The sequence below is a fragment of the Grus americana genome, chromosome 5 (assembly GCF_028858705.1).
Source record: "Grus americana isolate bGruAme1 chromosome 5, bGruAme1.mat, whole genome shotgun sequence".
In the NCBI taxonomy this organism is placed as follows: Eukaryota; Metazoa; Chordata; class Aves; order Gruiformes; family Gruidae; genus Grus; species Grus americana.
Window position 1 is genome coordinate 26,736,602 of NC_072856.1, and position 275,600 is coordinate 27,012,201.

A 275,600-nucleotide genomic window follows, 5' to 3' on the forward strand; every position below is an offset into this window, starting at 1 on the left:
AAAAAAGAACGACAGGCCTCAAAGTTAACTACTGAAACACTGAGTATTAGATCACATGAAAAAAATGAAAAATGAGCAGTTCTGTGAGCAACAGAATTCCTGGTGTCTGGTTTCCTCCAAATTTGTGTCTTGTGATTTCATTTTCTGTTGTCCAGGAAAATGTGAGAACCCTGAAGTTTTTCCTGGTGTTGAGCATTAATAATAATTCATAATTGTGCATTCACTGCAGGGAGAACATGCTGCAGCCATTCCAAAAGTAAAGGCAAGTGCAGATCTTTCTTCTTCAGCTGGTCATCAGTCTTCATGAAACCTGCAGGAACATGGTATTTCAAAGACTTTCAATCTGTTATCACTGAGGTTTCAGTTTACCAATGGGTTCAAAAATGGGTCATTAGATTTAGATGCACACATAAACATACACATAACTGAATCAAATAAGCCTTAAGAAACAAGACAAATTGGGTGGAACAAATCCCAGAGGAAGAAGAGCTGTGGTTATTGAGTGGAAAGGAGATGAATGAGGCAAGACAAAGAGAAAGCTGACTTTGTCATGGCTTCAGGACAAATGGTAAGAGAGGAGGTAAGATGTATTGAGACAGCATTTAATAGAAAGAGAACTGGGAAGAAAGCAGAAGAGAGTGATTTATTGGAAAGCAGGACAGGAAGGGATAGGATGTGAAAAGACTGGCTGGCAGGTTCTGAAGAAGGAGGGGGAAGAGGGAGCTGTGGCTCCCCAATGACAGAAAGAGAGGTTTGAAGGCAGGGGAGAGCTCAGTAAACTGAAGGAGGAGATAATGAGATAAGAAGAAAAGTGAGCATATGCAGCAATGGGAGATACAGTAGTGCCATCTGACTGAAGGCAGCGGGCGCAGGCAGCCAAGGCCAGAGATGTGGATGTGGGGAAAGGATAAGCTGACATAAGGATGACCTGTGTGAAGAAAATTGAGTAACGGGCATTAGATCACTTCTGCCTTACAACCGTGTGCCAGGGCTTGAGGAGGAAGGCTGGAAGGGGCTGGCAGGCCTGCTCAGCTATTCTGTGCTGTGGATGCTGCCAAAGGGGCAGGTGGAGCATAACTGGTAAATGCTTTGTTCACGAGAGAAATATTGAATTATGTCTGGTAATTATACAGCAAGGGAACTAAAGAGAATGATGTGTCTGTGCATCAGTGTCTCTGGGAGTACCGATTAATGATTGTACCAGTCAAAGCTAGTTGTGAACTCTCCAACAAGATTTCATCAGAGCAGGCCGGTATCAGCACCGGGATCAGCATCTTTGATGAATTGTGGGGCGGGATTCCAGGGGACCACCAGGCACCCAGCCCCTGTAGGCAAGCGAACCAGCTGGCTTGGGGACCTTGAAATTCTGAAGCCACAGGGCAACCCAGAGGGCAGACCCATCCCAGCGATCCAGACCTGGGAAGAGAGCAGGCATTGAACAAAATTAATATGATTGTGAAAGTCACAGCTGCTGTTCAGGAGGTGGGCAGCACTGAGCCCAGTGAGCACCATACCAATTTCATCCAGCAGCTGCCAGGGATCATACTTCATTCTAGAAATCCCATGTGTTGGCATTTGCAAACTATCTTTTCAACAGAAATTCCAGCTTACAGGAAACATCAGAAAACCATATCTTTCTCAGTCTGAATAAAATGTATCTGCATTTCTAAGATTTGGCCAACTTTGCTTGCCACATCAGTTTGCTACTTGCAGGATCATAGGTTTCCTAGTTATGTTGAGTCATTAAAAGGTTTTGGCACTTGGCAATTTGTGCATCATCCTCCCACACATACCACTGATTTGATAATGGACATCAAATCTTTCTGCCATGACTTGAGTCTTCTGAAATGAAGTTCATGTAAAGGGGAAGAGACCCTCTGCCTGATTCTGGGCCATATCAGCAAAAACGCAGAACAGACGCCACTACAAACTGAGTCAATAAGCTGCAAATATTCATCACTGATGTTTAGTGAGTGAATATTTGAGAAGTTTCAAAGATTTCAAACCACATCTTAACAGCACTTCCATTTCACCATCTGTAAACGGGGAACAGGCTTCTATACTCTGAGAGGTAATGCCAATACTTTTACTGTATAGATAGGCCAGAAAATGCCTATGGGTCTTTTCTTGGAAACAGTATGGAGGAGAAAATAATTCTTCTTTGTTTGGACACAGCTTTACTAAACCCCAAACTTTCTGAACATGCAAAAGACGACACAAAATGAAAAAGTTACTTTTCTTATAAAAGCTTTCTTCAGCTGATTTGTCCTTCCTCTCCCTATTTATAGTATCCTGTTGCTCTACTTTCTCTGTCATGTTTCCCTGTCCTGAGGTTACTGGAATGTCCTGTCCTTGACACAATCAGAGGTTAGCCACAGTGACGTTACAGCCTGCACGAGGACGATAAAAACCAGATTTGCTTCCCTGTCAGCCACCGCTGAAACACAGATGTTGAAAACTGTTTAAGATCATAGGGTTTGTTCCTTGTAGTGACAAGCTGGCAGGAGCTGCTCTCCTTGTTACTCAGCAGAAAGAAGTTAGCTGCTTTTCACACGATCTCTCCTTGCTATCGTCTTAGCTGTTCTTTCAGTATCTTTCTGACATAGACCAAGTCTAAAATGCTATCTTATTATGTCACATGTTGTAATTTAGAAAGAAGTATTTCTATTACAAGAAAAAAATGGCCCTCTTAATCTGTTTTTAGGTTGTAAGCACAAAATGGAAAATATACAAAAAATATTCAACCCTTAACTGTGAGTACTATATAACTGTAAGCTTATCTTTACTAGTACCATTTAGTGCCTACCATTATTATCTCACATTTCAGGTATCTTCTAGATATAAAAAAATTCCCTATATTATTTATGTGTATAGTGTTATGCATAGATGAGCTTTGGGCCAAGGGGTTTATAGCAAGTTTCTCGTCTATGTCAAAACAGAAATAATGACCATGCGTACAGTCCCTTGCTCAGAAAGGGCCACCTGAAAGAGATCAGTTTGCCAAAATAACCACTCGTGCTTTCTCTCTTGGGTCTCAGTCGATTCTAGTGATGAATCTGCAGCTCCAGATTTCACACATATAGGAGACAGGTGTTTAGCAGAGACAAAACCAGTATTTACCAGAGGTTAGATAGCTCAGAGGAACACACAATGCTGGATGCAGCCTTGACAATCTTTTTCAGTACACAGCCTTGGATGGGGTAACTTTCCAAGGAAGCCATACTGGCAGGTCAGTCGAGAATGCTCTGAGAGAGATGCGACAAGTATAACTAGACTAATGACAATGACTTTTTCAACTGTAATTGGACAAAAGTGTTCCACCTGCCACTGACTCTGCTGTTTTTCTTCCTGTTCCCAAGCAGTGTGAATCTTGTAGTCAATAAATAGATAGGACTGTACAGATCTTTCATCTGCAAGAAGCACGCACAGCTGTGCAGGAAGTGGAGGTGGAACAATATAAAAACCCCAGCTAAATACAGCTAGTACTATGGACATTTGGCTAAACTGGGTTAAGTTCCCCGAAGAAAGTCACAAGTAACTTTTAACAAGTCTGCAAAATTAAACAGGGAATAGATGACCGCACAAGCCAGTAGCAATAAAAGTTAGCAGTTGTGTGTAACTATGACATTTAATAAACAGCACGTTAGAAGAGAATGTGATTGCTAAATATATTAGTGTCACACCTGCTACTGTCTGTATTGCTTTTCTCCTTGTTTTCAAGATGACGTTAATGGTATTATCTAGAAATAGATTAAACCAGAGAAGTCCTTTACCTACAAATAGCATGCGCACGCACACACAATTCTGCAAAAACACCTTGCTCACGCTGGTCTGAACAAAAGGAAAGATGTATTGTGTAATGGTGGAGAGGATGATGGTGACAGTTGGTGATTGCTGATGCTGAAATATGGTTTCACATAACCACAGACCTGTGACAGCAATGGTACAAGCTTCTCTTCAGACCTTGCCGTTACTGTTCTTCTACACTGATCTGCATGAGATAACTCTGCAGGTGAAAGATAGGCCTATAAACCTTGCCATCTTCTTTCCTTGGTTACCAAATGTGATCTTGATACTACTTCTAGTTTTTAGCCACTAGAAAATGCATTGCATAACCATATGACAAGACAAATATGTGCCCTCAAGTAATCTAACCTGCTGGAAGAAAATGTAGCAGTTGAGAACGTACTGAAATATTTTGCAGCAGGGATAGGGAGCCATTCCCAGCAGTTGGCAAAAATTGCTCAGAAAAAAAAAGCAGGTTTTACTTTTAATCTTGCGTGTATCTTCTCTGTCAGCACTTTCTGTGATTCTTCTGCGTAGTTGGGTGTCACATTCAGGTCCACCCAAGATTCCCTAGTCATTCTCTGATAGCCACCATTGTCAGAAGCTGTGAATCTCTTTAACGCTAAGTTCCTCCTTAGCAATATTATTCTCTTTTCCAGAATCATACTAGAGGTTTGCATTTCAGGTAGCTGATGCTTCAAGAATGACTTTCTCCTTCATTAAAACAACAGTAACATTTGCCCGTTACCCCAGTTTGGGGCAGTTCTGAAATCTGTCCTCCCTTTCTCCTTCCTACCCCGTTCAGCCCTCTTGCTCTCTTTCTGAAATTGCAGCAAGCTGCGTTCAGAATCCATTAGTACGGGAGAAGCGACCCTTGGCCTGCTGCACTCTGCAGCAGCCTTAGAAGAAAACCTTTTTTACCCAATGCAGCGGTCAGCCAGGTTGTGCTCATTCATAAGCGCAAACAACCCGCACCCCTCCACAACCCCAGCGTGGGGCTGAGGAAAGCAGGGCAGCACAGTTCACGTCAGAGGCGTAGCACACTCTGTCTCTCACAACGACAGGCGGGTTGTCAAAGCGCAGGATGCCTGGGCTTTGGTGGCATGCATCTGATCAGGAAAACACACCGGCGTTTCATCTACCTGCCATCCGCCTCCTGCAGAAATGCTGAGATGAGCTGCAAATGCAGCATTCGTACTGGTGCAAAATTCTTCTTAACCTTTGTCTCATTGACATTATGCTGTGCTAGAAAAATACTGTATTTATTTTACAGTTTAATTCTAAAGGAAGTCAGGAAAAGTTTCCTGAAGAAGCACAGATACGCCTTCATTTTCAAAAGCTGTAAGAGCAGTAAGTTCTTACTTGTTGGAACAAGTAATTTTTCTAGATCAAAATGCTGTCTATTTTTATTACTATTTTAATTATAATGCAAACAGAAGATACTCAGATCTAGAAAGCAGATAAAATATTTCAACCATTACAAAGTAGCAACCTCAATTCATTACTTTTGAAATAAATACAGCTCTTTTATCAGATCATGGCATATGGCAGTAGTGACATAAGATGTTCATTAGTAGTTAAAGTTTAGGAAACAGCAAAAGTATTAAAGTAAAAACATCCTATGCTAAATGAAATGTCAAAATTCTGAATAGAACTCATTCAAAACTAGTTTTCATTTTATTCAATTTTCCTGAAGAGTATTTACTGAAATTTGTAAGTTCCCAAAAAATGTTCTTTCAAAACATTTTTCTGCTGAGCTGTTTTAATTACACTTTCTGGCCAATTCTACTTTTATAGACTTCTCTGGTATTTTACTTCACAGATCCTTATGTGAAGTGTCACATCCTGGATGGAAGTGCAGAAATCCCCATGTAGCTTTCTAGTTGTATTGAAATCAGCTGATCCAAACTTAGAGGTTAGGCATATCACTAGACGCTCAACAGCATTTTTTGCCTCTTAAAGGGAAATGATCAGTAGCAGCTCTTGCCTCATGCCCCCAGGTCCTGGGGAGCAGCTACTACCTACAGACACTTCTCTGAAGATGGTGAAGCTCCCAGCCCTTGGTTCTGTAGCAACTCTGTTCTGTAGCATTTGAAGTATGCCTCCATACTCCCATCAGCATCCATCTTAGAGGCAGATGACCTGTACTGGAGGTAAACTGAGGCACAAAGTAGTTACCTTTCTGAGGTGGTAAACAATATCCTGCAATTCCAGAACTCTAACAATATTACTGTTCTCTTTGGAAGAAGATTTCTGAATTTGGTATCCCTTGCAGCTGGAACAGAGATGTAGTCTTCATATCTTCCCTAAAAAGTGTACACAAGCTGACCAAACAGTAAACATAAATGTCAGGACATGTGGCAGACGAGATGGGATTCAGGAGACGTACTCCTGCCTACTTGTGTCTATCTTCCTGCCCCTTAATACCCAGCCAATGTGGGATGTCAGGAAACTAAACAAGCTCCAGACATAATCTGAGCACTAGGCACTGTCTCCAGCATGGGACAACCCACGCTCCTAGGACTGGCAGTCTGACTGACTGTCCCTTGAGCAGGGCAGAATCTTCTTTACAAAACGACATTTAAATTGAAAAAAAATCATTCATTGATCCCCAAATAGTTGCCTGCGAACATTTTAGCCTCTACAGATGTGCACCAATCAATGTCTGGACTCCTGGAGGTCTTCAAGTGGCCTCAGTGCTCCCAGATTCATAGGTATGGAAGCAGCAAGCTGTGCCAGAGCTTGGCATAGCCTGACAAGCCTGAAGCCATGGGTCAGGGTCCTAGATTTCACAGCAGTCTCACAGGGCAGACCAGAGATACGCAGTCCTGTGGACTCCTCGTCTATCTGGAGAGCCATATCAACAAGGAGTAGAGAAGCCCAGTGGTTTTAAGCCTCGGGCTGTTTTCAGGGAAGACAACCACAATCTCAGCAGCCTTAGCAGCAGCTGAGTAGAACTGACATCCTTGTCCCTTATAGAGAAGTGTATCACTATGAAGGTTTTCAGTAGCCCTGCTTCTTTGACTGGGATATGTCTCTCTGAATTTTTCTACATTTTGAGTAACTATGCTGACAAAACTAGTTTATAGTTTAAACCAAGCCTCGCTCCTAGGCAAAAATATACTGAAGTAATCCCAAGAGTTCAAGGAACTCATTCGCTGGATGACAGAGTTACCAAAGACTCTGTGTGTGGCTGCGCTTTTATCATTTTTAGGCAGGTTCTCTTGCCTTCGTAAAGATCACTGCAGCTTCTATTTAACGTAATGACCTTTACAGAAACAATGGTGGGATTGCATAAGGGCATAGAAGCATTCTTGCCTTTAACCATTTTGGGAGAGCCTTGCAATAGACAAACTCACCAATCTGAAGAATAAAAGATTAAGATGATGCAAAGTAATATTAGCATAACAACATTCACCATTCTGTGTCCTCAAAACTATGTTAATACGCTATGTAGCATTTTCGCCAACTCATGGTAAGCTAGGGAAAACATTATCCTCACTATGAGAAGAGGATACCAGAGTCACAAACAGAGCTGAAGGGATCTTTTCCACAGAAAGTCTGTGGAAAAAAATGACTGGATGGCCTGGATGGCCTGAAGTTTTATTCTTAGGTAGTGCACTACTAGTTTGGGACTTTACAACATTTAAAATAGCATTTTATAATGTTCCACTATGATGTCACTTAATTACATCATTCAGGATTTGTGAGAGCCTCTGTATAAATGCAGCAGCATTAGGCCAGCAATTCAATCATCTCTCTCAGACTTAAGAAATTTTGGTTTTGCTAATTGCTCATTCAGCAGGTAATTTTTTTCCATGATATTTCATGTAGGAGAACATGAAGAACAAAGCCACACATTTAAGACAGTCAGTTATTCTTTCTGTATTTTCTAATAACTGTACATGAGATGATTGAGAATCTATTGCACTGCTTCCATACCAACATCATTTATCATTTACTTATTTGGCTCAAGAATTAACTAGCTTTCAGTTTATAACATCTCTATTACGTTTACCAGTGTACAAAGATGAAAATGTTACTAAGACCTAGATGGACCGACAGCTCCTGACACTTTGAGTCTTTGCTGTGGTAGGAACAGCAGCAATACAACTCCAGAGTCACCCTGTTGGTATTCCAGTTTACTGAAGCCGAAATAGGAGTCATACTTCCTTCTGTCAACTGCGCCCTTGGTCATCCACAGGGTTTTGCCCTCCCAAGAGTGAGAGGTTGTTTTGTTACCTGACTTTCTGCTGGGAGAGGACATTGCCTTACGAACTGAAAGCCCACTGAAGAATGCCCTCCTTGGTTGCCCTAGCCCTGACCCTGGTCAGGCCCCAGGAACTGCAGCACTGGTCTTGTTTTTGTGCCCTGAAAGGCAGGGAGTTGATGTAATCCATGCTACAGTCGCTTCCGCTCCTGGGTGAGGTTTTACTGCCTTGGCCTTGCTCTATGGCTTATGTTGACAGAGGCTGGCTTAAACAAGGATTACATACAGTTGTGCCTCAGTGTGACTATTCACACATACAAGAAAGGTGATGAAAAATAAATGAAGAGTGCACTGTAGTTATTTTACTTTGTAATATATTTAAAAGCAGTCTCTCACTGCTGTTCCCATTTTCCAGATTTGACTGGAAGCTGGGACCTAATTCTCCTCCGCTTTGCATTTAACAGGGAAAAATGCTACTATCATGATAAGGTAGGATTCTGCAACTCCCAGTTTTTAAATATGTAAATACAAGGGCATCGCTGAGAATCAGACCTAGACAGCAAGATTTTTAACTGAAATCAAACGAGCTATGCTGATTTACCCAACCTGGTTACCTAGATTTGGTCTTTACTAGAAGCTTAATGTGCTTCATGTTTGAACTTCCCAAAGAAATCTGACAGTAACTGACTGACAAGCCCACGGCTGCATAACGAAGCAGCCTGCACTTTTCATTTGAAATTATATTTAATTAAGAAAAGCAAATTCTTCATTCATATGAGCTAGCCTAAAGAGGCATAGAGAAGCTAATACAGAGAAAATCATGGATAGCTTTTGCCACACGTCCATTTAATTGTCACTTGAAGACAGAATCATGTTTAATTCTTACTACAGTGATTACCGATTAATGCTAAATATTTTCCTTTCAGCCTTCTGGATACTTTTAATGGTCTTTTTCAATTGTAATTTACCAGATATTTGTTCCAAAATACTACGTACCAATGAACTTGAGTGCTTCCTGTTCATAAACATTTTTTTTCCCTGTCAGTGTTCACAAATTCTACTTAAATAAATCTTCAGCATTGCATCATCCATAATGATTCACAAAAATTATTTCATTGTCTATATGCAAGAAAGCTCAATAATTTCCTCACATATACTAGTATTTTGTATTGCTTTTCTTGATCTTGTCCCATTTTGTTTCTCTAGCTGGGGGAGCGCTGCAGTCTGAGGACCTCCCAGTACCTCACTATGGGTTGCATAAAAATGCAAGATGACTACAGAATGATATAGATTTATTCCAAGAGATTATGAACATGAAGATAGTGTCAAAACCACTGATATCAGGAAAATCCCAGACAGCTCACTTATTTGGCAAAGAAAGACTCTGTAAGTGGGGAAGAAGTCACAGAGGTTATGAGTTTGAGTGCTTTCAAACAAACATCTCCAGCCGACCACACTATACTTTAAAGACAAAAATGGTATGTTATAAAAGCAAGGCTATTCACAACCCTAGAGCATTTTAGGAAATAAACTGTAGTAAACAAGCAAATCAAGGTTTGTTATGCTGCAAGAGCTAGTATGAAACAGATTTCAAAATGCCCTATTCTAATATAAAGAAAGAGGTACTAGGTGACCTCAGCAAGACAATGAAACTGTTAAAACCACAGGAGACTCTTGAACAAATAGATAAGCTGGTAAATGCTGTAAAATGTTTGAGATACAATCAGCTCCCTGGTTGTAAGAACACTTCACTCTGGTGACAGAAGGTTTGCTGATCATCAACTTGTCACAAAGATGAAATTTTAAAACTTAAAACAAACATGGATTTTTTTTTTTTTAAATCCAGAATCTTATAGACCTCCTTCTTTAATGTAAATGAGAGGGTCTAAAATGCTGTTATTGAGGATCGTACATAATGATACTTACACAGGTGACACAGCACCCAAAAGGTATTATAAAAGAAAGAAGCTCTTTGGTTAATATAAAAGAGGATTTCTCCATATGGAACAGCACACCTGGAGTATGAAGAAGAAAGCTTTAACAGTTTAGCTATCAATGCTAAGTGCTTCATAGTTTGGAAAAATTATTTTGGCAGATATTTTCAAAAGAGGATCAAAATTATCTATAAAAATCCTCTGGCTTATCCTGGAAGGGAAAGAAGCTGAAAAACTAAACAAAAATCATTGTACAGGAAAATAAGATAAAAGCGACCCTTATTATCTCCATGGTTTGGTTTGGTTACCAAACCATTATCATTAAAATTCAGAGATACTGAATAAAACTATGAAATAAGCACAATGAGCACAGAAATCAACCCTCAGCAGATGTACATTATAGTACTTTAATCTTGGGTCCATGAAACACTTAAAAAAGAGTGAGCACTTGCTGAATGTAGTCTAATAATAAAATGAAATATTTAAGGAGCAGTTCACTGTTTATGGTGAAGAATACCTTAAATGAAATATTAAGCCATTAATTAGATCTCTGTGTGATAGCTCAAGCAGGTGGAATTAGCTAGTAAAATCCAGAAACTTTAAAATGGGCTTCTTGCCCCCCTCTGGTCAAAACAAACAAACCAAGCCAAAAAGTAAAAATATTTTTTTCCAAAAGATTCCAATGGCCAAGAATAAAACGCAGTCACCTAGAACACTTAAAAGGAGAGGGGATAGGATGGAAGACCCAGCAGCAGCATATTTCAAACAATATGTTAGGGTCATGTGTATCAGAGCCTCTGTGGGATGAGGCATTAAGAGGCAATTATGATTGGATCATAAAATGGCAAACTAATTCTCATTATAGCAATTACAAGACTTTTCCTCCAAAACTCTGGCACCCAGGAAATATCACCTAGTAATTAAAAGTGTATTTACTAATTGGTCACAGAAGACACACGCTATTGAATACAAAAAAAAAAAAAAAAAAATCAGGTCTCAGAAATGTATCTTAATCAGAAGGAAAATAAAATACTTTCATATCTGGACTGAAAGAAACTGAAGTAAATAGATGATTTCTTACCAGGAGGAAGGGGAAAGGCAAGGGAAGGAGAAAGGGGGAGGTTCAATACAAATGTATACTGTTTGCTTGCATTATCGGTAATATTTCCAAACAAGAAACAAACTAGGCTAGCTTCATTAGAAAGTATAATGCAAAGGCTGAAGCTTCCATGATCAAGATTATGTCTAGAATATATGATTCATAGCTGTTTTTAAAAGACGAACTGCGTAAAAACTATTGAGTCATTTAGTCTAGACTGCAAATAGGAAATAACAGCAAAAGACTAAGATGAGATCATGCAGATGATAAATACTTTCTCCCAAACTAACCATCACACAGGATTCAGTACTATCTAGTTTACAGAACATGTATTTCTCCATCGTTATCTCACAAACTACATAATATTGCCCCAGATGTCTATATGAAATGCGAAACAGTCTGTTTTTCCTTCATACATACAATATGGGAATAGTAGATGGTAAAAATATTTTGAAAATCCATCTTGAAAGCAATAAAAAATTTCTAGAGACAGAACTTGAACAGGATTTACAGACATGTGTGTTGGGATTCGGTCCATTCAGAAGATTTAAGATGGGCATGAGGAAGCTACTCTTGTTGTTGCTCTTTGTAGGGAAAAAAAAAAGCAATCTTAAAACCATGAACCCAGGCAACAGTTCCCATTATATATTGCTGGAAAAAACTATTAGTACCGTATCTAACAATGGAAGACTTGCCATATTCTGTGAGAATTGTGCCAAGCAAACTCTCCAAAATGGACAAAAGTGGTGGTATACCTTGCAAGGAAAAGACGACACAGCAGAAATACTAAGCTTATGGAGAAGCTTTGATACAGATAGTATAATCTCGTGAAATGAAAAGAAGCAAAGAACGTTCCAAGGGAAAAATAATTGAATTGGATAGTCCTCCTTCTCTAATCTTCTATACTCCCTCTCTTCCAAAGCATTTTCACCTACTCCATACTAGCAAATAGTCACCTCCATAATAAAGGTCTCAGAAAGCTAATAGAAAAGGTTAAATATTCATACCAAGTTACAGTAGTATTTATGTAATTTGAAAACAGAGGACAGCTACGCTCAATATACAGTTATGTATTCTTAATCTTGTAGAAAGTTGTCTCAATGCCTGCCACAGTAACCACAATGGAAATGTTTTATTGCAAATGACTAAAAAAATATACTTTTTCTTTTGAAAACATTTTCTTTTAATTTCTCAGCTAAAGCATTCTTTTCTTGGTTTCCCTGTTTCTTTTTCCTACTCATGTGCTTCAATTTACAGAGGACCAATAGGCAGTTAATATGCAAAGAGATGCAAAGAAAAATTAGTTTAGTGGGGCAGATCAAAACCAGCTTCTTTCCTTCAGCATTTTTGCTACTCAGATTAATTTAGGACTACATTATCACATGAGTGAAACTGTTCAGAGGCACAACATCTTTATTTATTCTGAGGTTTGCGGGTGTAAATTGCAGCTGTAAATTGCAGCTGTATATATGCTTTCAAAGTTGCTAGTACAAGTCAAGTCAGTAAAACTTCTGTAATTACTTAAGAAATGGAGATGGTAGGTGAAAATAAGGAAGCAAACACAGCCTGGCCAAAAAGCTAGACATGTGCCAGGAGAAAGAGGACTCTAATTTCTGTCATTAGAAAGCACATTTGACAGAAAGTTTTGCTATTTTTTGTTGAAATTCTTACTTTAGAACTAACCTTTCCCAGCTGTGATCTTGCCTTGTTTGAGTCAAGAGAGGCAGAAGTCCAGACCTGGATTGGAATGAGAGCAGAGATGAGTGGAATACCTTTGTACCACATCCAAGCTATTAGTACAACTGCAAAATCTTGTCATCAGTGAAACAAGAAATTGGTATCCTCTGCACACTTGGAGTTTAGTTTTCTATACGAGAATGAACTGCGCTGGGAATAACACAATCCCACACAGTATCCATGTAACCTTCCAAATATCTCCTGGTTCTATAGTCCATAAATTAAGTATCGATACCAGCTTTTAATTGTTTCTTTTCACACTGAAAGAAGCCAAGAAGAAGAAAAAAATAGTGATACAGTGTGGGGCTAGGCAACAAAATATTTACCAATTTCAGACAGTTTCCATGTCTTGAAGTGTTTTGTGTTTCAAAGCACTGCTGGAGGAGCACTATTAATGGGAAGCCAAAAAATGCAGTTCTGACCAATACACAGTTTAAAATTAAATGGGAAATAGTTTATGTTCTCTTTTCTGCAGTTTCCTTCTGTTCAGATGAGGCCGAATGACCTTGACATTAAGACTCCAAACCATAGTTGTGAGATCAAGTTTCCATTCGCAGCCTCTGCTGAAGAACTGCTGTATCATCTCGAGCAAGTCACTGAGCAAGTCGCTTTCCCTTTTTGTGGCCTCAACTTCCGTCCGTACACAAGGGCTAATATGACAGTCATACCCAACTTCATACGATTTATTACATTTTAAATTGTAAGGCAGAGACTGAGTCTTGCTGCTTGTTCATGTAGGCACAAAAACAATCCTATTTTTGTCTTGCTGCTATTCAAAGAATTTTGTTGTCTGCTGTGCCTCTGTATTTGTGCTTAGAGCCTGAACGGCAAGTGCCAATATACCGGGATGAAAGCTCATCTCTCAGCATTGCCAGCCTGTCTAGAATGAGGCGATACCTAGAATCTTATTAGAAACTCTGTCCCTCTCTCTCTCTCACATGCACGGACACTGAGCCACCTGTCTGCACCAGTCTGACAGCCAAAGGAAGTTCCAGCAAAGCTTCCAAATTCTTCTGGGATTATCTGAACCATATCTTATGAAAGCTTCATGTCAGTAGTTTTATTACAAGCACAAGGATTTACGAGTGCATAAATTGCAAGTTGCCTACTGTGTGGCCTATCAAAAATAAAAAAGGAATCAAAAATGTTTATGAGATCACCATCCTGCAAGCGTAGCACATTCCTCACCTAAGCACAGAACTGATCCGCTTCAAGCAATGAGACACATACTCTGACATCATGGACGTTGCATGTCTCCCACCCAAGGGATCCAAACACGTTAAATGGCTGTGGAAAATTGCTGCAATAGCAAACCAGCTTATTTACCTCATATGTCATATTACATGGCATAACACTGCAAACTATGCTTTGGAAAACAACCCTGCACTACCAATGGTAGTTTGTTGGCATCTTTCCTGCCCAGCTCTACTATCTTAATGATCAGTGAAGGAATCTATTGTCATTGTCACTCTTCCACAGTATCATCCTCAACTCTTGGACTAAAGACCATCCATCAGTATCCTTCAAGAAAGCTACCGTAATCCTACTCAACATATGTTCTTGATACACATAACTAAACCAAATTCATACACAGCTTAGACATATCTAGAATAATCTCTAAGAAGGTCAATGGTATCTTGGGGTGCATTAAGAAGAGTGTGACTGAGGGCTGGTTATCCTCCCCCTCTACTCTGCCCTGGTGAGGCCACATCTGGAGTTCTGTGTCCAGTTCTGGGCTCCCCATGTCAAGAAAGACAAGGAACTACTGGAGACAGTCCAGAGGAGGGCTACAAGGATGATGGGGGGACTGGAGTGTCTCTCTTATGAGGAAAGGCTGAGAGAGCTGGGTCTGTTTAGCCTGGAGAAGAGAAGACTGAGAGGGGATCTCATCAACGCTTGCAAATATCTAAAGGGTGGATGTCAAGAGGATGGGGCCAGGCTCTTCTCCGTGGTGGCCAGCGACAAGACAAGGGGCAATGGGCACAAACTGGAACATAGGAAGTTCCACCTGAACATGAGAAAAAACTTCTTCGCTTGGAGGGTGACCGAGCACTGGAACAGGCTGCCCAGGGAGGCCGTGGAGTCTCCTTCTCTGGAGATATTCAAAACCCACCTGGACGTGATCCTGTGCAATCTGCTCTAGGTGATCCTGTTCTAGCAGGGGCGTTGGACTGGATGATCTCCAGAGGTCCCTTCCAACCCCTACCAGTCTGTGTGTGATTCTCTAATTCAACACAGACCTCCCACCTATTCTCCAATGCAGTTAAGAATAGAAGACCTTTTCACAGGACCGCTTCAAGACAACTGTTTGCCAAGAGGCTGTTTATAGGACTGCTATAGACCTAAAATTAAACATGAGGGGGAAAAAATCCCTTCTGTCCAATAAACGGTCAAAAGTATAATAGAAAACAGTTTATATTCTTTTTCCTGCAGTTTCTTTCTGTTCAGGAAAGGCTGAATGACCTTGACAACAAGACTCCAGACCATACTTGTGAGGTCAGGTTTCCATTCCCAGCCTCTTCTAAAGAATTGTAAGACTTAAGAAGCCTCTGCTGTTGCACAAAGATTGGATTTCATTAACATGAAACAAACAACCCAGGGTTCAGAATGCTGCAAAGTAGATCAAAAGGTTAATTCTTCCTTTGATGGAAAAAGAAAGAGCTTTTAATACTTCAGCATACCCAAAATGCTGACAGTAATACAGGATTGTGAGCTTGTCGGTCGCAGATGACGGAAAGGTGATAGCATTAGCCACTTAGAGGAGAGCCGGGCTGGAGTCCTGCCGGGTGACAAACGTGTGATAAAGCACTTCCACCGACAAACAGCAGAATGCATAAAACACATGAAGATTTCATTGCCAGAGCACAATATTCTCAAACAGAAAGAACAGCTCTCTGAAAGAAGCTTTGTTCTGAGGAAAACAGCCCCACTGGCCTTGGGTTACTATGCTGGTGCTCCATCAGTGTCTACAAGATTTCATCCCATGCAGACAAAAGCTGATTACAGGCCTCCTTTCTCCCTTTACCTTTTTTTGTTTGGTTGGTTTTGGTTGGTTTTGGTTGCGTTTTTTTGTTTTTTTTCTTGGAGGGGGGGTGCTATGGAATGCAAAGTTGCTAGACTTTTTTCTAAGACCTGCCTATTACTGCTAAAGGTTTCCCCATAGTCTTTTTGTCCAAGTTGCAGAAACATTTTCTGATGGTTGAAAGACCTTAGCTCATCTCTTACTCACTTGAACACAAGCTAACATAACAGTCTCCTGCTGGAATAAAGGCTGGACAGAAAACTGTTTCCCTCTTTGGATAATTTTCTACAAACATATTGGGGTTCAGGGTATTTTTCTCATGGCGAACTTGGACTTTCAGAATTGCCAGTCTAAGAATATTCCTGCTTTTTATTTCCTTACAGTTGAAAATATTAAAAGCTTCAGTGTTCCCAAAGTGAAATCTCAGGTTCAAAACATGAAGCTGAAGCAGAGTATTTTGCTTTGTCTCAGCACAATATCAAACCACAACTCCTTCAACTAGCACATGCTTCATGCCCACATTCTCCCCTGGAGGCAGAGCTCTCCATCAGCCTACGCCTTCTGTGAGGCGTGGTGACCTCCCTTCTTGCTCTTTTCCATAGTGCAGGTAGCATCAAGTTTGACAGACAAATCCACAGACTGAAAATAACTTTCTAAATCCATTTTATTGCTTGAAAAACTGTTCAACTGTTTGCTTTTTTTCCCTTCAATGACAGCTGCCTGCAAAAAGAAACTCTTAGCAAATCTGTTTGGCTGAAAACCTCTTTCTCCATCAGGTGTTTCTTTTAGCCTTCCCATTGGAGTCCTAGATTTATTTTCTTTTTTTTTTCTTTTTTTTCCTACCAAAACAAATTATATAGCCATTTGGAAACCAACTTGTAAAATTCCATTGGGGTTTTTGAAAAGGTGCTTCTGTACTTAATATGTGGTGTATTTGGCTGCTCCTGGTCTGTTATACTCTGAGGATCCTCCACTTGAACATGTATGTGATACCGCATACTGGGAACTGTAGTCTTTGCAAACTGCACTTCATAAACACAGTGGAAGTTGCCATCTGCTTTATTTTTTTAAAAGCACTAATTCTTGCAAAGTAAAATGTTAGTGCATATGCTGTCCACCAGTTTGTGAAAAGGTAGAGAAGAGGGAAGTTCTCAGACAGTAGCTTACCACACCATCATCTTTCAGGAGTCTTCAAACGGCTGGCACTGTCATGCAGAGTTACTATACCTGTATACATTAGCACAACATTTTGAGAATAAATACAGTCCTTTATGAGGAAAGATTTATTCTATCTGTCTCCTTCATCTTTACCATCACCTTTGAAGCATTTTCCCTCTCTTTCAGTATAACTTTGTCAGACACCTTAATCTCAGTCCAGATCCAAAGAAAGGAAAACAACTAGAAATTATCTCACTGCAGAAATGCTGTACACAAAAGAATACACTGGCTTCTATTAGAGAGAAAGAGATCTGAAGAAGAGGTTTGTGGGTTTGCTTCATCAGTAGCAGATGCCAGTTTTGATTGGTTTTGATGTTTTTAAAGCACATAAAACAATGAGCTATCTCCTATCAGAATAATTTTTTTCAACAATTACTTCCACCCACTGGGCCTTTACAATCCTGTAATAGGAAAATACCATTTAGGAAATAACCTGGCTCTCGTTGATGATACGTTTATAGCCAAGTAAAGGCAACAAGTGTCTCTGCCATTTTGGCCACACTATTGACTCTGCAGGTGCTGTTCTGCACAAAATAGGATCTGGTTCTGAAATTAAAGGCTCTGGCTGAGTGCATGGGCTTTCACTTTGGCAGGGGAATCAAAGGCAGATAATCTCCTTTCTAGCTTTTAACCCTGGAGTGAGCAGGGGTCAGTTCCTGTTCAAAAAGCTTCAGGGCACTCTGTCCACAGATTCCTTTCAAACCATTCTTCTAACCTGGGACTGCTAGACCTCATTGTGTCCTAGCTCCCCCCACTACTATCTTCAATACATTCCTCAAGCCAAAGGCAGCAATCAGAAATTAAGCCTATTGAGTTTATTCAAGCAATGATGGCACAGGAACCACAGCTGGCTATGAGGCTGCTGTGGAGAACACTTCCATGTCACTACTCTTGTTCAAAGAGATGTTGTTGAGGACTGAAAATCTGTCCCTTCATTTTCAGGTGTAATTCACTTTTGAAATACAGTATTTCCCAGCAGAAAGATCTCTTACCTAGATCAACATTCACACTGCTGGGATCAAACAAACAGGGATCAGAAGAAGAGCCTCTTACCATAAGAAGGGCTTAGCTCAAGCACAGTATCTGATCATGCCCCAAACTGTGCTGGGCATCTTACAGTACTGCCCCTGTGCACCAGAGGTTTCAGCTGTAAACCACACTAGGTACAGCAAAGAGGCAGGAAGTAGCAGGCAAGAAATAAGACAGGAAATCACAAGGATACAACAGCAACATATCAGACGGGATGTGGGCACAGCAAGGTTCGTTGTTCCTAATGAAACACAACAGAGCTCTGATGATTGCCTCCTGTTTGTGGCAGATTCTGTTCTCATGGAGAGATGTGAGCACAACGAGTGACAACAGGAAGGTATTCTTGCCACGCTGAGTATACAGCCATCCCACCGACTACTGTATAGCACAGAGTTATGTCCAGGTTTAAAATTAGCTACACTGGGTGCAGCGTGCAACATTGATCTCACAGACTGGAGGTCAGAATGGGTGCAAAACCCAGCTAAGGAGCTGAAGAAAATGAGCTTATGCTGGGCTCTGTGCTGCACTGGACCAATGGCAAAATGAGGCAGTTTAAACCTAGCTAGGGTGGATCTCTAAACATGTCACTAGTTTGAGGGCAGCGTAGACGTTGGGTGGGTACACCCAAGGGACAAAGAGACTTCACTTCCTCCCTTCTTTCACACACAGATGCACATGTGATTTGAGAAATTTCCATCTTCCTTCCACAGCTCCTCCTGGGTCACTCCATACCACTCACCCCACAAGACAGAGCTCTGGTACAAGTATGTCTGGACAATTATGTTTTCCTCATATGTTTGCAGAGAGGCCTCTCTGAGACTGGGGACCCTCACAGGTTTTTTTACCTTAGCAGGTTTTATGAGGTGGGCACAGACCTATACCACTTCCAGTTCCAGGGTTAGGACAGTTGTTGTTATGAAATGAGGATCCCTGCACCACAGTCTGTTGAGAAGTATGTACATACCCTTAGAAGCTTATTAAAGGGGACCTCACACAGCACACAGGGTACCATTATCCCTGGTGGGTTGTTCATTCATTCAAAGAGAGTCATCTTTGAGAGGGGAAGCTCCTAACACCTGGAAGCTCCTAATGCCCTTGAGTTGTCTGAGCCAGGGTAGCAAGTTATTCCTCCAACCCTAAATCTGGCCAAATGGCAATTATTCAAGTAATGGCATCATTAATCTGAGTTTATTGTGGGGAAAATATTATTTGTGCCAATAATAACACAACCTAGGTACCTACTGTTGGTCTTTAAATCTATGTGAAGGTCTTCTATGTAAAAATAGCAAGATTTTCATGCAGCAGACTTCTCACAATATGAATACAGCTTGCTTAATGTTAGTTTCTGACTTGAAAAATATTGACCTTAGACTGAAAACTCAGAGGCGGAATCAAAATCAAAGTGCAGTATTCACACCTTGCTTATGAAGTATTCACATCCGGACATTTTCTCCTGGCTACTGCATACCCAGTAAAAGTATTCTGTAAGACTCCCAAGCAGAAGGACTACAGCCCTTTTACTGATTAATCCTGCAGAGGTTTGAAGGACACTGTCAAAGAATCATAAAAACTACAAGCCCTATTAATTAACATCCTGCCTATATGTCTGCCAAAGAAGGGATTATTTTCTTCATTCCTTTTTCTGAGGTTTGACTCATCCAGTTTTTAAATGGATAAGGAGATCCCATTTTATTGCAAAGGAGCTCTAATTAATGTTCATTTGCAGCTCTGGAGAGTTAATTCCAATTCTGAGCTGCATCTACAGCATTGCAGCCATCAACTCAAAACAAGAGAAAGACATTTGAGCTCAGGAAGGAGCAGCTATGCCTCTTTCCATGATATTTCCCTGTTTTACTCCTTGTCCTTCTTCCTTTCTGATACCATCTATGGGAAAACAGGATCTGTTTAGCAGTTCATCTGCTCCTGCTGCATAATCCTCTGCAACGCGTTGCTGGCAGTTGCGGGGATAATTATGTGACCAGGAAGGTTCTGGCAATGGGTAATGCCCAGTGGCAGGAATGAATGAACTTGAAAAGAATAGTTTATTTCCATGCAGAGTCCTTCTAGAAAGACAGAGGAATGCTGAGAAATCAGCAGGAAGGAATGTCTTTTCAATAAAACCACAGAATTTGCAGGCAGTATCCCAAATCTGTCTACCCAGCTCTGCCGCAGCAAGCCATTTAACATTGCCGTATCTCAGGCTTCTCAGCTGCAAAGCAGGGACAAAGTACTCCTGACAAGGGTGTTCTGTTTCCAGCTCAAGACAGGGCTTATAACTTGGGCACTGCAAAAGCATTTTCAGACTCCCAGAACCAGGTTTAAATGTTATTAAATACGGAAGACAGCTGAATTCCTCAACAGAATGTGCTTCCAACAGGGCTCAGTGTTTTCTTAAAGGGTCTTTGTATGGTAATGTGACATTTTACAGCCTACATGTAGGCAATTATCTTTGAAAGAAAAATGACCATTTTTTTGGTTTGTTTTTTTGGGTTGTGTTTTTTTGTTGGTTTGGGGGGGGGGGTTTGAGAAGAGGCTTTGATTAAAACACATTTCTGGGGGAGCTGATATGCATGGATGGAATGTGGAAACAAAGCTGATTCAAGAGCTGGAGCTGTTATTACATTTACTAGAACTGAGGAGCTTGAGGAGGCCTTAGCTAGAGGCATTCAGATGCATCAGACTCTCACACCAACTGGAACCGGTGTAATCTGTTGTGTCTGTAAAGTATTTTTCAGTATCTCCTAGAAAGTCTTCCACAACTAGACTGCTGCACTCCAACATGATTCTAAGTGAATGACAGAAAAGAATAATTAAAAGGCTTGTTGTTGCTGCTTAGCATCTCAAAATTGTTTGGACTACTGTGCAAACAGGACATGCAGAATTAAACATTAATAATATCTGGTTATATTAGCTTGAGTGCATATTTACTGATAATTCTCATTGTCCTCAGAAAGAAGCTGTTATTCCTTGCTCCTACAGCAATGAAGTCAGTGGAGTTTTTACCATGACTATTGTGGGAGCACGAACAGATCTTATGGATAGAGGCTTTGTAAGCTGTAGTCCAAAACATGCATATCATGTCCATCCACATAGGACCTTTGCTGTGTGATCAGAAATACTTCTTTTGCTTTAACTTACAGCCAACACCAAAAGTTCTACCTGTTGTCACGCATACAGTATTTCCATGGGCTGTATGCATGGTGTCATTGCCTACTCAGGATACAGGTGATCAGCTGCATTCCCAGATCATAAAGACCTGACTAAACAAGACTTCAGGATGCCTGGTAATCTCCAAGCCAGGAACACACAGCCTGTATTCACAACCATTCCTACCAAATCTATTTGTTTTTTCCACCTACATTCTTTTGGTTATAATTTGACATTCATCTACCATTCCTACATTCTACAATTACACCACGAAAAAAATTAAACTTAGGTCCCTTCAAACAATTCCTTTAACCACTCCTTCCTTCAATACTCTGTCTCGCACATAGCAGTCATACATTTATGAGTTTATGGTTGAGAGTGTTCACCACAGGGATAAGGAGGCAGGAAGACGGACTGGGCAGCAAACTGAAAAGGCATAAAGGCAAACGTCTTCAGGATTCAGCATTTCATTGTCTGTGCTGGAATGTCAGTGCTTTTGAAGTAATGTTTTCTCCATCTGCTTCCCTTGGTCTAAGGTCCAGGAGATTTGAAAAATAACAGAGGCTTCATTTAAAAGCACAAAAAATTACAAACAGCCTCTTTCTGGATTTAGGTTAGGACCACGTAAACATAAACTGCAACCAGTCATTTGTAAATTAAAGGGGACTAAGAGAAGACAAACCCAAAAATCAGTTTTTTAAAGGAGTTATTTTTCTTTCAGAATGGAAATGCAGCCAGCTTCTGGGCAGCTTCATTCATGAGCCTTTGCTTGTAAATAATAACTCGAGTCAAGTACAGTAACTTATTAATTCCTTCTCCTTCCACCTTGTATTTCCTGGATTTTGTGTTTCTTAGCCCTGAAGATAAAGCATGAGCCAGAGAACAACCATTACCACTCCTCCTCTGTCAAGAAAGTAAGCTACTCAGCTTTATTATGGAACAGTTACTTCTTCCTGTGCATCTGAAGAGCAAACCAGGTTGACAGAACAAGGAGCCCAGTGGGGAGCAGTAGGCTGCTTACACAATTTCCCATTACCACAGAGTCTGTCAGAGCAGTGAGGTGTTTATTGTACCAGAAAGCAAATTGGGTCTGGAGATGCTTAAGCCTTCCAGCTGAATCACACCCAATATAAGAAATCTATTTCCCCAACAGCTTTGGGGTTTTGGCCTGTTTTTTTCAAGGAAATGAGTCGATGTCTTCATACCATTACACATCTCTTCCAAAAACCTGTTACTTTCAACCAAATTAATCAGAGGGTATAGATTTCTTACTTCTGTTGTGAAACTTAGCAGCCAGATGGAGAAATGCAGGAATGCCTCTAGAGGGGGATAGGCAGCAAGTAGCCTCTTTTCAGACATCAAAGGGCCTACAGGAGAGTCCTACCCCAAGACAAAAAGCTATGGGAAACCAGGTTTCATTGGTTCCCCTGCTGCTGGAAACACTTATTTGACCTTTAATGTCAGGTGAGAGATAAAAAGGCTGTTAACGATCCCTGGTATTGCAAGAACAATATAATACAGCCTTTTCCTAAAATGATCACAGTCCATCATAAAACCATTAGTGTTTCTTGTCCCACAAGTCCATTTGAAAGACTATCCCAGAATGTCACTGCTCTGATTGTCAGAAGTCTGGAAATTAGAAGGAAATTCACTTTTTCTTGGTGAGTTTCTATTATCTGCTCTAAAGCAAACATTGCTCTTCAGCTGGAAGACCTCTTCCTCTCTCACATCTGCCTTCCCCAGACTCCACTGTGGGTTTCCAGAACGTCTGCCCTCTCACCTTTGGCTTACCGAGGCTAAACTAAACAAGCTCTGTTAATCCCCTTTGTATTCTAAACTCTCCGTTCCCATCATAAGGAATTAGATAAGGAATTGACTGGATGGTCACACTCAAAGAGTTGTGGTCAATGGCTTGATGGAGTGGAGACCAGTAACTAGTGGCATTCCTCAGGGGTTGGTATTGGATCAGCACTGTTTAACATCTTTGTCGGTAACACGGACAGTGGGATTGAGTGGTGTGGTCTACACACTGGAGGGAAGGGATGTCATCCAGAGGGACCTTGGCAGGCTGGAGGGGTGGGCCCGTGCAAATTGCATGAAGTTCAACAAGGCCAAGTGCAAGGTCCTACACGTGGGTCAGCACAATCTCAAGCACGACTATAGGCTGGGCGACGAATGGATTGAAAGCAGCCCCGAGGAGAAGGACTTGGGGGTATTGATTGATGAGCTCAACATGAGCCGGCAGTGTGCGCTTGCAGCCCGGAAAGCCAACCGTGTCCTGGGCTGCATCAAAAGAGGTGTGACCAGCAGGTCGAGGGAGGTAACCCTGGCCTCTACTCTGCTCTTGTGAGACCCCACCTGGAGTACTGCATCCAGCTCTGGGGGCCCCAGTACAGGAGACACATGGAGCTGTTGGAGAGAGTCCAGAGGAGGGCCACGAAGCTGATCAGAGGGATGGAGCACCTCTCCTGTGAGGACAGGCTGAGAGAGTTGGGGTTGTTCAACCTGGAGAAGAGAAGGCTCTGGAGAGACCTTATAGCAGCTTTCCAGTACCTGAAGAGGGCCTACAAGAAAGCTGGAGAGGGACTGTTTACAAGGGCATGTAGTGATAGGACGAGGAGTAATGTTTTTAAACTAAAAGAGGGTAGATTTAGATTAGATATAGGGAACAAATTCTTTACTGTGAGGGTGGTGAGGAACTGGAACGGGTTGCCCAGAGAAGCTGTGGATACCCCCTCCCTGGAAACGTTCCAGGCCAGGTTGGATGGGGCTTTGAGTAACCTGGTGTGTCCCTGCCCATGGCAGAGGGGTTGGATCTAGATGATCTTTGAGGTCCCCTCCAACCCAGGCCATTCTATGATTCTATTATCATCATATGTTCTGCTTTAATTCTTGTCTCCTGAACATGCTTGCTCAGAAGTCTACACAGTCATGCCCTGTACCTTACTGCTAATTATTTCTTCTTTCACTTGCTTGATACAAGTCCTAAGATTGCACTTAGGTTTTTTATGGTTCTATTACACTGACAGCTCACAGATATCCTGTGCCTTTCTCTCCCTTTGTCATTTCCGACTCATGAACTCTGAGCATGTCCCAAAATTTCTGGTTATTAATTCTATACATGATCTTAATATCTGAAATATTAAAAATCAACCTGTTCCTCACACTCAGATTCTTAAGGTCATTTGGTTCTTTCTGTACCATATCCCAGTTTGTCATCTGATGGTATCTCCCTACTTTGGGCCACCAGTAATTTTATCAGCATAATTTTGATTTTGTGTCAATGTCATAGAATCGTAGAATCATAGAATGATTTGGGTTGGAAGGGACCTTAAAAATCATCTAGTTCCAACCCCCCTGCCATGGGCAGGGACACCCTCCACTAGACCACATTGCCCAAAGCCCCATCCAACTTGGCCTTAAACACTTCCAGGGATGGGGCCTCCACAACCTCTCTGGGCAACCTGTTCCAGTGCCTCACCACTCTAACAGTAAAGAATTTCTTTCTGACATCTAATCTAAATTGACCCTCCTTCAGCTTAAACCCATTACCCCTTGTCCTGTCACTACACTCCCTGATAAACAGTCCCTCACCATCTTTCCTGTAGGCCCCTTCAGGTACTGGAAGGCCGCAAGTAGATCTCCCTGGAGCCTTCTTTTCTCCCAGCTGAACAACCCCAACTCTCTCAGCCTGTCCTCATAGGAGAGGTGCTCCAGCCCTCTGAGCAGCTTCGTGGCCCTCCTCTGGACTCTCTCCAACAGCTCCATGTCTCTCCTGTACTGGGGCCCCCAGAGCTGGACGCAGTACTCCAGGTGGGGTCTCACAAGAGCAGAGTAGAGGGGCAGGATCACCTCCCTCGACCTGCTGGTCACACCTCTTTTGATGCAGCCCAGGACACAGTTGGCTTTCTGGGCTGCAAGCGCACACTGCCGGCTCATGTTGAGCTTCTCATCAATCAATACCCCCAAGTCCTTCTCCTCGGGGCTGCTTTCAATCCATCCGTCGCCCAGTCTATAGTCGTGCTTGAGATTGTGCTGACCCACGTGTAGGACCTTGCACTTGGCCTTGTTGAACTTCATGCAATTTGCACGGGCCCACCCCTCCAGCCTGCCAAGGTCCCTCTGGATGGCATCCCTTCCCTCCAGTGTGTCGACCACACCACACAGCTTGGCGTTGTTGTCAAACTCGCTGAGGGTGCACTCGACCCCACTGTCCATGTCACCAACAAAGATGTTGAACAGTGCTGGTCCCAGTACTGACTACTGAGGAACACCACTCGTCACCATTCTCCACTTGGACATTGAGCTGTTGACCACAACTCTTTGAGTGTGACCATCCAACCAATTCCTTATCCACTGAGTGATCCATCCACCAAATCCATGTCTCTCCAATTTAGAGACAAGGATGTTGTGCGGGACAGTGTCAAATACCTTTGAGGCATAAGGAAAATGATAAATTGGATTGGTCCCAGAACTGATCCTTTGGAAGGTCCATCACTAATCTCCCTCTAAGCTGGTTCTTCCATCACAATAACTTTTTATCCCAATTTTAGTAGGTATACAGTCCAGTCAATCAGTATCCCCCTCTTGCAAAGTTTTGCATATTCAAACATTTGCACCCTTTTCAGTCTTTCCATTTCATTCCATCACAAATTACTCTTATATATTAACACTTACAAGAGTTCCAGTCTGTATCCTGGAACTACATCAATCACACTGGCCAGTTTTACACTAATAAGGTTCAGTACAATCTCCTTGCCAGCCACAGATGATAATTAACATTTTTCACCTCCACATCTATTGATTGTGCAGTACAGGTTAAGAGGACCCTAAGGCTTGCATTCAGTGGGAGTGATTGTTATTGGGGAAGAGCATTTCCATCTGAGCACTTCTCCTCCATAGCTTCATTACTGTCTTATCTAACTTCAGCCAGAGCCAGCCGCTCATCTCTTCAGGGCAACTGAAATTATGAGATCGTGATGGTTTCAGTTAATATTGGTCAGCCTAGAATGGGGTGTCATTCACAGAATACTGGGACGTCAACCTCTCACCACCTTTCCTGATGTCTCCATACACATACTGATAGAGAAGCTGAACTTCCAGGCTACATGTATGAAACGAGAGAAAATCTTTATTGGTTATATTTTTTAAGCTCTGTTCCTACGGGGTCTGAGCAAGAATGGGCAGGGAAAAGAACACAAGCAATGTATCTGACTATCCAAAAATGAAAGGTGAAAGTGAACATATGTAAAGGATATGGATAATAGACTAACTATATAAAAGCAGAATTACTTTCAACATTCTTCAGTATTATTCAATTTTAAGAGTCCTAGGAGGTGCCTACTAAGGATTGTTAATTCAGCCCCCTAAACAGAGTAGTAATTTTTGAGGTTATGACACCTGCCACCCATAAGGTCAGTTATCTTGCTGAGAAAGAGAATAAACAGGTGAGCTTCTCAAAATTTCACAAGATAAGGGGAAGACAAAAGTTTGGTCAGGCTTCTTTTGATAACATTACCTTTTAACTAAACACATACAAGCATTCACCTCACAGTAGTTGTTCTTGGGAATTTATATGAAAAGTGAATTCATAAAGAGGATCTATCTTTAATACTTTTGGACAAAACCAGATGGCTCAGAGGTTGGGATTGCAAGGCACTTTTTTCCAACAGTCAATATTCACTGATTTCTCCAAAAATGTTCTTAGCATCCAGCCTCTATTTCAAACCACAGAACTCGATTACTATCTCTCTGTAAAATGGGAGCTATACACATTCAAGAATTAAAGGAGGGCATTCTGATAACTACCATTTGTACAGGTTTTCAATGATCAATTCATTTGGGTTCACAATTAAAACAGTTATTCCCCTAATAGAAAAACACATTGAAAGATGCCCAGCTCCTCTACCAAACATAGTTCCACAAATAGAGGAAATAATTTTTTGTAATATATCGCTGTAAGCCATTTACGTTGTTCGGTCATCTACTTCCTCCAAGCTCACAGGTCTTGGTTTTCTTTTGGCCTAAGTAGCACCAATTTGTGACCACTCTTGAAGACAGGATATTGACCTATATGGACTATTGGTCTGACCAGGTATAGGTGGTTTTATGTTCTGATAATTACATTATTAGACTAAATGCTTTATATTCAGACACAGCAGGCTCCATCCCAGTGGAGCAGGAGCACCATTAATGCTGGAATGCTGTAATGTACTACATCAGCAAAAAGCCTCTTTGAGATGAAAGACGGCAGACTCACAAACCAGATTTTGTCATGTTGACAGAGTTACACTGATTGTCTGAGAAATTAACACACTTGCAACTTAAATAAAACCCTCCAACTTACATTCTGTAGAAAGCCTGATTAATATTTTATGGTTTATTACCATTCTTTTGGTAAATTATTCAAAAGCATAGCTTGGCAAAGCACACGGGAAGTCCAGAGTGTCAGGTCAATTAGTTGTTTAAGCATTATGTAGAATTTCAAGTATTTATTTTCAATTATAGAGTATAAATGTTATGACTGGGGAACAAGAGGAAGTGAGGTAGGTTAGATATATTCCTTTTTTAAAAGTCTGCTTAAATATTTGGGGATTAGTACCCCAAGTGTTAGACTTCTCCCTGCCATTACAGTTCTTGTAGCAACAGTAGTTCTGAGGTGAAAACCTATGTTGCTGTGTGCTAGCTGAGAAAAATTAAGACATGTAACTGAGGATTTAATTTCTGCATGCCTTTATCACAATTAGGTGAGCAAACCGACTAGCTACAGAAGCTACTACTCTGTTAGGGATCGCTTAACAATCTCTCCCAAAATTTGTGGGCAGCTTGTAATTTCAGAGAGTGGGAAAACAGTCATTTGCTGATGCGTTCCAGCTCCCTGCTACTGTGAGATTGTTCTCTATTGTACATTTCCGATTGATCCCTCCAGACCACTGAAGCTTTTTAAGTTCCCTATATAAGGAACAATGCCTCCCTTCGAAGGCTGCTAACAACACAGCAGAGCTCATCAGGAAAGACTGCCAGCCCAAGTATTACTCTTCTTAATTGAGTCTAGCTTCTCCTGTACGTCTCTCCCACTCTGGAAATCGTTCTAGTCTTTTGAGCTGTATATACCTATCAATCTGGTCTGTAAACACCCTCAACATACTTAGCCCTTAATTACTCCATCAGTTCCACTATAACCCTGGGTGCTCCAGTTTAGGGGCATGAAATGTTTCAGCATTCATAGGCAAGAAGATCTGTAATTATTCACAGTTTTCCTGGATGATTGTTGTGGCAGTCCCCTCGTTTTTCTTCAGTCCTTGATTACTCCTTTGACAACTTATGCACACCTACCCACGCTGCACTGAAAAGTTAATAAATAATCCTGAAGCAATAAAAGGGAATGAGAAGGTTAAGATCCTCAGCATCACCCTTAAAAGCTATGATTAGGCTCCAATCCACTTTCTACGTGCCATTCAATGTTCTCCTGTCCAGCACGTGCCTTTGTCATTGGCTTGTCCTGAAAGGAGGTGACTTTGCCTTTCAAGCTGGAAGGCTGAAGAAGCCTGTCAATGCACATTGGATACATTGAATTAACCACGTTTTTAAATGGCTGCTCACCCTCACACCATCGCAATCAACCCAGCTGACTTTAGGGACCCTCCTTTTAGGCTTGCCTTTGCAGTTTGACAGAAGGTGGGTCTAAATCAATACGTATATTCCACAGCATCCTAGAAAATCCTGGATCTCCCAGGTCTCAAAAGCAAGAACCTCTTGATTCCTGTCCCCAGTAGCAGCACTTCCTACAGCTTTCTATTTCCTCTACAGAGATCAGGGATGGAAAAGCATAAGTCCTATAACGATTCTGTCTGTGATTACACAGCCACATTAATGTAACCTAAATCTATGCCAGTGCTGAATGGGATGGTCCTGCCAATCTCCACATCACTAAACACTTACTTGTGCTTGTGTCCCTTGTCTTGGTATAAGATCCCATGCAGGTACACGGTGAGCTACATCAGGTAACTGGTCTGGCAGAAAAAGAAAGTCATGGCAAGGCAAAACAAGAGAAGAGGGAAAAGAGATAGAAGACAAGAGAGAGAGGAGAGTGGAAGAGGGTGGAGAGGGGAAAGACTTTAACTAGATGACTTTCCTGAATTAGTTTCTGTTGCCACACAAATGCTAGTGCCTTATCAAGGGAGACAGAGAAACACTTCCAGAACCAGAGAAGATGGGGGACTACCACTTTCCATAAGCATGGGCCTATACTAGGTTGAAATGAGTGCATAACCACAGCTTGTAAGTCACAATAGTCCAGGCTTTCTGGCCAAGTCAGCAAACCCTCTACATGGGAGCATCCTGACTTCATAGTTGAGAAACCTCCCCTTTACCTCTGGGTCAGAAATGAGTAGGCAAATGGACTGACATTTCAAGTAAGAAGCAAGAAATACATTTAAGACAGTGTTGATTATAGAAAAATCTGATTAAAGAGAGGAAGGAGTACCAAAAATGAATGCTTTAAGGTACATCAGCATAAAAGCAAGCTGACAATACCATTTATCGACGAACTAAATAATTTCCAGACATATTTTGAGCAAGAGAAGCATGCAGATCTCACACCGTTCTCCATTCCCATTTAACAAGGACATTATATCTTGCTCTCCAAAGCATTAGGCGTAGACCACAGCTAATGACCAAATTGGAAGTGCAGTGGTGTGATAAAGTAATTCACATAAGTGTTTCAGATACCTGGCATTTCTTCAGTTATTCCAAGAGACACTCAAAGTTCTTCACACGAAGAATGAATTACAGTTCACAACAAGGTGATAAAGTACAAACCTACCTTACTGCATAGTCGGAAAACAGAGGCACAGAGCCTTACCACCTGTAACCACATAGTAAAGTAGTAGCATCATGTGGGTTAACCATCTATACAAAAATGTAAAATCTTTAACGTCAGCTTCAGCACCAGCAGTGGTCATAATGGCAGTTACCATCACTGGCTGTCGCAGTTTTTGGGTGGACAGACTTCATGCCACTCTGAAATGGCTTGCTCCGTCTGCCACCTCTCAGTCTAACATTTTAAATACTGCCAAGAAAGCATTATCTATGAGGTATACAAAGTAACTTTATGACTCAATGTTTATACTTTCCCCAAAGGCAGCCCCTGAAGACATGTTTGGTTAGCTACAGAAATGCCACTGAAATATGGAGCCTTCCAGGCAATCACTGATTAGCTCAGGCAACAAGACAAAAAGAAAACAAATGTTCTTACGAGAACCTGTATATTTTTCCTTTACTACTTTCAGAACAGTATGACAAGCCACATATCCTTTGGCAGACTGCTTTCTGTTTTCCACCACGGTGAAATATGTGCGTTAGTCTCTGATCCTAAGGAATCAGCTTTTCAAATTGTGGGAACCTCTTGGTGAGACTGCTGAAGCTCAGCTCCACTAGTCCACTTCCACCCACCAGCTGGAGATAAATCTGTACTTTAAGAGATAGTGGAAACCTCCAGGAAGAAGTCAAATTTCAATCTTTTCTGACTACCTTTGCAGAAACTGAAACGCCTGATGGCTTTGATCAGGTGGGCTGTGGGTTTCCTTTTTTCTATTGCCTGGGTCTGCAAGAAATTTAAGTCCTTTCAAATCATTTAATAATACTGTTTAGTACTTCGAAAGATTATCTGTTCTCCCTTTTGGCACATGCAAGGGAGCCGACCTTCCCAATATGCCAGTTCAGCAGCTTGGCTGCTGTTAGATAACTATTATCTTTTGGTACATGTGACAGCTTCTTTAAATGACTCTGTTCTTAAGCCACAGTGGAACATGAAACATCCCGCTTGAATGCAGGGGGCAGAGAACCAACAGGTACAAACCTGAGCTTTTGCCTTGCTACGTAACACAGCTATTGCAATGTGCAACGCGCACCACTGTGACTGGACTGGGCCAAGCTTCAGCATGTTACATCGCTACAGAAACCACCCTGTGCCAGAAATGCAGCACGCACTGCTGCATAATGTCCTCTGCAAACGCTGCAGAGGATCGTTTCACCTATCCTAGAACTTCCTCTAACTTCCCAAAATGAAGAACACAACTTTCACGATGTATTTTCTCACATTAACATTTTCAGTTGACTCTAATTTCTCTACCCTACACAAAAATAGATGTCAAGTTTTTGGGAGACCTGTTTTTCTTGACAATGACTCACTGCAGCTCCACAGGGATGCACATCTTTCCCCATGGAGTCAGAGCATACTTCACACATAATTTAAAAGCAAGAGATCTTGAGAGTAAATAGAGACAGCAGAAGGAAACTTATATTCTGGAAAAAGAATTTGTTGATTTAACCTTATGTTTTCTAATTCTGGATGCTTAGCTTTGCATCTCTAAAATTATTTTTCATGGAAAATTGACATTAAAACAAAGATTGCATATGCACAGATCTCCTCATGAAACTGTAGTAAAGCATAGTGGCAGAGGAGAAATGTAAATTAAAGGGACCAAAACCGAGCTGTAATTTTAAAACAGTCTACTAAAAATTCTGAGGGCACTGATGCAAGGGAGCTCAGCTCCAAATTTTCACATGGTTTTCATTTTACAAAAAATAAAACCGATTATCATTCTGCAAAAGCCAAACCCACAATATCCTCTCTAGCACAAAGTGTTTGGAGTCTTTCTCCATGCCCTTAAAGGGAAACTGTCATCCTGACCCCCAGTGAACTTCATATTGCAAGACCAGATACATTTCAGCTATTTACTGGTTTCTCACTCTCCTTGTCTAACTTCTGGCTTTACTGTCATTTTTCTCGATACCTGTAAGAGGCTCACACAAATGAAAAAGCAATGGCTTTTTCAAGTCATAAAGACAAATGACTGTATAAGTCAAACAGTAGGGAGAATTATATTTCAAGTGTTACCAAACTAGAAGAGGAAAAGATTAGTGAGATGAAGTACTTTTTAGTAATAATCTCTCAGTCAGTGTGTTCATTACTTTTAGCATCAGGTGAAAGTTTTCAGGTAGAATTGTATAACCAAATGTCCTTGCAGCAGGAAATCCCAGATCACTTTGCTTCCACACAACAGAAAAAAAAAACCCCTCATGAGCAGTCAGCAGTTCTTCCAGTTTCATACCAGAGGTGTATGTGGGGAAATGCTGATATCATATAGATAACCTCTTGATAGTCTCCCTGCCAGTATGCCCCATCAGCATGTCACTGGCAAAGCACTCCACAGATTTTTGCACTCAGGTTTCTTATTCTATAAATTCCTCCGGGAGCACTTGCCAGTATGTTCTCTGTACTACCAAAATGTTACATACAGCTTTGCAACATCTGTTAAGGACTTTCCCTGACAGGTAGCCTAAGCAGTTTGTTTTTTAGCTTCAGGCTACTGCTAGTTGTCCTTCCAAGTTCAGGCACTGTGAGCAACTCACTTGCATCTGTTATTATGCCTTATCATATACATGTCACTTTAAGCATATGTGATAGTTTAAAAAAAAAAAAAAAGTAATCCTTTCTCCAGACTTACAAAGCACATACACAAAGTTCTCATTCAGGGAGAAATTCAAGTATCACAAAAGGAGTGAAGGGAGTAGTGGAGCCTTCGCCTTTGGGGAAAGATGTCCATTTTAAGGAACAATTGAAAGGGAGATCCCATTTTATATATGCACACAATAACATATAAATATATAAAACATAACAATATGTACACACACGTATATGTCACAGATGTTGAAAGTCCCAGGGTGGGAAGGAATCCCAGCACAAAGTCCTGTGTGGGAGAGACACAAAAGGAGCAGTTGAGAGACAAGATTGGCAAAAACAGCATGTGGACTTGTGGGCAGAAAGATGTGTGGGCAGAGTTGTTTACAGCCTTGGAGGCAAGGACAAGGAATATGAATCTGATGTGGATTTTCACTAAAATATATTGAGATTTTTTACAATTACTTAGCTAGCATTTCTAGACTGTTCTACCCTCTAATTTCTTCTAGACTGCTTAGCTTTAGCATTTACTGAGTCCTTTACCTTGAAAAAGTCAGGACAAGGGACTGATACGAGAGGCAGTACTGCAATGGGAAGCCAAAATGCCTGATAATTCCATCAGCAGAGATTTCCCAAACAGTCTGTGTCGGTCCAGGTGATCTCTGATTTGCTCAACATTATTTTCTAGCACAAATGCTGGATACATTTTTTTTAAAATTGTGCAACAGGTAGGTATTGGAAGGGTGAATGACAGCAGTTATTCACCCTTAAAAAATGCATTTGATAAAGTTCTGGAAATAATGATTCAGGTTTTTCTCAGAATGGATAAAAGACAGGCTGCTGACACACGGAGATGAGAATTAGTCGGGCAAAGAACAATGACCACATTCCTGTTGCTGCACTCACCTAATGGAAAGTAAATATTGGAAAATTGCACCCTATATCTCCAGTGCACTAAATTGCCATGTCAACAGGGTGCCACGAGCCACCTTTTCGCTGTACATGCTGCCTCCCTGGCCACCGGGCACCAGGGCTGGAGGCTCTGCTCCCCTGAGTGCACCCTGAGGGCAGACAGGCGGGTGGCACGGCAGTGCCCAGCGGAGGAAGCTGAACTTCCAATTGCCAAGTGGGCATGACCAGGTGAATGCATGCTCATGTCTTACTTCAGCTGAGTGAGGAGGGGTTGCTTCATACAAATTAGACAAGCAATCACGTATGCCTAAAAATACAAAAATCAGAACAGAAATACAGATCCTTTTCAGTTAGACATTCCATTACACTGGTGCCAGCTCTTCAAGTGTTATAAAAAAAGCCTTTGACACGTGGAGTAGGATCAAAATCTCACAGACAGATTTTGCTCCAATTGAAAACAAAGTCAGAAAATTAATCTATGTCTCTCAGATATCATGGTAAGTCTAGGAGACCACACTGCTTCTCTAAACTTTTCCATGCTGAGACTTGGAATGGGTGGAAAGTGTTACTCTTACAGCTTTGAGACCTGCTGACAGCGGCAGCTCATCTTTGGTGGGACCACAATGATGGCTGGAAAAGGAACCTGCAAAAACACTTTCTGTGTAAAAAAATCTCCACAACCAGTATAAGCCTGGCCTGCTAAATCTTTACCAGCTCTCTTGACCTAGGTTGGGAGGCAGAATGTGGCCAAGGTGAGAGAATATAGTATTACAGTAATTACCTGTTCCTGCAGGCCTGCGGGAAGCTTAGTGTGGGTGACAGCAGCCCCAAAGCAGTGCTTATTTATATCTATGGAGGGAAAGGCAACTGAAGTCTTCCTGCACCCACACAGAGCACCCTCATTGCCATCAACAACACAGGAATAAAATAATTGAGATTGCAGGCTTCTAGACACAGCAGGAACTACAGGAGTCTAAGTTTGCCCCCCACAGAGAACCTCACCTGTCATTTGACATAACTAACTTCAGAGGCAAGGAAGCAATTCATTCTCCACAGTGCCTCGAAGACTTTGCATTTTTTGAGATAATTCTGAAAATTGGACTAAATTTTCATATGTGTAAGACATGAATGTCCATCAGCTGAGGCTCAAATGAGGTCATAATGTACTTGTTCTTCAGAGGCACATTTTGTGCCCAAGCAGCGCAATAGTTGAGACTCACTAGTTTTTACAGCCAGCAGCACAGAAGGGACTGTTTTAGCTACCAGCTTGTCCAGTCACCTTTGACTTCTCATTCTCCCCCACAACTAACTAAATACATGTCTGCAGCTGGGCTGACAGGAGAGCTTAAACCCAGAGACAAATGTAGACTCACACTACACATCCAGATACAAGATGCCTTAACTGTATCAGGTCTTTTTGCTAAAACAGAGAGTGAAATTACTAACCTCTACCAATGGAAATCAGTATAAAGCTCTCCCACCGTTGGCTAAAAGTCATTCTTCCCACAGCATGGACGTCTCCAGCACAGTGAATGAGTCCAGACATTCCCCGTTCACATGACCAATATTCATGTCCATGTCCTTACGTGGTTTTGCCAAGTGGGTACACCTCTCCATAGCAAAAGGTGGGGCACATGCCCAGGTCCAAGGGGTTCTCAGGAAGAAAATGTTAGGGATGAGGTTGTGAGCCAAGTAAATTGTGCTAGGCGGCTGAATCTGGATTGTAAATTATCAATTGCATGGTTTTTGCCAACACAGCGCTGAGCAAGTTTTTGCATGTTTTTGTTTTGAGGATCTGCGCCAATCAGCTGCACAAAGTTTGCAATCAAACCTTCAACTCGGTCTAGAAACGGTTTTTGCTTTGTACCATAACACTGCCATGTTTTCCTCTCTGTAGGAAAGCAGCAGAAAACAGATGACAATTACTTTTTTATAGAAACTCATTTAGTAAGAAGCAGCTACCTCTCCTAATCTCACATTATTTGGAATTACTCTCTTGCTGGGCCTGGTTTTATTCACAGATTTGCAATAGCCTAACCAAGTCCATTTCAAAATATCTACCCGCTCTTGGCCGTTCAAAGTGTTTCTTTCTTAGCACAAATGATTATAGCACACTTTTGTAGTGTCTCTCAAAATATACTCCTATTTTCCTCGTAGCTGGGAAAAGGTGCCTGCCACACCAAATCAACAGAGCTCATTTAATCCTGGCCCAGCATGCTCAGCAGCAGCCAGGAGAGGATGAGCTGTTTCAATCAGACGCTGCTAGCCTGCTACAAGGGCAGCAGTAGCAGTGGCACTATTTTGGTTGCATTGTCGCAGGGTTAGCAATGAAAAGACACGTCCTCAGAATTTGTGAAGTGAAAATCCTAGTGCCCAGAAGCAATCTGCAAGCCACTGAGAAAGGCAGGAGGGTGGCCAGGCACGTCTTGTTTCAGACTTTCCTCAGAGAAACCTGCTCCAGAAGCATTGCAAAGAGGGGAGGAACAGCCATGAAACTTCATCTGTGGCTTTAATTATGTCTGTGAATTTTTGCAAAGTAAAAGGGTGGTTTCAGATCTGCCAGGAAAGGAAAGGGTTGGGAGTCTCAGCGAGGCAGCGGGGCTGGACGGAGGGCCCGGGAGGTGCCCTCTCCCCTCCTGCAACCCCTGCCCCGAGGGAAGGGGTGCAGAGTGCACGCACCCGCTCTGCCAGATCTCCCCAGAAACTAGACAGTGGTCTTACCATTTCCACAGAGATCTCGCTCCACTCCAGCCCTGCCTCCCTGCTCCCCCGGACAGCACCTGTGGTGCAGAGGAGCATTTCCACCCAAGTGGTGAGGGAAGGGGAGCAGAAACTGCCTCAGGGGAGTTGCTCAGGCGAGCACTTCCCTCTCTCTCCTCTGGTAAAAAGGGGTCGGCCCTTCTCTCCCTCTCACTGTCTCTTCATCCTTGGCTCTTCCTCCCCTCACATTGCCACATGACTGAGAGAAGAGCGAGCATCTGTGCTCCCCTGCCTCCCTCTCTCCCTCCAGCCAGGCCTGAGGAGGGTGAAGCCCCACCACAGGGGTGGCAAATGGGTGGGACAGGGCACACCAGGCACACCACGGACACTGACACAGATGATGGGGAGAAGACAGACAAAAATGCACTTTGGGTTGGCAGCACATCATGAATGGCTGTGCCAAGTGAGCCGAGCAGAGATGAGGACAGCACAGCATAAGCTGAATGAATTTGGAGAGCTGGGAGGAATACGAAAGGTCCGCTACGAGGCAATATCGTGAAGAGACGGCCATGGCTTGGGCTCGGATGGGTTCATGGTGGGGGCTGATGTTACATTAGTTGCCATGGTCTTCTAAGAGTAGCACCCTGCCACTCTCCTCCCTCACCAGCATGTCCCGGATCGCACTGTTCCAGTGAAAATGTTCCCTATCGGGTCTCTTCTCTGTCTGCCTGTGCTGGCATGGCACCTGTGGCACGTCTCACACCTTCACGTTCCCCTGTGGGCTGGCTTCCCTCATTTGGATCACGAGAGTAGGAAGGTGATGTTTGCAGAAGAGAATCCCTGTGCTATATTTCACCAAGGAGACATGAGTTAAACTCCGAAAAGATGTATTTCACTGTCAGGCCAAGCCACACCAGAATGTTTCAGGTTTTGTTTGTGGAGACTTTTCAGAACTTTCTGTTGCACAAAAGACACACAATACCAACTCTCTATCGCTATTAGAGATTTATTGTTCAGGCTTTTATCAACTATGCAGGTATTTCCCATGGGTGAGGAATCCCATTTTCAGGCTCTGAGCAACACAATGGCCTTCATTTCCAAGGGGAGTCCCTCCCTGGCCAGCCCTAGCTGTGTCATGTCACCCTGGTACCCTTCTATGCAGCCTCAGGATGCTCCAAACAGCTTTTTGGCTTTGTTATCATAGAATCGTAGAATCGTAGAATCATAGAATGGTTTGGGCTGGAAGGGACCTTAAAAATCATCTAGTTCCAACCCCCCCTGCTACGGGCAGGGACACCCTCCACTAGACCACGTTGCCCAAAGCCCCATCCAACTTGGCCTTAAACACTTCCAGGGATGGGGCCTCCACAACCTCTCTGGGCAACCTGTTCCAGGGCCTCACCACTCTAACAGTAAAGAATTTCTTTCTAACATCTAATTTAAATCGACCCTCCTTCAGCTTAAACCCATTACCCCTTGTCCTGTCACTACACTCCCTGATAAACAGTCCCTCTCCATCTTTCCTGTAGGCCCCTTCAGGTACTGGAAGGCCGCAAGTAGATCTCCCTGGAGCTTTCTCTTCTCCAGGCTGAACAACCCCAACTCTCTCAGCCTGTCCTCATAGGAGAGGTGCTCCAGCCCTCTGAGCAGCTTCGTGGCCCTCCTCCGGACCTGCTCCAACAGCTCCATGTCTCTCCTGTACTGGGGCCCACAGAGCTGGACACAGTACTCCAGGTGGGGTCTCACAAGAGCAGAGTAGAGGGGCAGGATCACCTCCCTCGACCTGCTGGTCACACCTCTTTTGATGCAGCCCAGGACACGGTTGGCTTTCTGGGCTGCAAGCGCACACTGCCGGCTCATGTTGAGCTTCTCATCAATCAATACCCCCAAGTCCTTCTCCTCGGGGCTGCTTTCAATCCATTCGTCGCCCAGTCTATAGTCGTGCTTGAGATTGTGCTGACCCACGTGTAGGACCTTGCACTTGGCCTTGTTGAACTTCATGCAATTTGCACGGGCCCACCCCTCCAGCCTGCCAAGGTCCCTCTGGATGGCATCCCTTCCCTCCAGTGTGTCGACCACACCACACAGCTTGGCGTTGTTGTCAAACTCACTGAGGGTGCACTCGATCCCACTGTCCATGTTGCTGACAAAGATGTTGAACAGTGCTGGTCCCAGTACCAACCCCTGAGGAACACCACTCATCACCGTTCTCCACTTGGACATTGAGCCATTGACCACAACTCTTTGAGTGTGACCATCCAACCAATTCCTTATCCACCAAGTGGTCCATCCATCGAATCCATGTCTCTCCAATTTAGAGACAAGGATGTCGTGCAGGACAGTGTCAAATGCTCTTCCCTTGTCCACCAACACTGTAACCCCATCATAGAAGGCCACCAAATTTGTCAGGCACGATTTGCCCTTAGTGAAGCCGTGTTGGCTGTCACCAATCACCTCCTTATTTTCCATGTGCCTTAGCATAGTCTCCAGGAGGATCTGCTCCATGATCTGGCCAGGCACAGAGGTGAGACTGACTCGCCTGTAGTTGCCTGGGTCTTCCTTTTTTCCCTTCTTAAAAATGGGGGTTATGTTTCCCCTTTTCCAGTCAGTGGGAACTTCGCCAGACTGCCAGGACTTCTCAAATATGATGGACAGTTGCCTGGCCACTTCATCTGCCAGTTCCCTCAAGACTCGCGGATGCATCTCATCAGGTCCCATGGACTTGTGCACCTTCAGGTTCCTTAGATATTCTTGAACCTGATCTTCTCCTACAGTGGGTGGTTATTCATTCTCCCAGTCCTTGCCTTTGCCTTCTGTGACCTGAGCAGTTATACAGGGTACAAGGGTACCCTGCTCTAACTGCTGATATTATAGATTTGAACATCTCATGAAATTTCTCCTATAGATTTACCATTCTTTGTAAAAGAGAATGAAAAGTACCCCCTGCACCACTTAATCGGTTTTCAGTGCAGTTTGCATTCGCTATACATAACGTAAGGTAGGCTGTTCCCCATCCCATGGTGGCTGTCGTCTTTACTTCTCTCTGGAGATGGCAGGCAATGATTTACTAACACCTGTACAATTGCAATGTCAAATTTCAGCTCTTGAAATACAAGGTTTAGCTCTGTGATATATGGCAGGACGTCTAAAAGTACATATATCACCTCTACAAAATCTGCCTGGGACCAGTCCTTTATCAACTCAAGTACCAGGGTCTTTCATTAATACAAACTACTAATGGCTGAAGTTTTAAATACAGATCGCTCTCCATTGTATAATGTTAACCAGTCATGAACTTCCTTTATTTTCACTGGTGACTCAGCTGGTAAATCCTGAATCTTTTTCTTTTTGGGGAATTCAGGAATAATAGAAAAGACTTCTTCAGTTAAATATTCTTTAAAGTAAGAAACTGAATCAGCTGTAAAAAATTCACAAGTACTGACCTGTGGGCAGTAAAATAGTAATTTATTAACATGGTATTTGACATCCAGAAAATTCATGTAAGTCGTAACAGTCCTCAGTATAACTGTAAGGTAAGCAACATAAAATCTACTTATTGGAACAAGTTCTTGGTCAGTCAAGCAATGTTACGAAAGGGTGATAGAATGATGCATGCATCCCACTACAAAATTCCTTATGTTTCTGTAGGAGTAACAGCCAAGGCATCAACTGATTATGTTAAACTCTTTCTTTCCTACTCTGCCTGTTCCTCTGAGCAGTAGCTGTAGGGACTTAACATTCATAGTCAGCTTTTTTCAGTAATGTCCTTGGAGTGAAAAATGATCTTTGGCAAGAATGCGAAAAGACAAACACAAACCATTGTCACTTATTATAGCTTTTCATATAGTTATGCAGTTATATAGTAAGCATTTTCACTGCTGTTCCTACAATCTGTTCCAAGAATCTCAGGAATTTGCAAAGTAGGCTGTTGGGTTTTTTTCCTACAGTCAGGAATATGAGGAATCAATTCTTATTCCCCGTGTACCTAATAATCCTTGACGTTCTCAATTAACAACAAGAACAATAGCTGACGTTAGAATATTTATTAAAATCCAAGATTTTTTTCAACTCCTTCCCTATGCTGTTTGTTTGCCTTCTAACCCATCTCCCACCAATTATTGTATAAGTTGGGGCTCAGGCTTGGTATCATCTATATTTAAAAGAATGGTGGAAGTATCAAGGATAATTACATTTCTACATGTTTTGTGCTAGGCAGGAGGAACCCAAGGGAGAGGCAGGAAGAACTGAACCGTTATACATTCTGTTTGTCAGCAAATGGCTCAAAGCCAGCCAGTCTCTGGGCCAGACACACAGCTTGGGGACAGCTAGGGCTATTGCCGAGGGGAAGAGGTACTACTTGGGTGTACAGAGTATATGGACCCATGAGAAATCAGACTTATTCTACTTATTCTGTAGCTTGGGAAAACTTGTTCTAATTCTGTGTTTTGCTAAAAGGTTTGGTGTATCTGCTAGATAAGATTTTTCTGTCTTCTTTTTCCTCCGTTTTTATGTGCACATCTAGTATTTGGAGGTCTCTTGCAAAGTAAAATCCATATTCATCTTGCAGATCTACACAGTAGTAAATCAGAATTGTGTATTGTCATGCTTAGTTTTCTTTCAGTGATGTTTCTCTCAGCTTTCTCATTATTCTGAGGACACCTTGACAAGGAAAGGCTGTGCTGGAACCAGCAGATATTACTGGATGTCTGAAACTCTGCCTGAGAGCTGGTGCTCCCTGTCAGTCCTCAGTTTCCAGTTCTCCTGCCTTGCAAACCCTGATTTTATCTCAGAAATCAACATTCAACAGTTCTGATGGCTTCATAACTTTAGAATATAATTCAATTAGCAATAAATACATTTCTCTGTCATACTCAAAATAAGCCCCCCTCTCCAGATTTTGCTATGATTTGTGCAGGTATTCATTACTATAGATCAGTTCTTTGTTTATTCTCTTCAGAAGCAATTATGTGTATCATATTGAATTGCCCTGTATTTTATCTGAATGCTCCTCCCAAGTGGAATGAAATACTACTCTCATTTGATTACATTTTTCTTTTCCTAGATGGCTAGTTTATATGTCAGCAGTTACTTTTCTCTGTGCTACTAGGATAATCAGTTACTCTTCTTTGATTTAATAATTTCTTTCTTAAAGTGCTGACATCGTATCAGTTTGTGCTCTAAATCTCTGCTTTCTTCTGACCATCCTTGTAAAATTTCAGTTTATGCTAAATAAAACCTCTCTATGTAAGTTCCAGTGTGAAATTCTGTTAATTTTGAAATTATAAAAGGAGCAAGCTTCACTACATAAATTTCATACCCATCAATATCTCTTTCATGTAGTATTGATCTGTTTATCACCCTATTCAAGAAATCCATATTTTCTCCCTTATTTATATTCTACAGAAAAATCATGTCCCTGTAGCTTCAGCATCATATATACAAGTTTAGCTGGTGGTAAAAGGAAAAGTTTCTTCAATGTGAGCAAATCTGGAATTCTTGCAGGCTTGGTAGGTACACTTCAAACAACCAAACTGGAACCAGTTCTTACTAATTCCTTTTCAAACTCAATGTAGTTTCTTCTACGGCACAAGAGATCTCAGGGAATATACAACCGACTGTTCTTGAGAACGCTCAGATCTGTATTTCTGGAAGATGCCTTTGCCGAAAGCATACCTGACAGGGGCAAATCCTTTGCATTTGCTGTTTGCTAGTGTCTTAAGTAAATCTTCCATCTGTCTTCCCAATATCAACAAAGCTCCTAATATGGAATGTGATGCCTCTGTTCTATCCAACGATGTGAAGAATTAATTTATTAAATACGCTTATGAACATGAGTTCATAAGATGGATCAGAGGAGTGAAGCTTACCCTTCAAGTAGCCTATACGGAAGGGCAAATATATATTCTTACCAGGAAAAAAAAAGTGTTTCAGCACTTCCTTCACTGGTTTACATGCCATGTGAGATTGTCATTCTTGCTAAGATTAAAGGCTGCCCCTGCACAGACAAATCTGTTTCAATATTACTTTTTTTCAACTTTACTTTTTTGATTGTTATTTTTATTTTCACAAGCAAAAGTTTTTGAGCATCGGGGGGGTTAGTTGCTGCTCAACTACACAGAAGCCTCTAAAGCTACGTTGGCTCCTTGGATTCCATGGGCAGAGTGACTATCATTGAATGGAGATGATTCAAAATAGTTTCTGTGATGCTGCCCTTGTGGTGGGAACCAACTCAGGTACAAAGATACCAAGGGCAGCCGCAGAACAGGCAGGGAAGAAAGTGAGAAGATGTGCTAAACTAACGAATCAGAGGAAAAGATTTCAAGAGTAATCACTTCCTCTTACCTGCAGCTCTCTATTATTTTCCTTCACAGCATGCAGAGAGCAGCCAGCAGACCTAAGAGAAGAGATGCTGCTCCAGGCAGCCCATGACATAGTTTTATATCCAATCTATAACTGCAACACCAGCCTATATCCCATTTTTTTTCTTAAGATCAGAAATGCATTTCAATACAGAGATTTAATGAGCCACTTGTAATAGCCCAAAACTCACAGGTGTTACTGACATTTTGGTTTACTTGGCTGGATAAGCCCCTACGACACAGCCAAGTTGCTACCCAAGTTTAGCATTTGCAAGCCAGATTGAAGATATAATTAATATCAACCTGGATTGAGGCATAAATTATTCTGAATGAGGTACTCTGCCCCCTCTACTCTGCCCTGGTGAGGCCACATCTGGAGTTCTGTGTCCAGTTCTGGGCTCCCCATGTCAAGAAAGACAAGGAACTACTGGAGACAGTCCAGAGGAGGGCTACAAGGATGATTAGGGGACTGGAGTATCTCTCTTATGAGGAAAGGCTGAGAGAGCTGGGTCTGTTTAGCCTGGAGAAGAGAAGACTGAGAGGGGATCTCATCAACGCTTGCAAATATCTAAAGGGTGGATGTCAAGAGGATGGGGCCAGGCTCTTCTCCGTGGTGGCCAGCGACAAGACAAGGGGCAACGGGCCCAAACTGGAACATAGGAAGTTCCACCTGAACATGAGAAAAAACTTCTTCGCTTGGAGGGTGACCGAGCACTGGAACAGGCTGCCCAGGGAGGCCGTGGAGTCTCCTTCTCTGGAGATATTCAAAACCCATCTGGACGTGATCCTGTGCAATCTGCTCTAGGTGATCCTGTTCTAGCAGGGGCGTTGGACTGGATGATCTCCAGAGGTCCCTTCCAACCCCTACCAGTCTGTGTGTGATTCTCTAATTCAACACAGACCTCCCACCTATTCTCCAATGCAGTTAAGAATAGAAGACCTTTTCACAGGACCGCTTCAAGACAACTGTTTGCCAAGAGGCTGTTTATAGGACTGCTATAGACCTAAAATTAAACATGAGGGGGAAAAAATCCCTTCTGTCCAATAAACGGTCAAAAGTATAATAGAAAACAGTTTATATTCTTTTTCCTGCAGTTTCTTTCTGTTCAGGAAAGGCTGAATGACCTTGACAACAAGACTCCAGACCATACTTGTGAGATCAGGTTTCCATTCCCAGCCCCTACCACTCTGTGAATTTGTGAATCTGTACAGACTCGTACTCAGTAGCATCCAAAGGAAGTGGAATTTCTCATGTGGACAGTCAGTCTCACAACTCAGACATATACAAGAAGTCAGAGAGAATTTTAAAACATATTTCACTTTACCTTTGTTTTCTTTCCTCTGGTACAATGAAACAAAATAGCTACAGGCAGCTGGCCGCACCTTTTGGATGATAATTTAAAATGCAATGTTCTGGTAGAACGCTAAGTCTTAGGTTCTGTAAAACCCAAAATATACAGAACAATCTTTGTGAACTAGCTCTTACTCTGTAATTCCATGGAGAATTTAATGTGAATATAATTTTCTGCTGTGTTTGCAGCCTAGTCAAAGTGGCCTTGTTCTAATGCAAAAGAATAAAAAAGTGAAGTCTTAAGCAGAAGTGAAACTTACTGGTCTATTTTCAGCATGTATACCCCAAGATGACTGAAAAACCGAACACTGCTAATGATGAGAAGTAAATAATTTTCATTCTTTCAGTACTAGCTGGTAACTTTAACATTTTAGTATGATTTTTATAGTGACGGCATCCTCTTAAAATAAAACAATAGCTTAATTAAGAAAGTAAACATGTCCATAAATATATGCATAAAAAATTAAACAGCCCCATATTTCTGTGAGAGTAGGAAGTAAGGAGAAAAAAAATGTACAGCATGAGGTCAATATGTACCATTTTGATAAGTTGCTACAAGGTAGAGGAAGAGAAAAGGGGACAGCATCTATCGTAGTATCAAACCCATTGGAGAAATAAATGCTAGTAAAAGTTTGTTGAACCGGATCCTCACATAGCTGGGGCTTTCATCTTTAGTGGAAATAAATGAACTCATCTGACGTGGGAAGAATGTTTGATGAGGGTGGAAAGAATGCAAGGGCTTTTTGAGTAATCAGGGTTTAAGCTTACAGGAAACAAGTGTCAACTTGCTAGAGGTCACTTCACCTCTGTATGACAGGCGATCATTGTGGAGAAGTCACAGTCTAAGATGTGGACAGTGAATGTTGTAAAGGAATGGAGGGCTCCTTCCATTAACCAGAAACGCAAGAATAATCTAAGTGATAATGCATAGCTTTGTATCAGCAAGCAGAGAGGTGGTTTGTATATAACTAGGCATCTAAAGGTCTTGTGAGAGATCAGTTAGAGCTTGGAATTGGAAATAAAACATAAATGAAAGTACCCTGCACCATAAATTTATCATAACAGAACTGGAGATGAGCTCTGAAAAGGTCTTCTGACAACAGTGAGTTTGGCTACAGAAATGACCTGTCTGTTGAGGAGAATAGAGAGAGAGGCTTACAAAAGAAAAAATCCTGGGAAGCAAATAGACAAGGCAGTTTCAGAGGTGGAGGGAAGAAGATAACCTGACAACACACGAAACAAAGCTTTCAAGCACTAGCTAAGTAGTCTTCCGTACACTCACAAAGAAACATAAATTTACTAGCAAAACACAGAGTTAGAAAATATTATGAGCTCGTGGATCCAAACTAGGCCACAGCTGAGTCCAAAATCAGGAGTCTCTGTCCAAACTCAGGTCCAGAGATAATGCTTCTCATTCCTCTTAAACTTCTAAAAATAATTCCCAATGATTTCAAGACTATCCTATTTAGAATTAAGTTGGTGCCAAAAGAAGGCTGCAGCTAGAAAGCCTTGGAGTTCTTTATTTTTTAGGTATCGACAGTGTAGATACAAGACCAGAAATGTCACAGCATGCTTCCTTGTCTCAGAGACAGGAAACTGCTCATGAGCCATATTTAGTCAGGGCCTTGGATACATTAAGGGCACAAACACAAAAAAGTCCCTTTACTGACCCGAAAGCTCTCAGATGCATTCTTTTGCCCCAATATACACATAGCTCTGCTCTCTGGTGCACTTTGCTGCCTTTGCACAGCTATGACAAGTTGCAGAACAGTACCCTCTTGCAAACTGTTCACACTCTGCTGCTCTCGCATGTTTGTCCACCACAGACAAAGACGGAAGTGTTTTAAGGCTTTGAAAAGGACAGAAGAGGAAATGGCATAGCCAGGATGCCCCACCAGGAAAGCCTCAGGCTTTCCCTGCCACTGAAATAGAGAATAGACATTTTGAGCTGCTGCCTCCCTGCCATACTCCTGTGATGTAAGGAGAACTTCTCATTTCCTCTGAAGGGCAGAGAAGCAACTGGGAGGTTCCTGTCTGACGGTGTCAAGACAGCATCTACAACTCCTGTAAGAAGCAGTACCGATGTCTTCTGGATCCTCCCTGCCACCTTGGGGTAGAGAAGGGTGTCTAATGTCTTCTGAGTTTCGAGGCAAGATAATGGCATAGGGAACATTTAAGCAAATACCTCCCAGATCCCTACAATTATTCTGGCTGCTCCTCCAGCTCCTCCCAAGGAAGCTAGCTTGAATCTCAGCTTGGTGCATGTTTCAGTTTCACTGAATGTGCCTGCCCAGCTCTCTGCCAGGTCATTTTGTTTGGCCCTCAGGATGGCAGGGCCCTACATCCAGTCTTCTTCAGCCCTTGCACTGATCTGGAGAGATCACCTGTAAGAGCATGAAAGAAGTTTGTTCTCCAAGATCTGTTAAGCTTCTGGCCTCTGCACTGATTAATACCAACTTTGATGATAAATTTCAATTTAGAAATTGAGTGGTGACCTGTCAGAGCACTGAGGTGTGAAAATTTAACAGAAATTTATCAGTCCTTTCTCTCTTGCATTTGTCTGTAAATATGGCCTTTCCAGTCCTTTCAGAGAAAGTGAGCTGATTTGCCACAGTCTGTCATTATTACTGGAGCTTACAGCTTTTTGAAACCTCAAAAAGTTAAGGGAATAATTTAAATCACCAATAGATTCAGTTACACTCTGACATATGAAGCTGAAAACAAAAACTTTCTGTAATGTGCAATCATTATCCTCCTCTGATGGTGGTGTTAAATTGTGCACAATGGCAAGAAAAGCGAAGATCCCAAACGTACCGACTGCTGTGATAAGAGAGAAAATCCTGAAGTGAACAGGACTGCAGTGGGATTGTGACATTTTAATGATAGTTTAGAAATACAAAAAATGTCTGAAGTGGAGATAGTCAGTCTTCTATTCATTCTCTTTCTGTGTGAATAGCAGTCCTGATGGAAGCATAAGGTGAAATTCATCCACTAGCCTTTCAGTTTTGTAGACGTAGATTTAAGAAACTGTTTTAAATCAGAAATAATTTTTACCTGAAAATAACGTAGTGTTTTAGTTCTGCTTCTACAAAGATCTGTCTATAAGCAGTGATACAAATCCATTGCACATGGCCCTGCTTTCTTCTGGTATTTTCTCCCAAGTTCACACGATCTGACCCCTACCTAATGACTCATAAACCCCCAAAATAATGTCTTCTTCAATTTTTAAGATTTTCCAGTAGACCTCATGATGTAAGGTTAGAAATTCTGTCAGTTTGACACCAAGCTGTTATAATAGGCTGTTCAATACAAAATTGTAGCTATCTGGCTAAATTAGTAAGTATTGTTTCGCAATTGAAATTGATGGAACTGTGTAGGTAGATCAAGATGGGAGCCAGGGAGAGAGCCTGAGTATAAGTGAGGAGGGTTCAAGGTGGAGAGAGAGATCATAGCTAGACTAAGGAAGTAAATTCTGTTAAAAATGTGATGTTTTGGTCAGTGCAGCCTCTAGGCTGCCTTCAGGACTCAAGTTTTCCCCACTTCCACTAGGGCATTAGGAAGTTAAGTGTTTCAAAAAAGCTTTTTAAAAATACATCTTGTATCTAAGCAAAGTGTAGTTTTGAGAAAGTAGCAGAAGAACAAACTGTGGAGTAGACAGTATTTCACAGAGCACCAAAGGAAGGAAATTCATTACGTATGTAAGGGTTTTGGGGAGGATCTGTAGTGTGAAGGCTTATTTGTGGAACGTTTTACTTGCCTCACACCCAGTCATACCACAAAACTGCTTGTTTTAGCTCAGGAAACAAGAGGTTTCGTAATATCTGGTTGCTTGATACAGTTGCATAAAAATAGTAAAACTGAGATAATGGTACCCAGTCTGCAATTATTAAAAGTAATCAGATGACTGGCACTAAGTCTGCAAACAGGTAACATCTATCTGGTCCAGCCAAAATGGGCTGGCTTTCACCTATGAGAAGTAGTAACCCTTTGGACCATGCTCATCCTGGCCCATGCTGAAGGCCCTACAAACAGCAGTGATACACCAAGGGCTCGAGGTCAGGACAAGATGTCCACTTCATTTCCAGCCTTCCTCATCAAACAGCTCTCAATCCAGGCTGTCTTGGAAAATAAGAACCAAGCCAAAATGGCATCAGATTTGCAGTATTCATAGAATCATAGAATGGTTTGGGTTGGAAGGGACCTTACTGGTTCCAACCCCCCTGCCACAGGCAGGGACACCCTCCACTAGACCACATTGCCCAAAGCCCCATCCAACTTGGCCTTAAACACTTCCAGGGATGGGGCCTCCACAACCTCTCTGGGCAACCTGTTCCAGGGCCTCACCACTCTAACAGTAAAGAATTTCTTTCTGACATCTAATCTAAATCGACCCTCCTTCAGCTTAAACCCATTACCCCTTGTCCTGTCACTACACTCCCTGATAAACAGTCCCTCTCCATCTTTCCTGTAGGCCCCTTCAGGTACTGGAAGGCCGCAAGTAGATCTCCCCGGAGCTTTCTCTTCTCCAGGCTGAACAACCCCAACTCTCTCAGCCTGTCCTCATAGGAGAGGTGCTCCAGCCCTCTGAGCAGCTTCGTGGCCCTCCTCTGGACTCGCTCCAACAGCTCCATGTCTCTCCTGTACTGGGGCCCACAGAGCTGGACGCAGTACTCCAGGTGGGGTCTCACAAGAGCAGAGTAGAGGGGCAGGATCACCTCCCTCGACCTGCTGGTCACACTTCTTTTGATGCAGCCCAGGACACGGTTGGCTTTCTGGGCTGCAAGCGCACACTGCCGGCTCATGTTGAGCTTCTCATCAATCAATACCCCCAAGTCCTTCTCCTCGGGGCTGCTTTCAATCCATTCCTCTCCCAGCCTATAGTTGTACTCTGAAGATTTATCTAACAGGTTTGATAAGTGCTTGAACTTTAGTTGTTAAGAGAGTTAAGAGAGTTAGAGCTTTGAGACTTCATGGTGTCTCAGTCTTGCAGGTGCTCCCATCATAGTGGCCCCAATTCCATGTTTACAGTTGCAACAGATCCAGTGTGAGGAATTGTGAGGTTTTTGGGGAGAGAGCTCCCATGTTTGAACAGATCGCGAGGGAATCTGCATCTATTTGCCGATTTTGAGGGACAAGCTTTAAAGTACTATGGCCAGAGACCTGTACAGCTTCATTAGAACAGAGGAGCTGCAGAGCTGAGAAAAGTAAATTTTAACCAGTGCCTGCCTGTACAACTCAGTGTACCAGGGAGTGGTCAGTAGCTTCCTGAGCTTACAAGTAATTAAAAAATGAATAGAAATTCAATAGTATAATAAAGATGACTGTCACTGCTTATATGTCCCAGGAGAAATACCATTGCTATGTATCACAGGCTTTTGAGGTCTGCCTTCAGTTCTGCTCCACTGTATCATGCTGTTATCAACTGTTCCTCAAATCATTCTCTCCTCTTCCAAAAACTCCTACATTCTCTTGCTAAAGCTAATAATGCTAATAATACATTGAAGCTCTAATAAATGTATCATATGTGATTTAAACAAAATGTCTCCTCCCCCACCCACCCCCAAAAAGGTTAGAGGAAGAGTAATCATGGCTTTAAACATTCCCCTTTTGTTCCCCTTTGCCTAGATGAAATATATTACAGCTTCTTTATAGCATATGAATGAGAACAGGTACCTTCCTATACCAGAGAGAATGTAAACAGAATACATTTCTGCCTTCAGCAGTTGAGCAACAAAATATGGAAAACAGTACTGGGATCCTGGATGGAAAACAATGCAGTCCAGGATTATTCAGTTATCATGGAGATTTAGCAGACTCAGTCTAAGATGAGCACTTCTAGCAGCTTCTGAAGTGTTTTATTAACACCAGTTTGCTCTGGTACACTGTTGAAACTATATGTCAGTTATTAGATATAAGTAACTATGCTTTCTGTAATTGGGACTATATTTGCATTTCACTGTCTCACTTAGAAAAGACCCTTAATAATTGGCTACAGTGACCTGGTGTGAGGGAGTAGCAGAAGAGAGCTGTCTCAGGAAGGTACATGGCCAGGCTACATAGCTGCAACATAGCTCAGGCAAGGACGGAAGGAGGGCCTGAGCCAAAGAGGATGCCTCCAGTGAGGCTCCCCCTTGCAGGGGACAAAGGCTGTGTCCAGGGCCCTGACAGCTGAAGTCCAGGAGGGCTGACAGAGTGGGCTTGCTTATCTACGAGGATGCAAGGATGTTTAACGGAAAGTACGTTTTAAGATTTTATACTTAGAGGAGGAAATTGTTTCTTTTGAACTCCTCATTCACATTAAACCAGGTTTATCAGTTAATCTTGCATTGGCAAATTTACAGTAACAGTCAATCCCCAGGTAATCCACTTTGATGGGAACTTTTGTTTATCCACAGAAAAAAAGGGGTGGTGGTAGCTCTACCTTTTAGCCAGATGTTTCTGTGAGTCATACCTGAGATAATTGATAATCCAGGCAGTGATAGCTGGAAATAATGGCATTACAGGACTTCCAGGTTCAGTTAAAGTAACTCTAATCTTAAGCCTTGCCTGGTTCCATGTTTGCACAATTAACCACTTGTTCTCTGATATCTTAAAGCAACACAGTTCAATTCCTCCAGCAACACAAGACAGACGGCACTTTCACCGGCCACATGGGTGTTGTAAGTGCTGGGCCATGCTCCTGTATGAGAAGAGGCATGGCTGCAGCCTCACACTCTTCTCCCATGGAAATTTAGTCTTAAAGCCACCGCCTTCTGCAAGGACAAGCTGATACGTTCAGCTGGTTGGGCAAACAGCACACACTACCAAACACACACTTGTCTCCTCTCAGGAAGCAGAGATGGGCTGGGTGTGTTACATAGTCGCTGGACTGCCAGCTGGACCAGGCTGAATTCAAAGAAGAAATTTTCATAATCCTTGTTTATGTTTCTCTGCTAGATCCCTTTGGATTGCAAGACGTAATGAGCAACTAACTCTGAGAATAGACTGTGATACTCCTCATAGTTACAAGTTTGCTCATCACTGTTTTAAAAAATTATTAAATATTTCATTCGGAATTTGGCTTATAGTCAGAAAGTAAGATATTTCCTTTTTTATTATACTTGGAGGGGTTAATTTAGGGGCAGATTCATCCTTTGCAACTGAATATTTGGTCCTATGCTTGCTATGATTATTTCCAATATGTTTTTATTTGTCTTCTTTTAGTGCCTTGAGCATGTTTCTCTTTTGTTGTTTGTAGTACGACTGATGGAATCAAATGCAATAACATGGAAGTAAATATTTCACACGTCGTAGAACCAGAACCTTAAGTATAGTTTCAGTTAAGAAATCTATGAAACTTGTCTAGTAAATCTCAGAGCTCGTCAAAAAAATCTGAAATATCAACACAATTTTGAAAGACTGATCTTTTAATAATACGAGTTACATTAAAAAGAAATAAACCTTACAAGAGGAGAAATATTATGTGCATTAAGAATGTCCAAAAAAGTAAAAAGGCTACTGTAAAATTATTTTAAATTAAACATGAGAATCTAACAAAGATAAGTCCGATCAACTTCCTTCCTTCTACAAAAATTGCAGTGAAATTTGTTGATTGGCTCCTGCCATCTACCGCATGGTGTAGGAAATGCAGCATAGAAGTGTGAAAACCACACAGCGTATTTGCTGATAAGTCTCGCATAACAGAAATAGCCCCTATTTTCTTACACTTCCAAAGCTTAAATACTCTGCATGACATGCTTTCCCCATCTCTGTGGATTCAGAAAATAGTTTTACAGCGTCTCATCCATTCAGTGTATCAGAGTCACTCTGGTACCGTGATGTGAGGTGCAGCTCATTGAAACCATGTAAAGGCTGAGGAAGGGTAAGAAACTGTCTGCAGTCGTTAAGGCTGCACAAGTCCTGGGGAGAACAGCAGTAATCTCAGATTATGCTTGTGGCTCAAAGCTTTGCAGACTAACTGCACCTGATTGCTTCCCACTGTGAACTAGCAGTGTAGTCTGGACAAAACTGTCTTGAAAGCAGAAAATACAGAGCCTTTGGTGTAGTGAGACCACTTAAAGCCACATCTCTACTTTTTGGCAGAGCACACAGGGGAAGAAGTCCACTGCTTTTGTTCAGCAAGCTGATGAAGTTTAATTCCAGAGATCTTGCTCTAAGCGAGTTCTCATGTTGCACATTATCTGTCTCAGAAATGCATCAGCTATTAAGGGAAGCACCTGTAAGATCAGTTAACATTTTTTTTGTTCAGGAAACCATTGCCCCAGTGAATTCTGTTTTTAGGAAAGAAGGCAACATCTGCGTGCTGTTTAGACTCACACTGTCAAAACAAATGGTTTTCGCCTTAAGCATCCAGGATTCATTTTTAACAATTTTTTGTAATCTAGTTAATGGTGATCCAGCCTAATACCCTACTTCTCAGCAGATTTTCATATTCGTGTGAACAGCCTTTCCATAACTGTCCTTATGTGACACCCGCTCACCTTCAACCAGCTTTACCTGATAGTTGTGAAAGAGAGAATATAGTTTCCAAGGCTGGTAGACTGATAACCACACAGACAAACACGCAGAAGGACGCAATAGAACATCTGCTGCCTGTATTCACAGTGCTGACATCTGTTTCCAGGGACATAGGCTGTATGATTAAGATGTCTCCTGTGTTGGCAAGACTAGTTTTGGTCTGACCGGGTCACTGCACACTCAGGCCTAGTGCACTAATAGGCCTTAATGGCTCTGACAGGCTTCACCTGGGGCCTCCACCCACAGCCCTGTCCTGGGCCTGGGGTCTGCATTTAATCTCAGGCCTGAGCTTTCAGTCCGGGCCTGGTTTATGTTCTAGGTGTTTCTGTTCTCAGTTTTGCCACAGCTATGCCTATGGGTGCTGTTGTTCCAGGCCCTGACCTGGCAGGCTGACTTTCCAGCTCAGCTTTGGGTCTGTCTTGTCACTGTGAGTTTGCCTGGCACTCTGGGCGCTCAGCCCTCAGTCAGGGCCTGACTCTGCCTCTTTTTGCTTGGCTTGGGGGCTGTGGGACTGGGTCTTGGTTGGTGAGGCCCCTGCCCCGTGGGCCACCCATGGGTTTGTGCCTTGTCCCCCGGTGAGCGGGGGGCCCTGGCTGCTCCACAGGGTCAGAAGCCACCTCGCTGCGCTGCATGGGCCACATGAGTCCTCGGGAACGGCCATACCACGCCACGCTGCCCGTTCCTGTCAGGAAGCAGTTACAGGAATGGGAGAAACCAGCATCTCCCTTTTAAAGTTCAAAGAAGGAAATAAAGCTTGATTTCTTCAACTTGGAGCTCAGAAAATTCTCACCTAACCTTTTGTTAAATTATGTTACGCCCGATGGAAGTATTCTGGGGTGGTATCACCTACTAGCATTAACTGTTCTGCTGTAGGTGCCTCCTCTTAAAACTTGCTCTAAATCTGTGGATGAAATGTTAAAATATTTTGACTGACTACATGCCCTAGACAACAGATACAGTTAGAAAGGGCAACAGTCTGGAAACAGCTACAGGTGTGGTTCTCCTCAGGCAGAGATTAGACTCTGTTGCAGGTTCCATGTTGTCCCCTGGCTCTGGCAAAATTAGATGCCTATGAGCATAGCACAAAAAAGGACTTAATGGCTCATCGAGTCTTTGCTATTGCACATAGCCTTGTCAGAAAATCCTGTGAATAAACCACAGTTCTCTCAAGACTACGGAAGTGGGAGAGATTATAATTTCTTACCTCCAATTTCCTCTATATTTTGAATTCTCTCTGCCATGAAATGGCTTTTCAGACTAAATTTTAAGTAGTTAATAGCACGCTTTTGCTAGTTAAGTGAGTTTCTAAATGCGAAATCTAATACTGAATAATTTCTAACATCCAAAGTTGCAAGGCCCTCTCCAGGTTAAAATTTGTTAGATGAAATTGTAGTAATTATAAGCTCCCTTTTGTATACTGTTCTTAAAATGTTGGCATTTCAAGTATTTAATCAGACTATAAACTTTGTAAATTCTGTAACTGCTTAAAATTAAGAGCAATTCTAGAAGTATTGTTAGAGCTTGTCTTCAGGACCTATTGACTAACTTTATATAATTGGGGACAGTTCACTACTAGGAAAATCAATTAAAAACCCACCACCATGATAAAAAATGTAATGTAACTCAAGAAGTTAGCTACTGCTTTGATTCGGTGTATGAAATTCAAGCAAGAACAACTTCAAGACAGTATATATGTGTTAGCACTGCAATAGAGCACACGTGTCTGTGCAGATCTGCCTGCATGAATGTGTTGCTGACCTCTAATGATGGGAGCATTTTGGATCAGGTCAAGCCTCATATTTTTGCAACCTATTTACCCAAGGAACTAGAGGACTGAAAGGCACAAAAGGCAAGTTGCCATGTCAAAGGTAGTTCAGAGTAATTGTCCTGCAGTTCAAGAGGTAATCTGGTTGCTTTGGGATTTCTATATGGTTTTGGATGTCAGTAAGGGCCATCCATTAAGCAAAGAACATGCTTTGCATTTCTACTTGCTCCTCTACAACAAAGAACTCTAAAATGTGAGAGAAGTGCCAAGAAAAGCCCTTGGCTTGCTATCTTTTTAGCAAAGAAGTATTTTTTTCAGTAGCAGAAATAATGGGGCCTAGTGACCTACAGAACTGTGTCCATGGATTTTCCTCCTTTCTTCCACTCCCTCAGTACCTCCAGATAGATTGCTCCCCTAGTTTCTGCTTCCTTAGCTGAACAAAGGGCAGCATGGTTTGCTGGGTTAGTCATTTGCAATTACATTCGAGCCATCTTTCTGCTCAGGATCTCCAGGCTTACTCCCTAGCCAGCTAATACCTCTTAAATGGGTAAAGGGGATGTCTCTCTCCTCATGACCACATGATCTTTGTTGCATAAGAAAACAAGATTAAAAAACCAAAAGCAGTCATGAATTCGGAAGCCTCTGAATGACTGCCCTGGAATTTGTCTCTGTTGGGCCAGATGGAGAAACCTTACTGGTTCTCTATTTCCTCCCTTTCCAGTATCTTGCAGAGAAAGTCGCCACACAGTTTTAGATTTAGGGTGTGTTGGGGAGAATTCCAGTGAGGCAAACCCTCATTTCTGTCCTTCATAACACTCACAATGTGTGACTTGAGAAACGTTACTACACTGACTAGCATTTGCATAAACAGGATTTCGCCCTCAAAGTCACCACAATTCTTAAAGACAAAGGAAGAGCACTGATCTATTGGCTTGATAATTAGCTTGGAAACTTTCCTCTTCTTTTACAACACACTGTGTGTCATCTGACCACATAGTTGGCAAGAAATATTAATTGAAGGAGACATTTTAATATGTAGGAGGGATTGCAACAATTTTATGTGGTTGCACAGGGTAGGAAGAAAGCACAGAGAATCAAAGGTTGAGAGAATCTTAGCCTTTCACTTCTAATACACTTTGAAATATTAAAATCTGACATGTTTCTCCAATTTTCTTGTATGTTTCATTATGAAAAGATGGGCACGACTGGAAGTTTAACCCCAGGATCCCTTCCTGGTAGTCCTGGACAGATCTGGCATCACGTACTGTGATCCTGGGATTGGAGGAGTTTTAATTTTGCCTGACAGCTCATCATCCTGCAGCATTAGTGGATGCTTACTGTGCAAGAGAGTTGGAAAGATGAATTTAAATGCAAGATGACCTCTCCCTCACCTTTTAGGAACCTGAGTACAATGCTCATTTTAGATTTCTGTGTTAAGTAGATGATTCTTAGACTTTATTCCTAGGAAACAGCATGTGTGTAGGCAACTATAAGCTGCTCAAGGGTAAATGAACTTTCTTTGAGAGTAGATGTGGGGAAATTTGAGATAGCTTACCCCAAACTGACATGTGTAAATATATTTAGAGAGAAATTTGTAAATATAAAAGTTACAAAATATTTTTTCCTAATCCAATACTGAAAATTAATTTAGTGATTCAAAGCTGACCTACTTGTGGGTGTATACCATAATTTTCCTTTGAAAGAGCTCACATTTGACGATGCTTCTTGCTTACAACATTTGAGGTCTTTCTTTTTTAAACCTTTCTAGTATTTTATGAATTTTTGTAACCTATCCCAGAGCTCAGTCAGTCTCTGATCACACTCTACTCTCCATAGTTTCTCTCAGTGTACAACTGTACATCTATATGGCGTTACCAAATTCCCTCACCAAAAGAAGCACTCCTATAGAGAATCTTTGAAGGGACACTATACATATATTTTGTACAGCTGCTTTCTCTTCTTCTGTTATTGCACACTATTTGATTCCAGCCAGGTCTTCCCTGATACTCTTTTCTGGTACATGTTTGTGTGTTTCTTTATTAAGGAGAAAATACATCTTCACTTTCAGAGAACTTATTGAGTTCCTCTTTACTATCCAGAAGGAGGGAGCAGCAACAAAAGGAAATTGTAGATGAAACACAGTAGTTTATCATTTAACCTCAGGCTCGTCAAAAGTAGCAGCAATAATTAAATTTGTATTACCCAAGACAAGTTTATGTAGATGACTGAGTCGTATCTTAAGAGGTTAAGAGCTTTGACTCCAAAAGATCTTTGTACCAGAAGCACTGCCTTAAGCTCTATTTTCAACTTGGGGTTTTTTTGTTTGGTTTTTTTTTCTCTCAGAGCAAAAGAGATTACATATCCATTGTATGTCCCTTTTGCATTTCTGTGTGTGCCAATGGTAAGCATGAAAGTTTCTTTCTGCACCTGATGACTCCTAAAGTTGTTTCTTTGACTGGTCAGCCTTTAGCTTGAGATGCTCAAGAATCAAGCCAAACAGTAACTTCCTGATTTTACACCCAAGTTTTTTCTCCCTTGTCTCTAACAAGTTGGTATGTCAATTGTCACAAGAGGTCTCTCCTGAATGATACAGTACACGTGTACTTTATTGGTCCTTCTAGATGTCCACAATCATCCTATTTCTTGTCTTAAAAGTGAGAGGCATTTTGGTTTTACATTCTAATGAGCTATGTCAGACTGACAAAGTGATCATCTGTCTATTTCCAAAATCTAAAATATCATCTGGTTCTGACCATCGTGGTTTCATGACTCATTGGCCAAAGGATGCCAATTAGAGGATGCCACTTAGCTCGTGAGCCTGTACATCTGCCAGAAGGATGCCATTTTTTTGGACATGTTTCCACTGCTGGATGGAAAAGGACAACAGCATTGCTCTGCAAGAGTGACGCTGCATGCGTTTCATTGTGCATTACCAAGCAGGCATCAACAGCAATGGTGAACTTAACTCACAAAGTTTTCCCAATGTTTTTAGTCATCTCATCTTCTGTTGTGGCACTATACATCACCCACGCTACTCTTCTGAAATTTCCACAGGGTAAGAGAAAAAAAGAGGACCAGTTATACATACCTGGAGGCAAAATACAAAGCTCTGTTCTTCAAAGCACACATGAAATGCAGCTCTACAATGTCTGAGAAGAAACTGTGAGCAAATAAGTCCATTGCTTGAGTCCCCTTCTTTCCTTATAGTTCCTACCCTTCTCAGATTGGGGATTGTTATTAGGGTTGGAAACTGTTTCTTTTGGAAAATAGTGAAGGACAAAGAGGCAAAGTCTCTTTTCATGTTCCCTCTCATGCTATTTTTTTACTTTCTTGCTTTGTGATATATGGTGCTGTACCACTGATGAGCTAGACTTTTCTATTAGATGGAATGAGAAAAACAACCAAAAAAAGCAGCTGTAAGTAATACCTCATTTTCCAACAGAGGATTACATTTCACAGAATTGGAAATCAAGAATCAGAAACCTAACAGATTGTGCAAATCCTGCTATAAGTCTATTTGCACCTTTGGCAAAAGATGCCTTTGAAAACTCTTCCCTAAAGGACTTATCTTTTAGAAAGGGGAATAAAAGTGGGAGGTGGCAAAAAAGAAATAGGAGGCAATGTGAGTTCTCAGAGCTATTCTTTATTAAACTTCATGTTGAAACCAAACTGAAAATTGGCAAAGCTTCCAGGAAAATTTAGCAAAGAAACAGCTTGCAGTAATCTAGCAACCAGGGTTACTATGGCAATAGCAGTACACTGTGAAATTTAGTAGATATAATTTTCCATGATTCACTGTATATTTTTAGCTATTTTTCTTTTTGTTCTTTCATGCTAATTGCCTTTCTGAAGAAAAGGAAGGACTGAATGGTTAGGTCATGCCCTCAGAAAAAATAGAGAGGTGTCAGTTGGTGCTTAAGGGGAGCCTTAGTGTTCTAGCCTCAAATGATCTACCGTCCTAAGGAAATCTTAGGGTCTCAACTGCTACCTCATTCATCTTGTCTTGAGCCTTTAAGGCCACTGTTCCCTGCTTCTTGAAATCCTTCCGTCCCTTGTTCACCTTAATTTCCTTCTCTAACGCTTCTCTCCGCTAGTTCACAGTCTGAACCATATGAATAATTTTTCTCCTTTCCTTCTTTTTCAGCTGTTATCCAACATGATTCTTTTCCATAACACCACCTCTTCTCTTTGTGACATGGTTTCAACTCAGAGACTCAAAAATCTAGCTCTCATCTCCTCACCCCACTCCCTCTCTTTGGCCTCTCATAACCTGAGCTGATGAAGACTTAAATGTTCCTTCTTTGTCAATGTCATGGTTTAACCCCAGCCGGCAGCTCAGCATCATGCAGCTGCTCACTCGCTCCCCCCCGGCAGGATCAGGGAGAGAATCGGAAGAGTGAAAGTGAGAAAACTCATGGGTTGAGATAAAGACAGTTTAATAGGTAAAGCAACAGGCACGCGTGCAAGCAAAACAAAACCAGGAATTCATTCACCACCTCCCATGGGCAGGCAGGTGTTCAGCCATCTCCAGGAAAGCAGGGCTCCATCACACGTAACGGTTACTTGGGAAGACAAACACCATCACTCCAAACGTCACCCCCTTCCTTCTTCTTCCCCCAGCTTTATATGCTGAGCATGACGTCATAGGGTATGGAATATCCCTTTGGTCAGTTGGGGTCAGCTGTCCCGGCTGTGTCCCCTCCCAACTTCTTGTGCACCCCCAGCCTACTTGCTGGTGGGGTGGTGTGAGAAGCAGAAGAGGCCTTGGCTCTGTGTAAGCACTGCTCAGCAGTAACTAAAACATCCCTGTGTTATCAATGCTGTTTTCAGCACAAATCCAAAACATAGCCCTATACTAGCTACTGTGAAGAAAACTTTATTCCAGCCAAAACCAGCACAATCACACTGATTCTGTCACTTTCCTAGCCATTTAGATACACAGTCGTGATTTTATATATACACCATCATTTTTATACGGCTCTGACATGCAAGCTGTCATGCTCTGTTTACCCTCCTAATATCTCTAAGATCTGCCCTCCTGTTCTTTGACCAAATGTCACAACTTGTCATACGAGTCCTTCTCTTGTTCCACTACAGCTAGAGTCTCTGCTCCTGGGCCGCACATGCTGGGAGTCATTCAAAATGTTGATGACTTCATGATCTTCCCTGTTTGCTTCTTCAACTGCTAATCTCCTTTGTGCTATTCTTCCTCTGCTACACCATGTTCTACTTCTGTTCCTCAGCTGCATGAACTTATAACTAAGTGCCCTTCTCTATAATAGTGCTTTTATCATATACCATCACTGATCAACCCCTTCATTTTACCATTGTCTCCAACTTTTGTTATTTTATTCCACAACCTCTACTGGTATCTTGGTGCTTTGTTACATTGACCTTGATACATGGTAGATAGGTCATGGAAAAAGTAAAGAATATCTATCTGCTTTAGCTCCCTTTTTGCAATTCACCTCTGCCACCTTCTATGAAACAGTAGCATCTAAGGAGCATCTAAGTTTAGGCAACTAGAAAACTACACAGAATCACAGGCTGTCACCAGAACATGCTCACACTATTATTACTTGACCTTCCTTACTCTTCACCTCTAACCATTTGTTTCTTGAATTCACTTCTGTATTGTCAATAGGGCTCTAAGTGTTTTAAGGCTGGGACTGTCTGCCTGCTGTACTGCTGTATATAAACAGAACAAAAGAAATGAGGCTCTGTGAAGCCTCTGTGAATTTTGGAAGGAAGGCATAAATGGAAGGAGTTGCAAAAATGCTGGAAAAGAGCAATTCTTTAAGTCAGTCGAGGCTGGGGAGGCTTACAGCGATCTCTGAAGGACTTAATAAAGGACCAGAACTTGAATACTCACAATTCACAACTCCGACAGATTTTAGTCTTAGCTGCTAATATACATAAATACAAATAAACACATAAAAATTAAGAAAATATTCCTAGAAATTAAAAGTTAAAAAACATACAGAAAAATAATTTTATTCAAGCAGAATATATTTATATAGTCAAACTTCCTGCTGCAAGATACAGAAAAAAGCTATGTATTTGCTTATGTATATTCATGAGCATTTAAAAGGACCACAGTGCTTCATCTCAAGGCACAGCTGATCAGTAGCTGGGGCTGTGGTGCAGTGTTATATAATGCAAGTTTATGACTTTGTAAGACATCATTTTCCTTTCCAGCATTTATGGGTTTGCTTTTTTCTGCGGTCAGAAAGTAAACTATTTCAAATAAATACTCACTTTATGGTTTTTTTACACCATGTAGGACATACTAGATGCAATCACAGTACGAGATATAACAATACTAATTGTCTTCTGTCACAGAGGATAATAGACTAAAGATGTCCTCATCTGTTCTGTGGCAACATCCCTGTGCTCCTGAAATTACATTTTTCTTCTCTCTGAACCCCCATGAACCATGGCAATATGAGCATAAGGAAAAGTCGAAGGAAAAGCTTCCCAGTTCTGAGCGACTCTCTGCGCATGAGGAAGAAGGAAATGCCCCATCCCTCAGAATTACTTGATATTAGGCAGGTGATTAATACAAAACCCAAAGAATGAGAGTTCCTCTCACATGAATCAGCAATACTGGGTGTCCACTGGCTCCTCTGTAGTATCAGAAGACCCTCGTGTTGCAGCAGGCTCAGCTCGTGAAGAGTCTGCTGTGCTCTAGCGTGGCACGCAACACCACAGGATGGTAACTCTTGTCCAGCTCTTGTGCGAGGCACAGGGCCTTCTGCTGAGAATGCAGCATTGCCCTTGCAAAACAATATATCCAGTAATCAGATAGTAACTGATCTTTGCCTACTATAGCTGTTCATGATTCTCAACATCTGTTCAGTTTTGGAGAGATTTAGAACAATCCCTGTAGAGTTCTGCTGATGTTATTTTTTAACAGTCTTTTCCATGCACATGAAGTGCATCCCTCTTTCAATCTGTCAAATTAACGTCTGACATCCCTTACAGCCAAGGCTTTCAAGACTTCTATTTCCCACCAGGCTTTATGTTTTTCCAACGAAAACCAATTTCCTTTTTTCTCTCTAAGGTGACTGGGACTGCTGCCTTCTGACTGGATGGTTTTTCCGGGTTTCTTTGTAAAGATGCTCAAATTGTTCTATAGCTAAAGTAATTAAACCCCTTTTAGTAAATGTTACATTTGTAATTAAATGCCAATATTGTATTTTCAGAATGTCTGCTGTTCCTACAGTTATTGCACAGCACTTTCTGCTACAGACTTTTTAGGCAGAAAATCCCTATTTAATCCCCATGTTTTACCAGAGAAACATCAAAGTTCCAGAAAGAAAATTAAATATGAGATGTTATTAAAAAAAGGAGTTTGAACTGTTCCCCCTATTCTGGATGGCTTGCCAAATACAATAATGCTATCTGTCATAATTAGTATTGCAGTTTCCAAACTGTATTCCCTGCACTATCCAGCAGATGATGCTAATGTATTACAAACTATTCTCTGTTCGATTTTAGTCAGCGGAAAGACGACCAGCTAAAAGAAGTAGTTTTGTCACATTCCAGACATTTTAAAAAATTTTCCATTGCCCTCTAATTCTTCTCTCTTCTCATATGTGTGATTCTGAGTCTCAGAATGTATAGGTTTTCTAAAGTAGTTTTGTTACTAAAGGTTGACCCTTTCAAGTACCTACCTACTAATTTTTCATAACCCTCTGACATTCCAGTGACAGTTAAGTTTGACCATTTCATTTTCAGAAGCCCCTTGGCTATATTTACCATCTATTTACTTGTATCTTGTGACATACAGCATTTAGGTTTTGTGCTCTGTCAAGCATTTATTCCCATTTCCAGTCCACAGTAAATATGTGAAGCCAAATCCTTGCACTAAAAACACAAAAGCTAGAAGGGGAAATAAAATATACCATTCCATATATAAAAAAAAGATAGAACTGAGTTTCCATGAATCTTCCAGGATCCTCAGCTTTCTAAGCTCTTTTTCTAGTGTAAGCATACTTTAATTATAGGCTATGAAAGGAAGCTTTATAATCACTTCTATTTTGCAATGGATTCTGATTTTCTTACTCAAGGAGACTTGCTCCTACTTTCACAAGAAGCCTCCACAGAGGCCTCTGGAATTACTTGCAGAATGAGCATGCTACTAATCATATATATCAGAGTCCAAGATTTTTCAAACAGAGTGACAGTGCCTGCATGACATTGTATATTTTGCTAATGAACAGAAAGTAGGGTATAAAGAACAGATTTTCCAAGGCGGATGCAGAAAAAACTTGAGTTTTCTCTGCTTACCTCAGTCTTGACCTCATTCTCTGAAGTGATGGGATTGTAGCCAGCCCTCTCCAGAAGCTAGGCAGCTAGTCACTATTTCTCCTGTGCTAGCAGACTAGCACTTGCGGTCCTTCCAGCCACTGGATCCTGTTGCAGCTGTTACCTGCTTGCTGAATTGCTGCACCACTAGAAGACAAGCGAACATGAACAAATCCCAACTTCTGAGGAGAAAATAGAAAGTACAAAAGAGGGAACTGAGCTGCCTTTCTTTGTCCTTTATTTCTTTCTGTGTCTTTTTTTTTTTTTTTTTTAACTGTGCTACCTTGGGAAAAGTATGGGCCCTTGAGGAAACGGAGAAGGAACCTTCTTGCTTCCTGCAGCAAGCAGGTCTGATGTCTGTCCTTTCCAGACTGTGAGGCTGAGGCTAATTAAACCATTTGGCTTTTCTTATACTTTTTTCCCCCAGGAGGGCTGAATTATATGAGAAAGTTGAAGCTTCTCATGTCACTCTGCAGCAGGCTCAAGGACAGGCAAAACCCATTACTGATAATTGTATTGCAAGAGTTGGCAGTGTAGAGGAGATCTAAGAATAGGCTGCTTGACCAGCAGGTGGGACATGAAGTAGACAGGACATGCAGGATTCAAGATATAGGCCTTAGGCTGGGGTGCCTTGAGCTAACAGCCAGGGAAAAAGTTTCAGAACTTACAAGTAAATCAGCACGAAACAATTCAGCAGAAGCATATTTAGTCATGTAAGTCATACAGGCATAGTTGTGTGGTTAGTTGTTGTGCAGTCATTAAAGCATAGGAAAACAAGAAGTCGGTGGGTGGGCCCATTATTTGAACAGACAACACACAGAGTCACCCAGTGCTTTCCTGTTTCCCTGGCATCTTTCACCAACAAAACACCTTTGTCACCATGTGCAAGGAGGCGTAGAGAGAGTAAGAGATGGAAAGAGAAAACACAGCACTTCAGCCAACAACACATGTACTTTCTCTTGAACAGGAACCACTTGCCTGGCCAGAAGTCTGCCTCAGATCTGGTTTTGTGATGTCCAAAGTCCCTTTGGATGCAAACTTCATGCAAGTGTATCAGAAGACACTATATTAATGTTAGAAATAAATCACTGAAGTACATAATAATTTGTATTGGTAAGTGTTGAACACTTGTCCCTAACAATCCAAGTAAGGTCCTACCACATGAAATACCTGCTTTTCTCCACAATACCCTGTTATATAGAGAGCTGGAGGGCTTAACAGAAGAAGTACCTGGGTTCCTCTGCTCAGCAATTGTCTCTGTGAAGCAAGAGACGGAAAAATATTTTACAGAATTCTAAAAGAAAGGGAAATGATTGAGAAAACACAGACCTTAGAGGCAGGCTGCCTTCAGCCCTGGCAAAAAAAGAGCCATGGAACTGGAGAGACAAATATTGAAGAACTGGATGTAGTTTGTTTTATTTTGAACTTTGATACACCCTGGAAAGAGGCAGACTTTTTATGTAATCGACAGCAATTTAAACATAGAAGTACAGCTGGATGATGAGAAAGAAGCTGCTGGTTGCTGTAGCTTAACTTGATAGAATTTGTCAAGAATGACTTTGCTTCCTGCAATGAGTAGGCACAGGAGACATATGATTGCTACTGTGGGGGCTGTTTTTAATTCGTTGGAGACATTTGGGTTGGGAGGCTGAGCTTTATGGGCCATTGTATTTAAGTAATTTGGAACAATAGTTTGAAGTATTATCGGGGAAGCTAGGTTTAGAGTATTGTCGTGGTTTAACCCAGCCAGCAACTAAAACAACCACATAGCTGTTCACTCCCTCCCCCCTCCGAGAATCCAAAAGGGAGAAAAAAAAATAGAACTCATGGGTTGAGATAAAGACAGTTTAATAGGACAGAAAAGGAAGATGATGATGATGATGATGATGGTGATGATGATAATAATGATAATAGAATATACAAAACAAATGATGAACAGCACAATTTCTCACCACCAAAGCCGATGCTCAGCTAGTTCCCAAGCTGTACCACCTCCCAGCCCACCCACCAGTTATATATGAAACATGACATCATACGGTATGGAATATCCCATTGGCCAGTTTGGGTCAGCTGTGGGGGGCTGTGTCCCTTCCCAGCTTCTTGGGTGCCCCCCACCTTCTTGTTGGCAGGCCAGTATGAGAAGCTGAAAAGTCCTCGACTGCTTGGCAACAACTAAAATATCACTGTGTTATCAACATTATTCTCATCCTAAATTCAAAACACAGCACTATACCAGCTGCTGGGAAGAAAATTAACTCTATCGCTGACAAAACCCAACAAGTATGTTGATAATCTGGAGGAAACACTGAAGTCAGCCTATATAAAGCTTTGGTTGGAGTAATATGCATAGCTTTGCATGCATGCTTCATTGTATACATCAAGATGGGTATTTTTTAGTTTAGTAGAACAGATTTGCCTTAAAATGATTTAGCTTTAGGATATACAAACATGAATTTGTGGGATGAATGCTTGGGTCTGGAGGAACCTTTATGTATAATAAAGATACATCCAAAGAAGGTAGATGGTGGGAAATGCAATGAATTTCCAAGCAATTAACAGGAGTGCAGATGTCCAAGAGATGTCATCTAGAATGGCCATAATGGGAAAGAAGTTTCTCTCAAGGTATTAGTTATTTCTTTAAGAAAAACTGAATTTTTACTGAGAAAAAGGTTTACAATAAACATCCAGTTCATGCAATATTACACACTTAGCATTCTGAAGGAATACCGGGTTCTTTGTCATTTTAAGCAGTGCACAGTAAAAGTACACACACTATAATTTCTATCACTTCTTTGTATGCAATCTCTGCATGTCTAAATTGCTTAGAAAATTTAGACATGTCTCAGCTAACAATCTGAGACTGCATGATTCACATGTGAGATTTCAGGGGGATTGGAGCATACTGGATAAGGAATTAAACATTTGAATGGGAAGGTTTGAGATCTTGAGAAAAACTGTAAATGTTCTAAACAGCTTAATGCAAGGAAATATTATGGACAGAGTTAGAAACTACCAAACAGAAGAAATCTGATCAAGCTTCCTTTTCCTATGGGGAAGCAAATAAAAAACATTGTAGTCTTTTGTGGAGGGCAGAGGCAAAATTGCAAAGAAAGTAGGACATGATGACAATTTCTGTCCAGTTATGTAGGGTATTTAGAAGAAAAAGGAATACAGTTTGTACTTCAATGTTTTTGCTTCAATGAATAACAAGAAAAGAAAGTTATTCATAAATTATAATTAATTGAATGTGTGTTAAGTTCATCCTATGATTTCAATGAGAGATCTGAATATCAGGAAAATATTTTAATTCAAATAGTGCAGCTCTTTGTTTGCAGACAAAGGAGCTGGCACAGATGGAAAGACAAAAGTGCCTTCTTTTGCCTCTTGAGTTAAATACATAGAACTTACCACAGATAGCAGTTGTGTAGGAAATTTTTTGAAGGAAAACTATTTTTTGAGTGATAAAACTGACTTGGAGCCATCTCCGATAGCACCAAAGTCTCAAGAATGATGGAGAAGGTGGTTTCCAAATGTAAGAGCTATCTTCAAGAAATATGCTGGGGGTTTTTTTTGGTTGGTTGGTTTTTTTTAAATTAGTTGAGAACGATGCTGCCCTCTGATCATGGATTCTTTTCAGAAACATACATGTAGTGAATGCCTTGGACTTTGTTATGGAGATCTGTGGTTCAAAGTTAGCTTAAACAGGGAAGGGAAAGAGGAGTCTACTATTTCACAGCACTGTTTGAAATCAAAAATAGTGAAGAAATCATCTCTCAAGAAATGAGCCTTTATGGCTGTCTTCTGTTGAGTGGGCAGGATAGTGTAGAGGGGTGATTTATTGCAGGCACTTCTGTTGTGTCATTATTCACTCAAAATAATGTGACTTATCACACATGCAGACTGGTAGCTTATTTCAACAGACAGTTAAGTGCTAAATTGAGAAGTGTGGAAGTGAAAAAGGCTATCTTGAAGAGCTGGAACGCGTATGCTTGCTGATCAGTGGCCTGGGATCAGATTTAGAGAAAGGGGAGTTTTGCAGCCATGTCGGACACTTGAAGGAACTACCTAAGCACACCCAGAAGGTTTATATAAGCCTTATGAAGAGACCTAACATGATATTTGCAGGAGGCTGTGTGCATGTTTGATGATGCCGGTTGACAAACACTTCTTCTATGGCAATGCTGCCTCAGGCTGTCTTTGCCCATGCCTGATTTCTGACAGATGCCGGGACAACAGTTTGTGGAAATGCACAATGAACAGGACCAGGGAACTCATCCAGGTGATGAACTGCATTTTTTTTTTCTTTTCCTTGGACTGTTTTCCAGACAAATCCATTTTTAATGTGCGTTACCACATGACAGCTTAAATACTCATCCTGAAATATTTAAGAACACATTTGAGGGACAAGAAAAAATTGCAAAAGGTTAGAGGTTACTGCTTAGACCAGCCCTGCTTACCTTTGTTCAGTTATATTTGCAGAGGTTCAGAAATTCCCAGGTGTATTGTTATTAGTAAAAATAGCTTGGCAGGGTGTTTTATAATTTCAGCTAATGAGAGATCTTGAATCCCAAGGATGCCTAAAGGAGAGTTGGTAGTAATAAAAATTTGTCAATTTACAGAATTTAAAAAATGTGAAGAATCAAATCTTAAACCCACATAGGTGTGAGGAATATGGTGGGGTTCTGATACTATGCAGATTGTCAAAGTGAAATATTGAAGAACTTTTAGTTACTGAAAGGTTGATTGATCCTGCGAAGACTTTTCTCAGCTTCTTTGATTCTTCTGTTCTGGTTAGTCTCTTGGAGTGAGGATATTTAATATTTAATATTCAGATTTTCAGGAAAACAGCTCAGAGTTGAAAAGTAATTTTAGCTGTTGTGGGTAAACACCCACATAATTCAGAATTTAATTCAAGAGACTTGTAGGAAAACCAAAGGTACATATATATATAGGTATGCACTGAGGACAGGATGACTTCAATATGGTTTTATTGTGTGCCTAAAATATAGAATTATACTATCTTCATTTGGATATAAAAAATACTTTTGTAAAAAGATGTATGAGTTCTTAATAATTTCAGGCAAGTTTTATTAACACTAAAAAAACTATGAAGTTAGCTCTCAGTGGATACCATTTTAAATTAAGATATTTGTGCATTAAGGAAATAATTGTGTCTCTGTTTATATTGTTACCATCTACAAATCATGAGGGTTTGTTTGAGCTTCTGAATAGATGCAAGGACAATGGTATTGCTAATCTTTCCTACCTGCATATGCTAACTGATCTTCATACTTAGAAGCCCATATGGGGACAATACTATAGAATGTAACCACTTCAGACTTGGTTATGATATTGACTTGTATCCTGTTGATATGTGAAAGGATTACATTTTCCAGAATATTTGTAAGGAAAAGGGACAAAGACTGAAAGAGAAGGGGGAAAGCCAATACCGGGAAAGGTGGTATTTTCTTCTTTGGTAATTGGATGAGAATTAGTTGTTAGGCAAACTGTTTTAAAACAATTGTTGTTTGTTCGCTTGCTTGCTTGCTTGCTTGCTTGTTTCTCCCAAGTTAGATTTGATTGTGGTGTCAGTTAATCTGTTTTTGAGTATATACAAGGCCTGTATACTTGTCCATGGGTGTCCCAGTGGAATTCAGAGCTGTACACCTTTCTGACATATGTTAACTTCTTCAAATACAAGGGAAAACACTTAGTTTATTTTAGGATGATTTTGGACATTCTTTTCATGTTTGGTCATAGTGAAATGCTTGGTAGACCTTTAAATTTCATGGAATTATACCACACCTTCCTTCCTATAGAGATTATGTGAGCCCTCAACATTCCAGTCATGAGAATTGTTCTGACATGTCAGTATTGTCGGTTATATCAAATTTCTTTTTATTCTTAAGAATCATCACCTTTTTTATCCTTGTATCTCAGGCTCTAGCATTAGGAGATAAACAAGTGAAATATTTCTTCTCTTTAAATTCCTTGACACCTCGTGTGTGCCATACACTGAGTTCAAACAACATTTTTTCTACCTTCTTCTTCTGTTGTCAATTTTGTGTCTTCCTGACTGCTTCTCCACTGAAAAATATCAACATTTGTGTCTATCAAGTACAGCAAAATTGCAGCATGCTGCCCTGTTATCACTGTGCCAGTGGCTTCATCTGCCTGTTTTTGTCATGGAGTCACCAGCAGCTATTGCTCACCTTCTTGCAAGAACTCCCATCAGATATCTCCGGCAATTTTCTGTTACATTTTGCCAGACAAGTTCCTCAGTAGGTGACTTGCTGAGAATCTAACACCTATTTGATAAGTTGAGTGTTTTCCAGATGTTTTTTCACCTCATGTCATAAGTTGCCAATCAGCTACATGGGTTTTTGCTTTTCTGTGGTTTCCTGCTGCTGACTGTTTTCTCTGTGACCCCTGCCAATGATTCCCAAACTAGTCATTCAAGGAAAATTAATTTGCTCTTACTGTACCCAGGATTACACTTCAATCACACGAACTTCACTTATGCTGCATTTCTGCTGGCTTGCACCACATGCACCCAAAATCTTTTTCAATTAGCAGAAAAAGGAAACACAGCACATCCAACACTGATCACAACTGTTGTTCCCTCCTCATTCATGTACATGGCATAGAGCCACTCCTCTACAGAAGGAATCATAGTTTCCCTCTGACCTGCCTTTCTAGATGGACCTAGTCCAGATTTCAGCAAACCCAGAATATCTCCCCTCTTGGCCTTCTGCCATTACAACACACTCCAGATGCCTGATATGATCAATGACCTCAAGACTCAAGCTTTGAATTCTTCTAAAGGATACGACATGCATGTCTCTCTTAAGTAGACTATTCAGAATCACGGAACCCCAGACTATGAAAACAAACAAACCAAACAAAAGCTCAGCAAATCCCTTCATTTCCAAGAACACAATTTGCAGGTGGGCTCTCAAAAAATCCTGTTAGTTATTCACCCATGATAGTCATTGATAATATCTTTGCTGTTGAGATTTCATTGTAAGTCAAGTGATGTCATCTGCTAACAGCTGATCATTCCACTTCCAGTAATAAATATACAAACCAGTAGCAGCCAAATACAGAATTTTGAGGCACCTCACTGTTAACTCTTACCACATCAAAAATGGACCACATGGGTTTATTTCTTTTAGCCTTATTCTATCCCACTATAAGTTGGTTTACCTATTAGTGAGTCTTTACGTATTCTTGGGGTATTCTTTTTAATCCTTGGGCTTGTTTGAATCACTACTTACTTTCATGTTTCTCATCTTTATGGTGATACAATACAGATCAAGGATTAAAAATATGGCACATATGGACTACTAAGAGTACAATCAACAGCAATAAAACTGATACTAAGGAATATGCATACCTGAAGACCAGAAGTTCTGCACGCCAACAAGGCCACATCAAAGATGACTTAGCAGCAGAGAAGGCTGGGGTCTGATAACAGGAGGATGGGAACAAGGGTTCAATATGTCACATGGGCCATTCCTGTTCTCTGAACTAGAAGGCAGCAATAAAGGTACCCAGAATGAGAAAACAAAGATGATGGGTAGCAGCCTTGCCTAAGAATTAGGGAGGATGAAGAATGCAAAACTGAGGCCACAATCATGTCATAATGACTTGCTTGACTCCCAGAGGATATAAAGAACTTGTCCAGATTATAGTTTGTTGCACCTGATCAAGACAAACCAAAGAGACATAGCAAGGACTCAGTAGCTGGTGTTGCCTGTCATTTGTGTTAGACACACACACACATGGTCCTGAGCAGACCACTTAGATACACCTCTTGGTGCTTTTAAGTATCAGTGAATGGGTAAGTAAGTGAAATAGGAGCAAATGAGTACGAGTGACTGAAATCAGTGTTATTTAAAATAAATATGAGCATCCTCTTCGATGGAGTCCTGAACTGTTTTCTAACACTGATTCTTACACTTCTAAGGCTGCCATTTATTAATGAGTTATGCCATGAGAATTTTCATTATATTAACACCAAAAAAGCATCTCTGTACTCCTGTGGGGCTTCAAGGGATATGTCCTTGTGGGGAAGGCTTTCACCTGCAGTGAAGACAACAGTATGAGATGGCACTAGGAGGTCTAGCACTTCTCCTTCCCTTCTCCATTTTTGGGGAGTTTATTCCTTTCCCCTCACAAAACCTCTACCTTCTCCTGCCTCCTTCCAAGGGACCCACAGTTAAGGCAGCTCTGCTCTGTTTCAACACTTTTCCAGGAAAAAGGAGTAAATCCACTGGCTGCTAATGCGTAGAAGCACCGTCCACTTCTCAGCCCTCTCTCTCCCCTCAGCTGAGGCAGAGAAGGCATGTAGCAGTATCGCCCCAGTGAGAAAGAAAAACTGGCGGGGGCATAGGCACAACTGGCAGAGGCAGAGCACAGTTCATCTGGATTACACAGCACAATGCAAAATATATGCCTAGTTTATAATACTGGAGTATCTCAGTACTCAATCACTTTAACCTCAGTGGCAACATATATATTTCAAAAAGCAATTCTATCGTACCATTGATAAATTACTCATCACTCCTATCATTGCTTAGATGATTAAAAGGAATGCATTTGTCTGGGCTATGCTCAAGATGAGCATTCTCATCTCCTGGGAGTCAGTGGTCCATTCGTTCCTCCAGGAGCAGCAAATTGGGTGTTGAGTAATCTGTTCTTTGAAACATTGTAAAGGAGCTGTTAAGAGAGCACAAAATATGTTTAGCCAGCAGTACCAGCTGGATGTGAGCCCATCCTGGATACTCTGTTCAGCTGACAGCTGTTACCAGAACCACACAAAGGTTAGTCTCCAGCTCTCTCATGTCTCATTCTGCTTGTCATCATCCCCTTTGTTTTGCTCTGTAGGAGGGGAGAAGGAGAAAGATATAACATAGGGATGGATGCAGCCGCTGGTGGGTAGAGAGGTGGGGAGGATTTGCACTGTGGCAGGTATTTAATGGGATGTGCACACCACGTTAGACATGCTGTTGGGGAAAAGAGTGGAAGGAAGTTCCTGTTATGCCATAAATTACATCCTTGTACTAAAAAGGAAATTACTTTCTGGTCATTCCATCTGTCAGTCCTCTTCCTCTCTGAGGAAAGCTATTCCCTTTTCTCTTTTTTTTTTATTTTCTCACTGTCTGTTGTGGGCATCAGCCTCGTGACTAGTACATCGGTATACCCGAGCTCTGGCACCTCATGATGAAGGGAGGAGAGTGGAAAGGGGTGATCTGAGAACTGAATCAAATGTGTCGGTGCAAAAGTCCAGCACTTGCTGCAACAGGGGAAGGTCCTGGTGCCTGCCACAAGAAGGGTAAGTGGAGATGGAGGTTGGAAAGCAGAGCGTGCTAACACAGGGCAGCAAAGGCTGGACCATCCTCTAGGAGAAGCATTACTAGGTGCCCCATCTGTACTCTGAGATGAGTACACTGGCATCTACATTTCTCCCATGGCAGGTGGGTATAGGAGAGCTAGAACTTTTTTTAAATATTCAGATGTTTACATCTTTTTTCTGGAAGTCAACGTTAGCTTTTACAGGGCTAGCAATAAACATGTTTTACAAAACCCCAAATTTGCTCTTCAACATAGAACAGTAACGTGAAAAGCCTGCTATTTTGCTGTCAGCAAAAATCAATGCCGACCTTCAAAGGAACAAGTAGTAGCCTTGTTGTTAGGTGACGATCTACGGCAAGCCAAGCTTTCTAGAGAGAGAAACGAGCTTTTGTTGGACCAAATAACACAGTTAGACAAGCTTTTGGGCTCGCAAATCTCCAGAGCAGGTCAGACATGAGCATGGTCTCGGGTAGCCAAAAGCACGTCGTTTCCCTCAATTACATCGTTTAGTCTAACTAACGCTGTTACCTCTCCCTCATCAACCTGCTCGAGGACCGCCGGGGTGGGAGCGCTGCCCCGCGGGTCGCTTCAGCCGGGACTGGAGGGCACTGCTCTCTCACCCCGCCACCCCACCGCGGGCCGATCGGTCCCCCACCGCTGCCGCCGCCCCCTCACCGGCCGGTGCCCCGCCGGCGGCTTGGCCCGGGAGGGGAGCAGGGCAGGGCGCTCTCCCTCCCACCCGCCCTGCCGCCGCAGTCGCCGCTGTGGTGAATAGCTGGTGCATAATCCCAGGGCGCCGGTTTCCAGCGCGCTCTCTTCCCGGGAAGGCAGCGCGGAGCCCAGCCCGGCTTTCTCACACCGCCGCATCGCCCCGCCGCCCCTTCCCGTGTCGGCGCTCGCACTCCTCCCCCGCCCGCAGCGCCTGTCGGCGTCGTCGCCTCCCGGAGGCCGACCCGTCGCCGGCTGTGACAGGGGCTCCAAGCCCCTCTTCGCCTCGCCGCCCCTTCCCCTTCCCCTCTCCTGCCCGCCCCCGGGCCCTCCTCCCGTCACTGATTCGGCGCCGGAGCCCTGGGTGCCCGAGCCCCCCTCCCCAGCCCCGGCCCCCGCCGCCACCGCGGCTCCCGAGCTGTCAGTGCGCAGGCAGCGCCGCGGCCCCGCGCACAGCCCCGCGCCGCCAACGGCCGCCAACCGCCGCCAACCGCCGCCGCGGAGCCGCCACCGCGGGGCGGCAGCAGGTACCGTTCCGGGGGAGCCGCTGCTGGCGGGGTCGGGCTGCACCTGAAGGGGAAGGGATGGGGATTGGGATCACCCGGCCGGACAGGGGCTTTAGGAGGAGGGCCTGTGGGGAGGCCGTCGGTACGGAGCGGTGCCCGGGTGGCGGCAGAGGGGCCGTCGAGGCTCTCACGGCGGATGCCGTGGTTCTTGCGAAGGCGGACGCTCGGGACACGCTGCGGTGTCCGAGCCCGTGGCCCCCGGGAGCGGCGGGCAGGGCGCGGACGGCCGCCCGGGCTGGCTGCGCTCCCTCTCCAACCCCGCTGAGAGGCTGGACAATAGCGGGAAATGCCTGAGTTCCACCCCCCACCCACCCCCCATCCACCTCTTTTATTTCTAATATTGAATGGGTAGAGTTTATGTGGGAAAGGGTACGAAATTTTGTTCCTGCTTAGCATGGAGCCGAGGTCGAAGAACCTCCCAGGGGCTAGCCATGGGGAAGGGTATCCTGGAATATTCCCACAGGGGCAGTTTCCCAGGTAGGAAATAGCATTAATGTTGCACGGATCTCTACTTTAGTTTCCCGGGGGAACTGATTCCCAAGGGTTCTCCCAAGAGTAGCATATGCGACTGATTCTGTAACGTACAGTTTTCTCTCAGGCAATTTAGCTTAATCCTTCTCTGTGTACTTGGCAATCCCACGGTCATCTCCTCAACCCACTCCCTAAAGCTTCCAGGGAAGTGGGTCAGCATCTCCAAATGATGTTTGTATCAGACACTTGGCGAGTTTCTGCACTGCTGGCTGACTAGAAGGCAGCATTGTGACCCTTCAGTTTATGCACATACTGAATGAGACATGCTTCAATTATTCATTCTGATGCTATTGCAACCTTCTGCAGTTTCTCTTCTCCAGAGACATGATGTGTAACAAGACTTTGAAATACTTTGCCAATGAGGCTGCGGTCCTATCTAGGCATATGGCAGCTGTTTGCTTGTCTAGCTATTCTTAAGGGTTAATTTAAACCAGTAAAAGGTATGTCAAGGAAGAATAACAATTCCCAGTAGGGCAGCATTACCCTGTACATTCCTTCTGTTCTCCTCTAAAAAGCCATAATAAAGCTGAGACTTGAGTGCTGAATGGTTAGTGGACTAGGCTCTACAAATGAGTTTCATATTTTCTGCCTGGAAGAAGCAAAGCCTTCAAAGTACATTTAATCTCCATAATGGAGAACCTATGGCTTCAACATGGAATTGATTGAAATCTGATAATTTGGCAGTGTGGTAGATATTTTCTGTTTTGTAGATGAAGAAACAGGTGCAGAAATGAAATATGTTGGAACCGAACCTTGGAATCCCATTTGTTGTTATTTATGTTCTACTAGCGTGATCATCTGTCCATTGTGCTGTGCTCTCCAGAAAGTGCTCATTGATAAACTGAGAACCATTCATATTTTCGAATTACAGGAGGCTGGGTGGACCCACAATGGCAGGAGCTATACTTGTGGAAATATAGGATAATTATACTGTGACCTGTAGTCAAATAGGTGTATAATAGCTCTTATATTCTCCACTTTAATAATAGACATATTTCCAAACAGCAGCAAGACCGATTGTTGATCCTCAGTTCTTGGAATACTCACTCTTGTATCAAATATAATCTAGATGAACACAGCCACACAAAGAAATACTGTGTGTCTAAGGTGTATAGAGCCAAGATAGTTGGAACCTTCTATGCATAGCACCCAATAATATGAAGACCAAAAGAAAAAGAAGCCAGTGCTAATGCAAAGTGAACATGCAGTGAGCCTCCAAGTGATCACTGTCATTCTGTCAAAATTTCCACATTCTTATGGTTAGTTATAGGCAGAGAGCATTGAAATGAACTAATCTTATAGTGACAGTAGATTTCCAAGGTGAGAGTACCTCTGAGAATATCATATTCTCAGCTGAGAAACGTATCCCACCAAGAGATACTCATCTCTACATTGACTCTAAAGCATGAGAAGCGAGCAAAAAATAGGGCTTAAAAATGCTGAAGTCTTGGGCTTTGTTACCAGCATCTGAGGTCAGATGACAGAATTTGGTGGGGTTTACTCCTGAACTCTTCCCTTCACCCATCCTTTTAACTGCTCAAAGTATGAAGTGTGCGTTCTACTCCAAGGTGCACAGTTAAGGAAAATGATGTTCCACTTGCCTTAGAATTACATCTTACTGACTAGTCTGTAGGGGTGGGGATCTTTGTACTGTCTTGGAAGACACACTAAGGCTTGGAAATTTGATAGTTTGTCATCCATTATTTGAAAGAATCTACCTGACTGACTCCGATTTTCAGCCAGTAGAGATTAAAAGCTTCAGCTCTTATGTCTTGATTGACACACAGAAATTTAGTATAGATCCCATTGCCCAGCAGATCCAAGCTGAAGTGAAGTCAGGACTTTTTGTTTTTCTTTCAGCTTTCCTTTACCTTTTTCTTTGCCCCTATCCCAGGAAAGGAAATTTGTCTGATGCTCCAATGAGATAAGCCAGTAATACACAACTGCTGTGCTGCTGGCTCTCTTGTCAGTCCCTTGTCTCTCCGAGTGCTTTCGTGTCCCTGCAAAGCCTCGCTCTAGTTGCATACTTCCTTCAGACAGGTTAGAGAACAAAGGAGGAATTCCTGCTGCTTCTAATCAAAGGTCTGAGGTTTCCAACAGAGGTAACACAGCTAGAATCAGGAGATGATCACAGAGCAAGCACTAAGTGGCTACTCCAGAGGCTAATAATTGATTACTAGGGCCCCACTGGGAAACAGTACAAATTCATAAAGTCCTATTTCTCCCTCTTCACCCTCCAGCTGGTTAATTCGTCCCATGCATGTTTTCTGCTGTGCCAGGGCCCAAGCCACCATGCCAGGAAAACCATCCATATTGGGTTAAGGAATCTGGGGAGACTATGGAAGTGGTTACTGGAGTGAGAGCCAGAGCTAGATGAGAGAGTCAAGCTACTATTGTCAGGAGGAATACAGATCATCTTTATTCATATGTACACAAAGGCTTACTATCTGTTAGTGCCTGCTTGTGACCACCACGGCTGGTGTTTGAGCTCTGAGGAAAGGACCCTGCAGTCCTTTGGTCAGGGGCAGATGCAAAGACAATGTTTAGTTCATTGAAATGAACTCACTGCCTCGGTGCATCCCTTCCAATCAGTGTGTGCTGCTGGTGTAACTACAGTGAATGTAATAAATGTTGACATTTCTAATATATCCCTAAGTCTATGAAGAAAGCTGGTCACATCTTTCCCTATCATTGTTTCAGTATTCCAGCAGATTCTAACAGAATTGGCTTTTGTTCATTTCACATATTAAAAGATTTTTTGTGGCATAAGAGTGAGAGATTTCATTTGGTTTTTTTTAAGTAAAAGTTGAGAATCTTGATTGTGGTTGTACATTAATTTTATATATTTGCTTTGGTGAAGTGCAGGGTATAACAGATGAAGGAGGCTATAAACTGGGTAAACATAATTTTCTGAACAGGACGATCTTCTTTAAATAATCTCAGAAGATTCGGAGCTCATTATCTGTGTGCTTTTAGTCTCTGCCAGTCCTTCAGAGAGGCCAGAAGCTGCTTAAAACTGATATGATAGCTGTGTTGGTGTGTCCTGGATCTGCTTTTGTTCAGTGTTTTCTTAGATGACCTGGATAGTAATATAAAGAGTGGGTGTATCACATTTGCCAGGGACATAAATCTGTGAGACTTGAAATATGATGGAGGGAAAGATTACATTTAGAAATTATTCCAACAAATTGGAAGAACTGCTAGGAAAAGAACTAGATGAAATTCGGTAGGGATAAATGCAAGGTGCTGCAATAAGGCAGGAATAATCAACTGCATAAGCACAAGAGAGAAGCAAATGATTAGGTTGCAACTCTGCAGAAAACAATCTGAGTGTTATGATAGATCACAAGCTGAACATGAGTCAATGTCATGCTGTTGTAAATGAAGGCAAACATCTTGCTACGATATATAAAAGACATATAACCTGGCAGACATGCGAAGCAATCCTCCTGCTCTGTTCAGCATTGCTAAAGCCTCAGCTTGGAGGCTCTGTGAAGTTTTGGTTATCACACTTTGAGACAGGTGCAATTCAATTGGAGAGAGTCCAGACGAGGGTAGCAGGACTCATTAGAGGTCTGAAAAACGTGACCTGCAAAATTATTTGAAAGAACAAATTATTTAGCCCAAAGACCAGAAAGCTGGCAGGGGAATATTACAGTCTTCAGACACAAAATTTAGGAGGGAATGATCTTTTCTTTGGCCTCATGGTGGATGGAGCAGAAAGAAAGAAGTAGCAGAAAGAAAGATTGTTTTAGACTGCAGGAATAATTTTCTAGGACCTAAGATAATAAACACTGTTCAATATTTGGTCGGGAGAGTTGTGGAGGCTCCGTTATTTTAAGAACAAGTTAGACAATTATCTGTGAAGAATGAAATTGTGCTAGTGATCCTATAATGGAAAAGTACCTTGGACTACTTGACATCTTAAGTTGTCTTCTAGGCCATTCTTCTATCATTTTATGAAGGCAACATGGCCATTTCATGTAGATGAAATAAAAGCTGTCTACTGGCCCTGTTCTGATGTTTGTCCGATATCCAAGGATAGCACAGCACCAAAAACACAGTGCAGCTCTTTCTGAAAAGAACCTGAAAGAAAAGTAAGAGCTTACTAGAAGTCAGTTAGAAGAGGTCTCTCTTTTTGGAGAAGACATAGGGAACACGACATTCTGATTTCCCTGGAGCAGATGCTTGACCGACTGTATGGATACTGAAAACAATGATATGGAAGAAGAAAAATGAATGAGGATTAGCAGTTAGCAAAATGATCTGAACTGAAAATACAAACTCTTCTAGTATTTTACTCTTTGAGTGAAAGACCGTAGTCCAAAAATGCTTTTGTAGAGATAAAATGAAATAAAATAATGGAATTCAGAATAGGAATAAAATAAAACATAGTTCTACAATTTATGGTTTTAGGCATTTCTCCAGCGAGAGAAAGTCTAGGTCCTCTAGTATTCATGATTTAACATATATTGTTTAATGTAAATGGAACAGACAGTCCCCTGTGCATGGTGAAAAAATGCTGGATCTCTGTGAGGAGACAGGTAGAAAGAAATAAGAGAGCAATGATCATCACTTTCGGATGCTGCAGTGGTGAGGTGCACATAAGAGCCTGAAAAGAACACGTTTTGCGTCCAGCCAAAGAAATTTTTAATCCTCTGAAGGGAGAAGGATTTTTCTCTCTCCCCAGGCTTTAGACCTTTCCACTCAGACAAAAAGGAAAGCTCTTAGAGTTAAAGACATACTGGGAGGAGTTTTTTAGACACTGAAAGTGTTTTTCAGACCAACCAAGCAATAGGGATTTTTTTCTATGAAAACAGATGCTCTCTGGGACTGAAAGGCTGCAAAGCAACTGCTGGAAAGAATCTGTGTTGAATGAACAAGACAAGGAGAAAATTAAGAATTAGGCTGTGCTTTTTGGAAGGCTGTTTTCATGGAGCTGTTGCTCAGTGAAATGTAGCATATTAGCATTATAATCTGGTGTCATTTCAACACTTTTACACTGGAATTATCCATAAACTGATGGAAATCCTCATATTTTGATTTACTCTGGGACATGCAAGCATAAACTGTGATACTCTATAAGCTCTGATTGCTTTTCCCCCTGCTCCCATCTTCTATTGCTGCCTGAACACTTTGGAAAAAATAATGATTTGCTTAGAAAGCCAGTCACTTGATGCCCTAGATATTTCAAAGTAAATTCATATCCCTTCCAGCCAAGGACTTGCATTGCTTTGCCTGAGTTTATTTCATCGCTCCTTCTATCCTTCCCTTTGCTTTCTTTACTTCTGTGGTGGGTTGACCCTGGCCGGACGCCGGGTACCCACCAAGGCTGCTCTATCACTCCCCCTCCTCAGCTGGACAGAGGAGAGAAAATATAATAAAAAGCTTGTGGATTGAGATAAGGACTGGGAGAGATCACTTACCAATTACCATCACAGACAAAACAGCCTCAACTTAGAAAAAATTTGTCTGTTTTGTTACCAAGAAAACAGAGTAGAGCAATGAGAAATAAAACCAAACCTTAAAACATCTCCTACCACCCTTCCCTTCTTCCCAGGCTCAACTTTACTCCCAAATTTTCTACCTACTCCCCCACAGCTGCACAAGGGGACAGGAAATGGGGGTTGGGGTCAGTTCATCACATGTTGTCTCTGCTGCTCCTTCCTCCTCAGGGGGAGGACTCCTCACACTCTTCTCCTGCTCCAGCAACTTCTCCAACATGAGTCCTTCCTATGGGCTGCAGTTCTTCACAAACTACTCCAGCGTGGGTCCCTTCCATGGGGTACAGACATCCAGGAGCAGACTGCTCCAGCGTGGGTGCCCCACGGGATCACAAGTCCTGCCAGCAAACCTGCTGCGGTGTGGGCTCCTCTCTCCACGGGGCCACAGGTCCTGCCAGGAACCTGCTCGAGCGCAGGCTTCCCACAGGGTCACGGCCTCCTTCAGGTGCCTCCACCTGCTCCGGCGTGGGGTCCTCCATGGGCTGCAGGTGGATATCTGCTCCTCATCATCCTCCATGGGCTGCAGGGGGACAGCCTGCCTCACCATGGTCTTCTCCACAGGCTGCAGGGGAATCTCTGCTCCGGTGCCTGGAGCACGTCCTCCCCTTCCTTCTTCATTGACCTTGGTGGCTGCAAAGTTTTTCACATCATCTCACTCTAGCTGCAAAAGCCCCCATTGGGGTTTTTTTTCCCTTCTTAACTCCGTTATCCCAGAGGCACTACTGCCGTTGCTGATTGGCTCGGCCTTGGCCAGCGGCGGGTCTGTCTTGAAGCCGACTGGCATTGGCTCTATCGAACCTAGGGGAAAGTTCTAGCAGCTTCTCACAGAAGCCACCCCTGTAGCCCACCCCACTACCAAAACTTTGCCATGCAAACCCAGAGCAACTTCTCATATGAGTATATGAAACCCAGTCTTTATTTGTGAGACAGAAAGGATATTCAAAAGAAGTCTTACTGTGACCCGATGCTAAAGGAGGTTCAGCTTGGGAACAAGGTGGTTCTGGAAGGAGATAAAGCAAAGGATAGCTAATGTAAAAAGTCTTTTTACTAGTAGGGGTAGGCAATAAGGTGGAGGGATTGTTCTCTGTGAAACTTGGGAGGAAATCTGAGGCAGGCTGGGCCGAAAACCACTGAACATGCTGGAGGGCATTCTGCAGATGGTAATCTCCTGTTGGAAGCTGTTAATAATTGTCTTGAAAAGGAAAGGTGTTAGAGGTAGCTAGAAGGAAGGTAGGGGACTGAAATAATTTGAGTAGAGGGAGCATTGGCTTGAAATATGAACCGAATGTGAACATTTGGTTTCAGGGTGCCTGGCTGAAATTTCTCAGTGTGGTTGCGAGGAAATTGTGTAGGCTATTGCAAATGGCACTTCTGTCAGTATGAGCTGCATATTTAATGCAATGTAATGATATCCAAGCCTGCTTTAAATAAAGTGTCTGCATAGCAGTGTTCAGAGCAGCCATATCCTTCATGTCAATTCATTTTTCTTTCCTTTTATATAATGTCCAGTTAGGTTCTAAAAGTTATGTAAAACCCACCAGTGGGTTGCTGCAGCCTTTATTTCAGTATTTTAGCAAAATTCTTTTCCTATAAGCAAAAATCAGAGGCAGCAGCTTCAAGCTGTCAAAGGCGATTTTGCCTAGGAGGAAACTGGCTGGTCACGCAGATGAGCCTGGAATCTGTGAACACTTGACAAGCTCTGAGCGCTTTCTCACTGTGAATGAGGAACTGATGAGTGAACAGCAGTGTCCAGCAGTGCTTTTTGATGGTAATGCCAAAGCCTTTTACCAGCAGCTTCCCAGTGCATATGGAGTTTTACAGAAATAGTCACATAAGCATTTCTACTGCTGTTATGAGGGGACTGGCATTTTTTAAATACTGGAAACAACATAAAGCCAGAAAGCAGATATGGAAAAACTTTGTAAAGCTATGTGTGCATTGAGAAGATTGTTCAGCAGTTCCCTGTCCCTCCAGCTAGGGTGGTAGACTCTGTCAGATTGTCACAGAAAAATCCAAGTTCAAAAGCACAACTGTGAAAACTTGACTTGTACAGGGTTTAAGGGAGGAACTTCATAGCTCCCTGTTGAAGAAGATTATGAGGTGAGTAAATCCACAGACCGAAATATACGTAGACTTTAAAAAGTGGAAGCAGAAACTGGGGTTTTCCTGAAAATACCAGCTATGAATTCACAGCCTTGGGGTGTGTCGTTTGCATCAGCTATAGCCTTCTGAGAAACAGTTGTTAGTAAAATGGCTACAAAATTGGAAGGGCCCTAGCTGTCTATAGGCATTCCTCAGAGAGGTCTCATTATGAGGGATTTGGCAAGAAAGCCCACTGGAAATGGGGAATTGCATGTTGCTGATTGTGAAGGGTCAGTATTAACAAACATGAGAATGACTAACTTTGCTAACTTATTTTGCTACTTTTAACTGTGTATGTAGACATAACAGAAAGAAAGAACGCTACTAGGCCTAGAATTTGATAAACATGATTCATGCAAAGCAACTGATACTGAAGAGCACTATGTGTATTGCAGAATTTCACTGTTAATCAAGAACATCTGTACCACCCAGGGGAAGTCTGGGTCTCAAGAGATTGGCAAAAATGGGGGTAGTCACGTGCAATGATTATTCTTTTAATGCTTGTTTCTTGATCTGTCTACCAATTCACTAGGTATGAAAGCAACAGGATTGCCATGTCAGACAATTAGAGAACAGGACCAGAAAAAAGACTTATTAGCATATGTGGGCTTTGATTGACACGTCCCTTTCCCCAGAGTTTGGCAGAGGAGAGTTTTCATTCTGGAACACTACTGGCCTCTGCTTTGGTACCGAGCACATGATGGTTGTTTCTTCTCAATTCTCCAGTTCCAGGCCTGTGTCCTGACCTAGCAGGAGGAGGAGCAGAAAGGAAGATGCCAGAGCAGAGGTGGAAGACATACAGATCTTAATGCCTTTGATCACCTTCTTTACTAAACTAGAGCTCAGTGAATTTCCAAATTGAGATGTTGCAGCATGTTGGCAGTGAAGAGCAGCACTGCAGTGCAATTCAGTGTTCTCTGAGTATCTTCACAGTAATGAAACAGCAGGGCATGAAAAGAAATGAAGGTGATTTTTTTTTTGGCTGAGTGGGATGGCAGATGTTAAAAGACAGCATGCTTTCCTGCCTTACCTGTCAAGACAAGAAAAAAACTCCCAAGGAAAGCAGCATTCCTGTAGGCAAATGCCCTAGTACAGATAGTTTTTCAGATGGATTTTCAAAGCTTACTGTCAGAAAATACCAGTCAATACCATGTGACATTTTCTCAAAGTATGTTATAGCACAGCCCTTGATGGGTAAAAAGACCAAAGCAATTATGTTTCCATTGATAAAACATGGTGTTACAAGTTGATATATCAAGCAAAGGGAACTGAATCTCACCCATTCTGAAAGTTTTCTGTTAACTGCAGGTAATCAAGAGGGGGACCAGAGTTACCCAACTTGTGAACATCTTTGATTGCATTGCTAAATCAGCTCTTAGCAGTCAGTGAGCTCAGACATGACCAGGAAACAAAAATGTTTTTTGTTGTCATTGCATGTAATCCCAGCTGGCACTCAGCTACCTGTTAATTTCTTTAGGGGACGATTATTGGACTCCAAAGGCTCATCCTAACTTGTGATTTGATGATCAACCAGCAAGAACCAGCATATTCCCTCTTTTACCCAGGTGGGTGATGTGGCAGGTCTTAGAGCAATGACTGGAGGGCAGCATTCCAGTGAGTGGGGGAACGGGTTGGAAGCAACTACTGCAGGCAGAGTTCCAGGAAAAATGAGAATTATGTGACCACTCAAGTGAGAGAGAGAAAGAGAGAAGGTGTGGCTATGCAGCTAGAGGAGAAAGCAGACAAGAAAAATCTAAAAGTTGTTCCCTTTTTGGATTAGTTAAATTACAATCATATATTGGCTGATACAAGGTGCAGGAGCACAGACTCACAGAATGGAAATCGAGGACATAAAACCTTTACAGAGGACAATGAACAAACCATGAAAGTATACCACAGGTTCCAATATCTCTTATAATACCTCCATGATCTCGTGTACAACAGTCTTCGACAGGATTCCTGTAATGTATAGACAGTCAAAATTACTTTCCTATTTAGTGCCCCTTCATGAGTGGCAGGTTCCACAGGTTCCTATTAGTTCCTGGACAAATAAACCTACTATCAACAGTTGTTTTTATTCTTAATGAGAGAATGAGAGGAGAACATGAAAGGATCATCGCAAGATTTTTCCCAACTGATGGTGGTGTACCTGACAGGTCTGCTGGACAATGGGATGTGTGAATGAAAGTGGCAGTATGGAACAGGAAGGAAAGCCAATACAGCCTGTGTTTAACTGGAACACTTACTCTCATCCTGATGAAATTTCCTTTAATGTCTATAAGCATTTGTTATAACTGAGGATTGAAAGAAAATTGAAAAATAGAGCATCAACTCTGAGAACAGCACAGGAACCTCCTCATCTGATCTGCATGGTTGGAGGATGAAAACATTCAATCAGCTGCATTGAAGGAAACTGCTGCTTAGATGCATAGAGGAAAGTGTGGTTTAAAAAAATCAAACAATAACCACCTATACTTATGCCTCTGAACTGTTACTAGAAATTCGTTTGTTAACAGAAGGAGTGGGACTTGTCCCGAGAGCTGAACTTCCCTTCACTGGAAGGAGATGAGGTAGAAAACCTGAGCCATGGTACATAGCAATAAAAGAGAAAGAGTAAAGGGGTAAGAATCTGAGTTGATTCCAGAGTACTGATTCTAGTGTTGTTCTGCCCACCTAGTGTTTCCACTTCCACTCACAGCTCAGTTTACCCTATTGATTATTATGCAGAGATTTAAAAAAAAAAAAAAAAAAAGTCCCTAACGATGTGAGCTACACCACCACTTCAGGAAAACCTAAAAAACAAGCTTGTGTGCAGTGGAGCTGTCTAAACAGCCTTTTTTTTCATTCTTTATCTGTAAAGTCCCCGTGCTTCATTAGTTCTTAGGGAAAATGTTCATCTTTTTCCTGCCCAAACTCTTACTAAAAGATAAAAATTACAAGAGTAGTATGTGATTCTGAACCCATCTGCATCTTCCTTAGTTTGCCAGTTTTGTCTCCAACCCACAAATGTCTTCTGCAGACACTTGTAAACTTTCTCCCTCATTGCCTCTTAAGAGAGTCTCTCATGGTCTGTGTAGCCGTTACCTTCCTCTTCACATTCTCCTTTAGCACTGCTGTGGTACTAATTGGATCTTGCATGTTGACTCCAGCTGGTCAGATGATGAAATGGAACTGTCTTATTTGCTGACTCCTTCATTTTAGCACCTTTAATCCTGCAGGGTTTGTTGGGGTTTTTTCCAGACTTTATAATAGCATAGTAAAAGTAAGATATTTTATGCTACATTTGCTTGTTATTACCCATGTCCCCTATCCTATGTCTTCTGGACTGTGAGCATCTTTTAAAAGGTGTTCTACAGAGTCCAGCAATGTGCAGTTCAGCAGGCTACCGGCTTCTTTGCAGACAACCATAGTTTAAATATCTTAAGCAAGGTGAGAAGTTTAAAATAAAATCATCCCCGTAACTAAGTCTTTTTCATTTTTAAATAATAATTTCCTATTTGTCTTTGGAATAGCCTGAATTGAGCTGCTTGTGCTCAGCATTCATCCTCATAAGGTGTCTCTCACTCCAGTAGGTCTGTTGCTGGGGCAGTCTGTCTGGCAGCATCCCGGTGCTTCATATGGTTTTACCTCCACAGCCAAAGCAAAAAAAAAAAAAAAAAAAAAAGGACTTCTGTGAAAAAGTCCTCCTGCTACATGGCTTCCAGCCCAGCCACCTGGAACAATGAAATTGCCCTCTAGTCCATTCTCTGAGGTCTTTGTGCCTTTCTCTCTCTTTACAGCTAACTTTTGCACTGGCCAGTCTGCCTTTTGGGGCCTTCCTCTCTTGCTGTCTTAACTGCGATCTTTATGGTATATGCTGCCAAAGTGTCAGTTACTCTTTCACCTATCAAAATACCTCCCAGTATTCCAGGCCAGACTGTCTCTGTTAATCCTTTATGTCAGTGGGATCTGCCTTCTGGTGCAGCAATCTGGTTCCTTCTAGAGAGATGGGATGCTTCAACAAACCTCATTCCACAGGCTCAGCATCTCTTGTGCACTCCAGGAGAAAGAAATGCACATATAAACCAGGCTAAGAAAGGAAATTAGGTTTGGGGGTGGGAAAAGAGATGGTTTAATTTTGTCATTACTGTAACTGGATCCATGCAAAAATTCCTGCTGTTGAAATGGTCGCAGTGTTTTATGTCTAAAGCTGGTAGTGTTAAATAAACACTGTACAGCAACAGAGTTCTGGCTTTCTCACGCTGTGTTTTCCAATCTTCTCTGGCCTATGCTTTCACAAAAAAAACCATTGATCACTGAACTCATTCCCAGCAATGGCGAGTTTTTTTCACTACTTACTGCTGGTGTGATTTCAATGATGGCTTATCAACAGTTTGTTTAACTGCATGTGCAGAACAACTTTATAGTATTCAACATTTTATGAACTGCGGTTTAAACTCAAATGGTCTAACAATGTTTTCTGTTTTTTCACCTCTGATCAGTGTTAGAGTATGTTTCTTTGCTTTACAGGTTTTAATCTTGTTTGCTTGAGAAGTGCATATGTGGTGGAAAGTTGGATTTGTGTAATTTGTTCATTTAGAAAAGGATGTAAAAAAATACATTAATTATGTATAATATAACATAATATAATAAAAAATTAAGGCATTAGTCTGTTAGAATAACTCCGTGCTCCCACCTAAGGTTTATTCAGCCATCGTCTCTACTAAAACACCACTTTCTCTGCGTAAATGAATATCTTTTTAAATATACATAGCAGCCGAAACAGAAGACACAGTGTGTCACCCTGGCACTTCAAACGTGTATAATAAATTTCCTTCAATGCTTCCTTGCTATAGGAAGAAAAATCTTAATGTCTGAATTATCGTGTTTCCGTTCTGATCAGTGAATATACATCATTTTATATATCATCATTTTAGCTTAAACGGAGTTGTTAGGGCTTCAGTTGAAATATAGTAGGTTTAATTAATATTCTGAAGTGCAGGCTAACATTAGAGGCTTATGCCAAAATACAGTCTCTCCATTTCCTTTTCCTGAGTATGGCTGGAGTTGAGGCACTTCAAAAGATTTTTTTGTCTATCCAGAGATCTTTGAGTACACAGAAGCTGGTTTATTATGTTAAAGCACTCTCTTGACTCAAGGAACCATTTAAAATTAAGTACTTTCTATATTAATGCCATACAGGTCTGTCATTCAAAGTGTGGCTTATAGTCTCCAAAAAGCATCCTGACTGCTTCAGACAATGTTTTACCTGTCAGGATTGTTCCAGAATTCAAAAAAAATGCATTCATCAAAAGCAGAGAAAGGCTGAAGCCATAAGTGAGTCCCTGATTTTGTCACACAGTACTCTTTATACAGATTTTGCTTTTGAGGATCTGCTACAATTAATTTCTCCTTGATGTTGGAAGAAGCGATGCATTTGCATCATTATCTGATGCTCTTAATCTGTATTGCATGAGTGGAACAGACAGTATGCGGTGTCTGGGGGAAAAAAATCTTGCTAACTATAGTCCAAGATGGCTGTTCATTACACAGGCTTTCACTGATTCACATAATTGAAACATTTGCAGCTGTCCTTAAATATTAGAGTGAGAGCTATGAAGAACAGGGCTTTGCTCTTGCAGCTTACAGGATTTTAAGAACTTTTGCTAACAGTTAATCCAACTGCACTGCTTCACTTTTGTTTCATATGTCATTCTTCAGTGATCTTCTGGGTAAAACTCCCACTGAAATTAAAGAACTCTTGCCTAAGGTAGGACTAGGGAATCTAGTTCATTAATATTTTGGAATAAAAAGAAAACCCTTGTGAGTTTTACAAGAAGATCTGGCCTGCAAGTCTAGAAATGGGGTGACCTTTCTATTATTGAAAGTCCTTTTGTAAATCCATGGATTTCAATAGAAGAGTAAAGTTAATTGTCTTTCCAGTGGTGGATTGATTCTGTTCCAGGACAGAAAAATCACCTCCAGCAAGCACAAAGCTATTAAAGTTTCCTGGATTGTGCAAATGGTGAATTCCACCTCTTTCTTTGGAAAAAAAAAAAAAAAAAAGATTTGCAACTCCTGTTCTGTTATGTGAGTCACTACTATTTTAGCCCTTTCTTTTCAGGTCATTAATTTAATGTCAGTGCCTTTGAGAACGGTTTAGCTCCATCATGTGTTTTGTGCCTCCTATTCCAAAATTAGTTTCTTGACTTCTTCCCTGTGGGCTGCTGTCCCTGTTGGTACTGCCTAGTGCAAAGGCAGTAGCATACCTTGTTTATCCCTTGGGTCTGCTTAGCTTCATGGCATCCTTCTGTGGTGTTACCACAGTAAGGAATGGCAGGGCCCTGATTCATATGTAAATGTTAATGAGAATAACGTAGCTGCTATGTATGACACATGCATGGCCCATGCTGAAGACCCACTTTTCAACTTTTACTGGAAAAGCAACAGAGCATTTTGGAAGCTTTATCTTTCAGACTTCCTATGCTAATACTCAAGTCCAAGAGTTGTCGTGAGTTGTCTCTGTTTATGACAGCTCTGTAGCTAGCTGAGTCTTCCTAATGATTGGGAAATTATTCTTAGACTGGTTTAGTGTGAGAGGCAGTTATTAGATGCTTTCTAAATTATTTTAAAAAGATAAAGAACCTAAATAGCCCTGAAAGTGGTGAGTGGGAGCTGTCAAGGAAAAAACTTGCTAATGGAAACACAGCATAATTCAATGCCTTATTTAAATGGCTTGCCAGTAAGTTATTGGGAAGAGCTGATAAAATAAGGGACTGCAGCAGCAGAGTCCTTGCAACTGTAACTGAGTGATCCAAACTTTAATAAGTGACCTTATTACAGAGAAGTTAACTTTGGGACAGAAACAAGGATAGTGGTCATTCGAAGGAACATAAGGTCAGATTCACTACAGAGTTTATTAAACTGTTTTGTCTTTTTGTGTTTTTTGGGCCAGCAGCGACGTGCTTGCAGTATATTCCCTGACTGCCGGATCTGCTGAGCGAGCTCTGGAGCACAGGCAGCACTTTAGAAGCAGGCTGGTTACTGTGGCTAAAAACACACATGCCAAACCCTTCCCTGTCATTTCTTGTCTCAAGAGCATGCAGCCATGTCACAGTCATCCTGCAGCCACACCATGGTGGTCATTGGAGTAACAATGGATGAGTATAAACCAGAACCATCTAATAGCCCTTATAAGTTTGCCTTTAGGGCTTGGTTTTCTAAGCTGGAAGCTGAAATGAGCCTGCCGTGCTAGATGTAGCGCTCTGCACTCTGCAAAAATAATACTGCTGAACTGGAGGCTGAACTCACAGTGTGACAGTTTGGGATTTAGTTCTGGGTGGGATGTTAGGACCTGTTAGTATTGTTTAAATGGCAGCAGCGGCCAAACGCTGTACAGACATGGGAAGAGAGAGTCTTTGCCCTGAGGAGCTCACAAACTAATGCCAAAGTGAGGAAAAATAAAGACAGCATGGAAGCAGATGCATGGCAATTAGCTATGGCTTAATAGTTCCATTGAAAATGCTTTGTTAAATTAATTTGCTGGATGAAAGATGGTCTGTCTGTCAGACCTGCCATTAGCTGGTTAGTTCCATGTAAGTGTCATGGCTAGTGTTAGTAGCAAGTGAAGTTTCAGCTGTGAGAAGTCAGTAGTTATGGGAATCAGTTATAGAATCAGGAATCATGACTTAGGAGATCTGTAGTCCAACTTCTGCTGAAAGCAGGGCAATACTGAATGAAGACCAGGTTGCTCACAGCTTAATCCAGTCCGGTCTTGAAAACTTCCAAGGACTGAGATTTCAAAATCTCTCTGGGCAAACTGTTCCATTCTTCATTGCCCTCATCATGAAATTATTTTGCTTATGTCCAGTCTGAACCTTCCCCTTTGGATTTTATGACCATTGTCTCTTATTCTCCCACCATGCACATCAGCAAAGAACCTCGCTCTGCCATCTCAGTAACTTCTTCATAGGTACAGGAAGGCTACTACTAGATCCCCCCAAAGCTCTCTCTTCTCCAGGCTAAACAAGCCCACTTCCTTCAGCTCTCCTCACAGGGTGGGTGCTCCAGACCTCAGCCATCTTGGCTGCCCTCTTCTGGAGTCTCTCAAGTGCCAACTAAAGGGGAATAATCACTGCCTGTGGTTACTGGCTACATTCTGCTGATGCACCCCAGTGTGCTGTAAGCCTTCATTACTTGCAGGACATAGCACTAACTAAGGTATAAATTATTGTTCTCCAGGACTCCTAGATCCTTTTCCGTAGCACTGCTCCCCAGCCAGTTAGTCACCAGCCTGTACCAACACGCAGGGTTAGTCCATCCCATGTACAGGAATTTGCATTCATCCTTGCTGAATTTCCTTTCAGTCCATTCCTCCAGCCTGTCTCGGTCCCTCTGAAGAGCAGCTGTGCCTCCACGTGAATTGGTAAACCCTCTCTTTTCATGTCATCTGCAGTCTTGATGAGTGGACATTCTGTCTCCTTCTCCAGGTCATTGATAAAAAATATTAAAGAGGACATTTGAAATTAAATATTAAACACTAGCCCTTGAGCCTTACAACACAGCCAGTTTTTCACCCATCTAGTAGTCCACTTATCTAGGTTGTAATATCACAACCTGGATACAGGAATGCTCTGGGATACTGTAACAAAAGCCTTGCTAAAAGGTAGGTGACATCGACTGGTCTCTTCTCACAAGAAGGCAATCAGTTTGGTTAGACATGATCTACCCTCAATTGATCAACTCATGCTAAATGTCATGTCCTTTGCCTAGAAATGTGTTCCAAGAACACCCCATGATTTTCCCAGGCACCAAAGTGAGGGTCTAACTGGACGACCAGCCTGTAGTTCCTCAGGTTGTCTCACCTGTCCCTTCTGAAGATGAGTGCCTTTCTCCAGTCACCAGGGACCTCTGATCTCCATGACCTTTCAAAGATGATAGACAGTGGCCTCAATGTGACATCAGTCAGCTCTCTCAACACCCTTCAGTGCAGCCCATGGGGTCCCATGGATGTGTTCAGGAGAAGCAGGTTGTCAGGAAAAACATTCTGAATTTAGGGACATGAAGGAAAATACTGAGAAGTTTGTGAGAGAAGTGAGTTAATGTAAAATTAGGACATGGATGGATACTTCTTTTTGTCTTTGCTTGTGTGTCACTTTCAGGTAATTAAGTGAGAATCTAATTCATTCTTGGGTTCATATCTATTAGAACTGCATTTCAGATTTCAGTTTTATTCTCAAATATGAAAGAGCAGGGACTGTAGGTCAAGCTGAATTTCTGTTGATGAGTGATTCTAGGTATCAGATCTTGCCAAAACAGGGTCCCATTGCCACCTCACAGTCTATGTGGATTCCGTCTGCTTTACTTCTATTACTAGGCCACCCCAGTTGATTCAAATATTTACCCCTTTATCCTTTTTAATTCAGGATTTGTCTTCACTCCTCCCCCCAATGAGTAGCATGTTTTGCTCCTGTTCTGCTGGTCTGTGAATTCATTGTTTGCAGGCTGGCAAGGCACCAGTTCTGGGGTGACAGATGGGGCAGACTGCAAACCAGGCAGTTGCCTCCCAGCCTGAATGATATTTTAATAAGCACAGAGAGGTGACAGAGAGAGAAGCTTCTCACTGGAATGACTGGCAGTTTTGTTTTCAGCCTGAAAGCACTAATAGATGATTTTTGGCCTCAGTCCCAAAAAAAAAAAATCACAGAAACTAGAAGCAGAAAATCCCATTAGCTCCTAACTTATCCCTCTTTTTAAGGGTCAAAGAAGTTTTTTCTCACTGGTCTGTTATCCAGACAGGGAGTTGTTTCCCTGTTTTCGGTATTTCAGTTCTCTCTCAGGGATTCTATACTTTGGGAGACCTGCCTTTTATTTATCCTTTGTTTTCATTCTTTTTTCTTCATTTCATTAATTTTCTCCATTGCCTGCCTTCCTTCCTTCCTTCCTTCCTTCCTTCCTTCCTTCCTTCCTTCCTTCCCTAAACAGCCTCCTCCTTCTAGTTTCTTTACACTCTTCACAGATTCATGGTGAAGTCTGTCTGAATAATGGGGTCTACCGACATACTTGGCTTCCAGCTTCCATATCCCGTGAAACAGCTAGCACAGCGCTAGGGAATGGCATCTGCATGGGAATCTCTAGAACTTATGTCCTCTTCTCCCTGCCCTTCAGCTGTATCTCAGTTGTATAATACAGGGTCTGTGTAGGGCTTTGTTTCATTCTTGGTCTTATGAATAAAAGCACTACAAAAGGGAGCTCTGGCAAAGTCCCAGCAAGCTCTGAGATCCCTCTGCATTGTGAGCAACACAGTGATTTGCAGACAAGCTGTAGGATAGCCAGACTTTCAAAGGAGAAGATTATTTTACTTCCTAGGAGTACAGGGAAAAAAGATCCAGCTCTCGTTAGGAAAATATCAAAATGGTGCTGGGATCTGAACTGAGGGATGGTCCCGTACACGGATCAGAGAATGCGCTGGAAATATCTCAATATTTGGACATAGGTCTTCACATCTATTTAACAAGATTCAGGTCTGAGTTTCAACTGGAGTATGAGCTGGAAATTAATGGGATTCCTGCTAAAATATGCTTCTTTTTCCTTTCAGATACAATGATGACACTGAAGGTTCAGATCCTGTTTGGCTTCCTTTGCTGCATGACTTTTCTGCCTACAGATGGCTTCCCAGCAGACACCAGTACCGAATTTCGCTCTGCTTTCTCTGTGGCCAGAACCAGCAGCATGGAAGGGAGCTCTGAGATGGTCATTACCTTTGACAAAGTGTATGTGAACATTGGCAATGACTTTGATCCCAAGACCGGGTTGTTCCGCTGTCGGATCCCTGGAGCTTACTACTTCTCCTTCACTGTTGGGAAATACCCAAAGAAAAATTTGTCTGTCATGCTGATGAGAAACAAGAATGAGGTGCAAGTGATTGTGTATGATGAACATCACCGCAAGGAACGGAAGGTAGCCAGCCAGAGTGCCATGCTGCAGCTTGACTACGGTGACACAGTTTGGCTGCGTTTACACGGAGATCCCAAGTATGCTCTTTACAGCAATGTGGGCCCCTATACAACTTTCAATGGCTACCTAATCTATCCAGACACTTCTGCCTTCTTCCAGAATGCTCTTAGCTCACAAGAGCTGGGGCCACACCATCACAGTATTCAGCAACTTCCCGGAGAGCAGAATGAAGCTTCACAGCGACAAGTGTTATCTGACCAACCAAACAGGGAACAAGACCCTCGCTCTGCATTTTCTGTTGCCCGCTCACAAAGTCTCCTGGGCACAGATGACAAGCAAACCCAGCATGAGCCAATAACATTTGACACAGAGTTTGTGAACATTGGAAAAGATTTCAATTCCTCCACTGGCATCTTCTCATGCCGTATACCTGGTGCATACTATTTCTCCTTCACCATTGGCAAAATGCCCTTTAAGACTATGTCGGTGAAACTTATGAAGAATCACAATGAGGTGCAGGCCATGATCTATGACGACAACCACTCCAAGAGGCGGGAGATGCAGAGCCAGAGTATCATGTTGCCTCTGCAATATGGGGACACCGTTTGGCTATACAGTCATCAGCACGATGGCTATGGTGCCTACAGCAACCATGGCAAGTACATCACCTTCACGGGCTTCCTGATCTATTCAGAGGCTCAGCCAAAGCGGCTTCCAGGTGCCAGTTCACCCCAAGGGTCAAATAATTAAATGTAGATGTGAAAGGAGCATTAGAAAGCCAAGGTGCCATGAACTTGGGTATAGCTCCTCTTCGAATATCATCCTCTACTTTGAGCATGCTATCATGTGTCCAGTGCTTTCCTTACGCTGCACGCTTGTGCCCTGCCTGCAGGACCACCGCTGTGTCTGCTGTTCATCCATAGAAAGGTCTTTACAGGTTATATGTATGTGTCCTGTGTTGGTGTTTGATTTAAGCATAAAGCATGAGGTAGTTTTGGGGCAGGGGTGGGCCAGTGTAGTGAGATGCTGGGGATCAGAGAACTACTGTAATGTTGCTGCAGATGCCCAGCATCCAGAACACAAAGGGTGTGGTGACTTTCCTTGCATATCTGGGGAGGGAATAAATGTAATGAAAATGAATGTAATAAAAATACAAAAGACGTGAAATTTTGTCAGATTTGAATTTATTGTTACCTGTGAGACCTGTGTGCTTGTCACTGCCTGAGGTACCAGTTCAGGAGAGAAAGAAGCATGGTGATCGTACGAGCTGCCCATCTGTCTGTGCACACTCCTTTTACCATTCATGTGTGTGAAGTGTTGGTGCCTCTTATGATTTTATTGCAATTTTCACAATATTTGGTGCTTTTCTTAATCTGACGTTGATGAAATCAAGAAGCTTCCATTTAATGAAAATAATACATTTAGAAACACACAAAAAAAGTAGGCTTCTAGCCCTTGTAGTAAAGGATGAGGGCTCAAATCTATGAATGAACCATCTTCTGAAAGCTCAGAAGCAAGATAAGTAAGAAGAATAGAAAATGTATTTTTAAATCTCTTAATAATTGGGTCAGGAGCAGGCTCATAATGTATAAATGTGAGTAGTATCATGTCATGCAATGGCAGTGCTGACGCAGGAACATTATGTTGTCCAGAAATGAGCTCCTTGAATACAAGGGTATGGCTAACGTGCCGTATGCTGTTTCGGTAATTTAGTGCAAATGGGATCAAACATACCATTAAGTGATATTTTCAGCATCTGTGTTCCAGTACTTTCTTACACTACAGCCGTAGTGCCGCTGTAAAGAGACCGGTGTGGCTGTAGAGGGGCCTGGTGTGTTCCTACAGGGCACCTGGGACAGATGGCAGGATCCACCGAGGGGGGTAGGAGGAAAGCAGGAGGCTGGAGGCTTCATCCTAGTGCGATTGGTGCTGTTTCAGTTGAGCTAAGCCCTGGTTTGTCTCCCAAAATACATAAACTGCAAAAGTGCATCATCTTCATCATGCACAAAACTTTGTGACATCACTTGAGTTTAATGTATAATCTGCTCAACGGATAGCAATGCTCTTAAACTGATCCTAACAAAATCCTGAATTCAAAGCAGTGTATTTGCATTTGAGTCTCCAAGCCAACACCCTCAACCTTTATCCAGACATTCATATAGCTCAGACTGTATATGCTCCAGCAAGACAATATTTTCATGCAGTAGTGCCCTCCCAGCTCAGCTTTTTGATGATATTCTCTGCTTGAACTTGACTTGTCTGCAGCCACTCCCTGCTTTGGTCACCCCGTACATATCCTACACATTAAAGACTGGGGGCATAGTTGGGAAAAGGATGAAGGGTAGAGGTTGGGACACGAGTTTACTAGAAGTTATACTTCAAGCACGGTGCTAATCTTAATTCCTGCATCCTTTGGGGGGGACGGGGGAAGCAACAACCAACCTGCTTTATGAAGTGTGTAAATCTATTTTCTTATCTTCTCCTGTCATAGCCCTAACCTGACCTCTAAAACCATTCTCTGTGGCATCTTGCTTCCAGGCTTCTTATTCCTGCCTCACCATTTCTCCTCTCCATCTGTTGGGCAACAACAGCTTGGAAAAAGATTAACTAGGTCAAAAGGTAGCAGTTCCCACTTTGAATGTCACACGTGCCTCCTTTGTTGAGCATGGAAAATTAAGACTATATTGATAGAAAGGGAATTATGGATCCCATCATCTAAGCACATGCAATGGATATTCAAAATTAATGTACCTATAAAGGCAGTGGGAAACCTAGTAGAAACAAACAAAAAAAAATCAAAACTCTCTAGAATAGATAATTACATTTATTTAATTCCACACTGCAATGTGTAAGACAGAGAAAGGTTAATGATCTCTTTCTGTAAAATAATTGTATTTCTCATTTTGAGGATAGAGACTGTGTATTTATTATGTTTGGCTTGTAAAGTGCCATAGCTGTACAAAAAAAACTTCATAGAAGAGCTAAAATCTGCTGAAGAAATAACTAGGTCATGATCCTTAGGAATTTAAATGAGATTTAAGGAAGTATATTCCAAACTGATGACTGACACAAAGCAGTGTACATGTGTAAATACGATATGCAAATATTAGAAAGCTTCATAGAATACATACATTTTCAGGTTGCTTTTTAAAGAAAAATGAATATGTGAGATGGGAAATTACTATGGACACATAAAATGTGATGCCACATGAGCAGAAAGCTGAAATTAAATATGTGACCTATATCATGAAACACAGCAAAATCTGCATAGCTGCTTACTGGAGAGGAGAAAAGATACTGTATTTGGCTGAAACCACAGGGGGAATATAAGGAGGCTGAACTGAATTATCTGAAATGAAGTCAGCTAGGACACCAGTGTGACATCCTGGAAAAAACCTACCAGGGCATCTCCCCAGTAAGTGTCAGTGATCAAGATAGAGAACACATCTAAATAGCACTGCTTCCTTCAGCACAACCCACTTAAAAACCCCCCAAAATAAACAGAACCAAAAAAAGAAAAAAACTGGAAAGAGTGAAATGCACTCTTAGTTTTGTCCTATTTCATTTAAAAATAAAAGCTTGTGTATAAATCCTTAGAGGGTTGCCAGCGCAATGCGAAAGCAGGACAAAAAGGTGTGGTGTATTTGTACAAAGTCCTGAATAATGTGGAGAGCATTCAAAATAACCAAGGATGCAACTGACGTCAGGTGTGTCCTTTCCTACGGTAGTTTCCCTTATTAAGTGTCTCTCTTGGTCCTGGCCAGGTTAGAATGATAGAAATGTTTCAGGGATGCTAAATGTAAAGGCTTCTCCTTCCAGGGCCAGGAAGCCAGGAGGAGGGTGGTATTTGCAGGGCAAAGCCCCTTGCACAGATCACGAAACATTTCATCGACCAGCTGAGAGAAAAAACTAATCCAGAGATTTTTATCCAGACCCTGCACGGAGCGAAGCTGATAGGCGCAGTAAACACTGGTGAAAAGGAGACGGTCAAACTCTGATAGAGGCAAAGGAGTGTCAGTCAGTGAATAATATCTCAGATGCTGCTCAATCTCTGGCGGTGTTTTGGGAACTTCATCCTCTAAAATCTGCATGAACTGCCGTGCCGGGCGCAGGGAGGCCAGCTCTTCATCCCGCAGCCGGATTGTCCTGTTGGCCTGAATATCCAGCCCTCCCCAGAGCATCTGGAAGAGAAGAGCAGCATGTGCACGGGAAGCCCAGCACAAACCCTCTGCCAGTTAGAACCGAGCTGTAAAGCCATCTGCAACACTGCCAAATCTGGCTGGACTGAGAGACAACCACTCCCTGACTCACTGCCCATGGTCCGCCTAGTCCCACTCCATGTCCTTCTCCACCAGCCCCACACCCCTTTTCTGACCGGCCCCACACCTCAGTTTCCCGGTGGGACCCGTCCAGCTCTCGCCTCCCACCCTGCCTCTCCCACCACAGTCCCTCCCGCAGCGCCTCTCCGGCACAGCCGCCTTGAGTTGGGGGCTTGGCCACTTGGTGAGGGAGTCACCTAACCCAGCGGGGATGGTCTTTGTCCCACCCTGGAGGTGTGAGGTGCCGTGGAGGGTGTCAGAGCCCCCTCTAGCTGCACCCTGCGATGGGAGGGAGCACAAACGCGCTTAGGGCATCGCTGAGGTATTTTCCAGGCACTCCCGAAATCCGGCAGGGATGAGAACAAGCAGAACGTGTGAGTTTTTACATGCAGGCAGGTGGGAGCACAGGCACTAACAGTGCCTCAGCCCATGGGCCCCCAGCGCCCAGGAGACCTCTAACATGATGTCAGCATCCTCTGGGCCACGATGGGGTGTGTTGGCGCCGGCACCATCCCTGCTGTGAGGATGTTCATCTGGAAGACATCAGGCAGAGTTTGGTAGCACAAGACCACGGCCCTTCCTGTTTATGTTTGGCATTTGGTTGTCAATAATGTCTTCAATATTTCCGAGCTGCCACTCATAGCTTGCCAAACATGACAGATGCTGACCACGGGATTTTGATGAGCAAAATAAGCTTTTTAAGAGAAGCAGAAGTGGTTAAGGGAGGCAAGCATAAATTTTGGATACAACAGCCCTTAATCCTGCCAACAGAGCTAAAGCGTATGGCAGCAAAGGTGCTTGCTTTGACAGGCAGCAAGGAAGCCCCTCACGCCAAGTATGGGTGGGTTTTGAACCTATGGGTTTTGCTTGCTGGGCAGTTTTTGCTGGAGAAAGTAATGCTGCCCAACGGAATAAGGGTGTGGGGAGGCTCCTCGACCTGCTGGTGGAAACATAACCTGATGCTTATCCTGGTTTTATAGTTCTTCACTGAGCATCTGCCGCTGCGGGGCAGAGTGTCGGGGTAAGAGAAAGCCGGTTGGATCCATTATGGCTCTTCTCATGTCCAGCTAATTCCTCGCTGGGCCAACCTACATCATTTAAACTGGGAAAAATGGATACAAGGCCAGAGAAATGGGAGTTTATTAATATGAAAGTCGCATCAATCCCAAGAATTCTTCAGTTTTCATTTACTAATACTTAAAACACTATTATCGTTTTAAGTTTCTGCATTTATTTTGCCTTTATTATTTGTTTCTTTGTGAAAAAGGAGAGACAAGTAGCCTCGGTGCAGGACTGTGAGAGGGAGGCTGCATCCCCTCCCTTCTCTGTGTTGATCAGTGTGGTCATGTAGCCAAGACCCTCTTCTACTTCTTACAGACTCATGCTCCAGGTCAAGAAACATGAAATGGAAAAAGCTCATATAAAATAGTAAGCTGTCTGACACTTTTTTTTTCATTTTTATATGGATGATGGCTTTTTTATATAAAAAAGAGTGAGAATTTATGTTGAGTACTCCAGATTTAAGGTCAGGAGGTGCTTATAAAAAGTAGAAAAGTGATTTAATACTGTATGTGTGTGATGACTACTACCAAACTCTGCTTCCAACTTTCCATTCTTGATTAAAGCTTTCCAGGGAGATGTATGAGCTGCCTGAAGAAGTGCACTGCCACCCCCCAGGCTGCTGAGATTTGTTTCTCTGTACAGCTGCAGGCTCCCTGATCCAAGCCAGCTGTGGCTTTGGAATGTGAGCAGGGATGTAGCTGCTCTTTCCTACTCCTCCATGGATGTGCCAGCAAGGCTTTTAGCTCAGGTAAAAATACTACATCATCTGAAAATTTCTTTGCTGGGCTTCTCTCTGCTAACTGATCCCTTAGGTTCCCAGATCCCTCTACTGACAGACGTCTGATTGGCTGCAAAGTCAGGGAATTTGTTGAACAGCTGCCAAATACTGCTGTTAGTATTAACTGTCTCATAAATATACGCAGTGTTAGATTTTTGAGTAGGGTAAAACAAAAATTACACAAAGCATAACAAATAATGTATTGAAATAATAACATAAATATCCTCTGGAGATGGGAAATGGTCCCTTACTTAATCATTCAGCAGTTGCTTTTTTTCCCCAAAAAACATCTAGAAAACCCACAAACATTATTGCAGGAGTAGACTTTGTCAGTGGACACCCAAGAAAACCCTCTCCCTGACACCAAAAATAGCAGCAGGTCTTCCTCCTGCAAGTAGGTACAAGTGCCTCCCCGCAGCGAACACCCCCAGCTGGGACCCCAGCTCTCTCCCATGCCAGCACAGCTAGCTGAAGCGCTTGATCATATTTGAAGAAGCAGGCAAAGTGTCGCGTCACTGGCATCGCCCCGCCGCTTGCCAAGCCGAGAAGCCGCGTCGCTGGCAGGTGCACTCCCTACCTGTCAGCCTCTGGCATCCAGCAAACACGCACAGGATCAGCCAGGCGTTGAACTGCACCCGGGCCATGGCAGCCCTGCCCGGCGGCAGCTGCCACCCACCTCTGTGGACTGTGCCGTGCGTGAAGTGAGAGCGGTTTGCTGTGGCGTCTTCCCTCGCTGCTTCTGGTCCCAGCAGCCTCTGTTGGAACGGATCCATCTTTCTGTGTTTCTGCTTGCAGTCCTGGGAAGGGCTTGCAGTTCAACTTGCTGACCCCGAAGGATATTTTCCGTCATATTTTGGAAACTTGGAAGACTTTGTTGTGAAGTTTTTGGCAGAATTGTTTAAGCTTCTTTTCCAAAGACTGATTTCCCACTTCAATTTATTATACGAAGCTATTAGTTGCAAGAAATTTCACTATACATGATTGCATCTGAAGAAGGGAACACCTCCTGGTCCCTTCTACCTCCACACAGCACCTCTGTCACATCTCCGTGACACTTCTGCTCGGCCCCTTGGCTTCATTTTCAGTTTTCCTTTTTCCTGAGTTTGAAAATCTGCAAACAATCCTGAAATCTCACAAACGGATAAGGGCAGCAGTCTGTGCAGATTTCTGGAAGGGTAGTAGCAGCCAAAATACACAAGCAGGCAGAAGAAATGTCACTTGTTCAGTTCTGTATCAAACCTCCCAGAGGGACAACTCAATACACTGCCCAGCAAACAAGAAGGATCAGAGCCAGACAGGCTTTAGCACATCATCATCTTCTCCTGTGACAAGACCTCTGGGTTAAGAGGAGCAGTGGCCTGCCTTAGATGTTGTGAATTACACAGGCGAAACCTCATCTGATTCCCTTCGCAGCAGATACCCGTTCTCTGCACATCTTTGCACTTTTATTAGTGCCCAATCCCCAGTCAAGCTGTTCTGTACTTCTACTCTGCATGGCACAGTATGGTCCTGGGTTCTCCAAGAGGTTCTGGGATGCCAGGGTTAAGCAAGTATGTAATAATATGAATAAATAAGTAATAATACCATCTCCCTCAGGTTAAAGGGGGGAAAAAGTCTGCCTAGAACAGAGAGGAGGTGGAGCTGAAACACATACCTTTCTCGGCAAGTTACAGGGTGTCAGTTTGTAGTGACTACTGTCACCAGGTAGTTTACTGAGGGTAGGGATGACGCTCCAGTTAGTAAGTTGTCAGTGTGCAAAGTAGCATGTCTTCCAAAGCTTCCAGGATCTGTAGCTGTACCTGGCAATATGTGGACTCACACCAGCTATGAAGAAGAGCAGCAGGTAACAGAAGAGTCCCAGATTTGTCACAGGAGGAAGGGCCCTCAATATCCAGAGCCATTCTTACCCTTAGGCTGGATCAAAATAAAACCTGTGTTTCTGTCATAGCCTTGGCTATCGTCAAGTCAGGCTACCCTTCTTTCAGTTTTCATTATTTTCTGCTGCTTTAGTTGCATTCCTTTCTTCTGGGGTGAGATATCTTTTATGAAACTGTGAATCACAAAAAGCTTGTAGGTCGAGATAAGGACATACTGAAGGAGGCTGTGGCCCGTAGGAAGCCCATGTTGGAGCAAGTTCCTGGCCAGACTGGTGGCCCCGTGAAGAGGGGAGCCCACGCCAGGGCAGGCTTGCTGGCAGGACTTGTGACCCCGTGGGGGACCCCACACTGGAGCAGTTTGCTCCTGAGGGTCTGCACCCCGTGAGAGGGACTCCATGCTGGAGCAGGGGAACAATGAGAGGAGTCCTCCCCCTGAGGATGAAGAAGCGGCAGAAACACCGTGTGATGAACTGACTGTAACCCCCATTCCCCATCCCCCTCTGCCGCTGAGGGGGGGAAGGTTGAAGCCGGGAGTGAAGTTGAGCCTGGGAAGATGGGAGGGGTGGGGGGAGGTGTTTTAAGAGTTGATTTTAGTTCTCATTCTTCTACTCTGTTTTGCTTGGTAATAAATTAGATGAATTCCCTCTCTAAGTTCAGCCTGTTTTGCTCGTGACAATAATTACTGAGTGATCTCTCCCTGTCCTTATCTCGACCTACAAGCGTTTTGTTATACCTTTTCTCCCCTGTCTAGTGAATGAGGGGAGTGATAGAGTGGCTCTGGTGGGCACCTGGCCTCCAGCCAGGGTCAACCCACCACAGATGGGACTGCAGGAGGATAGGCAGCATCCTCACAAAAGGGAAATTCTGCTTATAGAACTGGAAAAACCTCTTGCTTCAAACATCTTACCCTGAACTTGGGGAGACCACAGTCCCTAGCCTGGGTCTGTCTGGCAGGTGCTCAGGGGAGGAAGATGAGGAGAAGGCGGCTGAGGAAAGAGCAGAAAGAAGAAGGACATACATGGTTCCCAGGGAAGGTGAGGTTTGAGTCGCTGGAGAGGAAGAAGAAAGAGGACCTTGAGGGAAGTAGGAGTGAAGCACTGACCATAACCAGACGGGACCTCCACTGTTACACCAGCATTTTCCAGGTACGGTGCTGCTGGTCCCTATGCAAACGCTTTCCTTGTCTTGTTCTTTCAATCTGTGAGCGGCATCAACTGTTTGAAGGAGTAATGGGCTGTGTAACAGTGTCAGGGAGGGCCCCATTCCACTCCACCTACTGCACAAAAGGTTCCCCCCCTCAGGCCTCACACAACTTGGAGAAGATGATGTCATGGAGATCAATTGTAAGGGCCTATACAGAGTGTGGCCGTGATGCAGGTGGATACCCTGACACTGTCAATAGCCACATTCTCAGGGAGGAGTGTCTACTCACCCAGATGTAGGGAAAAATGCTGGAGTTCTGGAAAACACCAGCAAAACCTACTCAGTTGAGGAAGCTCAACATGGTGGCTGTGAGTCATCACCTAAAGTCTATTTGTCCCCACAGCACCAGAAAATCTCTCTTCGGAAGAGCGTGCCTGTAAGTCAGCTACGTATGACTTACATCTCATCCAACATCCTCCTACAGCTGGGAAATGCAACCCAGGCAAACAAGCCTCGTGGAGGCCGGCAGCGTGAACCAGGCAGAGACAGCAGATTTGGAAGACAGCTTTGTGCTTGACCAAGCTGACCACAGCCTTGCCCAGCATGAAGCAAGTGCCCACCAGCCACAAGGAACTCAGACTGAGCAGGCTCCATAGGCAAGAATGGCCCCTGGAGCTCAGGAGCAGTGGAGGAGGTGGTGTGCCAACACTGGCAGAACTTTGTGAGGCTGTGTAACCTCTTATGCCCTGGGATAATGCATCTGGGTGAGTAAATTGTATTCTTCATAACCTCCCAGGCTTCTCTAATGAGAAGAGATGTGGGTCCATTAGCAACTATTCCACATATTAAAGACCTACTGGAGCCAATGCTTGTCCCCAGAGGGCTGGCTACTTTTCCAGTACACACATTCTTCAGCAAACCTTGCATGTTGTCTAACTTGACATGGCATTGTGTCTAACATTTCGTGATGTTACGTCAATCAAATTCTCCCTCTGCACAAACATTATGTTCAAGTGGCAGTTTTCCTTCTGTTCCTGTTACCATCAGTCTTCTGACTTACCATACGGGGAAATATGTATTTTTTTATGATACAGAGACCACGAGGCTTGCCATGGTGCCTCAAGCAACCTGGGATGGGGGAGGGAGAATGTGGGGGGAACTGTGCTTTATAAAGAATTTTCACAGTAACAGAAGTGGTGCCAGGAACTTTTCTGTCTTGTGCAATAGGCATCGGCATGCAAAAAGAGCCACTGCGACAGAAAACAGAACCAGCTGTGGAGTATGTTGTAGGAAGGACTAGAAGTACATTTCGTATTTAATCAGCTCAATTGATGGCAGATCCAAAGTGGAGCTAAGAATTCTATAAAACCTCAAACTTCTGCTGATTTGTGTTCCCTTCTCTTTCCTCTTTCCCATATAGAGCTACAACTTTTAAGGTGAGTGGCAAATGCTATTAACTAGAGAACACTGTTCTGAGTCACATCCCAAACACTGCCGACCACAGCAGCCTGAAACAAATTATATTTAAAAAAAAAAAGAATTTAAGAAGCCCATGCTTACAAGGCTGGGGTGGAAAGAAACAAACATGAAACCTGATTCTTACCATACAGTTCATCTCTTTATTCTTGAAAACAGATCACATTCTAGTCACGAGTACTTGTCCCTTTTTTTTCTTAATTGAATTTATTATTGTCCTATTCCTTCCTCCATCCCATACTCCAACTGCCCCCAAACCCCTTTTTTTAATTAGTGCTTTTACAATTTAAAAGCTTAAGTAGTGATTCAGGGAATCTCTACAAGCAGCCTGAGAATTACTTTTATGAAATCTCTTATACAATAGTTTTCAGATTTTAATGAGGTCAGTCAGCTTTGTGATGCAGAACTGCGTTATGCATTTTCTGGACTAAGGACAAGGGACATTATTAATTGATGACTGCTGTAATGTAATCACATTCAAACAGGTGGTGGGTGGATTGAAACAACAGTATTTTTCCAGCTTTTTTGGAGAGCGCTGAGATTTTCCACAAGAGCAAAGATAGTGGTAATGCTATTATATCATACAGCTCAAAATAATTGGAACAGTGACAAAAAGGCACAGACTCTTGTCTATGGGACAAGGGAAGGGAGATATTTTTGACTGCAGGAAAAAGTACAATCTGAAGATGCTGGAGAAAGTAAAGACTGCTTGATTGTGAAGCAAAAGCTGGCATGAGGGAGCGGCACGTGAGAGGTTACCTGCAACCCCTTCTGCCAGGAGAACTGGCACCGACCTAATTCCCAAGGAAACGATGCAGAGATTTCCATGATTGTTTTGGTCTGGATCCAGGTACATCTTGTGTTGTCCTAATAACAACTGTATCAGAACCATTTACAAAAGCTTTGCCTGTTTGCTGTATTATTACGCTCTCCCTAACACCCATCCTGGAGCTGAGATACTGCTGTCCCATTGCTTAAGCTACACAGCTGCTTCGGTACCGTCTCCTAGTGAGTGCTCAGGTTATGATTTATGCCTGCAGGGGCAGCCAGCAGAAGCAGCGTAAATAAAGCATCTTAGCCACAGGGAATGCCTGGACTCCGTTCAATTTGCAAACCAAAAACAAATTCAGTGTCTTACAACTCAAAGTGGCAGATAAACATCTACCAGTTGGATTATCAGGATTGTAAATTAGCATCCCTCACCCTGTGCTTTTCATCTGGTTTGAAAACATTATTCATGTGACCACAACAGGCAAGAATCTTGTATCGATTTTTATTATTATAAATACTATGTTAGAACACAGAGGATGGTGCCTTGCATCCGCTCTGTTCTGCTGCTATTTTGCATCTTCTTTCTTGGCTCCTGCTTCTATTTTCAGGGGTTCTGGGGCTGCACGATAGGCAGGAAATGCCTCCCAAGGACTATTCAGATCAAACTTGCGAAATTCCTGAGATAGCTCCACAGGCTCTGCCACTACCCGTTTCACTTCATCATCATACCGCACCTAGAACAGTGCAAAGGACACAGACCAGTCATTTTCATACAGTTCCCATAGCATCTCTGCTATTAGCCGTATGCAGTAATGACCCAGACCACCCTCCGGTACAGGCAATCCTACTTCTTAGGCCATGACCTCTCCCACAGTTTCAGTTCTCCTCATTATTAAACGAAAGCCCTCCAGATGCCACCAAGACCTCTAGACTCTCCAGGAAAACTCTCCTCTTTGTTATCACATTCCTCAGGTGTCCCGAGTAACCACCCTGAACTAGGAGTGCCCAGTCTACAGTCCACATGAAGGTCCACATGGAATAACACATTTAGTTTGTCATATGACAAAGGAATTTCTCCTGAGTCACTGAAACGAGGTGGCCCGACCACCTGGCATAGCTGTGGACTAGTCTCACGAATCTTTATAATCTGGCAGTTTGTTTGGCTTTAGTTGCGCTTCTTAGCGTAACATTCAGAACACGGGACAAAAAGACAACCAGGGTGAAATGCAGGCAAGTACCAGACACTTCTGATGGGCTTGCTTTATCCTCACTGCACCAGTCCAGATCTCCAAACCACAGCTCAGGAGATACCACCTGGTTCTCACTTGTACAATTTGCTGCTATTTCTATTTTTGTTAAAACTCTTTTGCTTGCAGAACCTCAGTGTTTCCTCCTGGGACTTAACTCAGTTTTAGAACTGCAGCAAACATGACTGCTTCTGCAAGGCGGTTGTTTGAAACTAGATAGATACCAAGCACACTCATTTCACTTGTGGTTTGACATACAGAAGGAAATATTTGATAAATGGCAAGAGTCAGTTCAATTAGAGCTTTATAATCCGGGCCTACAAAAACTCAACAAAATGGAGTTCCAACTGCATTAAGATCAGTTCAGTCCTTTATTCCTCTAGGAATCTCCAGTTTTGCAGTGAAAAGTTTAATCTTCCAGAAGACATGCTAAAAGCAGAAGCACTCTGTCTGACAGATGTCTTTGGTATGCAGCACATGAAATCTGCTCAATGTCTCTGGCCTTAGGCTGCCTTATTACGGATGATATTTTGTGATGACTTCAAATTTCCATGCAGGTAGATCTATACAACTCCTCTGGAATACAGACAAGTGAAACATCTGTAGTGCCTTTTGGACAAAGGATTGTAAAGCAGTCACATCTCTGTACCAAAACTCAGGTAAGAGCATTGGAGAGATCTGATAACTTTAGACATGAGCATATCTCATACCTCCACATAACCAGAGAGTGGGAAGTCCTTCCGGAAAGGATGGCCCTCAAACCCATAGTCTGTGAGGATTCGCCTTAGATCAGGGTGGTTGGCAAAGAAAACACCATACATGTCCCAAACCTAAATGAAAGGGAGCCAAATAAATTGAATTAGATTAGAAAAAAAAAAAACAAAAAAAACCAACCTTCATATATTACATCCATAAAATTTCAGTCACATGCCTGGCTTTGGGCAGTGCCAGTTAAACTGATGCAGGAACTCATTAAAAAGCAAATCAAACACCCTTTTATCTCCTATTCTGAAAAGGCAGCCAGGGAAACACTTCTCTCAGGGCCCTGGGAATCAGTTTAATCAGGAAAACACAGCCCCTCTCCACAAAGACTGTGCTCGCAAGTACACTGGCACTCACCTCTCTTTCATACCAGTTGGCTGCCTTGTGCACAGACACTGCTGAGTCAACAGGCGTCAGCTCATCAGTGTAGGTCTTCACGCGGATCCGACTGTTGAACCGCAGAGACAGGAGATTGTAAACAATCTGAAGCAGAATAAAAGGCGGCATTGGTCTTGGGTGACATTTATGGATCTTTTTGCAGTACAGTACTGGCAAAACAAAGGCACACAAAGACCATTTCAAACATTATCAGCAGAATCACATTCAGCGCTTCAGAGCTGGGCACTAAAAGACACTATTACAACTGAGGTTCCAATAGCTTACCACTTTGATCCTTAGAAGTGTAACAAAAAGGATGTGAGCTTTAGAAAACAGGACTGATGAAGAAGAGCTGAAGTAAAGAGGTATACTAAATCTTAAAAAAAAAGAATTCTGAAGGGATGGAGACACTTGACAATAGTCTTTCGATAGCATGTCACAAAGAAAATGGCTATCAATTACCCTCAGCATCCAGTGGGAGAAAGCTAAGAATACACTTAATTTTCAGCAAAGAAGTTGGATACCAGGGAAAACGTCTAACTCTTCTGGTGATGAAGTACTAATAAAAAGGCTGCTTCTGTGGACTACTGGAGCCTCAGCGGTGGGGGCACGACACTTATTACAAGCAGACTGGAAAAAAAAAAACCCCAAACTTTTGTTAGAAATTGTGTAGCCTTGTTTGATACTGCCTCTGTGAAGATAGCTGGAAAATGTGAAGTCATTAAAGTCTATATTTCTATTATTTCTATGAATCTACTACCCTAATTTTTCAAAGAAAAATCCTGAATTAAAAAATCTTCAACTTCCTCAGAGACTGGAGGCCTTAGAGTTAAGAAACTCTCTCTACAACTCTCAGGATTTTTGCCTAATCACGAGTTAATTACTAAAAGTCAAAGCAAGAAGGAGCTATATTTGAAAAAAAGACATCTGATTAACTAATATAGATAAGGCAAACCTGCCACCCTTTGCTTTCTGAGCGGCTGTTGGTAAGAGATTTAATACCACAATATAAAACAGAGGAAAAATAAATCAGCTATTTTTCATTATCCTTGTTACTTTCCGGGAACTAAAAATCTACCAATTCACTTCTCTTGTCTAAAAGATGGTCTGGCCCGATTAGACAAGGGAAGACAGACATCTCTTCATCCATAAGGATGCCTAAACCGTAGTCAGCCTCCTACAGCACGTGAGCCCTAGGTATTTTCCACAGCTGTCTTTTACAGATCTTCCTAGGTTAAACTACAATAATATCTTTGCAACAATACTGTGAACAAAGCTTTCTAATAGTAGGTGAGAAGACAATATGCTGAGTCTGTGTTGTCCCTAAAGATGTACCTTTTTTTTGTCTATTTGTAGATGCAATTTTTCTGCAACTGAAAAGCTATACGGTAAGATTTTTCAAAAGCATCTGTGGGAACCAAATCTCCAATATCCACTGAAAGTCAGTGGAAGTTCAGTGCCCCAAATCTTCTGAGAGCTTTCTGAAAATGTGCCTCATCTCCTTCAAATAGGTCCCAACTTTCAAGGAAAGTTTTTAAAACAACTAAATAGTTTTTGTTTTGTTTTGTGGTTTTTTGTTTGGGTTTTTGGTGTTTTGGGTTTGTTTGTTTTTTTAAAAGAGGGAAATTGTTAAGAAGATTGATCCGATTTAAAGAAAAACATGGTCAGTTGTGTCAACAGCAGCAGCTGCCAGGCCTAAGTGGAAGAAGGAAGAGCACCAATTCATATCTGGCCAGAAAGAAGTCTCTAGACACTTTGGTAAAACCAAACCAAACAAAATTAAACAAAAAAGAGACTTTCAGCAGAGCACAAAAGAAAAGCCAGACTAGGAACCCATGCAGTGTCAGTTCTAGTACTGCTTTGAGGATCAAAAGATTAAACGAAACGCAGCATTTCAGAGTGGATTTTCCTTTCACTGTCAGAAAGCAAAAAACACGGTCATGGCTGCAACAGCACTCACAGCCATCAGCACTTGTGAAACTCTCCAAGTCCTGCACCTATGAGGAGTTCTTACCTCAAAGCGGTACTGCCGAGATGGCACATCGACAGCAGTCAAGTCAGCCAAGGATTTGAACTGGGCATTAGTGTGATCTCGAAGGAAGGTCAGAACTGGAATGATCCCATCTGGATGGATCAGAAGTTCCAGCTCATTGAAACAGGTCACCTGATGAAAACAGTGGAAAGGGTGTGAGTACAAACACCAACAGGACTGAACATTACACTGAATCCAGCAGGATACCTAAACAAAGAGCATATATGGTACAGCAGACACATAATGACATCAGATAAAGGGGCTTAATAATAGCAGTAACTTTCATGTAATTCTGAAAATCTTTCTTCCCCAGAGCAACTTCTGAAAACAGCTAACAAACAAGCGGTGTGTTCACTGGGTCCCATTACCCCCACAAGAAGAATTTCTTGAATAGCACCTACCTGTGCTTGCTGGATATACTTGGGCAGAATCTCAGCCATGTACTCCCCAAAAGCACATAGCTGCTTCTGTTCTACTTCATTTTTTGGTCTGACAGTAGCTAAAGAGAAGAATAAAGTTCCCAAGATTAAGGCAGGGAATACAGAAAGAAGAGTAGCAACTCCCATCCCTGGCTTAAAAATCCCTTTAACCAGCCTAGCTGCCTCTCAGTAGCTCTGGCAGAAGCCAGGCAGCTTCAGGTAACCCACAAAGTTTATTTAGGATAAATCCAAAGGTAAACATAACATATACATATAGCAGAACGTATAGAATGCTGTAAGAGAGACTAGACTATAGCAACATACATGTCTTTTTGTACACAGAACGTGGAACTAGAGACTTTGATAAGGAAGGAAGTTTGCGTCAGTGCTAGGCAGAATTTTTTTTGTGCACAGTAAATATAGGAGAAGGAACAGTCCAACGTGATGACAGAGAAGCAAATAACAGGTGAAAAAGAGGGAGGCAGAGATGACAGACCAATCCAAACTTAAATACCGCTCATGACATTCAGCCTGGGTCTAAAAAGGATCTTTTTTCCTAGACAAAATAATCCCGGTTTTGTTTGACATGCCAGCATCTAAGCAACCCCCTCATAATCAAAACACCCTACGACCTCATGTTGCTTTTTTTTTTTAATTATTATTATTACTATTATGATTACAAATACTCCTCAAGATTCAAGGCAACGAGGGGCTACGAAGCTGTTGCCCCGGCACAGCTCTGCGCAGAACACGCCGGCAGGCCCAGGAGGAAGGATGCAAGCCCGGTTAGCGACAGAGCCACTTGTCCGCGCAAAGTCCAGGTTTATGCCTGACAGGCACCAACTACTTTCCGACACGCTCACTGAAAAGGTTTACGCGGCACAAAAACTTCCTAAGGGCGGTCAAACGCCCAACGCCGAGCCGGGAGCTCCCGCCAAAAGCCCCGATCACTTACGGCGAGTCTCCGCGGTGGAGGTCCCCGCCAGCCGGGCCTGCGCCGCCGCCGCCGGGCCTGCGCCAGCTGCGGAGAGAAACGGATACGTTTCACCGACCGCGGCCGCCAACCGCCCGGCTCGGCCTGACCCGCGGCCACGGGCTGGCCGAGCCCCGCTGCCGGCACGGCACGGCACGGCACGGCACGGCACGGCATCGCCGCCGCCCCAGGCGCCCTCACCTCGCAGCGCGGCCCGCACCAGCCCCCGCGCCGCTGCCACCACCAACATCCCCGCCGGGACACGGACGGGCAAGGGCACGGACCGGATGCGGAAAGCGCCGCCGTCGCTGCGCTTCCCCCCGGGGAGCGGAAGCGCGCGTAGAAGCTTTCCCCAGACGCTTCCGGGTCGGTGGCCGGAAGCGGCGAGTGCCTGGCGGTGCCTGGCGCAGGGTGAGGGGTGCGGAGGAGCCGCTAGGGCACCCCGGGGCGGCGGCGGCGGCGGGAGGCTCCGGGGCGGCGGCATGAAGGGAGGCGCCGCAGGTGGGTGCCGTGGGGCGGCGCGGCCGTGCTGCGGGGGCCGGCGCCGGCGGAGCCCCGGTGCCCTGGGGCGGGCGGGAGCCCGGCGGGAGGGTGTGGGAGCAGCCCGGACGCGGAGGCAGCGAGCTCTGTGGAGATGTGTCCGCCGTCGGGTGCGGGCGTGAAGGGCGGTGGGGCCCTGACAGACCCCTGGGCTGAAGCAGCGCTGTGGGGGCGAGGTAGCTCTCCGGCGGTTTTCATAGCCTTAGTGTGGCCCCGGTGGCGTCTTTGCTTCTCCGAGAATTAGCTCTTCTTTCCTTTCCCCCCCACCCCGCGGCGCGAAGGCGCTGTCAGTTGTGTGTGCGGGTTCCCTCGTCCCCGGCGCTGTCGTGGCATCCGCGACCCTGTCGGGAGCAAGGAAGGGAGTAGGTGTGCCGGGGCTGGTTACACCGCCGTCACCTGTAGCCTGGCATACGGCAGGTCATGGCTTTGGTAATGCAAAATATGCACGGAATATCGGATTTCGCTTTATGGGACGCTTTTCTGTTCCTGCACCTCTCTCTCTTTATAGCAGAAATGCCACGGATGTGAAGGGGAACTCTGTGTTTACAAAGAGGGATGTGAGGTTTACAGTAGGCTTTAGCTGCTGTTGGCATTTCTTTTGTGACTTGGTACCAGTCCTCTGGAAATTGTGCGGGGCAGTGAGGGCAGCTGGTTGTGTTCTGCCAAGAGGGCAGAGAAGTTCATCCGTCCGTATCCTGGTGCTCTGCGTGGTCGCTTCAGCGTTCTGGGCTGCAGGTTCTGAGCACCCTGACTGTGAGGATCAAGAGCTTTAACTGCAGTGGGAGCCAGCTTGCAGAATCGGCTCGCACTTCTTAAAGCTGGAAAAATAGTACCGATGTGTTCTGTGCTAGTTGCAGTTCCTCGATCTCTTACAGACTAATGTGTAGGTATTTTTCAGACAGACTAGAACTATTGTAAGATCACAATAAGGGTATAATTAAGGCAGGCCATCATCAAGGATGGGATGGACTTGTCCAGCTATTTAGGGATGTAGACACTACTTCCCGTGAACAGAACTTGGGCAAAGGACTTAGGAGCCCTCCTGTATCAAGCAGAGCTATTTTAAGAAAATTCATATTCAACAAAATAAAGTGTGGAAGAGTAACTTATGAATCTTCTGCAGAAAAATCCCGTCTTTGGGAAACATTGTGCTGGAAATCATGTTCAGCATTAGTTGAAAAAATTCGTGATGTCGGTCACCATGGCTAATAGTTGAGGTGTAAACATAAGTTTAAAGTGAATGCAAGTGGGCATCTATTTGCTCCTAATGCAGTCAAGAGCCATGTTAAAAAACAGCTCTTTTCTACAGCAGTCCTCTGGTTCAGAAGTTTTTTGACCCACAAACTGCTTGGAGCTCTGCAAACAATCTTTGGTACCTACTAAGAGGTGTTATCTTTTAAATTGAGTTCTCCTTACCATTTGGGAAACAGTGGCTAACAACATCTAACAGGTGATTTTGTGTGCTGGAGGTATCTGGTGCATTAACAAACTGAGTATAACCATCAGTTATCTCATTTGGTTAGCTTGAAGGACTGGTGGTTATGTCTGGCAGACTTCTCACGCATCTTTTTGGTAAAAACAAGTTCACCTTACTTGATACAACTGCACAGGTTCATCATGTTGGTTTTGGATGGTAATTAACTCCTGATGATATGAACTGCTGTCTGTGCTCTTTGTTAGTATGATACTGTAATCCTTTTTCCATCTAGCCCAGCTACGGTGCTGCCACGTTCTTTTGGCTTTGCAAGCTTCCTAGGGTGGTTGCTGGACTTTCCACTTGAATAACTGTTGCTGCATTTCTTTGTGTGAGTGAAATGAGTGGTGAAAAGATATGCACACCTCCCAGTTCTGCTGGGATGTGATGTTCGCTGTACTGGAAGTTTGGTATATATTATAATTTTAATTATGCCAGCTTCTCGTTTGTTGTTTGAGATTCTGAAGCTCAAGCAGAAGTTTCTGGCTGCGCTATTTATATTCAGTCTAAAATATGCTGGCCTCTTACCAATATGTTTGATTTTTCCCTGTACCCTGCATAATATTGTCAGTGGAGAGAGAAAGCCGTATAATTATTGTGATTTTACAGATTGCTGGAGGTCTGATCTGTGCAGCACCATGGACTCGTCAGAAGAGACTGGAGGCTCCTCTGCCGAAGAAAACTACTTTGTGAACTACACCTTCACCGACCGCTCCCACTCAGGCCGTGTGGCCCAGGGTATTATGAAATTGTGCTTGGAGGATGAACTCTTTGCTGATGTTACAATATCAGTGGAAGGCAAAGAATTCCAACTGCACCGTTTGGTCCTCTCAGCTCAGAGTTGCTTTTTTCGTTCTATGTTCACTTCCAATCTAAAGGAGGCCCACAACCGGGTGATTGAGCTGCAGGACGTTAGCGAGAGTGTCTTTCAGCTCCTTGTGGACTATATTTACCATGGGACTGTAAAGCTGAGGGCAGAGGAGTTGCAGGAAACCTATGAAGTGGCAGACATGTACCAGCTGACTGCCCTTTTTGAAGAATGCTCCCGTTTTCTGGCCCGTACAGTGCAGGTTAGGAACTGTCTGCAGGTCATGTGGTTGGCAGATCAGCACAGTGACATGGAGCTCTACACAGCAGCCAAACACTGTGCAAAGTCACATTTGTCTCAGCTGCAAGACACGGAGGAGTTCCTACACCTGCCTCTCCGCCTACTGACAGACATCCTTACAGGTAAGGAGTTCTTGAGACTAGCCAGGATGTGGATGTAGAAAGAGACTTACAATCTATCAGGGATTGAACAAAATAGATAGAAGGATCCAAGCTTTCATAATCACTGTCTGTTTAGAGGCTTAGCTAAGCAAAGCGCAACATTCTGCATAACTTAATCAGGGAAAAAAACCCTACTAATTGTTACTGGACGTGAAGCGTCTAAGGTATAGAAAAGGGACATAGAGGATGCTGGTAAGGCCCAGCAGTTTCTCAGTCAATAGGTCAGAAGTATTACAGGTTTTTTAAATATAACTTAGTAACTTTCAAGAATTTGCTATAATTTTGTTTGCATTAAAAGTAAAACAAAGAAGCCTTACCAGAAATGAATATCTTATGAAAGTGGTTTTTTTTTCCTTTAGTTCACAGTCATTTAACATAGTAATGCAACAACTCAACATTTGTAAAAAAGTTTAAGCACAAGCCATATTTTTAGACTATGTTAGTGTTATTAACAGTTGTATATAATTGTTAGGATTATTTAGGCTAGGCACTCAGCTGACTGAAATACAGGTAATGTAACATCTTAAGTAATACAGTAATTACCCTTGTTATAAAGGTAATAGCCTTCCACAGTAATGGATGCAATGACTCAGTGTTGTGAAGGATGTGTTAACACATCAACTTAGTCCAACAACCACCAACCCTTAAAGAATCTCTGCTGCCCTGGTAGGTACAGCCTGTACTTGAAAACCTCTCCATGATGCTGCAGTCACAACTCCATTTTTGTGTGTTTATGTATCGTTACTAGAGCAAGCAAGAACGTAGAAGAAGCTCATACATTCAGATGTGCTGGACTTGGGACCAGAGAGATTGCCCCTTTCTTGCTTTAGTTAAATAATTTTGTAAACAAGTAAATAACTATACTTTGTGTCATGTGTTTTATATGCTGTTACAACAATAAACCTACCATGACTGGCTTCTTTGGAATACTGGCAAATCTGTCCATAAGACTTAAAATAGCCTTTAAAGTTGATGCTATGCATATGAGAGTCTTTACAGGTATTGCATTGTGTTATCTCTATTGCATTTGAAGAAATTCACAGTCAGAAATCTATTGAGAATATGTACCGATAGCTCAAAAAAGATTATAAATTTAGAGTAATTTTGATAACTGTGTAGCTGAGGTTTTTAAAGAAAGTTGTGAGTTCATTTTAAAACCTAAATTTCCTAAAATCATTCAATAAAGCTGTGGAGGTCAATCACCCTTAACTTCCTAGGGATTCCATGTAGTAACCTTAGTTTTAGGACTGTGGCCTTTTAGTAATTGTGATCCTAAATTAAAATAATTGCTCAATAAAACTTTTTTCCATGCATCATCTACTTCCATACATAGGATCATATTACTCAATGTTTATGCCAAAACTTGTCTCATAAAATGGATTAAAATCTGAAATATACTCCTACTGCTGGTAGGGAAAATCTTTTGCAATTCCTGCATCTTTGTTCAGTTAATGGAGAATTTAACAGAGGAAGCTATTAGTGGCAAGGATTAAAACTAATTTAATGAAATAGTAATTTATTAAGCTTACCTTTTGTTGCACTCTAGGACCCATTTCAAAATCAAAGTTTTTCCATATGTGGTGGATAGCTTATGGGAATCCCTTTTACTAATAAACGGAGTTGAAATACCTGCTTTTGTTCCATGCTTTTTCTCCTCCCTTCCAGTGTAGAGAAAAGTATTGGAATTTGTCTGATGCCTTCAGCATCATTGAATTCAAGGTTTGTCATCAGAGCAGACTACAAAGTCAGAGCACCTTCATATGGAATACAGGCATAATTGCTGGCTTTCAAACTGGAAGTAAATACCTAAAATCATCTAGGTCATGTACTGATGACGATGATGCAATAGTTTGCGGCATAACCAAAACTTCCAATGATGTCTGAAAACAAATTGAAATCTGATGCAGTCTGTTGAGTGTTTCCTACTGTCACACTGCTAAGAAAAGCTATAGTAGCTCATTGGGGATTTCCGAATGTTAAGAGGATAGCAGCAACACCAGATGTTCAGTCTTGAGAGTCAGCTGTCTGGCAGTGCTGGGAGAAGGAAAATTTCTGCAGATGACTTTTGCTAGATAAGTTCCTAGGACCAGCCAGAAAGAAAGGCAGCTGCAAAGATTCTCAAATAAGATAATCTTTTTGCCTAAATGCTTAAATAAGAAAATATTTTCAGTCGTCACAAAGCACATAAGTTTTCTTTCTTGTCTTCTTTCTCTTGGACATTGAAACTCATCCAAAGTGCTAAAGATCTGGCTTCTCTGTCTTCTGATATTTATCCAATCTAATTTCATGTAGATGTCTGGCTGGCAGTGCTGATGGTGCCTGCCAAAATCTATAAACCTCTGTATCTTTTTTTCCTCCCTAGAAAGTAGGGTTTGTGGTCAGAGTAGGGGGAGGAAAAGGATGTTCCTGAGTATATATACCTTTGTCCAGATATCATAAATGCCTTTCTGTCCCCAAACCACAGATGGCGTTCCATGTTCTCAGAATCCAACGGTTGCCATAGAAACCTGGATCAACTTCAACAAGGAGGAGCGAGCGGGCTTTTCAGAGACACTGCGATCGAGTCTGAAGGTATAAAAAGACCTTCTGTTCCGGGGTTGGTGTAGCGCTTGCTGGTTTCGCACTTCCCAAGGCAGGGTATTCTGCTCGCAGGTGTGACTTGAAAGTCACAAAACACAAATGCCATTGAAATTCATGATACTTGAGTGAGGAATACTTTCATTGTCATCAATAGCAACCCCACTGACAGCTTTTCTAATTTAACCTGAGGCTGCTTTCACTGGTGATTGGAGCAATGCCATAAATAACTTATTTCACCAGATGTTCAGTTACCAAAGAGACCATTCAGAAATCTGAGTTGGGTATTCCCCTTATAATAACTCTGCTCCATCAGTGATGTAACCAGCCCTTACCTAAACTACAGACACTTGGGTTCCAGTGAAGTCTGTAGCTATTTTGCTATGTCAGATATGATACGTATCTTGAAAAGGCTTTGAGGCTCTGACTCCTGAACGCTATAGGGTGGCAGGACTTGGGAAGCAGTCACACACCTCAGGCCCACAGATGGGTCCCAAGCTCAAAAATTTGGTCTTAGGCATCACTGATGTTTGTGTAAACAGGTCCAATTCTGCTGACATGCTTCTCCTTTCTCTCAGGTGATTGGAGAAAATGTTCACATCTACCTGATTGGAAAGGAGTCGTCACGTACACATTCACTCGCTGTCTCTCTGCATTGTGCTGATGATGACTCCATAAGCGTGAGCGGCCAGAACAGCCTGTGTCACCAGATCACCGCAGCCTGCAAGCACGGTAGTGACCTGTACGTTGTTGGTGGCTCCATTCCACGACGCATGTGGAAATGCAACAATGCGACTATAGACTGGGAATGGTGTGCCCCTCTGCCCCGTGACCGGCTCCAACACACCCTTGTCTCCGTGCCAAGCAAGGATGCTATATATTCACTGGGGGGGAAAACTCTACAGGACACTCTCTCTAATGCCGTCATATATTACAGAGTAAGAGACAATGTCTGGACAGAGACCAGCCAGTTGGAAGTGGCAGTCTCCGGAGCTGCAGGTGTAAACCTTAATGGTGTCATTTACCTGCTGGGCGGGGAGGAAAATGACTTGGACTTCTTCACCAAGCCCTCTCGGCTAATTCAGTGCTATGATACCAACACAGAGAAATGCCATGTGAAGCCATATGTACTGCCTTTTGCAGGGCGCATGCATGCTGCTGTACACAAGGACGTGGTGTTCATTGTGGCCGAGGGGGATTCGCTGCTATGCTATAATCCCCTCCTGGATAGCTTCACCCGGCTATGCCTGCCAGACGCCTGGAGCTCAGTACCATCCCTCTGGAAAATTGCAAGCTGCAATGGCAGCATCTATGTCTTTCGCGACCGCTATAAAAAGGGTGATGCAAATACTTTTAAACTTAACCCAGCCACCTCTGTTGTAACAGTCACAAGTGGCATCAAAGTGCTGCTCACTAACCTGCAGTTTGTCCTGGCCTAAGCAGGGAAAAACGGGCCCAGTGATAGAAAGGGCAGCAACAGTGTTCTGTGCAGCTCAGAGGCACCCACCACCCTCAGCACCAGTCCCAATTACTACAAGCTCACAATGTCCGGTAAAGACCCCATCCTCTGTACCTGTGCAGAGGAAGGACAGGCTTTCTGGCTTTGGGCCTGTTCTTTTACATAGCACTATTAAAGTTGAACTGCCGCATCTTAGATTTCAGATGAACTAAATGCTATTACTTCGATCCCTTGATGATAAGCTGCTTGTGTTTGAGGCCCAAACTGCAGCAAATGGGTTTTTTTAGCCTGGAACCGATCCGCTAATAACAAATTCTGTGGCGTATGGATGTCCTCCTTGGCCCAGACCGCTAGTTTTAACTGCCTGGGAGACTATGTGTTGCTGCTGTGTCAGTCACAGAGTTAGATGCGCACTGTGCCCTCCAGGGATGTCCCCATTTAAACATTGCTCTGTCCCTATTGCAGAAGGAGGGACCGGCAGAAATATTTACAGCAGACAGATTCCAGAGCTGACCCCAAGACCTTTAGTAGGTCGTATTATTGAGCACTTCTCCTAGAGGAGTGGTAACAAACTGGGAGATTGTTTTTATGAGCATTGGCTTCCTTCACTGTACAGGGAATCCCCACCTGTAATCAGAATTTAGTGTTGGTGAAAGACAGAATTAAGACCACTTCCTCCTACCCCTCTCTGTTGGCACTGTAACCCTTTGGGTAAGAATCTGAATAAAGTCTCTGCTGAGACAAAGTTTTATTTTCCTTTGCTGCAAATGCTACAGAATTTCCTGTGGATTGCTGTTCAGCTCAGCACTGATACTACATGTGGGAGAGAACTGTGGGGCTCCAAGAGAACTAAGATATTAGCCATAAGAAGGGAAAGCTTTAATGAAACAGCCCAACCGCCCCTTTACTGTAATTTTTGTAAAAACTTCTTTATTGATGGTCAAGAAGTACAATGCTTAAGCCTTCATTAGATTATTAAAACATAAGGGTTTTTTAAAGCAGCCGAGACAGATTCTGATATTTCTTACTGACACTATGCAGTTGTCCCAGTGATCACGTTCCTGTGAAATGTCTCCAAGACCTGGACTTGCTTGTGTCGAATGAGGATGTGGGGACGAATCTTGGCAATAGCCTTGATTGCTTCCTGAGGGCTCCAGTGATGCAGCTGAAAAGGCAGAAACCCTGCAAGTGAAAATCCATTCTATCCCTGCACCAGTTAATAGATCCTCCCTAGAGGCCACAGGCAGCATTACAGTTGTTAGAAAACTCGCTGCTTTGCCCCTTCTGTTTATTTCATGTTCTTCTCCAGGGGGCCTGAATGTCAATGCAAGTTCATGAAATGAGTCCCTCGGTTAAAGAGGGATGGTTGCTGCCTGGGACCTCTGTTTTCTGTCTCACTCATGCTTCCATCATGTTGTGAGTAGTTTCCTGGTCTAGTCCCACCAGAGAAGAGTAAAAGTGCAGCTTGCTTTTTTTAATTTTTTTAAAAACTTTACTAGTACTCCCATCGCACTAGAGTACTTAGTGAGAAAATTTTCCAGGGAGCACTTAAATAACACCAACAGAAGAATCCACAGGTGGGATTTTGTTCTTAGTGCTGGCTTACCCAGTTGGGTCTGTAGAGGAACTCTGAAAACCAAAGTCACTTCTCTTGATCCTGAATTGTATTTATTGAAAGGCTTAGAAAGGCTCAGCATTTCAGTTAACCAAGGAGAAAATCTGAATGACAAAAATGGATGTTTATCTGCTCAGTGAACCTACCCTCATGACTGACTTGTTACTCCCATCTCAATCTGCTCCTCCATAGAAAGAATTAAGAATGGCAGCATCATTCAAAACCCTTTGAGAACTTATCTGTTAATAGCCCAGAAAACTGAGCAGCTTCTTGCAGTCTGACTGATCTGCCAGAACCAGCAACAGATACTATCAGACCATGTGTTTTAAAGCTTTGTTGCAACAACAGTTTCTCTTTCCCTTAAGATCAGAACATCTTTGCCAGTGCCTGTGCTAATAACTGAGCTGGCAGAGGCAGACCGTAACAGATGAAAAGACTACTTACAATAACAGCTGTATTGCTGCTTCACCACTATCTCATTGGCAGGAAGCATTATCTTGACAGTATCATAAGTGCAGATGAACAAGGTGTGCAAAGATAAACTAGATTATCAAAGAACACCGCAGTTCAGCAAATGTTAAATTTCACTTGTTCATTTACGCTGCATTTGCCACATTCCACAAAACAGCAATCTAAGTTTGGGGCCTAGCTATCTACCTCTCTTAAAATGGGTCTCCAGTCCAAACTCTGTAAAATCATGGAATATTAATGCTTCTGTACACGCTCAGGCTTCTTGAGCAAAAGTAAACTGTAAAGGTTGGCTGTATTTGCCCAGGCTGTATGAAAATAAACCCCATTTAGCATAGAATCCTTCTTACTTGAATTAAATATGCTGCCACCATGGTGGCACTGCGGGAGCGTCCTGCCTTGCAGTGCACATAGACACTGTTACCACAGGCTCGGTGCTTCAGTATGCATTCAACACCCTTCTGGAGGTTTTCCAAGGTGGGGGCTCCAGTTAGATCCACGGTGCTGAGACGCAGTTGCTCCACTCCCATTGCCTCCCATTCCTGAAATGGACATAGCAGACTCAATCAGTTAACTTTGTGGGGGTTTTTTTCCAGAAAGAAAATTCAGAACCTGATGAGACAGTTGGGAAATTCAGTGGGGTCAATTTAATGTCAATTCTTTAAATCGGATATATGAAAACTTTAGTGCCGGCTATCAGAAAGGGAACTGAAAAGATGTGGTTCAGCTAAAGGAAAGCTGTTTTGTCCCGAAACAAAACGCGTTCTTGTATTTGCATAGTGATGTACGTGGATAACGCTCCCCTTCCCTTACCGCCACTGCAGCTCTAACACTTTACTTGCATCCTCACGTTTTACTTGGTTTGTCGCATAGTTTTCAAAGTCGGTGTTAGGTACGAAGAAGCCACGTCTTGGCTGTCAGACTTGGCGGTCCCTGCCAGGATCACGGCAGGAGGCAGCTGAAGCCTCACCCGGCGCCGGGACGGGCGACAAGCGCCCCTTCCCGGGGGGGCACCGGCACGCTCCCCGAGCTCACCTGGGCGGAGCAGCAGAGGAAGCGGGTCTCGTACTCCTCGTTGAGGGTGACCACGGCGCGCACGTTCTCCTCCGCCACCAGCTACGGGCACAGGCACCGTCAGGCACCCCCGGCCGGCCCTCCCGGCCCTCCCCGCCGCGCCCGCCTTACCCTGCGGCTGCGACCCCGCAGCGGCAGCGCCCCCAGCAGCACGGCGCCGTCGATGCGGTGGAACCAGGGCCGGCGGGACCCGGGCAGCCACGCCCGCACCGCCGTGTACAGCAGCGTCGGGTAGAAGAGCAGACGCGCTGCCCCGGCGCCCAGCGCCTCCGCCACCCCCATCGCGGGCAGCGCCGGGCCGAGCCGCGCCGGCCGAGGGGCGGGGGAGCGCCGCGGACGAGCGCACTGAGGGTGAGGAGACGGGGGAGCCTGCGGCGGGCTCTTGGCAGGAGCGGGGGTCGCCGGGCAGGCCGACCGCCGCCGCCGCCGCGGTGGCTGGAGCGAGGCGGTGTCAGGCGGGGCGCGGAGGGGCCGGCCGGCCGAGGAGGGCGGGCGCGCGGCCCCGGCACATCCACCTCGGATTCGCCGTGGTCTCTCCCGGAAGCGCCGCCATCTTGCAGAGCCGGCCTGAGGCGGCGCAGGGAGGCGAGCGGGGCGCGGGTGGATCCCCGGGGCTAGGGGAGGGCGGCGGCCGCCAGGAGGAGCTCGGGCCGGGCCGGGACAGACCGGAGCCGAGCCGAGCCCGCGGAGAACGCGATCCGCCTCGCGCAGGTAACGGCTCTCCTTCTCCCCACCCCGTTCCCCTGGGCTCCCGCCGTGAGGCCACTCGTGCCGGGCCGCGGCGGCAGCCTCTGCGGCGGGCGCCTCGCTCCCGCCCGCCTCTCCTCCCCGCGGCGCGGAGGGGCTGGGGCCCGCGGGGGAGCCGCCGCCCTGTACGCGCCATCCCGGGGGCGGCGGCCGCCCCTCCGGGGCCCGGAACCGAAGGCCGCCGGTTGTCGTATCTGATCCGAGCGCTGACAGCGCCTCGGGCGCCGCCGGGCCGCGGGGCGGCGGCGAGGGGCGCTGCAGGTGCGAGCGCAGCCCGAGGTGGCGTCGCCATTGGGGTGGGGGGGGGGTGCGTCGGGCCCGGGGTGGCCCTTTGGGCGGGGGAGCGGCTCCCCCGCGTTACGGCCGCCGTCAGCCTGCCGGGCTGGGCGACTGAAGGGCCGCGGAGAGGTCGGGGGCTTATCCCAGGAACCTGGGGTGCGGTTACGTGTCCTCGGAGGCACGGTAAGGGTCTGTCTTTTGGACTAGTGAAACGTATACTGCTGTACCAGGGGGTAGAGGCAAGTCGAGAATAGGAGAAGCACAAGCAGGGCAATGGGAGTTCAGCACAGTGTGAGGATTTACAGTCTCAGGTGTGAGAAGGCGTGACGGACGCTACTGAAATGAAGTAGGAAGAGAAATATAAAAACCAGGAGAGACTGAACATAAAATTAATTATAAATACATGAAGAAGCAATAAAGATTGATTTTTATAGGACTGTTTATAAGTAGAAAGTTGAGAGGCAGCATTATAATAAAGGAGTGAAGATTCCCCACTTGAAATTCCTGGGGAATAGTGGCCCAGACGTTTTCACCTTTAAGGCATAGGCATTCTTTTCTGCCAGAAGTTGTCCGGGAGCATTTTTCAAATGTTGCAGCTTTCTTGTACGTACTGCTTGAGTGTGGTCATCAAGCGTGTTTCACCGGGAGCTCACCTGATTTAGAAAAATATTTGGTGGGGATTTATATCATGAGGTATGCTTTGCTTCTAGTGTGGAAGAGCTTGGACTTTCTGAGTATCTTGAATTTATTTTTTTTTCTGTCTGTCCTTCCAGTCTTACTCTTTGTACTAGTGATCACAATAGTTGCTAAATTATCTCCTGATGCCTTTTGCTGTCTTCTCTATTGCTTTTTTTATAGATTAGTTCATCACATAGGTTTTACTGCATTGACTTGGCATTGCATATCCATAATAAATCTATCACATTTTTTTCTTCCCCTCAGCTATGTTCTTGGGAGCTGTGCGTAAAGTGAGGTACTGTGCTTCCTATAGTTGTGTCTGGACCCAAGTCTTTAAGAGGCAGCTTTGTTGGAAATTCTACTGCTGTGGTGGATATTTAAAAATGCTACTTATGTTTTAACACTGAGATGGGAAATGTTTTAAGGTGGGTGCAGCTTGCATCCTGCAACTTAATATGTTCAGTTGCAGTCCTGCTGATGAAGAGTACCCAGGGCAGGAGTACAGTTCTTCTGTCTGCTCAGGGACATGGGTGCAGATGTATATCCCTATATAGGGATTTCAAAATACAATGGTGTAAAGGATTTTTTTTTTAAAGGTACTTACTGTTCTTTTTCAGCCTGTGCTCACTTTCAAAATTATTGCTGATATTTACTTTGGGAAAGTATATGCTGTTTTGTGGACCGTTTTCACCCTTTCTGAATGATCACTCTTGAATGACTGCTTTTCCTTTCCTTGTCAAAGTTTCTAATGTTACATTAAAGAAAAATCAATCTCAGATCCTACCTGCTTATTTATGTGCTTGCCCTTACGTATCTGCTTCTTTTTGATATATGAAACAAAATATTAGAGCAGGCTTAGGAAATGGTGTTTACATGTGGAAGAAAGCAGGAGCCACAGTGTCTGTGGAAAAGTAGATGATTGAAAACTGACTATCATAAAATCATGAACACTAAAACACGAAGATTTATGCGTTAGGTAGTTTTGTTTGGAAAGTATATGGTTTACAATAATGAGAAGAACTTAGCTGTCTTTCACAATGGGAGATATGGTAAAGAACTCCACAGTAGTACTGTGTACTTACTACTGTATCCACCTTTTTGCTAGTCCTGCAAAACTCAATACACTTGTAAGATTATCATTGCATGGTGGGGGAAAGGTGTCTTTAACTTTTATTTCTTCTGCTACGAGTAAGGATTCTGGAGGCATGCTACCTGGCACCACTCCTCTAAAGGGAAAAGCAAGAAAGGTGGCTATGTCATAGATATACAACTATTGCATATCTCATCAATAATAAATCCATAATTCGCAAGGTCCCTTGCAAGTAACCTCTATGTCAATTGAAGAATCATCAGATGAAACAAATTATGATGCTTTGACATAAAAGAAATATTTATAATATTGTGTAGCTTTTCTTTTGAAATTACTGCAAACAATATTATGCTGAATTAGTTGAATTTTATAAAAGATAGATGTTTGTGGTTCTTAAATGTTTAGACTCGCACTAAGTAAAATACTACCTATAATCCAGTCTCTAACTGAACTTAGTAAGAAACTTTGTTATAAGCAGGTGTCCTTAACTATTTCTTGCTTCTCTTTGTGAAATGTGGTTATTGATTATCAGTTACGACATTTCTTAATTTCATCTATTTGCCTTCTGGGTCTTCTGCCACAAATCTCTTCAGAGGCCCTGCTCTAGTTTTTTCTTCAGTGTTTTTTTTTTTTAGGCGAGGCTAGGTGGGAAGTGATACAAATTCTCCTTGGTTTTGAGATTTTCTCATTATTAATCTTTCACTCTGGTATCTAAGAAGAACCCGCTGTTCTGCCTGTTGAAATAGAGACTGTTGTTCAGTGATATGTCCATGAGTCAGTCCAGTTTTCCAAGTCATAATGTGAGTTTTGCTACTGACAGCAGCAGTGGTCCAACACACCCAGACTTATATTTCTGCATTCTTGTTTATTAATTTTGCCATGAATGTCTTAAATGTTTTATTTCAATCTAGGCCTGTTCAGTATTGCTTCTTGTTCTTTAGTTCACCATTCCTCAAGACTATGTGCAGTTATTCACTGCCTTGGTAACTGCCTTCAGGCAAGAAAGTATCATTTTTATCCATTGATCAGTTATTTGGCAGGGGAAAAAACCCAGTATAAATCAAAGCAGAGTAAAATACTTCAGGGTTTATTAGAATGGGAGCCGTAAATTGAGAAAAGTTGTTTAGACCCTCTAATGGGTATTTCTCTTGAAGTATCACAACACAGTATCTTGAGTTGTGATCCTGTTACAAGATTTCTTGAGGCAAGAGAGATTACCTTGATTGGAAAAAAGTAACTGGTAGTTTTATTGCCCTTCTTCCAGTCATTAGAGATGCTTGTGTTACATAAAAAAAGTGCAAGATACCACCTTTTCTGCTGTTGCTGTCTACACCTATTTTATATTGTCTTGCCAAGATGCTTTGTGTTTGGGACATAACAGTGAAAAGGGAGAGCTTTAACATTCACATTTTCAAGAGGAGATTTCCCACGTGTCAGCTGACCATCATTTTGTCTGCACCTGATGGGAGATTCAAGCATGTAAAGCTAAAATATACATTAGGTCAAAGCAGGAAATTTGCATAGAGCAAGGGAAAAAATGTAAACTGCTTTAAGGCTTCAGTGCAAATTAGTCTGCAAACACTTTGCTGTAGGGACGAATACCTCACAAGTCTGAACTGTGATAGACAGAGCAGGCTTCTTTGTTTGACAGCAGTATAGTACGGCACAGTCATCATCCCAGGTAAAGGAAGTCTTCTTTCTGACATCTTGAGTAGCATAAAACTTCCAGCCATTTTAGCTCTGTGCATTTTAAAAGAAAAGGCATTGTTGCAAACTGAATTCCAAATGAACAGTGAGCAACTAGACGGCTGAACAGAAGTCTTCAGTAGTTTTCAACGCTTAGCAAAGAATTTCAGTTTAGGCACAGGTATGTGTGTGTGAAAGCTTTATGCCAGAAGTGGAATCATCACCCATAATCTCTCTTCTCTGTCCCATGTATGCATATTACCCTTCTGTCTGCAGTAGTCTCAGTGTATCGTGGTCTGATTTTTTGTTTTGTTTTGTTTTTAGAAGAGATACACTGGTTTACTGGCTGCTCTGTTAGAGGCAGAGTACTAACAGCAAACTGACAAACTGCATTTTGGTAATGAGTCTGTACTGATTTAGAGTAGATTTATAACTGATTTAATGACTTGGCTTGTGGTGGTAAAGTTCCAAGTAGAGTAAGATTGTATAAAATGTGCTTAAAATCATATCTCTGTTGAATTTCCACATTGGTTTAACTAAATTACTTGTAAATATAACTTGGAATGACTGACTTAGATATTGCTGAAATTCATGCAAATGAGCAGGCACTTTGGGTTCTTTATCCTTTTCAGCAGCACACCTCAAGGAGATCTTGAATGAGCATGTGGATAAGAGAATGTGTGTTGAGTATCCAGTGTCATGCTAGTATGATATCTGGCAGGCTTGCCTTTGCAGACAATTTTTTTTTATGGTTGCGTGTTGTGTGTTCTCTCAGAACTGAATTCTCTCCCAAACTCAGGTGAAGTTCTGTGATGTCTTATATTGTTTTTACTTGAAATAGAGTTTTTTAGGACCTTGGCTTTTTTCATCTACATCAAAATTGTTCTTTCCGGTGGGTTTCAATTCTGTCTGCAGGCTGTTTCGTACTGCACCTTTCACAAAAATAATTTAGTTCTTAGCCACTAAATTTCAGTATTTCAAATGTCAAAGTAAAAGCTATTGTTCTTCAAACATCATTTAGAATTCAGGTTTTCACTGAATCAATAAATATTATGTGCTATTTTTGCCTCAAACTATGCAGTTCAAAAGATATTCCAACATATGTGCACTATCAACAAATCCTTCAGAATCTGTTGGAAAAGGAACATTCATGTCTGGTTTTTTTCAAAGCAGAGAGTTGGTTATTTATGAAGTCTGTAGTTCAAATGAAATGTTTAGCAGATAACGTCCAAGACTACATACAAAAATGATAGCATGATAGCATCTTTCTTAATTTACTATATGTAGAGATTTGCAGGATGGACACCAGACGTCTTAGTATCTCTGCAAAAATCTTACAAGATAGAGCTTTGATAAATGATTCTTCAGAAGGCAATGAAACATTGGTCTTTCAGGAAGAGAGAATATATTTTGAATGTCACATCTAGCTCTTGCATTTACTGTTGGCACAACACAGTGTAAAAGTAATTCTTCTCTTATTTATAGTCTTTAGATTCCGAAGCAGAACACCATCTCAAGTCTTTTTGCCAACTTACCTGTGCCTCCTTGTTATTTGCCTTCCAAAAATTCCTGTTTTCCATTTACACTTCTAAATTAAAAAACATACATCTTGATGACAGGTCAACTTAGTGAAGAATTGTATTTCTTCTGGTTTTTTGTCTTGCCCGTCATTGTGTTATGAGTGTACAATGTCTAGCACAATTAACAGTAAAAATTCCTTGCAGAGTTGTAAGTGACATTAGAAGTGATATTACCATTGAAAATTATCAATGTGCAAAATCTTAGAGGGGAAAAAAAGGGTTGTATGTTTACTTCTCTAAAGCAGTTTTGACTGCTCAGAAATCTGTGATCATATGCTTGGTGACTTAAGAAAAGATAAGTGAGAATATTCTGATATTTATGGAGTAAAGCCACCCATATTACACTTTGGATTGTGCATTCAGTGCCAGAATTGGATTACTATCGGACACTGGCTGTAGGTGGTACTATCTGTATTTCACAGTGTGCAAGCTGCCATGACACTGATTCTCTGATGCAGAATTTGCTTTAGAATTTCTTTGGGTTTTAAAGTATTTTTCATGTAATTCAAAACTAAGTTTAATAGGCATTCCATGACTGCTTTCAGGGGAGCAGGACTAGGACACATTTTTCTTGATCCTTTTTTGTGAGGAAGATAATTCAGGATATGTTTAGGCGTACAGCTAATTCTGAGTATGCTGATATCTTTGCAGACAGCCTAAACCATTATCTCAGTCATGAGAAATTTGAAAAAAGTGTTGAGATTGTTGGTTTAAATACCAGCACTTTTCCACCTACTTGCAGGTCACATTAATGATCCTGCCCCTCTGCTCTTGTGAGACCCCACCCGGAGTACTGCATCCAGCTCTGGGGGCCCCAGTACAGGAGACACATGGAGCTGTTGGAGAGAGTCCAGAGGAGGGCCACGAAGCTGCTCAGAGGGCTGGAGCACCTCTCCTGTGAGGACAGGCTGAGAGAGTTGGGGTTGTTCAGCCTGGAGAAAAGGCAGCTCTGGGGAGATCTACTTGCGGCTTACCAGTACCTGAAGGGGACCTACAGGAAAGATGGTGAGGGACTGTTTATCAGGGGATGTAGTGACAGGACAAGGGGTAATGGGTTTAAGCTGAAGGAGGGTCAATTTAGATTAGATGTTAGAAAGAAATTCTTTACTGTTAGAGTGGTGAGGCCCTGGAACAGGTTGCCCAGAGAGGTTGTGGAGGCCCCATCCCTGGAAGTGTTTAAGGCCAAGTTGGATGGGGCTTTGGGCAACGTGGTCTAGTGGAGGGTGTCCCTGCCTGTGGCAGGGGGGTTGGAACTAGATGATCTTTGAGGTCCCTTCCAACCCAAACCATTCTATGATTAACAGAACTGCCCAACTAGTTAGAGCACTTCTCTGAGTTCTGAATTGGTTACTACATTCCTGGTGCAGCTGAAAGTTTCAACTTCCACTTATTTGTACGAGAGAACTTTTCTGGTAACTTCTGTAAGATAGCTTTGTATCACCGTATAAATGTGGGGTATACTTAGTATAAGAAATAGGCAACAGCATAGAGTAATAAATCTCTCCTGAAAAATTATGCTTTTGTATATAAATGAAACTGCTTTTGAGTTTGCAGACTGTCATACCTGTGTACTAAATCAGGGACTATGCCCTTTTTTCTTTTTTTTTTTTTTTTCTTTGAATACCTAGGGATTTGGGTTTTCAGTTACACTAATTTTGTTCTCTTTCCATGCCAGAACTTGAAAAGGCGGGGGGGGGGAGGAGGAAAGGGAGAGAAGGGGGTGCTACATGGAAGTGAATTTCTTCTGTTTTTAAGAATAATGCATAGGAAAAGATTTAGTTGGTGTTTAAAAACTGGCAGAAAGGACTGTTGGGAAAGCAGACAGGATATGTCAGGTCACCATAGTAGTTTGCATCAACCAATGGGAAAGGTCAGGCTTACTGGTTTACAAAAATACTTAAAAAGGGAGAAGGGTTTAAAAAGATTGCTGTAATTCAGTTGCGGGGGGGGGGAGGTCAAGAGCTCAGTATGTGGATGTGTGTGTCCGAAAGCAGCAAGGAAGACCTGGCCAGTTCAGTAGTTTTTGAAATGCTGGTGGATGTGGGGATTCCCTGGAAGGGAGATTTTTGTCTTGTGTCTGAGTTGCTGCCCAGATTCTATTGGCTGAAGTGTTGGACATTTCTGCATTATGAAGGTGGGCTCAAGCAAAATGGGCTTGGAACTCATTCCAAAACTCCTTTAAGTTCGTACACTTTAATTCTTTTTTCCCCCTGCACAGTGTGACAGTGAATGAGGGTGTGTGAGTGTAAAGGAACTTGTCTTAGCAATGGTCTGTTTCAGAGACCATGTATGGGTAAAGCAGTTCGGCTGGTTCAGCTCCCTGCTCCTCCCTCTCAGAGAGCTGTGCAGAATCTCTTCTGCTGAAACGGTTGTTCCACTTTCTGCTTTCTATATTTGTACAGCAGCAGCACATTAGCTAGCTAGGCAGTGTGGCCGGCCTTGTGTGCATTCTGCATTTGCTGAGCAGAATTGAGAGCTAGGGCTTACAGTTTCTGTTGTTATGTCTGTCCGTCTGTCTATCTATGCATCTCTGGAGAGGACTGGTGTTCCAAGTGAAAGGTGATCTGTTTGTGGATGTTTTCTTTTTTCGTAAAATGCAGTTCACCCAAGTTGGGAGACTAGAGACCAGGAGTGGAGGAGGGAAGGCGGTTGTCTTGCAGGGAGAGTATGTAGTGGGTGGCGGTGGCATCAGAAAGATACAGTTTTAACCTCCGAAAGAGCTGCTGTCTTCTGGGATGACGATTTTAATATCCCTGCCTGCTTTGGAGAGTGATTAGCCAGGGTCTGTATCTTTCCATAAAAGGTCTGTTGTCGCTGTCTGCCATGAAGATTAACAAAAGCTAGATCCTGTCCTGGAAGAAATGAGTGCTGTCTTTGCTTGTTATGGGCAAAGGAGATTAATGAGCTAGATCCTGGCCAGCCTAGTTTGGAATAAGTAGTTAATGTTGAGGGATGGGGTTGTAGGAAATACTTTGTTAGGAAGAGCTGGAAACTTCTAACTAGGATTTCCCTGGCTGTGCATTTGCTTAAACTTTGTATTAAGGCTCTGCACACATTGGGATGACTATTCACTATTGCTTTTCATAAGTAGTAGATCAGTTGAACAAATAGTGCAGGAAGTCTATTAGCTGCTGACACTGTAGTAAACTGTTCATATGATCATCTTTGAGTAGCAGAAAGGTGCTCAAAATAGTGGCAGCAACTGGATCCACCATTAACATTGGCAATAAATTCTTTGAGAGGCAGAAAGAGGGAAATAGGTTATAGGGTACTTTTTCTGTCTTTTAGGGGATGCTGTCCACTTAAAATTCTGCTGCCTTTTGAATATCTATGCAAATAGGCATCAGGCCTTTTGTTTCTGCATCGTTTCACTTGTGAAACAGAAGGCAGCATCTTACTAAAATCATTCTTGAGGACCATGTTCCAAAAACTCAGTCTGAATTATTTTCTTTCCTACCACTGCAGTGTCTTCAGTGTATTTCCTCCTGAGAGGACTTTGGAAGAAGCAGATTTTGGAGGCAAATTGAAGGATCTCAGCTGCCCAGCAATGTCTGAATCACACTGTGTCTGCAGGCAGGGAACTGTGATTGATGTGTGACAAAGGGTCATCTCATTTTTTGAGCTGCTTGAACTCAAGCAACTTTGTTGTGTGGCTGTTTTCTGATCATTCTTTGTGTAACGGGGACACACTGCAGTAGTTGTTCCATCTTCATCTGGAAAACCTATGGAATTCACTGTGAATATGCAGCTTCTGGGATGTTAAGCTTGTTGTCTTAAGTGACCTGATATATTTCCCAATTATCTCATCGTCTTAAAGCCCGCTGCCTTTGTTTCTTCCCACTTTTCCACTTCCTGACTCCCCAGCTGACATTCTTTCATTTATACTAGCCAGAGCAAAGTGGCAAAAACATAATCTAAACTGTTTCTGAGTTAACAATACTGATTAAAAGCAAATCTTTGTACTGTTTGATGCCAGTGATCAGGGTTGTAAAATTCCTCTATTTTAAAGTGTTTTCTGGTAGCATACTTAATTTTTACTTGTAGTCTTTTAGCAGGGGTGTGATTAGGCAGGTTCAAAGGCCTCTTGGAAGTACCCTATTGCATGTTTAAAAAAATATTGTGTCCATTCTGTGAAAGATGTCATGATAAATGGGTAGAACACTGAAGCAGTATATGTTCACCAGGTGCATTGAGTAGATGAAAGATAAAGCCAGGCTCAGGAATGGCACTAGGGGATTTAAATCTTCCATTTTGTAAAAATCTTCTTAATGGCAGTATGTAAGAAAGTGTCATTGTTCAGAGCTAAGCTAAGCTGTCAGTTGTGTTTCTTGGAAGGCAGATGCTTTAAGCCACGTGTATAGTAATTATGTCTTGCACCTATTGCCCACTAGTGCAAAAAGGGTAACTTAGTGCTCTGCCTATTTCCAAGAGTTCAAGTGATCCATGCAGCAAAATCTAAACAGTATACTAAAAAGCTTTTGATGTATAAGGGTAGGAAATCATATTTGCTGTATATACTTTGAATTTAAAGGAGAATGCCCAGTCATCCATTCTGGATTGACTGTGATGTTATCCTCTTTGCAGAAAATGTTTCATCAAGGTTGGAGACAAGTGAGAAATTAACTTCTGTCTGGCATCCTTTGAAGGTCCTGAAATTCCATAGGAAGGGATATTTTTTTATTTTCTTCTTACCTTAGTGCTTTTATTCTTTAAAAAATAATTCCTTTTTTCTTTTTAATGTCATTCACATGCAGTTGTATAATAAGGTTAAGGGTGGACATGTGGGAAGATTATGGGAATTTGGAATTAAGTCCCAGTGTTCATTTGAAGCTAGTTAAACTTACAACTGCTGTTGAAAAGCAATTACAGATATTAAACTCCTGGAAGAATAAGTGAAAAGTGAAAGTTGAAAAAGATACACTTGTGATTTTTAAAAAGCTGAATCATGTAGTTTAATCAAGAATAGAGAGACACATGTATTTAAGTATTGGAGGCAGTCCACTGACAACTGGGATGGTAAAGGTGGTTATATGGAACAACATGCATACACTTCAATGTTTTCTTAATGGAGATAGTGGAAGCCTTATTTATCACTTGAGGCCTTTAAAAAGGATTAATTGGTAGAGAATTAATTATGTGAAATTCAGCACCCAAATTTGATGATGTAGTTCCATGAGTAATTGGAATGAGCATATGCCAGTATTGCTCTGAAAGAGGCTTGTTCCATGTTTCATGCATTTCCCCTTTACTTTGTGCTGCTAAGAGCATCTGTGTGGTTCTGCAGTGAATTGAATCAGGGAGCATGTCTGGGTTAAAACTATTTTCCTGTTGTTGTCGGTAGGCTAGATCACACCTGGATCATTTCCTTTCTCAGCCTTGTACAGAGATGGGGATGGATAGCTGGTGAGGAAAGATTTATGCTCTATTCTTTTGACAAGAGCATCGGCTTAAACTGGATCTACAGTAGGAATGTCTTTATTCCTTTGTATTTCTACTCCATTTCTAGTTAATCTGTATGAAAATATGTAATATAACCCAAAAAAAATGAAATAAGAATGGTTTGCATTTGTTACCTGCTGTGGCACGTATCATTTGGTTCTAGACGGGGAGGTACTAAATGTTGTCATAACTGCATTCATAAAGAAATATGTATTTGATATGTGCTGTGTTTACTGCTGTACAGAGAAGCCTGCTGTTTGGGAAGAAATTGGTGAGCTTTCCTGATGTGAGGACAGAGAGAAGATAATGTGCCATGTAGACTGTTACATGTGAGGTTTTGATTCAGGAAGTGTAAGATACCTCCAGAATCTAGATATGAGGTATACAAACCCTGAGAATCCAGCAAGAGGATTTTGTCTATTTTGAGTCCTTGTGCAGCCAAAACTGTATTTATAGCACTTGTTTTTGTCATAAAGTTCCTGGAGTCTCCTCCTGCTAGCAGTGGAAACCAGCTGATGTCATCCTGTGCCTTCCAGGAAAAGTGAATGGAAAGAATTGATGGAGAAGTGTGTAAGTGAAGAAAGTCTGAAAATACGTGCATAAAACTACAAGCGAGTACAGAGTCTTTCTAGTTCTTGGCAAAGTGTGTTGACACTCTTGATCCTTCCCACCCCACCCAGCTGAAGTCTAAGATCGAGTGACCGATCCAGCCTTGTACAGCAGGGAGGTTTTCTGAGGCCTGGGGAAGAGGGAGGAGCAAGCAAAGCTGCGCTGGCACAAGAGTCAGTGAGCATTAATCACCACAGGCGGGCAGCCTGGAGGGGATGTTTCAGGGTCACAAAATGGGCCATGAGGGTAGTTTGTGGATTAAAAGGCTGCTGATATAAAGAGGAAAGACGTTCTGTTAGTCACCTTTAGACGTTCGTAACTAAGAATGAAAGTTAAGCTTCTTCAGACAGAGAAAAGTTGATCTCAAGTGTGGCATTATGTTTGTGAGTGGTGTTCAGACAAGGTGCTGCATGTATTTATGCATTGATGTGTTTTCAGTAGGTATTAGGTTGTAAATTAATGCAGAAATTTTTCTAGTTTTTCTGTATTAACAGTGGTTTGTATGCTTCAGGTACTATATAAAGATATTGAAGAGGGGGCTAAATATTGCAAAAAAGAAACCAAAGTATATACAAATAATGCTGTAAATGATGACAAATGAGAAACCTTCAGAGAGCTTGAGTAGAAGCTTAGGGAGAACTGCTTTGCAATGAAATGGTTAGATTTTATTTCGTTTGGGTTTTTGAACAAAAGTCAGGACATTCCTAAGTTAATGTTCCCACAGCAACACCAGTGTTTTTGCCTCTGAAGAAAAAGAAATAGTACAAAATATTTTTTAAAGCTTGAGCCCTACACACCCAATATTAAATCTCTTGTAGTGTTAATGCAAACTACTTGCTGTTGAAAGTGACCTGAATCGATATTAATACCTTAAAATAGAGCATTGACTCCAGTTCTTTGCAGATGTAAATGAGTGTAATTTTGAGACTTGTGTCCCTTTACTTCTGCAAAGGATTTGACCATGTGCCTGTTACAAAAAATAATAAAAATAATTGAGCATGTTTTTACTCTTTGGTTTGCAGGCGTGGCAATGGCAGATTCTACACGGTAGAGTTCATGGCAAGTATTTGTCTAATATAAACCAAGCAAGAGACACATACAAGCTTAAGGTAAATCAGTCTTTCCTAGTTGTGCTTCTTTGAAATTAAATATATTTTTACTTAAACCTTTTTGCAAATACAGAAGTTCAAGTCTACTCAGAATTTTTTATCCAGTTCGATGCTGATCTTTCAAAATTGGGACACCTCAAAATTATTTCCCCTCTGAAGATGGCCATAGATGCTGGAAATGGTCGTATGCACTGTGTCCTCTTTCAGTGTTTTAGGTGTAATAGTACAGAATAGCAATTGCATTTGAGGATCTTTGTGGGGAGACCTGTAATACATCTTTCTTCTCTGTTTGGATTTGAATCTATTCTCTTTTGTGCAATCAAAAGAAAAGAAGTCTGTAAGTACCATGATATCATTATAAAAGACTTGTTTTAATGTAGAGCTATGCAGACTGTGTCTGTCTAAACACCACACAGGGATGATTTTCCCATTGAGATTTTTTTTTTTTATCTAGCCTTGAAGTGAAAGTGTTAGTATTTGAATCTTGTGGCTGAGATGGGTGAGTTCAGCTAGTGTTGTTGCTTCTAGAAGCAGGCTTACTAGTTAAACTGAGATTGTTGTTTCTGTTTGCTACACCTCAATCTTTTACCCAAAAGAAGACTTAAAACTCTGTAGTACATTTGATAGGTCTTCCTGTGGCATGTACAGTATCGTAAAGCAAAACATGAATGTGTGTTTTCTGAATGTTTTGGATCTTCATTGAAAAAGTAAATACAATGTTGGCGTGTACCCTTCTGCATTTGCAACTCTTGAGATATTTTGTGAGTCTCTTAATGCCATAATCTGGAAGGATATAGCAAGTTTAAATCTTTTGTTGGTGGGATTATTTGGTTTTTATTAACAGACAAATGTTTATGTTTTGGGGAAACTTTTTTTACTAAGTTGTTTACTAGGTTTTCAGCTGAGATGCAGCTATAACAATGGGATGATATTTTCTGACTCCTATTGAATACATTCTGTCACCGGTTCTCAAAATATCTTTTCACAAATAAATAAGATAACACTGTACAAATGGAAACTCTTGGGACCATAAAGTGACGTCTCCAGTGCTATTCAGTCCCATAATTAGAAATAGAACTCATGTCTTCTAAGCACTAGTCTCATGTTTTCAACAGTAGACCATAGGATTGGTTTGCATCCTCAAAGTGTGTCTCTACACTTTCATTATGGGTGGTAAGACTAATGATCAATCTTGGGAAAGTGTAAGCTGTAATTGCATGGAATAGACTTTACAGATATGGTCTACATTCCAAATCTTAAGTATTTTATGATGTTCTGGTTACAGTACCTTGAAGCATGATGTTTAAAATGTTTTCCTTTTTTTTTTTGTGTGTGCGTGTCTTAATCTGCAGTGGTCCCAAAATGTGCACCTCTTCTATTTTTCATTCTGTTCTTCCTATTATATCTGCAGTTGAACAAAATTACATTCTGATAGTTGAACACACTGTCATGAGTATTTCAACTGGTCTATTTGCTAACTGTACAGATTGTCAGCTAACCTGTGTGCACATTAGTCCTTGTGCTGGCAGCACTGAGGAAAACGGTATTTGACAGCTCTGTCTCCAAAAATAAAGTGAGCAGATGCAGTGACTAGGAACTGTTGTCTTGCATTGAGCAAGTAGCTTCTGGTGCTGAGAGGTTTGGGTGGTGTAAAGATTGAGTAGAAGGGCATTTCTCAGACAAGAAAGTATGGCTGCTTCCTTGTTAAGATTTTGGCACTATAGGAGTTTCTCATAGCTATCTCTGTTGTCTTGCTGTCTCATAAGTAATGTTTACTAGAAAGTGACATGCTTTCTGTGGGTTGTGGCCTAAGCTGTACAGTAATTGAAACTTCATCTGATTTGTATAGGCCTCTCTATTTGTAATCTGACTTATCTAGTGCACTTGCTCCATCACTCTTTGATGCATTGTTATCTCCCTCCTGCACTTCCTCCAGAGAAATAGTTATTTTTATATTGGCCATATTGGTACTTAAAAGTACATAAATCTGCAGTGAGTCCAGATTGAATGTTAATTTATGTGAGAGACTGTTGACACCAGGATATATCTGAGGTGAGTTATGTGGTCTATTTTATCTATTAGCCTCTTTAATTGTCAATGGTAATCTTGATATCCCACAAACATTAATTCCTGGAAAGTGTAATGAGAAAGCAGAACTAACTGGTCTAGACAAGTGTGGGCTATGACAGTAATTTCATTGATCAGAATCCATTAAATGTTCTGCATGTAATTAAATGAACCATCCTAAAACAATTTTGTTTTGAGAAACATTTATGACTTAAGACCGTTCTCCCAGGCTTTCTACAGGTAGCTGTCAGATTTGCTGCTTGCCTTTTAAAGTTTTTATTGTCCTGGATTTTACCTTTGATTCAGTGAGGTATATATTTTTTCCCAAAGGTATCAAAGAGTTATGGATTCCTCTGGCCATGTTAGCTGTACTTTGGTTCCTTTGAAGTTTTTAAATTAATTCCCTAGAGTGTTACATAGTTACATGTGTGAAGGGAAGACTTTCTTTTTAACATTGAAAAGTTATTTACCAGTCCAAGATCAATGAGCTGTGTATTTCAGTTTTTTTCTGAAAGCTGATTATCACAGAAATACAACTTAGCATTTATGACAACTTCCATAGGGCTTAAATATCTGGGAAAGACTGGGTTTAAAAGAAGAAAACAAAAAAAATTTGTGTTATATGATGTGTTAAAATCAGATCTGTTAGCAGAAATCTGAGACCATTTTTTGGCCATAAACAATTATTATTTAATTAAACTTCAAAAAAGCAAAGGAATGTGGGTGAGGTGGAAGGAGGTGTCCTCAGGTAACATGTTTGTCTGAATCACTAGTAGGAGCTTCATAATCCAGAATGTTGTTGTGAAACAGAACAAGAATAAGTATGTAAAGTGTTCCCTGACCAATAGTCAGTTTCCAGTCATATTCTAGAAAAGATAAATTCATAATTTTGAAAATACACATTTCAGATAACTGAGTCTCAGGATTCATTGATTGTTTTTTATTGTTCTTAACTAGTATTATAAGAAAATTATTTTTGTTGTGTTTAGGATTCTGTGTTCCTTTAGAGGATATAATAGTTTATTAAATCAGTTGAACAAATTAGGAAGAAATTAGAACATTTGAAAACTACTACAAAATAGGGATATTAAATTCTCAAGAGATCTCTCTGGAAAAGATGGCATGAGTACATGTGATAAATATTCAAGTATGTTACATGACGATATGGATCACTTATCCACACTTCTCAAAGAATATAGAACAAAGGTTATGAAGGGGCCTGCAAAGCAGTGAAAATACGGGAACTCAAATAGTGTTGTATAACTTTTCTCCTTGCAGATGGATGCAGCTTTTGAATTGGTACCTCTAGATAAATAAATGGAGTTGAATTTTCTGTAAAATACTTCTAGACTACCATGCGTGTAGTTCTGCAAAATAATCTAGGAGGAAGCAGAGAAGAAATTCTTTAAAAAAAACAACCAAACAAAAAAAAATCCCAAAAAAACAACCACCAAGTAAAAAAGTCCAAAGTTTGTATTTAAATATATGCTAGTTTGTGCTGTGGGTCAATTACCGAATCTGCAAAAAGAGAACCCTGAATCACAGAGTAGCATCCCCTACTTAGGAGGTGCTAGTACAGAAAGTCTGTATGGTTTCTTGTTGGTGATTTGTTCAAGATGTAGAAATAACATTTTTCCTTGTGTTGTTTGTTCTTTGTGCTCCCTAATTCAGAGCTGTTTCATACATTTCCATCTATACTGTTTTACATTAGAGTTCCCATCTGCAGGTTCATTGTCATGTTAGTGCTGCTGCTGTCAGAATAATAATAGGAGTAATATAGGAGTTCAGGATTGTGGCTACTGCTGTTGGTAACTCTACTTCTGTCATGAGAGCCAAAAAGCCAGACAGGTAGGATAAATCCCCTGAATGTTGTTAGGAAGCTACAAGACTGCTTTCAGCCATGTTGTGGTTGCAGTCCTTTCTTTTGCACACTTTCATTTAATCTATGTATTTTTGAAATCTGCAAGTTCATTTTTGAGTCTAATGAGGGTTGTTACCACCTCATGATGACTTGTATTATTAGAAATGTGCTTTGCTTTCACAGTCCTCAGCGTTTTACAAATGAAGTTCATGCTGTAATGATTGTTATTATCCGATTTTAGCTCTGGAGTACTCAATGTCTGTGTTTTTCTTGTCTTTTAGAGTGAAGACTGGAACAGCTAGAGGGAGGTGTATAGCTGCAGGTATGAACCAACTACAGTTTGTATCCCTCAGTTGCGTATGGAGCTTTCTTTCAAAGATTTAGAGAGAAGTTGTTTTTACTTTGAATCATGAAAGCAGTCATTTTCCACTGCAGTGAGCAGTGCTCCCTGAACCTTAAACTCTTTGCCATTTCCTGCCTTTGTATGGCTAAAGGGGGTTGGGAGTGATAACAGTTTAGGACTGTGAGTACCAAGTCAATAGGCTTCTTTAGCTCCATCTGCAATTTAATAATTTTAGAAACATAGCTTACTACAAAGTAGAAATGCCTATCTTCATAGTAATTTCTTGACCTGAACGAATCTGAAGTACTCTGTGCATGAGTACATGAAGGCCTAAAGGTGAGTATTAGTGGGACAACTCCCTGTGGGCTGAGACAAATTTGATTATGTGCAGCAGAATGGGAGCATAGTCTAGTGTGAAAATGCTTGGAGCCAAATGTGAGCGTCTTCTGGTGCAGTTTTCTTAATGCCTGAAGTCCAGTAAGGGCGTAGTTTCATGAGACAGCTCAGACAATTCCCCCTCTCTTACTCAGTTTCCACCTGAGTAGTCCTGTGTCGTTGGTTATGCTTGGTTCTCATGGTAGTTCGACTGCATGGTAGACAAAGTCAGCTTGACAACCCAATAAAAAGCTGTTTTGTGATCAAGTTCTTATTTCTCTGGTTTAGCAAGTTGGAATGATTTACTGTGTGGTCAGAGGAGTACCGAAAGAATAGATCAGACTGTAACTGTGCACCTTAAGAGTTTCAGTTCATTTCTGAGGACAATTGACCTGTAACTGCTTTGTTAAGTAATAGTATCATGCTCAAAGTGTGGTGATTGTTGCACTTCGGATGAATCACCTTTGCTCTGGCAGAAATCTTTAGGGTGTGCTTTAGTCTGTAGACAACCAGGGAGAGTTGAGTTTTGCTCTTGTCTTGAGGAAACGCTTGTTTTCTACTATGGTCGGACATTTGCTACAGCTTTCATAAATACATTGGAAAGGATTTAGTCATGTCTATATCAGAAAGAAAATCAAATCTGTCGTTAAAGTGCAGGATATCCTGTCTCTCCATATGTTACTCATCAGGATAGAAAGAGCTAAAGTTGGATTAAGAAACCCAGGAACACTTCCATTTTCAAGTGATTTTTAGAGAATCGGTGATTGACCTCTGTGTTTAGAAGTACCAGTTTGAGGGCATTAGTCTCCAGGCATTGTGGGTGTTGCAGAACACTCAACTTCTTTCCTAAATGACTAGTGCTCTGTACTTTGCCCTTCCTGCTCCTCTGCTGCTCCATTAAGACCAGACAGAAGGTATGAAAGAAAGAATACTGGTCATTATATTTGTGTTTTTGTCTGAAGAGTTTCTGTCTTTTGAGACAGACTAATCTGTGATTAAACCTAGTTTTTCAAACTCATGGGATTCTGCCAATTACAAGAAACAGGTCCAGATTCAACAGATTTGGATCACTTAAATAACAAAATCAGATTATTTAAATAGCGAAATAATCATCAAGTTTATGGTTGCTGAAAATAAGCCATGAAATGGAACACTTCCATTCGGTGCCAGATCCATGGTTTCTCATCTTACGAGCAACCTAAAGTTGAATTTGTCTGCTTTAATGTGAATGTAGAAGGGTATCCAAATGAAAGAGGATTGAGTCTTTTCTTGAACATCTGAAAATGGTATATAAAATTGTTTGTACAGGTCACAGTATGAAATGCCTTTTATGATGATTAACTCCACAGAGGTGTATCAGAATAAAACTGATGGCATTCTGCTTCTGGTCTGGTACAGAGATTAAAATTGAGGAGGAGTCAGCTTTGCTTTGAGATAAGGAATCAATCGATCTTTGAAATAGCACTTGGTTTTGTTCCCTACTTTTCTGGTAGCTGCTATCTTTAACCAGACAAATTTTTGAATAGAGAGTTTACTCTGAGACTTAGGATTGTTTCTTGTATTTGGAAATGTATATGCCACACTTTGCCAAAGCAGATTAAACAGTTACTCTTCTGTCAAGTACTGTTGTCTTAAAAGTGCCCTGTGAGCATTGACAGTTTCAGGACTGAGGAACTCCTACCTCTGTATTGACTCTTGTCATACCCACGTTCATCATGCTGATATTCTGCTGGAGGACAAAAATACTTTTGTATTGTTTAAATGCCCTGTGAATAAAGAGCACTGTAGCATTCATATTGTTCTTACTGCCCTGCCCCTCCTTTAGGGTAATCCTGTTGTTTTCCTGAAGGTAAGCTCTGATGAAAACTCCATTGAGACAGATCTGTAGGCATGTTGTGTGATGAAGAATACCATCTTACCTGTTTTTACCTGAAACACATCTGTGTTCAAATAAAATTTCTGCAGATTTGACCCCCTTCCAAAATGGAAATCTTTGGCATGGAGATGAAGGTGGGCATTAAAAGTTTGTAGATTTGTCTACTTAGAAGGAACTTCAGTTTTTCTGCCGTAAGAGAAGCTACTTCTTCCTCAATACTTCTAAAGTCATTTATAGTTTAGGAAGGTAGATGTAAGTTTGTTTGGTTATAGATTTATTTGTTTGGAGGGAGGGACTGTTCTGCATCAGAGTATTCTTCATTCTTTGTGGGCTTAGCTCTTCCTGAAGTTGAATCCTCCTATAGTATCTAATCTAATGGTTATGTAGACCTGATTAAAGAGGAAGTTTTTAGATAGGCATGGCTGTATTTTCTTAGCTGATTAGGAAAACTAAGGCTCATATATCGTACTGTTTTTCTTTTGGCTCTAGAAGCTTGGAAAATTAGGTATTTTCCAGAAACATACTCTTGACATTTTGATTATGGTCCTGCACGTGTAGCTTAAAAGCTAGTGAAGTTTTGCGAATGGCTGCTTGTCCAAAATATGCAGCAGGAGTCTTGAGTTTGTTTAAAGACAAGATCACAAAATAACAACTTCCTAAATAAATCACATTTCTTCTGTGCCAGGAGTGACGCTGGAGCTTCCCTTGTTGCATCTGTTAGTCTTTTCTACCCCACAGTGTATGTGGTAGCTTGAATTGTTTGCCTTTCCAGGATTGCCACATCCTATTCCGATCTACTCCGTTCTTTTCATGGACAGTACTGGAGCTATACCTTTGCAGCCTTGTGCCCAGAGCCAGGGATATTCATGCCTTATCATGTTCTAAGTTGATGCACTATGTAGAAATTGTTATTGCAGTGATTACTATTTCAAGTGCATAGTGTGCTCTCCTGGAGCTGTCTGGACTGCATTTGAACTCTCTTCAAGTGACATGCAACAAAAAGCTTTTATTTGGATAAAATGAAATGAGAGAGAAATAGTGAGTGAATTTTTACTGATTAATGTTAACTGATTCTCATTTGCGTCTGGTACTATTAGTAGAAACAATTTGAGATTAAAGGACTCCTCAAAACAGCGTGCATGGCTGTTCTGATGGCTGCAAAGGACAATGAAACCTGAGACTTGTTGCTTTGTTTAGTCCAAAAGGTCTCTTGAAACTTAATGGGGCAGAAAAAAAACCCCATCTATCATACTTCAGAAAGATTTTTAAACAGGTCTGACTGCTATTCTGAGACACTTCAGTAAGGAAAGGTTTTAAAATCATTTAATAAAATGAAGTTTGTTCCTTTAAGATACATGTTACATTTCTTAAGTAGAAAAAGTAACACTGACCAGTTCTTACTTTAAGGTTTTACTTCACACGTGCACAAGGTGTGTTGCTTGCAATAAACCTTAGTTAAAGGCGTTTTGGATTCGCTCTGGTTCTCGTGTAGGGTAATACAACAGTCTTCGTATGTGGTATTGTCCAGGAATTGTATAGCTGGTTCTGTAGTCTCCCCTGGGTCCAATGTACAACCACACAGCAATTCTCTGTGTAAATGGAGTTGCTTTGCCCATTGTAGTGCTTTGTGGCATGTTTGGCTTGAAGACAAGCGGACTGTTCAGAGATTTCCAGGACCCAGTGGATTTCCAGCTCCTTAGCAGAATAACTTCTGGCTCTCTTTTAGTGGCAGAAAACTAACCTAAAATGTGTGGTTGATTGTTTAAAAATCTCTCTAGCGAATATTGCAGAGATGACAAAATGTTTGTTTTCAGTGCATCTTTTTGACTAAGTATAGACTTGTAGATGCCTGTAGTATAGGAAAAGACAGCAAAATACAGGCCTACCTGAAAGCAGATTTCTAGGTCTTGTGTTTGTATTTACAAAGTAAAAAAGTAGAAGGAGATCTAAAGTATTCTGTTCCATAGAATTGCTTGCAGGGTTGTTTCTTACGCAAAAAGCTGAAATATCTGAAGGTAAACATCTGGCCAATCTTAGAAAAATTACTTTTTTTTTTTTTTTTTTTTTTTAGCTCAGACAACATTTGGGGAGAGAAAGAGGGGAAAGGCAGTGTAAATGGATCTGTACCTCTGCTTTCAGGGCACGATAGCTTGCAAGCATTAGTATTCTTATTCTCTTCTACTGAAGATTTAAGCGTTGAAGTACAAGTGTGAGTTATCGTTATCATCCATATGTTCTGTGTGTCTCATGGTCTGAATTCAGTCAATAAACAAAAAAAAAAAGGGAGGCAATTACCCTCAAACCTTGCTGCTGCCTTAAATGTTCCATCCTGTCTCCTTTTAGCAGTTCTCTGTCCTTTCACAGGATAGAAATGCACATCCTCACTTCTTATACTCTCATTTCCTGCCTTGTCTCCTGTTCTGTGTCATACTGCTGCCTTTATTTCCTCTTACTGTTGTTGGGACCAAGCCACTTTTCCTACTTCTCAAGAATTTTTTTCTGTCTCTCTTAGGTACTTAAGATTTCCATAGTTTGTCTCTTGCAAAATATAAGCATTGTTGTGTTCTGGCACTGTGATGATAAAAACTCAAAATGCTTCCCAAACTATGTCTGCTGGAATGTTGGCAGATGTTTAAAAAAAGAATAATTTTTAACTGAAAATTTCTTTTGCGTACCTTCTTGTAGAGCTTAAGCAGTACCTGAAATACACATTTCACATCTACTTACACCGCCACCCCCCAACCTGCAGATAAACATAAAAGGTTTAAATTTTTTACAGGGTTAGTTTTTTTGTTATTGTTTTTAATGTTTATAGGTCTTCATAGAATGAGGGGAATAAACCTATATGCTTCTGCTTTAAAAACAATTGCCCTGAGATTCATACAGCAATGCTTCTTCCTCATTTCAATTATTAATTGTAAAATGTCTTGCAAAGAGGGATAAACATGTGATGATTACTCCTTGTCTATGATTTGCCAAAATTAATTATTCTAGGGAGCCTGCATTGAGGCTTGTTGTTACCTGTTCTACAAGTACAGACGCTCTAATAGGTTGTCATGCATTACTTGCTCCAAATTCATGATTTGGTCTTTTGGCAATTTGTTCAGCTTATTTGCTTTGTGTCTAGTATCTTTCATACAGTGTCTTCTCAGCCAGGCCTTTGCTGTCGTCTTTGCATCACAGTAAGTTTTACTGTGTTGTGGATTTTTTTAAAATTCACTACTACTACCACCAAGAAATAGCTGATAATGCTGATTTTTGCCTCCCTCTCTGTTCCCTTAGTCTGAAAATATAATGAAATATGCAAGATAAATAAACAAAATTTAGCTCGGAAAGACTGAAATTTAATTTCAGATCACTATTCTGAAGGTCACAATTGGGAACTTAAATTACAAAATTGAAGTCTAAAGCTAGCAAAAGAAAATGTCTTACACTATAAGGGAAAGACAACAATCCAGGCACCTCTCTTGTTATATTTGTGAAGATTATAGTGGAATTGTATCATTGGGGAACAGGTATAAGGAGGAGATAATCAAACATCAAAGAGAAGATGGAGTTTGTAGGGGGAAAAAAACATTATTTGAAGATTTTACTTACATGGACATCTTTTTTATTTATTTTACGGTGCTAATGTACTAGATTATTATCCTAATGCTGCACAGGTACTGTTCTTGAAAACAGGAAGGGCAGATACTGGCTGCCTTTGGAAAAAATCCAGGTAAATACTAACCAAAGTTGTCTGTCACTCTGTAAATGACAGTATTGCCAACTGTGATACTAGAAGTTCCTTGTAGCTTCTGCCTTTGTGTAAAAAAGAATTAAGTAGATGCTGATTCTGGAAATAATAGCAATGTATCTCAAAATATTGCAAAAGTATTTGAGTAATCTCAAACCAGAGAGATTTGGAGGCTATAAGCTTGCTTATTCCTTGTTGCCATAGGGTAATGAGGAATTTTATGGTCTGAGATGGATGTTTGAGGTCATCGTCAGGAGGCGGCTTCATGGCCAGTCCATTCCATTTTTTTCCCTCTTTTTGGTAATGCCTGTGCAAGCCTTTGTAGTATCATCACTGAACTAGCAGACACAGCTGTAGCGGGTCAGGTACTGGGTTAGCAGCCCCATGCTCCTATACAATAAGAAGGTAAAACTCAGGGTAGCATTGTGCAGCTGTTCTGCCCTAGAGAAGCAGATCATTGTCTGCAGAGCTCCAGTTGCAGAATTCCGATACCCACAACCCCATCAGTATATTCACAGCACACTCGTGTGTCCCCTCTCAGGCAAGTGGATGAAGAGACAATGTGTCAGAGGGAGATGAGAGGAAAATGGAAGGAGTTTGGAGGCCACTGTCTTTGTTTGTGAAATTTATTCATCTGCTATAAGGTGGTCTTAAGACTATAATTCAGCTTCTGAGTTCTTAGATGTCCTGTTACTAGCAGTTATTGGCAGAGCAGGACCTAATTGCGGGTTTTTTTGGCTTCTTGCATTTGAACAGATGTTGTAACCTGTTTCCTGGTAGATAAGCTCTTGTATTGCAGAGCTACTGTCTGCGATTTGGTGTAATTGTCCTCAGGAGTGAGACAGATATTGAGTATACCACAGATTGAATTTGTTCATCAGTTTTATGATGGCATATTGAAAGCAATTGGAAGGCATTTTAAAAAGAGGGGAAAGTGTATATACTGGCTGCTAGCTGTGTTGTAACATTTGCTGAAGTCCAGAGGTGCGGGGGTTTGGTTTGGTTTGGTTTGGGTTTTTTTGTTGTGTATTGGGGGGGGGGAATCTTACTAAAGCAATTTAATATAGTGCTGATAATAGCCGAGCGCTTTTATTTAACATTTACCTAGCATGTGTATAGTTCAGTTCTTGAGTAGTTTTAATAGGACAACTCTTCTTTTTTTTTTTTATAGTGGTTTTTGTTTTGTCCCAACACAGACGCATAGGCATACTCCTGCCCTTTGGCATGTTCCAGACCTGTCTTTGCCATTCACAAAGGCTAATAATATGTAGTGTTTGTTTTTACCACAAAACTGATGGTGGTCTCTTGGCCTCTCTGTTTTCAGCTCAGGAGAACCTAACCTGTTGTGGTTTGTCTGGTAGCCTCTGATGGGTCTCTTCCAAGCACTTGTCCAGTCTGCTCTTGCACTTATGTAAGTTTGTTGCACCTGCACTATCCTGCCAACAAGGAGTTCCAAAAATCTACTACCCTTTGTATGAAAAATACTATCTCCTTTTCTCCTTAGAGGAGGAATGCTGTTGTATCAGTCATTAAGATTTTGCTTTCTTAGCTGTCATTTGAAAAGTTAGTTTGGAGATAACTAGCTGCTTAATAAGATGATAGCCACACATGACCTATTACAGCTGATATGCGCAGTCACTTCATTGCTTGTTGTTTGAAATAAAAGCAAGAGGGACATTTAGACTGGTCAGACAAACGTGTGGCAGTCAAAGCAGAACTGTTCCTCACCAAGTCGGTATGTGGATAGTACGGTAGGTACAAGTCTTCCTTACTTGTTTTTGGTCTTAGATTAAGGTCAGAGATATTTCTATCAGGGCATTAGTTGATTCCTGGACTTTACTGTTTGTACTTCCAGCAAAATGATGGCTTAAAGTCACTGGCCTGCCTAAAGACCTGGTATTCTAGACTACTTTGTTGGTGCCCTTTGAAGTGCCTTTGCACTAATGTGTGCAGCACGGGGAGCAAGCAGGAGGAACTGGATGGCTTTGTGCAGTTCATGCTCTAATCTAGAAGTATTTTAATAGAAATAATAGGTATCTTCTACAGAGAGCTCAGTTGTATTTTTATTGACCTGTTTTTAAAGGAAACAATGCACAAGCCTTCTACTGTCATTCCTTCCTGAAAACTTTTGAATCCACTGTTGATACTCAAATAAATTTGTCAGAGCAGTAAATGCCTCAAGGCATTAAGTTCCGAACCATTTAGCATTAAGTGAGGGAGTGGTCAAAACAGAACATTCAGCTCTTGCCCTTGCGCACCCATTGGTGTGCAAGTAGATCTGAACTAGCCTGGCTGTTGGCTATGGTCTGCACAGCTCAACAGGTAGAAGTCACTGACAGATCTTGAGACTCATTGGATTTATTGTAAGGAGGTAAGACACATCCGTAGGAACGGCTTTTTTTAGTTCTGTTTTTGGCATGTATCGACATACTTGTGTTAAGGGTTACCTCTCTAGTGTATAGGTTTATTGTATAGCAAACAGTATTCTCAGTTCTCTTATGTCTGAGGAAAGCGTCACTGCATCCTGGTTTGCCTGTGACATCTGGAAACTGAGGGGCTAAGGGAAGTTGCTTGGGTTTTTGCATCAGGTTGGTACAGAGCTGCCTTTTCTGCCATGGTTTGCAATCCCTTGATGCGTCTCTGAAACAGCATATTCAAGCGATAGGTCTTTTATGACCAGCTTAGTTCAGAACCCCTTTGTAAAACAGACTTACGCAGATATAGGAATTTATATACTGCTTTGCCACCGCATAATTGTGATCTCGGTTGCTACAGAGAAGCAGTAACTCTTGTGGTTTTAATCCAAACAATGTCTTCCATATCTATTTTCACATGAAGATTTTGCACTGGGTGTTCTGATTTAAAAAGGTAAAAAGTTGTGACTAAGGAACTTGAGAACTGCCACGCTGGACACAGTCTAGTTCGTAGTTTCCTTCTGATAATGCCTAGTACTATGTGCATTAGACAAATGGGTCTAAAATCTTAACAGTTATTGATTAGTCTGTGTGTAAAGATGAGGTTACTTAGTTGTTCCTTCCTAATGTTAGCTAGGAAGGTGGTAGTTCTTATGTGCAATATTTTGATGCATATAGCTTGTGGGTTTTCTGTTTAAAAAAACAAAAACAAAACAGTTGGGATTTATATATATGTGCAGTAAATAGAAGTGGAAATATGTATCCCTGCATTCAAGCATCCAGTTGTGCTTGAACCCTGTCGAGCTTTGACAGGATTACAAAAGTCACTGCCACTAAAGATTTATTTTATCCATTAATTTATTAAGAAGCGTTCCTTCTTATCAGTTTCAGATTTGCCTTTGCCGTTTCCTGCTTTACTCCTATGAACATAGGAAGCTACAACTTTGTGAATTGTGTGGCAATAGGTGCTGTTTTAGGTGAATGTTGCATAGCAGTAAGAAGGCAGAAAGAACAGAATTAGACCTTTCAAAAGAAGCATGTATGTTTGAGGAAGCCCATAGGCAATTTAAAAGGAAATGTACCTGTATGTGTTTCTTGTCTATCTTTTTATAAGCTCCACTGTTTAGAATTCATTAGCATAACAAATTTTGTTCACTTCAGCACAAAGTCTTATCTCATTTTCCATAAAAATAACCTAATTCCCTCATTTTAGTAAATAGACTTTGTATAATTTATTTTGAATTATTTGTCTTTACTATAAAATAAAAGAGTAAGTTTAGCTGCCATTTTATTTTTCCCTTTCTAAGACTGCTTAGGCAGAGAAAACATCATCCTGTAAGCCAGAGGGATAGGTGACTTGCTGCTTCATCTACTGGCAGAGAGCTGGGGAGTCTGGGGATTCTTCAGTCAGACAAAAGTTCAGGTTTCATTCCTTTTGACTTTCACAGAATTAATTGGAGTAGAAGCTACAGGTAAACAGGACTTCATTCACAAGCCAGAGAAGTAGGTCAAGAATGTATTGATTTACCTCAAATATATATATCTCCCCCCCCGCCCCGTAATATTTTGAAGAAGGGGAGGGGAAAAAAAGTCTGCTTATAAGCTATTTTAGAATAAAAGTTACCTACTTTGTGAAAATCCATCTAGGTCTGGAGAGTATGGAGGAATCGTGCTCTCAGATAAATGCATAAGAGAACACTGTGAAACTTTGCTATTTCTGAGATAAAAGCATTTGTCATCCCCTCCTATCCTTTTTTTCCACCTGGAAACTTCTACAAAAATTTCATATAAAAAAATGTTTTTCAGTTAATTTAATCTGAATTGTAGGCAGCCCAAAACTTCATGTATTTTAATGGTAAATTCAACATTCTGAATGTGTCTCATTTGTGTACCCACGGTGCATAACTGTTATAGAGATTGGCAGAAGAAGAAACTGCAGTTTTGGCAACTAGGTAAGGGGCTTTTTGTACCCAGCGAGGCATGGGGAGATAGTTTGGATTTCAACATAGGCAGAAAACATTCTGACCACATGCTTACATGATCAGCAATAAAACAAGACAATATTGACAAGTAGTTACTGTATTTTGATGCATGTAACCCAGGGGTTATCTGTTTAAAAACAAAACTGCAATTCAGCAACACTGTAGGGATCTGGATACGCACAGATAATAGAAGGGGAAGTTTATTCTAGGACCTGTCTCCTTCAAAGCTTCACAGCGTCCGATTTCCCCATAGCCTGCATCTTTTCCTATAGTTCGCTCTCACCATCCCAGTAGCCCCTCAGCTTCAGATTTGTATATGTTGTCTGAGGTTCAGACTGTATAAAATAAAAGATGGTATTATCTTTAGCTTTCAGAGTTAATTGCTCATTGAAATGAACAAGGCTTTCTTAGGAAAGAAAATACAGCACAGGTTTTTTTGTTTTGTAGTTTGTTTTTTTATTTTAGGTTTTGTGCCCCAGGATGTGATGTAATTCTGTAAACTTAAAAGCAAAATTTTTAGTATTTATATTCTGCAGGATCATATATAGTGATATATTCTGCAGCATAATCTAGGATTTAAGTGTCCAAAAAAAAAAAAAAAAGATATTTAATCTGTAGTACGTAGACATTTTTAATGTTTGTATTGTCAGATTAGCACCACATTTAAATGTGTAGCTACAGTCCATAGAGCTTGGAATTTCAAACATTGTTTCTATTATCCTTTGAATAGAAACAGTCAAAGAATGGATCTGGAAGCCAGTAGGAATTTGACATCTGAGCAAAAAATAAGTGTGTTGAGCTCTCTTATTTTTCTTTATTTGTGAGCAATGGCTAGGATGACTTTTGTGGGGTTTTTATAATTCCAAAGAAACACTGCTTCCTCATTTATTTCTTCTTACTTCTGTGTAGTAGCAAAATACCATCTTTTTCCACTCTTTTTGATATTTTCATAAGTGAAGTCCATATGTCTTTTAATTTCACTAGCTTGATGCCTTCAACTAAATAATGTTAAAAAAACCTGCTTGTACACTAGTGTTTTATCACTGAAATTGCCATCATTACTGCAGAAGTACAGTATCCCAAGGCACTGAGTCTTGGCCAACATACCTATTCACCATTCTAGTATTGACTCTTCCTCTCCTCCAAATGGTACATTACAACATGTGAAATACTTTCAGCACTGTTCATTAAATGAACACATCACGGGAGAAATTAGAGTAAGTATAAATAAGAATTAAAAATTAATATGTAGCAGGATAGTTGCACAAAACTAATGTTTTAATTATCAAAGCCAGTAGACTGAATTTAACATGGAGTATAACAGTGGGACAATGCCTGTAACTTGTTGCAGGTTTGTCTTAATGGAACAAGCAGATATGACTTCCATTTTGAGGAGCAGAGAGATGAGGGAAATGATGGGTGTAGGATCAAATCATAATGACTTAGTGATTTTCTTCAGTAAACTAATCAATCTCCATAACCTTTTTAAAACCCATTTTCTAGAGTATCTGTTGCCAGCATCATCTTTCATTGAACCTACAGTGAGCGTTGCTGCTGGGGTATTTTACTGGCTGCTTAAAATAGCTAAAGATGACTAGAAGACCGGAAGGAATGAACCTATGAAGACCAAAATTTACAGTGTTGGTCTATAGATTTATTTGAATGGTGGCACTGTATCTTCTGCTGTTCTAATTATATAAATCTGAAGTGTTTTTCTCTGTAGGCTCATTTTAGAGAAATCCATAAAGTGGGCTTCAGGCTCAATGTAACATTTGAATATGCTGCGTTTTACATAACGTGGCATTTTTCAAGTGGGAAGCCTGTAAGATGTGTCTGAAGGTAGATAAGAACAATTTACTGAAAGCTAATAAACTGACCTGTGCTTCCTAGTGCCTATTTGCATGCTCTTAACAGTGGTGCTTAGCATGTAGCTTACATCTTTTCTATTAAAGAATAAGCTTTTTTGCATTTACCACATAGTAAGAGCATGCATGAAGTAGTTACTGTTGAATATCTGATCTGTGCTAAATTCACATCCTCTCTTATTTTGGAGTAACATGTATATCTCTTTGTATTATGATGCCTAACTCCTTTTAATAACCTTTTAATTAACTTCACTGTAGGCAGAAGATCAGAAATGTTTTGTTGTTTTGTTTTTGGTTTTTTTTTCCTCAGAGGTTAGAAGTGGTTATTTAGGGGAAAAAAAAAATTGATGTGCTGTAACTGTGCAAGCATAAAGCTGTACGTACTGGCCAGTCTAAATAACTGCAAGTACACGTTGCAGTCACTGACAGACAAGAAAGAAATGATCACGTCTGCACCAGCATGCATTCCTTGATGCTTTAAGAGTTTATTTTGTGGTTATATTGACCATATACATAAGGCTTATCAGGATTCATGTTGGACTTGAATTAATCATCCCTCCTGGAGTGCTCAGGCACACCCAGCTGCCTCTGCAGCACTCTGTCTCTGCAATCAAATATTTCTGCATCTCCCAATGCATCCAGTATTATCCAGATTACCTCCCCATTAGTTTGGGTATTGGAGATTTAACAAGAGGTCCGTACTTTGTGTTTAAATACACATCACAGTTCCTTGATCAACATGTTATTTCTGTTTTAATGATGAAGCAGCTGAGGTGTTCTGATCAGTGTTTTCAAAGATTATAAAACAATTTTCAACAAATCACTGTTTTTCCCTTTCTTTATAATCTGTAGACTCTGTATATCTCTGGATTTAAAGATGCATGATGGGCACAGTATTGTTTCCAGAACTGTGGAGGCTTTGCTCCTGTAAAAGGAGTAGGGTTTGATGTTCTGTGGTAGTTAAGGAATTTTTGAGTAATCAAATCTTCTTAGCTTTGATTGTTTTGGCAGGTTCAGGAAAACATTTTATTTGGCATTTTTCTCCCTGGAAGTTAGGAGCGTGTTGAAAATAGTGCACGAGGTGAAAAGAGTGAGATCAGCCAGTGAACATGTTTATAGTGAAGGAACCTCTTGACTTCACAACTTCCTGCTGGTGATACAGGAAGTGTCTGTCTGAACGTCAAGGCCTTGGACTGCCATTTTGGGAGGCAAGGAGTTAGTTGGGGATGGAAAGACTGGAGTTTGTATTCTTTCTGCTCTGTTACCCGTTGCTATCTTCATGGATCTGACACTCTGTTTATCTGACAGTGCACTCAGTACTGCTTCGCCAGGGAAAATTGCACAAAACAAGCCCAGTGCATCAGCATTTTCATTGTGTGTTAAGCTGAGCCTCCCTTCACATGGTCACATCCCCTTTTTAATCTGGGATTCCATGTCCCTTTCCCAGTCCAGCCTGTTTCTGTGGTGTCTATTGCTGGTCTCCCTGAGCTTCTGTTTCTGTGGTTTGAGTGGTTTTTTGTGTGGCTGAGTGTTAAGACCTGCAGGACTTTTGGAAGTGGCGTTGTTTGGGGGTTAGGCAATACACTAATTTAGTGTTAGTAGTTTGTCACAGACTGAGGTGATGGCTGCGTTCAAGTTGGATTTCCTCCCAGAGATGATGGTGGACCATTGCTCCTTGAATGCTAGCCCTGTGTAAGTATTTTGTCTTCATGTCTAAGTTTATAACTAAAGTGATAGTTGGAATTGCTGTCTCTGAAGCCTCTCCTGTCTGATTAACTCCCCTTGGGGGGGGGGGGGTGGGGAGGAGAAGAGAGGTAGGAAAGCCAGAAGTGTGTTTTCTTAAAGAAATCCTGGTGGGCATTGGCAAGTGATGTTGGATTCTGGATCTGGGGTGGGGGGAATGATCTGATAATTTTGGGAATGAGGGCTAAGGAGGAATAAAGCTATTTGGCAGTACTGTTTATAGTGTGCTACAGGTGCTGATATTATAAAATCAGCTATCTAAAGCAATTGTTAGAACAGTTTCCCTATTAATGACTGCAAACTTAACATTTTAGTTAGATATGAAAGTTTCCTTGAATATTGTTGAGGCCATATTAAGAGTTGCCCAGTTAACAGGAGCCATGCTATGCTCTTGAAGCTACCCTTGGCATTGAAGGCAGGGCTGAAAATTATTATTGGAAGAGGGTAAATGATTTCCAGTTGTTCTCAATTGGAATTAAAAGACATAGAATGAAAAGAGGTAGTTTACTCCTTTGTAAAAGGTATTGTTTGCCTTGGCTATTTGGAGAGGTGCTGACCCTTTCCGAGTGGAAAGGTAGAGAGGAGTGAAAGAATTTATAATGATTCCCTTCCCTTCTGTAAGAAGCTTTGTTGTTTCTGAGGTGTGTTCGTACAGCTGTAAAATTACAAGCTTTCCCTAGCATCAGTTTTTCCTTAGGCTGTGAACAGCAGCGTATTAAAGGGGAAAAAAATAACTAAACATTACCTGGTTTGGAAATTTTTGTGGTGGATTATTTATTTGTTGTATTGGGGGGAATATGAATGCAGATGGACAGTGAGAGGAACACTGTTTACTGTAATGTGCAGCTCATAAGCCATTCAAAAACTATCTTTAAAGGAAAAAAGCAGAGATGAAGAGAGCTGACTACTCTGGAAGAAATCTACCTGTATTCTTCAACAAAGAGTTTGGGGGTGGGGTGAATCATTGTATAGTTACTATTCCCCATGTCCTTTCTAGATTATGCAGGGGTTTGTCAGCAATTTTAACCTACTAATCACTACAGCTACAATAGGATGTCGTTACAGTCAGTCTTCCACAGAAATAGGTCCTGTGGTGTACCAGGCTGTGACTACTGATAATAAGACCTCACATTGCGCTTGACAAACAGGGAGGAGTCAGTACAGAAGGCAATATATGGCTGAACTAGCTGGGTGGAGTATAACACTGTTTTATTAATAGGCTGTAAACTGTTTGTATAGCTAGATGTAATGTCTTGAAGCCCATTGAAGATTCCCATACTCAAAATTTTTGTGGTGTTGTAGTCTAAGTGACTTTTTTTTCTTTTGTTAACACCTTGCCACTAGTCAACTTGATTCTGTGACTAACTACATTGTCCAATCCCAACCTGTTCATGTACAACCTAAGCCTTGGAGTTTTTTGCCAAATACTGTTGAAAGTGCCCTATTTTCACAAAGAGTTACTGCCTTGTAAAGCTTTAATGAGACTTCTAATCTGTTCATTCGTACCTGTTTCTCTGTTTTAAGATGGATCTTCACCCTGGGAAACAGTTTCAGATAGTCACATTTAAAAACAACAAAATGTTATCCTCTCAATTTCAGTGGTTACTGATAACTTCAGTAGTCTGTGGGTAGACTGAGTTTAGGTTCCTTCCTGTTTTGGTTTCTTTTTCTGTAAAATGTGACATGCTTGAACTAGTGATATTTTTAAGTCATCTCAACAGATTGATTTCCTGAATCCCAGATGTTGACTACATTATAGGAACAAATGTTAAGAGAAGTTTTAAACAGCTGTGTAGAGAGTGTTTGGTTTCCAAGTACACAGCTTGCCAATGAATGTGAATGATATTTCTGAATATTCTCTGGTATGCAGGACTGGGAATGTGCAAGAGTCTCTTTTCATATGCATATTTTAATCATATACACTTATATATGTATGGATTTTTTTTAATCTCACTGTAAGCATGCTGCTTCTAGCTGCAATAGCATCTAGAATCTGTGGAAAGATATAAACCAGAAATTCCTTCTTCTTTTTCATAGCTCAAAGAAAATGAATGGCACACTGGATCACCCAGACCAACCTGATCTAGATGCTATCAAGATGTTTGTGGGTCAGGTCCCACGAAGCTGGTGTGAGAAGGATCTAAGAGAACTTTTTGAACAGTATGGTGCTGTCTATGAAATAAATGTCTTGAGGGACAGGAGCCAAAACCCTCCTCAAAGCAAAGGTGAGAACTTGTGTACTTCCCATGTGAGACTTGGGGTCTCAGCTGCTTTCACATAGTTACAATCTTAGCTGTTTGCTTATTTGAACATCCCTCCATGTTGGAGCTCTGTGCAACCAGGTGTGCGTGCAAGCCTAGGCTTTATAGTTTGTAAGTGTATGTGTCTATTATACTTGGACTCTGATCCAGTCATTAGCTGAACTGAGGAAAATTATAATATTTTTTTTTAGAGCTCAGAAGTGATGGAAATGCTTGAAGAGTATGGATTATAATTGCAAAGCAGAACATCAAATTAATATTGTGTTGCTCCAGAGCATCACTGTGATGCTATGATATGATCAAAATATTGCTGGAAGTGGCACAGTTTCAGATAAAATATAAAATTGAGGTCTTAGTCATTTGTGTGCATCAAATACTTCTGTACATCAAATCCTAACTAAATGCTGTACCTGGATTTGCAGTTCAGTTATATGCAATATCTTATTTCCTGTGAAACTAGGAAGTTTTTGGTACTAGCAAGTAATTGTGGAGCTTGATAATGGAAGTAGCCAACAACTATTTGACAGGTGTATGTAAATGTTTGTTTTAATGGTGTATTGGTGATGTTGGGTCAGTTCTGAATGTATCCTATTTTATTACACTTAGAAATCTTTTTTAAACAGTCACGATCAGTACTACCTATCTATTTCAGTGTCTAACCTCTTGTCATACATTTTGCATTGAAAGGATAGATGTGGGACTTGCAATGTCTGTACAGCACGTGAAGATTCATAGTGTTCTTTCTTGGCTAGCATTTTCTTTCAATTGCAGGGTGCTGTTTTGTTACATTTTATACCCGTAAAGCTGCACTAGAAGCACAGAATGCTCTTCACAACATGAAGATCCTCCCAGGGGTAAGAGAAGAACCATGCTTTCTTCACAACTCTCTCTCGTTTTTCTGAGCTCTGGCACCACTAATGTACAAATATATGTTATCTTGCCCTCAAATAATGTTTTAAAAGAACTATTCAAAAGAGCAATGACAGGAGATTTGTATGATAACAAATCTTAAGGGAATTTTGGAGCATTTGGGAGAATAATATTGTAGCGAAGTGGGTGGGCACGGCTCCTATTCCTCCTCAGAGAGTATTATGATTGCATATCATTAGGAAAGCTTTTCTTTCTTCTAGGAATTCATGTATTGTTACATATGCACTTCTGTAGTGGCAATTTAGGCTACTGTTTCTTTCTTCCACAATTCTTAGGGGATGTATTTCATGTAGTATAAAGTGAATGCATGTAGAATTAAATTTTTATATTTCAGATGCACCATCCTATCCAGATGAAACCAGCTGACAGTGAAAAGAGTAATGGTAAGCTTTACTAAAGTCTGAGTTTGGTGGCATCATTTGTGCTACTAGGGAAGCTTGAGGATTTTTCTTTTGTTGAAAGGCTTCTGATGAAGTCTTCTTGAACTGGAGACATGATTATTTATTTTTTTAAGGGAAAAAAAAGAAAGAAAAAGATGTGTTTTCAATATAGTAGGTAGTGTAAGTGGTGTACCTAAAATTCCATGACTCAGTATCTCCCACTGCTGCTTGTGGTAGAACCATGTTGTCAGTTAGGGAAACATCCAGTGAGTTCTTCTTTGTGCTAAGGTGGTTTAAATCTTTGTTGGGGACATGGACAGTGGGATTGAGTGCACCCTCAGCAAGTTTGTGAATGACGCCAAACTGAGTGCTGTGGTTGATACCCTAGAGGAAAGGGATGCCATCCAGAGGGGCCTTAACAGGCTTGAGAGGTAGGTCTGTGTGAACCTCATGAAGTTCAACAAGGCCAAGTGCAAGATGCTGCACATGGGTAGGGGCAATCCCAAACATGGATATAGGCTGGGCAATGAGTGGATTGAGAGCAGCCCTGTGGAGAAGGACTTGGGGGTATTGATGCATTAAAAAATTGAATATAAGCTGGCAATGTGTGCTTGGAGCCCAGAAAGCCAATTGTATCCTGGACTGCATCAAAAGAAGGGCTAACAGGTCGAGGGAGGTGATCCTGCCCCTCTAGTCCACTCTTGTGAGACCCCCACCTGGAATGCTGTGTCCAGCTGTGGGGTCCCCAGCATAAGACAGACATGGAGCTGTTGGAGCAAGTCCAGAGGAGGGCCACAAAGATGGAGCACCTCACCTATGAGGACAGGCTGGGGTTATTCAGCCTGGAGAAGAGAAAGTTCTCCATGTAGCAGCCTTCCAGTACTTAAAGGGAACCTACAGGAAAGATGGGGAGGGATTCTTTATCAGGGAGTGTAGTGATAGGACAAGGGGTAATGATTTTAAACTGCAGGAAGGTAGAGTTAGATATTAGGAAGAAATTCTTTACTGTGAAGGTGGTGAGGCACTGGTACAGGTTGCCCAGAGAAGCTGTGGATGCCCCCTCCCTGGAAGTGTTCAAGGCCAGGTTGGATGGGGCTTTGGGCAACGTGGTCTAGTGGAGGGTGTCGCTGCCCGCAGCAGGGGGGTTGGAACCAGCTGATCTTTGAGGTCCCTTCCAACCCAAACCATTCTATGAAATCTAGAAATGCTTTTTCAAGTGCTTGCCCAATTTGAAGCAAGGCCTGTTGCAGCTAGGGTGGGAGTCAAAACTTCTTGTAATGTACAAGGGAGACTGAGAATTCACAACAGTTCAGCAGAGAAAAAATTGTGAGTATTTCTGCACATTAGCTATTTCAGATGGATTAAGACATTTAGCATCTATCATTGGGTAAATGATCATTTATCCATGTACTTTCACAATGAGTTTATATACGTACACACATATATGCTCGTGTGTGTGTCTATATATTTCTGCAAAACAAGCAAAAAAGGTGTTTAGCATCTTGCAGTTTCAGCCTTTCTGGGCTTGGCTGAATTTTATATTCTTCATTTGCCATAGTTACTATAAGATTAGTGTTGCATCATGGAGAAGATAATTCTGGCTCCAGAAAGCTTACATCTTAGGATAATGAAAAACAGAAGATGGGATATACGGGTAACAGCAGGAGTAATTTCATCTGCAAATTCCTCCATATGTGTATAGAATATGTTTCTGTGTAAATATATCTAGAAAGGAGTAATTCTTTTGAAGTATTGTTGGGAAGAGAACAATATAAGGTCTCTAAATTAAAATTGGTCTTGTATTATACACACACACACATATGAATATCCTGGGAAAATAATGGAAAGAGGAAAAAAGTATTTAATCGAATTTTGGGGTGAGAGTTCTGAGTCTATTATATAATTATATCAGTTTTAGCAAAAGGTGTAGGTGAAATATAAATGAGAGCATCAGTTAAAAATGTATTTTAATTTGCCATTAATAAAAGGGATTCTGGATCTCTTGAACTAAAATGGACTTCAAAAGGGATATGAAAGCAGTTTTCTGCTCTCAGAGCTTGAAAGTGAACTGAGTACAACACTCAGATTTAATAGGCAGTTAAAGTCATGTCAGTTGGAATAGTTTGGGATTTTCCTCTTCAACACTATAGAGGACTCAGCAAATAAGTTGATTTCCCCTCACCATGGCACTAAATAGGAGAAGACTTTCTCTCTTGAAGCTTCAAATTGTGGTACAGCCTTCATCATATTATATTTTATATTGTGCTGAATGTTGTATTTGCAAACTGGTTTGTATCTCCAAATGGTATTCTGTGTAATTTGCTTCATCTTTTACAAGCAAGTATTTCAGAGGTGATTAGCATCCTTAAAGAAGTAAAACGAGAGGTATAAAGTTCTGCTCTGGATTCGAATTCACCCCACTCCCGTAAGCGGCCTTAAACTGACATTAGCAACCACTAACTGAAAAAGTTGAGAGAAATGTCTTTATGGACCATTTATTTTAAAATAGTCTGCACGCTGAAAGGTATTCTTCAACTCTAATGTATCTAGTAGCATCAGCATTTAAAGGCAAGATACAGTAGTTTTTGGTACAGATCAGAATGGATGAATCTGAAACAGAACTAAAACTGTTCTGTTTTAGCAAATGCTGTTGCTTACACTGTTGAGACAGGAGCATGAGGAAATAGATCTAAATTTAAGTGATTGGCATGATAAAGAGGCTAGAAAGAAGTTTTCTGCAGCTCACTTGCTGGTTTAGATACAGTTAGGTATGTTGGTAGTCTAAAGATAGACAGAGGAGAGAGGATGAAAATAGTCCAGTAAAATACAGACAAGTCTTCTCTTGCTCACCAGGAACTCAATGTAGGAGATACAGGGAAGCACTGAATCTAATATATTCTTTCCTTTTCTTACATTCTTGCAGTTCACAGGGTTGCAAGGGAGAAACAGTCAGCAAAATGTAAACATAAAACGGGCATCCTTTGGGTTTATTGCGGTATCCAATATGCATCCTCTTAAATTGAAGAGATTCCATGATTTGGAATCTTTTTTTTTACAAGCTCCTACTCTACATACAAGGGAAGTAACTACACTTGATGGAGAAGACTTGACAAAACAAGATCTAGTAAGCACATATTTGCTGGTAATACTCTTATCTTATCCTTTGATTTCTTAGCAGTAGAAGATAGGAAGTTGTTTATTGGAATGATATCCAAGAAGTGCAATGAAAATGATATCCGAGTGATGTTCTCCCCCTTTGGGCAGATTGAAGAATGCAGGATATTACGGGGCCCAGATGGCCTGAGCCGAGGTAAGCAGGAAGCTTTTCCAACAGTTCAAGGTTCTCCACTGGATGCTGCCTTTTGCAACTCAAGGTGGTATTTCAGCTCTTTCTGTGATTCTCCCTGCTCCCCTGTAGACATTTTCATTTCTTTATTAATCCCAGTAATTGCAGATGTAGTGAATGACTTGGTTCCTTTTTGTTCTTGCCCCAGGTTGTGCATTTGTGACTTTTACAACAAGAGCCATGGCACAAACAGCAATCAAAGCAATGCATCAAGCACAAACCATGGAGGTAAAACAAGTTAGTGGGTGTCAGGAGATGTAATTTGTCAGGCAGTCACGATGGAGTTTGGAGGACTAGAGAGCAGGGAGAAGTGCAGCGTGTGTTTCTTCGTAAATACTACTCCTGGACGTTTTTGTTTGTTCTGCTCCTGGTTTTAGAGCTCAAGACAGAAACTTCATCTACAGAGAAAATACCAAAATACAAAATCGAATTAAAAGCAAATGATATTTTGAACCTGTAATGTAATGTGGTGTTTGAATATATACACACACACACATATGCCTCTGTGTGTATGTATGTATATAGGCGTGGAGGGAGGGGAATGCTTTCAATGACTGGGTCTTAATGCAGTATTTTTGTGAGTGCTGGGGATAGCAAGTATGTAATTGTTTGAATTGCTGTTTGCAGGGTTGCTCTTCTCCCATTGTGGTAAAATTTGCAGACACGCAGAAGGACAAAGAGCAGAAACGAATTGCTCAGCAACTCCAGCAACAAATGCAACAGATCAGTGCCGCCTCAGTGTGGGGAAACCTGGCTGGTCTCAATACACTTGGACCCCAATACTTAGCAGTGAGTTTCTGATTTGGGTTCTTTTCATTTCTTCTGGGATTACAGTGTCTGTCTCGTAGCGTTTAATGTATTTGTTTTTAGGAGGCCTCTGATAGACAGACAGGAGCAGAGTTCTTAATCCCCATTTTATGGATGAGGAGGCTGAAATTAAGTTATGTGCTAACAGCTAGTCAGGATGTGTTTTCGTGAGGATTTCAACCCCAGTCACTGTAGCCCTGACTACTGAAACTTTTTTCCCCCCTGTCTTCCATGCTGGGAAGATTTTCTTCGTATGTTATGGCCTTAATGTTTTACCCATATAAATGCCCTTTTCAAGTCTGTCTAATGACCTAGTTCTTGTATTCCTCTTCCATTTTTTCTTTTTCAGCCTTTATTTCTCTCATCCCCTTCCAGTGAAACCTAGAACAGTACTTGGTGCTGTCCAAATAGAAAAGGTGATCAGGTTGGAAGTGCCAAGCAGCTGATAGTGCAGAGTGAAAAAAACAAAACAAAAACACAAACCCCTATAGAAAATAGAGAGAAACTACTCTCTTTAGCTAAAATGACACAACAGAAGGCAGTCTTCTGTTTGTCATTGATTTTTAGTTGATTTTGCTGGGTGCTTAAAGGGCGAACTTTTCATAAAATTATGTGCTCTGGCTCATGCAGGTTGTCAGAGTACCTGTGAGAGCTGTATTCATGCCATATAAGGTCTGGGGAACAGAAAAGGAAAATTTCATCTCATTCTTGGTATGCTGTACTGTTAGAGTGGGGGCATTCTCTCTTTTATGATTACTTTAGGTTTCATAGATTGGAATTTTTTTATAACAACACCTAGTCAATGGAGAAAGGAATAGGAAATCCCTGTAAATAGTTTCTGAGCTGAGGCTTGAAATTTCTCTTGTGGCCACTGTGCTTAAGGAAAGTGGAGGGTGTTCCCTCTCACAGTGGCTCTTTGGTTTTGGTATGGTATTTGCCATTTGTTCTATGCTGGCAGTGTCAGCTGTAAAGCCTGGCTAGAGGTAGTATATCTTGAGGAGTGGCAATCCTGTCTGAGGTGCTTTGAGTAGGAGTTCTCTCTCTCTCTCCTGATTCTACTATTTCTGTCTTGGTGTATTAGCTATAAACTTCCCTCAACGTTGATTATGTTGAGCGAGGAAAGCATTGTGCTGTTGCTTTGGCTGCAATGTGATGCATGGGCAATGTGGATTTTCACTATGCTGGTGCTCTGGCTGTATTGTGTAAGGGGAATTCTCTTCACGCTTTGCTATGATGTGGTGCCTGGGCAGTGGGAATTCCTTTTGTGACGGCGCTCTGGCTGTGGTGTGATGCATTTTCTCCCAGAAGCGGAGCCAGCCCTCACACTCACTCTTGTTTTGTTTTTTGGTGTAATGTCTAGCTTTATTTGCAGCTCCTTCAGCAGACAGCAGCTGCGTCATCTGGGAACCTGAACACATTGAGCAGCCTCCACCCAATGGGAGGTGAGTTTTTTCCACCAGAAGACAAATTCAGTGCAAAGAAAAGAGGAGCAGGGTAGAGAAAGTAGCCAAAAGGCTGTAGACACATTAACCTCATTTGAAATAAGTAGTCCTGAGTTTACCCACTCCTTTGGAATGACAGGAATCCTCTACTACAAGTGTGGATGTTCCTTCTTAATCTTAGTTAACCATTGTCCCCAAGGTAAGTCATGGTATGCTGGTAATCTCCCCTACCTCTGGCATTTAAAATTATCTTCCCTTACGAGTACAAAAAGATGGCTCTGTATACTTGCATTCATCCAGACAGATGTGTAGGCAAAGCATTGTGTTTTGAAGTAAACACTAATGCCTGTGTTTCAGTGATAATGGATGCTTAGTTTTCCCATTTTAAATTCTTTGTTCTTATTACATCAAAGCTGAAAATGCAGTGTTGGTAGGAATGTGAACTAGTCCTTCATTCAGGTTCTTTAATTCCTTTGTTTGAATTACAATTGCTTATGCCATTGCTTTTAGGGAAATAACAGCTTAATAGGTATGAGCCAAATTCCTTGCTGTGGACTGCTAGTTAGAATATTCACTAAGTATAGCAGTACTGGGGCTGCAAATTGATTCTCCCCTCTGTCTTCACAGAGTGGGGAATAATAAAACACATGTAACTCCATTCACCACATTCTCTAAATTCTTCCGCTGGCAGAAAAACTATAGTTTTTGTTTTAATACTGAACATTTTAGGCTTTTAAAATTGCCTCCTGGTTCAGTAGTTCACAATATTACATGCCTTGTCTGTGCAGAGGTTGATTTAAAAGTGTTAAGAAAGTAAAGTGTCTTTGTACATCTGTCTTGAGTTGGTACACCCATCAGTAACAATTACAAGCTTTTGCAAAGTGTTATGTTTTTGATTATAAGAACTTTGACTTATACTCGTATCTGCTTATGTTTACTTTTTTCATGTTAGACCTCTTCAGAGCTCTTAGATTTAAGACTCTTGCCAAAATCAGGTCTTTTTAAATCGGTTTCACTATTATCCTGTGTGGTGGTGATCTATAATATATTTTATATGCAAGATACTGGTTTTCCCCCCTCTTCTATCTGTTGTAAAAGCAAGTGGTCATAAAGGAGAAAAACAGTACAGCAGTTCATGCTAATTGTTACTACACTAAGGACTGGGGCAGGGGGAAGGGGGTAACTAGCTCAGGTTGTCTGTGGAGTTTCCACCTTAATTATTTCTTCACTGTTAAAAAAAAAACCAAACTTAATTTAGAACTTGGACATACAAATAGCATGTTGCATGGTGTTTTGAAAGAATTATTCCAAGTCCATGATTCTTCACAGAAAGCGTTTTAAATTCAAAGTCCTGTTAATATCTCAGCCGATCTCCTTTCTTGAAATTCATAAAGAAAAAATAAGTAGGTAATTAGACCCCAAACTATATCAGACTTTGTAGACAACATTTAGTCTTGACCCTGTTTGAAAGCAGATGGGAAAACAATGTGATGACAAGAGGACAGGTGCAGTGTGCACATGCCAAACTGCTTCAGACAGGAAGCAAGCTGCTCTGTTCTTCACTAGCTCTAACACTTGCATTTTTAACCCTCTGTAGCACAATAAAAACAAAAATTATAACTTTTTGGTTTTAACTTCATGATTTAATGTTACAATGGCACTTTGAGAATCTAAATAAGGCAGAATCCTTTTGTTTCAGGCACTAAATGTGGTTAGGGAAACAGACCCTGTCACAAAGAGAAAATAATTGAAAAAGATTAAAAAACCCCAAAAGAACTATGCTAAAGGTAGTAGAAGTTTTTTAGAAACTGAATAGTTTATACTGCATTGTCACATTTTCATGTTGTCTGTTTACATACTTAAATTACAAAACTGAGATTTTAATTATCTGAGATGTGTGCTTTGTCACCAAGTACTTACTAAACATCCAAAAGATAAAGTGCCACATCTGTCTAGGACGTTTTGATGTTGTTATATGACTAGTGATTAATTCAATTTTGGTTTTAATTTTGTAGGGAAGAATTACTAGGGATTGTCTGAAGTCAGATGAAAAGAGGAGGAATTGTTAGAATAAGCAAAGGTAGACACAAAAAGGGGAAATAAGGGAAAAGGAAAGAGAGGCAGAATTGGAAGAATGGAGCTAGCTTACCAAAGGATGGCTAAAATAGAGAATTCAGAAGATCATCAATATCAATGACAATCCCATGGCACGAAAAGAGGGCAATCCACAATGTCAGTACTGACCGAATGGTTTCATTCAAAAATTATGACTCAAAATTAAGGTGAGTCAGATGAGTAAATTGACCACTAGAAGTTTATCAGCACAGGGATACCTTCATCCTCATGCAGTATTCCTGGCTGCTTGCCCACAACATGCCTGATGTTTCCCATTTTCTTTACCACTTTTGTTTGACCAGCTGACTAGCCTATGTGTAGTTTGGCTCATCTCGTGGTCAGGAGTTGCTGCTTAACATTGTCACAATTGACTGTTGCTTCTTGGCTGCCAAGAGGACCAAACAAAATGTGCTGATACTCAGCTGATGGTGGGTTAAAGGTGTGACTTTGTGGCCACTGTGGTGTGTAGGCCTTCTTGAAAGAATTCTGCAGTTATTGCTGGTCTCCTATGAAGAGAGTGGAAGGACGCAAGAGAAGAGGAGGTTATTGGCCTGGTGTCTAGACAGGTTCTCTAGCTTGCAGAGGAGCTGTCAGACCCTGGCGTAACTCTCAGTTAAAGTTGCTATGCTTGAAAATTTCTGTACTCTGGAGTCTACATCTGGGATCATGACTACCTGGTCTTTTACTGAAACTCATCTATCTGAGCAAAGAAAAACTTTTATAGTTATAACAAGGAATCGCAATGTAGAAATGATCAGTAACTAGTATTAAGCCTGTTGTTTTTAAACTCCTTCCCATTACTCCCTTGTGATGTGTTGAGGTTGCTGGATCTGTTAGCTTGGATGATGGTGACTATTATAGGAAAAACTCTGTGCATTCTTCAATGTGTTGCAGGACTGAACGCGATGCAATTACAGAACCTGGCTGCATTAGCAGCTGCGGCCAGTGCAGCTCAGAATACACCGAGTGGTACCGCTGCACTCACTTCCTCCAGCAGTCCCCTGAGTGTGCTCACCAGCTCAGGTAAGAGACTGCCTATGCTGTAGGGTGTTATGACATGGGTTGCCTTAAGGGTCCTTTCAGGATAAATGTTGCCTCTTTTGTCTATCCCTTTTTGTCACTTTCATCTTCATTCTTAATAGATAAGCAGTTTTACTAGTAGATTCACTGGCCTTTGTTTAGGGTAGATATCTTTGCCACCAGCAAAGGCTTTTTTACCTGCTGTGTTGCTTCCTCCAAGTGGTCAGATTAATTTAGAGTAAAAAGTTTTGAGGTCATCATGAAGCAGAAAGGTAGGTGACCTCTTTCCAGTCATGTTGTTATAATCTCATTGCATATTTGGTTAATTTGTGATTTTAGGCAGGTACTGTGGCAGATGTACCCTGTTCCTCTGAACATGGAGATAGAAGATCCCTTAAGCATGAAGTAATGCATTCTGTGCACTAGAACAGTACAGTTTATATTCCTCTGCCATTAATGAAGACAAAGATACTATAACTACCTCATAGAAGTAGAATAAACAGACCCCTAGTACATTTATTGGAAAGTGATTGTCTAGAACTGAGTGTATGAGTTGCAAAAAAATCAGTATCTTGCTTTTCTGGATTTTTTTGTGGTTTGGTTTGGGGGTTTTTTTGTCTGGTTGGTTGGTTTGATGTTTGTTTGTTTGTTTTTTTACTTTAGGTTATGTACATTATCCAGAGAGGCTAGAATGTCCAAGTAGTGTTCTTTTGCTGCCTTATTGTTAAATGTGATCATTAAATGCAACAAACAAAAAAAATAAATTGTGCTTACATCAGACATGCTCAGTTTTTACCACAAATGAGGATCAGTATCCTACCCAGTTATTTCTATCCTATTTTCAGTTATTTCTAAGTCCTGACATGGGAAGAGACCCTGTTTTTTCAGAGTGTCATTTTTCCAGCATCTGTGGCATGGTATGTGGGTTTGGTTTTGGGGCTTTTTTTTTTGTTTTTCATAAAAAGCCAAATGGCTTATCCAGTTTTGAAATCCACCCTACAGAGCTGACATCCTCACCTGTGATTGTGAGATACCAAAGTGGGTTGGGGGATGTTTTAAATTTCCACAGGTAGCTTTTTGTATTGTGTAGGAGGACCAAGGAGCTTGACTGAGAGGCTATAAAGAGATTACAACGAAAAGCTGTTTAGTAAACCTTATGTCACATGATCAGGAGTTAAACCATGGCTGCTTTGCAGAGTTTTCTACTTGGAGAAATCCCCAAGAAAGAACTCAGTTCAGAGAGTATTCTGTTGCTGGACAAGGTTTTTTTATGTAAAAAATTTTGTGGTCTGCAATCCTGACTCCCAGCTATGGTATCCTATTCTATAATGGAAAAAAAAAAAAAAACAACCAAACAAAAAACCCACAACAAATCCAAAACAAACAAACAGAAAAAACCAAAACCAAAGAGTTGAGGCTATAGAAGAGCTGCCTTTACAACCCACTAATGCTTCTTCATCGTAGAAAAGGTGAATAATCTGAGAATTTCTCCCATATTTCCTCATGCATTAGCAGAGCTGGAATTGTCAGGTTACAATTTGCTGTGACTGGCATTAAGAACTAAGATTTCCTTGTCAGTGCTCTCATCTTCTGATTGGAACAAGTTTTGTTCTCTGATTTGTTGAGGTGGGGAGAGGGACTGGCAGGTTGTGAAGTTCAAATGCCAGACCTGCTAGAGAAGGCAGAGGCAGCCTCTTCTCAGAAGTGTACGGTGAAAGGAAAAGGGCAATAGACACAAGTTGCAACAGAGAAAATTCTGACTGGATAGAAAAGAAAACTAAAATTAATGGTGAGAGTGATTAAGCTGAGGAACCAGGTGCCAGAGGGCCTGTGGAATCTCCATTTCAGGGATTTAGAATGCAATTGGAGAGGACCCTGAACAGGTGGACCTACTCAGAGGTTAGACCTGAGCAGACTATTAGACTAGATGATCCACAAAGGTCCCTTTCAACTGGAGTTATGCTACTGTTGCATGATTCTTTGGGACAGGTTTCCCCTCCATTAATTTTGGCTATTCCACAGCACTCTGCAGGTTCCTTTTCCCTTGATGAGAGATGTATCTCAGGACTCTGTTCTGCTTTTGATCATGCTGGTGGGAGGGCCTAGGCGGTGGGAAGCAGTCCATTTTTAAGCGCCTTCTGTGCTGAATCCAAACAACTTTCTGATCACCAGTTATATCAATAAATGATTGCGTGTCAACAATCAAGTAATCTTGATGGGTCATTTGAATTAATATCCTATACAGATGGATCACTCAGTTTACTCTTCACAGGCTTGTAACATGGAGCAGCCGCTATTGTATTGCTCTTTCAACTTAATTTCAAGTATAATTTTATAAGAGTAGAGATTAGCTTTGTTCAAAAGAAATAAAAAGTTCTGGAGGATATGTGGTCTACATGTAGTCACTGACATCAAACTGAAACTGTTTCAGTGCTTTTCGTTAGAGGTATGAATATACTTCACCTTTTAAAACTGTACTTAAATTGAGAGGAGGGGAAGCCTCGATGTGTACAGACAGCATTCACTCTCATGATACTTCCTGTAATTATACAGCTTTCTAATGCTTTACTCTGAACTATTACCTCTTATAAAAGCAGACTTGAAATTCTCTTTAGATTAATATTTATATGTGCATTCACACTGTGTGTACTCACATAGAAGGCTGTTGGACTCCACACATTCAGAGCATCCCTCCTGAACCACACGTAGACCTTGAAAAACTCAGTATATGGCTGTTAAGTACCATGTGTTAGTAAATGCCTTCCTTGTCTGTGGGACATATGGCAACATCTACTGTGATAACCTCTTAAACCTAACTGCAGATGAGATGACTACCAGCTTGACTTCTAACCATCTGTCATCCAAATGTTCACCTGATGCTTATTTGGACATCTCTCCCAAATTGTCCTCAAATTGCATAATTGGTGGAAAAATCCAGACAATCATTAAATGTAGTTACCTTTTTAATTTTCTTTCATCTGCACTGATACCTTTTGTGTTTGGGGAACTTGGAAGTCCATAGAGTCCAGAGTCTGTGGACTGTGCATAGGTTTCATGTCAGAATGGTTGAACTCAGAGGTGTAAAGTATTGTTGTTGTGCTGTCTTCCTACTCATTTCAGGTGACACTGTCTCCAAGCAGTATTGTATATTTTGATGTAGAATAGGATGGAGCAAAACCTTCAACCTTGCAATACAGCAGCTATTCTTTTGAACTGAACAGATTGCTGCTGCATCCCCCTATAGGTAATCCATGTTACAGAGGCTGTGGCCTTACATAAACTCATTTAAACTGCTAGCTTGTGAAATGGACATTCAAGAAAATATTATAGAAGTATTTCAGGATCGGAGTAACTTGTCTGACATCTTTTCAACTCACACATCAATAAGAATTGTCTGCTCCAGAATAGAATGGTTGCAAAAGTTGATGTATGTTTCCATTTCTTCTCCTTTCAAAGGCAGCCATCAAAGGTCCAGCAAAGACTAGATGACTTTGCTGGCCTTAGTGTTTCGCCAGCAAAATTGTTTGCAGAGATGTCATAGTCTTTCTGCTTTCACTGGAGCTAATTCCGGTACAGTTCAGTCAGATTCACTGCCCGAATTTTAGTGGTTTTTCACTCATTGCTTGGATGCTAGATGACTGAATTAGAACAGGCTTACTGTTCCCTCAGTTTACCTACCTCCACAAGTTGGTAGTTGATGTCCTTGTCCAAGTTTTGTTATCTTTCCTAGCTATTTTTACTACGTATTCAAATTTTCTGAAAACCTTTTCAAGTATTTTCAGCTAGTTGTCTTAGAGTTAGCCTTTTTAACTAGATATAACTTAGTGGGTAGATCTAAGAAAACATAACCTCAGTAGGAAGCAAAAAAACCCAACAGCCCAGCAAAAACTGCACAGAAACAATGTTAAGAATTAAGGATGGATTAAAGAACATGCATAAAGCTATATTGTTTTTCCATCCCCATTACTCTGTGCTGTTTCCAGATCTAAAATAATACACAAAACCCAGAAAAACAGAAGAACAAAAAGGATGACTAGAATTGTGGAAATAGGAGCAAAAAGGGAGTCTGAAAAATAGAGAAGACTGACATGGGAGAAGGATGTGATCGAAGCCTGCAAATACATTAGTGATGTAATGAAGACGAATAAGGAAAGACCAGTCGTTAGATATTTTGAGAGAAGAATTACAGGATATCAGGTGAAGTTGTCAGCTGAGAGCTCAAAAATAAAGAGAGCTGTTGCTTTGCATAGTGCATGATTAAGTTGCAGAACTCATGCTTTAGAACATAGTAGTGTCAAACAATTTGGTGTTCAAAATGCACTGAAATTAATGAATGAAAATCATAACTTTAATACAAAGACATTGTCCTTGGCTGAAAAAAATCCTAGATTCACAAATTGCTGCATTGATGGTATACAGACTATACCTAGGAAGTATTCCTTTGTAATTGCCCTGTATTTCTGCTCTACTGTTATTTATCTGCCTTTGGTCATCATCAGAAATGGGATGCTGACTCAGTACAGCAATTCCTATATACATATGATAAAGAAAATAAACCAAAGTGTTAAATTTTCTTGGCATTTTCAGTACTGAAGCATTTCTTGTTTTGCTTAAAGAGATTTCTGATAAAGTCAGTGAAACTAAAATAACTGTGTGTTCAGCTTTTCGTAGTAGTTTAATTTATTAAAAATCACAACCTTTTTAAAGTAGGGAAGGCATCTGTTCTCTCTCTTACTTTGCTCTCTACCCTTGGCTTCATTCTTTTTTTCCATACCACTACTATTTTATTGTGGGTTGTTGGGGTTTTTTTGTAAATGGTGTTCTCATCTGTCAAATGTAGTGTCTTTTTGAATTATGCAGGTTAGCAACGAAGTGTTGCAGAAACGAGTGATATTCTAAAATCGAGGCAGCTGTATCATTTCTGAATGCTGGCTTTTATTCAGCCAGCTGTGCAGTTTTTTTCTACCAGCTTGAGGGCTATACTGTAACTTGTTCTCTGTATTTTTCTGACGTTTAATGTGCTACTGATAGTGAGATGGGAAGTGTCTCCTTTTCTTCGAAGTAAGCGCTTTAAAATATAGTTTGGGACATTGTCTTTCAACTTCTGACTTAAGAGTCTAGAACTTTTCCTAGAGGAGGTTTGTCATTTCCTCTCAGTACAAAAACTAAACAGTGATATGAAGTGCAGCTCCCTGGGTTCTCATGCAGCTGATGTTAGGTACGACTGGTTTTATTAGGTACAGCTTTTGCTGGGGCTTGTTAGGCAAGTTTGCTTTATTCCATTTAAATAGTTACCGTATTCCACTCCAGCAGAGACTTTGTGCCACATATATGAAGTGGTGAATATGTAGCATGTGTGAATCTGCTTGAAAGATGCTAACAGTTTACACAGCATAACTGCATCACAAAAGCAGAAAGGAAACTGAAAATGCCTGAATTTCAGTTCTTCTGTTACCCACTTGGTCAGACAGATAAATTCCTCTTGAAAGCAGACTACCAGATACCTCTACAGCACCAGTATCTTTTAATCTGTAGAAGCCATAAATATTTCCCAGTGCATCTTGTGCAGTAAATTTAAACTTCTGGGTTAATAGCAATATGCATAGCTTTTCTTATTTATCTTCTTCAGATTTCTAAGTAGTCTGCAAACCTGTTAGGAAAACCATTGCTATATAATCATAAAAATACTATTCTTATTTTGTCATGTCCATAATCTTTGTAGATGACCTAAATTTGAATTTCTGTTTCTTATGATATACCAGCTTAAACCTTTTTTTGATGTCTGTTTTTTGTAGAACTAACTCTACCTGCTGTAAAATTTGACAGGCCCTGTAAGCTGTTAGTCTGCTAGGTACTGTATCTGTAGACTTGTCTTACTGAGTAAACATGGTTGAAGATGGTGGTGGTGGTGGCACAGTCAGCAGAAGATAGCCTGTGTATCTTGGATGTACAGCCTGAGACTTTTCTTGGCCCTAGCCCCAGCTGCTGCAGCAGGGTTTTTAATGGAAAATTACTTCATGTGTCAGAATAATCTGGGCATCTGCTGTTCCTGTTCTGGCAGTATGGGAAAACCATATGTTCAGCTTGACTGGAGTTTTCTTTAATGTCCCTAGTGTTGGTGTTTCAGGTCTTTTTCACCTTGTCTGATGTTTCAAGGATAGATGTTAATATGTAGCAATTCTTACTCACTTTAGTGAGGAGGAGATGGGCATTGCTGCTGGGCATCTTAACGCTGAGGTACAAACTTTAGCTAACATTCATATATTGTCTGAATCTTAGGTGTCTTACGCTTAATGAAATTATTATTGCTGCAAAGAGTAGACATTATGATGAAGTAGAAATTTTTCAAATATAGGAAGGGACTAGAAAATATAAGCAGTATAATCAATAAAGTTGTGTGGGTTTGGGATGCTGTGGGTTTTTTTGACATAGTATACTGTGTTGCCTTGATCTGTTCCTTACTAGCCTTTTCTACGGAAATATCTTAATGAGAAAATTGAATTATCAGGACCAAAAAATATTGCTTGAAGTTTAATTATCTTATTTTAATAGCAGGTTCCTCACCTAGCTCCAGTAGCAGCTCCTCTGTTAATCCAATGGCTTCTCTTGGAGCATTGCAGACGCTGGCAGGGGCTACAGCAGGCCTCAACGTTAGCTCTTTAGCAGGTAAGCTGTGTGGTGGGGTGGGCTGAGGGAATAGCTGATTATCGTTCTTCAGACTGTGCTAGTTCTGCGAGGGGTTTTTTCTACTCCCTGCTTTTTGTAGTAGTGCAGAGTATTTGAAAAGTAATTGATCTGCCCCAGTGAAAGTGCTCAATAATCCTTATTTCCTCTTTCTTATACAGGAATGGCAGCCTTAAATGGAGGACTTGGCAGTGGTGGTCTCTCCAATGGGACAGGTAGCACAATGGAAGCCCTCACACAGGCTTATTCTGGAATCCAGCAATATGCTGCTGCTGCATTGCCCACACTCTACAACCAGAGTCTCTTAACACAGCAGAGTATTGGTGCAGCAGGAAGTCAAAAAGAAGGTAGGCAGACAGTTGTAGAAACAACTTGAGACAGGGTTTCAAAAGAGCAAGCTCAGCCCTTGCAGCTACCTTAGCTGCAGAACTTTTATTTGGCAGCATTTTTTAGAATCTTAGAGTTACTGAAGATAAAGAAGGAAAACCTGTGAGGTGTCTCTGTTAAGGGCTGTCCAAAGTAGTTTTTATACAGGAGGTTTCTCCCAGCATTTCTCTAGTCTTAAATGCTCAGTAATTGTACTCCTCCATTTTCTTGGAGGACAGGAGAGTATGAGTCTGCAGTCCAGTATGTCCCACTGTCAGAGAATCGGTTCTGGTTTTGTTAATTCTGTTTTCCTGGTCTTTCACCTCTTCCCATAGTTACTTAATGCCAATCTCTTCACTCTTCAGAATCAGTTTAACATGTAGTGTAAAGTAATCAAGAATGTAGGAGTAAGTTTTCAGCAGAATGTAGGATGATGCTTAGAAAAGAATCTGTCAGAGTACAAGTAATGCAGTTACTTTTATTTTGCATTGAGATTTACTTGGTTTCTTTGGGCTGCAAGCTTTGCATAGCCATTTTTGGTTTAGTCAGTATCAGGGGCTCAAACTTGCTGTTCAGCTTTCGCTACAGCAAGTATCTGTGAACCAGTTTTGGCACAATGTGGAAATTACATGCAAAAATGGTGAAAAAGAGCTAGAATTAATTGAATGATCAGTCCCAGCAAAGGATCATGCTGATTTATTCTGGAATCAAGTACCCCACAGAAGTGCGAATAGCAGTTTCGTTGTTTTATCTAGAAAATTTGGCTTGAATGACTCTTTCACCTTTTTTTCTGTAGTGGGCCTATATTATCCATGCTCTTCCTGAATTTATATTCCTATTCGTTGTTTGAAGGTCCAGAGGGAGCCAATCTGTTTATCTACCATCTCCCCCAGGAGTTTGGGGATCAGGATCTGCTGCAGATGTTCATGCCATTTGGAAATGTTGTCTCTGCCAAGGTTTTCATTGACAAGCAGACCAATCTAAGCAAGTGTTTTGGTACGTTGCGTCTAATCTTTACTGGTAGAAAGGTGGCTTCTTTCTAGTAATCTCTTTTGCAGTATATTGTCTAGCCTAGCTTTTAAGTCAAGTAGTGACTCTTTCTATATTCCTAAAAAATAAATTAATCCGAACTCTTCCAGCAATGAACTGTTTCCCTCATTTTTCACTGTGACTTTTTGCTTTTCCTGATTTCATACTGTTATGCCTCATTATAGTGTTTTGGCCCTAGATAATTCATTATGATTTGTGTTTGCAAACTGTAATCACAGTATAGTTTCTCCTCTTCCTCCTTTCTGTCTTTTCACTAATTGTTTACGTTGCTGTATATACTACTTACTACATTATCATTATGAATGATTTCTATTAGTATTTTTAAATATAATTATTATGGCTACCATATAGTACAGGAGCATTTGACTCTGATGTTCTGTAAATGTTCTGAAGGCAATTTTTAAAGCTTCCTTCTGATTACTGAAAACTTTGTAATAGTAAAACAATTTCAGCTGTTATTTACTACCTAACTTTGTTTGCATCTCTTATCCTAGTTTTGCTTTGCTTATTGTGTATTTAGATGGGACGCACATCAGGGTGGGAAGCGTATCCTAAAACTGTAAATCAACCTGTCGTGCTACTGTTACTGTTCAAATAGATTCTTTTCAGTTAACTGCTAAAGTCTGTGATGCCAAAAGAGCAAAGAACGTGTTCTTCCTTAGCTTGTGTAGTAGGAGGTTGTATGTGTGGACCGAAAGATTCATGGGTTTATTTTCTTCACTTTGAAACCCCAGTGCAAACAGTTGTAGCATTTTTGTAGGGTTGTAAGCTCTCGTGACTATTTCGATAGATGGAGATTTCTTGTGATGGAATAGGAGAGGTGAGCCTTTCTCCATGCTTCTGATAGCTTTGTGCCTACATAATATCCTGTATTTTTTCATATTTGAGCCAAAAGATGTGGGCAATCTGATGTTTTATGAGAACACAAAAATAAGCTGAGCATCAGGCTGTAACACCTGCATAGGGAACAATCTCACCAGGTAGTGATGCCAGCCATCGACTGGAGTTATTTAAAATGGATTCCTTCAAAACCCTGGAGAAATTGATTTTGAGGATGCTCTTTTCCTGGAATGATGTCAGACAACTTTTCAACCGAGAGAAACCTAGTCATAACAGTGGTACAAGTTCTACACTGCCTTGACAGCTGCTTCACTCCAAACAAATCTACTCCCATAATGCCAAGAGGGTGATTTCCATCTTGTATTTTTAATGAGCTTTCATATATAGATTAACACTTTCCAGCTTTGGTTTTCTCCCAGGCATGAGTTCTTATAAAACAAACAGCAGTACTCATTTTTGTTGGAAGACTAGAAAATGTTATTTTAATTTCCTGAGCTTTGTATATCTTTTGGCCAAAGTTCCATACATCAGAAAGCAGTGCTTGTCTGAGAGCCCTTAGTAAGATGTTTTTATGAAGAGTCTAAAACAGTTGTGAGCTTCTGAAAATGGCATTTCATGCAAGCCTCCCTTACCTTGTGAGTACCTGCATTTCCAATTGTGAGTAGCTGTTCTGGACAGCTTTGGCATGGTGTAATTATGTGTTTTCCTTTCTTCAGGTTTTGTAAGTTACGACAATCCTGTCTCTGCACAGGCTGCCATTCAGTCAATGAACGGCTTTCAGATTGGCATGAAGCGTCTGAAAGTACAGCTCAAGCGCTCTAAGAATGACAGCAAGCCATACTGAGCGCCCCTCCCCTCCGGGACTGGAGTGAGAAGGATCTTCTGGTAAGTTGGAGAGGAGCGCACTTAGTGATTCGAAGCCCTAAGGCTGTGTTTTTACAGTCCTGGAAGCTGATCCATGCCTTCTATCTGGCACATCTTCCCCTGAAGACTCGGCTGCAGCCTCTGCTGAGAATCCCGCTTCGGATGGAGGACAAGTTTGTGCTTTTGTTTCCAGTGTTTTACTTTGGAGTTTAGGTGCCATATCGCTGAGGTTTTGTTTTTGTTTTGTTTTTGGTTTTTTTTTCTCCCTTATTTGAAGTTTGCTGTGTTTGTAACCAGTGTGTGTTGAGAAGGACCAATGCCAGCTCCTTGGGGGTGGGGAGGGAACGTTAAAGGGAGCAGCAGATACTGACACCAGACTGCCTTGGGGTAGAGAGAAGGGGAAGCAGAACTGACACCACATCACCATGGGGGAGGGGAGAAGGGAAAGCAGAAATAACATAGAACAGCTGATGAAAACAAAGATGGGGAAGGAGAACTGAGTCCATCCAAGTCTGGGTGAGCAAAGAACCGACTCCATGTAGCCTTTGTCATGCCCCATCCGCTCTTTGAAATTTCTTAACTGTATGCCATGGCGGGGATTTAGTAAGTCATCTCTAAAGCAGGAGACAGGCTAGGAGAGTGAACACATTAACAAGCCAAAGGAAAACTGCAGTGACTTTTTTTTTTCTGTATATAAAGTAGTGTTTATATAGCACTGTGAATGTACACAGCACTTTATAAAATTATTAGATAATGTCCCTGCCCAGAAAATTTCACAGTCCATTTACAGTTGAATATTAATGAGATGCAGTGAATTTCTCCATGTTTAAGAGAACTTATCCTATGTACTTTATCTAGGTTTTGTAGAAAGGTATAGAGAGAGACTGCTTAGTCTGGATGAATACATCTGGGGCTGGAAACAAGAAACTTTTGATCCCTGGTAACCTACAGAATTTTTTGGACAATTTTTCTTCTTAACAGTTCATCACATTCCCCATTTCTGTGGAATAATGTCCTTTTTGCAGAGTATTACTTTTAATTCACTCTGATAAGCATAATGTAAGTGCTGTTTATTTCTCTATTAAAATGACTGTTAAATTGAGATACAAAGCCCAGAGTTACCCTAACACAGCTCTTGAGGCTCCTGTTTCATACATGTTCTCATAGGATTTGATTTCTCAGTCTTAACTCTGTTGCAAAAGTAACTTCCTGTTAAAAAAAAAAAAACACAAACAAAAACCAATTTGTGCAGTGATTTGGTCCGGTAATTAGGTATTTCTTTATACTGCAGTTTTCCTTTAAGGTGGTGTGTACCAGTGCAAAACAGGCTAACACAGGAGCTGTGGAACCAGAGCAGAGAGCATTGAGCCATTCAGACTTACTCTGCCTTTTGGTACTGGCTATTATCTTCGATATCGAAGGAAAATTGAACACACCTCTCAATGAACACACACTTTTTCTGCACACTTGTGAAATTGCTAATGCATTGCTAAGGGCCTTTGTTATACACTGGTTTTAGGGGGCTCAAAGGACTTTTGACACTCTGGCCTGAGTTGTTTTAAGAAATCAGAGCGGAGTCCCATCTTATAACCACGAAAATCCACCTGTGTCACAAGAGGAAAGTTTACAATTTCTGTGCGTCTTTAACAGAAGTTCCATTTACCTCATATTTTCTCCTTTTTTCTTGTTTTCTTTGTATTCCTGGTTCGTGATGCTGTTTCCCAGGGCACCAGCTAACACTGCAGTCTGGGAGCCAGCTGCTAAATAATGAGTGTGTGGGTCAGACATAGTGTTGGGATTTGCTGTTCCGCTCCAGCAGGAGGAGCACTAAGCCCATCAAACCTGAGATCACGTTCAGAATCCGCACCCGTGTGACGTGCGTGGTCTGTTGGGAATGTGGTCTGTTGGGCATGTCGGGTGTTCCCAGGGACTGGGTCCCCTGGGATCTCAAACCTCAGAAGTACAAGGCGTGACCCATAGCATCCAAGAAGAGTCCTTTCCATTGTTAAATTGAAAGTCAAACAGTTAGTTGATGCCGGTCTGTATATCTATGGCAGACAGGTAAATCTATCAGTATTATTCAAATCATTTTGTGGTGGCAAAGATTCAAAGGCCAGATTGCCAAATTTCCCAGTTGTGCTGGCATGTGGTACCCTTCTATGTTAATTATTTGAATCTCTCTACAAACGTAAACATACACTTAAGTGAACCATGTACACTTGAATTCTGCACGATGGGAAAGATGTGTCCTGGTTTTCTGAGAAAAGAGTGTTGGAGTGTGAAGGCCTCCAGGGTGATAATGGGATTTTTTTATATATAAATAATATACTTTTCAAAAAAAGAAAAAAGAAAAAAAAAGAAAAAAAACATAGTTGGGAGCAGTCGCTCCAAGTGCAACCTGCTGTAACCAAGAATGTTGTTTCTATTTTTATAGAAGTTTTATACCGCTCCAGGGTGGAGAATATTTATTACCTAAATTATTTCACTGGAAAAAAAGGCCAGGGTTTTGTAGAATCCTGAATGTGATTGTTTTACACACATAATGATGTGCATGATTGAAACTACTGATTTTCAGTGGCCTGTTTGCAGCCCAACAACTGCTAAATGGGGAAGACGAACGCTGTGAACCAGTGGAGGAGAGCACTGTGCTCTGGGGTCTCTACAGTCACTCTTACCTTCTTTGCACCCTACCCCACTGTACTATCTGAGACCTTTGTCTTGTTTTTCTTTTAACCTGATGCTCTGGCTCTTTACTAGTCATTTCAGTTGCCCAAAATTAGATATTTTAGCTGCTGCATCCTATAGTGTGTCCTCAGTACTGTAACTTACGGATCAAGCTTGGCATTGTTGCAAATAGGTGCAACTCCCATTGACTTCAGGAGCTTCATCAGTTGACACTGTGGCTTAGTTTGATCAGTGACTCCTCCCAGACATAATCACCATAAGACACCTAACTTGGGCTAGCTCTTGTGCCTTACTGGCATAACTATAAGTATTGCCAAAAAAAAAAACCAAACAACCCAAAAACCACAATCTATGCAGGTTAAAGTTTAAAAGATGTGATCCTCAGCTGGTTTGAATCAATGCAGTTCTGCTCTCTTTAGTAGAGCTGCATCAGTTTTCACCAGCTGAAGATGTTGCCCTTTTTGTGTATTTGTTTCAGATTTCCCTTTCTTGGTGTGTCAATGTATATGTTGCCAAAGTTAATAAATGTATCAAGTTTGTGACTTGAGCAGATTTTTTTCTGATAACAGAACTGATCAGATAAAGTCAACATTTCTGTGTCTGTTTGGTGGCTGCTGCTGACTCTGGAGATTTAGGCTCTTCTTGCCTTCCAGTTTTAAGCCAGTTTTCTTCCTCACTCATTGACAGGAAAGTCTGGGATTTGGGGGACTTGGGGCTTTTAAAATTTATTTTATTTTTAATTCCTATCATGCTCTCATTCAAGTGCAAATCAAATCAGTGTCAAATGCTTTATTTCCTGGATAGTAGGATGAGTTGGGTGAGCTCAAGTAAACTGCAGAAGGATTGGCTTAAGTAGCCACATGGACAAAGTATTATGTATGCTCATAAACCAAAGAATCTGAATTTTCTACAACAAAAGCTAGTAGGACTTCTGATAAAATGGAATTCCATAATACATGTGCCACCAGGAAATACTTAAGTATTTTTAGAAACAAGATGGAAATGGTCTATTTCACAGATGCATTTTTTCCCAAAGACATGTGATTTTACTAGATATGCCATAATAAGATGAAATTATGAACAATTGAAGTCTTAGTCTGATGCTACTTAGTATCAAGTACTATAGTAAACAAAATCATAGATTCTTCAGTCCCCTAGATAATCAACAGTCCAAAATAGGATATCTCTTTGTACTTCAGGGGTTTTTTTTCTTCCAGTAATACAAAGCTTGCATTATTAGAAAATGCCTTTGATATATAGTGATTAAATTTTAATCCTAAGCAGAATGAGGATTGGAATTTTTCAAAAGTATCTGAGAGAATGACGGTAAATATCTCTTTATATTTTAATGGGGAGGCAGTGTACTTGCTGTCGGTGCTACTATCTGGAAAATAGGCGCCTCAGAAAATTTCTCACTGGCAAATACATCTATAACGAAAAAACTTTTCATCTGAATACTGAAGGTCACATAGCATGACAGATTCTGCTTGCATGATAGAATTAACTGCAGTGTTTCTTCTCATTAATGGTTGTGAGTTAGGGAAGAACAGTCAAGCAGGATAAAATTGTTCCTATTTCATTTGGAAATACCTAAAAGAAACTTGGATAAAGCAAATTGCAAATGAAGGGTGCAACCATGAACATGTTAAATGTTTTGAGATCTTCTTGTTGCAAACATTTAAACATAAGTATGTTATAGATCCCTGAGCATACCTACCACAAAATATAAAACACAGAATTACCACAGTTGTGAGAATAAAACAAGGACAAACTGGAATAACTCCCCAGGTCATTAAGTTCTCATCCAGCATCTCATGGCTCTGCTCTTGTAGGCCAGTCCTTCCTCAGAGCTTTAATGAAACATAGTCTTTCTCCTCAAAATTGCTGAGTGAAATATTTGAAAAATCTCTATCAAAAAAAAAAACCCCAAACAAATCACACAAAGAATTTCTGTGGTGCATGCTTAGATGTCACTTGATTTCATTTCATGCCTCTCATTTCTCATGCCTCAGTTCATGATGAACTTCCCTTTCTGATTTAGGACTGAAACCTTACAGCTATCTGCAAGCTAGAGTATTTCTGGAACTATAGAAATAACTGCAAGAGTTGTATTGTGCTCTGTTTGCTGGAGTTGGTTTAAACTCTATACTAAGTCCTTTCCCTGAATTGGAAAGTATAAAGAGCAAATTAATCTCAGCAGTTCTAGTAAGTAGTGTTGCATGTTTAGTGGACGACGTGCTGCTTGTTGGTCTGCAACTAGAATGCAACACTTGCTATTCTCAAACATGCTATAAATGCTATAAGATAATATGCTAGTCTCACCTTGCTCTAGTCTCTAACCAGCAGCTGTGAGATGTGCTGAAGAATAAGGCCACAAATAGGAGATAAAGGGCAGTCGAGGAGGAGGAAGAACAAAAGAAAAAAAAAACTTGCTTCCTCTCTCCCCTACCTCCCACATTCTTCCCAAAATGTTCCTTGTCTCTTGCAGTTCACGAGCTGAGGGGAGGAAGCAAAGGTATTTATATCACTTAATATAAGAATTATTTTATTTATAAACTCTTCAAGGAAGCTTCAGGAAACACATTTTTTGCTACTCATCAAATTGGCAACAGTGACTGTAGAGCTTCTCAGAGCCCAGAATCCCTTCCTCACGAAGTCAGGGGGCTGGGGGCTGTCTATATAAAAGGTTAGGAATGGAAAAATCCCTGTGCAGGTCTATTGGTATGAAAAGTGCTCAGCTAGGACAAGTCTTAACTTGCAGTCAAGTCTTAAGGAATTCTTCTCCAATGTGTGGAGTTTTTGTCTTGTATAATTTTTTTTTCCCCTGTTCCAAATCACCCACCCCCAGTTTCATGGGCTCCTAGGGAATGAGAAGGGACTGTAGCCAAAGGAAAGAATATGGATTTCCTGGGCTACCACTGCCTAAGAACTTCCCATATTAGGATGCAAGAAAAGTCTCAGCCGTCAAACCACCTGTGAATCCCTTGTGTCCTCTGTCGTGTCTCTTATGGTCTCAGTCTCTGTGGGCAAATGTTAGCCCTGGAGCTATATTTTTTGGAGTTGGTCTCCTGGGGAGGCAGCTTGCTCTGTTCTTCTCCTAAACAGAGCTAGTGGAGACACTGGGCACGGGGCAAGGTGAATGCATGCTAAGCAACGTGTCTCTAGGCTGTGGAGTGCTCCACAGACTAGGTGGTGAGAGGGAAATCCAGGCCTCTGCTTCCATTTGGTTTCTGGCAGTTTGATGTTTACTTGGTGTCCTTCATGTACTTTGACTTTTACTTGTCCATCGTTGGCATGTGCTGCCCTTCCCTGTCAACTCCCTTCCCCAGGAGATCTCATTGTACAGTGCCCATTCTTGTTCTCTCTCTCCGTGTTTGGATGTACTGCTCTGTGTAACTCAGTGGGTCTCCCTCTTTCTGGTTTGTTTTTTTTCTAGATTCCTGCCGTTTGTTCATCGTTGTGCCTAAAGCATGTCGATGTGGCGTTCAAGTACATCGTCCAAATCCTTGTCTCTTCAGCTTCTCTGATGCTTGAACTCTCACCTTTGACCTTGTGTTGACCTTTGATGCTGATGTGTATTTTTATTACGTTTGTTTCTTTCTTTTTTTTTTGTGCTGCCAAATTGGTTTTGCTAGAAAGACTGCTGAAGGGGAATATTTAAACTTGCATTTGAATATAAAAGAATTTCTATTTTTCTAGACCTTCGTAAGATAACCACTTGATTTTGTGAATCTGATTCTTTGTAATTGTCTTCAGAGCAGCCTTGCTAGCATACCTTGTGGAGTATTTGTATTTCTGTGAACATACAGCCAATCACTTTCTAGGCTTAGTTTTTTCTGTGTGCTTAGTTTTAAAAACACAGTTTCAAAGAAAAAATCAATTATATGGTGTGACTCAATCTTTCAGGAGACTTCCTAGTCACATTTTGCTGATCTGGTTTCTGTGCTTGAGGAGACAGCATGTGTTTTTTATGAGTTCAAACTTGTGACTTGAGTGGCATCAGCAGAAAACACTTGAATTACATTTTCTTCTGATTGTAGCTACATTTTTGCCCTGACATTTATTGATTTTTTTATTATTATTATTATTATTTTCCCCCTGCTTCCCTGTGTGATTATCAGTCTGCAGTGAAAATTTGATCAAAGTTGATGTTGTATTTTGTTAAGCTCCAGCATGCTTGGTTTTTTTTGTAACTACAATCTCCTCAGCAAAATGTGATGTTTTTGTTTTAATCTTTCAAACTAAGATAGTGCCCAGAAATGTTTTGCATGTTTCCTGCTGTTTTCTTCACACCCTCGTATATATCACCTTCACCTCTCTGTTTTCTATAGTTTGTGCAAAAACTGAGCAATTTAATGGGTTTCAAAGGTATCCTTTAAATTGGTGTTTTTGGTATGACAAATATCTGATCAGAAGCCACCTGAGGACATCTACCTGTGCACTTAGACTGTCTGCCTGACAGAGCACCTGGACCTTTTTCCATCTCCAGTGCTGTCAGAGGCTCCCGGGGGGCTTGGTTGCACTGATCCTGTAGTGGAAGTTTTGGTGGAAGGGGATAGCTGGGGAGCAGGAAGGTCAGGGAACTTCACAGTATTTCTGTTTCCAAAGTTATCTGAAGCTCGGGCTGCTTTGAAACACTCTTTATGAGCATTTTGTATAAATCAGGGCACACTTTTGTGAAGTCCAGCCCCAGTTTAATACCATCAGTCAGACCTTGGTGGCAGGATCTGGGTTAGCTCTTTAAGTTAAGCGTTTGAAATATCCCAGAGAAAGCATTTGTAAACCTGGTCCTACAACTGCTGGCTCTTTTCCCAAGTGACAAGCACAATACAACAGCCTCTGAAGCTGTTACCTGAACAGGGTACCATCCCCAGCTCTCTTCTCAAGGGCCTTAGCTGGGGAATCTCTGCGGAGATTTTTTAGTTTTTGTTTAGTTTTTAATTGGGTAACGAGCTAAGCAGTTTTTTCTGGCTTGCAGAATGAACTAGAACAGGTTACTGCTTTCTGGGTAGCAGGCTTCCCCCTGCTGTACGTACCATCTGCACAGGTAGAAACTGGGATGTAGCTTCTAGATGAAGGCACCTGAAGAGTGTGTGCTGTGATGAAGTTTCAGTCAGAAGGAGAAGCAAGCTAATGTAGGTATCTTAACAGTCAAAAATAATGTGAAATGAAATCCCAGAAGGGGTTTTGCTGAGAAAACAAATCATGTTTGATTGGATAGAAACCTTACTTTTGTCCAGTGTTTGGGATGATGCACAGATGCAAAAGGATTTTTTTCTATCCTACTCCTGAGCTGGCTGAGGATACTATATTCTCAATAGGTATTAGCTAGACTTGTATAGAGAGTCCTTAATCTGCTTACAAGACAGAACATGTTTGGATATGGTACATATACTTGGGAGTGAAGCGTGAGGCTGGATGAAAAAAGGACAGAGACTTGTTTGTTTGGGAGGTAGGGTTGTGGGCTGGCTGCTGTTAGTCCCACAGTCTGAATGCACAGGGCTCTGTGTCAGTGGGGACACTGATACCCTGCAGTGTATTGAGTAACTGCCAATATGTTCCTGTACATGCGCATTTGGTTCCATAAGGAACTTTGGGGAAACCTGTGGAAAAATATCTGAAGAAAACCAAAATGCCAAACGTTGGATGTTTCTTTCCTTTCTTCTTTCCTTTTCTTCCTTTGGTTGTTTTAATTGTTCTGTGGTGGTTTTAATGGATTTGAGACAGTGGAGCAGCAGCTGCCTTTCTGATTTTTGGCTGCTTTTTGTGAATAATTTAAAAAAAATTTACATTTTGGAGACAAACCTGTGGGCTTTTTTATTGGTACAAACATTGTATTTAACACTAGGGGTTTTGTACAGTTTTTTGCCTTTTCTACTAGAAAACAATGTAAAGTGATTCACAATGTGACGAGAAAACAAATTGCCACTATGACCAAATGTAGAGTCTGTTCTGCAGTAACGGGATTTAATCAACTCGAAGTCGTGGTTCAGTCGTAGAAATGCTTTTCTTTACCTTGTTTGAGCTGTTCCTTTTTTTCTTGTTTTGATTTGCAAAACAAAATGTCTTTTTGTGTGAAATTGTGTTGTACTCTGTAGAGAATTACGGATTTTACTTTAATGGTTTAAAAAGCGGAGGAGCACGTGTTGCTTTTCTGATCGAAGAGTTTGTGTAGTGGATTTAAAAATGAAAAGATTTGTTACAAGTTTGGAACGAGCGAGTACGTGTTAAAGGAATTTTCTTCCTTTTGTGTGTGTGCGTGTTTTGTTTTTTTTTTTTCTTTTTGTCCCAAAGGGCAACTTAAAGCTGTTTTAATTGCACAGACACACCGACAACAAGTCATTTTGTATATGCCAAGTGTGGTACCTTCCTTTGTTTATTTGCTATTAAACTGTTTGAGAAGAGTCCTTGTGTGTTGTATTTGTGTCTTAAACTTGAGGTTCTTTTTGGGTCCAGGTGTGGGAAGATGAGGAGAGAGATGAGAGAACTGTCTTCCAGTTTCTTAGCTGTGAGCTGCAAAAATTCTCATGGCCCAGTACCACTTGTTCTGGATGTACAATAGAGCCCTGGATTTTTACTTCTATGTAGATGAGCTACTTTGAGTAGAAATGGAAAAGGGGGGTTTTTTTTGTTGGTTAGCCTCCATTTTGTTTGATTTGCCAGTCAAGTCCCCTTTAGCCATTAGATACAGAAAAGCTGAGAATCTTGGATAATGCAAATATGTGATACACTGGGCAGTGAGGTGCAGGCATATCCAGCCTCACCGAATTGGTGCTGCGTAGCTACTTGCCTGTCTGTGCACTGTGCTTCATGGTGTTTCGAGGGCTGAATAACTTCGGCCTAATACCAGACTTCAGCTGTATAGGAACAGCATGTGTGCATGGTGGTGTGTGGGATTAGACAGGCACCAGCTCATACCGCTCCTACGAGCCCCATGCCCACCGCTGCCTCCTTGCCCCTTCCAGGAACATGGCCAAGCTTGCTGAACCTTCTGCAGCATGAAGGTATCTGCAGTCCCCAGTGCTCCTGGTCCTGCAAATACTGCACAGGGAAACCCCAAATGGGTTGGGATTACTTACTAGCTCAGGTTTTGTGATAACCAAAAGTTACCTGCTTTGCTTTTAGAACTAAGAGACATTAATCATTTAAAGTAAAATGAGGTGTAAAAAAAAGAATTCATTTCAAAACTTGCCACAAGTTTGACATTAATGTTGCCTCTGTTGGAAGGAAAGTACCACAATGGCCATGATTTTGCCACATTTCTGAAAGCTCCTAAAATTCAGTGATGTTACTCCTTCCTTCTGCTGTCTTGCATCTCAGAGACTGCAAGCATTTTCAGGGCAGCCTTGTTTCTCCTCTGTGTCCTTCTCCTCTGTTATGTGGCATACTCTGTTTCACCCCATTACTTCCTACATGATTGTAAATCTGAGAATGCTTGCAAGCATCGGGATTCAGCGCTGCATTCCTTTCCCCGCAGCACACCAATTGCGAAGCGAGGCGCAGAGCCACCTGTTGCAGAATATGCTGGGATCCCTGTGGTTAATTTGCAGCTGTTGAGAAGGGAGGCCAGAGAGATTTCAGTGCAGATATGTCTGAGGTGAAGGATGGAGAGAAACAATTGAATCAGAAAAAGGGTTTGTTTAGGCAGGATGGAAGATTCCTGCTTGTGCAAAAAGTTGGCTAGCCTCATCTTATGTAGTCAAAGCTCTGTCACTACATCTTAGGGAACTGATACTAGATCCTCTGGGTAGGTGGCTGCTTTTATTTTTTTGAAGGTTTTTTTCTTTAATTTAAAAGGCCATCACCAATCAGTAGACAATTAAACTACAAATAAGAGCTAGTGTATTAATCTCTGAAAATAATCAGCATTTCACATGACTTGTTATATTTATCAGCATCAATAGGAAATACACAAGCTAGTAGATTAAGTCCTGATGCTGAATGTTTTAGGGATAATTTTTTTCCTTTTGTATCCACCTGCACCTTTCACTACTTGTGGAGACTGGAGTCAAAAATGTTCCTGACTTTACCAGCCATGTTCTGCTATCTTCATATGGCCAGAAGTCACCGGGGTTACATTACGAAGAGCAGTGGGGAGCAGAACAAGCAGCTCAGTGTGGTCACTGAGAAGTGACTGTGTGATTAGCTACACCGCGTGTGTAGCTCCACTGCATGACAGGTGAGATTCCCTAATTTAGTGTTTCCATGCACCTTACTTGACTACTTATTTGCAGTTCCTGAGAAGAAACTGTGGATCACTTACTGTAGAAGACATACCTGAATCTTGTACAAACTAGAGCTATCTTGAGCCACAGGCTGATGATCATTCTGCCGTTACTTTCTCAAAGCAGCACAGGTAGTCACTGTCTTGGTGATTCTACCCATTGACCCCTCCTTATTTAGGCAGCCGCGTTGGGCTGCGTGGTCTGTTCCACATCAGAGTATGTTGCTGTTCTTTGACCAATTTGAGCTTGATGGATCTAGCCCGTATTTTACTAGGATAAGTTTTTATCTCGGTGAGTTGATCCTCAAGAGACTAAAAACTGTTTCATAGAAGAATTCAAAAGCAAGGAAGTACAGCGTGATCAACAAAATGCAAGACACATCATTTCCCTCCTGTTAGATGGGTTTCGTCAGACTGCAAGGCATCCTCTTCTCACTTTGCCTGTTCTTTGTGGGATATGAGTGAAAATTGAGGGGACCAGTGCTTTGGTGAAGTGGTCCAAAAGCATCAGGATGAGTTTGAGTTACAGGCAGGTTACCTGTGAAAGGTTAATCTTGCAAAGTAGTCTCCTCCAGCAAAGAATGATGTGATTTTTGTTTTCCCCCTTCTTGAATCCTGGTTTGATTCTTTTATGTAGCAGACTCCCAACGGTTGCTTTCCATGGCCTCTTAACTTCTCCAAGTCCAGAAATCTGATGGCCTCGCCATTATCAATGCTTTCCATGGGGATTGGTCTTCTGCCCACCTCCAGAGAGACATACAAGAATTACTGCAGGGCAGAGAGACTTTTTAAAATTTTGAATCAGACTTTTTATGGAAGCCCTAAAATCTATGAAGTACCAAGATAATAATTTTAACAGTGCTGCTGAAGTGATTTTTACACATTAACCAGCCTCAGCCTTACTTTTCTTCAGCCTTCTGTAGATTTTTCCACAGTTTCTAGTTCCAAAGTTTGAGAGTACACAGCGTCTATGCTGAAACATCATCTAGCACATTACCATAGAGCACAAATATCATAGAGTATATAAGCTCCCAAAAGAGAATCAGTCTGATTGTAGCAATTCTTTTCTACCATTTAAAATGCTTTTCTTTTAAAAATATTTTTCTGAGGAAATCTTGGATAAAGATATAGACAGAATCTCTTAAGATGATGACTGCTATGGTGTAAAGCCTCTGAGTAGGCTGTGGTTCCTTATCCTTTTGTGTCTGGCTTTCCTTAGGGGTATTACCTCAGGAAGGCTCCCTTGGGTTTGAGTTTCCTTAGGCAGCTGTGATGCAGGCCAGGATGCTGCAGTTGGTGGCCTGAGAGAGCATTCTGTTGGTATTTACCCCTGTGTGGGGAAGAACTGCCACCAAATCCACACAGAAGCAGGGAGGCAGCTGGAGACATGCCTGCCTCTGCATGGGGGTCTGTTGTTAAAACTCTGAATTGCCATTTCTTTTCTTTGGCCTGCAAAAGGATCCCAAAACAGGTATCTCTGGTTTCTGTATCTGAAAAACGTTAGACTTCCCTGAGGCATTACACACACATACACACAAGTTTGGTATGTCTTCTTATGAAGGACAGAGTAAATCTATAGATGACAGGGCCCATTAAAAATGCAGCACATCAGTGGGGGTATGAACTCGGCTCCTAGAGGAACTAGTGTAACTCTTCCGAAGGCATGTAGAAGAGTTAAAGCTATCTTCTAATCGGGTTAACAATTCTCTTAGGCAATCAGAAGGTGCAGAAATCTGTGGCTTTGGGTCATTATTGTCATTCATCGTAAAAGATCAGCAAGCTCTGGATGCAGGACTTCAGCAGTGCCTTTGACAACTTCTGTTGAAAACCCTTGGAGGGCTGTCACAGGTATCTGATGGCAGTGAGCAACAGGCAGTCATGAACAAAGTTTTTCGGGATGGTTAGCTTCTTGTTGTCCCTTAAATTAAGAAGTTAGTGCCATATTTGCAGCAAATCTGTGACAGAGCTGACCTGCGTGCACAGAAATGGTCCATATCGCCAGCTGAGGTCCTCAGAAGGGAGGCTGAATTTTGTGCCTGGCGAAGTATCAGGCACATTGTTGCAAGTATAATACCGCACATGTGTACGTGCTGGAGCCTTCTAGTTCATACATTGCTTTTAAAGGCGTGTATTGTTCTAAAGCTGCTGTCCTAGCTGAGGCTGCCACCTCCCAGGCTAGCCCACCACCACCAGCGCTTGTAAAAGGGGATGGCCAGAGAGAGACAACTGAGACATCCCTGCGACCGCAGCTGATTGTCTCTCCCTGGGGTATTTATAAGCTGCATACTGGCAGGCAGGGGTGGGCAGTTGGCTGGCCGTGACCTTGGGAGCCCAACCAGCATTCCTGGGAGCCACGTGAGCCGGACTGGCAGGCACAGCTGTAGCCAATGGGTAGGAGACCAGCACTGGCTGCTCAGATTGAATTTCACTCCTGTCGCTTGAGACTTTTCTTTCTCTCCCTGTTGTGCTTTTCCTCTTTGTTTATGGGATTGGACAGGCGAATGCACTGATGGAGTCCTAGCAAGCGAGACGTTTGCCTAGTGGATTTGGGATTCTACCTTCAGAGCTGAGCAACCACTTCTTGTCATTGCCTACCACAGCTCCAGTCCTCTGACATGGCTGGGCTTTTATGGCTCCAAGCCTTCTGAGCACACAACCCGCCCTCCTCTATTAGGGCATTTTATGTTGTGTCGTCTTCTCTGCACTTCCTTTTTGCTGTCCTTAGAGGTTAGTGTATGAGGCTTTTTAATGCATGGGAGATGGGTCAGGACCAGACAAAGCAACAGATAGAGAAAGGACTCCATCTTTACCAGTCTAATCAGACGGAAAAGGCCCTGCAAGTCTGGATGAGGGTTTTGGAGAAGTCTGCGGATCCTGCTGGCAGGTTTCGGGTTTTGGGTTGCCTCATCACTGCTCATGCAGAGATGGGCAGATATAAAGATATGCTGAAGGTAAGGCGAACTGGAGATGAATGCATGCCATTGTGTTGTACCCACCATGGAGAGTGGCTAGAGATCAGAATGTGAAATCGGGGGGGTTATTTTGTATAATAAAAAACATACCAACTATTGAGTGCATATTGTGGGCTGCCGTAATCACTGTGTTGACCCATAGCTCCAGCCCACAAGATACACAGAATACTACTTTTCATTGGGTCTGATCCCACAGGATTCCCAGGTTATTGAGGCTCTCCAGTTAATCATGGGGACCTTTCTTGATTTATTGCCCACATACAGGTACACCATGTTATCAGGCTTCTAGCAAAAGGTATGAAAACAGGGTCTTTTCTCCACTTAGAGCTGTTTACAGCGTGTATGTAAGTGTAAAAAGACATCTCTAAGTGGATTCTGTAGAATAAGCAGCAGTCCTGTGGAGACATGTCTGTTATCTTGTTGCTCAACTGCTGTTTGATATCTAATATAGATCTAACATTGTTTTTAATTACAATTATTTGTTTGCAAGGGGGCTGATTAAGAGGGGGAAAGAGGATGCTTTTTTGGTGAGGGGGTTGAGAGACGTTCCAGGAGGGGTCTGACAGTTGAGATCAGAGAGGGACTCCCAGTTGTCAGGACAGCGTAGAAGAAAGAAGGATATAGGGCTTGATGGAAGAGTGGTAAAAAGAAGCTAAAGTTACATTTCAGGAGCATGAGGATAAACATGTTTGATTAAATGAACAAAAAGCAGCTGATGTGTGGGTCTGAGAAGTAACAGGATGCACATAAAGAGCAGCCTGCAGTGTTTGGGAGGGTGACTCAGGAATCTGGAAGACAGGGCAAGAGGATGTTGTAATAGTCTTAAGAAACTATCCCAGGCTGAAATAGGGTCTTGCTAAAGGGCCTTGATATTCTTGTCCTGATGGTTTTGATTGCCTCTTATGAGACTGGTAACCATTTGGCATTTAGCACAAAACATGAAAGAGGGGGGCACATCTTACTAGCAAGCCCACACAAGCCATATATCAAATCCCTGTCTTAAAACCAAATACTTAGGATGAATAAGAAAAGGGGTATTAATACACTTGCAAAACATTTGAAGAAAAACAATTTTGATAAGTGATGTGGAAGAAGTGGTGATAGAAACAACAGACTGATTAGGGAAGAGAGAAGCAAAAAACAGTAAGATGTGGCTATCTGAAGGAAATACGGAAGGCTTCATGGAAAACAGGAAACAGGTAAAGGGGTGGGCTCAGTATACCTGAACCTTAATTTGTTACCTGAGAAGAGAACAGAAAGTGGGATCAGAGTAAATGAATTGTAGTTCTTCCCAGTAGTAGGAAGGAAAAATGGCTTCAGTCAGCCTGAAGATTTTACACCATGGGTGATCAAAGATAGAGGAAGGAGAACTTTAGCAGTAAGCCATGGAGAGAGGAGAAACCAGGAGAAAAGGGGTCAGAATTAAAGGCATGAAATTAACTGTAATTTAAGAAGGGTTATGATGCTCAACCTCTTTTGGAGAGAAAAATTACTTCACACCAAGGAAAGAGGCTGTGGCAATCAGGAGATAATGAAGAACTTGTATAAAGGTAAGGGAATGTGGGGAAGCATGAGCTAATGCACCTGACTGGGTCCACAGAGCAGCTTTCCTAAAGTGCTAAGGAACCTGAGAACATATATGCCATTTATGTTTGGGGTTTTTTTTAATTTTGTGAAGAATATAAAATGTCCTAGTAGCTTAAATTATTATGTATTGCCACTATACAAAAAGGAAGTAAGTGGTGCCCTTGGGAACTGTTATCCACAAACCTAACTGATAACCTCTAATGAAAACACATACTGAGAAAACTGCTAAATATTTACCTTTGCTACTGGTATTAATTCAAGCCAGCAGTGTGCTTGTTTCATCACTAAAGAAAAAAGTTGCTGCTGATAGTCTGCAGTCTAAAAGAGATTTCATATCATTTAAGAGAACTGTATGCAATGAATCCTGAAGGTTATAGAACAAAAACTGTCAAGACTGCAATTTGTTAGTAAAAAAACTGATGAAAGAAGTAGCTTGCTTTTGTTCTTAATAGAGTACTTTACGATATTAACAATTCCAGAGAAAGTGGGATAAGTTAAACTGAGTGAAAGAAAACTGAGCTGTATTGTGTCAGATGTTTCCTGCTTCACCTGCTGCTCTTTAGGGCCACTTAACAGCTTTTTTCCCCCATTAACTGCCAGCCTGGTGGAGAGAGAGGTTTCTTCAGACTGTTCACAGGCCTTTTAAACTACCAGATAACTGCTTAATGTATACAATGCTTCTCAGTCTGTGATGCTGGACTTCTCTGCCCTGCTCAGAGATGAGCCACTTCTCCAGCACAGGGTGCTACTCTGTGGGTGTTTGAGCTGTAATTAAATAAACTACGCACTTTTATAAACAGTGTCTTTTCTACTTAAAGTTTGCAGTGGTGCAGATTGACACAGCACGGGAGCTGGAAGACCCAGATTACCTTACAGAGAGCTACCTAAACCTGGCTCGCAGCAATGAGAAACTCTGTGAATTCCAAAAAACAATCTCTTATTGTAAGACGTGCCTGAACATGCAGGGTACCACTGTGAGCATGCAGCTGAATGGCCAGGTGAGCCTCAGCATGGGCAATGCCTTCTTGGGCCTCAGCATTTTCCAGAAGGCTTTGGAGTGCTTTGAGAAAGCTTTACGCTACGCACACAACAATGATGACAAGATGCTGGAGTGTCGAGTCTGCTGCAGCCTCGGGAACTTCTACGCCCAGATAAAGGTGCGGTAACCTAAGGGACAGAAGGGTGATTGTCTCGTGGATTCGGGAAAGAACCGAAAATGGTGTGAATTTCAGCTTATTTCTTTGCTATACAACATGAAGTACTGAGAGAACGATCTCTTCTTTGTAAAATCATCGAGTACTCTCCTTCACAGTAAGGATGAGAGGATTAGCGTAATGTTTATATAGCACAGCAGAAGCAGTTGTGAATATTCCTGTCTGTTGAAAAGATTGAACTTAGCTTCAAAGATCACATCACAGGACGTATTAGGGCTGGCAGCCAGAACTCATGGATTCTCTATTTCTACCATTATTGAAGGCAAATAGCTGTTTATATGAGCAAAACCAGGCAGGAACTGAGGATGGGGGTGATTTGCCAGTTCTAACTTCTATTACAAACAGCAACAAATAGGTTTTCCTCACAAAGTCTTCATTTCTGTCACTAATGGAAGATTCACCAACTGAAGTGTTTAAAACTATCAGTAAATTTCCCTCATAATATCTAAAATAAAGAAAAGACCATAGTGCTGGATATTTTTAAGGTGTGACATAAGAAGGAAGTAAGAAAATTTTAAAAGTTGTGGTTTCTTTTGTGCACATGGTGGGTTGACCCTAGCTGGATGCCAGGTGCCCACCACAGCTGCTCTATCACTGCCCTCCTCAGCTGGACAGGGGAGAGCAAACATAACAAAAGGCCCGTGGGTTGAAATAACAACAGGGCTACCACTCAGTAATTGCTGTCATGGGCAAAACAGACTTGACTTGGGGAAAATTAATTTAATTTATTACCAGTCAAAACAGAGTTGAGTAATGAGCAATAAAACCAAATCTTAAAACACCTCTCCCCACCCCTCCCTTCTTCCCAGGCTGAACTTCACTCTGTTTTCTCCACCTCCTCCCCCTAGCAGCACAGGGGGACGGGGAATGGGGGTTGTGATCAGTTCATCACACGTCATCTCTGCCACTCCTTCCTCCTCACACTCTTCCCCTGCTCCAGCATGGGGTCCCTCTCGTGGGACACAGTCCTCCACCAACTTCTCCAACGTGAGTCCTTCCCATGGGCTGCAGTTCTTCATGAATTGCTCCAGCGTGGGTCCCTTCCATGGGGTGCAGACCTCCAGGAACAGACTGCTCCAGGGATCACAAGTCCTGCCAGCAAACCTGCTCCGGGCTCTTCTCTCCACAGGGCCACAGGTCCTGCCAGGAGCCTGCTCCAGTGTGGGCTTCCCACAGGGTCACAGCCTCCTTCAGGTGTTTCCACCTGCTCTGACGTGAGGTCCTTCATGGGCTGCGGGTGGAACCTCTGCTCCCCATCATCCTCCATGGGCTGCAGGGTCACAGCCTGCCTCACTGTGGTCTTCTCCACAGGCTGCAGGGGAATTTCTGCTCCAGTGCCTGGAGCACCTCCTCCCCCTCCTTCTTCACTGACCTTGGTGTCCGCAGAGTTGTTCCTCTCACATATTTTCACTCCTCTCTCTGGCTGCAATTGCACAGTTTTTTCTTTTCCCCCTTCTTAACTCTGTTACCCAGAGGTGCTACCACCGTTGCTGATGGGCTCAGTCTTGGCCAGCAGTGAGTCCATCTTGGAGCCGGCTGGCAGTGGCTCTATCAGACATGGGGGAAGCTTCTAGCAGCTTCTCACAGAAGCTGCTCCTGTAGCCCCCGCCCCCGCTACCAAAGCTTTGCCATGCAAGTCCGACACAGTGGATCTTGGAGAATTAAAAAATATGAGGATTTTCTTATTTCTGCAGTCTCATGTAACTTACTTGAGAATGGTTTTAGATATTTAGATAATAGTTTTATGTACCTACTGTAAAATAAGATTTCTTTCTAGAATGTTTTTAATGCAGAAATATGCTTAAAAATGAAAATATGTTATATTATTACTTAGTGTGGATTCGGTAAGGCCATAATTCTTTGTTCCTGTTTCCTGCACTGATGGATAACCAGCCTCTTGGAGATCCTGACTCACCATATGGAGTACGAGGGCTCCGTGTAGATGTTGAAAGCGGAGATGATGTAAGAGCAGAGAAAATTTTCAGCCTTTGGTTATAGAGGAGGGTAGATGGTTCCTGCAGAGTAAAGCTGATGGCATACTATATAAAATTCATTTGCTGTGTCATTTCCCCAGTGTCCTGAAGCCAGAGAGTAATATGAATTCAGTATATGGCAATTTTACCTTCCACAGTTTGACACCCAAGTGGAAACATCTAGTGAAATACGGCATGTGGAAGTGGAGCAGCAAGAGTTGAAAGGTGTACAGAAATCTGCTAGCTGTTGCAGTGTTAATAAATAAAAAATGGTTGGGTTTTTTTTCCTTTTATTTTTGCTTTATTTTTGCTGTAACTGCTGTCTGCTTGTCTGCCTTACAGGACTACGAGAAAGCCTTGTTCTTCCCATGTAAAGCAGCTGAGCTGGTGAATGATTATGGAAAGGGCTGGAGCTTGAAGTACCGAGCAATGAGCCAGTATCACATGGCAGTGGCCTATCAGAAGCTGGGGCGCTTGGCAGATGCTATGGACTGCTGTGAGGTATAGGGTGCAGGCAGATGCAGAGCTGTCAGAGATCTCTGCACGGGGATCTTGCCTACAGGACTGGGAAGAAGAGAGATACCATGGCATTCATGGCTCTAGATGTTCCTGCTGCCTCCCAGCGTTAGAGCTGTGGTTTCAGTAGCCCAGGGGCCCTCAAAAGTTTGGGTCTATGAATGGCCCTTGGTTGGGAACATGTGAACAAGACTTTACTTAAAAAGATGTTGCCGTTTCTTTGGAGCTGACCTTTCAGTGGCTGGAGCACACAGTCCCAGCCTTGCTGTTATGAACCAGGAACAAGCTCTTTTACTGACCAAAGACAATTTCTTTCAGGAGTCCATGAAGATTGCCCTGCAGCATGGTGACCGGCCTCTGCAAGCACTGTGTCTGCTGTGCTTTGCAGATATCCATCGCAGTCGCAAAGACGTGCAGGTACAGCTCTTTCCTGCCAGGAAGGACAGAGGGGATAGCAAGAGGGTGTGAAAAGCAGGCCATAGCAAAACACGTGTTTTCCTCCCTGCTTCTGCAGACAGCCTTTCCTCGGTATGATTCCTCCATGAGCATCATGACAGAGATTGGAAACCGCCTGGGCCTGATCCAGGTGCTGCTAGGAGTGACTAAGTGCTGGATGATCAAGAAGGAGCTGGACAAGGTCAGTTGCAAACTTGTTTCTACAGAAGTTTGTTAGACAAGATTAGAGCATACAGTCTTTTTCTGAACCGTACGCCCATCAAAGTGCAATAGAGACCTGTACCCTTTGGTTCTACCAACAGGGTCTGTTGCTTGTACAGTTACATTTCTCTGAATGGTCTCCCTCAGCCAGGAATTTGTTACTAACAGTATGAGCATCCATTCTGAGTCAGACTGCTGACTTACAGAATTGTCTCATTAGTCAATCCTGATGACATTAAGCACTACACTGAGAAAGTAGCTCTGAGGGAAGGAAGCCTACTCCTGCTGTGGTAGAGCATAAACTGATTGCCTGAAATAGATTGCATTGCCTACTTTTTAGCTATATGACTAAATGGTGATAGGTAGACAGCTCTACAGCTCCACCACGTGCTTTGCAGACAAATGTGGCATCAAATTCCTAGAGAAACTTTGAAGGTACATAAACTGTGATGTGAAACAGAGAAATGAGAGCAAAAAATCATTTGGGAATAGATAACCAGTCAACATGGTACAAGGGGGTGACATTACTTATTTTGAAAATTCTTAGGCAGCGTGTGTGTGTTAAAATCCAGATTACACTAGATGCAGCAGATTGCACTGCAGGAACGTAATTGGGCTGCAGAATGAGATGCTCAAAGGTTAGCTTTGAACTGGTGTTGAACAACCTAGAATGCCTGCACAGTGCCGCATCAGGATGCTGGTTTGGGTGTAGATATGATGAAGATTCACTCTTATCACTTATATGAGACATAAAGAATTTTAGCTCAAATGAAGCATCCCAGATATTAGGAAATCAAGTATGTGTCTGTCAGAAAACACAAGTTCAAGGTGCTGCCAGCATCTGAGTTGCCTGCAGCAGGGAATCAGTTGGGCGAAATACACCTTGCAATCTCAGTAAGTAAACACAACATTTGCAATTGAAGAAACTGTGGACTTAAAAACTTTGCTCAGTGTAATCCCTTCCCAGCATCACCTCTCATATTCAACAGAATGGGACAGGACGTAGCAGGTAGGCCTCTACATAAGAAAATATTCAGAGCACTCATCGGATCCCTACATCCATTGATCCCACCTCCAGCCATTGCCACCTGCTATCACAAGCAGTTCTCACCTGTGAGAGCCTGGTGAGGGCTTTGCACAGAGTCCTAATCTCACCAAAACCCACAAAAGCAGAGAATGAATAGATGAATCTTGTATTCTGTTCCAGGCATTAGAGGGACATCTGCCCTAGTGGGTCAGGGACCTCATGGCCATTGCCCTAAATGTGACCTCCTCAAATGTCACAGCCCTGAATACTCACCCAAGCCTGTCCCTCAACTTGCCAGTCCCTGTTTCCATTTCTCATGCTACTCATCCCAATATCAGTTACCTAATAAAGCAGTTTGCTGACTTTTTCTACTTGCAGATTTCCTGTTCTCGTCCTTGCTTCCTCCATCTTCCCAGTCTCCTTGGCCAGTGAGTCCATTTCCTTGCACTTGCACGTAGTCAATACTATTACAGATCCTCCCTGGCTACTGTCACAACATACCTGCCCAAACTCTTGTGCAGTCTCATATTCCTGTCCAAGACAAACTGTCCCCTGGACTTCTCAGCATCTCTTCCCTCACCCCACATGATTCACTTTGATTCTTAATCCCGGTCATTAATTTCTGGGTTTTCCAGTACACAGTCACTCTTCCTAGGCACAGCTCTCGGTTATGTTCTACCTGCCAGCCTTCAGTTCCTGCTTCCCTCTTCTACAAGTTCCTTACTCTAGGCTGTTGCTGCCACCAGAGGTCTAATGCCATCTCCTCTGCATTCAAAGTACATTATTTCGTCTCATCTGGTCGTCTTCTCCTAGAATAGCAGTAATGCCAACTTATAGGGTAGAAATTTCATAATGTTCCTCCTGAATCACAAGGGAGACCTCTTCCTCTTGGACAAATCTGAAGCAGCTCTGGAAAAGAGAGACTGATGATCAGAACAATGAGGAACACTGTGGCATCTGGGGGAAAGTAGGGACTCATTTGGTGTAACAGCTGCTATGCTAAATACTTTAGACTGAAAAAGATGGATAACCGTACACTCCTACATCACACCATGTGTAATTAGGACAAAGTGGATATATGAACAGCAGGGGAAAAAATGGAAGAGCATGGTGCGTTGGTGTTGCTGATCCCTTTCTCCCTCTTGTACAAGTGAAATTGGAGTTTCCCAATGATTATTGAACCTGTAGGGTAGGATGGGGAAAAAGTTCGCTTTGCTTGTGCTTCATCCAAACCCCAATGAGCACATGGGACTGAGTTTAAATAAGTCTGTATTCTCTCTGCCTGGAAACGCCAGCCTCTGCCAACATCACACCCCTATTTTTTACTGTGCAGCTGGAACAGAAATGTAGCCCTTGGTTTCTGAAAGACCACAAATAATCCAAGCTTTTCTTATGGAGCTTTGGGAGGGGAGGGAAATCTGCCAGACAGCTATCTTGCATCTCTAGAGTAGCAGTGATGCTTGTTTATCCAAATTCTATTCTGTACCTCTTTCTTTCAATAATTCCCATAGGGCATTCATACAAGTCTGGTTTTGATATATCAGGCTGAGAACTGATGATGCATGCTCTCCATTCACAGGCTCTGGAAAGCATTGAAAAGGCACAGGAGCTGGCAGAGGGACTAGGGAACAAGGTAGGATCCTACAGCTTCTCTTCAGCACTGTCTGCAGTCTTCTGTCAGGCAACTTAAGAAGCCAAGCATTGAAATATCCAGACTTGTTATTGCTTATTAACGTGTCCGTACTAACCAGTTGATGCTTGGGACTTGCTTTGTTGTGAAGTGTTTAGTTGTGAGCAGTTGCACAGACGATCATCAGTGTGCAAGTCTGAAAAGTGAGGGAGGAGTCACAGTGGGATAAACAAAGGGGAATGGGAAGCAGTAAAAATGGGGTATGAAACAAGCGCAGAGCTAGAGGATCAGGGGTCTCTCCTTGAAAAATATTACTGCCCTGAGCAGCAGCTGAACTCTGTGCTGGCTGGAGGCAAAGGGAAATGAAATACAGTCTATGTCATGGATAGCTCGGGAAAAACATCTTGATGAGAGCTGCAGAGTGCCTCAAACCTGGTGTCCGCTTTTGTGATACAGAGAAGCAGGGTTAATGGCAGGAAGTGCCGAGACCAAATGTCCTTATGACTGACCTTACCCCTTCTGCAGCTTCCTGTGCTGGTGTTTCCCTAGCTGGCTGATGGGGCTGTAGTGGTCTCCACTCCTTCTGTTACTGGTCTGTCTTCACCTTGTTATTCACTTTTTCTTATGTTTCTGCCCTTCATGTGCAGCTTGGCCTGCTGAAGCTCCACTGCCTGTGTGAACAGATCTATCGCACAAAGGGACAGCAGCGAGAATTGCGTGACCATGTAGTGAAGTTCCATGAATGCGTGGAGGAGATGGAGCTGTACTGTGGCATGTGTGGAGAGTCCATTGGGGAGAAGAACAACCAGCTCCAGGCGCTGCCTTGCTCCCACTTCTTCCACTTAAAGTAATGAGCTGGAAGTACTAAAGATCCTTGTTGTGACATTAGTCATAGGAAAGAGCTGTTCATGCCCAGAGTAGAGCAGTCCTCTGCATGCTCTTCCTCAGGTCTTTGTCCAGCTTACCTATGCCCTGCAGGATCCCACTGCAGTGTTGTTAATCTCATGGCCTTGAAGGGTGACATTTAGCTGTAATATCAATCCCACTCCCCCTCCTGTCCTCTAAATGATTGTTCACCAATGTCCTCACCTTGCAGGCTCTTAGCCCAGTCCACAAGTTCTTATTTAGTTCCTCTTAGGGAATCAGTTCTTCACTCCCAGGGGCAGTTTGGATTTTCCGCTTGAATCCCCCCATGCCTAGAAGTACACTGAGGTGAAGAAGGTGTTTGGTCTGTTACTGTGCTACTGCCGTGAAAGAAGTTAGCTGTGCCATCACTTTATTTTTAGAAGAAATATGAGTGTAACAAAACACTTAGTTCTGAAAATTAGGAATTTGAAAACACAGCCTCACGATGACACCAAAATTAGGATCAAACTACGGGACAGCAGATTTGTCTCCAGCAGTACAGGAACTTACTTTTGTAGAGGAAGGTGCTGAAGTGCCTCTGCGGAATGGGAGAAAAAGAGATCAAATCTCTGCCTGTGACGTGAGGGAGATTTTTCCTATGTTATGTGGTTAATATGCAGCCTAGCAGTGGGAGCGGGGCTGGGGGAGCCTCCGGCCGCAGAGCTCCCCCCGAACCGACCTCCTCCCTTTGCAGGTGCCTCCAGACCAACGGGACCCGGGGCTGCCCCAACTGCCGCCGCTTGTCGGTGAAGCCCGGCTACGTCTGACCCGCCCGTGGGGCTCGGCCTGCGCCGCGGGGACTGTTGGGGGCGCGGGCCCTCCCGCCGCTCCCGGGGCCCTTCAGGCTGTGCCTGGCGGCCCCCGGCGGCAACGGGGCGGGGGTGGGCGGCGAGGGCGTCCTCGGTCTCCCCTCTGTATGCCGGTTCGGACACGACACGGCCCGGCCCTGCTCGCTCGCTCCCCCTGGCTCCTCTGTACGGGGACTGACCGCAATAAAACGGTATCGCCGGGAGAGCGCCCCGCCTTCCTCTGCCACCGGGCTCCGCGCCGCGGCCCCTCACGGGTGGCCCTCCTCCGCCGGGCTCCGCCCCTGCCCCGCACCAAGATGGCGGCGGGACCATCACTCAGCAGATTTGGCCGGTAGCACGTGACCTGGCGGCGGTTTCCTCCGCACTACCCGCACCGGCAGATTCGGCAGAGCTGTCGGGCCGCTGTTCGGGCAGCGGGGGCGGAGGGGCCGCGGCGGTGCGCCGAAGAAGAAGAGGGGGCGCGGGGCCCCCGAGCCGCCTGTCCCGCCGCCTTCCGCCCTGCCTCCGAGGCGAGGAGCGCGGAATCTGCCGCCCGGAATCCGCAGTGCTGTGCGCTCGCTGGCTGGGTGAAAGATGGCGTCGGTGTGGGATGAGTCCGAGGTGAGGGGCTGGGTGGCCGCCGCCGGGGTGGGGTGGCGAGGCGGGGGGCAGCGGGTCTGGGTCGAGGCGCGGGTCAGGCCGAGGGTGACGCAGCCGTTGTGCCCCCGCAGGATGGCGTCGGCGAGGAGGTGCTGAAGATGTCCACGGAGGAGATCGTGCAGCGCACGCGCCTCCTCGACAGCGAGATCAAGGTAGCGGCCGAGGGCCGGCAGCCGCGGGCGGGCCGGGGAGTGGAGCGGAGCGGGGCCGGGCCGGGCCGTCTGCCTGCGGCGGGGCCGCCCCTTGGCAGCCCTGCGCTGCTGGTGCTCGGGGCGGGGGGGCGCTTAGCACAGCCATGGGGGCTGTGGGAGGGGGAAGTCTGTTCCACGGCCTGGGTCAGGTAGGATCATCAGGTAACTCGGGTCGGAAGATCTGTAGTCCAGCCTCCAGCTCAAAGCAGGGTCAGCCATAACCCAGGCTGCTCAGAGCTTTATCTGGTAGGATCTTGAAAGCCTCTAAAGACAGAGACTGCACCGCTTCTCCGGGCGTTCTGTGGCACCGCTTGACTGTCCTCGTCAGGATAAAGATTTGCTTTACATGCAGCCTGAACCTCTCTTGTTTCAGTCTTTGTCTGTTGTCTCATCCGCCCACAGCTTTGAAGCATCTGGTTCTGTCTTCTTGATGCCTTCCCCAGTAGTTCTTAGTTCTCTTCTCCAGCTGAACAAGCCCACTTTCCTCAGCTGCTTCTCACAGGGCTAGTGCTCCGGCCCCTGGCCGTATGGGCGGCCCTGTGCTGAATTCAGTCCAGTTTATCAATGTATTTGCTGTATGGGGGGCTCAAAACTGGACAGAGTGCTCTAGATAGGATCTAACAAGTGTTGAGTAAAGGGGGCTGAAAGCTTTTCTCTATCTACTGGTTACGCTCCTGTTAGTACAGCCCAGGATGCTGTTTGCTACCCTTGCTGTCAGGTCACTTTGCTTTTCCTGTTCAGTTTATTGTCCCTGGAGACACCCAGGTCTCTTTCCGCAGAGCTGTCCCCAGCCTGTGTCATTGCAAGGTGCTTTTCCTTCCCAGGTGTGGGGCTTTGCATTCGTCTGTGAATTTTGTAAGGTTTCTGTATGCTATTACTCCAGTCTCCCAAGGTCCCTCTGAGTGGCAGCCCCTGCCTTTGAGCACAGAGACTGCGCCCCCCCAGTTTGGTGTCATCTGAAAACATGATGAGAGTGCACTCCATCCTCTTGTCTGGGTTATTCATAAAGATGTTAAATAGGACAGACCTGGGTGGACCTGTCCCAAGATAGACCTGTTTCACATAGAAGAGCATTTATAACTTTGGTATAAGTTTGTCTCTACTGCCTGATGTTAGCAATATTGAGATAAATTATTTCATAAATTCTACAGAGCAACTTCATCCTACTGCTTCACATTCCACAAGTAATTCTGACTTACATACTTTCTTACTCTTGAAAGACAGGAAAGATAAATGTGTGTCTTGATTTTAAATTGCAGAGTACAGGAAGGACCAAAAGCAGCCTTCTCTATTTTATAGTAAGAGCATCGTAATTGAGAAATGTTTATTGGCACCCTCCCTTCATGCAGTTTTCCTTCAGTGTTTTCCAGACTGTGTTTATTAAATTTCTAAATTTTTTGCATTTTTGTGTTACATATCCTGTAATGGCTCCTGTAATAGTTCTGTCCTGTGAATAAGTATGTGTTACAGCACAGTATTATGCTTAGGCATCAAATGCTTTAAAAAGATGTTTTAAAAAGGTTTTTTAGAGAAGAGTGGATTTCCCTATTAAACAGAATCATGTAGGCCAGTTCAGGTGTAACCAGTTCTCCTGAGACCATTTGGTGCTGCAGTTGCTTCAGTGGGGATCACAAACTGTGTGTTTTCAAACCATGTGACTAACCAGGAAAGGGAGGAAAACGTATGTGGGCGTCAGCCAGACAGACTGAGAAACATCTGTATTGGGTGCGTTACTCTTGGATATAAATGTACTTACTGTTGGACAGTCAGTACAGAACTTCTTTTCTTACAGGTATTTTCTCTTACAGTTAGTGGAATCTAGTCCAACCCCCCTGCAATGAGCAGGGACATCTTCAACTAGACCAGGTTGCTCAGAGCTCCATCCAACCTGACCTTGAATGTTTCCAGGGATGGGACGTCTACCACCTCTCTGGGCAACCTGTTCCAGTGTTTCATCACCCTCATCATAAAAAAAACTTTTTCCTTATATCTAGTCTGAATCTACTCTCTTTTAGTTTAAAACCATTACCCCTTGTCCTATCTCAACAAGCCTGTCCCCATTTTTCTTACCAGCCCCCTTCAAGTACTGGAAGGCTGCTATAAGGTCTCCCCAGAGCCTTCTCTTCTCCAGGCTGAACAACCCCAACTCTCTCAGCCTGTCCTCACAGGAGACGTGTTCCATCCCTCTGATCATTTCTGTGGGCCTCCTCTGGATGCACTCCAACAGGTCCATGTCTTTCCTGTGCTGAGGACCCCAGAGCTGGACACAGTACTCCAGGTGGGGTCTCATGAGAGCAGAGTAGAGGGGCAGAATCGCCTCTCTTGACCCGCTGGTCACGCTTCTTTTGTTGCAGCCCAGGATACGGTTGGCTTTCTGGGCTGCAAGTGCACGTTGCTGGGTCACGCCCAGCTTTTCATCCACCCCCAAGTCCTTCTCCGCAGGGCTGCTCTCAATCCCTTCATCCTACAACCTGTATTTATACCAGGGGTTGCCCCGACCCAGTTGCAGGACCTTGCATTTGGCCTTGTTGAAACATGGGCCCACTTCTCGAGCTTGTCCAGGTCCCTCTGGATGGCATCCCATCCCTCAGGTGTGTCGACTGCACCACTTAGCGTGGTGTCATCTGCAAACTTGCTGAGGGTGCACTCAATCCCACCATCTATGTCATTGATGAAGATATTAAGCAGTACTGGTCCCAGTACGGGCCCCTGAGGGACACCACTCATCACTGATCTCCATCCAGACACTGAGCCGTTGACCACAGTGGTAGTAAAAGCCTCAGAAAAGTTAAATTTATGTAAGGATGTAGGAATTTGAGCTTTCTGTAATGCTACTAATATATGTTTGGTTTGTTTCCTTTTTTCCTATAGAAAGGTTTTATATCTTATCCAAACCTAGGCCAAGGTTAATTCAATCCATAAATTACTGGTCATAAATTGAAAAAATGAGAGGTTCTACAGGGGTATGAAGCTGACCTTGTCACCGTGAGGGCGGTCAGAGAGTGGAACAGGTTGTTCTAGAGAAGTTGTGCAGTCTCCGTCCTTGGAATTTTTCAAGATTCAGTTGGGCAAAGCCCTCAGCAACCTATTGAGAGCCCATGGCTGACCCTACCTTGAGTTGGCAGTTGAACTAGACACCTCCTGAGGTCCTTCTCGACCTGAGTTGTCCTGTGAGTTCCACTGTTTTCCAAAGGACCTGGCTGTCTTTGTGGGGAACAAGTACTGGATATTACTCTGGTGTTGAATGTTTTACTTTTAAGGAGAACAGAAAGTATTTTTCCCCTGTAGAGGCAGGTAATATGTTCATTTCTCATGTGTAGGTCTCGATACATGTGGTCTTGTAGAACAGAACAGCTTTATAAAAATGGGACCTCTCTTTCTCTTTGTTCCAGTGGAAGCACTGGTGGTACATCTCTTTGCAAAGGTGCTGCTCTCCGTAGACACAGCCTCAGTTCTTCCGTTCCCTGTTCATACTTTGTTTACTTTGATTCTGTATTGTGATACTTTTCAGTTTGGGGTTTTTCTGGCTGTTTGTTCCTATGCTATTGCATGTCATCGCTTTGGCGTTCCAGCACACAATTCTTCTTTAAACCCAGCAAAACAGAACTTTAAAATAAGTGTGTGTATATGGATGCATATAGTTATGCACATGTGTGCATATATCTAGTTACCTGTGTATCTGTATATATTAAAAAATAAAACCCAAAACATAGTTGCTTTATCTAGGTCATATCCTTATCTAAGTCATATTGCAACCCTGTAAGCTGATGCACTGATTAGGCTAAGGTTATCCAGTGACACTGGGAAGAAATCACTTAGGGATATTGATTAGCTGGAGACCAGAATGGACTGTGTAGCCTGATTCCTAACCATTTTTGGCTAATTTGCTGGCTTTTCCTCTTTTTATATTCTGTTTCCCTTTATGCCCACTGTTTCCTCAGACTTATGTTTTTATAACTGTTTTACTTTTGGAATAACTTATGAATTTTATCTTGCCTTAGTATTCCTATCTCTTTCTTTTGCATACTGATTCCAGATCATGAAGAGTGAAGTACTGAGAGTGACCCATGAGCTTCAGGCCATGAAAGACAAGATCAAAGAGAACAGTGAGAAGATCAAAGTGAACAAAACCCTGCCATACCTTGTCTCTAATGTTATCGAGGTGAGAGCGGTGCGCTCTTCTGCAGCAATGTGAGAGCTCTGCACAATATATATCGGGAGTGAGAAGGGCAGGGAAACTCGTCAGTAATTTGAGACATGGCGTATTCTCAAACTACTGATGCTCCTGGAGCCAGGACTTTCAGGTTTTTCTGTTGGTTTTGTTTGTGACCTGGAAGTGCGCGTCACTTGCCTGCTTCTTGTCTGGGTCATTCCTGAGGTGTTGGCTGCTGTTCATCCATAGATACCATAGCCATCAGAGGGTGACACAGCCTCGCTTAGTGCAGACTTGGGCATGTGAAATTTGGTACATTTTTTCTGAAATTTGTGACGTGACGAATGAAAAGTGATGGCTGTGTTACTACATCACATCCTTTTTGTAATTCAGTAATTTTGCTGATAGGCCAAAAAAATGCTGACAGTTTTCTATTTTTTAAAAAAGGGTGTTGGTTTGTACTACTGTTTTAAAACTTAATGAACTTAATGTGAGCTGCTGTAATGGGAGGAGAAATTGGTGCCATTAGCTACTACTTTGTTCTGAAGTTCATAGTGTCTTCCTATGCGCTGCTGTGTGCTGCTTCATGAGGAGAGGAAGAAATTAATTTTTATAGGAGAGCTTTAATGTTTTCAGGATTCTACTGCTGATGGATGATGGGAAGTTTTATTTCTCCTACTGCATGTAATTTAGCAGCGTTAATCCTGGGGTCATCCTGCTAGCCTGGTTATGTTGTCATGAAATCTCCCACTCTGGTTTTCAGCTGCTGGATGTTGACCCCAATGATCAGGAGGAGGATGGAGCAAACATTGACCTGGATTCCCAGAGAAAGGGCAAGTGTGCTGTTATCAAGACCTCTACGCGCCAGGTAAGACCCATGTGCCCAGCTAGGTGTGAGGAGTGCTGAAAAGGGCCTTCTCCTAGTACAGCTGGTTTTGCTTACTTTGATTTCTTTCCTACAGACATACTTCCTGCCTGTTATTGGGTTGGTTGATGCTGAAAAGTTGAAGCCTGGAGACCTAGTTGTGAGTGATGCTGTTGTGACTGTTCGATATGATGTTGGCCAGAAAATTGCGTACGTCTTGCCCTTTAGAAAGGAGACAAATCTGTCCAGATTTCTCCAAGACCATTTCTGTACTAAAATTTTAATAAAAAGATATCATGAGTTCAGTCATATTTGTAGTACAGAAAAGTAGTTTGGGGGGTGTGTTCTTTATGTGTACAATTAGGTGCTGAAAATTTAGATATCACCTAGTAAGCTTTCTAAACCCAATCTTTTCTATTGTAAGTAAATCGGACCCTGCTTTTTTAAAATGTGCTAGGTTAGCTGTGGTGTTGTCCACTGTGTCAAGTTGTGGTGATACGATGAGTGCCAATGTCAAAGCTGGTAATTCCTGCATCCTCAAGGTCTAGTGAATCAACTTTGCGTGTTTATTAATTGCTATCTGAAGGGCCTGTTAAAAGCAAAGGACTTGTGTTTACAGGGGGTGAACAAAGACTCTTACCTGATCCTGGAGACTCTACCCACTGAATATGATTCACGGGTGAAAGCCATGGAGGTGGATGAGAGACCCACAGAGCAGTACAGTGACATCGGGGGGCTGGATAAACAAATCCAAGAGGTGACACTTTATGTTTAGTTTCTGGTGTGACTGAGGGCAACAGTCTTTGAACTTCAGCTCAGAGCAGGCAGCCTGGATCTGTGGAGGAGAACGGGTTTATGTATTAATACTTTTCTTTTGCTGTAGCTCGTGGAAGCCATTGTCCTGCCAATGAATCATAAGGAGAAATTTGAAAACTTGGGTATACAGCCGCCCAAAGGAGTCCTGATGTACGGGCCTCCAGGAACAGGGAAGACGCTTTTAGCTCGAGCATGTGCTGCCCAGACCAAGGTAAGAGAAACCTTTGAAAGCATCTGCTGCTGTAGAATAGTACCCGAAAAAGAGTAAGAACGCCTCCAAGGGGAGAGGGATCATACATACAAACTGGTGTTACAAACGCTGCTGGCTTGCTTGTTTTTATTGAGGGCTTTTTGTAGTATTCAGAACTGACCCTGTTGAGAAATGAGGCATAGGATTCTCTTTCACTTCCCAGGCTACGTTCCTGAAGCTTGCAGGTCCACAACTTGTGCAGATGTTCATTGGCGATGGAGCTAAGCTGGTACGTGATGCTTTCGCTCTAGCCAAGGAAAAAGCTCCTTCCATCATCTTTATTGACGAACTGGATGCCATTGGCACTAAAAGGTGAGGTGTAGGCCATGTGGTAAACTTCTCGGGAGCCGCCTAGCAGTCCCCTTTGCCTGTGTATGTGAGGGAAGCCTAGCTTAAAGCATGGCCTATTCACAAACAGAGTGTAAAGCCAATCACAGGTGGATGGCAGTTGCTACAATCTTTGGCCTCATGAGCAAAGTTCATGAGATGTGGGATCTATCTGATAGTCTCCTGCTGTATAAAACTGTTTTCCGATAACTGCATCAGGTACATGGAGATGTTCGCCCTCATTTACTACTTGGGCCTGGACAACACTAGCCCCATTTGACTCTAAGGACATAATAAGACTTAGCTGCTGCTGACAGTTGTTCTAGTCACAGTCCTTACCAAGGTAGGACTTCCTGTAGTTTCAAGGAGAATTTGCAAGACCTTGGCCAAGGAGGGTGAACTGCAGTCATTCCATCTTTTTATGTGAATAAAAGCATAGGGGCAGAGTGGTCAGGTTCATGCTGATCATTTTACCCATGTTTCCTCCTCAGGTTTGATAGTGAGAAGGCTGGTGACCGGGAGGTGCAGAGGACCATGCTGGAGCTGCTTAATCAGCTTGATGGTTTCCAGCCCAACACACAAGTCAAGGTTGGGATCTAGCAGGGTGCTTCTGAGGTCCAGGGTGCTCTAGCAGGGGATGGAAAACAATGTCCAGGGAAGAAGCTTGGTGGATCCTTGGGGAAGAGAGGCCTGTCGTCCAGGTGCCTCAGACTGATGACCCTACTTCTACTTAGGTGATTGCTGCAACCAACCGGGTTGATATCTTGGACCCAGCTTTGCTCCGCTCTGGACGACTGGATCGCAAGATTGAGTTCCCGATGCCTAATGAGGAGGCCAGAGCCAGAATTATGCAGATCCATTCACGCAAAATGAATGTCAGGTATGGAAGAGGAATGGCCTCCTGGGGCTATGTTTGTCACTCATGATGGTCAGGGCTGTGGAGTGGTAGGCGCTCTCTTTGTTGAGAGCTCACCATTGGGTTCTAAGAAAGCTCTGTACCTTGCTTTGTCCATTTGGTACATGTTCTCAGACCTTTTTTCCCCCCCCTCCCACTCATATCAGCCCCGATGTGAACTATGAGGAGCTGGCTCGCTGCACAGATGATTTCAATGGAGCCCAGTGCAAGGCTGTGTGCGTTGAAGCGGTAAGTGTTCCTCTACGGCAGCCAGCACTGATGGGAGGGAAATGTGAAAGCTAGCATGGAGTAATTACTTTGAACTGATGTGGTGCTCACATGCCCTCTCTAAATACTGTCTCGTTGGGCAGGGGATGATTGCCCTCCGCCGTGGAGCTACAGAGCTCACCCACGAGGACTACATGGAAGGAATCCTGGAGGTTCAAGCAAAGAAAAAAGCCAATCTGCAGTACTATGCCTGATCTCTGCCCAGTCAAGGTTGTGGCCTTGGCAGAGGACAGGACTAGACTGGACTGTACCACTTTGTCTGGAAGAAATAAAGCATTTTTTCCCTCTAAAACCAAATCCGTGATGTGTTGGGGCTGTTGCCTTTGCTCGGTGGTTCTGCATCTGCAAAAGGGAAGGCGAGAACCTCCTGTCCTTGGTGCCTGTCATGCTGCCTTTGGAGCCTCCTCCTGCTAGAACTGGATTAAATCCTGCTCTGCTACTTCTGGATGAGGACCAATAGGTTATAGTGCAGTAAGTGTGCTTTGAAATTGATGAACTGTAGCTCAGACAGCATCTCCTGTTTTTACCTGTGCAGCCAGTGAACGGACTATACAACTTTGAAGTCTTTGAAAATGTTGAACTAACACTCATTTTGCAAGGGAGAAGTGAACACAATTCACACACGAATGATGTTTTAACTTTGTCATTTAAACTTAACTCTGGAAGCTTTAACACAATCACTGATACGTATGTGAGCTGTCTGGTGAGTCAGTCTGGTAATTAATCAGAAAGAATTCAAGGTTTCATCCACTGAGCAAGTCTTTCAGTACTTTTAATGCCAGTTGAGAATTACAACTTCCATTTAAAAATTACACTTTTCATAAATACACCGACTTTAGCATTAAGTATCTTACATGCCACTGTATTGTATTTTAAATACAATGTAAACATCTCCAAATGCTGGCCATCTCATCTTTACCTGTGCAGTTTTTGGACACTTGGGAGAGGGCTGGGGATGTGAGGGAAGAAAGAACAGATGACTGAAAGAAAAATGCACCCCAGAGTACTTTGGCTGATGTTCCTGAGTTAGCCCTAGTACTTGCGCTGGTTCTAAGGTCCTTGCTGCTCATTTTGGAGAGGGGGCTTGTTCCAGCGGAGCATGCATGTTCTTGACACACTGTGCTCAGGGGGCATTTGACATTAGAAGGAGGTGAGTGGTGAAGTGAGCAGAAGCCACGCGTTCCTGAGGAAAATACATTGCGGTTCCTTTGGACATTAATATTAGAGGGGGCTATACATCTGCTATTTTAGCAGTACTGCTATTTGAGCTTGGGGAGAATTACTCATCTCCTTTCACAGAACAGGAGTTGCACCCATAAGTTAGTTGGGGGGTGAAAGTTGATCCCTGCAGCTCAAACTATGACATACTGTCAGAAATATACCCTGGCCTCTAGTGGAATAGTTACAGGCTGCATGTTGCATACATCTCCCCATTAAAACAAGGGTATGTTTGTTAGCCAAATGAGTAACCTTACCTGTGTAAGAAGCTGAGGAAAACTTTCCCCCTCCCTTCCTGAAGCCACTAAGAGTATTGTTTTAGAGTCTTGCTGCTCAGTTAACAGCCGGCTCCTTTTGGAAACAGCTTTAGTAACGAGTAAATAGCTGATACCACAGCATAGAATAGCACAGATTTCTGATTTAAATGAATTAATACTAAGAATGGGCTAAATTCTTTGGCCTAAACCTCGGCTTAGATCAAGGTTCTTTTGGGAAATGATGGCCTGAGCCAACACTAGACATGCCTGTTGCAAAAGTGTTCAAGCCAACTTCATGTAGCTCCTTGCCCTAATTTGGGTCTGAGTTACACAGACCTGCAGCAATAGAGTTGGTGCGTAAACATCCCTTACAACTGGACAATAACAGGACCATGGAGGTACAGTTCAAAAAACAGCACAAAAAAAGACACAGCCTTGGACTTAATCCCTTGTAAACAGAAGAAAAACAAATCAAAAGAACTGACCCCCTTAAACCATCAATGAGCAAATTGTCAATAATTCAAACCTGGAGTTGCTTGCAATGTCTGTGTCCGCGATTGGAGGCTGTAGCAGCATCCCACGGGCTGGTATTTCCACAGCTATGGCACTGCTCTCCACCCGCTGACACGCCACCTCTTCCTGGTGTTAACCCACAGCTCTGCCCAGGCTGCGCTTTCCAGAGTCTCTCCTCGCTCCCTCCAAGGTCACACGGCCCCATTTTCTTGTCTGGGTTTTTGTACGGATGCCCGAGAAGTGTTGAGTGATGGGGCCAACGTGCAGAGGAACCCAGCCAGCAGGGTGAGGCCCAGGCCTCCCCAGGCACAGAACATGGACCAGCCATAGCCATGACTGATGTCCTCTGGCAGCCCATAGACGTAGCGAGGATAGCGAGATAACTCAAAATTGATCCCAGCTACGCATGTGCAGAGTGAGATGATACAGCATGTACCTGCAGGAAAAAAGCAAGAGGGTTCTACACCGCCCTCAGACAGGTTAATTATGCTCTGCTTTTTCCCTATGTATTTTCAAAGTCATGAATTTTCAAAATCAAGAATTACCCTCTTTTTTTTTTTTTTTTGTAGTCCTACTCGTCAGTATTCTTACAAGGCGGGGGAAAAAAAAAGCAAAATATGTAGGACTACAGGATACTTCACAAATAGCAACTATTTGAGTTAAGGCAATATTGGTTGTCTCAAACACCATCATGTGTAGTTCATCATGCTTCGATTCTCCTGAGACTTTATTTAATGTCATCGGGCTCCGGATGGTATTTGGGCTGTCTCTCCTATGGAAGGTAAATAGCTGAAGCCCAGGGCTGCAAAGTGCAGCGACTGCTTGATTTCTACTAGGCATGCCCTGCCCTGACTCCTGCCAGCTGTAGCCTAGGCCCGTGGAAAGTGCCCAGGGTTTTGTCATCTGCTACATAGTCACTAAGCACCTGTAGAGAAGAGCAAAAAAAGCCAAAGAAACTTCTAACGCAAGGCATTCTAGTATGTCTGATACACACTAGACTCAAGGTCAAGGTGATCATTTTATTCTCTCCAGCTCTGGGTCTGTGTCTAAATACTGATGACAGCTCTTACTGCTGACAGCATCACGGTGGTGCAGAAGCACTCAAAGGGGACCCAGCCTACCTGTTCCACTTATACTACTTTACTCTCTCATTGCTGCATGATAAAGAAATGAAAATGTTCCCAAAGGAAACTGCAGTTAAGCAGCATATAAGCCGATCAAAGACAGCACAAGCCTAACTTTCAGCCTCTGTCGCATCACATTGTGTCAGCAGGATGGTTTTCTGTGCAGCTCCCCAAAACCACTCCTTGAGACAGCTCACCTAGGGCAAGCTGCACCCCTCCCCCCCCAAGTGGCACCAAACCAGTGTCACGCCTACTTGTTTAATTGATATAGATGCTGTATCACCAAGTTCCTTGCTTGCAGCCATTATCGATGCTGACCCTGGGCCTCCAGGGTAACAGCTCTGGCTTTTACGTAGAGCCTCATTTTTCATACTTTGAAAGTTGCCTATTTAGTGCTTGCAATTTAAGACTCCCCATCCTTGGAGCATCTCAGTAGCTCACCCTTTTGATGCATTTGTTGCTACTAGGCCCCTTTCAAATAAAGACAAAACACTGCCCATTTCTGAACTGAACAATCAAGGTTCAGAAAACCTTTGGCCATGCAGAAAAGTCTGCTCCCAGCCAGGAGAAACAGATCTAACACCCCTGGCAAGCACTGAGCTCATCTCCTTACCATTGGGCCAATGTTCTCCAGGCTTGCCTGGGTTTGAACTTCATTGTTACCCAAAGATGTGAGCATCTTTGAGGAGAAGAAAGGGGCTCTACATTGGGGGGCAGGGGGGTGTGTGTGTTTGTTTGGGGGGGGAGTTTGTTTGTTTGTTAAGATTCCCTGGGGAAAACTGAGCTGAGCTGTCTGACAGGAGCCACAGGATCCACACACTTGGAGCAAGCAAGAGGACTGTGCTCATTGTGCACATGGTCCCTGCGGCTACATGCCAGCTCTCCAGAGCTGAGGGCTCCTGTACATACAGCGGGATCTGCTCAGAGACATGCAAATACCCGTGCAAACGCAGGTCCTGCCCAGGGCCGGAAGTGGTAACTCTGCGCTGTGCTGATGGTTTGCTGCACTCAAGAACTGCTTCATGTGTTTGCTGTGGGCTGACTTTACGTTTAAGAGCACTTCCCCAGCCAGCAAATACGGACTGTGGTGACTTCAGGAGTAGAAGCGAAAGGCTCTCACCTCCCATTAGGAAGAGCAGCCCAGCCACATACTGCATGAGCTCCTGCTGTTTGCAGCAGCCCAGCACACCAATGATCCACCCAAACAGGATGATGGAGACTGCCATGCCAATGAAGCCAGCTGTCATCCTCCGCAGATCTGAGGGAAGAGAAAGGAGAAAAGCAAGGAAGAAGACATGAAGATGGCCGCACCCAGACAGGACAGCCAGAGGAGAGTCCAGACAGATTTAGATTTGCTGGTTCTAAAGTTTATACTTCACCTGTTGACAACTCCTGTAGCTTCTTTCAGGTAGATAGCTTGCCCATTTCACTGAAACTAAGAGAATCCAGCTAACTTGACTCCCCTCTGCTGGGCGCTGTACAACTGGAGAGCATTTCTGTCCTGATCAAGAGGAATACTGGCCAAATACTCCCCAACACACTACAAAAGGGGTACATTATGAATTCAGCAATGATTTGTAAATGTTACTACTGCAAGGGCTTTTTTTGTGTATGTGGTGTGGTTCTTTGGGATGGAGTTGGGTGAGTGTCTGCTGAAAACAGAAATAAAATAGAAATAAAAGAAGTGAGAGGGGATGCTGAAGAGAAGTAAAGGACTAGTGCATTGAAGGCAGATAGTGTGAGCTGAAAAAAGGAATAGCGAGAGGACAGAAACAGACAGCAGATCAATACAGTGCGATGGGAACAACTCCAGTAGCAAGCTTTAAAAAAAAGCTTGGGCATCAGTGATATGAACAACATTTTGTCATCCATAATACAAGTGCTGTTCTTGTCTCTTCCTAGTTCAGTCTCTGGCTGGATTTCCTCAGCACTGAGGCTCACATGACAGGGGCTGGGCAGAATTATGTGAGGCAATAGAACCAGAAAGCAGACATAGAGAGAAGCAGGAGCAGAAAAAAATTATTAAATCATTCTCGGTAACTGACAGGTCAGTCATCTGTGGGGGAAGGACTTGGGCATGAGGCAGCTTGTGGGCCAGGAGCTGGTAACAGGAGGTTGCAGAGACAAACTGAGATGTTCCCTAAAAGAGCTGGTTGCCAAGGAGCAGCACAAGGTCACTGGTGTGCACACAGAAAAACACAACAATATCTATACAGACTACAGCGATGCAGCACCCTTGCTGTAAGCCAGCTAGGAACTGTCTGTCCCCAGATCCAGAATACGATTACACCTTGCAACACACTACACACATGCCTGTATTCCTGAATTCACCGCTTAAGCCCCTCCAAATCTCATGTCCCCTTACTGTCAGCTGCTTGCCCTTCCTCACCAACAAATATGTATTTATGCTTAGAGCCCAGTGACAGCTAGCTGATTCAGAGCCCTCACTTGGCATTGCATTAACGCATTTAGTAACCAAACATTCTTGTATGCTGCTATGGGTTACTTACGGAGCGCATGCCACTCATCCTGCCGGATGGTGTTTGTGATGTTGATGGGTAAGTTGCGAGGCAGAGAGCTGGAGGTGTAGTGGTACTTCACAGCAGTGCAGCGCTGAATAACTCCTGTAAGAGAGACATCACTGTGAAACAGCATGAAACCTGTGCCCTGCACTTGCTGCTCACCCAGGGGAAGCCTTAGTTCAGTAACAGAGCAAATGTAACCAAAAAAGATCTGTTTACTTCAAAGGCTTTGGGGATTAGGAGGAGAGGGAGCCCTGCTACAAAGAACCACCAGCAAGGAGGGAGCAAGGTGCAGACCAAGGCAAGCTCCAGGAATCATAGGATCATTTTGGTTGGAAAAGACCTTTAAGATCATCAAGTCCAACCATTAACCTAAAGCTGCCAAGTCCAACCACTAAACCATGTCCCTAAGCACCACATCTACATGTCTTTTAAATACCTCCAGGGATGGTGACTCAACCACTTCCCTGGGCAGCCTGTTCCAATGATTGATAACCCTTTCGGTCAGGAATGAATAGGTGAAGGTAAACAGTAACAACAGTCACAAAAAACAGCTCCAGAAGCTTTCTACAGGAACTGGTACGATCTCTTTGGGATGGCTGAGAAGACAGGAACATGGCCGAGCACCAACATGACTGCTTTGTCTCTAAGAAGACAGAGCTGAATCACTTACTTTGAAAATTTTGAGTGAATACTGGGCAGTAAACTGCATGGGAGAAAAGTTTTAATTCACTCCAGTATAGTCATTGGCTCTTTGCTCTACTTTTGACGAACAATAGTACTCAGTAGGCTTGTTTCCATTACAGCTTAAAGAAAAGTGTACCCCAGATGCAAATATGAACCTACATGCACACTCTTCTTGAAAGGGATTTTTAGTTTAGAAAATAACCAATAACAGAGAAGATAGTAGAGGGTGGAGAGAGAGGAAGGTGCCTTGCTCTCCCTGTTATAAATAAAACCAGGGTTGGGGGGAGAATAAACATGGATGGTGGGGTGGAAGAGAACAGCCAGAAAGGTAAAACAGCTAAAGAGTACAAAAAGTTCCCCTTAAACAATGGTTACAGGGTCATTACTGCCGTTTGAATACTGGGGCAGAAGAACCATTCAGAAACAATCAGTTGGCCAGTGAGCTAATTAAGCTGGTGAACAATCACTAGTAGGCTGTTGCACACAAGAGGCCCAGCCAATTCCAGCCATCAGAACAGGGAGGGAAGGATTATCTGAATTTCCCCACATTAACAGAACAGTGACATTTATTACTGAGTGGACCAAGCAAACATGTAAAGAACACACCCCAAAAGGGGAAAACTCAAAGCTAGAGTTCCAAAAGCCTCTGAGCAGCAAAACATTTCAAGTGGGCCCCCATCCTCGCCTTGCTTCCCACCACCCCCTTCCCCTGCTGCGGTTCCCCACCACCTCCCCCGACACAGCGATACACCCATACACAGTTGCTGCCCTTCACCTTCAGCCGTTTGCGCTCACCCTGCGGAGCAGTGCACCCTCTTTGCGGCTATTTCAGAACAAGTCTGTAGTGCTGCCTGAGCAAATGGATCAGCAAGACAACCCAGTAACAGAGGATGCCAGGTCATTTGCAAAATGCTCTGTAAGCATCTGAATTAAGAACTTAGGCCATATACAGCACATCACAGTATCTAACTGAATTTCACGTATAACTGTTGACTGAATTCAGTTTCAATACTGACATGATTTACATGTGTTGTTGAGAAATATGTCTATGGTACAAACTAAGGACATCAGAGATTACAAGGCAATGGATTCATTAAAAGTAAGATCTATGCACTTACATATTCTGATTACAAAAGTACTATATATGAAGCAGTATTTTATATAAGAGCAAGGATTACTACTTTTATAGGTCATTAAAAAAACCCAAAGACTAGAGATGTACATCCCTTAGGATCAAAACTATGGACTCCTCAGCTAAAACGTCACTGAGAAAAATCTCTGCTCTGTATTATTACAAGAGTTTACATGTAGACTAAAAGTAAAACCTCTCCACCTTCGTATACAAATCTGGTTATTTAGAAGTTCAAATATCAATTCATTCTGTCTCTGGTATAAAAACTTTACTCCTAATCCTTTCTTCCCAAGAATTCAAAGTGCTAATTTTGTGTACATAACACATAAAATTATATTAAAACAGCAAGTTTGCAAAACAAAGATCTCAGGAGTTAGTGAATTTTAGGGTTTATGCTCAGAGCTGACCTCTAATCCATGGGCTTGGTGACAGCCTTTGATTACACCATCACAAGCCCTTTTTCCAGTAAGATTCCCATTTCTCCGAGAGCACAGGCTGGACCTGCTCTGGTGTGAGCCACCACAGGCAAAACAAGGGAGGCCTCTCTCTGTAGGTCTGCTAGAAAAGCTGGAACAGGTAGGCCAGAAAGTCAGGGGATCAGGGAAGCAGTGAGGGTGATCTCTCAGTGGAATACCTACCCACTTTCTCCCAGGAAATTATAACATGCACCCAGGCAATCCTCAGTAGCCAGATTTTGCATCTGCAGTCACTAGTTCATGCTTCCCAATTTCTGAGTGAATCTCTAAGTCTAATTTGCAGAGATGCTATGCACTCAAATATAGCCAGGGGCTGCATTTAGAGTCATATAACACCTTGTTCTCTAAGTACTCAAGAAAAAAGGAGAAAAAAAAATCAAAATCAGGTTTGCAGTCTCAAAGTTATCACAAAGTCAAAGGTATTTCAAAGGTATTCCAGTAAGTCCTTTATCCTAAGCCCTTACATACCTTAAATCACAGTCTATAAAATAGGGGGAAGCATCCCGCCCTCCATTTCAGAAACCTGCTAGCAAAGGGATTGCGCTTTTGTTTATAGTGCACTCAGACAAGCACCATAAGAAAGCCTGCCAAAATTAAAAACTTTGCCTTCAGGCAAGGGCTTGAATAGAATGGAGTCATGTGGTGAACAACAAGTGAGCATTGTCTTTTTTGGCACACGATTAAGTTGAGAATACAGGACGGAAGGGGGCAGGTGCTTATGTCATTAGTTTTATTACCATAAAGTATATATACAAGAAAAAGGTTACACAGACAGCCTGATCCTAACATTTCTTAGTGGCATTAAAAGAACACTATGAAAGTTACACTGCATGTGCAGTTTTCTTGATTAAAAAATAAACATAAGCAGCAATGAACCGCATCTGGCAGTGTCACATTGACAGTTTCATGGTCGAGCTACATGCCTGTGCCCTCCCACAGCCAACATTGTTTCTCACATCTTGTCCTCAACATGGGTTTTTTCCCCCTCAGGATTGCAACTGCAGATAGGTTCTCCTCCCATACTCTCTTACGACCCTTGGGACTGTGAGTCTCCCTTGACAAGTCCTTTCTCCTGACTGAACCCCAAAGGCTGGGAAAGATCAGAGGACGCCGGCTAGAAATAATTTCTGGACCTCCAGATGCCCAGGCAGAGCACAGACCCCTTGTCCCTGTGCTGCCAGACACCTGGAAACCCAGACCCAGACTTGCTGTGACACATTCAATTTGTAATCCGGGCTCAGCACACCCTGACTTTCAGTTTAGTTTTTGTTTCTCTCTAACTTTGAAACATGCAGGTTTTATTCTCTACACTGCCCATGTGCCAGCGTTATGAGGAGGAAATTGAGGGGTTCTCATTTTCAGTTCTGCTACCTGGCCCAGCCCTATCTTAGAGCAGTTTGGCTCTCACACAGCCAGAACAGACCCTCTCCTCCTCACCATGAGCAAGACCAGGTTGCAGCCATGGGCAGTTAACATTGAGCTACCACGTGAGGTCCAGCCCTCTCCTCCTTCGTGACCAAATGGCCACTGAAGCTCCCTGGCCTATTCCTACCATTTCTGCCCAGGGTTGTGGAAAGCATCACAGCTATGGGATCACTCTGTCCACATGGTCACCCAAAGGCCACTAGATCTGGTAAATCAATATTCCTTTAAAACACCATGATAACTCTTATAGTCATATTTATTGACAGATCACACTTACCAATGGCCATGACCAAACAGATTGAGTTTATTCAATATGCCACTATAATAGATGCTCTACAGACCTCACAGTCATCCCTGTAACTATTCCAATTTATCATCAGTTGGAAAGGACGGGAAGCACAAACACCAGGACTGAGCAGTTTTCTCTTAAGGCCCTCACATTACTGCCATGAACTGTTGTGTTCCTCTGCTTAAGCATCCAGTGGTGGTTCTCACTTTCACAGCTACATCATGGTAGTAGAAGTCATTTCTGCCCAGTATATGTGGGAAGTACCAGCCCCATCCCAGAGTCTTTTCAGAGCAAGTTGAAAAGCAATGAAATCTCCTGCTTATAAACAGTGATAAACCTTTTATTTTTTAATTCCTTCAATTTCCTGGTGTTAAAATGCATGTTATTCAAATGAACCCACCAAGTTATCCAAAGCAGCCTATTAGAATGGATCTTTCCTAATTAATCATTTTTTACTGTCATGACTCTGTAAGCAACACTTTTTTCATATTAATAGAGAAGACCACTAAACAGCATATAATAAATCCCTGCAAGACCTCATTACTTAAGAATTCTCCATGCAAAAGGTTTTTGTAGCAGCATGAGATACGCACTGTGTAATCCACATAGGAGAGGCTCTACAAGGTGATGTATAGTGCTCAGGTTCTTACTCTCACAGTCCCTCCCTACACACACACAAATCCTTTTAGTTTCCCCACCAAGTGTTTCAGCTCTTTGGCTGCTGTCTTTTACTCATTACTAATCTCCATTTGCCCCATTTGGTTTGTACATTATTTCTTCTTTTGCCTTCTTAATCACATTTTTAAAATGAAACTATCTATTTTTTCATAGTTCCAAAATAGTGATTTTGCATTTTAAGCAAAATCCCACACATCATTCCTCTCTTACATTTAAAATTTCCCACCTCTCAGTTTTGTGCTACATTTTTGACTCCTGCTTTTTCCTTTAAAATATATCAAGTTAATATATTTTACATTTTAAAATATATATATATGTTTGAGATATATAAATGTATGCAACATCAGCTAAAATGCTCAAGTATGAAAGCTTCCACTTCGTATTTACAGCAGTAAATACAAGGACTAGAAATCCATGGAATTATCTAAATGGATAAGGGTACTTAGGGACTTAGTCATTTATTCAGAATTCAAGAGAAATGCAGAAAGGAAAGAAAACATATTCCAGAGGTACTAGAAAAATGGAGAGTATAATGCCAAACCAAAAATTCCACAGGACTGGCCCTCAAAATAAATTTACTTCTCTGTCACTAAAAGGCTATAAAAATCTGGAGTTTAAGAAATACATGGAGGCATCACACATCACCAAAGAGCTAGCTGAAAACTTACTGCAAATAGAGGAGAAAGTAGGACTTTCAGATGTGCACAGCAGTCACCTTCAGCTCAGCTCACACTAGGAAAAAAACGTCCATTTTTTCTTTTTCGAAGCCCCAGATCTAATATCATGCTCAAGAGAACAACTCAGCCACAGCCACACCTGACCGTCGGCCGGAAAAGGCTGCTTAATCACAGTTGTCAGAGAAAAGAAAGACACAGCAGGAACAAGAAAAGGCTGCTAGTAAAGCAGGTCAGGGGAAAGGATAAGAAGAGAGTCATATCTATTTAAAGATCTGGCTCTACAAGAACTATTATTAATAATTTCCCCCATAAGATAACGCATAAATCTTTACAGTTGCAACTGCAGATCTAACAGGCAAAGAACATGAGGAAAGCAAGGCTTGTAGGGAAAGGCAAGGTCTTTTATTAGAACAGCTGAAGAAAAAAAGAAAGTAGAAGGAAAACCTTTTGGATTCAGAGTCCCTCCGGTTTTACACATCAGACCCTGAGGAAGATCATTCACCACCCTGTAATGCCCTCGTACATGCAGAATGCAGACTCTAGCCTCTCTGTCTGACCACTGGAGTGTTGGGAAAATGCCTCAGAAACAGAAGTATCGAGGACCAAACTAGTATTCTTCCCATCCCTTCCCCCAACCTTTGCTAATCTTAATGGGAGCTGAAAGCATTTGGCTTGATGTGAAACAAAAAAATAGATAAATATTTTACATGACAGGCACAATTAATAGAAAGAAATTAATGAGCTACCTTTTAGTGAAATGAGATCAATATGGAAATAAAAATGAAAATTCATAAAATGAATCCTAGGAGATTGAATAGAGAAAGAAGCTTCTAAAAGTAAGAATCACTGCTGTGCATTGCAAAGAACAGACAAAGACGAGCTGAGCTTCACAGTGCCAGTCTATCCATCCTCTGCTGTGCAGGACTGGCGTCACAGTTGGAAGCCACACTGAAGAACTGCTCCCACTTTCTTAAGATAGCATTTCCATTTTGTGCCTCAATGGAAGCATTTCTCCCAAATCCTACTTTCCCTGTGCTAATAGGTACCTGCTGGAACAGTAAGTCCTGTTATTTATCATTAACCATACACAGCATTTCTTATCCTAAGCTTGTTTTATATGTCATTTATTTTGACTTAATGGGTCCGACCACTACATTATTTGTACTATCCAGTCCAGGAATTCTATTCATACTTTGTGAACTGCTTGGCTTTGTATCGTGTGCCACAATAGTAGAAGATCCACAGCTTTCTTTCCTGTGACACCTGGAGCCCTGAGTGACATCTGCCACCATGAAGGCCTGGCAATCCACTGCAGCAACGAGAACTTACCCATGCTAGAACAGGAACAACAGGTCCCTTTCCTCTTGCTGCAAACATTACAGAGCCATAAACAATACTGTACATTTCTCAGTACTCAATAACAAGAAGGCGTCAGAGTTAGGAGAATGCCCACCTGAGACCCTGCTCAAGTGTCAGGCCCTCCACTGGGCCACAGAAGGGGCTCTCCGAGGACACGGTCCCACCCAGCAATGCAGCATTTTAAGCAGACAGGGAAGTGTACAAGACCCCGGGATCGGGTCAGGGATACGCTCGCCGCTTCTCGCATGCCAGGAACACCTGGAGCCCCAGGGGCCGTGCGAGGCTGCATCCGCGCCCTCCCGCCGGGCTGTTCACGCCGCAGCAGCCGCGGCCCCGCCCGCAGACCCGGGGCCCCGGCCACACCGCGCCGGCAGCCACGCTCAGCACCACGGACAGCGGCGGGGGTCCCTCTGCCTCCCCGCCGGGCCGGGGCCGGGGCCGCTGCCCGGGCCGCCCCCACCCCCCTGTCGCCGCACCTTTCCGGATGAGCTCCTCGCTGTCCGGCTCGTAGCCCGCGCGGTGGCAGCGCCTCCAGAGCCCCGAGACGGTGGAGTTGAAGCGGCGGCCGCAGTGCGAGTCCAGAGCGGCGGCGGCGGCGGCCGGGGCGGGGGCCGGGGGCCGCCCGGGCAACAGGGCCCTCGGGGGCCGGGCGCGGAGCGGCAGGTGCGAGCTGGGCGCCGACATGGAGCCGGGCGGGTCGCTGCGCTTGTGGCCGAAACCGCGGCAGCGCTCACGGTGTCGCCGCGCGTCCGTCTCGTACCACGAGTCGGTGCCGATGGCCACGGCCAGGAGGGCGAGGGCGGCGGCGGCCAGGAGCAGCCCGGAGCCGCTCAGCGCCTGAGCCGCGGCCGCCATCTTACCGCGCCGGGGGCGGCAGGGGCGGGCGCTTCCCCTGCAGCCCGGCTGGGGGCCTCCGCTCGCCGCGCCGCCCCCGGAAGGGAAACGGGGCCAGCGCCCCCCGCTCCCCGACACCGGGCCGCGGCAGGCGCAGCTCGAGCCCCTGTCCGACCTTGGTCCTCACCGGTGCAGCCCCCCGGACACTCCAGGCCCGGCCTCAAGGGGGTCCCGGGGCCGGTCGTCACCTCGAGGGACGCCGCCCCCCGCCAGAGCGTCCGGCGAGTGGGCCCAGCCCCGGCTCCTGCTCCGCGGCACGAGGCCCCTCATGGCCCGCGCGCGGGGCAACGGCCGCGCTAACGGCCAACGATGGCCCGGCCGCGCGCAGCAGAACGGCCTCGGGGACAGTCCGCCTCTCACCCCGGGAGGCGCGGGGTGCCCCGGGCCGGCCGTCGGGCAGGCGGCTACCAGGGGATGACCGGCGGGGGGGGAAGGGGAAAGAGGGGCCCTCGACCGTCTGCGCGGCCTCCTCTGACGTCGTACTCGCCCTTCCAGCGCCAGAGCTGCCCGCCGGGGGTGGCCTGCCCGGAGGGCAGAAGGGCAGAGATCAGGCCCGCTAGTACTGAGATGCCAGAGGCTCAAGCAGTCTTTACAACGTGGATGAAATACAAATAGCAGCAGCAGTAGCATTTGTTGGCATTTTGATTACGATTTCTCCTCAACCCTTATCAGTTAATGGAAAATAAGGCCTGAAGAGCTGAAAAATGTCAATCTATTTTATGCAGTGAGAAGCAGGCTAAATCCAAGCCATTAGTTAAATGCCACATTTCCAAGGGCACAAAATCCCTTTTGATCCTGCTTGTTCTATGGGACTTGTTCCTCCAGCTGCAGCACAATCAGTCCCCAAAGCCAGTTCTTAGGGCATCGTCTTTTCAATTCTGCCCTCCACACAAAATGATCTAGTGATATGGTTAAGTCTAAATTACAAATTTAATGTTCAGTTTTAAAATCCTTAGTTTTGTTTGTTAAAAGTACTTTAAATTGTTTCCCAGGAGCAACTGTTCAACTGTAGGAGATTCAGATCCTTCCCCCCTCCCCTTGTCACTTCTTGCTCTCTCAGCCACATGGACCACAACCGAAATGTCCTCCCCAGCACTTCTGCCAGGGACCCTGCCCAGAACAGAGTACTACTACTCTCCCCAGAGCACTATGCCTGGTGGAAACATGCAGCAACCACAGATAAAGCTTGTTTTAACCATGTTTCAGCATGATCCTCTTGAGCAGTTTGTACTGGACAGATGGGATTACCATCCATGCAGCTGCACATTAGTGCCTTCAAGGCAGAGAAATTGAAAGGGCTGCTGTCAAAAGAATTTTCTTACACATACCAGCTAAATTAAGTCTTCCACATCAAGAATGAAAAATAATTTTCAAATACAATCACTGCTCTAGATAACATGGAAAAAAATCCTTCAATTATAACTCCTTTACTGGAAAGATCCAAATAGTCACGTTTCCTAAATTTGCAATCCTATTATGTGACCCCACACTCTACATCAGTTCCTCAGAAGACAGGAGCTTCAGCAAAAAAGTTCCCATGGATGAGACTCCTTCCAATTGTTCTCCTCTCTGTGCTATTGCACTTGTGTCAGAGCCACTCTTCATGGAGCCTGTGAACCAGGCAGCTGATTAATCCATGGTATTTTGATTACTTTTGAGAAGGAAAAAGGGATGGCGGAAGCAAGGCTCACAGCACTGCCCCACAGGGAGGGGTACCAGCACAGCCACAGAGTGCAGTGTGGCAAAGCCAGGGACAGAGATTCCAAAATGTAGATTGTTGGCAAAGTCCCCAGACTATGAAATCATGCCCTTGAACACGTACTCAGCCTTCTTCATCTTCATCCAGCTCTAGGGTTATGGTTTTCCTTCTTCTTAAAGGCGGCTTCCAGTAAGAACCAAGAGCCACATACTACCATTCAATATTTATAGGCTGAAAATCTTTCAAATGAAGAGTGGGATAAGACATGCTCTGAGCCCAGGCTTGTGAAGGGTAGAGAAAATCCCTTTAGTCCTTTCTGGGCAATTGCTACATATAAAGTTGATGAGTGCGCCTTTGTCCCACATGGCAGGTAACCAGCTTAGAGTTAAGTCATACCAGATAGGCCTTGAGTTTTTTAGATTAAAAGAAAAAACAACTGATCACAACAAAGTACTATCTAGAGAGTTTTGCAAGTTTAAGTTACCATGCAAGCTCTCCCCTCAAAGAGCAACTCACTTGGTGATGCTTTTCAGGGAACACAGACTAGCAGCCAAGAATTATGATCAGACCACACCGCTCCTGGCCCACAGTACCACAAACAGGAAACTGGATTAGAATCTTTAAAGTCTGAGGAGTAGAAAGGAGGGCAAGACAGAGCCCAGACTTCTCTAGACTAACCCAGAGATACTGCTCTGTAATTCAAATGAAATTTGAATTGAATCTGTAATTCAAAGAAAAGTAGTAGCTTCAACAAAAAACAAAACACAAACCCATGTGGAAAACCATTTATTTCATCTCTATTGTCTCCATGCAGAGCAGACCAATACAGATGAAGGGGGAAAATGCATAAGAGCAGCTGAAAAAATAGAGCTAGAAAATATGATTCTCTCTGCATTTCCAAAAGTGACAAACGTGGTGGAGTGATGCTCCATTTCCTCCCAAGGCTCTCCACCCTCAGCCCCAGGGCTGATGTAGTGGAAAACTAACAAGCTCCTCTCTCCTACAAGCCCTGTGCTACCTCCTACCAGGGTATCTTCCCAAGAACCGCAGACTGTCCAGGCCTGTGGTAGCAGCCAAGAAAAACAGCTCAGAAATTCTTTCTTCAGTGTCATCCACTTTGCATTCCTGAACACTGAGCACAAAACGCTGACTGTGGGTTTCAGTCTTGGCAAGGCTCAGTGCTGATGCAACAACGCCAACTCATGGGTACTCACCTGGCAATGCCTCAACGTGAATGCCAGCCTCATTTTGAGAAAGACATCTTGGGAAACAGCAGGCACATCTTTCTGTGCAAACCTGCTTGCTACAGAGCTTAGCTGCAGTACCTGGGCAGGGAAGAGGGGGGACACCTCAAAGCTAGAACTAGAGGGTTAGCATACTCCCCCAGTGCCTGCAGGCTAATCAGATTAATCCTCCTTCCAGGAAAGCAGGAAGCAGATGCTACCTTCAGACTTTGTGACAATTGAATGATAGAGGGAGTAGTTGGCAAAGGAAGGCAACTTTGTAAAAAGAAATTAAAAAATTGCACTAAGCCTCCCTTCTTGTTGCAGAGAAACTAGTTACTGATGTAAGCCTGGGTTAAGGAAAGCTAAAAAAATTTTAGACAGCAGTTCCTGGGCAGAGAGAACTGCAAGCGTGAGCTCTCCAGTGCTCTCTGAAAAGTAGGACAGGAGCTGTCATAAAAAAAGAACTGTGTCAACAGTTCAGGAATCTCTTAGGGAAGTAAATGCCTCTGCTCTGGGCAGCATACCTGCCTCGTTGCTCTGACCCAGGTTGCCCTCTAAAGGGACAATCCCTCTTCATAAGGGCTCCTGTGCAGACTGGAGAGCTGTACGGATTTACAAAAGCTGTTTAAAAACAGAGCTGAGTTGGTGCAATTCACATTGTGGCACCTGTTTTGTGTCCAATGACTCCACTAGTTCAATTAGACCTGTTTTTAAACAGATTTAAGCAAAGCGAGGATAAGCTCTGCAGAAGGGATGATCTAGTAATTGTGCACATCTCTGGCAACAAAACATCCCTGTGGAACGACGGCCTGGTCAGCCCCCTGAGCTGAGATGCGGGAAAGTACTAGAAATGTCATTTATTTTTATTGGTCTCAAATTGCCAAAAATTTTATCCCAAGCATCACACAACAGAAAACTCCTCTAAGCATGACTTATTGTCACCCTTTCATATCCCTTTCTCTCCTTACTTAGCACACAGCTTTTCTAGACCCATCTTTTAAAATCTTCTCACCAGCAGTGTCACCCTTCCCATTTCACCCTCCCTCCAGCATTCTTTGCTGCTGTGCCCCTTCCTGTAAGGGCTGTCAGTATTATTCCTTTTCCATTCATCCCCAACAGACTAACTCCACTGTGAGGTAAGAAGCCCAGAAATAGGCTACCATCTGTATTTTTGGCTATAGCATGCTCTTAAATAGTCTATGCTGAACAGAGAAAAAACTAACTAGAAGTTATCAGCTGCTGACCAGGCTGTAGCATTCAACTATTGCCCAAACTGCCCAGACAGTCAAGGGCTGCTGTAGCATACCAGGCAGGGCTAACACGCTACACCTCAAAAGAGCTCTGAAACGTGGCGTGGGCAGATGGTGGGTGAGTTGGGTCTCAAGAGCAGGCTCAGAGCCACATTCAGCTAATTGTTACGAGTGAGCTCAGTCGCAATAGCTACATGGCTTTCTTTTCAGATGTAGGTGAGCTGGTAATATGGCAAGAGAAGACACATTTACTGATCGTTTTTCAGATAAACAGTTAGGCTGTGCTAGCTATTGGAGTAGTTAGGGCTGAGGCAAGTAATCACCAAGCTGAGCCATTTAATTGTAGTGACCTATCCTAAAGTGCCTCAAGCTTTTGGCATGATTTCAAGATAAACAATTACAAAATAGACCAAAGAGGTGGGCTGCTGAGGCTAATACTACCTTTAGGAACAAGTGATGTCAATGAAAAGCCAGAAATCAAGTTGGAAGGGGTTCTTTCCCCTCTACCTCATAGCACCGTTAACTTCTCATGGGTAGGGAGTTCTGGCTAAAGCTGTTAGTTTATTGTTGCTTTGCCATCCCTGTTCTGCCTCCAGCCCTTAGAGCGGTAGGAGAAGTCCTTCCTCTTCAGCAGCTACAGGAATCGCCTCCGTTATTTTCACACAAGAGCTTGGGAGGTGCAGTTCCATCAGAATGAACCAAATGAAAAATTGTCCATTTACTGTGGAGCAGGTGTTCAGTTCATTTCTGCTCACTGTATCTTTTGTTCCATAAAAAAAGAAAAACAAACAAAAAAACCCGGAAGCCCTGATGTGTGGATTTTAGCAGAACAGGGATAGGAGAGCCAGGGAATGAAGTCCTGCACACCCAGACCTCTTTCTCACCTGCTTCTCACACTAGCAGCCAGATCTGCACACACACACGTAGGAAGTAACATTAGTGTTCCTTATTGCTTTGTAACAGCTCAGAGTCACTGTGGTGGCTCTGGGAGGCATTGTGAGGTCTGCGCAGAGGTCACTCAGTTGTGAGCGAGAGTAGCACCATGACTGTAATGCCTGTACACAGGAGCAGAATTTGCTGCAGGGAGTTCCTGGGAAAGAAACAGCAAAATTAGGAGGAGCCATAGACCAATCTCAACAGGCAGCAGTGTAGAGGCTCACGAATGGTTTGTTCTTTGCCCTTCCACATCTACAAGGAGAACACAACAGCTGTATGAAGTCATTAACACAGCTGAGAAGACTCTTTCCCAGCACCCCAAGCAAAGATGTTGTCTATAAACTGACATGTATTTGTTCCACTCAGCTGCAAGGCCCTGTTTCAGGTTTCAAAATCAATTTAAGCCAATTCAGTCATGCAGCTACCCAGGTATATACATATTCCTGTCCTTCCTCTCATAAGAGAGCCAGCACTTCTGCAGCATGTTCACAGATACTTTAGGAACCTCATCCAGCTAACAACTATGGTTACAAAAATTAAAAGAAAAAAAAAAAAAAAAGCTGATGAATTTTGCCATTCTTTTAGCACCATCTCAGGTTTATGCTGGATTGAAGTGCCTATGTACCTACCACCTCTGCATACTCTGCTGAGAGCTCTGCCAGCACAAGAGTTTACCAACCCAAAAGCTGGCTCCACTGGTCATTAACATTTCTCCACCAGAAGTTCCTGCCTCCTCAGATATAACTGTGGAGCTGTTTTTTGAGCAGTTCCTTAACTGTTTCAGACAAAATTAACTAGGTGAGCCAAGGCCTCTTATTTAAACTACTGAAGTTACCTGTCTCATTACAACTGAAATAGGAGGGAACATTCAGGGACAGCTCTGCCAGCAGATCTGAGAGGGCCTTTACTGTGGTACAGCTGGATTTGGACCTGCCACAGCCTTAATTAGACCGCAAGAATCTAGAATAATACAGATATATACCAGTGTAGAAGAGAGATGACTAAGGTGGGATACAAGACAGACTATGAAAGGCTGAATGATAAAGAGAAGAAAACTATTATTTTCTACTCAGCAACACAGCAACATCTAATCAAAAGTAATAAGCAAGAGGCTAACAAACAAATAATAAGCAGCATCATTTAACACAGTGCAAACTATGCAAACTTGCTGCCAAAGGGAGATTGCAGAAGCCCAAAGTAATGGAGAGGGTCAAAAAGGGATGAAAGAAGCACGTGAAGGCTAGGTTCACGTGTGGTTATCAGATACACACCCACACCTCTATGGGGCCCTGGTTCAAACAGTCCCTGTATCACTACATGCCAGAAGCTGACAAGACAGACTGGGGAATGGGTCACCTTACTGGACATGTTTCCAGGCAACCTGCTCTAGCTGGTCATGCTACATCCTGTGCTAGCACAATCTTTGGGACTGAACCAGTTGAAGATTCTCATGTTTTATAGGGTCTTTGTAGTCCCATAAACATAATAGCTAGCACAGCAGTCCATCTAGATTCCAGCCTTGCCCATTTGGAAAGCTGGCATTTGTGTGCTCCCAGAACAGGCATGGAGAAGGGTTATATCCCTGCTCCCTGGCAACAAGATTTGCTGCAGCAAAACAGACGGGAGCACTTACCAAGGATTCTTTTCCTCCAGGAGATCAGGCACAACATTTACCAAGGCAATATACAGAAATCCTCCAGAAGTGAAAGGGAGGATCCAGGCCACTGTTTCCCCTGCACAAATACAGAAAGGTTTTGTTATTACTGAGACAAAGCCATGGGAGAGAACAGAGAAGGGAAAGAAGATACACACATAGGGACAATAGGGCCTCCCCCTACAGAGATCCTAGGGAGCCATACCTGCTCCTTTTGGTGACTGAGCACACATTGCAAAGCAGGCTCCTAGAATCCCCCCCAGAGCTGTGGAAAGCTGCATCTTGGCTGCACTCCAGCGGTCAAAGCCAGCCCGAAGTAGGATTGCAAAGTCTCCAACCTAAGAAAACCAAGACCTGACAGTTAATGAATATGAACATTCTCAGTTACAAGCGCCATCTGTAGCAACAGCAATGCTTCAAGACTGTTTCTAGTTTTCCATGTTGCCAGTCTCCCAGAGGGAGCAGCTTTCAAAGGGACAAGAAAACGTTAACCAGACCCAGCCTTCCTCTTAGTAGATGGAACACCCTTGTAATCCCTCATGATGGCAGGATACAAAGACCTCTCACCTCATGTGGGATTTCATGCAGGAGAATGGCCATTGTGGTTAGGAACCCAACCTGTAGCAGAGAAGAGAAAGTGATTAGGAAACAGTCCCCCAGCTCTGAGAGATGAGATTTTCATCAGCATGTCAAGGTAAGACTTGTTACTCAGAGTTTAGAACTATTCAACAAAAGGGTAGATGAGCTAACCCTTCCCCTAATGCCAGTACAAATGACTAACATGTCCCAGGTTTGAAGAAGCTCTGCATCAGAGGGTCAGGATAGCGTTGCTTTTTACTGTAATCTTTTTCACAGAAACTTCCAGAAAATAGGAGGGAACTCCTATCTATCTAAGTTTTTTGCATGGTGCATCACACTTGAGAACAAGCCTCTCCAGTTCAGTACAGAGCTGGCGGACAGAAACCTTACCTTTCTGCTAACCAGGAAGCTGGCTGCTACTGCCAGGCCGTGTGTAAAGTTATCAATGGTGTTGGCCAGCAGATTGAGGTATCCACTAATCTGCAAAGAGAAGGAAGATCCCCTGATAAAGGAAGAGACATAACAAGATAAAAGAAAGCACACGGCTTAGACACAGGTTATAGTCATGATCAGATGGGAAAGGTCAGGGCATGGCACTTCTGGTGAAGATCTTGAACTATGTCAGTGCTGAAGTACAAATTAAATGTTATCTTCAGTTTTAGAGTAAACTAAATTTTAGGGCAGGCAAGTATTGTCCGAGATTAGGATAATCATCTTCTGCAAATGACAAAGAGCTCTAGAAACAGAAAAAGAGAAAGGAAAAAGAAGAAAGTCAAAATGCAAGAATATATCTGATTCTAAATCGAACAAATTTTAGGTAACACTGAGTAATTCACACAGGTGACTGGATTCAAATATGACCTGACCTTGTTTTCTAGTCACGTACCTTAATATCCAACTGTTAAATATCTCCTCTTCAAAAGCTGGCAAGAACAATGCAACAGAACAAATGCTGCTGAAATTGCTTTTTATAACTAAAGAACTCTTCAAACATTGTACTAAAAAAGCTTGTGCTTGTGGGTTTGTTTCCCTTAACAAAGAATAAAAAGAGAAGATAGTGATGACAGTCACCAAAAAAACACCTACTAGAAGGCTGGATAGCATGTATATGCATTTGCATATAAGCACATTCCTTAAAATTATAAGCATAAAGCAGCTTCCTTCCTCACAAGTCCACCTGCATGTTAGTTGTCCCTATCACGCTACCTATGGTCATCTCCAGACAAATTCTAAGTATTTGACCTAAAGTGATTTACGAGGGTCTGCTCACAGGTTTTTGGGTTTTTTCCATCAGATTTAACAAAAACTACTGTGTGTGGGTCCTGAGATACTGCAGTTCACTATACGGCACTGCAGTTTAAATCATCATCAAAACAGATGTTAGCCAATACATCAGGCTGTCTCTAGACTGCAAGAACTCAGCTAAAGCATCCAATGAGTGGAGAAAGTGTCTAGAACCTGTGAGGCATTAACCTCTTCCTTCACCATAGCATCAGGTACCAAAGCTCAGCTGGAAAAACACAAGTGCTGGTGCATTTCATGAGCCTTTTTTGGTCTTCTGCTCTTCCGTGTTTCTATCAAACTCTGCTTGGGGCATCCTTCCTTCCTGCCATCTGTATGTCACAGCTCAGGTGGGGCTTTCTGTCAAGTCTCTCTCTTCAAAGCACCACCATTCTGCAGGGCACTTGTACTGCACAATCTCAGGACATCTTTATAGACTCTAACCTTTTCGAAGTGCATTGATGATTAAACATGAAAATAAAGAATTAAGCTAAACCTAACTACAGATCATGTTTAAGTAATAATCTAAGTAACATCTCCACAATGGATACAGAAGTAGTTCCCTGCATGTTTTTGTACGAAGGGGAAGACAAAGGAATGCATGCAGCAGACCCATGAACACAGCTGTATTACTTCTCATTCTTCATTTTCAGTAAAATATGACTGTCTAAAAATTTCTCCTTTTCATGTTGGGATTTTATGTGATTGCGTTTTCCCCACAGGCTAATAATAATTATTCACTAAGTTTTACACAAAAATGCTTTCCCATACCACTGTCTAAGGAAAAAATAGACTTCATGATTAAAACATTATGACTTTTTCTTGTCAGTGGCTTGGGCAAAAGCTGTCACTGAAAGCAGCAAAGCCTTCAAGTGCTCAGAAATAAATTGGGTTGATTTGACAGTTGTGAGCCTCTGACATTTACATTCTGCGAATTCCTAATAGGATGTTCTCGTTGCTCATAAAGAGCACAGCCAGACGAAGTGTTTACGTTCATGCTTCAGAATTAATGTCACTGTGCAATAAAACATACTTCTACAAATCAGCAAGGATCCCATGTGCCACAGGGAAAAAAGAAAGAATAAGCAAGGCAAAAGTACTCTACAATGTTTTAACTTGTTGAGGAAATAAAGACTGCAATGCAGGACAGAACTGATCTATGTTTGGGTGCAAAGGAAGCCTCCCACCTGCAGTTTTCAAGCTAGGACAAATTATTACAGCAGCAGCTAAGGAGCAGGAGTTATAATACAAGTGGACAAAGGACGACAGATTACAGCTCATTCAGCCCCGAAAGGTGACTTTAATAGTATCTTTCTCTTTTTGTTCTCTGAAAAAAAAGGAGGTTACTGAGTGAATAGTAGAATCAAAGAAGTCTGGCTTGCTACAGCTTTCTCTCTTTTCTTTGCGAGCACCTATTTTGCTCACTTCCAGCAACACTGTTTCCCTGCATGTCCCTTCCCCACCCTGCACTGCACGACAGCCACTTCCCCACCAGGTAGGGGCAGTGGACTGAGACTTACCTGCTGATCTGCCAACCAGGCGGACCTGCAAAGCAGCATGCAGCATCTCAGTTCTGCCAGTTTTTCAATAGGGCATTAGTTTGCGTTCCTCCTCTACTGCCATGCTGATTTTTATGGAACTTGCAGAAATCTGATTATCCCCAAGACTTCTATCCTCTCTTGAACTCAAGTAAAATTAATTACGGGTTCAAAAGTTATTGAAAATGAAGGGCAGAACAGATGGACAGACAGATGGAATGACTGCTTATATTGTTGCCTAAGGAAACAGGCTAACAACACAGGAACATCTTGGTAGTTTTGATAATTTCCCCACCAGAAAGACTATTAAAATGTTCAGATTATATGTTCGGAAGGAGAAAGTTAAAACCACACGCATTAACTCATTAGTTTCTATTTCATGCATATTGACAACAGCATATAAGACTGAACAGACGTGTTAGGATTTTAAAGCTAGAAGGGCTCTCCATAGTTGTCTGAACTTCTACGTAACACAACGGAAAATCTCATTGAGTTTCTGCACAAAACCCATTGTTTCTTATGCTATAGTGTACTTTGCAGAAAGCATCTTAACTCACAGCTTAAAGCCCACAAAGAATCTACTATGCCTCTAAGATAAGTTGGTCCACTGGCAAGTTACCGTCACTTACAGAGTTGTCTTTGATTTCTAGTCTGCTACTGTTTGGTATAGCTTTAACAATTCAAATTCAGTCACGCCTCTTAAAATGGGGATTTGTATACTTTAAGTCACTCCTGATCCGTCACATCCACAGAGCTAAAGACTAAAGAAAACCACTTTGTATAACATACTGCAAACCTAAAAATAATTATTTCGGCTCTTTCCTGACCCCTTTACAAATTACCAGTAGCATTTTGGATATTGTGAAGAACACTACTGGAAAAAAATCAGATAGCTGTTTCATTACTGCTATACAGAAAGAGGAACACTTGCCTCTTCGCTTACGTACTATTTCCTACTCACTCATCCTCCTGGCTGTAGCATCATAATGGAAAAACATGTTCAAACAATTTCCTACTGTGATTATCACACTTTTTTCCAAGGCACTGACTTCCTAGAAACTGTCCCTATCTTGTAAATATGATCTGCATTCTTTCTTATTCTATTCCTTAATATTTGCATGCATTGAAACATGTTAAAAATTCAGCTGTTTTGATGAAGTTACTCAGTTTAACCAGTATCACAGACCTCATGCAGTCACAATGTGCCATTTAAGTAATATAGTAATATCTGCAAATGTGATGACACACTGTTTTTATAAATAATCACTCAGAAAAATCATAAACCACCAGTGAACAGATTTAAGGGGGGCTGATTAATCCAGTCCCTGTTGATAATATACAATAACTGATTTTTAATAAAGCTAACATTAGCAAAGTTGATTTCATGCAGCACTAGTTTCATTAGAATGTGGGAGAAAGTTATGTTTTATATACATTTGCCAGTGTCATTACCTTTATCAAACAATCTCATGACCAAATGGCAGGGAAAAAATGGTTGACAAGAATTTATCTGCCATAAGATCATACCAATTAGCATTTATTACATTATTATTTTTTACATTAGAACGAGGCCCTGAGCAATTGTGTCCCCCATCAATGTCTCATTTCTACTTGAAATCAGTGGTAGACTAACCATCCTCTAAGTCTGTAGCTCCTTATATAAACCTTTCCAAAATAATGGCACAATGTTTTATAATCTAGTAATATTGGTTTCTTCACCACTATTACCTCTAGAAACATCAATACGGCACCTTGCAGTTTGTGCAGTGTTTTGTACAGATTACACGAATGCAACAGATATCAAAAATACCCAGTGACCTCAGCATATTTTTCACGTTGTGTAGTAAGAGCTATAAAGTCACAGCAAAACAGATTTAAAATAAATAGAAAGACTGAAGAGCCTCTGACTGACCACATATCCAGGTTTGGACTAGTTCATGCAATCACACTTTCTGTTCATACTCACTCTCCTACAATCTTGCACATTTTTATAGGCTTTTAAACTCAAATTATAGGTCCTCCTTCACCAAAGCAGTCGTCTACTCTCTTGCTTGTAATGTTCACCCAGACAAGGGCTTCTGCAGTGCAAAGATAGTAACATAAAACTGAAACCAAAGTCAATCTAAAGGTTAGCCACTGCCCAATGATACAGTACTCCTTCTCCCTCCTCCACCTCCAATCCTAAGCGCTTGCTGATCTTCCTTATCCCAGCACTACAGACTGCCTGTCTACATGCCAAGCTGATGCAAGAAGTTGAGAAATAAATCTGAGGGGGGAACAAATAAACACCCCCCCCAAATTCTTTGCCTGTTTAGCTCCCTGAATAGGCTCACTGTGGGGTCAGATGATGTCCAGTGCAAAGGAAGTGATGAGAAATACAGGTCTGGAGGCAGAAGTGGACAAGAAGCCCCTTTTGGGAGCAAACTGCTAATCTGAGAAACTGAACTTAAGTTTTACAGTGGATAGCTTCAACTGTCAAAACGCTTCCAAAAGGTGCCTTAAAAGGAAACGTGCTGCTCACAATTAGTACAATGCAAGCACTAGAGAAAAGAGAAATCACAGCACAAAAATTTAAGCAAATAAAGATATAATCACTATAAGATAGAATGACAAAAGGTGAAAGTACTGTAGTTTGGTCTCGGGATTCAGCCAAAACACACATCTTCAGACTTATGCCTTCACAATAATGACTTTGCCTCTTCTGCATGAGCTGCAGTGCAGATTTTCTCCAAGTCCACTATTTGCTCCCTGCTGTGACCTAGACAGGCACTTTGACAGAGCAAACAACTCACTCAAGCACAGTTCTTTCCACAGACAACTCATCCTCCTGACTGAATTTTAAAATATGTGCCCTGAAAACAGAAGATGGTCAGTTTGTGGGTCTCTTACCTTGATTCTGTTGTTTGTTGGACAAGACCGGAGAGAGGAGCCATTACACTGAGTTGAATCTGTTCCTGCTCTTTGGGATTGGCCTGCCATCTTCAGCAGGGGGTAGCCACTTCCATTGGGAATCTTTCCAGCTGGTACTTTGGAATCACAGCCCTAAATTAGGGGAAAACAACTTGTCACTGCCTTTTTGACAGTGATGAATAAGCATGAATCATGGTCAGAAATCCAATCTTCACCCTTAATCCTTTTGTTCTTACAATATAAATCAGCAGCTTTGGTACCCCAGCTTAATAGCAACAACTACCCGAAAAGAAACAGATTTCAGAGAGCATTGTGACATCTGCACTGTGAGACAACAAGAACAAAGACTTCCCCAATCACCAAGAGAAGGAAAGTAGAAAGAAAGAGGAGGAATTGGAGTCATGCCCTCTTGGCATGAGCCAGGTTCCACCGGAAAGACGAGGGACTGAGCCTGTCCTGCTGGCAGCTGCTGCCCAGAGAAATACGACTCCATCTGGGCAGGGGATGGGGGGAAAAAGTCTTGCTCTCCCTAGTGCATCAGAATAACTAAGTCTAGAGAATTATTCTATAGCTGGGATTGTCAGCTTCCAGACAACACAATGTTCATCTCAGAGTTCAGTCTCTCTGTAAATGAGATTAAGTTCCTTTCAGACTTTAAAGTCTCATGCTGAGTCAAAGTAACACCTAATTGCTCTTATGCAGTGCCTGACCTGCGGTTTCACCTCTCAAAAGTCATGACACGGCAAGGACTGAACAGTCTATAGGAGCTGCTGCTAGGCATTATGCAGATGTCTGAGGACTAGCTGCTCTCCACTATTTTGGAATTACCTTCTGGTACCTCTGTCTATTTTGCCCCTTTGCAGCTGGGTGACTCTCCTCTGAACCATTACTTAGTATTACCTGGCCAACCATAAACCCCCGTCTACCATACAAAGTTACCCGAAAAATCATCTGGTACAGGCCATGCCCAAGAAGAGAGAACACCTTCCAGAGAAGGCTGGTCTTTGTCCTGAGGACCCAGAAAGGGAGTGAGTCATGGCTCAGTGGAACGTGCGTCAGCAAGCTGTCATCCCTCAAAGCTTACTTGAGCAAAAGTCTCATCTGCAGAGTGCTCCAGCTCCCAGTCCCCCTAAAAGGGGAGCAATCTTTTACACATACCACATCAAGAACAAAACCAGCCCAGAGGTGAGAAATCTCAGCTAAAACCACAAAACAAAAGCCCGGAGATGAAACACCTTCTTCTAGGGCCCAGTGTCAAAGAAGTGGCAAAAAGCTCCCAAAGGGCATTGCCAAGCTACTCACAGCTCCAGGATCATTTGCTGAGCCTGTCAGATAGGGCAGATGACGTGTTTAGTACAGTGCTCCAAACATCACAGCACTCCCTCCCCTCTGGCTGCTAACTTACCACACCAGGGCACTCCTCTTCTTTCTCTAGGAAGATCTTCTCTAGCACCAGGAAGGTCAGGAAACCAATGATCACCCAGAGACCCAGAAGCTTTTGCTGCTGAAAGCTCTGCCCTTCTCCTGAGGAAAAAGAGAAATCTTCATGTCACTATCAAGTACAAAGTGTTTCCCCATATGTGAACCCACCTTTCCCCAAACAGTTTAACCAGCAGTTCCAAGACAAAAAAAAAACAAGAAATGACAATGGAAACACCTCCTGTGAGGAATAAGGACCAAACATATCTCAAAGAAAATTAGTTTAACTTGCTCATTCTTGATCTAACAGATGTTCTCATCTCAGGACACTCAGAGCGAGAGCCCCCACCCCTTTTGCTTCAACAGTGCAACCCAGAATATTTCCTGACAAGACTGGGAATTTCCCAGAGCTCCAGAGGCAAGTGAAAATTACATCAACAAAAATCCTGCAGCTGTATCTACTGAGCAGCAAGCCCTGACCTGAAATCTGACATTAGTGGAGCCACAGACTCATTTTCCCCTTTCTGCCACACCTGGGCAGGTTATTAAGCCCAAAGCTATATACCTTCTTTTCAATTACAGCCAAGCTTGTGAGATAATAATCCATTCAGCCTGGCTGCAGAAATAGAGATTGCATTGCAATGGAAGAACAGAATGACACTGTACTGGGGCTTACATGGGTCAAGGAAACCTTTATGCTCCAGGACAGTCTGGCAGAAGCAAACAAGCTAGAGCAGGAAGACAGGGTCATTTGGGAACCACTGTGGAAAGGGGGGAAAAAAAGGACAGCAGGTTCTGCTGGCAATGCTAGAGCCATGAGGAAGACAAGGCCCAAAGGCCCAGCAGATTTGAAATCCCAGGACATAGGTGCAAAGAAGTCTGGGAAATCCAGGGCATCCTTTTCCCTCTCTCACATTTTCAGCGGGTAAATGATTTCTTGGTTTCTCAACAGGTGGAATGCAGCAGCACTTGCCTTCCATGCTATCAGTTTGCTGAAGCAGAGATACAATCACTACAGGTTTCAACAACCCTGGCTATCTGAGGCATAAAGGAGATACAAGGATAACACAAGCTCTATCCCAACCCAAACAGTGTTTCATTTGCTGGTGAACACAGGTTTCTGTCACTGGCATTTCTTTCTTCTCCCCCTGACCTCTCCTCCATCTTACTCATGGATCTGTGGACAATTTTCCGTGACTTCTCCTTGAGGAAAGATTGAGAGGGCAACACATTTGGGCTCCCATAGATCGAAGTACCCAGCAGAGGGGCCCTGGTTAGTCCCAAGAAAGAGGCTCTAGGAGTAACCCTGTTATAGGGACAGATTTATAGACCATCTGATGGGGCAGAATCCCCACCTGAGATGGTGCACATGTTCACATACCAGACCACACACACATTCATAACTTCCCATCAGGTTAAAGAAGCATTCCCTTTCCTTACAGAAAGGACAAAGGAAAATCAACAAAGATTTACAGGAGTCTAAGGCAAGATAGGAAGAGTTGATAGACAAGAAATGCATTGCAAGTTACTAAACATAAAGAAACCGTGGCCAACTCAGGAAGCCTCCAATCTCAAAATCTCTGGAGGGCTACAGAGTACAAAGATGAAGCATAACATGTGTTTTTATTGTTCTTGTATCCTTCCCTAAGCATTTGCTTTTACACATTGTTTGAAAGAGCATACCAGCCTAGACCAGTTTTTGGGCTGACCCAGCCTGGCTGGTCTTGTGTTTTCAAGATGGAATAGACTCAAAAATGTATCAGTAGTCATAGCATTGATTGCTTGCACATAAGGTTTTCATACCTGTTGTTGCACTGCATGTGTAGGCCCAGGCTTCGGGAAGCAGGTGCAGAAACACATTCCCCAGTAGTCCACCAATTGCAAAACTCAACAACTGCTTCAAACGGTGTGATCCAGCTAAAAAAGAAACAAAAACTGATCACAACTCAACCAGAAGCCAAAACATCTCCATCTGAGATTTTGCACAAAGAGACCTAAATCAGAAGCATCTGCAAAGCAAGCTTTCAAAGGAGAGAGCACTAAATAAATAGCTGGAGTGCAAGAAAAAGCCCTTGCACCACTTGGCTCGGCAGTATGTGGGAGGGTCCTGGACCAAGCAGGGTGCAAAACAAACAATGCTCTTTTGTACAAGCTCCATCCAGGGCTTGCATTTGTCCAGGGACTCCCTATCAAATTGGCAGGCACAGACTAAAGCACCAGAAATGGGCTGTCTATTTTAGAGGACAGTATTTCTGTGACAAGGTCCTGTTCATCACTATGCCATTCAGACACAACCCAGGACTTCTGGCTTCAGAAAGGCTAATGCAGGTAGCAGGCTTACCTTCTGACCGCAGAGCAGCTCCCGTCTCAAACGGGATCACCAGCAAGGGGAAGACCCCACTCAGCCCCACCATGAACGAACCGATGAGGGAACAGATCCAGGCATCCAGCCGCTCGCTGCTGAAAAGGCTTCCCCAGGACTCTGCCTCCTTCTCACACAGAGGACCAGAACTAGCAGCAACATGACTCCTCAGGAGCTGCTGAGCTTCACAGGCCACGATCAGAAACAAGGAGAGTGTCCCATCAAGCAGAAGCTTTTGTTTTGTCATCGCTAAGTGGTCTCAGCTGGGCTGGCCAATCTCTGAAAAGAGCAGGGGAGAGCAGTTCTGAGACCATGCCCAAGATACCCCCCCACCATCCCCTCCCTCAGCATCTTAGCACAGGAATGCATCCCCATAAGGAACATCTGAAACTCTTCCTGATTTCAATACAGCAGTAAAGGACAGAAAGGCTGTTTATCATCAGGTATATGAAACTGCACACGAGATGTCTTGTGAAAGAGTCTCGCTTTCAGCATCTCCCCTCAGGTACACTGGACAAGGACACCAAGTACCCTTGTCCTTGCCCTTCAGTGTCCCGAGGCTTCAGAGAAAGGTGTTGACCAGAGATGCTACCCAGATAAGTCTTCTCTTTGCCATGGAACAGCATCCATGTAACAAATTAGGATGCAAGATAGGCAACATAACAGAGGGCTGTAAAATCATGAGTGGTGTAAAGATGGTGAACAGGGGTAGATTATTCACCATCTCTTCAGACATAAGTGCTAACAGCCATCACATGAAGCCAGTGAGGGTCAGCTTCAAAACAAAACAAACAAATGTGATTCTTCATCAGCAGGTAACTTGTGTGGTAGTACTTCTCCAAAAATGATGGAAAATTTTACAACAAAAGACAGGACAAGTACTAGAAAGACAATTCTATTGATATCTGAAAGGAGCTGGAGGCTGGAAGAGTAGTTGGAAAAATATCATATATATTTGTCCTATTTTTCTTCTTTCCTAGAAAGATGGTGGGTTAGATGGTCTCTTAGTCAAGATCAGCACAGCTGTTACTAAGAACTCTTCAGTTACAAGCAAACTGGAGAGAAGCGGGCATATTAGAAGAGGAAAAGGCAGGCAATTACCCTCTCATTGGCAAACAGGAAAGGAAAGCAAATGATGCAAAGGCTGAAGTAGAAATACACCTGCAGCCTCCAGGAGAAAAAGTGAAACGTGACAAGCAAAATTAATTTGGAATAGGAGAAAAGAGCAGGTTAGAAAAGAACGGCTTAACAAACATCTGTGGACTGAGACGGAATAATGGCGTTCACCTGAAAGCATGTAAGAAACTAGTCAACATAATTTCTGAAGCATTAGTGACCATCTTTGAAAATTTACAAGAATATAGGAAGGCCACAGAAGGCTGGAGAAGCATCATGCCTCACCTACCTTTTTATAAAGGAAAAAAAAAGGTGGGAGAAGACTTAAGTTACAGACCAGTAACTTCAATCTTCTGAAAGATTCTTGATCAAGTTAAATGATCAGTTTGTAGTTACCTATAAGAAAGCGATAAAGATAGCAAAGCATTAAGTAACAGCCACACAGAAAGCGGCCTGAAATTATCAAGACAAAATTCAGGGTGTTGGAACCAATCTAAGGGCTCACTGCAGCTGAAAAGGTCTGCGTTGCCTCTTGTCCCCCCCTGCCTGATGAAGCATTCCCTCCCCACGCTCCCACCTGACTCCAGGAGTGAGCGGGGTCAGAACAAACTAGCTAACAGCTTGGCCCTTTTCCAACATCAGTCCCTGAACTAAATCACAGCAGGAGGAAGGCCCAGCTGCAGTGAGCAATCAAAAAGAAGATTAAAGGACAATGTCCCACAGCTGCCACGAAGGAGAACACTGAGCTCCAAGCACAGTGACCACGGACATCAGGAGCAGGGAAGATGCAAGAAGGAACCAATGAAGACACTGGCTTGGCTAGCTGTGCAAAAACCACTGAAATTTTTTGTGGCCGCATAATGCCTGATCAAGTGTAAACTCTACTGACCCATACAAAACCCATCACTTCTTTTGACAAGAAAAAAAAAATCCCTCAACATAACAAGTTCAAACCAGCGTAGGATTTTGTCATCTTACTGCAGTGCTTTGATCTGGCTGCAGGAACCCTGCCTGGACCTACCTATAGCACACTATCAAACTAATCTCTGTAAAGATCAGTACAAAACAGTATACTAAAGGGAAAAAAGAAAAAAATGGACATGACAAAACAGTAACTCTGATGTACCACCACATACACGCATTACATTGATTAGGAAATTAATTCCAAGCCATCAGGTTTATATTGCTACAAAGTAGGCAAATGATATCCTGGGACATATTAGTAGCTACATCATCGGTGTGACACAGAAGCAGTGATTCCATTCCACTCCACACACATGTGACTTGAGCCAACAGACTGCACCCAACTTCACATGCTCTTCTTTATAAAACAGATGCAAAAATCAGACATGGCAGTGGAAATAAAGATTTAGACTGTAGAAAGCGTGACCTGGAAAAAATAACTGAAGGACCTGGGTGTGTTTAGTCTTAAAAAGATAACACTGAAGGGAACAGAGCACTCAGCATACATTAAAAGTCACAAGAAAGGGGGAAGTGCTCAACTCTTCTTCCACATTGTAGCATCAGCTCAAATGGTAAACAAGATTCAGTCTGGATATGAAGAAACAAATTTACATAGCGCTTAAGTGGTGACATACTGAAACAGGTTATCTGTGATGCAGAATCTCCAGCACTGGTTGGTTGGTTGTTTTTTTTTCTTTTGAGAAAACAAATAAACACCTGATGCAGATGTTATTTCATTGCAATGACTAGATCCCTTCTTGAAGTCCTTCACATGTAATTCGATTTAAGCTGGTGAGATCCTTGTTCTACTGGTAGAACTCTACAAAAGGGGCAGGTGTTCAGCTGTAAATCACTATTGGCACAACCACTTCAAAACAATAGGGCTGGGGGGGTGGCAGCAAAGGACATTTTCGTCTCTCACAGCACTCTGTGCACCAATTCAACTCAAGCCCTGAAGCGAAGAGGTGCTGGGCTGATGCTTGGAGGAGAGCCTGATGGGCCAGAGATGCAGCCCTCTGCACAGCTCCACCACTCAAACCTACCTAGGATGCTGCCAGGCCCTCTGGCTCCCCTCACTGGGATTCAGACTCCCCCAACAGCTATGCAAACAGACATACACAACTATGGTAAAACTATGCTACAGAATCCCCCAAATTTCTCCTTGAAAAAAAAAAATTAAAAAAACACAAAAAGATAGGAAGTTCTTGAAATGAACCATCAGCCACAGAGGCACCTGCACAGGGAGGTGACAGGACTCTTCAGGCAGATTGTACCAGCCACAGCCTTCTCTCTGCTTACGAGCTGCTGGATAACAACCTGCAGTTAGAGAATTTCCTGCTTTAAAAAAAGATGAGCACCCCTTCTGACCCCAGAGAGAGCCTGACGGATGTCCTCTTCCCTTATGACAGGATTAGACCTAGAAAATGACTGAGAACAGCTTCTTTGCAAGGAACAGAGAAAAAAAAAAATCAGGATTTATACAACCACCATACGCCTATGAAGAGGCAACAAACACACACAGCAAAAAGATTGCTCTCTGCAGCTCGGCAATGACAGGAAGCGGCACAAACTGGCCTCTTCTGCAATGTTGTCATCACAGCTTTTAAGAGTCAGTCTGGAAAAGTAATCACTGTGTCTGACCAACAGGTCCATTTCTTCCATCTCATTCTCCACACTCACAGCCCACATCTGCCCCACGGGACACCTGAAAGGGTCTTTGAGACTAAGTCACCAAAATCCTGGAGAGAGGCAGTAGCACACAGAACAAAGGGCACGTCCAGGGCTCTGAAAACAGGCTGCATACCTGGCTTCATGTCCTTCTTCCAGCAGCAAAAGGGACCAGGTTCCACCAAAAAGGGATGGTGGCGGACAACAAATGGGCATAAAGGGGTAGAAAACTGATTCCCCTAACTCACATTTGTATCGGTCAACTGACCTGTGGCCCACAGGTCTGTCTTCTTACACAAGGGAAAAACAGTGCATTTCTTCACACCTGTGCTGCCTGACTTCAGTACCTTGTGGCTCAAGAACATCCCCATATCTCATGCAATAAATTCCTGATGCTTATAAAACATCTACGAGGAACTTGGTGCATCATCCAGGACACACCTGAACTGATCTTTGTGCCCAGCTAATTATTTAAATCATAGTCCCAGCATTTGCTTCTTCCTCACATATTGTAACAACTTGCTCTAAAAAAAATGCACTTTTTATCTCTATAGCCCCTTTGCTTCTCTATCGCATTAGTACACGCTCCTCGTGAGACATTGTTTACTTAATATTTGTAAAGTCTCTAAATTCAAACTGGCTGCTCCTAAGACAAATATTTAAGAGGAAGAAAAGGAGCAGGCAAGATGTAGCCCTAAGGAAAAAAAAAAAGCTCAAGACAAAATAATACCCTGCCACTACAGTTGCAGAGGGTAGAAGTCTTTACCTACCCCTAATTTTAGACAACAGCATCTGTTTTAGGAACCCAGCTAGAGAAGATCTTGAGGAATTTCTAGAGAAGTCTGTGGTCACTATGAGGCAGAGGCATAACCAGGTTTATAGAGATGTGTTTTTCTCAAGAAGGGAATATGACCTATTTAAGAACATGCATGGGAGAGAAATAGCCAGTGCATCATTCATTTGTCAGTTTGACAATGGTCATAGCTCCCAGCCATGCCGGATCACAACCTGGTCATCATTACCACTGGCAGCACTTTCCAGAGAACCACATGTCCCATGCAGGTCTCTGAGCCGAGCATTCAGCAGTCAGGTCTGCTCAGCTCCTTCTGCAACAGCCTCAGGACTGGAATAACCATGAGGTCTTCCCAGTTCAGGAAGAAAAAAAGAATGAGAATTTGCCATTTACACACCCCTGAGCCGGGGCAGGGGGAAGCTGCACACCAAGCCAGGAGAAGAGCTCCTGCCCTCCTCCCAGGAGGCTCCCAGGGCCTCCCCCCCTCCCAGCGCTCACTGAGCACCTCTGTAGCAGGCAGTGCCTGAGAAAACACGGACAAAACTTCAAATACCAAGGCAAAAACCCATTGGAAAAAGAGAAAATAAAATATTGACACGACAACGATTCCTGCAGCAACTCGCCTCCTCCCCTCCTAGACACTCTGCCTTTTCAGACCGCACAGCTTCATCTCTGTCTCAGCACAATTGCTCATTGCCACACAATGACATTTTAGATGTTGTTAGGAGAAAAAAAAATCAAAAAGAAAATGTTTTTTAACAAGTGTTTTCCCTGGAAGCCGGTTGCCTAGTCTTACAATTGCAAAAGAGTACTGCATGGAATGGAAAAAAGTTATTTTCCAGGGAGGAAGCATAATTTTCAGCCAAAAAATTCTTCACAAGCTGCCTCCTTCCATTAGCCCCGTGGAGAGCTTTGAATTCCTCCTGGAAGCCCTGACCTCGGCAGAGGCACAAAAGGTCTCCAGTCCCCGTTCCGCCCCCCCCCCGCCCCCCCCAGTACACCCTTCCCTCTCAATCACTGCCCCTCTTTAGGGAATGTCTTGCTCCGCTGGGACCCTTCCCCTTTCCCCCATCCCCCTCACAAAAAAAACACTTCGCACGGAGACTCGCACTTCTGCAAATGCGCAGCTAAAAGCTGGAGATGCACAGGATTAAGAACAATGGGGTATCGCAGATCATAACAGATTACAGGCCCCGGGCAAACCTAAGAGCTGGCAAGGAAGGCAGTTAAAACACTGATTAAACACTACGGTAGTTTGGGAGACAGCGAGTCCTTTCCCATCCTACCCAGGATGAAAGAGGAAAGTTTGCGGATCGGGCAACGGTGTTCACCCCCTCAGGGCAAGGTGGGATTTCTCTCCTCCCAGCCCACGCACCGTAGCAGCCCGAGGCAGAAGCCGGGCAGACACCCAAGCCCCCGCCCGCCCCCCGGTGCCGCAGCCCTCGCCCAGGCTGAGCCAGGCTCCGGCACAGCTCTTATCTGCAGGCGATTAACGCGGCGGCCCCGCTCTTGTCATTGTTTGTAACATCACATCACGGCGGACAGCGTCTGATGGGACAGACAGCGCGGCTTTTCCATTAGAGCAATGCTGACCAATGCAGAGTGAGACACATTTGCCGGGGGGGGGCAATAATTAACCCTGTTCACGCATCTTACTAGACCAGTACATTAGTTGCTCCCCACCCCCCCCCGAGTCCATGTGCCACTGTGACCGCGCAGACCCCAGCTAGCCCACGAAGGAGAGCCGGGACATCTCCCCGCGCCACGCGTCCCGCGGGGGAGGCAGGGAGTGGGGCACCCCCCGGCGCCGAGACTTTCCCGCGGCATCGTCTGTCGGAGGAGCGACTTCCAAAACTTTCTCCGCTTCGTCCCGCGGGGACTGAGCTCCCAGCCCCGGGCACGCCCGCAGCGGCAGCACACGGTGCCGCTCGCCCGGCAAGCTGCAGCAAAGGCGAGCTGGACCGGGGGGACGCCGGTCCTGGGAGCTCGGGGAGAGCCGGGACCCTGGGAGCGGGCGGCGCGCAGCCCGCGGTCTCACCGGGCCGAGACACAGCTCCCGGCAGCAGCGGCCCGGCCAGGCGCTGCCCCCTACGTCTTTCCCAAACTTGCCCCGCGCTCGGCCAGGCCGGGCTGGGCCCGCCGGTGCCCGACTGGGCTCCGCTGCGGGCAGCGCTACCCGCCACCGCTCCCACTCAGCCCGTCCCGCCGCCGCCACCGCCGCCGCCCGGAGCTCAGCTGCGCGACCGCACCCGGCCCCCACCGTCCCCCCTCGGCACCGCAACGGCGGAGTGGGGATAGCCCGGCGACCCCCCGCCCCCGGCTGCGCCGCTCCCGGCCCGCCAGCCGTAGTTACCGTGCGCCGCCGCCGAGCTCCGGGCCGCCGCTGCCATCCAGCCGCGGCTCGGCGCGGGCCTGCCCCGCCCGGCGGCCCCTCAGCCCCGCCTCCCCCGGCCGGCCACGTCGGTCCCGGCCTCCTCGGCACCAGCGTCGCCGCCCCGGCGAGTACCCGCCGCCTCGCGCGCTTCCGGCCGCCGCCGCGGGGGGGCGGGCGCCGGGCCCGCTTCCTGCCGTCGTCCCCCCGCGGCACTGGGCGGCTCCGCGCCCGGCCGGCGAGGCGGAAGCGGGGCTCGCCAGCCCGGCCCGGACCCCGGGCATTTCCCCGCCCCGACAGCACCGGCTGACGGGGACTGGGCCGGGCTCCACCGCCGGCGCCCTCGGTGCCTCGGCGAGCCCCCGAGAGGCACGTCCTACCCCAGCGGAACAAAGTCCTTGCGAGCAGTCCTTCACAGTTCGCATCTCGTACAGTCAGCGAGACATTTTACATCTCCCCTGTGCGAGCTTCTGGGCAGCGGGACAGAAACACGCATGCTGTGGGAGACCTGTCTTTCTAGAATTTGCTCACTGAGATCCTTCTACTTTTTTAATCTAATTAGATTATAAATTCTTGGGGCTACAGATGTGTAAAGATGAGCACAGGAGAAACCTGGTTTTAAGCAGAATTTTTTGGAAGCTGTTACAGCAGAAGAAAGTATGGTAGCTTCCTCTAGGACTTAGCCTCCAAATGTTTTTAAAAGATACAATGACTTTTAAACATATTTGCCTCCTCCTTACAGGTTCATTGCAACCTTCACGATGACACTTAGGTAACCCCAGAGCTCCATAAGCACTAGTGTCCTGACTAATAGTAGTGAAGAATATCCACAGTTCTTACAGACATTTGCAGAAACTGCAATGTGCTCAAGAAACTAGGTCAGAGGAGAACAAAGATTTACTTTTATACAAGCTGAGCTAGTTTGGACCTATGTGGTTTCCAATACAGACACTTTCCAAAATGTACTGATGTGCCTTTTAGTTCCATCTCTTACCATTTTCCCTGAGACACAGAACTTGTTTCTCACTCCAATTTTTGGAATGAATCTTATTCCCCAAGGGGACGCTGCTGACGCTTCTTTCTACAGTTTTGCCTTAACCTCATTACATCATACCAATGTCATGCCCTGGAGCAGGAGTTAGGAATTAAGTCAGCCACAGTCGCCTGCACTGGTTCAGCTGCTCTTTCTGCATTCATGTAACAGGAACACAATCCTACATGCTACTGCACTGCAAACGCAGTTTAAGAAAAGTTCTGTCTTTCTGATTTGCAAGCAGAATGTTTATATAGGAAGTTGAATTCTGAAAGTGAATTTTTAAAGAAAAGGTATATTGCATTTTGTTCTCAAGATGTAAGATTTATGGTTCTTGTGTTCCACAGCTGCCTGCCTTCCACCAGAATAACTATCAATCAGCCTTCCTGAACCTTGCTCCAGTGGCACGGTTCCCGGTGCTGATGGATCATACCTGTGATTATCACAGTTACGACAGGCACCTCCTCAGGTAAACCAAGCCACACTAAGAATTTCAGACTATTGCAATCAGTAGTGGTATCACGGTCTCAGAGAAATGAGTGGGAGTTTGCTTTTGACTTCGGTGATGTAGGATTTCACTCCAAGACTTTCAGTTTTTATGACATCCCGCCATAAGCCAACACAGGAAGAATTCTGGATGTGCACTCAGTAGCTCACGTCATCAGGTGGCAGTTGCTAATGGAGCATCAAATGGAGCTTTTTCACAGTTGGTGGCTGTATACTGAATTTTCAGTGATAGTCTAGAAATCAGCATGGCAAAATCAGAGTCCAGCAGGCTGGGTTCAAAAGCTGGTGTTTTGTCACAAAAAGCAACTAGATGGCTGGAGCAGGGATCTGGGAACCATCTCCTGCCTCCCCCAAGCCACAGAGCTGCTTCAACCTGATTTCTCTGAAAATGGCATTTAGGTGTCAGTATTCTTTACCAAATTATTTCCTCAGCTGAGGAGAAGAAATCCAGATCTGTTTTAAAGGCAGACTAACAAAACCACTCACCATATATCCAGTTCTCTTTGACTTGTAACTGATGTTCTTGCCTCTCTAACATCTTGAGTGTCTCCAATGCTTACCCGTGTTTATAATCTTTGTGATCTCTTGTGTCTTTCTTGCAAGAGTGTGGAAATGATAGAACTGAAGCAGCTTTCCAGAAAAAAAATGTAAATCCATTATAGCTCACTGGCACCCAGGAGGACAGAGGCATGGGGTATACCTCATGCACAGCCCCTGAATGCTGGTGTGTGGTGCATCCACAAAAGCCAAGAGATATTGGTGGAGCTTGGTACATCTTTTTGTGCTAATAATTTGTTTACTGAAAAAATTCAGTCACTCAAAAGTATTAGTCAATAAATGACAAATGCTGCAAACAGATTGATTTTCAAAGCACTACTTTTGATTTTTTAATTGTTATTATTTTTTAAAGTCCTATTTTGATTGATAAAGTAGTACCTTATTGGTTGGGTCACCAATCTGAAAAATCCATTTAGAGTATTAAGGCTGGGAAGGAAAAAAAAAAAAAGAAAGATGGAATAAATGTAAAAGGAAAAATGGAAAAAATCAGTTATTCTCACACGCCTAATTGGTTCTTGAGGTTTCTGGAGTTTGTAGCTCACAGTTGCTCAGGAGCAGCTTGATGCTGCGCTGGAGGAGCGGCGGTCCCGTTAAAGCTGTGTTTCTGCAGAGACACCGCACGGAGGTGCTCCCTGCCTGCAAAACCAGATCGTGGGGCCCGGGCCAGCTTCCCCTTCCCTGCCGGGGCTTGAGCTAAAGCGACTTTCGGTGGGGAAATACGGAATTTCACCAGCATCAGCGCAGGGAAGAAGGTATAACCTGGTAGATTAGATCTGATCTTTCACACAGCTACTGGACCCAAGCAATTAAACCCAAGGGTAATTACTACATGAGCGGCCTTTGTAAAATACCCAAATGCAGCGGGGAGTTACATGGCACCCCACACTGAGAGCTTGGTAATGGCTTCTTTTGCCATCGCAGTTTACAGCTCAGCACAGTACCTGGGCTTTGTGTGCAGTCAGGCTTGGGGAGTGGGGCTGGTACGGCTGTACCACGGGTCACCTTTTCCCCATGAAGATGAGGTGGTGTGCTCGCAGGACAGGAACACTCCGAGCCCACGGATGGTGCTAAACCTTCTGCCGGTCACTCCAGCGCTGCAAGACACTTTCCTTTTGCAAGGCACAGCCTCAGTGGGATTTAGGCCCTGAAAAGCCTGGCACACATCCACTTTGACTGAAGGAGGGGACCCTCTGGAGAAGTTCCCTAGCCACCGCAGGGGGGTGTTCTTTCCTAGGAAGACATTTTGGCTGCTGAATTTCCACCATAAAACTTGCTAATAAAGGGATCAGAGTGGCTTAGTAAATTCATGCTTCCTCACACCTAATAGTGCTCTCTACACTCTGTCCCCAGGATGTTCTTGAACATATTTTTTCTTGTTGTGCAGTCAGAAGCTCGCTTTTGAAAAAGGATGGGACATGAATGGTGCCCTGAACGTACACTAACTGCAAAGAGAAGGTACCAGAGCCTCAGCAAAATCTCTGGACAGGGCTCATAAAACCGTCTGTGGTAGGCCCATGTGTGTAAGACTAGATGTTAAGCACTGACGGATGGGGCATGGGCAAGCAGAGAAACGGGCAGACCATGAATGTGGATAGGGCAGGAAGATTTCTTTGAAAAGTTCTTCCCAATAGAGGTGGTCAGGCACTGGAAGAGACGTCCAAGGTTGCTGTGGTATCTCTTGGAGTTTTTCAGAAGTTCGGCTGGCCTCAACCTTGAACAACTTGATCTAATTGTGAAGCTTTGAGCAGGAGACTGGACTAAGTGACCTCCAGAGGTCCTTTCCAATGTTTTCTATGATCCTGTGATTCAGAAAAAAACAGTATCAAGAGGTAACAAGTGAATCAGAGGTATGAAAGTGTACGAAAGGAGCTGTGAGGCCTCAGTAGTAGGCATTTTTGCCTGCTGTTTGGTGGGAGCCAAATGCAGTAATGCTACTGCCTGGAAGTCCTGCTCTGACTCATCCCAGGACACATTTCTGCAAGGCACGGCAGAAAAGGAGAAGTGACTGCTAAGCCCTGAATGGGGGGGAGGGGAGCTGGCCCCATGGAAGCTCAGAACAGGGAATTTTAGTCTTACTCATCATATTATTTTTATATTTGGTTTTTCAGATGTAAACCTCAGTGTTTCTGTCAGCATATTAACTCTGTGTGCACCACAAGTTTTTCCGCTAGCCCCAGTGACTCCTTTATGCCTGCCTCCATGCTCAGACGCACAACTTCCAGCTAGGAGCTCACTTTGACCCACTGTACTCTACTAGTGTTTGTAAGGAATAAATGGACTGCCTGGTCAGTGCTATTTAATCTGGGCAGATTTCAGTGTCGTGCTGGAGAAAGAAGAAAAAAGACAGGCCTGGTCTGGGAAAGAAACAGCCAGAGAGCAGGTTAGGGCAGATGAGTGAAATGTGGCAGATGAGCCACAGAGGATTTACAGAAGTTAGAACTGAGATTCATCCTGAAAAGGTTCTCTACCTAGTCTTAAATGTAAGCGAGAAAAGGAAGGGAAATCTATATGACCATGAACAATGAATAGCGCTGGAAGGTCTAGCAGAATCTAGACCTCTAGCAGAAGACCAGCATGGGTTTGTTCTTTGCTGAGGTTTCAGACTTACATAAGGAGGCCACAATATTATCCTGCCAAGCTGGGTATCAGCATGTGTTATGTGTTTGATAAACGGTCTTTATCTTATATCTAAATGTAGTTAATGCTGGGTTCTGACCATGAAAGAGGGTTTTCTCATGTTCTTCAGTGCTCAGTAGTGAAAACCCTAATTTCTACCACCTAACACGTATTCTTCATGTCTCCAGGGTACAGCCCAAACAATAGCTCCTGCCCATCAGTTGACAGAGGACAAGCTGCAGTTCAGTATGGATGTTTCAATGTCAGTGTTGCAGGCATACAAATACTTTATAACCAACACTCATACTTTCATTCCCTGCAGAGAGAGAGATCTACATCCCTCCCTAGTGAGGTCCATATTCTGAATGCTAGTGCCAAGATTCACACTCTCTGCTACTGCGAGCAGTGAGACCTGTGCTGTCACTCACCTCGAGTGCTGCAAGCTCCAGACTGTACAGTGCTACATACCCTGTAAGTGGAGTAGCCATCACTTGGCAGTTGTAAGATTAGTGTTTACCCTCAAAGGTGTGGTGTGCAGAAAGGGTTAAATATCAGGCCCCTGTAACGAAGCACTTCATGGAGTGCAAAAGGATCTCCAAAGCAGTAATACTGTGATTCAGAACAATGCCCGCCTCAGGCCAGCAGAGACAGAATTAAATTGTCTAGCTTCTTAAATGCAAGAGGATCTATTATTAGTATTCACCACTCAAATTCCAAGTCCAGGTATTACAGCCTAGTCCAGTTTTCTTCTAATGAGGAGGCCACAACTGTGTAGAGGTCAGTGGTTTACAGCCTCCTTCCAGACTCTTGGTGAATCTCTGCAGTCTCCATTTGGGTAAAAGACAAAACTACTCAGTAGGTCAGAGCAAACAGTTCTGTAAGAAGACCAAGGAGAATATCTCCTGCTGTTTCAATCTGACGTGCTGTATTATGGAATACGTTCTCAAAGACGGAAGAAAACTATGAGATCAGGGTTTTTCCATTTCTGTTTGTCTAAGGTGACAGAAGTTATATAAAGCTGGCACCAAAAAAAAGTGCAATTGATAGCAAAGTTCATCTGAGGTACTTCAAAATAGGTGGGGGAAGCCCTTTTTTTTTTTTTTCTTTTCTAGTTGGCAAAGAAGCCCAGGACTAGAGCAATAGTGGGAGTGCCATGGGCAACACTGAAACTCAGTGACAGACATTATTATGGAGGAGGATTCAGAACAAGAATAGCAAAGAATTGCCACCGAAGCTCAAGTAACATTCACTGTTACCAGTAATCTGAAAAACTTGAAGTTTTGGTTAAACGGAACAATTCACACGCAACATCCAAGATGAGCAATCCAGTACACAGCAATGGTTTTCTGGTGATCAGTGATGATCAATGATGAAAAGGTGCAGGCTGAAGTAAATTTAGCAGACATCAAGACGAATGATTAGAAGAAGGAAACAAGCAGCCTGAGGCGAGAAAGGTTGTGTAGAGACCAGCTCAAAGTAAGTCTTAGGAGGAGAAAATTGGGATGCAGGCATAGCATCTCAAAGGTGAGGTCTAAAAAAACTGATCTTAGTGTACCTGGATATGGATGGTACCAGATACAAAAGTGACAGAGAAAAGGTAACTAAGAAAAGTTGTGAGATACAGTACTGCCAAATCCTGTTTTTTCCCCACAACTTCACACAAAGTATTTTCTATTTTATGTTTTGTTTTGTGTTCTCAGAAGCCAAACCTCAGCATACTGAGAGGGCCTGTGGAATCTCAGTTTCTCTTTCTTTCAGAAGTTTTTTATCAAGCAGCTTGAAAAATTTGAAAACATGAAACTGACAAAATTGAAAAATCTGAATAAAAAAAAAAAAGAGAACCCCAAATTAATATTGCAAGGATCCAAAAATGTTTTAACGAACCATGGCATTTTTAGGTTCATCTTGTATTTTTGAACTTCACAAATTTTGCACTATCAGAAATGGGGTATGCTCTGAACAGCGCACAGCGCGTTTTTTCCACCATAGGCATTTACTTACACTAAGCACATGCATCTGCTGGTTGGCAGAGCCAGTGGCCCCACAAAGATCACAGATCCCGAGTTTGAAAGCTTATCTACCACCGTCATTTCTTGCTATTGCCACAGACCTCTTCTCAGCAGTCTGGGGCTTTGCTCCCCTAATGCTGGGCTTGTCCTGCACAGCTGCCCACCCCTGATAACACAGCTGAGGAGCCCAGAGGAAGTTGTACAAGATGCTTTTGTCAACACTCCTTCCCACACAGACCATCTCCCGTCTCCTTTGTTACTGTAAATTGACATCAGAGCTGCTGAATCATGATACGGGAGTCACAAATATGTTATTTATGCTGTAGAAACAAGGCCCCCTCCCTCTCATTGTTTCCTGCCTGTGTCAAAATGGAGTCACTGATTTTTGTCTTAGCTCCTCCTGCACTGGTGCTTGGGGTGAAGCAGGCTGAGTTCTCCTCATTCGGGCTAGGATAAAATACATGTGCAGACACAACCAAGATTTGATCCTGGCCTGCTAAAAGGCGGCCTTGCTGAGCAGACACCATCTGGACAGTTCACCATGAAAAGCCATTTGGAACCAGTTTCTAAGAGATTTGCCTACAAGGTCAGAGCCCCAAGGGAATTTTTCAAATGATACACTGCACATTTGAAAAGTTGGCCTCCCACACAAAGGACTTATTTGCACTGCAAAAATATTTTGTTAGGGTGCTTAGTTACAACAGGCTTTATTCCTAAGCCCGTAGACGGGACTGAACTATGCTTTGCGTTTTCAGCCCTGTAACTGGATTCCTAACAAACCAGAGTGTTGAGGAAAGAAAACGGTGCAGTACCTGGAAAGGGATGCATGGAATAGAACAACTTGGAAAGCATTGGATAACATAGGAAGACACAAGAAGGACATGGGAAAGAGAAGAAAGATGCAGGGGGAGTCACGGTTATAGTCAGGAAGATACTGATGCCCAGACACAAGAACTTACACAGAAATAAAATATTAAAAATATACAGGGAATAGGGTAAGTTATGTCAAAGAGGAAGTCTGAGAGGCCTGGCAAAACACAAGGAAAGGAAGAGATTATTATCAAGCCATCCAAAAAATTTCATAATGATCAAAAATTTTCTACATATAAAGCCATAAGCATTTAAAATTTTTATGTGCAGATAAATGCCTTTTGAAGCCGTATTTTCATAGCCCAGTGAGATTTAACTTTCCTACCTTAAACTAATACATAGACTCCGTATAGTTTTGCTAAAGTATGCCAATGAAACTTCCAGACTTTGACTGTCTAAACAATTTTTTCAGGAAAAGATACCAATACATGTCTTGCAGAAATTCAGTTTAAAACTGTGACATCAGTTAGAAAAGTCTAGGAAAATTCACAAATGAAAATAAAATTATAATTTCTTTCACTGGAATACTTTTCCTCTGCTGTTCTCTTCCAAATTCTTATTTTACAACCAGTTAACAAACAGACAAAGCTGTACTCAAAAAGAAAATATGGAAAAGCAATAAAGATTTCAGTTCTTCATTTACTGACAGTCTTCCCCACTAACTATGACTCACCCTAAGATTATCAAAATACATAATAAATTCAAAATAACAAACTACTCTGGAATTATGAAATACCATAGGTGACAGAAATAATTGATTTTCAACACATTACAAAATTATTATTGTTGCTATTATTATTTTAGCAGTAGGTGAGAACATTTGGATGAAATGATACATGTGCAAGAAAATTCTTGCAACCTAACTTGAAATCAAATGCAACAAGTAAATGACAGCACCTATAGAAGAAATTATTGGAGAGAAAAGAAGATAAATTAAAAAAATACGGCTAGCGACTTACATTAACTGTGTGACTTAGGTCATGTGAAATATTTCTTTTTTAACAACAAATGAAATCATCTCCCTCGCTCAGTTCAACTATCATTGTTTGGCTCATAGCACACTAAAACACAGTAAAAAATTAAAAATACTTACATAGTCATTACTAAATGGTTAGTTAAAAACACCTTAAAACTCTGCCTGAACTTCCCTATCATGTGCTTTACGTATCTCATAGTTTCAAACATATCCATCCCAATTCTATTGAGAAAACATCCTGTTGTACCACTATTATATGAAGGTTTATGGAACTGTGCTATAATGTCATAGGCTGTTGAACTATCCTCCCTTTGAAATCATTAGCATATGGTTAGTAAAGAAGACACCACTATTCGCACCATATTTCCATTAAATATAGGGCAGATTCAAGACTGAGTGTGTGATTTATGCCCCATAACTGATAAAGGGTGAGTGACAGCTGTGACAGCAGGAGGAAATCCTTCCCTGTATTGTTTTTTTTTCCCCAGACCTGTATGGATTTTAAGGTCTGTAGCACAATTTCAGCTGACTTTTCTTTGTGGTAGTAGCATCTAGTGCTTATATTGCTTTTTTTTAAAAAAATCAACAGATCTCAAAACATTTCACTCTTCTTTAGACACAGTATTTTACTTCAAACAAGGCACTGAACAGGTACCCCCCCCATGATGGACAGACAAAATAAAGGCATGGAGAGTGCAAGTGGCCATCTAATGAGTCAAGGAGACAGAAGATTAACCCAATATCCTAGATTACAAGCTAAACCCCGAAGAGTGGATCATACTCTCCTATGTTAGCATTTGCAATTCTATTTTCTTTTACGAAATATACCTTTCCACAAAAGTAATTCGGAGGTTACAGGTAACTAAAGTGACATTTTGCAAGTATTTGAAGATTGAAAGAGAACACCAAATGTAGTAGGATGAGATCTCAAGAGAGACATGGTCAGGAAAAGAGCACCGCAATGTGGCTTTAATGCAAAGACAGGTAAAGGCAAAGGAAAATTTTTTGGGGTTGGAGGACGATATTATTGCAAGCATCAGATTAGTCACCTTTCGTGTTGGGGAGGAATTATTTATAGCTCTTTGTTTTCCACATGGTTCGCTGTGGGACTTTGACAGAAAACACATGGTTTTCTATGTTTGGCAAGACGGGGAAGATGATAGACTGGGCTGAAGAACCAGACAGGACTTCAGAGCTCTTATTTTGCCAATACAATTAGTAGTTTTCCAGCTGTGGCTCTTCAAAAAACTTCCATTGAGTATCTTTAGTAGTTTGTAATAGGATAAAAGAAAAGGTTTTAATTTTGGATAGAATATTCTTGGACACTGAATGACCATGAAATTTATCCAGTTACACATGGAACATTTACTTTGGATTTTTTTTCCTCAGAATCGGTCAGATTATCAGCAGGAAGTCAGGATGACCCAAGTACAGACTTGTCACAAAGTCTCTAAAATTTGAACTTGTGTTTATCAACCGTTTAATACTCTCCATTCCTAAGGGACTGAGAGGATAAGCAGATGGTCTGCAAAGAAAAACTATAATATTTGAGGCTTGATGGGAGATATGCATTTTGGCCAAGAGGCGTGTACGGTCTTGCCTGCTATTTATTTCCTCTAACATTTAAGACACACATCCATCACTCAACAAATTAGCTGCAAAATAGCTGTTCCTAATCATCATATGCCTATCCTAGGATGGGCTTTGTCATGTAATTGAACCTGTAGAACAACAAAGGAACAGCCATTATTTGGATAGTACAGAGAAAAATGGTAGTTTGACAGCTCTTTCAAACACAGAGGATACGCCTATTTCTGTTGCAGGATGGATGTAAGTCCAAATTAGAAAACACGAGGCAGAGACTGATATCTGAAAAGGCTTTTTCACTGAGAGGTTATTTAAGAAGCACAAAATCTTCAAGTCACCCACATCTGTCATGAAGAAGCTGCTTTTTCAAAGTCTGCTAAAAGGGGGCTGGCCCTGCTAACAGGCGAGGAGATGGTCTCAATGCACTAATGGTTCTTTCCATCCAAATTTCCTGTGTGTGTCACAGCTGCTGGTCTGTGCAGCTGTCTCTGGGGGTTTTTTTTTGCCTACCCCATCTCATGTTTATAAACGGCTTATCATTTTATGTTGCAGATCAGGGAGATGAAGAGTAAGAAATACTGTTCTGATTTCTGCAACATATTGATCACGAAACCCTCAACAACCAAATATCTGTCCTGTTTGTTAGTAATTAAATAGTAAATACCAACACTTTCTTAGACAGACTTTTACCCTTGGGCTTTAGATTTTCCTTTGTTTTCTTTTTGTTCTCCAGGCACATACGCTCAGAGATTTATCCCCTGCCAAAGGCTTTAAAAGTCCTCACACCTTGTGAACTCCAGTAAGCACCACTCCCCCCCCCCCCCCCCCCCCCCGTAAAGATGATTTACAGGAAATGCATAAAAGAGTACAATCAGTTTCCCTGCTTATTCGCGGGCTTCAGCAAATTTCAAATCAGACGTGGGGTGATGTGACCTTTTAGTGATGGAACCTTATGGGAGCTGCCATCAACCTCTGGGTACAATGAATATATCCCCTGGGGCATGGGGGACACTGTTTTTAGTCATGGGTGCCTTCCCACAGGCTGAAGCCGTTGCTATCACCCTGTGATTCCTTCAGCTTTCTCTCATTTCATTCTGCAGTTGTTAGTCAAATTCACTTCTCATCACCTAAAGGTGAGGATAACAGCTTGAGACAAAAAGAAATGACTGATGAAAAGCCCATCCCAACCAGTCCAAAGCTCACCCACTGTGGCAGGCAGTAGATTGGCACTGGTTTGTAAGAGCATTGCTCCAGAATTGTTAGTCCCTGTGCTGCCCACCCATCTTGTGTTCATGTCATCCTCCTTTCCCTTTCCATTCTTTGGGCAGATAGACCTCAGTTGCTGAGTGTTGCTTCAGTATAAAATAACACGTGGTGCTTGTGGTGCGGGAAGGAAGCTGGCTGTGAGAGATAAAGGTTGAGGTTAAGAGCAGACCGACTGTTACGCTCCTGGGGCTTTGCTGCTCTTTGTATAACCTTGGTGTGGCTGAGTGATACAAATCAGCACTACCTTTTCTGATAAAATCCATCTACCAGAGGCAAGCAGCAGCCATACCTCCACATCTTCTTGTAGTTTATTACAGCCCTGGTGTTCCAAAGGGTCTGGATGGGTCAAAGGTTAGTTTTCCATTATATTACCAAAAGAGAGCGATCAAGTTTGGTTGGGGTTCAGAGACTTAGGAAAGAAACTGAAGAAAACAATATATCCAAGGAGCTGCAAGAAACAAAAGCCTTCAGGGAAATTCCAAGATTGCCAAAGAAAAGAACAGTCACTGAGAATGTTTGTGCAAAACCACCATCTTCTCCTTCCTTCCCACAAGGACTAGTGCAACTCACTTTGAAAGAGAAAGAAAGAATCAAGAGAGCAAGCAGCACTTCACCCAGCTGTCCCACTCTGCAAAGCCCCACTGCCTTACTTCACCCAAACCAGCAGGCAGAAATGCAAAATCATGCCATTTGTGACCTACAGAATCAAAGCTCAATGTTTGCATGGGTGGGGGAGAGATACAGTCAAGCTTATCACCAACTGGAAAAAATGCAGAGTAGAAATGTTCTGGTTGCTTTATCTTGGGTTTTTTTGGGTTTTGTTTTGTTAGTGGGTTTTTTTTTTTTCCCCTTCATGCAAGCCTTAATTATTTTTCTTCCCAGGAAATGCAAATCCTAAATGAAGCCCAGCTTCATTGCACACAATTATAGAGACCAAGACTGATAGTTTTGAAGGCTAGAGACTGAAACTAATGGTTCTGGAAAATGCTGCACCAAAATCAATCTTTAACTCTTTAGTGGAAAACAATAATTAAAAATAAGACAGGAAGCATTGAAAAAACAGAGATGATCTGAGCTGATCTCCTCAAAGTGGTCCTTAACCCATCTTAAGGAAAATCTTCTACCTGATCTTTTGAAGTTTTATGCAGTAAGGAAAGTTCTTATATTCCTGAGGGCTAGAGAATAAGCAACTGTGGATTTATCAGGCAGGTCTATGGCAGCTGCAGTCTCTCCCTTTGCAACATTCAGCGCAGAATAAACATTGTCCTTGGACAATCTTGTCCAACCATTCTGTCATCTGATTTGGACTCAAGCTGTCTGCTCAAAGGGAAAAAGTACTGTGAGCATCTGCATAATTGAAACCTGGGACAAGCATGATATTAAAGGCTAGAACTTCTAAAAAATTTCACAAAGAAGGGGAACAAAAATCTGTTCTTTCTCTGAGGTCAGCTCTGTCCTGAACACAGCTCTGGCTCTGTCACATAATCCTGACATAAGGAAGTTACTCCCTCTAAGAAAATTTGATGGAACCAGAATGGAATTGGCATGTAGAAACCCTCTGTCATTCAAAATACACAATTTACATATTTTAGATACTGATTTTATTAAAGCAAAGCTAAAGCTTTTGCTTTAAGCAATAAATAAAGCTAATGATGCTTTTTTCCCTTAAGCTCTGATTGCATCAAGAAAAGCTGAAACTATTTTTCTGCACTGGTTTAGCATCAAAAGTATTACTGATCTTATAAAATACTTTATAGATCATATGCAGCTCTGAAGAGGATTAGATTATTTATTGGTAAAATATCTAGTAGTCTAAATGTTCCAACAACTGCAGTTGAAATCAAGAGAGCTCAGGACTTAGGAAAATCAAGGCTTAAGTGTGTAAAAGGAGAACAAACTGTTTCCCCTTCACACTGTAGAAACTGTAAACAGAGTCAGAGTTTGAATTAAACAAAATTATGCTTCAATTAATGTAATAAAAAATATGTTTTGACCTAAGGTTGAATTGAGAAATTGATGGACTACAATATATGTTAGTCCGAAAGTGATGAAACTGCATTTTGAGCTTTCAGCCTTCCTTTCATTTTCCTCTGTCTCCATTGCTCCAATTCTTTTTTGGTTTTCAGTTCTGTCACTTAATACAAACAATGAAACAACAAAATAACCAAATAAACCTGAAACATGTTTCACAAAATTAGTTCTAAAGAGTTCTAGCTTAGCAAAATTGGGTTATGAGGGGTTAAAAGAAGCTGCTGACTGCTGAAAATGCAGTATAGATACGGAACAACCAGAGTGATTACCTTGCCAGTGAATTTAAGAGAACAAATGAAGGGACAGGGTGAAGTGTGCTGAATAATTTTCAAATTAAAAAAAAATAAATCCTCAAACCAGATGTTTTTAAAGTAAGAAATGTGCTTTATAGAATGGCTACTGAAGAAACCATGCTTCCTCTTGCTCTCAGTGAAGGCCTATAAAGCTACGCCTTCACGGGCCTTACCTCGGGCCTTCTATCGCCTTGCTAACAGCAGCTGAAAGGAAAACTAGAGGAGCCAGGCAGGAGGGATACCAGCCGCTCAGCATTTTGAAAATGTTCTCTCTGAACAAATAGCAAGAAATAATGGATTGAAATATAACCAAACGTAACTAACCTAGCCTCCTGTGAGACAGATTTTGTTCTTCAAAACACCGATCATGTCCACATTTTAAAGACTGCTTTCCATTTTCCAGTCTGCACCCAGATGATACAGTTTAATACAAGTTATATCTTTGTTCACAGAAGGTGTTTTTTCTAGCTTTAAGGGCAATTTTGTACCTACTGGACTTGCAAAGGGCTATGTCAAATCCAGCCAATGAATGCTTTCTCCACCGAGAGGCACAGAAAAAGCCTTTCTGACTACAAGAATCTCTGAGCTTCCTAAGCACTTAAAAGTCACTAGTCCTGAACACTTTCTGAGTTCATTTGCATAAAATGCTCCCCTTTCCTTCTATTTCTTGCCTCACACATTAGATTATTTTCATACTGCATACTAGACCACTAATAAGGTACAAATTTCAGAGAGCATGATCTAGTCTAATAAGCACACCAAGTTTGAGAGGACTGAAGACCCCTGGTTTCCCTGATCGTCTTCATTGCTCTGTGTTCTAGTGCAAGGAAAATTAATGATAATGTGTGAATTTGCCTCTCAGAACTTAAATTTTTATCTGCAGAAGTTAATAATACTCGCTTTGGACAGGTAATAAGGGAAAAAAAAATGAATTAAGCCCTCCACAGAAAATCTGTGACAAGTGTGTGAACTGGGATATTTTACTAGAAACAAACTAGATCAGCCATATATTTTGCCTAGTCTGCCACCAAGAGGAAAGGATAACTGTTGTAGTTTTCAGGAGAAAAGACATGAACAGCACAACAGTGTTCTGTCCAGTAAAATTCATAATTTTATTAATATTTTTAGAACTTTGAAAATAGCCAACAGACAGAAAAAACAGCAGTAAGAGAGAGATGTTAGATCAAAATGAAGAGAATATGGATGTGTTAATATTGGAACTAGTCATGTTGCTAATCTCTGCACACTTGAAATGAAAATGTATTTCATAGCAGGAAAAAAAACCACAGTTATGAGCTTTAGAAAAATTCCAAAGTGTGTGCTGTTAACAGAGTTAACATAATGAGGGGAGCTACAAGACAAACTGAAGTTGCCTCCTGAATGACTGTGCAAAACAGAAACAATCTGTATAGAATGAGTTACTTCAAAAGGAAGTATTATGAAGTTTTCATCTCAGATTAAGTATTTTCAAAAATTGTGCTGAAAGTGTTATAAACTCCATTCTAAAGCAATTTGGAGGGCAGAAACCTGGACAGAAGACTCCCCATAGTAAGAGCAGCAGGTAAAATATTCAATTTATTTTTGGTAGAACTGCATTTCCATTCACCACAGACTAAGATCAATTGAACTGTGACAGAGAAAGAAGACACTTAGAAGCTAGTGCTGAGAGACAAAGAGATAAAGCATTCATCCACTTTGCTGAATAAGATATTTGTCTGTAATCCACATTGAGGCAAGATTGCTTAAAGATTCTACATACAACTTTGCTGCTTTAGTAAAACCAAGCCAGCTTCCTAGGGATATTTCTCAAATGTTCTGATGACATTGTCTTCAAATCTACATTTACTCTCTGTGTAGGACTTTCAGCACTCTTGCAATATAGCTCTTAATATTCTCCATCTTCCAGTAATGCTGAAGACCAGATTTCAGGAATCTGACTGCTTTTCTCAGTTTGGTTGGAGTTGTGGGAATAATTGATTTTTACTGGCTGAATCAAAAAAAAAGGAAAAGAAAAACAAACAAACAAACTGAAAAAAAAACCAAGCTAGAGAATTAATTTTTTTTCACTCTAAGTCATTTTTACAATTTTCTTATAGAAATGGAAATCCCTCAAGGTTTAATTATGAATTGAATGAAAAGTTTGTTTCAAACAAAAATTACATACTTTTTCATTTCAAATTTTGTTGAATTTTGAAACAAGAAAAAAGTTCCAGCTTTCAAAAGCTTCAACTGTTGACAAACAACTCAGAGAATTTAACAAGAATTTACAAATAGCTTGGTTTCCAGGACCAGATTCTCAAATCTGCATTTATCGGACAAATGAAACATCTGGCAGAAAAAATAGTGTCTAAATCTAGTCTCAATAGCTAACATCTTCCTTTCATGATCCTCTCCTGCCTACCTATTATTGCACTTGTTTTGCAGCACCTTCTCTTATTTACAAATCCTGCATTTTTAATTTAAAAGCCCCTACTAAAATTTTGCTTGTCCATCATCCAGCATATAAGCTTGCATTTTTATCCCCTTTGATTTTGCAGAATAAATTTTCAAGATTATTGTAGTACCCAAACACAATAAAAAAACCTTCTCGAATTTCAAATCTTTTTGCACGTTTTATCTCTCTTGTCTCTTTTGCTTGTTGTGGAACATCTTGTTCTTCTCTTTCATTTATTCCTAGTTCTATTCCATGCCGCACAGCACCCCCAAGGAATGGTGTTTCCTACTTAGAGCAGTTTATCATGCTCCTCCTTTTGTACGCAGAAGGCACCTCTATTCTCTGAAATGTTATGGTACAGTCCTTTCTCTGCAACCATGAGAGTGAGAAATATTTTTTCTTGTTTAGTCTGAAAAACATCCAAATCACAAGATATACGTATAAATCTGCACCCTGAAAACACACGTTTCTTCCATGTTGCCAAGGAAATGAGTACATAGTTAATCATGATGAACAAAACACAGTCCCCTCGACCTTCTCTATTTCTATCTTTTATTCTGACAGCCCTCCAGACAAGAAGCTTCTTACTGCATTTCTGTACAAATTTTAGGGACAGAACAAAATAATTAAGAAAAAGTGCTCGCATTCTGGGTAAAAGCACCCTACTATAGGGGATTTAAGCTGCAATGACTGAGAAACACAGGACATGTTGGTGACTGAGTTAGGCTATAGGCCTGAGAAACTGAAGCCAGGAATTGCACAGGCACCCAAAGGTCAGCAGATTTCTCATCTCTTTGTGTACCCTGCAGTGTTCTGTTAACGTTTTGCAATAGGTTCAGCAGCTAAGTTTTTGGGGTGGGTGTAAGAGCGCACCACTTCCTGTGGTGGCCGTTGTGCTTCCTGTTTTCTCAAGGCTGATGGAGACGAGCTGGCGGGGCTGCTGATTTTGAAACAGGGGCAGCTGCATGATTGTCTTGTGAGAGTTCAGAATGAATCACCATCTCATCCTTATAGAAAAATCCCGAATCTTTCCAGAGTTGGAACTCTAACTCTGGTGGCGTTGGACTACCTGCTCGCGCATTGAGAAGGGGGTGGGGAATGCCCAGAATGCCAAACAGTCAAAAATCAAGAGCCAGACCACAACAGATCATGAGATTAGTTCAAAAATCATACAACTTTTGGAAAAGATTTTTTCTGTTCACTTAATTTCCATTCTTTGAGATACGTCCCATTCTCTGCAATAAGAGCAAGAAATATTTTCTTTTTTAGCATGAAAAACATGAAGTATCATGAGACTGTTAATAAAACCACAAGTCAGTAACAGTAGATGGACAGGAAGGTTATGGAAACAGAGAACTACCTTTACACAGACTTGTGACCAATAAACATTCAAACCATTGGAGGATTCAAGGATACACTAAATTCAGTTTGTTGGTAAAAGAAGGGAATTTTTGGTAAAAGACAGGAAAGGAAGAGAAAAGAAATTGATGAAAAAAAATTAAAATCCTCTGATGTAGGATAAAAGATGCAGAATAAATCTATCCTGTTACAACTTTATCTGGTGATTATTATTAAAACTTTCATATCAATATGAGACCTTCTCCATACCAATTTACAAATAACTACAATATAACCAGGATTACAGAAGATGCTTCTTTGAGCAGGACACTCTCAAAACTGAAATGAATATTTGAAACACCTGCTTGCAAGAACAAAAGAAAAAAAAAAGGAAAAAAAAACCCAACACAACAAAACCCCGAACAAAAAAAGCAGTTAAATTCATACTCTACTTTGAGCTCCAGACTCACATCAGCCCCTAGATTGTCTAGAAATTTGAGGCTAACACCTGTTAGCTAACATATGCTAATAAATATGCTTGAGAAATCTTGCATAGACAAGGCAGTGTGCATTTTACCATGCACTGAGCTCTCTGAATTAAAATATTAGGCTTTCATCTATGCTTTAAGTTATCCATCACAGTACTAGACGGTTTTGGCAAACTAACATGATTTTTTCTAACCTGTTTCAGTTCAGATCTAAGCTCCCCAGCCTGCTCCAGATAGTTTCACAATTAAAGCCTTAATTCATTGCTTTTGTCTTCAGCGTCATGCCCAAAAGCAGCCCAGGTCTACATTTTAGAAACGAGACCTACGCAAAATGAAAAGGGGACAGTGAGAAAATAAGAGCCTAGAATATATCTCTTAAGGCTGAAAAGAGCAGTCGTAAAAGGAAAGACTGGTGGGACCCTCCTGGGGAGATATGTGTGGTCACTCCTGACATTTGGAGCCTGCCCAGAGAGGAACAGAGACTACTATTTAAACCAAATAGCTGTGTTACTCCTTGATCTTATTGTAAGTCTCATGCCTCAAAGTGATCATATGTTCAACCTAACTGACTATCAAATGTTTACATTGTGCTGGATGCCTTTAACATACATACTAGAGAGTGCTTTTATATTCCATTATTTGTATGCTAACACCGCTGCTTTTAACCATCTGTTTGAACCACATGCTACATTGTCTAAAATACTCCCAAATATTTGCACATCATTTTCTACTTCCTGGACCTTCACACCCTCCTACTCTTGCCTGGTCCCCCATAATCTTAGACTGTGTTTTACATAAATATTCAATATGGGTGAATGTCCTGTGCTTTCTGAATTCTTGTCATGGGCCTGCCCTGAGTTTTCAGAGAGAAGTGAATACAAAAGAATTTGAGTTCCTCTCCCCGCACTGCATTTGTTTCACTTTCTCCTCTTTTCACTCACTGGTTTAATCTGAAGCTCTCTGAGCAAAAGTGTGGAGTTCCTGAGTTCCCAGTTTATAGAATGAAGACATTGGTGCTGCTGGAGGATGCAAGAAATGAGGACATGCTATTAGGTATCTGGCTCAGTGGCTCTACCTTCAAGCGTTCCTTTCTTTACTCACATTCTTTTCTGAAAATCACATCAAGCCTGCTTAATGGTATCTACACAGGGTTTTGCATATAAAACACTAGAATAAGAAAGGGCACATCCCAGTTTCCCTACCGTACCACTGAGCAAAACTCTTCTGAGAATCAGTCTGTGGTGCATTATAAGAAAGCTTATTTATTTATTCTTCCTGGCTTTGAAAGCAGAATGACTGCAGTCCCCAATCACATACATCTTTGACGGTCTGGCATGCAGCTCAGTTTGCAGCAATATGGAGCTAGCATGGTTCTTGCAGAGCAATTCCTTAGAACCTCAGCTGAGGTGTTCACAAACTGGAGAAGCAGTGTAGAGAGGTGCAGACAGATCTTGGAACTTGAGAGGAAATGCAATCCTAAAAGATGTGGAGGGTGGTAAAATGGACATGGATGGTGCTAAAAAAAGACAAAATCTAGGGATATGTCATCTGTGAATTTATCTGTGTCCATTATTTTGGATGACATGATGAATTATACTAACTTTCCCAAAATGTCCAACAGTGTTTTCTGGAACTGAACTAACATAGAGGATCAAATCACATCACTCTGTAGTTACTGATGTACAAGATCAGCTCCAAAACTTCTGCATGAAGAAGCAGGCCTTCGCAGGCCTGTGTGATAAAACTGCCCAGTCCTTTGGAACCACATACCATGAGTGACAGAGCCCATACTGACCAGAAAGGCAGGCTGCTATCTGGAAACTGGCTACCCAAGACTGCTACAAGTCCGTGGCTAACCATCAAGTCAACTGTCAGACTGCTAAGTGGGGGTGGGGTGAGGGGGTTGCAGTATTGTTATGAAAGTTGTTTATCCACTGATTATCAGCAGCAAGAACATACATGAAATAACAGCAGGCTTCTACAGAAAGAGCCTCTAAATTGCGTTATGGTAACAGATGATGCACTGTGTCCGTGGTTTGTGCTCCAGCAGAAGCCCGTGAATAAGTTAACTACAACCAATCCTACTCCTCTCTTCTTCGAGGTTTGCTAAACACAGACTGATCAACACCAACGTGGACAGCACTAGCAAAGTGCAGGACGTGGGAGTTCTAGGGAAACCATGCATATGTAATGTTGGGCAATCGGGAACCTTATTCTTTCCCATAGAGATAATCATCATCAGAGTCCACTCCAGACACTACTAGTCTGCAGTCTTGTCCTTTCGCATGACATCGGTGTTTTCACTTCAGATGGTCAGGTGGTATGAGCATGAACACAAGCTTGAGCTTGTAGCTATCAGATAGATAAATCTGAAGTCTGTTAAAGAGGAAAAGTTGTGGTGACAGAATTTCCCAGAATTTAACAAATTCATATCACTGCATAAAAGAACATATTTGTGAGAAGTTGCTGGGCTGGATGACAATTCAAAAAGAAATAGTTAGGAATTCAGGGCTCAATTTTCATTTCCCAGGTAACATCTTTCCTCTGCTCAGGACCATGTGTGTATACCAAACCTACAAGTTTTTTAATTTTGATAAAATGGTACAGAATATGGAAGAAGAACAAGGGATTCTGTTCTTATGTAAGCGGCCTGTAAAAAGATACCACTACTTTTAAAAATAAAAGTTCTTTTTTTTCACTCTTGCTCTTCAGGTTCCTTTCCTAATCAAACTAGGACAACAAGTAATATGCTCTCAACACTGTAATAATAAACTAGTAATAAAAAATAAAAACCTTCCTAGCCTGGGTGAAACCTTTTTGACTCCCTTCTATATAGAAGTTTCTATATATGAGCATAAGCATATGCTGAAGACAGATACAACCAAAACCTCTGCAATATATGAAAGGAGTAGCTAAGCTCAGCAACAAACTGTTCCAAGGTATGTTTTCTGATTGGTTTATGAGCAGTTTTATATGTAATTTGAAGAAACTGGACCCAGGGGAAAAATGACTAAAGAAATACTGTGTGGAAATTCCTTGCATTTCCAATCCAGTCAGATAGAATAAACATGCTCCCCTGAAATACATACACAAAATCTAGAGATAAGTCATCTATGGATTTATCAATATCCAGAGAAGGAGAGGCTCTGTTGTAAGAAAGAAAGAAAATTCCTCACCCATGCAAGGCTGGTGAATGTCGACCATACTTGGGGGGCACATGTATGTGTGAGAGGCCTTAAATTTTTTTGTCCAATAATTGGTACTGAACAAGATGTGTGCCTATTATCCTTATACAGCTGGTAGAAAAATACAGTATCTTGTCCTAATAGCCTTATGTTCCACCACAAATCCAACATCTCATTGGCAAAAGACATATAATGAATGTGAAGGAAGAAAGTGGCTTGGGGATCCATGCGCACAAAAATAGAACCAGAAACTGCAGAAGTACATAATCACTTCAAAACCACTTCAGATATTATGTTCATGTTGATTCCCAGTGGATTCCCTAATGACAAATTAGCAATTTCTGACTACTACAAAGATGACCACTGGAGTCCTCACTACAGATTCTAGAAGAGGTCTCCCCCAAATCTACCATCTAATCTGTCAGTCAGGTCACAGACTAATGTAATGCAAATGAATACATCTAGGACAGGCTGAGAAAACAGTTTTAGCCTCCATGGAGTGTGCTAAAATGCTAAAAAAAAAAGAGGAAGGTCCTGTTAGCTGCCAGGATTTGTAAGAAAATTGTCCTAAGATTAAGCCAAATTCTCTGGGGGAGGTTTTTTTCAGTGTGCTATAAACTATCACAAAGCATGTCTATCCTAAATAATATATTATTGTGCAGAGCTCTTCAACCTGATGCCTGGGGGAGGTACGTGACATACAGTGCAATGGCCAGACCCATGGCTGAGCTGAAGTTTCTTCTTAGTGCCTTACTGTGTAGGTATACCGGTTTGTCTGGAGGATCTCGAAGATGCTGCTGCACTCTGGGGTGTGGATAATCCTACTGTGGCCCTCCAAAATATTTAGTGTTATTGTGAGAACAGAAGGCCTTCAATGTCTAAGGTGTGTGTTTAGCATCATAACACATAGGAATAAAGCTTAGGGAAAAATCCCTGAGAGAGAGTAAACTCACTGACATTCAAATCAGCAGCTATTTTAATTACTCTGTACAAGGCTTTATTGTTACAAGATCACTCTGTAAGGAGAATCCGCCAAGAGATCTTATTTTCGGACAACTCACCTTTTCTGAAGTGATAGCAACAATAAATAGTATCTGATGAAAAGGTAGTCAAATAAACGGACTATCACAGATTTGACAAAATTTGACTCATCAGATCTTTGGTTTTCCAAAATGGAGATGGTCCTCTATGGGAAAATAAACATGAAGCCAACTTAAGAAGAATATAATGTCTTTTAAACTTACAAGGACTATAGGGTAACATATGTAGTTTCAAAAGTTTAAGTCTCGATTGTTTCACAAATGTAAAGAATAAAGATTTTGAAAATTTATCTGGAATGGATTAAAACTTTACTTGAAAAAATAACAGTGAAAATGGTTTACATTTACTTTTGTTGAAACGGCATGACAATGACTTCCTGATTTGGGTTATTTTTTATATTTCAGTCAAGCGTCTTTCATCAGTGATGTTCCCAACACCAAACCAGATGTAGTCCTTTGGGGTCAAGGTGAAAAATTTGTCCTGGTTTCTTTGAAAGCATATCTAGACCATTTGGTGATGACTGACCATGAAGGTGTTGAGGATCTGTTCACTAGTCTTGTCTCAGGAATCATGGTTTTATGAGTAACAGCAATAGCTGCATCCAGGTTTGATCTTTCTAAGAACTGATTGGATCAGGAGAATGAACAGAAAAATATTTAGGAAACTTTCTTTCCATGATAGCAGAAAGGCAGCTGGGAGACACCTTGGTATAAACTGATATCTCAGACACTGCAAGCAAATGTGCTAATAGGTTTGGTGTCCAAAAAGTCCATGATAAAGGGAAAGGAATCATTATTATAAAGTTTGGGTGCTTAAACAACCCTTTGCAGCTACACTCAGCATTCTAGCTGCCGGGAAGTCATGGGATTCACGCGGTCTGTTACTGCCTTTTGCCTCCCACTTACAGAGGAGAGTTGGCTAGTGTTGTGACCCATACTGCAACAGTATAGGTTGATTGCCGATTAAACATGTCCTCAGTGTATCCTCAAGGATAGTGCCCAGTTCTTCTAGGGCATGCCAATGGCAGCCCTCTTCTAGGACTGGCACAGCCACTGAAACAGATTATGACATCTCTGTACGGTTTTCATTTTGATTCTTTGTGCTCAGATTCAGAGCAATAAACATGCAGAAAGACTCTGCCAGGTCCTTCTTTCAGACAGCTAACTGGACAATGTAACACAAAAAGCGGTTAACTTGCAGAGCCCCTAAAGTCTTTCCCTCTGCAATGTTTTCTTCTTCCTGAACTCTTCTGACTAGCTCTACGAAAAGTTAATCTCATCTCAGCTAAAATACACAGAACCAAAGCTGTGATCCCAGAATGACACAAGATAAAGGAGACTCTAATCCAATTAACTTTAGTCATCAGCCTTTCTCACATTATTCCTCTGCTTTCCAGGTTTAGCTCTCCAGTTACGCCCTCCCTTCGATGCAGTGTATCCTCCATCACCTGGCTTAGCACTTGAAATAATACACAAGAAATAACCTCACAGGAGGCTTGCCTTCTGTCTAGAGAACCTCTGATCAGCTAGACTTCCTTCCCAAAGTGAAAGGAGTCAGTCTGTGCCCCAGTTCCCAACTGAGCTTTTGAAGAGCACCTTCCCATAGTCCTCACACCCAGTACAAGACAATGCAGTCAATAGTGCCTTAGGTGATTTCCTGCTACTGGTGGTTTGAGGATGAGAAGCAGTCTTTCACTTTTCATAGGACAAGAAGAATAATCAAGTGAAATCCAGAGCCTGAAGTGGATGGGAACATCAGGAAACAATCTCAGGAGAACAGCTCAGCATATCGTGCAAAGGAGGAGTAAAATGGCAAAAGCTGTTCTAGTAAACTTCTATTTACTGGCACGCTATTGAGCAATAGTTTTGGTAACATGGTGTATATTCATACTTACATATATACACAGATTCTCACATGTATGCACAAAACCATACTTAGAACTGGGAGATGATTTGCAGGTGGTGTTCAGAAAAGGATAGATATTCTGGGGCACTCAGTTTGTGAGGTTATCGCTGTTCTTCACAGCACCCTCAACAGCAACTTAGAGCCAAATCTATTTAAAAACAGTAAAGGCAGAGAAGTGAAGTTGCCTTTGGTTGTGCTTTTTTTTCTCTTTCCCGTTGTAGCTTCCTCTTTCTCTTCACCAGCTCAGCAGTGCTGGCAGCTTTTTATAAACCACGATTCCTACTGCTGTCAGCTTGTTTGGAAACTACATGGTGAGCTCAGTCCAGCGGCTACTGCTGTGGGTTTGTGTTTAATTGCAGACCGGATTTGCTTGAAATTCTGTACCCACCACCATAATTTTTATTCCAAAACACTCAAAGAGCATATTCAAAAATATTCAGTACCAAGCAGAATTTTGTACTAAATGTATGCAGTTGTGTAGCATAAACTAAAAGCGGAAATGCATTTTCATAAATAAGTAGTAAAGAACTTCTGCACAATGCATATGGGAGTGATGGCCTCCTGAAGGTTAAACCATGGCAGGGCGGTCAGTAATGCTGGGTTATTCTAGGTTGACAGTAATCTGTACTGAGCATGCAAAGTGATATCATGACCAGAACAATAACTGTGAAGCAAAAAGCAATATTGAGAAGATCTTCATTTGTAGTGGAATCCTCTACAATACCTCATACATCTTTAACACCAGACACAGGGTGGATAGGTGAGTAGAGTGCTGTCCAGAAAGATTATCCGTATATGAATGATTAGGAATAAAACAGTGAAAAGCTTCATCTAGCCATAGCATCAAGGAGCGATTGCTGGGAAAGTAGGCAGAAGCAACAACGGGGAGGAGCAGTAGCGGGACTGAGGAAACACTGTGGGTTGGGATAGTGAGATAAACAGCACCAGCACTCCTGAAGTCTTTGTCCTCTGCCTGCTGCTCTAAAGGCAAAATTTGCCATTGGTTTGGAGGAGAAACTACCTTGGGACAGACACGTTATATTTCTTCTCACCACAACAGAAATCCCACAGCCAGTTAGGGAGTGGGGGATGATGGCAAGATCTTGGCTGGAGGCAAACAGTACTCAGAAGAAAAGCTATAGAAAGAAAATAAACTTGCAGGTTCCTCTAGGTCACAGAGTTCAAAAACTTTTTTTATTTGCGGATCTCTAAAATGCTTCCATTCAGGTGCAAACATACATGCAATTTATATGGTCAGTTAAGCCCACTGATAACAAGGTTACTTTTTGTTATTTTTCTCAGATCCCTCAGAAATACTCCATGGACTTGCAGAGGCCTACAAATCATGAGTTGAAAAGTCACTAAATCATGGCTGGAAAATATAGGTCTAAACATAGTACTTGCATTAGTTAAACTAAATTTAATTTCTGTATTGCTGAATTAAATGAGAACAACAACATTGGTAATAGCATGCTGCAACTGTAAACTCTGTTAAATTTAGTCACTGTTTAAAATACACAATCCAGTACTTGAATTAAATTTTAAATAAATGGTTAAGGCTTTGTATGTAGGTGAGGTCTGTGGCTGAAAAGACAAAAAACATGAGTAAACCCAGGGGCATAGGAGTGGGAATAAGGTGACTGCAGAAGAGTTGAAGCTCCATTTATCAGCAAGAACACTTTTTATCAGCAGCTTTACCTGTATTTGCCCATGCTGTACGTAACTGCATGTAGTATTCCTACTAGAACTGTAACTATCTCAGCCCATTGTGTTACCAGTCACGATGGGTCACAATGGTTGCTAACAAGACCCCCCTCAACAGACAAAGCCATCGGGAAAGTCTGTCCCCTTCTCAGCTGGCAGGAATCCTGCAATCTGGGGGTCGGAGTCAGCTGAGTTATAAATACTCAGTCGTGGCTCTGTTTTGGTGTCTACTCCTCTGTCTCCTACCATCTCCTACTCAGAAAAGAATCATTTCCCTTTTCTTAATGACCACTGAAATCATTTAGGGAATTTCCAGCACACGGTGTACAGATTCTGATTCACTTTAACCCCACAAAATGTTTAACTCCTTCTGGGAATTATTGTGAATTGATCCAGTCCTACAAACTAAGATACCCCAAGTTCCCCTTTCCCTTTTTCCCTTTCAGCCATATACAAGCACTGAGCATCCAAAGCATTCTGCTCCTCTGCACCCTGCTGTCACTGCAGTGAAATCTTCTTAGCCACTGGACCTTAGGTGTGGACACTGTTAATTGGGTCAGATTTGTGGAGGTCTCTTCTCCTAAAATGGGAAGATAATTGCATTTTTCTCATTTTCTGAGATACAGATATAACTCTTAGCTTATTCTTCTGTAATGTTCTTTAAAATGTTTCATTGCTACCACTCATATAACATGGTCAAAACAAAACCTCTCTGTTTTCCTTCCCTTCTACCTCCTTCTTTTAGCAAAGCTATTCTTCTTACTCTTGCTGTCACGTGGGTGTTGTCTCTGACATTATGCCAATCTACACAAGCAGGCTTTATCAAGGATGTGCAGCTTCCTCTTGCAGGACACCTGTAAGATCAATTTTTTCTACTTTCCCTTCATTGCCTATAGTCTCACCCACCAATGGCACAAACTATGGCAGTTTCTTTCTCTCTGGCCTTCCTGGCTTCAGACTCTCTTTTCCCTTTCTCCTCTTTCTCCAGTGTAAGGGGGGGATCAAAATACTGTTCAAATACTCTCTTCTGTATTTCTGCACTATATTCCTCTCAATTGCCACATCAAAAACAAATTTTGAAGTCCTTTTAAGACCCTTCGCACAACTGGTCCTCCCTAGTCTTTGTTTGTTTAATGTATAATATAATACAATAATGCAATTGTTTAATATTTGGTGTAATCCTTCTGGCTCAAGAAGAAGAAGTACAGTCAAATACTGGACTGTAGGTACAGCAAATTGCTTGTATTAAAAAAAAAAGATTGCAAAATTAGGAGACCAATAACCACAGTTGTGAGAGCAACAGGAGGGAGGAAATAAATTATCAACCCATATATTGTTAGCAGAACAACTTTACAAGAAATACAGTACCAAAATACAGAGCAAAACAACTGCAACCAGACAAAAACTTATCCAATCCTTCAATGGGCCTGCAGTCTCTACATAACTGATGTAGCATTTGTCAAAGCAGTAAGCAAACTGCTTCTACAAAACTGAACAGCTTAAGATGGAGCTACTTATCTCTAGACTGTTAATTTTTTTTTCTTCCAGAAGATTAGTGAAAGATGTCAGGTTTTTAACAAACCCTGCAGATTTCAAGACACCTGAAAAAACCCGCAGGCAAGAACGCAAATATGAAGACTAAAGAATCTAACTGCATGTGACTTACATAGTAAAGATGGTCTAAGGTTACAAAAGAATGAAATGTAATTAATTCAAACACAATTTTTCTTATCAGTAACTTCTTATGTAAGAAAAAAGTTTCTATAGATAATATACTGCAGAGTGTGTGGTATACAAGTCATACACATAAAGCTGTGACATGAGGCTTGCATCCATGCTTCACCTCTTACACAGCCAATGTCTGCTGTGAGGATGTATAAAGAGCACTGGCTTCCCCTACTTCAGTTCCTCTGCTTATGCAAAATTCCAGACACAAAGTCCTTGTGAAAGTGGTGGCAGAGAACAGGAAGCACAGTTGTAAACCCACCGGCTACCTAAAGAAATGTTTATTCACGAATAGTGTTTTTCCCTTTAGAATTCTGAGAGATTAACGAGAAATACAATCCTAATAAGAAGCAAGTCTGGAAAGTATTATTTACATTAGGAGAGCAAGAATTCTTCCTAGATACACCTGCACTCTCAAGAAAGAACTGCTGCCTAAATATCCAAATCAAACTCCATGCTGCAGAGGTTATTCTGACACAGCTTGGGGGAAGTCACTACAGACCCAGGGAAAGATTCCTCTCTAATGGTGGGTGTAGATCAGCAATTTAGTTCAGATCTTAAGTGCACTTCTAAAATTAATCTCCTGATCCTCCCCACTTACTGTACTTTAATTTGCACCACATAGCAGTATTAGAGCACATAAACTGGGTTCTTTTCAGATGAAACTGAAGATGTGGCTCAGGACTCCATCTGCAAATGGGAATTCACTCCATGGCATCAGACTAGAGCCAGTCTGAAGTGACACCCTCCAAAGGAAATACAGGGTGGTTGTTGAGCCTTCAGCAACAACAATTTTTTTCTCTACGGATATGCTCTTATTGAGCCATATCTCAGATACACGTCATCCTTCTAGTTTAATTTTGACTATTAAAGTATCTGATTGTGGATCAGGAGACCTCAGTTGGACCGTAGGTTCAAGGCACAACTCTCTGAAGGGCTGTTAGACAATAGTGCTTGCATCTTACTGGTGCTACTGACTGTACATAGTATGTAGACTGGATGTAGGCTTCAAAAGTAGATGATACTAGAGCATTCTGCCATGTTAATTGCTTGAAATGATACAAAAGTTTTGAGAGATTGGAAGACTATAAATGAGCAGGATTGTGTAAATTGAAAATCTGTTGCCTGCAGTATGCAGAAGATCATTAAAAACTGATATAAAACCTTATCATACAATCATAGAATGGTTTGGGTTGGAAGGGACCTTCAAGATCATCTAGTTCCAACCCCATGGGCAGGGACACCCTCCACTAGACCACATTGCCCAAAGCCTCATCCAACCTGGCCTTGGACACTTCCAGGGAGGGGCCATCCACAACTTCTCTGGGCAACCTGTTCCAGTGTCTCACCACCCTCACAGTAAAGAATTTCTTCCTAATATCTAATAAAATGAGAAATGAAGTGCTTTTAATTTCTGTAAGTGATTGCATATCATAATGGTTCTTTAAAAATCCATGAGGCTTTCTGGATTAGTACTGACTCAAATTACTCCTCTTCCTCCCAATGAAAATGGTTATCTTCATTCTGATATGTATTTAGTCTAGTCTATGCTTGAAAATCTTTGCCAATATAGTGAAATTAGTTAAGACTGTGATATTTTAATGATATTTTAATGATATTTAAATGACATTTCAATGACGTTTCCAACTGGAAAAAGTCCTTGTATAGATGCCATTACATAAAACTCAGGAATTCATGAAAGCTGGACTGTCAAAAGCACATTTTTGCCACTAGGAACTACATCAACTTTAGGAGGGGATGCTCACATAGTAAGGAAAAGTCTTTGTTCAAATGTAGCCATGGTAATGAGGGTATCTGTGGTATCATGGTAATGGGATACTGTGGGTGTCACAGCAGAACATCAGTGGAAAGGAGAGCACGTATTTCCGCAGAGTCTACATTCAGATTGTTAAGGATCCTAAAGTGAAGCCCCACATGAGAAAAAGGGGTAACAAATTCTTCTCAGCCAGTAACTTGCAGCAGCCTTTTTTTGGCTCCTACTCTCTCATTATGGGAAAATGCAACAAAATTATTTCAACTTGTATCTTCAACTCAGTAGCAGTATATGTAATGAAGAGTTAAATGCAGAGGACTGTGCTCTAGAGCTCCAGACCCCATAGGTTCCACAGTCAGAGAGACCCATAGGCACTCTTAAGAGGGCAGATCCCCCCCTATGTCATCTGAATGGAAATTCAATGTTAAAGGATGGTATACAAGACCCACAATCTGTATTACCTCTAGATAAAACAAGTTCAATGGAAAACATAGCTCTGGGAAGAGTACAGAACATACAAGGGAATCCCTTGCTTAGAGGTCTTGTCTTACTGTTACAAGAAAACTCAGTGGCAGAATCTATGTAAACACCTGTTTCTGATTAAAAGACTTCAGGATGAGTGATGTTGTATGTGGTTTCAGTGAGAGAAAAATTACCTTCCAAGCACCAAACAAGGTTTGAGGTAACGGGACCTCTCTGTGATGTGGCTGCGAGTTGAAACCCTTTTGCTTTGGTAGCTTGTGGTTAGAAATAGCTTGAAGAATTAAATGGGTAGAGGTAGGGGAAGAACTGTTTCAAGAAACCGCACACAGTGAGGTGATGCTTAGAGGAAAAAATCTCTCAGATTAATAGGAATGTTAAATGTTTTCAGAAATAATCTTTCAGAAACTCAATCTTTCAACTCTGCAAGTTTCTCTGTAGTTCTCCAAATTGCCATCCTGGAGAAGGATCCCTACCCTACTTCAAAAGCCTTTTTGAAGGTCAGATTACACTCTGAGTAGCAGTTCACATCATACGCCTCTGGAAATCAGTTCTCCACTATACAATTGTTTGGTAACTTCATCTGTTTTCTGCACGTAAGTCACCTAATAAGGTACTGCAAGGATCTGGGCCAAAAGTATCATCTCTAGTAGACCTTCCTTCAGGAGTGAGAAGATTCTGTAATTACAAACGCAGGATAAAACACCAGTTATATGCAACAGTGAGAAAGTAACCTATGTTGAATTTTAGCGAGATTGTTGCCAGTGATCTTCCTATACAAATATGATAGTGTACATGAGCATTTTATTTCACCTTTAGCATTTCTATTTATGGAGATACTCTCCTTCCTAGGAAGCTTATTCAACTTCTGGGCTTTCTGCTGGTCCTCAAGCTTTATGGCATGTTATTTGATTCTAATTCATCATACAGACAATCAATTTCATTATTTATATTGATAATCTTAGTGTGCTTATGATTGCTCATATATTAACCATGGTTGATAATGTTGGTAATCTAGCATTCCCTGAGTGCAGTAAGGCTGGTGCAAAATATCTATCCTTATTAGGTAATTTCCTGTGCTAAGAGACAGTGCAGAAATATCCTTCAGCGTGTGAAATATAGTTGCATTCCACTTTAATAGAAGCCTCTCTGTGTAAAACACTGCACTTTTAAATCTTCCAGTAGATGCTTAAGCTATCTTTCAGAGTCCGATGAATCAGATAGCGTATCTTCTTTGTTCTGAATAGCCTTTTTAATAGACACACAATTTCCACAATTACTTTTATCACCTATTATACAATTACCCACTTTAAGATTTGTGTATGCTATTGTTCACTCCCTTCTCCTCTGTTTGCACTGAATTTTTTCATCAGGACTGTACTTTGCTTCTCTCCTTTTCCCCCAGGTGGTTCTGATCTCTTCCAGGCTGGTATCCAAGGGGATATTTGAGAACCGTCTCAGCGACAGAAGTGGACTGTTTAGCAGCTTGCTTATTTCTAGGTTAAAGTCAAGATTTCATGGTATGAATAAAATAAGAAGGAAATGCTTATGTATCAATTGATGCTGATGAAATTCAGTTTGGGTCTTCAAGAGTTAATCTCCCATCATGTTCTTGATCTTGTCCCATCGCTAATATGGTTTGCTTGTTGAGTTCCTTAGGGTGGGCAATGAGAGGAACTTGTGAAGTGGCCTCTGGTTTTACCAGTGTATGAGGGAGGAAGTCTGTAGTGGCTGAAATTCCCCCTCACACATAGACCCAGGTGAGTGGTGAACAAGCTACTTTCAAAAGCAGAACCTGTGGCACATGGGCATAGATCGAAGGGGAACAACCCAGACAAAGAAACTTCACTTTTCCAAGATATTAGTAACTAACTGCAAAGCAAGAAGGCATTTTGCAGAATGAGAGCGTTCTCCCTTTGTAGCAAGGCCCCACCTTCTACATCCTGCCCCGTGGCCCACTCACCCCTGCCCCTGCCAGAACCTCAGTACAAGGGGCATTCGTTCAGTGCAGCCAAATGCAAGTAAAACAGGGGGGTAAAGAGAGAGGAGAACACCACGTGAGAAGAGCTAAAGCAAAATCTCTACACGAAATTTTGACACTTAACTGTGTAGATACAAGTCTACAAATCTGGTACTCGCTGTTAAAGGCACTCAGCATCTGAGAGAAGACAAGTCATTGCATGGCACATGTAATACTTTCTCCTTTCCCCATTCACTTTCTCCTTTCCCCATTCACTTTCTCCTTGCAGGAGCTAGAAAAGAAAAGAAATCACAAAAAAACAAATAGGAGGACTAAGTATCTTTCACTGAATCATTTTGTGCTATTGCAAAGTTTATGAAGAAAGTCGCATGGGCTTAACTTCAGTGTTTTGTAGAAACCTAAGGCTCTATATTTGAAACTGGATACTCTTTTTTTTTTTCCTTTCTGCTAAGTATTGCCACCTAATTCCAACATAGGGCTATTGTTAAAGCAAGTCTATGCCACCGCACTGTCCTCACAGAAGTTGTCAGGACTGTGTCTCTATGATACATCGTTAAAC

General features: G+C 42.4%; 10 protein-coding genes across 35 annotated transcripts; 5 read left to right on the forward strand and 5 right to left on the reverse strand.

Moving 5' to 3' along the window:
- The first annotated feature begins 72,730 nt into the window (after nt 1-72,730).
- Nucleotides 72,731-93,470, forward strand: C1QTNF4 (C1q and TNF related 4). 2 transcript variants are annotated; one of them, XM_054827449.1, is made up of 3 exons: nt 72,731-73,152; nt 82,846-82,933; nt 91,945-93,470. In XM_054827449.1, the coding sequence occupies exons 2-3, from the start codon at nt 82,891-82,893 to the stop codon at nt 93,051-93,053; spliced, it is 1,152 nt and encodes a 383-aa protein (XP_054683424.1). In that variant the 5' UTR covers nt 72,731-73,152; nt 82,846-82,890; the 3' UTR covers nt 93,054-93,470. The 2 variants fall into 2 exon arrangements, with proteins under 2 accessions (XP_054683424.1, XP_054683425.1); XM_054827450.1 differs by lacking the exon at nt 82,846-82,933 and having other exon boundaries at nt 72,732-73,152.
- A 1,548-nt stretch (nt 93,471-95,018) lies between these two features.
- Nucleotides 95,019-99,199, reverse strand: FAM180B (family with sequence similarity 180 member B). 2 transcript variants are annotated; one of them, XM_054827342.1, is made up of 3 exons: nt 99,040-99,199; nt 97,076-97,155; nt 95,019-96,484 (listed from the first exon to the last, which is right to left on the reverse strand). In XM_054827342.1, exons 1-3 carry the CDS (start codon nt 99,104-99,106, stop codon nt 96,041-96,043), a joined length of 591 nt encoding a protein of 196 aa, XP_054683317.1. In that variant the 5' UTR covers nt 99,107-99,199; the 3' UTR covers nt 95,019-96,040. The 2 variants fall into 2 exon arrangements, 1 of the variants encoding a protein (XP_054683317.1); XR_008577351.1 differs by having other exon boundaries at nt 96,346-96,484; nt 97,009-97,155; nt 99,040-99,102.
- Nucleotides 99,200-103,081: 3,882 nt separating this feature from the next.
- On the reverse strand, nt 103,082-109,872 carry NDUFS3 (NADH:ubiquinone oxidoreductase core subunit S3). Its single transcript, XM_054828877.1, has 7 exons — nt 109,742-109,872; nt 109,523-109,588; nt 108,550-108,647; nt 108,131-108,280; nt 106,096-106,221; nt 105,687-105,806; nt 103,082-104,463 (listed from the first exon to the last, which is right to left on the reverse strand). The coding sequence occupies exons 1-7, from the start codon at nt 109,788-109,790 to the stop codon at nt 104,296-104,298; spliced, it is 777 nt and encodes a 258-aa protein (XP_054684852.1). The 5' UTR covers nt 109,791-109,872; the 3' UTR covers nt 103,082-104,295.
- Nucleotides 109,873-109,912: 40 nt separating this feature from the next.
- Nucleotides 109,913-117,787, forward strand: KBTBD4 (kelch repeat and BTB domain containing 4). Of its 3 annotated transcripts, none has more exons than XM_054828852.1 (4): nt 109,913-110,041; nt 112,164-112,784; nt 115,288-115,394; nt 115,979-117,787. In XM_054828852.1, exons 1-4 carry the CDS (start codon nt 110,023-110,025, stop codon nt 116,837-116,839), a joined length of 1,608 nt encoding a protein of 535 aa, XP_054684827.1. In that variant the 5' UTR covers nt 109,913-110,022; the 3' UTR covers nt 116,840-117,787. The 3 variants fall into 3 exon arrangements, with proteins under 3 accessions (XP_054684827.1, XP_054684830.1, XP_054684828.1); XM_054828855.1 differs by having other exon boundaries at nt 109,921-109,951; XM_054828853.1 differs by lacking the exon at nt 109,913-110,041 and adding an exon at nt 110,440-110,963.
- Nucleotides 117,773-120,464, reverse strand: PTPMT1 (protein tyrosine phosphatase mitochondrial 1). The gene is made up of 4 exons (XM_054828878.1): nt 120,128-120,464; nt 119,978-120,058; nt 119,293-119,484; nt 117,773-118,024 (listed from the first exon to the last, which is right to left on the reverse strand). Exons 1-4 carry the CDS (start codon nt 120,296-120,298, stop codon nt 117,893-117,895), a joined length of 576 nt encoding a protein of 191 aa, XP_054684853.1. The 5' UTR covers nt 120,299-120,464; the 3' UTR covers nt 117,773-117,892.
- Nucleotides 120,347-182,687, forward strand: CELF1 (CUGBP Elav-like family member 1). Of its 21 annotated transcripts, XM_054828860.1 has the most exons (17): nt 120,593-120,727; nt 131,992-132,085; nt 133,147-133,233; nt 137,443-137,483; nt 151,355-151,444; nt 153,533-153,720; nt 154,528-154,610; nt 155,021-155,069; nt 158,242-158,376; nt 158,561-158,640; nt 159,040-159,201; nt 160,580-160,661; nt 163,671-163,799; nt 170,349-170,462; nt 170,642-170,827; nt 171,699-171,842; nt 173,453-182,687. In XM_054828860.1, the coding sequence occupies exons 5-17, from the start codon at nt 151,374-151,376 to the stop codon at nt 173,578-173,580; spliced, it is 1,551 nt and encodes a 516-aa protein (XP_054684835.1). In that variant the 5' UTR covers nt 120,593-120,727; nt 131,992-132,085; nt 133,147-133,233; nt 137,443-137,483; nt 151,355-151,373; the 3' UTR covers nt 173,581-182,687. The 21 variants fall into 21 exon arrangements, with proteins under 21 accessions (XP_054684850.1, XP_054684847.1, XP_054684837.1 ...); XM_054828862.1 differs by lacking the exon at nt 131,992-132,085 and having other exon boundaries at nt 120,592-120,727; nt 151,352-151,444; XM_054828858.1 differs by lacking the exon at nt 131,992-132,085 and having other exon boundaries at nt 120,592-120,727.
- A 4,108-nt stretch (nt 182,688-186,795) lies between these two features.
- Nucleotides 186,796-198,003, forward strand: RAPSN (receptor associated protein of the synapse). The gene is made up of 8 exons (XM_054826616.1): nt 186,796-187,460; nt 189,887-190,225; nt 192,598-192,756; nt 193,090-193,188; nt 193,286-193,408; nt 196,035-196,088; nt 196,733-196,932; nt 197,686-198,003. The coding sequence occupies exons 1-8, from the start codon at nt 187,245-187,247 to the stop codon at nt 197,756-197,758; spliced, it is 1,263 nt and encodes a 420-aa protein (XP_054682591.1). The 5' UTR covers nt 186,796-187,244; the 3' UTR covers nt 197,759-198,003.
- Nucleotides 198,004-198,136: 133 nt separating this feature from the next.
- Nucleotides 198,137-207,122, forward strand: PSMC3 (proteasome 26S subunit, ATPase 3). Its single transcript, XM_054826615.1, has 12 exons — nt 198,137-198,400; nt 198,511-198,591; nt 202,667-202,792; nt 203,547-203,651; nt 203,746-203,808; nt 204,268-204,405; nt 204,532-204,675; nt 204,878-205,026; nt 205,533-205,629; nt 205,776-205,921; nt 206,104-206,185; nt 206,308-207,122. Exons 1-12 carry the CDS (start codon nt 198,374-198,376, stop codon nt 206,416-206,418), a joined length of 1,269 nt encoding a protein of 422 aa, XP_054682590.1. The 5' UTR covers nt 198,137-198,373; the 3' UTR covers nt 206,419-207,122.
- On the reverse strand, nt 206,981-219,622 carry LOC129206777 (transmembrane protein 178B-like). The gene is made up of 4 exons (XM_054826617.1): nt 219,058-219,622; nt 211,847-211,960; nt 210,457-210,594; nt 206,981-208,648 (listed from the first exon to the last, which is right to left on the reverse strand). The coding sequence occupies exons 1-4, from the start codon at nt 219,434-219,436 to the stop codon at nt 208,404-208,406; spliced, it is 876 nt and encodes a 291-aa protein (XP_054682592.1). The 5' UTR covers nt 219,437-219,622; the 3' UTR covers nt 206,981-208,403.
- Nucleotides 219,623-221,947: 2,325 nt separating this feature from the next.
- Nucleotides 221,948-243,445, reverse strand: SLC39A13 (solute carrier family 39 member 13). Of its 2 annotated transcripts, XM_054827918.1 has the most exons (11): nt 243,223-243,445; nt 237,735-237,841; nt 236,309-236,608; nt 235,771-235,884; nt 233,954-234,072; nt 232,528-232,680; nt 227,210-227,299; nt 226,808-226,858; nt 226,446-226,578; nt 226,220-226,319; nt 221,948-224,740 (listed from the first exon to the last, which is right to left on the reverse strand). In XM_054827918.1, exons 3-11 carry the CDS (start codon nt 236,574-236,576, stop codon nt 224,665-224,667), a joined length of 1,104 nt encoding a protein of 367 aa, XP_054683893.1. In that variant the 5' UTR covers nt 236,577-236,608; nt 237,735-237,841; nt 243,223-243,445; the 3' UTR covers nt 221,948-224,664. The 2 variants fall into 2 exon arrangements, with proteins under 2 accessions (XP_054683893.1, XP_054683892.1); XM_054827917.1 differs by lacking the exon at nt 237,735-237,841 and having other exon boundaries at nt 243,223-243,444.
- Between the last annotated feature and the right edge of the window lie 32,155 nt (nt 243,446-275,600).

Excerpts from the sequence above, each read along its gene's own strand:
- C1QTNF4 (XM_054827449.1), top strand. The coding sequence starts at position 82,891 with ATGATCAACCAGCAAGAACCAGCATATTCCCTCTTTTACCCAG. Across the intron at positions 82,934-91,944 it reads ATATTCCCTCTTTTACCCAG|ATACAATGATGACACTGAAG; the intron begins GTGGGTGATGTG and ends TTTTCCTTTCAG.
- FAM180B (XM_054827342.1), bottom strand. The coding sequence starts at position 99,106 with ATGGCCCGGGTGCAGTTCAACGCCTGGCTGATCCTGTGCGTGTTTGCT. Across the intron at positions 97,156-99,039 it reads TGGATGCCAGAGGCTGACAG|ATGAACATCCTCACAGCAGG; the intron begins GTAGGGAGTGCA and ends GATGTCTTCCAG. Across the intron at positions 96,485-97,075 it reads ATGCTGACATCATGTTAGAG|ATGCTCTGGGGAGGGCTGGA; the intron begins GTCTCCTGGGCG and ends CTTCTCTTCCAG.
- NDUFS3 (XM_054828877.1), bottom strand. The coding sequence starts at position 109,790 with ATGTTGGTGGTGGCAGCGGCGCGGGGGCTGGTGCGGGCCGCGCTGCGA. Across the intron at positions 108,281-108,549 it reads AGTATATCCAGCAAGCACAG|GTGACCTGTTTCAATGAGCT; the intron begins GTAGGTGCTATT and ends TGTTTTCATCAG. Across the intron at positions 105,807-106,095 it reads CCAACTGGTATGAAAGAGAG|GTTTGGGACATGTATGGTGT; the intron begins GTGAGTGCCAGT and ends CCTTTCATTTAG.
- KBTBD4 (XM_054828852.1), top strand. Across the intron at positions 112,785-115,287 it reads ACTGACAGACATCCTTACAG|ATGGCGTTCCATGTTCTCAG; the intron begins GTAAGGAGTTCT and ends CCCAAACCACAG. Across the intron at positions 115,395-115,978 it reads CACTGCGATCGAGTCTGAAG|GTGATTGGAGAAAATGTTCA; the intron begins GTATAAAAAGAC and ends CCTTTCTCTCAG.
- PTPMT1 (XM_054828878.1), bottom strand. The coding sequence starts at position 120,298 with ATGGGGGTGGCGGAGGCGCTGGGCGCCGGGGCAGCGCGTCTGCTCTTC. Across the intron at positions 120,059-120,127 it reads TGCGGGGTCGCAGCCGCAGG|CTGGTGGCGGAGGAGAACGT; the intron begins GTAAGGCGGGCG and ends CTGTGCCCGTAG. Across the intron at positions 118,025-119,292 it reads TGGCAGCATATTTAATTCAA|CTGCATCACTGGAGCCCTCA; the intron begins GTAAGAAGGATT and ends CTGCCTTTTCAG.
- CELF1 (XM_054828862.1), top strand. The coding sequence starts at position 151,374 with ATGGCTGCGTTCAAGTTGGATTTCCTCCCAGAGATGATGGTGGACCAT. Across the intron at positions 151,445-153,532 it reads TCCTTGAATGCTAGCCCTGT|CTCAAAGAAAATGAATGGCA; the intron begins GTAAGTATTTTG and ends TCTTTTTCATAG. Across the intron at positions 170,463-170,641 it reads CAACGTTAGCTCTTTAGCAG|GAATGGCAGCCTTAAATGGA; the intron begins GTAAGCTGTGTG and ends TTTCTTATACAG.
- RAPSN (XM_054826616.1), top strand. The coding sequence starts at position 187,245 with ATGAGGCTTTTTAATGCATGGGAGATGGGTCAGGACCAGACAAAGCAA. Across the intron at positions 187,461-189,886 it reads GATATAAAGATATGCTGAAG|TTTGCAGTGGTGCAGATTGA; the intron begins GTAAGGCGAACT and ends TTCTACTTAAAG. Across the intron at positions 196,089-196,732 it reads CAGAGGGACTAGGGAACAAG|CTTGGCCTGCTGAAGCTCCA; the intron begins GTAGGATCCTAC and ends CTTCATGTGCAG.
- PSMC3 (XM_054826615.1), top strand. The coding sequence starts at position 198,374 with ATGGCGTCGGTGTGGGATGAGTCCGAG. Across the intron at positions 202,793-203,546 it reads TTGTCTCTAATGTTATCGAG|CTGCTGGATGTTGACCCCAA; the intron begins GTGAGAGCGGTG and ends TCTGGTTTTCAG. Across the intron at positions 205,027-205,532 it reads GATGCCATTGGCACTAAAAG|GTTTGATAGTGAGAAGGCTG; the intron begins GTGAGGTGTAGG and ends TTTCCTCCTCAG.
- LOC129206777 (XM_054826617.1), bottom strand. The coding sequence starts at position 219,436 with ATGGCGGCCGCGGCTCAGGCGCTGAGCGGCTCCGGGCTGCTCCTGGCC. Across the intron at positions 210,595-211,846 it reads GGATGAGTGGCATGCGCTCC|ATCTGCGGAGGATGACAGCT; the intron begins GTAAGTAACCCA and ends CTCTTCCCTCAG. Across the intron at positions 208,649-210,456 it reads GCTGCTCTTCCTAATGGGAG|GTACATGCTGTATCATCTCA; the intron begins GTGAGAGCCTTT and ends TTTTTCCTGCAG.
- SLC39A13 (XM_054827918.1), bottom strand. The coding sequence starts at position 236,576 with ATGACAAAACAAAAGCTTCTGCTTGATGGGACACTCTCCTTGTTTCTG. Across the intron at positions 232,681-233,953 it reads AAGAGGAGTGCCCTGGTGTG|GGCTGTGATTCCAAAGTACC; the intron begins GTAAGTTAGCAG and ends CCCCTAATTTAG. Across the intron at positions 226,859-227,209 it reads GCTTCCTGGTTAGCAGAAAG|GTTGGGTTCCTAACCACAAT; the intron begins GTAAGGTTTCTG and ends TCTCTGCTACAG.